The 263,472-nt window shown below is 39.6% G+C and overlaps 4 protein-coding genes and 2 long non-coding RNA genes across 15 annotated transcripts; 3 read left to right on the forward strand and 3 right to left on the reverse strand.

The window, feature by feature from the left end:
* Window positions 1-5,983: 5,983 nt before the first annotated feature.
* Window positions 5,984-50,708, reverse strand: LOC309439747. Its single transcript, XR_014184065.1, has 5 exons — window positions 50,582-50,708; window positions 43,911-44,072; window positions 24,182-24,281; window positions 19,143-19,359; window positions 5,984-6,076 (listed from the first exon to the last, which is right to left on the reverse strand). It is a non-coding gene; the product is annotated as an uncharacterized lncRNA (long non-coding RNA).
* A 20,334-nt stretch (window positions 50,709-71,042) lies between these two features.
* On the reverse strand, window positions 71,043-149,539 carry HS2ST1 (heparan sulfate 2-O-sulfotransferase 1). Its single transcript, XM_082052998.1, has 7 exons — window positions 149,228-149,539; window positions 90,368-90,606; window positions 85,764-85,849; window positions 81,642-81,780; window positions 78,027-78,124; window positions 76,696-76,853; window positions 71,043-75,660 (listed from the first exon to the last, which is right to left on the reverse strand). Exons 1-7 carry the CDS (start codon window positions 149,349-149,351, stop codon window positions 75,434-75,436), a joined length of 1,071 nt encoding a protein of 356 aa, XP_081909124.1. The 5' UTR covers window positions 149,352-149,539; the 3' UTR covers window positions 71,043-75,433.
* Window positions 149,540-150,240: 701 nt separating this feature from the next.
* SELENOF (selenoprotein F) lies at window positions 150,241-175,890 on the forward strand. Its single transcript, XM_082053287.1, has 5 exons — window positions 150,241-150,385; window positions 153,170-153,337; window positions 164,650-164,713; window positions 172,450-172,499; window positions 174,876-175,890. The coding sequence occupies exons 1-5, from the start codon at window positions 150,317-150,319 to the stop codon at window positions 175,005-175,007; spliced, it is 483 nt and encodes a 160-aa protein (XP_081909413.1). The 5' UTR covers window positions 150,241-150,316; the 3' UTR covers window positions 175,008-175,890.
* Window positions 175,891-183,289: 7,399 nt separating this feature from the next.
* LOC309440065 lies at window positions 183,290-187,524 on the forward strand. Its single transcript, XR_014184110.1, has 3 exons — window positions 183,290-184,555; window positions 185,321-185,430; window positions 186,924-187,524. It is a non-coding gene; the product is annotated as an uncharacterized lncRNA (long non-coding RNA).
* A 2,191-nt stretch (window positions 187,525-189,715) lies between these two features.
* SH3GLB1 (SH3 domain containing GRB2 like, endophilin B1) lies at window positions 189,716-216,051 on the reverse strand. Of its 3 annotated transcripts, none has more exons than XM_082053249.1 (10): window positions 215,834-216,051; window positions 210,169-210,310; window positions 207,774-207,902; window positions 205,952-206,085; window positions 205,468-205,560; window positions 201,856-201,879; window positions 197,346-197,435; window positions 196,719-196,819; window positions 191,154-191,385; window positions 189,716-190,190 (listed from the first exon to the last, which is right to left on the reverse strand). In XM_082053249.1, the coding sequence occupies exons 1-10, from the start codon at window positions 215,903-215,905 to the stop codon at window positions 190,083-190,085; spliced, it is 1,125 nt and encodes a 374-aa protein (XP_081909375.1). In that variant the 5' UTR covers window positions 215,906-216,051; the 3' UTR covers window positions 189,716-190,082. The 3 variants fall into 3 exon arrangements, with proteins under 3 accessions (XP_081909375.1, XP_081909377.1, XP_081909376.1); XM_082053251.1 differs by lacking the exon at window positions 215,834-216,051 and adding an exon at window positions 215,282-215,417; XM_082053250.1 differs by lacking the exon at window positions 201,856-201,879.
* Window positions 216,052-216,162: 111 nt separating this feature from the next.
* Window positions 216,163-243,156, forward strand: ODF2L (outer dense fiber of sperm tails 2 like). 8 transcript variants are annotated; one of them, XM_082053242.1, is made up of 15 exons: window positions 216,163-216,394; window positions 219,661-219,794; window positions 227,073-227,191; window positions 228,279-228,341; window positions 228,577-228,648; window positions 229,778-229,894; window positions 231,295-231,480; window positions 232,757-232,866; window positions 234,378-234,513; window positions 235,059-235,169; window positions 236,305-236,409; window positions 239,716-239,837; window positions 239,924-240,086; window positions 240,714-240,839; window positions 241,846-243,155. In XM_082053242.1, the coding sequence occupies exons 3-15, from the start codon at window positions 227,084-227,086 to the stop codon at window positions 241,981-241,983; spliced, it is 1,557 nt and encodes a 518-aa protein (XP_081909368.1). In that variant the 5' UTR covers window positions 216,163-216,394; window positions 219,661-219,794; window positions 227,073-227,083; the 3' UTR covers window positions 241,984-243,155. The 8 variants fall into 8 exon arrangements, with proteins under 8 accessions (XP_081909368.1, XP_081909370.1, XP_081909373.1 ...); XM_082053244.1 differs by having other exon boundaries at window positions 216,163-216,341; XM_082053247.1 differs by having other exon boundaries at window positions 227,097-227,191; window positions 241,846-243,154.
* The last annotated feature ends 20,316 nt before the right edge of the window (window positions 243,157-263,472 follow it).

Genomic DNA, 263,472 nt, shown 5'->3' on the forward strand with positions numbered 1-263,472 from the left:
CACTCTAAAATTGCCCTCTGGAATGGCAATGGAGCTGCCTTCCCATTGCAGAGACCCTCACTCCAGGGGCTTCTGAGCAAGTAAATGATGCCTCAGTTTGGCAAAGTCCACCCTCTCTCCATTGAATCAAGACACACTGCTTAAAATAATACGATGAGGTTGTCACAGAAGCCTAGCAGTTGTGACAGACTGCTGTAATTCAGAGCTTTTCGGCATCGTAGGCAAAAGGGAATATTGGTGCTCCAGTGGTTAGGGCTGGGGACAGGACAGGGAGGCTGCTCTGTGTGGAGGCCAGCGTGCCGGGAGAGGGCAGCTGAGATGGGAACCTGGAGCGGGGTTGACTCACTGGCTTTCTACAGCCACACAGGAGTGTGGACAAAGGCTGCTGCTAGGTGGGACTTTCCTCCGGCCTTCAGACAAACTCCTCTCTCTGAAGCAGCTACACAATGTCCACCTGCTTCTCCAGCACTCTGGAAACACATATCAAACAGGCAATGAGACCACAATCACTTTGCTGCCCTAAATAATGGTCTGCTTGGCCAGTGTGTAGAGTCAGCTCTGACGGACACGTAGCAGGAAGACCTGGGCACAGTGCTGTCCCACTAAGCAAAGATGAAACTTCTTCTTTTCTGCACGCAATACCACTGGGCACTCCTGGAGAAGCTAGCAATGTGGCGAATATCCTTACCAAAGAAAGCATGGCCAAACTACCCCAGCCTGTCCTCTGCAGCCCTTGGGCAGGCAGATTCTCTGCACAGACCCAGAGAAGAGAAAAAACAGAGAAAAAACAACTTGCATTTCTGCCATGCAAATTAGACTTGAACCAATGCTGGATGCATTAAGTTCACAAAGACATCTGGAGATCATAATGTAAAATCTGGTGATATCTCACGATCTGGACTATTATCTTTTTCACAAACCATACTGTTCTGTTTAATGGACTATGCAATTGTTCATGGTATTGAATTGTCTTCTAGGAAATCTGACCTGGAAATTGCTCTGTTATTGTGATTTGATATTAATAACTTTCTCAAGAATGTTATGGTCACTTAGATGAACCTGCAAATACAGCAGGTAATTAGGTAAAGTATGTAAGAATCAGTATTTAATAATCTGCTAAACATACATGCAAAAGCATTTAAATTACAAGAAGCTATACTGGCATCTGTAGGTATTTAATAGCACAGACAGCATTAAAAGTTTGACTGCCATCCCTTTTTTGAAATACAATTTGTGACTTTCTCACTAGCCTTTCAGAGCTGAAGGAAAAACTCAGTATATTTTTTCCATTTCTGGAAGAACCTGCCTTTCTCAAAATACCAGAGCACCTCATTAGTGGAAGCCTTGGTTAGCTTGTAGATAGCTGGCAGAGGTGTTTTGTTGTGCTTGTTTCCACTTAGTTTTTCCCCGCTATTATGGGTAAGTAGAAGTAAAAGCATAGTTTTCATTGCCTTTAATGGGAGCAGAATCTGCTTTTACTTTGTAGTTATTTTCCATTCTTCTGGCACTACACAAAAACGCATGTGAGATGAGATGTGGCAGTGAGGTGACTTGGCGGTGAGGGTTCCAAAAGCCAACACTAAATGCAGATAACATATTTTTGGCTAGTTATGCACATTTACAGGCCCTGACAGAAATTTAAGAGAATCACTATATGGAGAAGTCATTAACTGAGATGTAAATTTGGGAAATACAGAAAATACAGGAAAACCTAAAATTTAAGGCCCATCTCTCTTCTTCAAGCAAATCAGCACACAGGCAAGACTGTGAAGTTCATTTAGACTAGAAGAAATGAACATGAGACTTAACTGATTCCTGTACCTTCTCCTTGAATGTACCGATTTTGTTAGAAGAAAACTGTGCTGCTTTTGCTATCTTTCAGAAACAACAGAGCCAGTTCAGGTTCTCCCCAGCTTCTGGATAAATCACGTTCCAACCTCTACAACTGAACAGATACACAGAAGGTTATTCATGGATTTCACACCACCAGATATAACTCCAGGCATAATTAGAAATGTGGGTCGTAACTAGTTTGTCCTGAATAGTTATAAGAAGTAACGGTACATGGGAAGGAAAACATCCAATGAAGAGAGCGTAATTTTTAGGGTCAGATTTAGAAAGCTGTATGTTTTTATCTGTACATTCAACACAGAAGCAAGAGTGGAGCTTGGCATTTGAAAGGTCAGATTTTATATTGAAGTCATTGTTCAAACTTCTTGCTTTGCCATGAGAAGCAGAAACAGCCTAGGCCAAGACAATCTCAGCCTGACTCCCAGCTCCCTATCTGGCTCCCCTGTGCAATTCAAGAGCAGTTTCAAGGCTGGTCTACCTGTGCCTGCCTCTGGTAGGTGTTTGTTTCTCCTCCCCAGGCATTAGCATGCCCAGGGGATGAAGCCTGTTCAGGAGGAGTTCCCGAGCGTAGCTGCTGGGCATTGCTGAGCACCTCTGCAGTCCCCAGCCAGGACATCATGCACTGCTTTGGACTTGGGCTCCTGGAGCACCAGCCAGCTACGCAGATGGAGAAGGAGAGCAGTGACACCAGCTCATTAGCAGGCCCAAGGGTTGTCAAGACCTTGCAGGCATGAAGGCAAAGGAGAGCGAAAAGGTGGCTGAGAGATGATACAAGTGCTTTGCAGAGTAGAGCCACAACTGTAATCACAGAGAAAACAGAGTGTCTGTCTGAAACGCTATTTCTGCTTTATTATGTAAATACAAGAACTATGACTTCATGTCTCACACTTCATGAGATGTACTCTTGGGCTTGTTTTCTTCCATATCAGAGCTCTAAGAAACCTAAAATGTGTCTCACTATTTCAGTTCTGGCTCGAGGTTAATCTCCAGAAACAAGTAATGTAACATTTCCATCTATCTTTTCTACTCTTTTGGCGGTTTTAATTATACTAATATGCTATGACAATTTAAACAAGACGCATCTCAGCTTCTGGCCTGCTCTGTAATGGTTCAGCTGCTACATGTGCTCCAGCATATTTTGCTCAGACAAGCTGCTGCTGGAGGCAGGGGGGAGGCAGAATAGTGTCCTTCTGTCATGAGAGATTTCATTGCACTGATCATTCTATGTTTGACAGATTCTTTGTCAATGTCAAGTGTCTTTTGTGGTTAAGCCCAGTAAAGCTAAAACAAAAGGTCTCCTAGATATTAGATATATAGTGACATTACTGAATTCACTTGGAGGCAGTAATTTTTTGTCAGCCTATGAAAAGAAAAATGGAGCTAATGGGAAAACAAAAGGAAGATGCTGGCATGCCTTTTTAGCTATTTTTGTTTATGTCAGACATTGTGATTGACATCTGGCTCAGAACACCCCTTCAACCATTGAGGCTGGTGTCGTGAAACAGAACAAAGAGAAACTGCCAGCCAAGAAAATACCACTGGCTCAGAAAGCACTGCTTTTTGTTTATTTTCTTTTAAGTGTTTCATTTGCAGTAATCAGTATCATTACACAAAAGTAGTTCACTCACATACACACCCCACTTTTTAATTGGACTTTTAAGTTTCCTTCGTGTTTGCTTTCTTCCTGTCTGCTTGAATAGCACCAGAGTGCTGGTTTGGTTGGATGACAGTCTGTCATAACAGTGATGCTTGAGGTTAGTGAAAACTGATGTGAAAAATACAATGCACTGGCCTTTAACTGAAATAGCAGCTCTGGTTTTTGTGGAGGTGGCAGGCAGCATTTTTAAACCTCTTTCACGGTGAAGGCAGCTACAACATGTTTTTCTCTGTATCAAGCAATTCTATCATGAAGTACATTATCTACGTCGGTTGTCATATCAGGATATTGCCTTTGAACAGCACTTGGCTGTTTCTTGTGTGAGCGCTTCTCTTGTTAAGTGCCCTAAAAGGGTTAAGGGAGTTTTGTGGTCATTCTCTAGGGCCAGGCCAATTACAAAGCTTTAAAACTTGTTTAAGAGTGATTTTGGGGAAATATCAGTGACCAGAATAGGTCCTGCAGACACACAACACCACGAGTCTTTGTCACCAGTGTTCTGGAAGTGCTGTAGAATTTCAGACTTGGTCAAAATTTTATGTCAGCAGCAGGAAATTATTCCTTAAATTTCTAACTTAACTTCAAAGTATGATGCTGAACATAACAATAACAAAAGATGAGAGCAAGACTGTCTATCAGCCACTTCCTTCCATATAGTTATATATTAAAATCTTATCAGAACTCTTACCTTAGCAAAAAAGATCTTAATCAGTTAAAAAAATTCCAAGTTCGCCCTTGAATGCATCACATGTGCTGCAGCTAAACATACTTGCACCTTTTTTAATAGGTTACCTTTACTGAAAGGTTATATTCTCCTGTAGAAGCACTCACTTAACTCTCCTCAGCATTAACAGCAGATACGTTCAAACAGTGAGTGGAGAATTTCCCTCTGTCTCTCTGCACAGTGCTCTAAAAAGAACTTTGAAGAAATTGAGAAAAACAGAGAGAGCAGTATATTAATTTTAAGGAGATGAAAGCAGTACATGTCATTCCTAAATTTCATGGAAAATGCACCGTTGGTAACAAAGATGAGTAGAAAATTTCAAAATCATTTTGAGCAGCATTAAAATCAGTCTTCCCTGATTTTCTGTTTTCCCCTTCTTTTCAAAGCACATACATTAAACTCATTTTATGCTTATAATGTATATAATGATTCTAGACAACATAAGAAGGACACCGGGACTCTACCTATTTCAACATATAAAGTGGCAAGCCAATTTATGCAGCTTAAACCATTGCTAAAGAAGATGTATCAAAAATTGCCTGTGATCATTACAAATAACAGCCTGAAATGTTCACAGGAAGCTGTTTGCTTATCATATTTTCATTAAAACATCTTTTCACCTGCTTTGCTTTTCCCATGCCTGTAACCTGCATTGTAATCAGTCTTATTAACTGAGAACATAAATATGATTTATTATGGTCTGATAATGGAAGCTGCATGGACCAAGAGAAGGGATATATTGTCCTTTGATAAAATGGCTCTTTTCTCTCAAATAGAGCTCTATCATGAGAGCATGCAGAATGTAGTGAGTGATTATTTCCTGAGGGTGAATGATGGCAGAACCCTACAGAAAATCTTCTTGTTGGCCATGACAGCCTCCGAGTGTCCCCAAATCTCACCGAGTTTGACAACCTGCAGACACTTTTGATGAACTGTATTCTTCTGTCAGAGACAGCCTGTCTGGGAGGAGAAAAGGGAACCTTTATCATCTGATCTGCTATTATTGTCTTGATCTTTTATAAGCAATCTCTAATGCACATGAAAATTATATCTTTTCACACAAGTGCCAAACATAATAGAAACGTAGTTAAAGGACCCTTTTTCCCAGTTATGTAAATGTCCTAATACCATAATTAGAAAAGATGGTTTGTGAATGATAGCAGTAAGGAAAGGGTAATCAAAATGTTTTAACATTATCTTTCTGTTTTAAAGACCAAAATCTGTGATAAATAGCATTTATGGTAGATATGGGAAACCAGCTTGTGCTGAAGCTTTTACCTAAAAGAGGATAGTTTTGAGTGTAAAACTGGCGTTGCATTTTCATAAAACACATAAACGGCAGCTGGTCTTAAGCCAGGAATGATTACTGGCAGATATGACTTAAAGAAAATGAGTATTCCACTCAAAATCCCTCCATGGCTGTTACAGAAAGAACAAAGCGTTATTATTAAGTAGTGTATTTGGACAAAGGGGTGTTCAAGACCAACTAAAGTTCAACAACAAATCTCTCTTTTATCTATGTCCAGAGGAACAAGCATAATAAAATCTTTTTCAATTAACAGCTGTACACATTAGCAAAACACTCGTCTTTTTCAGCTCAAGCAGTCTGGCTTATTTATCACAAAAAAATGAAATGTTTGAGGGGAAGGTTTCCAAGTTGCCCAGTAAAAGCAAGAAACTTGCTTTTTCATTAACCTCTTGACATCTGGAGCTGGGATGTCCCAATATTAACTACTAATGGTCTTCTGCATTACCAGTTGGTGTTGAGAGAAGTCCCAATTGTCAGAGTCAAAAGGTTAATCAGCAATTTCACACCAGTGATGTGGTCAGAGTTTGCATGTTACTGCCTGAACAGGAGGAAGAAGAATACAAAATAATTATCAGAAAACTATTTATCAACATTACTAAATCCCTCTTGTATTTTTTTGTTGGAAAATATTTTATGATCTATTTACTAAATATTCTGATCTTTTAGGAGACTTTGCAAAACTTTGCTGAAAAGTCCGCGTCCAAATATGCAACCACATGATTTGATTCATTCTACTTTTTGTAAGAAAATAAATAAATATTTCACTCACCCACCAAGCGTTCAGCCCAGGCCAGTGTGAGGGAAAAGTCTTCTCAGACTTCTCACCCATAGAAATTAACCAACCAACCAACCAACCAACCAAACATCCAACTGGAGCTAAATCAACCTGACAGTTTTGTCCTGTCTCCTGGAGGTGAAGACACTTGAATGCACATTCATTCAGAGTGAATTTCGTAGTGCAGATGCCATATCAGGAATGAAGTACATCCAGTATCAAAAACTTGATGGTAGACTTTTCCCTCCTGCCCCCTTCTGTCTTGATTGTAGAAAATAAGTCAACACCAGCATCCCCTTAACAAATACAGACTACAATATTATTTTATGTGAAAGCACTCATATAAACAGCCATGCCAATACCTCAACTGGTATCATTTGACCAAAAATAGCCATAGCATACTTTGACTTGTGGCCCAAGAGCTCTCCTAACCATAGCAAATCCAGATTTATTTTCCAAAAGAAAAAAAATCTGAAAACATCACAGCTTGGCGTTTGCTACCAATAACAACACTCACACAAAATGACTTCTCATTTGCCCTGGCAATATCTGAAATTGTTGACCATTGTTTATCTTGTGTTTAGCCCTGATCAAAAACCTTCCGATGTCACCATATCTATCAGGCCAGTTCTACAGTTTTGAGACTTTCTATCATTTTCCTATGGCTGAGACAAATAAATAGTGAATGTTGCCCTAAACAACATCCTTTATCCTGGATATCTTCTGCATCACATAGTTCCTCTCGTCTCTTTCTCCAGTTAAAAAAAAAAAATCTACAACTAAAATCTTTCTTCTCTCGATTGCTTCAATTTTAATGGAAAGGATTTTACCCTGAAATGTTCTGAAAAAAATTATCAATCTTTCCAAGTGCCCTATTACTTAGTCCACCAATTAGCTGACTATGGAGCCTGAGTGTCCTTGTACATCTTCCCAGTCCCCATCTGTATAGTTGGCTGCATATGTTTATGCAATTAGAAATGGTGAAAATCTAATAAAATTAGGACAAACCTGAGTGAGCCATAATTCTGTTTAATCTCCCAAACCGGATTGTTGAAAGCTTGCTGAATTCCCCAAACCTCTCTCAGGTGCCAATGAATGAGTCAATATCATACCAAAGATCTCACAGCATAGCAGATGTAAATTGTACTTCCAGAATCTCATACACACCCTGAAATAATGAATCTAATGTCTGTAAGTAATGAAGAAAAAAGAAAAAAAAAAAAAAGGCAGTTTCCTCCAGTTACCAGCATCGTACTTGGTGGCCCAGAACAGAAAAATGGAGAAGAGATGGCAGATTTGCATGGGGAAGGAGTGGTCACTTCAGAGGCTTATGCCTCCCTACAGCAGTAATAGAGCAACCCAAGTCTTGTACTTTCAGGGGAGGGCCACGGACATTATCACACCGGGCTTTGCTACATCTCCTAGGAAGACCTAAAAAACTCAACAAGATGGGAGAATAACACTTTTTTTCATCTCAGTATGATGCCTCTCCAGACTTTTCTATTAAAAGCTATTTTACGTTTTGTTTTGTACTGCAGTGGTAATTGGTGGTTTGCACAGAAATAATCATCAGTCTGGAAGAATCCCAGACCACTCCATACCTGTGTCCTCTCATCACCCATCATTCAAGAGAAGCCAGGAAAGGAAGTGAAGAAAGATTTTGGCTGAAATTAGAGGTTATTTTCTTTGAAAGGGAGAACAGAATTATTTAGGGTTGAAGCACAGAAATTAATAACTCTGTTCTTGGAAGAAAGGCCCCAAGATCTTTTATCTCCAGTTGTGAGGGCTTTGGTTTTGTACTTAGGCCAAACTATGTATTTGTTGAAGAATGGTGCTCTTCAGTTTGAGAAGATGTCAGGGCTGTGGTCTTGGGTCCATAGCTTAGAAGAAAATGCTGTCTTCAGATCAACCAGTTCCTTTTCTTTTTTTCCATCCTGTATGTTTGTCTTCCTCATAGACTTATCTCCAAGTACGTACCTTGTTTGTTCTGTGAGATCTTAAAGAATTTCAGCCAGGAGGTGACCAGGCCAGAAACAGGTCTCCCATAATCACACGACTGAGGTACTGCTCCTACTTCTACACTTTGGGATGCTGAAGTTGTAGAAAATAGAGCTTGAAGGGATTGTAAAAAGTCCAATACCTGACAGTATTTCCCAGATTTTTGACTGCTCTTTCACTGAAATCATCCAGTGATGGAGACTTCATCACTACTCCAGTCAATTATCCCAACAGATAATTGCCCTTTCCTAAGTGACAAAAACAATCTAGCAGTGAAAGAGACTGATTGCTTAGCTAGACGTTATATGTTTTGCTCAAATACAACTAAATATATTTATGCCTTTCACTTTGTTTGTTCTCCATTTCTGTCTCTCTTACCTCTCCTTCACCATTTTTTAACTTTATCTTTCTCCTTACACACCCTTGTATTTCTTCTCTTTGTGTCTTTCAAAAAATATGAAAAACAGACTCTCATGTGCCAGTGGCCTCACTACAGAGACACATCTCTTGTCATCTCCCCAGAGGAGAGCCAAAATACCACATTTTCATTCATTGCATCAAACCCGCTTTTATTAAACAATGAGAAATTATATAGATGTACTCATATTCAGGTCTAAAGGTGATGTTCTTGAGCTGTGACTAAAGAGCATGGCTAGTTATAGGAAGCACACAATCTGCTCTAACCATGCACATGCAGGGGTATGTATTACGTAGCCTCTAAAAAAGGAAATCAAAACACCTGTCAGTCATGTTAACAGATGTCTGCTCTCTGCTGACTGTTAGGGTATTTCACGTACAAAATTAGTTACAGCACAGGTCTAGGCCTATGGGATCAAGAACACCAGATTAAGTGATTTTGTAATTTATGCCAGGGAAAGTACCGTCGAGTTAAAGTGGAACATCACCATAGGCAGAGAATTGTTTTACTCTCGCCCTCTCAAGTCAGGCCCATTGCATTATTTTAATGTATGTGTAATGCATAAGTATGATAGTGTCCCTGTGGCACTCCAGGCTGCTTGGCCTAACAGGTATTTGGGGATGTCTAGATAAACTCCAAAATTCAGTGCAGCTCAAACACCAGCATTTCTTAAAAACCAACTATTTCAACTTATTCTTTCAGTTTTCGACAGTAAATTATCAAAGAGGCAACTATCCCTGTCATGGCTGGAAGCAGTATGATAAATAAAGGAGAGGACTAAGAAAAGCTTCCTCCACACTTAAGAGTAGAAAACAGGTTTGTTTTCCAGCACATCTGTTTCACGGCGCGTTGTTGCTGCAATATAAATGTTTTGAACTGCGGTATTTTCCTATCTGCTTTGACCAGGGTCTGTGCTTGAAAGGGCCGAGCGCAGTGATCTGAAGCAAGACTATTGCAGGCATCTGATAACGCAGCTGTTTGCATTAGCACTGAGGACTCACAGCAACAAGACCTTAGGCTGTACCTTTCCATAGAAGGCCCAAACATAAAGCAGGCAAACTAAACTTGGTCTTGGGAGGCAGAGGGTCTTTGTCCCCTGCTTGATCTCAGACAACATATTCCCTCTCTCCAAGCCTCATTTTTTCCCTGCAATAGGGACTGACAGCTTCCTGTCTGCTCTCTCTGGACTCATGGCTTTTTTGGCTAGTGGCTGTTCTCGATTACGAGTAGGTCTGATGACCGTGAGTCTGACCTCCAGGAGGCCTCTGGACACTTCTATATTATATTTGATAATGAAGCCTCTTGTCTTATCCAATCAAGACCAAAAAAAGTAAATCAGACCAGAGGAAACTGGCTCAGCACAAAATGGCAGCCTTGGTGGAGTAAAGTCAGAGCCATTAGATATTGACTACTATAGGAATACTGAAACTGCATCAGGGATTTATTTTTTAATTGCTATTTAGGGATTTAAATGAGATTTTTGAAAAAGAAAGAAAGACAGAATGTTTAGTCTACAATCACTCTTTGCTGCCAATACTGGCTATCATATAAATTACTTAGACACTTTTAAAAATACATTATTTACTCAATAACCCCTAATGGGTCCAGAGCTCCTTTTACACGCTATTATAGAAGTACATAATTGCTGAATTTTCAAATGGATATTCTTCTAGGCAATAGTCTGTAATGGCTCCTTCAAAGCTCTTATGCTTTTATCATATGAAGGCCTAAGTAGAAAATGTTTAGTTCACTGATCATTGACCTAGTAGAGAGCAACAGCTTCCCTGGAACAACTATTGTCTGCTAGGGCAGATGATGTATGAATGACATTTTAAAAAATTCTTGGAAGTATGTGCTAGGGAAAAATTACTGTTCATGTACAAAGCAAATACTGCTGATGAGACCGTCAGAGTTCTTTTGTTTGGTTCTGCTTGGTTTAGATTTTTAGTTTCTGTGAGAGCCCAAGAATAAAAGAAAACAGTGAGGTTTGTGTATGAAACAAGAACTCAATGTAGGATCCACTTGGATCAATGAGAGACATTTCCATGTTCTCAGAGGTTATTTAGCTCAATTAAAAATTGTTTCAAGAGAAAATGCAGGTATTTGGTACACATTACAATGTGAGAAGTTGAATTATGAAATCAGGGAAGTAAGGAATGCTGCAAGGGGCAAATCACATTTCTTAAAATCACACTGAACAAGAAAAACTCACAGGTCTATCCTGAGTGTGATCCAGAAAGGAAAAAGGCATCTTAATGTGTTTTCAGCACTATTGCTATGAATCTCACAACTGTTGAGTTGCTGTTCTCCACTTACATTTAGCTTTGAAGTTCGCTGTTTCCATTTCAGACACAAAGAAAGGTTCAGGTTCCTAAAAGCTTGGTGTAAGAAAACACAGTTTCTCTCCCTGCAAACTTTGGGCACTAAAACCCACAGAGGCACTACTGCTGAATGAGTGTCAACTGGGTCTAAGTGCAGGACCGGAGAGGATGGATGTGAACTGGTGGCAGAGTCAGGCAGAGACCCTCAGAGAGGTCCCTGACAGACACCTCAGCTCTGATGGGCCAGGGGACAGGTCTTTGCTGGGTGGCACAGTCCCCTCACAGGCTTGGGGCTGGTGGCAATGGGAAGTGCAGCTCACCAAAGGAGGCTACTGAACAGCCAGCTCAGGAGCTGGATGTGATCTTAACAGCTTGTGCCGTCAAACCAGACCAGCTACCCCTACACAGCACTGGATTGTATGTGACCTGACGTGACAAGCTCTCCAATGCCTTTTATCAGTGGATTTCTCCAGCCTAGTGAGGCTGCCTGGGAATCCTAGTGTTGTAGCATGATTAACAGAAAAAAATACAGTTGCTGGCAATTCTAATAGTTCTTTCTGTTTGATGCATCTGATGGAAGAGAAACTGAAATCACAGACCAATATGCAACCAGGCTGCACCAGTTAGCCTCATCATGCAAATGAGGCACACTTGCAGGCGAACTTATTAGAGATCAAATAGTTTTAGGCAGTGCAGATAATGAAGGCAGAGCGCTAGTGTTGCAACAGTCAGAGCTGGAATTTAATCATGTTGTTGATATCTACTGCAGCAGCGAACAAATACAGAAACAGCCACAAAAATCAAACCGTTAGAATGAAAGGAAGGTATAAACCAGACAAAAGATAATAATTTTTTTAAAAGACTCAAACCAAGAAACTTAGTAGTTTCAAGAAGGAATAATCTTGCAAGCTAAATCTGGAAAGACTTTGAGCCCTGCTTCTTTCGGCTGAGCACCTGGAAAAGTGGGGGTTGCGAGAAGAAGCTGATGAGTTGTCACTGTCTATTCCAAGAGACAAATTGCTCCTACATACCTGTGGAGATGGCCCTGCAAAGGGAGAGGGGAACACCCCGCAGCACAATGCTTGGAAATCAACCAGGAGGTGAAACAGCCCATCCTGCACAGCAGCATCTCTTAGGAAAGAATTAATAAAGAAAAAGAGAAACAGCCTCCTGAAGCAGAATTTATAAGAGAAGTGACACAACTGACAGGCTGGATTAGTAATCTGGTAGACATAAAGAATAAACAAATTCTGCAGAAGCATTAGCCCCTTCTGTCTCAATAAACGTCTCGCATGCTCCCACCATCCTTTATGCAAACACCCGGGGACACCCCAAACAGACCCACAAAGGTTTGCTTGTTTTAAGGAGCAAGGATGAGATCCAGCAGGTGACAGCTGCAAAATGGAAACATTTGGATTCCTTTTGGCAGACAGAAATGGCTAAAAATACCGTCTGGCATTTCTTCTAATACCAGTTGGTAGTAGAAGAGCTCCAAAGATGTCAACAGGAAGCCCTAGAGGTTAGAAGGAATGATGTAACCGTATGTGACATAATGCTTGGTGTAGAGATTTCCTGGAATTGATTAGTGCCATTCATGGTAACAGCAGCCAGCAAGAGTGTGAGGACTGGGTGAAGGCCCAGGCAGCATGCAGGAGTTGGATATTTTTCTTTCCCTTTTAACACGATGTCTCATCTCATTGTTTCAGACGCATAACACAATCACTGCATGGTATTCCCATGCAGCTTTGTCTGGGAAGGCTCTGAAGCAGCACAGGCACCCGCAACGCACAGCTCCTCCCACGCAAGAGGTCGCAGAGACAACTGCCGAGGTGGAAGGACAATGAAGACTCCCGGATCCTCCTTTCTCCAGAATATCCTCTCCGTTCCTGTCTTATTCCTTGAAGTATAAGATGCAGTCAGGTCATCCTCATCAGTATATTGCTTTATGCCTAGTCTGTATACAAAAGCTATGAAGTGCCATCTATATTTAACGGGAGGCCTCTGATCTATGTGAGTGGGTAGAAACTGATGGGGAGTGACATGGATGCTGACAATGGTACACAAACTCTGCGGCACTCTTAAAACTTTTAATTGCATTTTAAAGTAATGTAACAAGGCAATGTTTAATGAGTACTTTGTTTAAGAAATTCTGACTTCATAAGCTAATTAAAGAGAAGCAAGGGTTACTGCACTAGGGCAACAAATCCAGGCTGCTGAATGTCTATGCTACAGCAACGTGTAGTTCAGATTCAATTGGCAGCCTTGCAAATCTCCAGCCAGCCAGCATAAATGATTATATTTTTTGACTGGCAAATAAATTATTATTATCGTCCTGATTATGTTAATAGAAAAAAGTAAAGGATAGGCAAGTCGTTTTTTGCCAGGGCTGGTAAATTTTCATGACACTTTTTGCAAAGCTGTCATACGACTGGGTTAGATGAAACTGGAAGGCTTTATGTGCGTAACATTTAACTTTAAACATTCTTCATGGAAACTTACACGGCACATAATTTACATATTCAATACCAGTGACAATTTACTTCTCCCATCTGAGCAGGGCTTTCAACTATGCCACTTGAACTAAATTAATAAACAGTAATTAGAGAATGTTGTGCGAGCGAGCTGTTGATGTTGAGAAGATTCTAATCAACACCTTCTTTTAAGGGCCAATTAAAGCTGAGTGTACGCAATATAAACATCTTCTTGTATTTAGACATGAACTGGCGAACAAGGTAAAAAATAAAAATCAGAACAATTACAGCAGGTTAGAGATGATCTAATGAAAGCAGCAGTAATTTCTAAAAACCACTGGCCACCTTCCATGGTGAAGTACAAACAACTTGTGCAAGTTAATTCTGAGCAGGATAAACCTTCATGCTTTCATTGACAGGCTTTTCTCTGAAAGCAGCTCTGCATCTGCCTCCAATTTCCACTGCAGTATTCACCTGTCTGTAAGACAACCCTGCATCTAAAGTGAGTCCAGAGCTGCAGTAGGGGAAGGCTTCCCTGGGGGGAGGCAGTAAAGGTGAACGTACCCATCCCATTAACGCTGCCTCGTGGCAGAGCGAGAGGCTCCCCGGCAGGTGATCCGGGGGAGGATTTGCACAGCGCAGCTCCCAACAGCACTGCTGATGGGAATACAAACATAAGGATGGGCTGAAGCAAGAGGTAAAGCTGCCCCAAATTGTCTCACATCTATTCTATTACTGGGGAAGAGCAGCACAGGGCAGTTACACCAGGGCAGCTAATGAGCTTGTACCTGTTGCCCATGTGTACTCCTTCACCCCACTGGAAACATAAGGTGGTTTATTCCTGAAAGGTGAATTTAAGACAGCCCTTGTTTCCAAAATTCCTGAAGGACAGAGGAAAGGCCATCTTTGATTTAAACAGAGATGATCCTTAGTGTTCCAAAGGGAGCCTGCAGTAGCAACACAGACTTGTGTATCACCATTATGGACTGTCAGTAAGTTAAAAATAAGCATAACTTCATCCAAACCACAGCTCACTGCTTCCTAAAGCACATCTTAAAAAAAAAAAAAATCATCTAAGCTGGTGCAATGAAGCACATGCAAAATTTGTCCTCCAAGTTAGAAGTTACAACAGGCTAATAAAGGTAAAGGAAACATCTGTTCCAAGACTGCACCAGTATCATTTGGAGAAAACGACTGCATCACATACGGCCGTTTGGTATCCAGAAATACTGCCACAGTAATAGGACGTTGTCACCTCAGGCTCTACTGAAATCTACAGGAATTTTACTTGTTTAAGAATTATAGGATTAGGCACATGATCAGTGTTTCTTCCCTTTGAAAATAAATATTTCCACTTACCATTTCTATAGCTGTGCAAGATCATTATCTTGTGACAGTATTTGGTTCCACTGGCATTATCTCCTAATTAGCTATTTAAAAATATATGTAAGAGGGTGGAGGTGGCAAATGGACTTGTAAACTTGACAGGTCTGATATGTTCTTACAAGCTCTGCTAATCCCAACCATTGAAAATATATTAGCAAGGCCAAGCTAGCACTTTAAAGAATAACACAGCAAAAGCCTCACGTCTTGAACGCTGGGAGCTCAGCAAGCAGCAGAAGGGCTCTCTCACCCCGAGCGAAGCCCTTGGATGCAGGAGGAGGGAGGAGTGGGAAGCAGCATGTCAAAGGGGAAACCTGTGCTGGGCAGAGGGGCATTGTTGAAAGGCTGACAACCTCTGCAGTGCAGTCAGACCTACAGTACAGTTGTATCATCACCTAGGGTGTTTGCTGTAGGACTTTGGGGGTCTTCTGAAAAGCCAAGCACAGAGAAGCTTGCCAGAGATGAGCAGATGCAAGTAATACAATGGGAAAAGTTCTAACAGACTCTGTTCTATATCCTCTGCACTAGTTTCTACATCTTGAGAGATTATTGCGTTTATAGGCACAAAATCATAAAATCTTTCTCCAAGATGCTTCATAATATATGAGCAGGTCTGGGATTTCAGTCTGTGGCATGGTAAAATTTAGGAAGATGGGTATTCTGGTATGCTGGACTCATTTTTTTCTCCCAAGAGTTAGGTTTAATCCCTACTAAACTCTCCTTGTAAAAAAGAAACTAGGACACACGTATACATGACAGGTCATTTTGGAGGTACTCAGACACACGCAGGAAGCACCTCTTCAGCAACAGTATTCTTCTAACCTTCAACAGAGCTAAGAACTGTGATTTGTTTCTGTTTCTGAGTTGCTTTTAAACCTCAATTCAGAAAATGTGTTGGTGATTTTCAATGTATTCTCAACAGTGGAAGGCAGGAAAGTAAATGTCTGAAGAATACTGATAGTATGAGACAGGCTCTAAACTGCCATTTACTCCCATAACTGTGGTTTGATTCAATGTGCAGCATGCAATATGATTTTTATTCTGATCAGATAGAATTTCTAGGCCTGAATCTGTTTGCAATAACCATGGTCCATCAGTAACTTCACAGCAAACAGGGAGGTGCAGAGGAAAACACTGATGTAAGCAAGAAGGAAATGAATCTACATTAATGTCCTCTATAGATTTCTGTTTTCCATTGAAAGTTTTCTCTTGCCTAAAGTCACTTCTGTCCTTTTTTCACAACTCTTCAAGTCCACTTGGTGAACAAATTAAATGAAATTCCTCACTTGCCCTTAATACTTCTCAAATGCAAGCCATGCCCCTTGGCTTTTCATACCTGGACATCTACTTTTTTAAAAAATGCTATTGGATAATTTCTCTCTCTTTCATAGGCTGGTGCTTTGGCCCGAATGCACCCCGTGTGCTCCCTAAGGCTCATGCATATCTGCAATGGACGATTAGTCCAATTAAGTCCCCAGCAATTTCAATGGCTTATGCAAGAGTAGATGGGGCACAATATGTAATTTCAGCTTTTTTTGTGAAGGTTTTCAATCCTTCCATGAACTAAATCATTTTATCAGTTTCTCTCTCTTTCTTTTTTTTTTTTTTTTTAAATTTGTCCCATTAAACTACAGAACTGGAACATACTCATGAATAGTTTCTTTCTGCTTTAACTCAAGGAGTTCCTGACATAACAAAAACTGGTAATTAACTGGCTCAAAGACTTTTACAATAGCCTTTTTAAATAAGTCCTAGTATGCAGCACTTGCAGCACTGACTCCACATTGCTGATACCACTGCAATGCACCCTCTGTTAAACAAGGTTTCCAACTCCACCTCACCATCATTCTTGGCTGTTTTCTCCAGTGTTCTCCTACTAGGAAACACCTAAGTCCTGCCACATTTCTTTGTGTGGCAAAGGCTAACCAGCTCCTCCACGATGTGTCCCTGCTCTCAGTCCACTTGGCTTCCTGCCACTTCCTCGGGCACTCCGGAATCAGAGGGACACTTGCCACCAGCGTGAGGACAGAGTGGTGGGTCTCCATTAGCTGGGCACGGCTCAGCCTCTCCTCGCTGGTATCCCAGCCTGCTCTGTGCATTGGGTGCTGATGCATTTTGGCACACTTTGGCAGTTCCCGCTACCTGCCCCCTGCTCCACACTTGTTCAGAGCAGGGAGGGTCTCTTCCTGGTAGAAGAATCAGGCTTCCATTTTTCAGATTTCACTCAGCAGTGTGTGATTTGTAGCTGCTGCTGCATGTTGGCTCTAAGCACAGTCGGTTTTGCCTACTCATGCTTATCTCCCCTGGTTACAATACATTCTGTTTCTGATGAAAATATTACTCTGGTGAGTGTTTCTCAGGCTCCACCATACTTTTATGCTTCCTGCTAACTAGTGCAAACTTTATTGTTGCAGTTCCTAATAATTTGTAGATCTAGCAATTTACTTTGTAAATAGCATGAAAGAAAGTATTACTGTATATCCTCCCTCAGTGCTCTAGACAGATTGGTTCACTGTGAAACTATTACATACATATGTGCTAGCCCATATTTTTTGTAAAATCTAAATCATGTAAGGATGCCTCAGCCAGAACAAGCCATAAAGCTAGACAAGGCATGGAAAAAAACATCCCCAAATATGTATTGCTTAAATTATAAAACTATAAAAAAAATAAAGCAAAATTGAAAAAGGCAAAGGAGACAAAATGTAAACACAAGCTTTTATATTCTCTGTGTAATATAGAGTGAATGTCATTTTGACATGCTGATATCATGAGCTGCCAATGTAGTTCAGAAGAGAAAGGGATATCTCCAGAATTATGGCAATGCTGCTTTCTCACATCAAAGCCAGTTACAAGGTCTATATCTGTGGTTGCCAGGTCTAGCTGCCTAATTGGAAACTAAACCAGGAGAAATGATTTCTTAAGTAATTGTATTTAAAGTGTACAGAATGATCATGAATCTTCAGAAACCCCTTGGGAAGCCCAGCCATTTCGGTGGGGGCTCACAACCACCCCCTCAGCGCAATGAGTGCCTCACTGCAGCTGAGAGCCCCCCAAAACCCACTGCACTCAGGCCTTCTGTGGAACGTCAATAAAGCAATTGTAACACACTGCTAAGTTGATTTCGCACCTTTGAAAAATCTCCTCCTTAACTCAAATACTCCATCACTGTCAGCTGAACACATTTAACTTTTGAATTAATGTTATTTTCAAGAGGTCAGACATGTGACAGTAACAACAGTCTTTTGCCAAGCCATGTATTTCAGGTCTCCATCTGAATTTCCCCAGAGCACAGTATTGTTTAAATACGAGTAACTAACTCTGGCTCATTGCTAATGCAAAACTTCTGTTCTCTGGACTCCTTCAGGGCTCTGCTTGTGGCTTCCTTCTCCATGCAGGCATGGCGAGGCAGATCCACTCGGTGCCTTCTCCTGTAGTAGGCACTGCTTAGCAGCTCAGAGGAATCTAACAGCCAGCAGCAAAGAATAACGGCAGTAATTTTTCCTCTCGTTTCATCCCCATCCCAAAGAGTGCCAGATGCTTCCGAACAGGTTTAGATGATAGCCACGTGGTTTGTGAAAACTCGGGCCTCCACTGAGGGACACAGCTGCCAGGCTGCCCTGGTCACTGGGACAGGGCACCTCCAGTGCCGTTGCTGGTCTGCCTGGTGCTCGTGGTGTGGTGGGGAGGAGTGACGGCCTCTGGGAAGAGGGACAGTGGCTGCCTGCACTCATGTCTGGGCTCTCACGGAGGAAGCCAGTCTCCACTCTAAGGATGGTCCATTTTGTATTGCATTGCAATTATATGAAATACCAAATCGGTACTCTGGCGGTTAGAGGTATCTAGGATGCTCAGAAGTATTTCAGGAAGTGCTGTTATATTTGTGGAGGTACACGCAGTTGGAAGGTGCCTGGGCTTTGGTGGATAGAAGTAACATGTCTGTCCCTCGGCACCAGTCCCTGTGACTCCAGCAGCCGCCAATGAGTTGCAGCAGGCCTTTGGGACAGGCCTGGGGTGTGTGTGGTGCCATAGGCCCTCATGATAAGTGCAGTCACGGATTTCTGCAGTACAGTCTCACAGTGAACCTGCTCTCACCAAATTAATTATTAGCAATACCAAGCAATATTGCATAAACATTGTCATTAGTTTTCCCTGTGCAGTAATCCTATAAATCCTACTCTGCTTCTGTGAGCTGCCAAGAGGATTTTGGGGACCATGGCCCCCCTTGTTGGACCTACCTCCAGGGAGCTGTACATGGCCAGTTCCCAGGGCTCCTTTTCTCTGTGTCTCTCAGCACAGGTGGGATCCAGATCCTCTGTCAGCTGAATTTTATTTTCCAGCCGGCGTTGTAATTCAGACAGTGTTTTGGTTCACTTGGCTGGCACAGAGTATTTTCACCACACCCTTGTCTCTTCAGACAAACAACCTCTTTTCTAACCCCTGGCAGAGCTAAACCTAGTGAATAAGAAGAAACAGTAGTTAAGGCATAATAAATAAAGCTACCCTGAAGAAAGCAAGATGAATGGGCATCATCTAACTGGACAGTGTTGCTGCTAAACATGGGAGGAATAAATCAGACATGCCAGGTGCACTAGGACACCTGACAAACAGGGAATGACATTTCTCGAAACCATAGTTATATCTCTGCTTGTTTGGATCAAACACTTGTAATAGTCGTGGATTAATTTCCTTCCTATAGTCAAAACAATAAAAGCAAGCCACCATTTTATTAATTTCCAAACCAGTGTCAGATAAGCAGAATTGCATTTAAAAAAGTAAACACCCTGCCATAGAATTGGAGGATATGTAAGCGTTTGGGGCTTTTTCCTGTGTCTATAAAAGGGAAGTTTTTTAGCGTTATGAATAGATTTCATTTTGTAAGTTGTGCTACAAAGCACTGATAAGGTAACGGGAAGGCAGCAGAGATTGAGAGAGAGCAGGAAGAAATACCACCCATATTAGGAGACAGCCACTTACTTAGTCGCTCCCATTTGAATAAAGATGCCATTGTTCAGTCAGAAGAATGCACATATTCACAGGCCCGGCACAGAATAGCTCAGTGTATCTAGAACTCCAGAAGTGTCCAAATTACAGCCCCGGGGCCAAAACTGCCCTTGAGTCTTTCTGAAGAATGACCCTCTGCTTAATTAATCAGCGCTTTAACTGTGAGTGATCCCAGGACACACTTTTCTCAGGCCTTTTTCTTAGCCCTGCTTGTTCAGAACAAACCTTTAAATGTTCTCTGGCTGATTTTTGACCATTTTTTCCCCCTTTCAAGATTATTATTTCCTGTTTTACTGTGAAAGCTCATTAGAAACGAAGACCAGCATCTAGATGATCTCAGTTCAGTTTACTTGGATAGGGAATGACTGACTCGGGATGGAGAGACACTGGCTCCCTTTCAAGGCCTACCAAAAAAGATTAAGTCTAAAGATTCCCAGAATATTGCTACTGCAATTATATATCCATATACTGTGGAAGAATTATAGCAGGGCTGATGAGTTTGTACATGCCATTCTGTTAGTCATATTTGATCCTGCAACCACAACTCCAGCTGTTGTGCATGGGATCCTTACCAAGATCTCTTTCCCGTTTATTCTGCACAAGACAGGTCTGAACTGACAGCCCTGAGAAATCCTGGTTGTCACAGTCCAAGTTATCTGGATTCTCATAAAGCTTTTTTCTGTCTGGAACAGAACTGAGATTTGATGGCAACTAGAAATGCATGAAGGCAATGAAAAACATTGTGCAAAATTTCTCTCCAAATGGGGCTCCACCTTGTCTACCTAGCTTTATGATAAAATTAATCCTATTCTAATTGAAGTTAGAATCATAGATTCTATGATTCTGTGAAGTCAGTGTCTAATGGGGAAAGTCAAAGGTTTTGCTTAAAATGAAAATGGCAGCCTTTCTGCCTTTCTTCCTTTTATAACAGTGAACTTTTCCATGAAAACCAAATGAATTTTGACCATCTTTACAAACTTGTAACAAAATATACAAACTAAAAAATATCAAGGTTTTTAAAAAGTCAGCATGAATATTTTGAAAAGCTATAATGATAATATAATCTGCAGCTAGGGAAGCTGGAGCCATACTGTTTGATAGGCCCTATCTTATGATATCCAATATTAAGCTAAGTAAAATGATATGACCGGATGGCCTAACTAAATTTAGTAGTCTGGTGAATTGCCACTCTACTAAATTTAGTCAGCCCATAATGGGCATTAGATATCTACAGTCCAAATGATAAAATCTGTCTTGCTTTTTTAGGCTCCCAGTGAGTGCACAATATACTATGTTTCACTATTGAGAAATAAGCAAATCTTAAAGGGAAACCAGGGGAAGAGGGGAATCAGGACCCTAAGGAACGCTGAAGGAATTGGGATGTGCAAATCACATCCTCACACTCAGCGCTGCCCCGTCAGCGGGCGAAGAAGGTGCATGGCTGCTCCCCAGATATGTGGCCCAAAGGCGGGAGAGGAGTAGGAGGGCTCTGTAGGTGCATTAATCCTCCTCACCATAAAGCTGCCGCTCCAAATGTAACTTTATGCTGGAGCCATGGGAAGAGGAGTGGTTACAGGTGGGACCTGAGCTCTTGCTGCTCTTAGAAAACATACACTGGCTGCGTTTTCGTACCATTCCTTCTACGTTTTCCATTCTGGGCTTTGTAATCCTGATGATAAACAGTGCAGTACATTTCTACATAGATTTCCATGCTTCTGTAAGCCAGCTCTACGGCTATGAAAACTGCTAAGTCACTTTTCTCAAAACCACATTCAAGGTGTTTCTTACACAGTTCCTGCTGTTTAAGGGGATTTCTGCTTCTCAGTGTGCTGTCATCTCTCTACGGGTTTGAAACTATGTAAGACTATGTAAGAAGGTTAAATATCACAAACTATAAGTTTGCTTTGATCCCATTCCTACAAACAGGCAAATTTAACCTGTCTAAAGTTCCGTATGCATCATTCTCTGCAAGAAGCAATTTTTATTGATTATAGCTGGGTGTATGTGTTCAACAGTCAGAAGAATGGTTTAAAAAAATAATATCTCTCAAAATAATCAATCTAAAATCTCCCCATTTCCTTAATCCTTTACACTGAAAGGGAACAAGTAGCTCCTTGGAAATATACTTCATGTTTTTTGTAGGGGGAGCTTCTAAAATAGTAAAGAAGGAGGTATGAAAATAAGGTCATTACAGCTAATATCTGTAAGCAGTCCATCCATGTAGACACAGTGTTTTGGAAACAAGAAAAAGGAGAGGGACAGAGTCCCAGAATTCAGAGCATTTGGTTCATTTGTGACATTCCAATTTTCATTCAGAATTTACCCTTTCTCAAAATTTTTAAAACCGAGTTCCCAATAAATGGATGTGGGAAATGTGATCACCCTCTCCAAGTCCCTTCCTTGTGACTTTTGGAAAGGTTGGCCATTCCGATCCCGGTTGCATTTGGAGGTTGTGTAGGTCTCAAACACACAGGGCTGTCACGGGTGTGACATAGCTGACCTCAGCGGGGTAGAGCCGAGCTGCCCCCAACAAGTGCACCCCTACCAGTGCCCCTGGCACCCCCACACACGTTGGAGGGGCTGTCACACAGAAAACCTGTTAGACACCAGTGAATCCAACCAGAGCATCTAAAACACACTGGGAACCAGGGTGCCCTAGTTCTGCTGCTCACACAGTAACTTGTTTTTCTTTTTATAATTATGTCTTAATCATTCTTTATGCTGAAATAATCATAACATATTTACAACCAGACTCTATTTTAATTTTTGTCTTCAGATCACTTTCTATGTGGCCTCATACTGCCATTTCCAGCCCAAATTACACCCTTCCTATCAAAACCAATTTGGATTTCTTTTCTGAGACACAAGTTTGCAAGGTATTTTTGTCAAATGATTTACTCAAGTTCAGATGTTACAAATAGATCTGCTGGTGTAAAGATGCAGAGCAGCAGCTCTGGATCTGACCCAACATATACTGGGTTTCTTGTTGCTGTGTTTTGTAACTCTATGAAAAAAACTATTTTCTGTAGCATGGCTCCATAACCCAGCAGATGTGATGCTTCCCTGCTCACTCCAGTTATGCTTCTCAGTTTTAGTACAGATGAATACTTACAGGCCAGTAACCACTGGCATCATTTTTCCAAACATCATTAACTTTTTTGTGTCTGTTGTCTTCTCTTTTCTGATACGACTCTTCCTCTATGCCGTGGTTTTTCCAAAGTACTTGTAAATACTTGGAAAAAGGTATTAGTTTTGCATTGTTCTTAAGAAAAGTTTCATCTAGACCTGCTAATGTACATATATTCGTGGTTTAGGAGTTTTCTCCTCCTTGCTTTTTAATCAAACACTTGTTTTCACAAGGCCTGTGCTTCTTCCTAATTGTCAGTCCTTATTATTTTTGTTAAATACTGACTTTTTCTTTCTAAAAAAAAGCGGTTCTGTTGCTCACCCATTTAAAAATCATGATTAACTTTATCTCCTTCCTCATTTGCTAATGGGTCTATTTTCTATCCAGTATTCTGTTTTCCCCTGATACACTCATAAAGTCTCTGTTGTTTCTCTTATCTCCTTTGAATAACTTTAACTCATCCTGCCTTAAGCTGGAGAGAGGGACACCTTCACAACACAGCACTTAGAACTTCCACACCGTTTCATGCTTTCAAAGTCTTTTGCAGACATCAACTCATTAACTTCCGTAACATGCCAGTGAGGTAGAGAAGTATTATTAACAGCTTTATTTTGATGGGGAAACTGGAAGGGAGGTCCTGAATACTCGATGCTGATTGCTCAGACAAGTAGACAACTAAGCCTGCTAGTGGGCACAACACCATCATCATCAAAGTTAGAAAGCTGAGCTCAGGGAAAGGAATGCAAAATCTCTCTTTCAGCTGCCTTTATTTCACTTGATTTTTTAGGTGAAGGCTCCACAGAGGTTACCCACTAGGCTTCTGTTCAGTTTTGTTGGTCAGATGTTCCTACGTGATATTAATACATCTGGTTAAAAATGCTGTGGCAGAAAGCAGTGCAATTGCTTGCCCAGAGGATATTTTTAAAAACCTTTTGTCAGTTTATATAACTGCCTGACAATCATCTTTACTCTTTGATAGCCATACTCTTAGAAAACCAATTTCAAAACTCAACTAGCCCTGTTCAGACAGGGGTAAATCAATGATGTATACTGTCATGCAACTATACCAGCCTGGACTTCCTACAATTTTCTTTAGTTTCGTTATACCCACACAGCACTACACAGGATTCTCATAGTGTTTCTTACCTTGTGGACCACTGGTGGGCTACAACACATCAGGAAGTGGTGGATGAAACAACTGCATATTTTCCAGGAAGACTGAAAGCCCAAGTCATACAAGCATGTTCTAGTGAGCAAACAAAGACAAGGGGGTGAAATAAAATTAACAAATGAAGTATCAAAGCCTTTCTTAATTTTTAGTTGGTTTGCAAATGAAAAGTGTTGTGGTTAGATGCACAACACAGCCTGGGGATATTTTTTTCATGATTCTAAACAGTGGTTAAACACTGCTTTGAGTGTCTGGAAATCTAAAAAGTTAAATGATTTTCATGAGACTCTTTTCTTCTAAGCTTTTCTTCTAAACAGCTTCATCACCCTTGCTTGAACTGTGGTGCATCACAATACTGCTCCCTAGCATGGAAGGCCTAGAGCTTACTGTAGTCCTGCCCCTTACCCTGCCTGACCAAGGGGACACTGAGGAGTCCTCTCCCCTTCCCCTCCTGTCTGTGCCCCCCATGCCTCTCTCCTGCAGGCAGGATGTGCTCCCCTGCAGCCTGGGCCTTCCAGAGGCTGTGTGAAAGCTGGTGCCGTGCTGCGATTTACAGGGTTGGCTCCCAAACTGCTGGCCAAGTACCCAGTTCAGACGTTTATGGAGGTTTCTTTCTGAGGGCTGAAAGCTTGCATCTGTACTTCCAGTTCAAGCTCTCTCACAAATTTGAACAAAAAGCTTGTAAAGTTCAGCATCTTCCAAATTGCCCCATATAAGTCACTACTGAAACGGTATCCAAATGGTTCCCCCCCTGCTATACCTTCCACAGAAATGACCTAAACTTTGTCAGGTTCACATGTCCCTAGAGATGATCTCATTTCACTGCTTCAAAAGAGCTTTGGTCTGCACAGCCTGTAGCAGCAAATTTACACTTCAAAAAGCAGACAGCTTTTTCCACATCTTATTCACTTAATGGGTGAGAATGTAAAATTAGTTCCGTTGCTGATGAGGACCTTGAGCCAAATGAAAAGTGTTCATTTGTCAGCACAGACTTACAGCCTGAAACATGATTATATAGCTAATCCAATAATGGGGTTTGATGCTGAGCATTTATTTATATACAGTATGTCTTGTTATCTGTTGATAATCAGGCTCTACAATTTACTCGCTTTTGTGTCATTAGACATAGCAACATCTTCCAGACATATTACATTTGCGTGTCAACATACAAATACACACAAAACCTTTCTGAGCAAAATACTTTCTTTGTGTATTTGCCTTGAAACAGCATCAAAATTGGAGCTTTTTGTAGTTCAAAATATTAGTAGCAAATGAATCATTTTAGACTGAGAACCTCTCTGCATCTTAGAAGTCTTAACCAATTAATATTTGAAACATACATTTTGTTTCCTTATCTACAACATCATATGAACCGATCAATTCTTTTTTTGCGTGATGTGAACACCAGTATCTAATTATCTCAGGTATAAATTTGTATACATTAAATGGTCCTTGTCCTAAAGAATTCCATGTTCTAGGATCAGATAGTATCTTTGACTTTGCTAACTATGCAAACACCACTATTTGATGGTTGAACAGATTCATCTTTTATAGAACAGAAGGTAAGTATAAATTGTTAATGTTAACATCAGGCATAGTTCCTACATGAAGTACATTAAAATCAAACAGAGCACCAGAAAGTTGTGTGTTTGCTTTTTATTTTTCAACTTTTTGGCTAATTTCTTTTGCTACTTAATACTCCTGCAGTTGTGCGGATGACTGTAAATATCTACCACTGAATTACTGGGACAGTTTACTCCTCATTTAAATATGGGATACATAAAATTCAAATATATAAAATAGGCAGGCATTTTAATAGCTATGCTATAGTATGATACATGGTAACATTCACCAGATATTAAAATAAAAAAAAAAAGGTCTATGGGAAAGTAAAATCATTGCAGTATTAAACTGGGAGTTAATTACAAACGTGAGGCACACCTGCAAACTCTGTGAACAATCCTGCAACACTACAAAAGGCAATTTCTGTGCTGAAGGATCACTCTGCCTGCAGAAACATCCTGGAACACCTCCGAAGGTTGGGTGAAGTCTCCTCTAAATTGGGCAATCAGGAGCCTTCAGAAGTAAAGCTATTAAATAAAATTTACCTCAAAGGATACTGCAAATCAAGGGTGCAGGTGAGATTCAAATGATGCATGAGCCAAACTCGAGCTTTGCTGCTGCCTCGCCTATGAGCAGGATCAGGCCTCCCTGTGTGCTTTTGTTTAGCTGAAATTTACTCTACAATAAATACTTATATATTGCTGCAACATGATGTTTTATTGGGCTGCACCAGTTTACTAAAAACAGCAGGCTGGTAATAGCAGTGCTTGTGGTTTTGCCTGTAATTCATTTGTGCATGGTAATGCACAGGGAGAGATATGATACAAGATAATATGGCAAATTAAAAAAACGACTGAACTCAGTACTTGTAATATACAGTATATTAGGACCATGTTCAGACAGGCTGATTCTTTGGATATTTTTATTTTTTGTCTCACCTCAGCAAGGTAATTCATTAGGTATTCGCTTGGGTAAAGAATAAATTAATATAGCATACATTACATCCTCACTTTAGTTGCAGAAACAAATCTTTCCTGTACCCGCCAATGTAATCTTCAGAGTTTTCGTTATATAAAACACCTCAAGAAAAATGCACCTCGGTAAGATTTACACTTTATTACTCTAATGATTCTACAAACACTGCCACAATGTGATGAAAGGCAAAGCAGTCCTGATCTGATTGAGAGCTAATAAAAATCAGTACTGAAAACTGAAAATAGCACCCTTATCATCTTTCTTTCATTTAGACCTGATTACTAGGGGATTATAATGCAATCACAGCTATGTGTGAGAGGTAGCTATGGGAACCAGTTTTAACTGTTTATCTAGCCAAAGATCTTAATTTAAGTTTGAACACTCTGATTCATTTATATGTAAGACACCAAGGAGACAAAATGCAGAAGAAACAGATGCTCACTTGTTCTTTCCATTTAACTTCATAAGCTACCAGCCAATTTGTCTTTCAGGGACAAAATTAATTTCTGATGACAATGTGAGCAAGTAATAAACTAGGAGTTCCTGTCCTGGGAAACTTGTTAAGGCCATGTAATGTTCTGGAGTTATTTAGAAAAAAACAATTTGCTCATAGACTTGCAGGGACATCTGTAACAGAGTTTTCTTTGTCCCTGTGCTGTTACTCATTTCTGGGGGCTTTATGACACCTTTTCCAGAGGTTGATTGGAAAAAGTTCAAAAGGAAACATATTGCCCATTATTTCTTTCCTGTGGGGTACTTTTTTTTTTTTTAGACTGCTCTATTTTTCCCTTCATATTCACAAATCATGCAAACCTCAACCCACTTGCTTTGCTGCTTTCACACAGCCAGAGAAAGTAACCACCAGCCAGGAGGCCTAACAAAATTAATCGAAAATTATCTGAGGAAAACAGTTTTTTGAAATTTGAGGCAAGTACACACCTGAAAACATCTGACAGAGCATTGCGAAAAAGTCTGTTGTGCATTTAGTTGGAAAGAGCTTTGCCCATTAATGCTGTTAACTCCGTTAAGCTACCATCATTAGCAGGGGAAAAAATGCCAAAATGACAGAAGAGAGAGGAAAAGAGAGATCCACCCTAAGAGCTTGCATTTTCAGTACAGGCTGTGTGTACATGCTCCTGCATCAGTTACTTCTCTATCTTTCATTATCTTTACTGGTGCTATTTCCCCATTTTGGTATTTATTTCGTATGTACAGCTCTTTACTCTGGTAACATTTTTCTATCATTTGGCTCATTCATTGGGGTTTTATCCCTGCCTGGCAGTCCCTCCGCATCTGAGATTTTCTCTTAGGTAAATTCCTACAGTCTAATGTCTGTCCATTAGCACTTTTAAAATCACTCCATCTGCTGTGCTTAACATTCGTTTACACCTTATGTGCTTCCCATGAGTGTTCCTTTTCCAGCAGTTCTTTTGAAGAAAGTTTAAAGTAAGTTGCAAAATGTTTCTTTTTCATCTAAACACGGAAATGAATTTAAGAAAAGACGAGAAGAGCCTGAAGGTTTAGCTCTTTCAAATTTTAAACAGAATTCAAAACACTGTTGGAACACATCTGTCAGAGAAAGCACGAGAGCACCTGCATTTTAAGAGTGAATCTCTTCCTGAACTCCTTCCTTGATAATAGCTTGCACGAACAGCACCTTTAAACCACATCAATCCCAGACACTTTCCATCCATCCAGTTATTATTTCTCTTGGCACTGAAGCGCAACTACCTCTAGACTGAAGCTTCTCAGTGACATGCAACCCACTGTACAGCACCACAGCTCACAACAAGACATGATTAAAACTATTCAGCTGAAATTATAAAACAAGGGGAATTTTAAACAGGTAATTCAAACTGGAGCTCGGCCTGGATACTGCACAGAGCAATACTAGCTCCTGATGGTCAGATGGTTTCAAACATAAATTATAACAATGAAGTCTGGAGAGGAAAAAACTAAGAATTCAATGAAAATTATAAACTTCACCATCTTTCTGTTTGTATTTATGCAGCAGGACCTCACCAGCACAGTGCCCGAATGCACAGTGCATGGCCTGACTCTGTGGGTACACCACGGCTCAGCTGGTTCCCACTTCTCTCCTTTTCCTTCAGTTAGTTTTCAGTAATCAACTTAGTGCTTCAAGACATGTCCACCGAAGTGTGGTTGCTTGGTCATTAGCTGAGCACCAATAAGAGTTTCACCAGCAAGGACTGCTGCAAACTTTTTATCAGGGAGATTCACAGAAAATTTAAATCATTGCTTTAACGGAGACTTGTTTTCATACCATCCTTGCCACACAGCTTTGAAGGCTTGTGTGCAAAGCCAGGGAACATACCAAGGCCACACAGATGAAAACAGATCATTAATTCATGTTTCAGGAACACAGAGTAAGGAAAGTTCTCACATGTTAGAAAAAAACACAACATTTTGCAAATTAAATTGGTGCTCAGGAGAGATGAGATCAGCCACTGCTCTGACATTGTCTTGCATGGGCAAGAGGGAGCTGCAGCAGGGACATGAAGGCAGAGTTCTGTAAGGGGGAGGCTGATGACATTTCCCACCCAAGACACTCCACAGGTTTGGGACATATTGTTTACTGAGGCAAATTTAATAAAAAAGAAATGTAAGGATATAAAAGAAAGACTCTGTCAGGAAGGTTTAGGTGGGGGAGGTTTGACTGGTTATTTGTGGAGCTCTGCGACAAGTCTGAAAATGCGCATTGGCCTGCTGGGAAGCACAATGGTCAGTTTTCTGGGCTGCAGAAATAGAACAGAGGTAGCTGGGGTAGAGCTACAGTTTATATGATATTAATCCTCCACAAAGGAAAATGTTAATTAGCATGCAATTAAGGTGCAAAGTATCCTTAGTTAGATTACAAAAAAATCCTAAAACAATAATGTAGCTTAGTCATAAAGTACAAATATTGGGAAAATTGAGCATGTCAGTTCACTTCACGTCACGCAGAGCCCCTGGCAAACTGGCTCAATAAAAGCAGTTTAAGGTGGGGAAGTGCATAAAAGAAAGTGAGCGAAGAGATGGGATGGGGCAATTTGGGGAAACCTGTTCCACAAAATCCCAGCTGCCACTTCGTTTCCTGTGAAGGTCTGAGACCCAACTAAACACCACAGTGCAAAATTTCTCAGATATACCATTTTAAAATTTGCAACAGTGGAATGATTTACTTTTAAAAACTTGTAGATCAGGAAGACATTAGTAGAACAATAAAAAACTTGGCATCTAAATATCTCTATAATGTATTTCCAAAACCAAATGGATATTTTCCACTCTTCCACAAAACTCAATATAGTATAATATATTACACATTTCTATGCAGAAAGTCTTAAATAACCTGTCTCAATTTCAATGAAGCTGTACATTTGGAGGTTGGATACCCGAATTGCAATTTTGATTAAGTTAAGAAGTAAGAATACCATGGCTGGGCTGGAGTCAGGTGAGTCTGAGAAAAGACAAGGAGTCCACAGGCCCCTCTAAAAAGTCCTCAACACAAAAGGAACCGGTAATATTGCCTTTACAGTACTGAGCCCACAAGCCCAGAGGACGACAGACTTGTTTAAGGTAGATGATGTTGAAGCAAGATGCCTATGCCCTGGCCTAGTTTAGTGTTTTATAGATTGTAAACATCATATTCCTGCTACAACAGAAGAAACGAGCTCCCTCAGCAGCACATTAGGGTGCAAATAGACAACAAACATGAAATGTTTCTTTTAGCTCCAAAAATCAGTGCAAAAAGCATGTGAGCTATATGAGAGCTGTGTCACTAATACCTCAGGCTTCAGTGAGATAATCCCAGACTGGTTTACCTCTGGTCTTGGAGGGCATCACTCTTTGGAAGACCAATAAGTCAGCAGATGCTCATCCTTTCTGCAATGCTTCAGTAGAAAATAGATCTTTGTTTCATGGTCTATAAAGGCTGTGAAATCCATGAAGCTCAGACATCTCAAGGACTACAAAATAAATTCACTCCTGTGCAGTGCTAATACAGGAAATTCCAGTGTGAGGGAACGCAGCCTCTGTCCAACATACCAAAACCAGCAGAAGAATGTGGCTTCAGAGGAAAAAATTTCTAACTGGTTCCAAGTGGGCTCGTCAATAAGTTGACTTTGCATTACAGTAACGAACCTATTGATCTATGCAGTTGTGGATGTATTTCTGCTGGCCTTGCTGTGACAGCAGCAGAGCTGTGGTGGACAGCTTGCCTGGCATCCCATGTGGGCAGACCACCCTTTAAGGCAGATCAGACACATAAAACACAGAAATGGTGATTTTCTTTTCCTGATGAGCTCGTGGGGAGACAGGCAGTACTGTGAAAGTCTCTCCCTTTGAGAGAAATTAGTAAAAACTACCCTGAAGCTACTCACCTCTCCCCTTCCTCAGGAAGTCAGTGAAAACCATAAACACCAAACATATTAACTTAACTAAGCAGCAAATACAAGTTAAAGCTCAACATGTACCATGAAAAATGCTTTGCGGTGTCTCCTGCAGCTGACAAGACTACCAGTTAGCACACGCAATACTGTCTGTCTCTGCTTAATGGGAACCAAACTACTGAGACTCAAACCATGCAGACTATATGTGGCCTTCAGAGATAACTATTCTGGAAATTTGGGGAAAAAAAAGGGAAAATATGAGAATTAGACCCTGAACCTGGCATAGCTCAAATAGTGGCATCTTATAGCTCGCCACTCTTGTCTTCCCTCTGATAAACAGGTGGCAACAGAAAGCAAAAGATGCAAACCTTGGTTCTGAGAGCCCCTCTGAAGGGGTCCGAGCACAGTGGCATGGTGCCTGGGGGCATCGCAAGGGTGGTGGCAGAGCGTGCGGGGGGTGCAGGTCACAGCACCTGCCCCTTCCTTCCTTTCCAGCTCTACCTGCCACCGTGGCACAGGGCAGGGACAGCATCGACACACCTTGTACTTTGAATTTCTGACCCAGGACTATCCCTTACAGCAATGTGCCAACTCAGCTGGAGTAAATCTAGTATTTTAGGTTTAACCAAATCATAAATGTTTGCCAGTAATCACAAAAGCAAAATCTCCCCCCCCCGACAAGTCCTTTTCACAGAAAAACTCTCTCCATCACCCAGGTGAAAGCCAACAGCCTGAGAGAGACTGTTACTGACCCATGAAAGCTTGGTTGTTCCAGCTAGATGAAAGGCACCAAACCTGAGACAAATATTTTGTCAACCCTCATGGGGAATCTTGTAAAGCCATCTCCCACCCTGTAACCGTTCTGTGGTTAAACAGTAGCTTCAGTTCTCTGATGTTGCAATCTAGCACCTTTCACAGGCATTAAATTCCTTCTAAATCAATTCTAAGAAAAATAAATGCATTCTGCTCGGAGTTATTTCTATTGCTCAGTTATTTTATATGAATCTGATAACCGGTTTCCTGCTACAGAGATTACATCTTGAATACTTAATGCCAATTTGGAAATTTTTTAGACAAAACAAAAATAGATCTAAAATATAACACACACAGTTTAGCTAAGTGTACAACATTAATGCAAGGCATGATTGGAAAAACAGCAAGTAAATTGGAGGAGGAAAGCAGATTCAATGGATATCTCTCAGGGTTAGTACACGCTGTAACTGGTCATTCAGGCATTTCTGGTTCTGAAAGTACATTTTTCTCAGCATAAAAATCTCAAAGTTCAACAATTCAAAAACAAAGAATGAAGGGTAGAGTGCAGCCAAAGGATAGCCTTTAACAACCATTTCAAAATGAAATCTAAATATGCTTACATATTAGATAAATGTTGGCTTCCAGGGAAGCTTTACAACACTTTAATTCCAACCTGAACTGGGATATGTGGAAATGTTTTGAATTTCCATAAGTGTCCAGATCTCTCTGCTAAGCTAACAAGCTGATATTTCTATTCATACAACAGAAGCTTTTCTTTTTCCCTGAAGTAATTGACCAGGCTTTCTTTGGTGACATTTCTTTCTTTTTTTTTTCTTTTGAGCTTCAGAACAATTTCATTAATAGGACTATATAATAATTACTCTTCTCATATTCTCATCAGGTACTAATAACTCAACTGCCCTATTTTTTGCCACATGGAGTCCAGGATCTAATTTTTTTTTTTGAAAAAAATGACTGAGGTTTTTTTCCCCTCTCATTAGTCAACGCTCAGCAAAGCTGGTGGGTTACATATAGGTAGAACATCTTCTCACTGGTTGCTCTCACTCCTTCCCCCACCTCACCCGTAGCACACTTACATCCTGTATCAAAGAGATCAGCCCTAGCTGAGATTTGCAGACACCTGAAGAGAGAGTGGTACCCATTCCTGAGACACCCTAGACATCCCTCCATCTGCATTTTGTCCTTGTTCACATACAAGGAAAACAAGCAAAAAAAAATCCCGTAAGTGGCTAAATCAATGATTTTTAACAGGAAACAATATATAGAGAAATTCCTCTTAACACTGTACCTTCAGGCTGGTACAAGCAGCCCGTTTCTCACCACTTGCCGCACTGACACTGTGGCAGGCTCCAGCTCACCAGAGCCCAGCCGGCCACCGTGGCAGCTCTCACACAGCAGCTGGCAGTGCCCTGTCCTCCCGTGCTGTCCTAGAGCTCCTCAGAGACCTGCAAACACAGCAGCAGTGGTTCCTTCCCAGGCAGGACTGCTCAGCCACTGCTTCCATGGGTATAGCACCAGCAGCTCAACACACAAACGCCTCTCCAGGAAAGTACGGATGCAGAGTCCTTAGGCTCGTGGGTGCAGCCTGCAGTGACCACAGGCACTGGTGATGACAACCTATTTACCCACACAGACGTACAGTATTAATTTGCAAGCAATGGACAGAAGCAGGGCTGTCAGCCAACCAGTCATATTTTGTAGAGCTGATGCTGTATGTCATGTATTAAAGGTCTTACTTCAGCAAAATGCATGGTTTAAATCCAGGCCCAAAGGTGTCCCAGTGAAGTCAGTTGCACCTCTCGTGGTCTTCAAGACAGCTATCTGAAGAACTGCATAAATGGGGTTTTAGTTATTTTACTAGAACTTTTTGCTTATATTAGGCTTCTTTTTCAGTATTTGTATTTAAAGCTGAAGGAAATTACATGACAAAGCAGAAGATAATTGAAGTAGGATTCATAGCAAAGAAAGCAGGTACTTTGATTTTAACTGTACACAAAATTAGTGAGGAACCTGAAGGCCAAAGAAGATGGCCCCTGCTGCTAAAAAATTTTGTAACTTGTCATTGTGCACGATGCCTTTAATCAAGTCCATCACTGAAGGCTGTACTCTGTCACTGAACCTGAAATTCTATACAATGTTTTTGTCTGGTCTAGCTTCCCATGACTAGTGTTTCTCAAGACAGGAGGCAGATCTTATCAAAACAGGAGAGATTAGGAACAGCAAGCAAACCTGCTCAGCAAACAGATACGAATCTGGAGAGAACCCCTCTCCTGACATGAGCACAGCCTACAGATGTGGGTTAAAATGGGTGAGCTGACTATTTCAAAGAGATGAAAAACCATTTGGCTCCTGCAGACTGAAAGGTGATTCCACGCTGTAACTGCTCATTGGGCAAGGGCATGCACAAACCCTTTAATACGGCTGCCCAAGCAGTAGCCCGGGAAGAGCAGATTTCACAATTTGGCAGCTGGATGTGGAGATAATCATGTGGATATGGGCACTGACCTCTCTGCTAGAAAAGATAATAGAACAAAAAAAGAGGAAGATGCCAAGGAGATACTTGATTTCCTTGGGTAATTGTGACTTGCAGTTTGTTATCACACTCAAGTGGAACATCAATGGGGTTTGTTTTTTTCGTGAATTTTTAGGGAAAATTGATAACATCAGCAGTCAGGTATCTCCTATCATCACTGTCTTGCCTCCTAACACAACTATTTCAGACCTGATGGGCACCTTATGATTACTTTGGGGAAAGGTTTGGGGTAACAGAAAATGATTGCAAAAGAAGGCAACGGAGAGGAAGCTGGCCTAGGCCATGGCACTGACCTTTTGTACAACTGAAAACCCACTCTACAGACACGGTATTGCCCTTTGTATTCGCTCCGCTGCCAAGGACTGTGACTACCCTGGCCAGGCAGCCTGTTCTCTAGATGCAGGAACCTGCTCACATCAGCCCCATCAGCCCCTACTTTCTCTCCAGCATCAGGGAGAGGTTCCTCTGCCTTTGAAAGACTGAAGTGGATACCTCATTAGGCCTTGATTATCCTCAAGCAATTGCTTAGATTTCTGCCCTATTACCGATCTGCCTTTTTTAGCAGAGGTCGTGGAATGGGCAGTGGCTGTCTTGTCTTCGTTATAATGCACCATTTGAAACTTTTCAATTAAGCTTCAGATCAGGCCACAGTACTGAGACCACTTTAACGAGGGTAGGTAATGACCTTGTGCTGCACGTGATTTCTGGCACACCATCAGTTTTAATTCTTCTTGATCTTACTGTAACCCTTTGATACATTGGATCAAGGGTTCTCTTGAAATGCTTTAAGCACATCGTAGGACTTTCAGGGACTGTTCTGACATGGTTTCTATCCTACTTGTCTCAACATAGCCAGACTGTCACCTGTAAGTTTTCCATATAAATTCAAATTGCCAAAGATTAAAAGGGAGCTGAAAATCTGGCCTGTGTGCAGAACCAGGGAAATCTGGTATGAGTCCCCAGAGTAAGCGAACCTAAGGAAGATTCTGCTATGAGAGCAAGGTAACCCCTTTGATGTGCTATGCCCAAATACAGCAACGCTATGATTAGAACAGAAAGCTACATTATGCTGGAATAGTGAATTTAATCACAACTACTGAGAGAGAGACTTCCAGAAATTTAGACTTCCCAGTTAATACCCGTCTTCACATTACATATAGGTCAAACGAACTCTGTGGTTTAAAACACCGCATTGACCCTCATTCACTTAAGCCAGTGACAGAAATCACGGTGACATCAGCAGATAAAGGTCTCACCTTAAGGGTGAAATTAAGGGATATTTGGACCCAGATCCAAACCCAAGCCTTGTAGATGGAACCAGCTTTTAAACGGGCTGTATGTGGATGAAGCAGATCAATCAACATTGGTATTTTCAAGGTGCTTTCCCAGGTCTTGGAGTCTCATGAACCTGGATTTTGTTCTCTGGTAAGAAGGAACGGGATCTAACTAAAAAACTCATCTCAGTAAGAGTTTCCCAGAAGCTTCTTGACTTTTCCAAAGTTTGTGGGCTCCCAATGGCTGACACAAGACTTCCATTAGCATAAGGCAATGAAACAGATATAGATTCAGTCATAAAAACTCATATAATGCTTCCATAGCTTTTAGGTATGAATGTTTCACAATGTCTGGATGCACAAATCCTCAAAGCACAGAGCCCTTTCCAACAGGAGCAATCAGTTCCTATTAACAGCATGAGACCAAGCACCAGATGCACTGCGGGGCCAGACTCAGCATCAACAAGGGAGAGGAGCAGCTATAAGCCCCAAGCCATGGGCAGTACCGGCAACTTAGCTATGGAGGAGACAGGCAGTGAGAACAGGACTGCAGCCTGTGCCTTGGAGGCAGGTATGTAGGAGCCGTTGCCATTTGGCCCACAGCCCTGGTCTGTCCAGGTATCCAGGTATCCAGCTCAGGGACTACACTTGCTGAGCTTGCCAGAGGGGTGCGAATTTTTAGGTATCTGTTCTCATCTGAACAGGCATCCCAAAAGCTCCTTTCCTGGTTCACAGTGCATGTCCTGGGCTGTCACCTCTGAGCAGCCTGATTTACCTCAGGCTGCTGACAGTCTCAGAGACTGCCTACCAACAGAGCAAAGCAACAAGATGTTTAACAGTTCCCTTCCTGCTATAGTTTAGATATTGCCACATGAGCTACTTAAAAGTAATAACTCCCTGTACCTTTCTTTTATTATTCTTGAAGCTCTTCCTACATGCAGCATGAAGGGGGTTTATCTGCAAGGGGAGCAGAGAAATCCATGTGTTTTATTGCAGTTGGATGGCACTACCAGGGAACTGAAAAAGCTTTCAAACTTGCTATCAATCACTTGATATATGCAGGGGGTGATCTTTATTGATATGCCTCTAGTCATGAACTGAAATGATTTGTCTTTCATTATACCCTTTATAGGAGGCCTTTTTCACTGCACTTGCCTGGTGGCTTCTACAGACCTGGTAACAGTGAACAAAACTCATTTCCCAAACTAAGCATATTGCATAGAATATACTTTTTTTTTTTTTTTTTTTTTTTTTTTCTGGGACGTAGAAGGCAGAAAATACTATCATCTGACACTTTATTGACTGCAAAGAGAGCAGATCAGCAGTACCATCAGTGTCCTATGATAGCAGGCACAGAAAAGAGGTGAGGGAATTCAATGGATTTCACTCTAGACAAAATTTTCATCCCTACAACAGGATTGACTTCTTTGTTAACCCAACACTGTCACACCTATTAGCATGAAAAAAGGCAAGGGTCATTTAGCACAAGCCTATTTACTGTGCACTGGAAACACACCTTCCGGCTCCCGTGAGTCTTAACAAAGCTGCAAAGAGCAAATCACAGCAGTGTGCTGTATCCCCATCTCAGGTCCTCTAGGCAGCAATTATAAAAAATGGCTCTGTTATCGCCACATTTCAAAGTCAGAGCATGGCCACACTGATGTGTGGCTCTAAACCCAGCAGAGCTTGATCTATTAAACACATAAAGGGGTCTGTGTGTCAAAGAAGTCTGGCCTAATCATGTGACAGAAACCACAAACTCCCAAACTTGAAACCCAAGTTTCTTTGGCTATTTGACCAACACTTCAGAGTACATCCATACATTTTAAATTTCACACTCTAATAGGAATATATAGCAATGCTCCTTTCAGAGGTGTTGCATTGATTAATAAGCTTGTCATCAACGATGGAAATTGCTACATAAGTGTTAAGCGCTTTTAACTAACGAAAGACAATTCTATACATTCTGGAGTAATCCAGAGAACTTCAGCAACATTTATTAGTTTCATTTGCATATATACTCTGTCTGACAACAGTGATCAAGCTGGTGAAAGTTATTTCAAATGTTTGTTATGCTCCATGACTGCAGAATAAATGAGAGAGAAAATTCTGACTCACAAGGCAGAATTGTGCCTCCTGAAAAATCTTTAATTTCTGAAATATATAGAGAGCACAAACAGATATTTCTCTCGTTAAATTTGCACATGCCTCAGTGATATTTAGCTTAATAACTGTGCAGAGAAGGAACAGTATTGATGAAGTTAAAGTACAGAACAACATTCTGCAGGAAAACTGCTAATTGTTTCCGTTTCAGCCACATGTCCTCATTAAGGGCTCAGGCTTCTTGGCAAACTACAGAACATCTGTTTTAGGCACTTCTAGCTCAGTTTTTCTGTAATTCACCTTTGATGCCACATCACCAATGTGAAACAGTACCAGCCACCTGAAACTTTCCTGGCACAGGGCTACGGGCACTGAATTTGGATTCTCAGAGGTCAGACTCTAGTTTCCCTCAAATAATACATTTTGAGGAATCTCTGTATTTCTAACGTATACCACCCTTTCTGTGAAGACTTCTGTGAGAGTTTGGGATTAGAAACTAGGTCCTTAAACTCCCACTTCTATGCCTTTGCCATAAACCCATGGTTTCTCTTGATCAGCTTTGTAAACAACCAAACCAAACAAACAAAACCAACCAACCAAAAACTAAAAGGCGCAGTTGAACAAGAAGGGAGGCTTCTGCCTCCAGGACTTCCAGAGAAGATGCCTACCGAGTTCGCGAGCTAGCAGATGGGAGGTCGCAAGAGTCTCAAGAACTTAGGATACTTCTGACACTGGCCTACTCTGTGACTAAGCAAATAATTTTACCCTCAGATCTTTCTCTTTTTGTTTTTCTGAGCCAAGGCTGTCTCCTAATTTATGTTGGTGCTGCATCCCTCAGCAAATGGGGTTTGAATGGTTCCATGTGCTGCTGAAGTATGTATGGCTTTCTCTCGGTCTCTTTTGTTCTGACCAACTATTTGGAGATGGAGAGAGATTTATATCTCTTTCCATTACATTGCTATGGGAAAAAAAAAAAAAGCAAAAAATAAAAACCCAACAGACACAATTTCCTGATGTATTTGTACATGCCCATTTTGTCAAGGGATGTTCTGTGCATCTATTGTGAATTGCTCAGAATGGAAGGTAGCTGTGAAGCACTATGTTCTTGTGTTTACCAAGAACCACCAGCCCTTTGCCTTTAACAAAAGATCTGTAGCCTAAACAGGCAGCTTTAAGAGCTCTCCTGACTCAGTTGCAATCAAGATACCATCTACTTAAATAAGCATTTGTACTCCCAGTGATTTTAGGAGATGAATTACTGATCTTATTACCATAGTAAATACCCTTGAGGCAATGTACAGGCCAACAGAATATTGCTTTCTGCTGGTACAGTACCCATTTCCAGGAGAACTCTAGGAGTATTTCTAGCCATATGGTAATAATAAAAGATTTGCTTAGTCTATATTTGCCAGAAAGTCCCATTTGCAGAAGAGGCTTTTAAATCTTTGACACTGTTCATGGGAAACAGCTTGTCAGCTATGAAAATATTCCTACCAGCTCCTGTATATCAGCCTTACCAGTGGAGAAAAGAGATTTGCAGGTGGCATAGCTCAGAACCAACCACAGAAAGTTTTCAGCTGACATGATGACTGGCAGAGTAACATTACTTGGATAGGCAAAAGCGGTTCTTGCCTGCCAGCAGCGGTGCAGCCTGCAGTGCCCTTTGAGGATGGTTCCCTTTCCCTGCACAGCTCTGCGTCCAGGCAGGCAGCGGGAGCCAGAGAAAGGCAGGGAGTGTTGGCGTGTGGGAGGCCTCCAGCTCAAGCACACTCCATTTATTTATCACTGAACCATCATCTGGTCAACAGGAAAAGTTGATAAAACTGTTGCCTTCGGGGCTCCATTCTCCTTGGGAATAATGAAAAGGTGAAGCTGGTTAAGGTCAGTGCACAGGAGGCCCTATTGAAGGTGGGAGCAGGTTGGCCATGAATTACTGAGCATCATCTGGTATCACAGATAAGCAGAATGGGTAAGAGACTAGGCAGGCTTTACAATAAGGGATGGATTTAATTAACAATTGCACAGAGGGAGCAGACCGTAGCATTTTGGCACAAGGACATCCTACATCTGACAGTTACTTAAAGAGACAGGGAGCACCCTATTATAAAAAAATATATTACTCCTCAATGTATTTTAAAATTACATGAGAAACAATAACATATTGTATTACCCGTTCTCTCCAGAGCTGCCTGGTTACACCGGCACTGAGCAGCACAGGCTCTCTGCAGATATTCTGCACCGGGGCCTATTTAAAAACATTGGTCCAAATTTGGTTCCAAAAGTACAATTCTGCTGAAGTCAGGGGGTTGTGCAGATGTAACTAAAGACAGATGTTGATCCATATTAACTAAACTATTAAATACATCAATCTTACCCAACCATCTGACGCCTTGTCCCATTTCCCAATATTTTGTTTCCCAAAAGTTTGTTTAAATTCAGCCAGCTGACAATTTGCAAGCTTCTGGGTAACCCCTTTTTTGTAATTTCTTGATTTTTTTGGTTTTGCTTTGTTTTTTCTTCTCTCTCTCTTCTCAAGTTATAATTGTAATGTTAAGTGATCCTTTTAATTATTTTGAAAGTTAAAGATACAGAGTTAAAGAGCAGAGAAGTGACACTGATGATCCCAGCCTCAGTCCCAGCAGATGTTTAACCACATCCCACAGAGCAGTGCAGCTGCAACTGAGGGACTGTCCTCCCGGGGAGCCAAGCATGGGACACACCATTGCTAAAATGGGCAGATATGGAAAAAAGAAAAGTACATCCCTGAACATACCTGCCCAAGTAAATAACCTCTGTTCTTCATTCACCTGAATAAAGCACTGGCCAGCCATTGGAAACAATCAGTGAGGGAGAGAAATTATTTACCAATCCATCTATAGGAAAAAGGGTTCACAGAGTTCTCTACCTGTATGCATCTGATTTTCTGTTATCACACCAGCTTTGACACCATACAGTACGACTTACTCTGGGCCTTTTCACTGATGACAAGCAAGACCCACCACTGTATCTTTGTCCTTTTCTTAACACACCCATTTACTAGAGCCCATCCTGTAGAAGCAGATTAGTTTCTCTGAATCATATTTAAAAATCAGTGCTTTACATAGCACTCTTAAAAAAAAAAAAAAAAGCCATAGAAAAGGTGTGACCTGAATGCATAAGAATTTTTTGAATGAATAGAGCCCTTAATATTTAGTTTTGCCTAATGAAGTAAGGCATGAATGTAAAAGGATTACTATTCCCGCAATGTTCAATTCACACACACAAAGTTTAATTCATGGAACCTGGCTTTAATTTTTTTTCATATAAATAATTAATGCTGCATTTAAAGCATGTTAAAATGTTTTATTTCTTAATCAGCTAATTTGACTAAGAAACAAAGATGCCTTTATTTTCATTTTCCTTGACTAGGGTTACTGTAGTAAAAGGTTCCCTCTAGCTTTGGCCTTCACTCTCAAGTTTGCTGCTGCCAATTAGTTTTCTAAAGTCACTATTTTACAAAATGTTTCTCACTTTAAAAAAAATGTAATTGAATGTCTGTACATCACAGAGTTTCTTGTGTTCAGACACAGGGTGTTAAACATTCTTTGGGTTGACTTGGGTCAGCTTTAAAAAATCTCAGACACTGAAACTTGAGAAGCAGTCGTGTGCTATAGTGTTTTCTCCACATCCTGTTAAGTATTAAGTGGCTATTTAAAATAGAGTTGTTATACTCAGCAACCGACTTAAACTGCTTGATATACAAGACAATTAATTGAGAGCATTGCATGTGATGCACATGTATTTCCATAATCATTCACATTGGCCTATAGTTGCCCTTTAATTTTCATACTAATTAAAGTAACACATTGAACTGCAAATTGTAAATGGCTGCATTTCTCAGTAGATGTTAACACTGATGTAAGCTGAATGGTGAATAAAAAACCCCAAGAATTAAGCAGTGCTTTTTGACTCTGATCCATTCAAGTTTCCCTACTCATTCAATTACTGGACCATGTCCATATTTTAACAAGACTGCATTTTTTTCTGTGTTTTCTACCCCATATTTTTCTGAGGTACAATGTGCTTATTTTTTTTGTATTGTGGTGTTTGGTTAGTTGGTTTCCATCTGATACAATAGGGCAGTTATACAGGGTTGGTAGTTACAGATTAGGTTTTTTAAGTGGTGGTGGGACTGAGGTTTGTAATCTGATGGGCAGAAAGAAAGAAAACTGAAATGTGCAGCTATTTCACCAGTAGTTTTGCCTCTTAATTACATCTGACCATTATCCTCCTTGATTCTTGTTCAAATCTTGACACGGCTGACTTGGAACCTGAAATGCAAACCAGAGGGCTGTACTTTCAGGTCATATCAAGGAAAGGGAAGTTACTCCCTAGAACATTTACTGGGACTTGGAAAAGAGAAGAAGCAGATAAAAACAATTATCCTGTGGCTCATACAGCTGCTGGCATTTCATCTTGGCACATGCTGAGATGGGGACCACTGCATCCACCTCAAACAGTCTGTAGCATGTAATGGACATATGGTAATTGCTATTGAATGAGAAGTAACCTTGGACTATGGACATATGAAAGACACCTTTAAAAAAAATCTTCACAAAAAAACCCCTCTGTCAGGCCAACAGCTCAAAAATTAACAACTGATCACTCCTTTCAATGCGTTCTCCATCTAATTGCTTCCATGATGAGATGAGGTTTTTTTTCCTTTCAGAAATGAGCATTATAAAAGATTTCTTTTTAATTTTAAATGAAAAATTCCTCCACTCCCAGGTGACCTATCCAAGAGAAATAATAATAAGCACTCGATTGCTCAGAGAGCATCAGTGCTCACACATATTACAAGGCTGAGTGTTCATGCTCTTACACTCCCCCACCCTGTTCCCTTCCCGCAGCGTGTCCTATCTCCAGATCCGAGCTTGGCTCGGCCCAAGATGTTATTTGTTAAAATTAACTTTCAGATCAGGCTGGAGTCAGTGTACTTGGCAAGGAGGAGAGGAACCAAGATTGCAAGGGAGGGAACGGCTTCAGGAGGCAGAGAGGGAAGCTGTAGCTTGAGTGGGGGATTTTGGGGAGGGGAGTGGGCCACAGCAGCACTACAGCAGGACACAGCAGCAGAGCCAGGTTTGCTCCCAGGTTTGTCACAGCCACTGTACCATGAAGTTCCCAGGTCCTGTCTTGTGGGCCAGGCAAAGGCTTTCCTTAGATCTGCCCCCAGCCTCTAAGCTGCAGCCACACAGGGCTGAGTCCACTCCTCTGCCTTGGTGGGGCTGCCCAACGTGACCGTTCCCGTGACATGCATTATTCTAGCAAAAGTCTTCTGAAGTTCAGTCATGGCAATGCTGAATTGCCATGCATTGCAAAACTAATGGAGTCACGCTGAAGGAAGACTGATAGACTACGGTAATAGTGCAAGACCTTTTTTTCCCCTCATAAAGCAAATTTCCCATACATTTCTGGAAGATTAATTTAGATTTAGAGAGGTTTTGAGTGAGGTACCAGAAAAAAGACTCTAAATGCAAGGCTGGTTTCTACCTGACCTTACCTACTACATCAGCTATCACTGCTCCAGTACATTTGTATATGGAAATATACATGCACTTCAGATTAATTACCTAAGGACTCTACAAAAGAAAGCTTTAAAATGTTTTAATTGCAAATTTAGTCTTTCCAAGAGCTACACAACAGTGGTATCACCCATTGACTAATTAACTATGTATTTGAGCAAAAAAATAACTCGCAGCTACAAGGACACTGTCCTGCTTGCCTTAAGTAGATGATGCATATAAACATATGCACATACAGAATTAAGTAGTAATTTGTGTCTGTTGGATTTTGTTTTTCCTTTGAGACTGGTTGCTGTAATGATAGATTTATTTTCAAGTTTACTCTCAAACTGTATTGTAAGAAAGAAGAGGTTATAAAGAAAAAAAAAGCCAACAAAACAACCTAAAAGAAAAAGCTCTTGAAGCTTTCTGACATCCATGACAGAAAAGAACTTGGTTCCCACTATGTTTCCAAGTGGGAGGTCCAGCTGACTCTTATGCTTGGACACAAATCTCCTCTACCCCCTCTCGCTCCCCTAACTTTTCTTTGCACTTACCTACTACATATAGTGTGGACTTTCTCTTCCTCTGTTGTAGCCTGCAGTTTGCCTGGGATATGGCTGGTGAGGTGCAGACGAGCGATTTCAGTTGCTGGCAAGGCAGTTTGCTTTGCAGAGTGCTGGGCTGGCACTGCGGCACCAGTGGGACCATGGAGCAACCTGGAATAAAAGCAGGGCTGAGCAGGGCTGGTTCAGCTCAGCAGGGTGCTGTGGAACCAGAAAGGGCATTTACACAAAAGCCCAGGGCCTAAGAAGTCCTTCATCTTCCTAAAATCAAACCCTTTTTACATAGACTCATGACAGCTGGTTATGATGAGCAAATTAAAACTTATTTCAAAGTTACTCTTGGGCACAATTGTCAGGCTTTCATTCAGGAAACTCTCTAAACAAGCACTTAACTTTAAGCAGGTGCCTAAATCCCATTGAACACAGTAGGATTTATACACCTGCTTTAGTGCTTTCCTGGGCAGGGATGGCCCCCAGCAAGTGGTATGTCACATCCCAGGAGTCCCAAAGTCCAGGTGGCTTATTCTCATCCAGGTTTAATTGGCAGTGCCCAGCCAGCACTGGGATCACACCACCACTAACCAGATTTTTATTTTAGTGCACATCCTGCTGTACTGTAAACCTGCCGCAGCCCTGCAGGCAGCTCTCCTGCTAACGAGCTGCAGCACAGAAATCTGAGCATGAGAGCCATCTAAGAAAGTTCACAGTCACAAACTGCCACTGTGGATAGCAATGCTGTTCTTTCAAGCCACGAACAGCAGATTAAAGCCATTCCTTGAAGTTGCAGCTGGGGCTTTTTCCCCTTTTTTATTCTTCTGAAGACCATCATCATGGTCCTGGTGTAGCCAGGATAGTGCCGAGAGCCCCAGCGCCAGAAGTGCTCTCCTACTGCAGGAGCAGAATGTGGAGAGGGTGCATGTTTGTGGTAATCTCCCTTTTACAAGGTATAGATGAGTCTCCTCAGTGGCAAAATTAGCATGCTAAAAAAGGCTTTTCTCACCCTAGAGTAGCAAACTGCAGAGCTGGTGGGAGAAGAAGGGAAAGGAAAATGAGAGGCTGGCAATATGACAACTAGTGTGAAGTATTAATATTTTTTGAGCATTAAAACTGACCCAGACAAGACACAAAATTGAAAAGTAGCAAGCCTTATCAATGAGAAACCCTCCGTGTTTCATCAACTTCCATTCATTCTTATTACTTAATCGGAAACCAAAACCGGAGTTTTCATTTCTCCTTCTCTGCTGGCAAAAGGAGGATGGGAAAGGAAACAGAGAAAGAAAGGGTCACCACTAAGATTTCTAAGGTCTTTCCTTTTGATACAGTGACTTGCTTTAGTTATTTTTTCATTACTTATTTTCACTAAAGTAAAAGGTCTCCAGAAAAGCATTTGTTTTGGTTAAAACCAAAATTAAATCTGATCTACCATTGAGGGAAAAAAACAACTGGCTCTAAGGAAGAAAACCTCTCTATCAGAGTGCTTACATATTAGAGAGGGCATGTGCGAGTCAAAAATGCACTAACAGACCAGCATAGGTCAGATCCGTGAAAAAAATAAAAAAAGATTTTTAGCAATCTTTCAGCCCTCTCTTATTAGACCTTAATTAAATCAATGGGTCAAAGCAACAGAAGGAAAAGAATGGTTCAGCTAGGGGACACTAATCAACCCCTTTCAGCAGACTGAAAGATCTCTCTTAAGCAAAAACTAAGCTTTAAACCAACATCTGCCTCCTGTAACACATAAACAGACATAATTTCTTAAGAAAAAAATACTTGCAGGACTGCTTTTTCTAGAAAATAAAAACTATTTCTAAAAGAAAATACCGCTAATAATCACAAGATAAGTCAGTGAGCATGCTTGAATGAGGACGACCAGGCAAATCTTTTGGGTTTTGTTTGAACACCATCCTTACACATTGTGAGTTTTAGAGAACCCAGCGTTGAATTGAGCACCAGCTCTTGGGTCAGTTGGTGTTGTTGGATTCAGATGATGACAGAGCTGTGTTGACCATCAGACCTGTGAGTAGTAATTGAACCATTTCACTAGATTAATTGAAAGTCTGAATTTGCCTCTTTTTTGTACCCACAAACTTAAGTTAGAAAGCTGAACACTCCTCGAGCAGGAACAAATTCAGTTACATCAGTGCAACCTCAGCAGCATCAGGAAAGCTGAAAGACTTCATCCCTGTGACAGAGGGTAACACTTGAGCCACAGTGGGCAACATGACTGACAAAGTGAGTGCTGGCAATGTTCAGCAACAGTCTGGCCCCCAAATTAGCATGTAACCCTCCTGTAGGAGCTGTATTGTAAACACAGACAATGCAGAGAACATGTTGAAAGAACAAGGTTAAGATGAAATCCTGCCTTGAAGACACAAATGATTACTTGTGAGGGCATTCAAACACAAACCCACCATCCCTGTTCTTTACAGCACAGTCATGGCTGCCCTGCAGGAGTCAAGCCAAGCAGCGAGGCTGAGATGGCATACAGTGTGACCATGTCCCTCTGTCCCAGCATGACCCCAGGGGATGGAAATGTGACTCAAACCCAGAGTCTCTCCTGCTCACTCCTGGCTGCAGGGGAAGTCAGCTTGCCCCATGCCTGAGAATGCCCCCCTGGTTCTTGTCTCTCTGCTGGGTTTTGTGCAGATCACGGACATCTTGAATACATTTGTCTGATTCTTACCCTAAACACAGACCTGGGATTCAGAAAACTCCTGTTACGGCCCAACAGAAGAAAACAGATTTATTGCCTTCTTGATCTATGCCACATTAGGAGACAATTTACATCCTAAAGATGAAATCGTAGATTTTATCTAAAGTATAGCAGTCAGCAATGAACAAAGTCCGACTCCTAATATATAACTATTAAATACCACATAATACCTCAAAATTAGCTTACAATTGCAAACCTGCTGGCTCAGAAACTTGTTAGTTGTGACTGGTTCTGTAACACTGCTAAGGTAACTCCTCTCTTACCTGAAGAGCGTTTGGAGCTGTATTACATGCGCCATGTAGCCAAGGAGATGAGTGGTCTCTCCAAACCCCTGAACAGCTCTGGGCAGTTTTCATGACAGGATGCATCCAGGAAATATCACCAAGCTGCCATCCAATGTCTTGCCTTATTATAACAATAATTATTTGTCTCTACTGCTTAAACCACTGTTGCACGAGAAAGTTAACATTTCCAAGGCACTGGGTGGGATACCTTTCCTGGAAAACATGCTCTCAACAGGAAACCCAAACACAGTGCTCGAGAGTTATCTTAAGTAGATTTAAATAATTAAATCCAAAATTCTCAAACCACTTGCTGTTTCAAATTTATTTCTTTAATAACAAGCTTGTTTCAGCAACACACTGGATTAGGGTTTCATTTATTTGAAATCTAATGTCTGTCCCACTCTGAGTGTTATTTTAAGTATTTAGGGGAATTTTTGTGCTTGTGAAAACGAAGAGATTGTTGCATTATAAATTAATTTCCTCTGTTATTGCACAGGCCATGCACAGTGCAGCTGTGAAAGCGCCGTAAGAGCCCCACCAGTGTCCTCAACCTCAACCTAGACGGGTGAGCCTTTGTTTTCACACAAAGAGGAACTGGCCCTTTCTCACATCTTCAGCTACAAGTACTTCCTAAGCAGCGATGCCAACACCACTGGGTCCTGCCAAATGAAGAGGGGGTGTTTAATGATGGCAATGACTGTACACCGGAGAGGTGGCCCTGGCACAAACGGCTGTTTTGGTGCAGGACTTCTGAGAGGGGCCAAGCCCGGTGCCCGCAGTGCTGCACCAAGTGGCGTAAGCAGCCCATTCAGCAGGTGTTACCTCGTAAGGAAGGGCTCAGTGGCGCTTGCCATCCGCGCAAGCAATTTTACAAACAAGCGAGCTTCTTATCCGTTCTTCATCACCTCCAGGCATTCATATTCTTTTTAAGTACAGAAACATTAATTAGATTTTGACCACAGACCCCGGATTTGACTTACCCTGACAGAGTTTCCATTAGTGTAATCTGTAGGGGAATTCACTGTTTTAACATCTGTGCGCCTAAGGCCTATCTCACATTTACTGCCATAGTCTGAAAAGCCTCCCTTGTACGGCTGTGTGTTTCTTCATGCTCCCAATTTCACAGAAGTCATTTCAGCACCAAACGGTAATTAGCAAAGGGATGGGCCTCGGCTGACATGAATGCAATTTATTGTTTTCCACAAGGCCCTGAACCAAGCAAACAAAGAACGCAGTCTTGCTGTCTGGCATTTTATTAACTTGTATTGTGCGATGTACCTTACTGAAGGGAGATCTCCGAGTAAATGCAGGAGCTCGTACGCAGTAACAGGCGTGCTTTTGAAGAATATTAATTTCAGTTCAATTAGGCAAGTTTTGCGGGACCTCAGCCTCTAAAATAGGACAGCCACTTTTATAATTATCTTCTGTATTAACTTTATCACCACCCGACTTTTTACATAAATGCAACCTTTCATCTTTAAAATGCCAACACTTCTTCAATTTTGGCAACCGTACAGCATTGCTAATTATTTGCTCATTATGTGTGGTTAACTGATGAATCATTAATAAATGAATGAATGGCTAATATATTTTTATGGTAATTGGAGATATAACTGACTGCAGACTTCCTTTGCTTCTCAAAACTGCCCTGAATGAGCAGTAGCTGCTTAATTGTTTACAGATGATATTTACGCCACTGACGAGCTCTTCCCACCGCTGTGGTTTATCGGAGGTGAGCCCTCCCCATGCCAGCTCAGGGGCTATGCTCTCCCTGCCTCGCAGCAGACGGACACACGGACGCATTTCAGACGTGTTTCCCACCAGCTCCCCACGATGGCTGGGAGCAGGAGTACTGACACCATCGCATCTATTCTTGGCATTTCCAAGTCATGCCACACTGTGACATGGAAACGATACCTTTCTGCAAGTGTTCTCCCTCAGACTGGGTGTCTGCAGTGAGAGCCACAGATAGGGGAGAGAAACCGGGCTCTGGTGACATTTTAACTCCATACTGTGCATTACAGTAAATGGCTTATATAACCTCTCACTGCCAGTTGAGCAGTTAATGAATTCAAAGATAATTGCTGGGTTGATTTCTTTCTTCACCCCCCCTCCCTTTTTTTTAATAACCTCTCTTTCCATAAATCATTCTTAGAATATACAGTTCCAAAACACAGCATTTAAATCTGCTTGACAATTAAAATAAAAAGGAAAAGATAGTAAGGTGGCCAAACAAGGCTCCTTTAGCTATGCACACACGTCCTGAAGATCAAGTTAAAAATGCAAAGGAGATTACCAATTCTTAATTATAATTATTTAACTAGGTGGGTAGTTTCTCTAATGAACATTTCTATGAAAACAGAATAACTAATGATGGTCTTAAAGAAGTCTTTGTCTTCCCGTGTACTAATGATCACATTTATAAATATGCAGGAAGGCCCCCATGTACATTGCTAATGATAAGTAATTAAGCACCAGGCGTCAAAAGCTATAGAAAAGGGTCAGGGTAATGCAAGAGAAAATTAAAAATGCAATAAAATAAGTTGTGGAGCAAGATTAAATTCCTGGCTTCTGCAGGCCTGGCTATAAAGAAATCTTTTCCCCCTTCGGTGTAAACCAGGGCTGCTGTGGGGTATCAAAACAAAAACTTCTAAGCAGTTTCATTAGATTTTACTTGCCTCTGTGCTTGTACTCATATTAAAAACAAGTGAACCACCAGCCATTTAAAACAGACGCTATATTCAGTAAAGCTGCAGTTTCTCAGTGTTTATGAGAAGTCTCTGTAGCTGAGATTATGACTATCACCAGCCTCTTCAGAAGCATTTCAAAACTTCTCATGAAAGAAAACAGGAGTGTATTAAACTTGACACCTGATTTTGTTATTATTTTTTAATCTAGAGGTCCACACATGAAGGGCCTGTGTTTCGATCCCTGGTGGCTTCCCTGAGAAGTGCATAGGGCTGGCACGAGCCCGCACCGTCGGTTCAGCTGCTGAACCCACACCACGGCACATCAGAAAGCATTAAAGGCAGCTTCCAAATTAAAAATAAATGGGTTGTCTTTGGTGGAAAAGATGTGTTTGCCTCTAAATGTAAAGCCATTAAACTCGGATAATGCTGACATGCTTTCCTGGTAGCTTGGCACGGCGCTGTGGGCGAGCAGAGGCCCCTCCTGCGCCAAAACCCAGCCTGCTCTGCTGCTTTCAAGGTTCCACAGGTCTAAGGGAAATAATGTACTATTATTATTTCTCACTGAAAGCAGAGTTAAACTTGTTTTAAAAATTGTGGTGAGGAAACAGTAACGTGTAGAACGAGGGAGAGAGGGAGCGAGCGGGACACAAACAAGTGCCATCCCCTCGCTGTGCGCCTCACAAAATGGCGCTTCTGTGGCTGCTGCAGCCCTGCCCGTGGCCCCCTCGCCACACTCCCCCAACCCCGGCTGGCAACTTCACTTAACAGGATTTCTTGGCCTGATATCAAATTTAACCAACAGGTTAGATTAAAACACACAGAGGCCTCATATTTAGAGCTTGTGGACACCACGGCATTAACTGCAAATAATGCTGTGGCCTTTCTTTCAGGTGAAACCAGTGAGTGTTCCACATTTCTAGCCTTCCAGGACTTCTTTTTGAGAATAATATTTGAAAATAATCTTAATGAACTGACCTTTCACTGCCTCACACTGGGTTCTTCCAGCAGCCTTTAGCCCGGCCGTGGCTCAGGCTCCCACACGAAGCACCACGACCAGCAGAGCGCGCAGCAGCTCGCGCTGACAAGTCAGCTCGGTTTTCGCTTTTATGGGCTACGCAGGCCAGCCTGCCTGTTCGAGCTGTTTCATTTTGTCTGCAGCCGAAAATCAAATAACCTGAAATAAAGCCTTGACGGTGAGCCACCGTGGTACGAGCGAGCGTGCTTGGCCCCGGGAGCCGAGCACGTGCTGCTGAGGCGCGGCTCGCGGCCAAGCTCCGCCTGGGGCTGAGGCCCAAATCCGCCACCCGTGGTAACTGTCCCCTGCACAATGTCCAAAGGGACATTCTAAAGGAGAGAGCCCTGGGGAGCTCATGATCTCCCAGTGCTGCCACCTTATTCCCTGTGCTTGCTCTGCCCCACGGAGCCCCACACCTGAAGCCAGCCCCGCCACCATGCTGCTGCCTGCAGGGACACGGGCCGAGCGTCTGCGTCGCTGCTCTCCACTGCTAATATACAAGAGGGGTAGGGAAAGCAGGTATTGAATTCCAGTTATCTTCAATTAAAAAAATGTTTATCTTTGAAAATACATATCTGTTACTGACAAGCTCTGAAAACCACCGCTCCAAGCCTGTCAGTAAAACCAAATGTTAAATGGAAAATATTTGCCAGGATTTAAAATTAGACCTACACATTACTTACAGATGTTTCAATGAAAAACACTTGAAACTCAACCGCATAGAGTAATAAACCCCACAATGGTGTATTTTTTTATACTTCAAGTTAATTTTTATTATATAAGTAGCCATACGAAGAAGCCATTGCATACTGCTTAAATTAAATGTGGAGGAATGAAATCAGCAGTATCCCTTTACAGCATATGGTCCAGCAAATCAAATTACAAAGCTTTCCACATCTCATTAACTGCAATGAGTACAGTGAGATTTCTAATAAGTCACTTCTTTTTCAAGTGAGAGGTGAGCAGTGACTTATTGTAAGTATTCTCACAGGATGACCCTCGTGCTGAAATTAAGAACTAATCTAAAATGGGAAAGGTCATTTGGTCAAGTCTGATCATAACATTTCCTCGTTATTGTTTTAGTTGGCATTGAAGCACATGCTTTCCCGGTGCACCAGCTGAAAAATGCCTTTGATAATTTCACTGACAGAGAGTAACCCACACACTGCCATTTAATGAGTTTGGGCAGGATTAGCTGACAATAAAGAATACAATATAAATGTTTTTATAGAATGAATTTTTCAGCAGGAAAATTTCATACAGGCGTACTTAACTAATTTATTTGCATTTACCACTGAGACGTCAGTCCATGTATCGCTCTGGTGAAAACCCCTGGTCCCCGATCAGACAGCAGCCTCCCGAATCGCAGCCTCCCCTTGGAGGGAACCTGCTCCCTGCCCCCCACCCGTGGCCCACCTGTAGCCACGGCTTGGGTTGCAGCAGGCACGCCAAGGAGAGAACCACATTCAAACTCACTTCCTCCTCTGCACAGAAAATCAAATCATCATACAATTGCTCATCATGTGGCTTTGCTTTATGTGGATTCCTGATTTAGTGGCAGATTTGCTCCAGGAACTGAGGCATTCCTGGCTCCCTGTCCCAGGCTCGAATCTCTAGCCTGCATCCAATCTCCCTTCCGCCATCAGCCCCAAATTGTTTGCTATAGAATATGTTGACCGTAAAAACGCAGCACAGTGCACAATGAGAGAAACATCTCAAGACGGTGGAAAAGAGAAAGCTCAGCCAGGCCAGCTGAAACACTTGGGAGGAAAATCAACAGGCTGTTTTTAGCAATTACAAAGTTGTTGGCTGATCTGATGTAGCTGGGCAGGAAATTCCATAGTTTTTGGAAACCATTGACGAAAATACTCTGGCACTTGTATTCTCCATTTTGTACTTCAAGAAGAGTTAATGCACTGTGCCCAAGAAGTTTAGCATCCAAAGGAAAATGGGAAAAAGCTTTTCAAATAAGTATGGAGATGCATTGTCTTCCATGGTAGATGAAAAATACTGTGGTTTACTCGAAACCTCCTGGTGCACCACTGTAATGACTGGGCAGTAGCAGGAACGTGATCGTTCCCACCAGGATGTTTCACTTGGTTATTAATCTCATGGAAAATTCTGGAGGACTGTAAACTAATCCTCAAAGGATGGATTTCTTATTTGGTCTAAAAACACTGCCTTACTTTTGTGCAGCCACTACTGAGAAGTCTGAAACCAAGCTACTGTTTAGATTAATTTAATTCCCCCTTAATGTTAATTAAATACTAAATTGTTATTTTAGGGCACCTCAAGATGAGTTGCTAGAGCTCATTTTTGGAAAAAGCAGTGTTTGAATGCAGAAGCCAGTGTGCAGGGGATGTTCATGTCATTTCCTTTAAGCTATTTTAAGCATCTATATTGGCGTCAAACTTGTCTAGAAGCCCTGACATCCTCAGGCTCATGAGTAGGGACCAGTGGGCACCTGCGCCCACCCCAGGCCCCAGGAAGAGGCAGACAGGGGTTCAGAGCACCCTATGGCATGGCAAGCAGCCACGGGCTTGCCCTGTGCGGAGGCTGAGCCTGGGATCAGTAGCAGCGAGGAGAAGAACAGAAGGAGAGGGAGGATGGGCACCAGGAGGCTGGCTGGTCCCATCGCCCCACAGCCGCACCTGGGGGGCACCAGCTCCACTGTCAGCTTGTGCTTCCCACGGCCCTCCTGCAACAGCAAAGCCTGCTCTCCCCCTGCTTTCCAACACATTGAGTGGGTTGGGTTGGTGGGGTTTTTAAGTTGTATCTGAAAATTCAGGGGGTGGGGAAATCATAATAACACAAGTTGGAACAATAACACTCAGACTGTGGAATGCCTGAAATAACAATATTTTTTTGGCAAACATGGACAACTCTCACATCTCACTGGAATTAACTTTTGACCTCCAGACCTCAGAGAGTCAGAGTTTCAAAGAATGCAGCTTTACACGATGTGCACTGAATTACTACAGTCCTCATGTGCATACAATTGGGTGATTATGTATGCAAAAGCTTAAACTAATTAAGGCCAGAACAGACAACATATTTTAAAACAACCTGAGTTGTTTTGCTGCAGAGAGTTAAGCTGAATGCAACAAAGAGTTTACTAAATAAAAGCTCAGCCTCTTCCTTTTTGCAATGGTCACGTTCAGAGCAAAGTTCTTTGGCACCCCCAGTCATACACCACTGTCCCAGCATCTGCCAAAGATCCGCTGCAGGACAGCGAATGATGGCACAGTTGCACGGCCTGCACTGAAAAAGGATCTCATTTAAGAAGTCATTTACCCCTCTTCGCCGAATTCATCTGAAGCTCTTGATTACATCTAGATTCTACATTTATCTAACTACATATTGACATTCTGGGTATATGGAAAAAAATGGCAAAATCCAAAGTGATGATACACTTGAACACAGCACCCTGCGGCTGTTCTGGAGGGATTAGTTTTCAAAACATGGGGAGCCTTTAGTGAACTTTAAGCTCCTACTCCAAGAGCTTGGCCAGGCTGGTCTGCATGAAGGTTCAGGGCACACAATGTGGACGTGAGGTCACCCTCCCAGGCTCATCAGAGCCACGACTGAGCAAAGCTATTGCTTTCCAAGTACCAAATGTAGGCAATTGCTATTAGCATTTCCATGCATGTTTTACTTTAAATAGTTGCTGGTTGCTCATCCTTCCCGTAGCTGAAAATTACCTACATACCTAAACGCATACACTTGTTATGTGCCTGCATATATTTATTTTAAAATAGCTTATGCATATATAACACAGAGACACGAAAGTCCTCTGATGCTTGTTCCTGGAGGGGTAATAACACAGAAATATTTAAGATGATTCAACAGTGGACGGCTCGGCAGATGTCTCCAGTATGGTGCAGGACATTAACGTCTGCTGACTCATCATCGGAGTTAATTCCTGCCTGGCTCATGTTCCCGTCATCTCAGCAGCAATTTAGTACTTGGTAAATTTTCTCTCATCAGGAGTAAATGTTATCACAGACTTGTGATTATGTGCTATTTGAAACTGGCAGAGCTAAAGCCATGTGTGATAATAAAAGGTAATTGTTTACCTTTGAAGTTGATATCTATGGCCTTCGCTGTGCTCTGCAGGAAATTGGGCCAGTCCATGACCGCTCAGGTGGCCAGGCTGCATCTGACACCCCTCGCCAGGGTGTGAAAATGAGGTGGGTGCACATGCAGAAGTTGAAACAAGCTAGCAGCACTTTTGTAGGCTTGTTTTCCCCTACTGAGTGAGGCTGAACACAATAAAAAATTCAGTAAGGAAAAAGTTCCCCTTCTATTTAAAGTAATGACATTACTGGCTAGTGTGGAGTAATCGAATTTTCTGCCAGTGGAAGGATGAGCGATGCAATACCATCTATGTATCCACACGTGTATCCATAAGTACAGCTGAGCACAAACGGCAGGTGTCACAGTCACGATGGAGGGCGCGGGAGTGCATCAGCCTGGGGCTGCCCGGTGGCTTGAGCCCAGCCCTAAGCCAGCAGCACCGGTGTCTTCACGGGGTCCTGCCACATGCTGGGTGCCAGCAGTGCCCGGACGCCTGAGGCCACAGTTTCCTGGGACATCACCACCTCCATGTCTGGGGCAGGTCACCCCAGCACCCTGTCAGCTGATGCACACCAGCTGATGGACACCCTGCAGAAGACAGCATTTTGAGTGCTCCAAGAGCAATTTCTCCCTCAGCAGGCAGAAGCTGGGATGCAGTTTCACACTGACCTCAGGAAGAGGAGCCATCAGTGCCCAAACACACTGACCTCAGGAGAAGAGCCATCAGTGCCCAAACCGGGCCCTCCAGCGACCGAGCCGCAAGCTCCAGCTACCACAAATTCCCTGATCTAAGAAATAGGGAAAGGCGTAAATCAGAAATACCAGTTGAAGGGATTTAGTGTTTGTAACATATGCTATTAACATGCTGTTAGCTTTCACAACTCATTTTCAGGGGATTATAACTATTCCTAACAGAAGTGGCCAGGGAGATGAGAGGTCTCAACATTTTTGCCTGCTTTTCCTTATTCTGTCTTATCCTCCCAAACAATCCACACTGGAATTCATAAATAAAGACATATGCACATTTGGAGTGTGTTCAGATCAATTATCCCACATCATTTTTTTGGAGCTGGGAAGAAGGTATATTGCCTAAACACTAATGCCTATGGATCTTTAATATTAATGTGATGCTCAAGAGATAATTACTTCTCATGAACCGGAATGAGTCTGGCCAAAAAGGCTGAACCCATCCAAAATTCAGCTGATTTCAGTGCAGCTAATTCTGGCTGAGGTTTTTTTCTCCCCCGCTGGACACGCTGCCAGATGTAATAGAAGTAAGCCCCACTGAAACTGGCTGAGGATACGTATCATTTTCTGATTGGTAACAGATTTGCAGATTATTGGAGGGGGGAGAAGAAATTACTGAAAACCAAAAGTCAGTGAAAATATCATTATGGTTCAGGCATGAACCCCCATGAAATAAGAGTCTTTTCCAAGGAGGATCCTCAGACAGAAATACACCTCCTGCCTGGACACAGGATCCCAGAGGGAAGCAAGAGGAAACCTTTTACTGTAACCCTGCCCATGGCTGAATGCAAGAAAAGTCCAGTGCAAATGGGACTTCTGGAAAAGGAAGAAAAGATCAGGTTTGGATTGAACTAAACTCTAGGAACAGCCAACCTGTGACAGTATGCGTGTGGGTAACCTATAGGGAACAGCAAGTTCCAAAGCCGGAGTGAATAAAAGCTGCCTCTGTCACTTTACAGAGGGAGAAGCATCTTGGCCTCTTGTACCAAGGCACAGGAAGGCTTTGCCCTGCAAAGTGACACTGAGCCCAGCTGCCTTGAGCACAACGACTTAATTCCTACAGCCTGGCAAACAGCTCCTCACCGCGGGACTGCCCTCCAGCAGGCTGCCCAGAACAGGGCTGGGGAGCGGGGAAAGGAGCTCCTCGGCGGCCCAGCTCTGCCCTGGCTCTTCCGTCCTGCTGTGGATGAGTCATGTATGGAGCCGGAAAGGAAAAAAATGCAAACACATGGCAGTCGAAATGGCTTTCACAGAAAAGAAAACATTGGGCTAGAGCCGCTGTAGGTGTGCGGCACGGAGTCAGTCCCGTGTGTGACGGGCAGCGCTCAGTGCGCCTGGCTGCCATGGCACGGGGACTTACGAACACTTCCTGACTTGCTAAAGCTGCTTGCCAAGGCTGGGCCAAATACCTCATTTCTTCATAGCTGGGTTTTAAGTGTTTAATTTACATGTTCCTGTTTGACATGAAAAAGGCTGGAAGAGGGAAAAGGAGGCAAAGGGAAAAGACAGCAACCCTGGATACAACAGGAGTGGAGGGACGTGAGAGGAAAAATCCAGCTGGAAAGAGTACATCCGCCTACTTAAACATGTAGGTTAAAAATTGAGATCTGGAAATGTACACATCCTGTGCTACTTTTATTTCACTTCTTCATATGAAGATTATTGAATAGTTTTTAATTGCCTTATCATATTCTCACCTTTCTGTAGCACTGCCCTGCAAAGGAAGGTAGTAACTAAGAGATTAACCACGGTGTAGCAGATCCCTGCTACAGGACCTCCACCTCCTTTGCTTTTGCAGAAGGCTTTCAGCCAAGCCTGCTCTTGTTTCTCAAGAAATACCCCTGCAGCTGCTTTTGCTGAGCTTTCTGCTGTGATAGGAGTGTAAAACCACCCATAGAGCAGTCCCACAATTGTTATTTTGGTTGTCTAATAGCATCTTCCCAACAAGTTAAAGGGAAAAGATGACTATGTTTTCAACAGAATCGCACAAAATTTGAAGAAACAATGGACAGAAAGAATTTACTTTCCTGGCATACTTTCTCTACTCCCCCCTCAGAATTACGTGACCATGTTGATACTGCAGCTTCCTTAAAAGTCTTAATGGTTTTTCTCTAAGCACAGTCAACATAATTAATTTTACCAGATTTTTCTACCGACACAGTCTGGACCTTGCTATATGTTCTTGGGCCTTGTTCCTTTTACCACCTAGGAAAACCTTTCCATTAACAAACACGATGTCCTGTTTCTGTAACACCACGTGTCTGCAAGGTTAACGAAAATACTCATGATTAAAGATACTCACAGAGCAGGGCCGTGACTTTTTAAATTCCCGAGTGATAAAATATTTAAACCCATTACTATCATCACTTCAAAATTTAGAGTAATTCAGTAGTTATTCCCACAATTACTTTTCATATGCATAGCATATTCTTGGATCTCAGGTTCTTATTTTATGACAAATGTACATATACATTTCAGGTGTAAAAGTGTGAGAGAACAGTCGGCCACAGTGTGTTTTGCTAGCATGAGGCAAGATGCTCTGCTCAGCTTCTGCATAACGATTCAGCCATGATTTTGAATATTCAATTCTACTTGTATGACTCCTTAAAATTCCCTGCAATATAATTATACTGATGGGAACGCAGAAAGATAATTGCTTTTAGAGAAAAGTTTCTCTTTTGTTTTACATTCATCTGGCTTCCATAAATAGAACAAGAGACCTTGAACAGCAGCAATATGCATCCATGTGTCTCTAGCTATTTATTTACAAAGCTAGACCTTGACAAATGTAATTTGTTCAATAAAATTAAAAAGGATGCACGATAATTCATTGAGACAAAAAGGCTTGAACAGGAACGTCACCAGGAACATGCCTCATCACTGGAAGTGATCAGCTGATTCCTGAAGAACTGGCAGGTGCTCTCCTTTCAGAAAGCAGCAGTGAGGTAGTGCTTGGGAGAGGAAAAAAGTGAGCTAGGAATCAGAGCAATTCTTTATTCAGGCAATAATTATACAAATTAGATCCATGAAAGCCAGAGAATGACTGTGCCTTGAACCCTGTCTGTGTGCATAGAACAATGGAGAAATTAATAATTAAATCTATTACATATGCTCATAACTCAGCACAAAAGATACTTCACTAGCTCAAACAATTCTGCATTTTCATTTGAATAAAGCTTTCACACATTTCTTCTCATTATATATGTATTATATTTTAAATTTAACAGCTTATTTTGTTGCCTTTATGTCTTGAATTAATAAGGCCACACTTTAATGCACTAACATTGAATAGCATTAGCATGCTTTACAGTCATTACTTGGGAGGAAAAAAAAATCCCTAGTTTCCCAGTGGTGAAATCAATTTGCCCATAACTTCCTGTCTCTCATAACCTCTGCCAGCATAACTCGAAACTTTGTGCTGCTTTTCTTACCAAAAGACTTGTTTATATGTTCTGGCTGCGGATGGGGCAGGATCTGAAGGTAACACTATTCTGTTAAGTTTGCACAAACAGCTCAAGAACAGGCTGAAACCTTTTCAGCCAGTTAAAGCAATTAGCAGACCAGATACACCAACCTAATGCTATTTCCCTTGCAAGAAATACTTCAGCCTCAGAAACACAGATGGCTCAGGGAGTTCTGACCCAGAATGATTTTCCCTTGGCCGGGAGAGGGGACGCAGACACCTATGGAGCTGGAGGGCGAGGAGGGGCTGCAGGACCAGCTGACTTCACCCCTTCCCAGCTGGGGAAGGACCAGCTGCAGCATCCAAACACCAAGCATGGAGAGGACATGGGAGAGGAAAAACACTGAGAGACTTCAGATGTAAAAATGACCGAGAGTTCCTCCCAAGCCCTGCTTCCTAGACGGAGGCTGACTCCAGGCCTCACAGCCTGCAGCCCACGCAGGCCCTGCAAAGGCTGCCAAGTCAAATAACGCTAATTGCATTACAGATTGCGAGCAGAATTCGTTGTTCTTTTCAACTAAACCGAAGACTTTCCATTTTATTTGGGGAATTTAAGCAGTATGCTTATTCCTACCGCTGGCTGGGATGTGGGGTTAGGAAAGGGGTGGCAATCGCTCACTCAGAGACCAAAAGCAGATCTGTAAACTTGAGAAACCAGAGAGGGTAACTGAAGTAACACACTAGAGACTGAGAGCTGTGGAAATAGCTGCCTTGGCAGCAGCACACTGCCCCTTGCATGTGTTGCGCAGTGCAGCCTGATGGGGGTGGCTGGACCCCAGCCCCACGTAGGGGAGTGGGGACGCTGCTGTGGCTTAGCCAAGGCAGGTGCCTGCAGACCTACTGCTCCCCAACATGGGGCACCCAGCTCGCCAGCCCCCGTGCCCCATGGGAGGCACTGGTGGGGTCAGCCTGTGGAGGGCACTGAGCCGCAGCACAGCTCTCACCCCCCAAACTGGAACCCGGGGCAAGCAGTGCTGAGGCTGCTCCCCGGGCGCCAGCAGGGAAACAGCCCATCTCCAGGGGCACAAACGCGGCTGCTGGGGCTTCCTGCAGCCGCACACACCGGAGTGATTTTCAGCTGCCAGCATCAGGACACAAAATTCCCTCAATTCCTCAATACATTTTTGGGAAACTTTAAAAAGGTTTAAAGCTTTGGTAGGAAAACCAGATGCCCATATTTAACTTAAAAACTTTACATCATCCTATTACTTACTCAGAAATCTGTAATACAGAAATGCATGCGTGTGTCCTGTCTCTTTTTGCTTAGTTGCACATTTCACATTCAAAATCCCAAACACTATCTAGTTTTGGAAATATTAGAGTTTTCAATTATTAGGACGGTTCCTGTCATCTGAAAGCTTCAAGGAAAAATGAACTCCAATTTTTGGAGTGAACAGAAATTCTGACAAACCCTCCTATCATTCACTTAATATGGGAAGGCTCTAGTCCTCTTGAAAACCTCTTCAGGATTGCTAACCTCACTCCATCAGCTGCAATGTAATATACATTTCGCACTGCAGCATCTCTTTCGTTGGTGTTTCAGCTCAACAGAGATGTTATGCTGTCATGCTTATTTAAGCAGAAGGGTTATCACTGTTCCTTCACACAATACTATATAGCTCAAAGGTGCAATAAGAAGCCAAGAAATATGCCAAAAAGGCTTGGGAAAATAAACAACGTCGATTTGCTCCTTTAAGTATCATCATGACAAATTTACCGGGCGGCTGGCGAGATAAAATGCAGCACTTTAAATACCTAAACTAATCAATAGAAAGAACCGAGTGTGCAATCCATTTTCTCAGAAGGGCAACCTTTTAAGGTTAATTCTTCACTCGTATAAATACAATGCAAGGGTCATTATTTAATTCAAAGCGGTCTTTCATTGTATTATAATAATTAGGTTCAATTTAGCACTAAAATTAGCCACCAAAAAAGCCACCTGACTCAAAACAAGGGCTATACCTGGAAAGAACAACCAGCGCCCGTATTTATCCCGGAGGCCGTTCCCTCCCAGCCGCCGCTGCGGAGGCGAAGCTCCTCGGCCGCTGCGGGAGCTGCGCGGTGGCGGCGGCTGGAGGGGGCGGCTCCTGCCCCCCGCGGGCCCGGCGGAGCCCGAGGGCGGGGCGGCCCGCCGAGCCGCTCCTTGGGCACCATCTAGTGACGGCTCCGCGGCTTCGCATCCAGCTGCTGCCCCCGGCCCCGCAGCTACCGACACCGGGGGGTTATTCCAACGCCCCGCCGAGGGAACGTGCGGTTTTTGCTGTACAGAAGCCTCTAAGGGGAACGAAACGATTAAGACGCCTGGGTTGTTGGTTTCCGTAACGCTTCAGCCCGCGCTCAGGAGGCAACAGGCAGGGGGGTGAGGGCAAAAGAGTTTGTCCCTGCTGAGCCCTCCCGGTGTCAGGGCTTGTCGCTCCGGAGCTGCCTCCCTCCAGTCGTTCAGAGCCTGATAAAGACTGCACTTAACTAATGGTTTATCTGCCCCGGGTTCAGCTCTGAGCCCCATCAGATTAAAGAGCAAGCCCTTTGGCAATACAGTGATAAAAAGCACAAATGATCTTTCTGATTACCAGTCATGTCACTGTAGCAGTGCAATTGCCACCTCCTAAAATTGGGAGGGGGAGTAGGCGGGCAGCTCCCACGCAGGGGTCCTGCACACAAACCCGGGCACGGCCCCCGGGTGCCCGCAGCCCCCTCGCCCTCCCCACAGCCCAGCAAGGTCCCGCAGCAGCTTGGCACAGAGGCCCCACTGCCGCCCTGGACTTGGGCAGCTGCACGTCGGGCCCTGTTTGCAGAGCAGGGTCTTGGCGAAGAATGGGTGAGGACGGGGCCCTGTCCTGCTCAGCCACCACGCTCCCAGGACTCTCCGGCAGCACAGGACTTCAGTTATTTGTTGGCCAGATCACTGCGTATGTTAGTACCAACAAGAACAAAAAATTCCTGTATGTCTTTGGGGAAGCCACTGGATTTTGCCATGCCTCAATCCTCCCCTTTATAAAAGAGAGCAAAGTACTTTTTAAACTGTATAATAGCACCATAAAAATCCAGTGCTGTTTCCACTATCCTAATCTCTGAATATCTCCCTCTTTCTAACACATTATCTGATTTCTGTCCCCTGATGGGCTCAACTGCTACTCCACCACTCTTCAAATATTGTTTAGAGAAAAAAGCCACAAATGTCTGTCATCAAACGAACAAACAAACAAGCTTTTTGCAAAACTTTCCCTGGAACATTCTCCATTGTGTCCTAAGTGACACCAGGGAGCTCTGGCATCACTGTCTGCTATGATACAGCACCCGACTTGGGACAAACACAAAGCACCCGCGCAGTCCTGGGCAGACAGAGCTCTCGCAGCCGGTGGCCCACCACACCATCAGTATTCATGCACATTGAACTTCGCAAGAAGCAAAAAGATTAGCAGCACTTCTGGACAAAGCAAAGGAGATAACACAAGTTTAAAACGGCGTTCCCGTGGCCGCGCAGGAAGTCTGCAGTGAGACAGAGGGTGTGATTGGAGACTTGTGACCATGGCTCATGGCGGGAGCGGCGAGGGGCACACGCTTCCAAGATGAAAACACAGAACTTAATGCCTTTTCTTGGCTTAATGAATATAACCTATCAGCAGTGCAGTTGCAATTGGCCTAAAAGGTGAAGTATAAGTGAACTCGGGCTCAGCATTTGCATTGGATTTATGTGCTTCCTACTTTGGTTCTCATAAGCAGAGCATTATTTAAATTTAGTGAATTGAACTTTAAAAAGAAAAAAAAATCGTTAAGTCTATTTAAAAGAAACCCATAAAACGGGTCTTTTGCCACGCACGTGAGTCCCTTGCGACTCGCAGCCATGGAAGGTCTGTCAAGTGGTGGCGGTGGCCAGCAACCGCTCCAGCCAGGAACTGATTGCACCAGTTTTCTGGATGTGTGTGAGCACAGATCCTGCCTGAGCACGCTGAGCAGTCAGAGCAAACGCAGGAGACACGCAACATCTCCAAGGAGGCGGCGGAGCGGCGGGACGCTGCTGAGCTGGCGGGCGGGATTGGTTTGAAGAGGGGCAACAGCAGCGTGCTCCTGGTGAACGCCACAGAGGTCGTGTGCTCCGGACAGAAAGATCCCTGTGCCTCCATAAAACCAGAAAAGCTTCTTTTGAAGGGGGAGGCAAAGAGATGTACAAACACCCAGGTTCAAACAAAGTTTTATGAGGAGGGTTGGAGTGTGCTCAGCCTGTAAAAGAGCCTAACAGTAGTGGCAGGCTCTGACGTGCTGCCTAAGCAAGTGGATCTGCTGGTGGCAGATAATCAGGATATGCTGCAAGTTTTATGAGAGGGATACCACTGTCAACAGGTGATTGAATAGCTTTTCACATAGGGAGCAAATAAACGACCTTGCCAGGGATAAGCAAGGGAAAAGACAGAGACGGCCATTTACATTGACATGTTTCTTCCACACAAGCCAAACTAATTGCACAAGCCAAAAGGAAAAGGCAACACATGGCTTTCGTCCACTCCCGATAACAATCAGATAGGGCTCTTCCTGTCTTCCTCAGCAGCCCTTCCTCCAGCATAGCATGCAGAGGAGGAAGAAAATACAGCTTTGAAGGTCAGGTAATGGCCTAATTAAAGCAGAATTCCAACTCCAACGCTGCGGCCCTGCCCTTTTAAAGCACAGTGCTGGGTCAGGTTGTCAGTTGTGGTTTAGTGCACTCACACTGTTAGCACACCCCTAGTAATATGCTCTGGCTTAACGTGGGTCATTTGACATGCAGGTTTCTAAATAATTGCAGCGAGTGCAAAGAGACGTGTGCCAATTTTAAAGCTGTTACCGCTCTGCAAAGGGCATCTACCCCCAGCCCCTCTGGAGATGGGGACAGCTTTTAGAGGCCATGAGAGCAAGTCTCCCCTTCAAAAACCCAAGCACAGAGTGGATGATCAGGGACGGGAGGACAGTACAACAGCCTTTGCAGCAAGTGGTTGGGCAGAGTTTAAATCTCTTGCCCAGAGCTCTAAAAGGACTGCAGCAATCCTGTGGGCGGGGAAAGCCCTGGGGCACTGCTCTCTAAAGCAGATGTGATGCTGCAGTGCTCAGCTTGCGCAGGTATGTATTTATGGCACAACAGTGTTTCTCTAGAGGGCAGGGGAAGGTAATATTCCTTTTGACAGTGGTACTGCACAGCAAAGGGCACAGGTGGTCTTGGGCATGCTTTTAGTTAAACATAGGCCTGAACATATAGCAAAAAATCAAAGGGCTTTTTTTTTGGCACGATCTCAGTCCAATATCCTCGTGCTTTCATTTTGTATGACGTGTCCATGCTTGGTTTCTGTTTCAAAATGAAGCAAAAATAACTTTTCTTTACCCTGTTAAACTTTAATAGAGTTTGGCCAAGAGGGATGTTGGGCTGGGAACACAAGTGGACACGCTCTACATAAGATGTTTTCTACTCTTCCCCAGTTCTTCCCACCAGCTTTACCACAAGGCTATCTGGAGCATTCCCTAGATAGAACTCTGAAAAAACATTGTTCTCAATGGTTACAGATACCTAAAAGTGTTTCTCTGTTTTTTTTTCTGCTTGGTTTTTAAAGTACTTAATGTAGTGGTCAAATGAAGAATGTAATCACGGCATTTCTTTCCAATCTCACAAAACCTCAGAAGCAAGAAACAGACCTACGGGGAGAAAAGCAGACACAACTGCTGCACTGTAATCCCTTAAAGCTGCCAGCGCAGGCAGCTGTTCCTGTTCTGAGCCTCTTCCAAATGAGTCAAAGGAGTTAGATCCAACTTTCAGAAAGTTGTTGTTTGTTGCTTTATTTCCCACTTCAGGGGCTAGGATTTGGTTTGGAGACTCAAAGAACAACATCTTGTACCCTGATATGGCTTCAGCCAACAACTGCAAGTTTGAGGGATTTGTAACTTGTGACCAAATGGAGGGCTGCAAATCCAGAGCTTCTCAGACATCTACATCTGTTCTTTGACCCTTCCTAGTGCCTGAAACACGACAGGCAAGTTCAAAAATTAAATTCTGTATTAAGACATAAATTATTATTATATTAAATGCTAGAGGTTAGTATACCTTAATTGGGAGCACTAGTCATGCCAAGGTGGAAATATGGGAGGAAGATTAGCAAAGAGACACAGGAGGATCCCTTGCAGAGCTCAGGAGGTCTCAGCGGAATTCCTGGCTCCTCCACAAAGTTCCTGCATAGCTGTAGGCAGTTTACCTACACCAACATCCCTGCTATATTTGCAGGCACCACACTCCTAGCTTAGGAGTGCAACCAAAAGCCCAGTCTTGCTGTTATTTCCCACTAGGTCACAGCCCTGTTCCTCAAAACCTAACGGCCCAGCAGCCAATTTTGCCCATCACCTTCATATTCTTCACAGGAATTTGAGACATGAACAACTATTCCTAATAAATCTCATTATTTGATGCAGCTGCTCAGGACAGATCCCACCCATGTTTCAGCGCCTCTGACACACAATAACAGTACCAGATTTTCTAACAAAAACATTGCAAAGGGTAAGCGGACTCTATTCAATACTATCTGGTAATAATCAGATATTATGGCAACCACACGCCAGCACTGCTTACCAACACAGGCTTCCTTTTGATCTGCAGTACTATTGGTTTAAGTGCCAATAAAAATATTTATGTGCAATAATATTAACAGAGCTCTTACACCAAGTTATGTACAAAGAATAAGTGTCTGCTCCCAAGTAGGAAAAGCAAGCTCTTACCTGATGGAGAGACTTTGCTGGAGAGATGATGACGACAGATGCCCAGAGATGAGTAGAAAGACGAGAAGTGCAAGAGGCAGGGATTCACCTCCTCCACCTACGTTAGTCAACTTCTTCACACGTGCAGGGTGAAACATCGGCCTCTGAAGAGTAACTGGAGGAAATTACTTAAACTTCTCAGTTATGCTCCATGTCCTTTGACACACTGGAAAATCATCATTCCTAAAGCTGGACACCAATATTCCACAACTAACCTTCCTTCTGCCTTTCAATAGGCAAGTTTTTGCCCAGCAGCCAATTTTGCCCATCACCTTCATATTCTTCACAGAAATTTGAGACATGAACAACTATTCCTAATAAATCTCGTTATTTGATGCATTTCTAGAAAGCTGATGTATCAGCTGTTAAAGCCTAGAAACCCATCTGCAGAACCTTAGGAAAGGCTCCTAATCTGACGGGAAGTTCTGAGAGTGGAATCCTATTGGTTTTGAAGTGATGGGGGTGGGTTTTTGCCCCAGCATTGGGCAGCGGGAGAATTTGGCTTTTTAAAATTTGATTGTTTTTTACATTTATGTTGCTTAAACATTGTTTATCAAAAGTCTTTCAAGACGTTGTTCCTGTCCTGTTTTTTATGACTGTGACATCAAATGAAAAATGGCTATTTATTATTTGAGTGTTCTCCTCCCTGTCCCCCCCATCTGATTTCAGCAGAAGAGCAGTATGGTGGGGTCTTTTCATTTGTATGGAAAGAGGAAACCACACTGGGCACAAAGTCTGCAGTCAGCAGAAGCAGCACTTTGTCTTCAAAGACTTAGGCACAAGACTCACAAATGATTAATGTTCTTAACTCACATTTTTCTTGCAGATGTGATTATAGAACAGAATATAAAGAGGAAATGATTTTTTAAAAAATTATTAGAAATGTATTTTCATAACAAGGAGCCACAGAAAATGATTTTCTGGGTGGTTTTAAAAGAATAAAGTCAACAATTACAAACTCAGATGTCAAACCACTGACTGATGGTAATACTTTGGCACCAAAACCAGATATTCTTCTTTCCTAGAAAGTTACTGATACTTGCTCAACCTGGAAAAGAACAGCCCATGAACAATTTATTAGATAACTACATATGACATACATACCTAAACACAGGCTCCATAATTGAAAACCTGACCAATAATGTTTTCACAACACTCGTTTTGCATTGCTTTTAGCCATGGAATATCACAGACTCCAAGAAATCTTAGAATAAACTGTATGGCTGTGATAGCCAGGTCCCCATTTCCTAGTCTTCTGCAGTATCCTTGGACTTTAGATACTAAGATTTCTGGTTATCAATCATTATTTGAATTTGGATAAACAAAATGAGATTGGCATGGAGGAGAGTCTTCCAACATGGCATACAGAGAAAAGCACATTCTTTTAGATATTGAACAAACTGTTTTCCATGCATATGAGAAAACACAAGAAAAAAAAGAATGAGTTTAAATCAACGTGCATAAGCAGAACATAAAATACATTTGAATAGCCATCTCAATGTCTATGATAAACCATGACATGAACGTCTCTCCCTCCTCCCTCAGTCACAAGGTACATGATTGTCTTGGAAAACATTGCTGTTAAAGGAGCTGTAAGTTTTAATATCAGGATCTTTCATTGCAGAAAGCTCTTAAATTTGTTTCCTGAGTACCAGAGCTGAGTAAAACCCAAACCGGGCTGCTCAACAGGTGCTGAGAGGCCATTTCAGGTACACAGAGAGGTTTTCAAAGTGCATTTGAGTGCCTGCCTGGGCGTGCTTTGCTCCCTTTGACTACCAACAAGCTTTTCAAACTTGGCTTCCAAAGCTGTCTGTGAATCTGTTTGGCTTTGTAATTCACTCTCCATTTACCTCAGTATGATCAAGTGACGAGAACTATGACTGTGGTGCGTAGACACACATATATATGTAAGAGGACATTCCTGGACAGGTGAGTAGAGGAGGAGGGTCTATGGAACCAAAGTTACACATGAGCTGGCTGCAAAGCTTTTGTTAATAAAACCTGCTGATTGTAGCCTGATTCTCATCTTGTCATGCACTTCTCCGGCACAAAGATTTAAAAAAAACCCAAAAAACAAAACCACAACACCACCACCCCTTACAAGTTAAATATCCTTGCTGGATTAAGTGACTGTAAAATAATCCAGTACGTGTATCCAAACTGTCATATCCGCAGTCACTGGTGTGCACAAGCTAATTCAGCCCGATACGTCAGCACTACCTCCAACAAACAGGACAGGCACCTCTATTGCCAGCAGACTCTCAAAGGTGATCCTGAGTAAACACCACGTTTGATAAACTCCGTACTGCAGCGTGATCTCATGTCCTACAACAACACCTGCAAGATAAGACGTGTGCTGTGCAGGGCTTGTGCAGGAGTGAAGCCTATTCTGCTATCTCACAGAGCCAGCTGAGAGCAGGGAGAGGCTGAACACACATGTCATGCACTCTCACAGTTTTCCATCCACTTGGGAAAGAAAAAACAAGGGCACTGACAAAGAATGTTTGCTGGGGTGGGGGCAGACCGATATTTTCCTGGTTTGCTTTATTTTTAAGGGAAAAAAAACCACCAAACATTTATCTTAAGAAAAAAACCCCAAAATCTTCGTTGAAAAGATTTGTGGAAAAAACAATGTTTATGGCAATTTTTGCTAAAAGTAAACCTCAGGTTTCCAACCATCCCTCAGTGACCTTTAGTACTAACAGATGTCTGGTTGGAATCTGCCTGAGCCAGTGAACTCATTCTGAATGAACACCAAAAGAAGTGCACAATTTTAGCTCCGTGTAATCTGAACATAAGATGCTTTTTCCCCAGCTTCATGGATTTGACTTCTATCATGCAGTTACTGACTATTTTAACTTCTTCTTTTAACTTGCTGCTTCAAAGATCTCAAATGCAGAGCAGACAAGCCTCCCAGTCAATGCAATCTGCTTTTCCAGATCTATAGCTTAGCTATAAGTAGTGCTGGAGCCATGTGCTGGAAGGAGGTATTCGGTTGGGGGTTATAAATAGGAGAGATTTCATTTGTCGGTGTACAGGCCTTGCTCATAATAGCAACAGCCTTGATGGCTGCAACGTTGAATTCATTAATCCAGCCAAGGAAAGGCGCTGAAGATCCAAAGCAGATAATTAGGCCAAAGATGGCCATCGTAGCTGTTAATTTAAGGAATTACTGCAATCTTATATAGCAGTTTATATTTCTGCCTGCTCTGTCCTATGTGTTCTTTACATACCGTCTTCACAGATGCAGATATGCCCTTTATTACCACATCAAATGCTTTACGCAAGGGTTGCCCTGGTATTCCCTCAGGGTCACACGCTGCACCGCGGCAGCCCCCGCACAGCCAGCCCGGGACCGCGCAGACCCCTGGCACTCAAGGATTCCTTTTCCCCTGGCCAATTCTCCAAGTCATGCAACATTTTAGAAGTTATTAAATTCTAAATAAAGGAGATTAAGGATGCCAAATTCTATTCTGCACTAAAAATGGCAATCAATATTTGTCAAGACAATAATGTCCTTAGAGCCAGAATACCATTATTCTCTAGACTAATTTTTTTCTTTTTTTGGTAAAGAGACAGTTCATAGTATTTTCCAGTAACTGCTGCATCAAACCCAGAGTTGTGGTTGAGTTAAATCATTTAAATTAGAATACCAAATTAGTATGTTTCTCTCTCAAAACAGAACAGTGTTTTTCCTTATTAATACTGAATTTATGTTTGAAACACAATGCTTTTTTTAGTTGAAAACCACAGATGAGTTCATATCAATAGCAGGTGAAACAACGCACGCACGTATGGTAGTGAACCATTTCTTAAAGCATCAGAGGAACGCAAAGCTGTACACTTGAACTATAACCACAATTTCCATGAACACAGTTTTAATCTATTTTTTTCCAAGGTGTGTATACATATATAATATTTTTTCAGTAAGAAGATGGGTAGTTGTTCTTTGTGCCATTATTTTTACAGTCATGTTTATTATGAGAAGTTAATGTCTGTGTGCCTGAGAGCGGATTCAGGACCAGCCTTGTAAACATGCAGAAAATGGGCAGAGAACGTTTATCACAGTATTTTCCATTTTTATGGGGATGCAGTTGGTTATTATGACAAGGTGAAAGGTCTCAAAGCCTTCATTTTTAGGCCACAGGTGTTCTTTGCAGAGTTTTTTTTTTTAATAAAGAGCATTATTAGTCCTTTAAATTAGCTCTTATTGAAAGTTACCACATCTGCGTTATGCGGTAATGAAGCCAGGGGGAGGTCATAGCAGGAGACTTGTGCTTGAAGAAAACATCTGGATATTGCTTTGACATTCACTAGCAACTACTTGTATTTTGTTAAGAAGCAAGGAAATTATATTGAAATCAAATGCAAGATTCAAACAATAAATAAAATGAAAATACAGGACCTGAAAAAAAAAATCCAGCTTTGAACAAAAAAACCCTTTCCCTTCTTTCACTCCCCTCCCATGAATCCCAACTGATGAGATTAATTACCTGTGCAAATGGCAGCATCAGTTAAAAAAATAAGAGTTCAACCAGTATCTAACACCTTACAGTCATTCTGTCTTTCACAGGAGAAGCCTCTGTCATCTGAAATAAAGCATTTTTTTTCAATTGTAACATTTTTGGCTGTCATTTTGTTTACTACATTATTTCAGAAAGAGGAGCAGTGACATTAGGAATTCCTGTACCTCTATACAGTTTTTTCCTCCACTTCCCCCTGGTTGATATAAGCAGACAGACTTTGTTTCCTGAGCACAATTACACGTATCACTTCCACAGATGGAATTAAGGACAAGTCTACTTGCAACAAAAGGGGAATTTAAAAGCTAAAATCCCCTGGAAGTTGCTGAGTAACTGCATGGTGTTTGTTAATCACCCAGGCTGACAGCTGAACATGCAGGAGCTGCCGCATTAGGAACCTGTGCTGGGCAAATGATGTTTCTACTCTGCTCCAGTTCTTTGACCATACTCATCACTGCCACGTCTGTCTTCCGGTACCACAGTCATCAGTCCAGTCATTCATTCCCTCAGGCAGGGAGGCACGTATGTATCGATGTGTTGTTTTAATGCCGGTTTTCTATTCTTACAAATCTCAGGTTTAAAAATAAGAACTTTTCATTGACACTTCCAGCACAGTGTATACCCTCTGCAAATTTCTGGCCAGAAAGCCCAATGCAAGGCCTATAAATATATTTGGTTATAGCTATATGGAATTATTACAGCCAAGCTACGCTCCAGCTCGCCTTTCCCCTCTAAAATCACAATAGCTATAAAATAAGTTTGCAATACTGCATAACAACATCTTCAAGAAAAAAGGCATTTAGTGTGAACGTGACATGCAAATATTAAGACAGGACACCAGACTTCTTTTCTTTCCCCTTCCCACTGGGTATTTTATTTTATAGCATTTGCATTAGGTAATCAACTGAAACACTTCAACAACAGAAAGCTGGCAGCAACGTAAGGAAAAATGGAGATTATTTCTCAAACAGCTGTGACAAGATGGTTTCAAGTCGGAATAGTATTGCACAAACGAATCAATTTGCAGAGGGTGAGTGGGAGCGAGCATCTTCAACATGGACTGTGAGGAAAAAAGGCACTATTCAGCTGTGTGTGTGAGTGTGTGTGTGTGTGTGTGTGTGTGTGTGTGTGTGTTCAGAAAGAAAAACGTCATGAAGCACAATCCATGTTTTTCAAAATTACATTCAGTACTGCTTTAGAATTGTTCACAAACCTGTCTCTTTTTACAGAAGCTACAGAAAGCTGCTGATGTAAATATCAGACAGTACAAGTAAACGAACATTTATAATTATGCTCCAGAAAAGTCTCCGGAAGAGGACTCTTTCCATAAATACTGCTGTAAAGTTTACATAGTTGCATAGGTTTATGCTAAAGGAAGCATCCATGCAACTAAGCCTTACAGTTTCCTTAAGTTTAATCTTTAGTAGTCGTAAAGCATATTCCAATTTTGAAGAGCTAAATGGGCAGTGCACTTGAATCAGGCTTTTCCACTGACTGCTTAAGCAGCACAGTTCAGCCAGCATCATCCATATACCTTTTTGTTTAGCAACAGCAGGTAAACCCAATGGAAAATTTTAACAAAATTATCACAGGAAATAACTTAATTTTCCCTGATATAGAATAGAACTGTTCTGAGACCATAAATAAGCAAACATTTATTCCTGGAAAGTAAAACCAGCTAAGCATCCAGAAAAACTAAGAACCCATAAAAGGCATTGCAAACGGCCAGGATGGGCTGCTGCTATTCCTCCCACTATACATTTTCAGGCCTCTGTGAAAATGAAGCCACGATCAGCGTACCATTAACAGCAAAACTGCCTGAAAACCAACCCAGAGCAAGCGGGAATGCGCACTCAGGACATCCTGCACCTGGCCTCGTGTCTGCTTATAGATGCACTAACAAAATAAGAGTGAAATTCTTGTTGCATGGCTGCAGAATGATGACGGGAAGGAGCTAAACCCACCATTGCTCTCCTGTCCACACTGCCCAGTGTACCTGTTGCAAGTGCTCCGCATGCTATGCTTACGGCTGTGCAGCTGCCAGTGCAGCTGGACCTACAGCCATTAAGCTGACATCAAGAGTTTCAACAGGGCACAAAATCTGGGTATTAATTTCATACAAAAAAATACAGAACAATGTAACAAAACCTACTCTCAGCTACACATATATGAACATTCAGCACCTTTCAAATGAACTTAGCCCTGCAAAAAGCCAATCTCACTCCTGTGCAGAGACTACAGTGACTTCAGTTCAAAGATCCTCGTTTAGGAAGCTGCATAGGAAGTTTACTGATTATACAACCTGCAACAACAAAAATCCGTGTCCTGCTGCTTTTCACTTTAAGCCATTAAGGGAAAATACACAAGATACACTCTGTTTGTATACAGTATTTTTAATACCAACTATTTGAATTGTTTCAATTTTTGAATAGAAGATGAAAAGAGCAGGTTATTAAAAATCTCTAAAGCTCCTCTTCCTTTCTTTTAGGAAATCCAAGTTTGGTAGTTCTGAATTTAAAGGATTCTAAAAAGTTCAGAGTTGACTCAATGGTTGCAATAGATACAAAAGTACGTGGTCTTGATTCCCTCTGTGTTCTACAGACAACGACATTTTCAATTGGAGCTAGAATTTTTAAAAAATATTCCTAAAATTCTTGCTTGTCTCAGTCCTGTCAGTTCACAGGAAAGAACAGGACGTGACATCTGATTAAATAAAATATGTTTTCTTATATGAACTATGAAAACTATATTGCTCTTATAAAAGTAAAAAAAATTGCATTGTTCTATTATTTTTGTTACTGAAGACTCATAGTTAAGAAATTCTAAATCCTGGAAGGAAAAAAAAAAACAAAAAGAAACACAACTTTTAAAATTACTCACAGAATAGAAGAGGTTTCTGTAGACTACTGAATCAGTAGAAGTTTTGCCTATCTTTTCCTTGTCAATACAGAAGCATTTGTCTACATACCTATGTCATTACTTAGATGAATACTGTATGTTTTCACTTGGTAAACTCTTCTGCTCTCTCAGGTGCTCTTCTGGAAATTCTGAAGGAGACTCAAGAAGGAAACTGACCCAAAATACTCTGAAGGAAAACAACGTACTCAAAATAATATCTTACGTAAAACTATCACTGAGTGCATAATCTTTCCCGGGATTATAAATATTAATTTTATTTCAAAAAAGTTACTGCTTTGTTATGGACATTTTTAGATTTCCATTAGCTACTTCTTGTGTATAACTCCTCAGTTCACTTCTTTAGCCAGGAAACACGTCTTCATGTGTGACCTAACACATCCTATTCTCAAACACGCTGGCATTATTCATGATATCAATAGACAAGAACTAGAATAGGAAATCTTATGCATGGTTCACGCTATATAAATGGTAAGCTATCAGAAGGAACTTCCCTGATTATTAGGGAAGAACAGTGAGAAATCTATTTTTAAAATCCAAAGGGAAAAACGCAAGGAAACAAAGAAAATGCAAGATGTACTTGATAGCCTCTTGTTATACTCTTTGTAATTGGGCTGTTGCTTTTGGCTGCAGACATCCAGTTCACAGACCATTTCCCATTTCCTTTGTTTTCATTACAAGAACAAGCTGGTTAAAGAAACTCCGCTTGGTAATTTTAAACTGAGCCTTCAGCATCATCCCTTAGGAATTTTAAGCTTTACCACCATTCCCCACTTTGTCTCCTCTGTGCCTTCCCCCATCAAACCCTGCGAAAAGTACTGTAAGGAAAGGCAGGTGTAAGATGTGTAAATACTCAGATCTTTAAGAAAATTCAAGAGGAAACAAGTTCTTGTAGTTCTCCACTGCCATTCGCTATAAATGCAGTGGCCCCAAACATCTGTTCTCAAATTTCAATTTACTTCATCTACCAGGTGTTTCACATTGTTAATAACGGCAACTCACAACTTTACAACACTCACAAAAGGCAGTTACATAAATACAATTATGTCAATCAATTTCACTGCATCTTTCTCAACCAGGCTACACATGACATTTTTCTTCTTTTCCTCTTACCGTAATAAAAGGATGAAGACTACATTTCTGTAAAGAGAATCCCTGGACAACATTCTGGTATTGGAGTCAGAGAGGTCACTGAAGTGCATTTCAGCAATGTCCAACAGTTAACTCAACCTGGAAGCCAATGTGATATTTTTCACTTCACACATAACAGAACTGGTGCAAAACCCCCACTTTAAACTAGTTACTTTAAACCTTTTGGTCCAAATACATAAAATAAGCAGTATTTACAGCATTTTACTTCGTTTGTAAATGCAATGCTTTAAAACACATTATAAAGCACCTTAGTAAAAATATTCTACAGGTAAAAGTATTGAAGTAGTAGGAAAACCCTAACCATACCACAGCTCACTAATGGAGTCATAATATGGATTCACCACTATCTCAGTTTACAATTATTACAAAGAATCCATGGAGAAACTGAATACTGAATTTACGGTTTTTATACTGCTGTGTAAGGATCAACTAGAACTGCAGACAATACCAACTTTCTTCGTAGCTTTTCCAGCCTCAGTCAGTGGAGGTGGGGATAAAAAACAAAACAAAAACCCCACTGCTCTGATTCTTTAACTTTTTACAATATTAGCAAGGAAATGATGTTCTAACACTAATGATTAGTTGTTATTTTTTAATAAAACCACATATATAAATATGGGCAATTCCAGCAGTAGCAGCATTTCTCAGCAGAACATGATTAACCATCCCAATTAATATCATGTGACATGATTCACAAAAACAAAGCACAGATGTCAACCAGTTATTAACACTACTCATATTGTATACAACCAATAGTTCCATGTTGAAAGCTGGGAAAAATGATTTCCTCTTCACAGAAGTATAAAGGAAAAGAAACTGTTCTGAAAATTAAAAAGAGCATCAACAGAAGCATTTTTTGTTGTTTATATTTTCAACTAGAACTGCTGTATATTAATTGCTCCGAATTAAAGTGTAGATTCCTTCAGGTAAAGGATATTAACTCCCACTGAACGTATTAGTTAGATAAAAGAAATGAAGCCTTTGCTTCTGGATTACCAACATAGTTAGCCAGTATCCAACGCCCCAGAGGTGATCCACAGCCCGCTTTTCTCAGATCTATAAAGAAAAGTCTTGGAGGTCTACAAGTAATCTAGTTGCCATGGCTGAGGAATAAGATGACAATGTGACCAAAGATTTAGATCCATAAATCTAACAGCACAGTGTCCTTAGTTTGACTTGGGGTAAATCTTTTCATAGAAAAAGTTTTGAGCCAGAATATACAATTCTCCATCTTTTTCCCGAACTGCGTGTGCTCTGACAAACTGAAATTGCTCCAGTGCAAATTCATAGAACTCATTCTCCATTTTCCAGATTTCAGACTGTTGTAGCTTGGCAATAGTTTCTTTTGTGGGAAGTTTTTTCTCAGTTGTTTTCCTAAGATGAGACTTCTTTCCTAAATGCAAAATGAAAGTAATAGCTTCACTTTAAAGTTCATGTGATTAAAAAATGCTCACAGTCCTTTATTTACAGAGTTTTAGACTCTCAGCATGTTGATAAACTGCACAAGAAGTGACAAAATTTAATCCAGAATTTATTAATGTAACACGCGGGTTGGAAAATTGCAGTCTCTCTCACTAAATGTTAATGAATTTTGCATCAGTTCTTTCAATTCTTCCTCGTTACTCTAACAAACCCAGGGAATGAACAATTCATTTAAGGAACAAGATTACTCCACATAATGTACTTGGAGCAAGATTAGTCTTTCAAAATTAATTATTTAGATGTTAATCTGGCATCAAATGTTAAGAACTTTAAAAACTGCAGAGCAAGAGACTTCTTTCGTGAGAAAAAGATAACCAAAATGATGACAGCATTTTCCCTAAGAACTGCTATCTGTTGCTTTGTAAGAAACCTGTTAATACTACACATCGGACCCTTTTCTCCCTTGATTTGCACATAGAAGCCCTGCTAGATGGACTTTTTCTTCATCATAAGTTGCACAGTCAGCTCCTAGAAACTGAGGTACTGGCTACATAACAAACAGGTCGTTAGGACTCCAGGAAGATAAACACTTATTTGGGCCTTTGTATCCCTTGGGCTTTTTTGCGCAGCCACCCAAGCTGCATCAAGCACATTTCACTTGAGCAGCAGGGCTTCTGAGGAAACTGAAATCTGCCCCTGCAAGACCTTTCCAACATGTTCTGATAAACACCTGCCACAATTTTTTAAGTGTGGCGTACCTACACAACTGCCTTTACCCCAACCCTAATATTTACAGTTTGTGTAAGGCAGGAAGACACTTGGGCTGCCCTCAAAAATTTGTACTGGGAGTCTTTTAAAGAGTTTTCTGTACAAACATTGGGCAATTTAGAGGCAAACCTGGCAGAGACTCAGAACTATTCATTTAGGTCTAAAGAATTCACATTTTAAAAAAGCGATAAGAGGGTGAAAAATCCATGGAATCCATGGAAATCAGCCATTTAGATACCTGTACGGTACAGTTCTGTGGCACCCCTGAAGAACCGGGGCAAAGCTGCCTCCAATAACATGATGAAGTCTTCAAGCTCTTCAGTAACTCCCACTAGGAAGTATTCATTAATCAGATTGTATTTGGCTTGTTCCAAAGCCCATCTGCTTCCCACATTCCTAAAATGACAGAGAGCAATTACAGCAAGTTCTGATGTCAGCCAACCATCCTTGGTCCCTAGTCAGAGATTACTTCAAAACAGCACATTGGTATAGGAAGGGCAAGTCTAATCTCAAGTTATAACTATTCGCAACTTCATTTCCCTTTCCACTTTGTCTCATCTTCATTCTTATCTAAAAATTTGATACCTTTAGTTTGAATAATAACTCATCCACCAAAAAAAAAAAAAAAAAAGAAAAAAAAAGAAAAAAAAAAAGTGTGTGTATGTGGTTACTGTCTCTGTTAATGCATTTTTTGGAGGGTTTACATTTTCTCCATGTCAATTCAGTCTCTACTTTCACATAGATACCAGAAATGGTTCTGGTAAGAACACACATTTGCTTTTGCAAACTACTAGAACTAGAAAGTCATTATGGTTAATGTGAGGACTTCCCTACTGAATGACAGATAGAAAGTCAACTGACATTTTTTTCTTCCTCCTCCTAGCTCCAGACAGGGTGAAGAGGTAGATTCAGAGTTCTTTCTTTCTCTGCTTCTCCACCTGGCTCAGGTGTAGATAGGTCTGACCAACAGGCGCTGAAAGAGGAGCTACCAAGTAGCCATTTATTTTGCTTATGTTTGGATGAACAGTACCTTTTACAAATAATTGCCCTTGATTTTTTAGTTTGCTAAATAGTTTTTTAAAGTCCATGCCCTTGACAGATGGACACTATTTGCTTTTGTTTCAGTTTCTACTAAGTAGCATTGATTACTAGATGTCTGGTAAAGGTTTAAGAAGATACATTTATCCTGATCTCAAATATTTTACTTTTCACAGCAGCTCTAGGAGCTTGAAACAAAATACCTCCAATCAGAAAGATGGATATTGTAGCCTGACAAAACAGAAAAATGTCAAGACTAAATCTCCAAAAATAATTTCTGAAATTGAAAGCATTTGTTTTCCCTCATAGCACAGCTGATACAGTATCCTAACATATTGCTTGTTTAAAGAACTGCCAGCCTGCTTCAGTAGAATGCATCTTCAAAAGAAAATAATCACTAAAGTACCTGCTGCTTCACTCTCTCCAGTCCCTCACACTTTCCCCAACTGTGCTACATGTACAAATTTGTTAAGTTTAGATTTCAGTGCTGATACACTTGACTAACAATGTAAGCTACATTTACATTCCTACCAGCATTCAGAGCTGTGGCCACAGAAGAATGGAATTTGAAGCCAAAGTTTCTCTGGAGCACAGTCTGAACCTCCAGCTGCCACACATTCATCAAAGGTCTGGAACAAAGACAAAATTGAGCTAAGCTTTAAAATCAAGTATATGTATCAAACATTTCAGCCTGGCTAGTTGCTAAATGCAGTGGGCACAGTACAACACAAGATATGATGTGTATGAAGAAAAAAAACCTAATTTTTACAAGCCTTGCATTCACAGTGTTATTAGGAGGACCTATTTTTGTCTTGATTAAAATAGTATTTGGACAATACTTATTATTAGAATGAACAAAAAATTTGATTGTACCTGATATATTTGATATACCTTTGCTATAACATTGATAAAGACCCTCTGTCACAACAAGCAAAACCAGTCAATAAGTGTTGGTATCGTCATTTTTCCCTTAAAAAGTAAGTCCCTAAAGATACAGTCCCAAATGCCATCAGGATTTGTGTGATACTGAAACAGCTGTATCTTTATACCAAAGAACACTGCACATTTTGTGCCATAGATTAAACAATATTCTATTACGTTTTAAATATTATGACAAATAACCACCATTTCAGACACTAATTTGGTTTTGGCAATCAGAAGAAGTGAAAGCAAGTTGTTCACTGCACAACAGAATATCCCATACAACATCACTCTACCTGGGTAGACAGCTGGAGCAACACACTTTCAACTGCAGTAACACAGTTACAGTAAGAATTTCATTAGCACTGGAAAGAATTTGTAAATATTTTACCCAATCACCATAAAGAAATGTATTTATGATATTTGTAATCAAGATATAAGCCATCTATCTAGAACAGATTTTAAAAAAAAATACTTAATAACAAATAAGTGACCACATATACAACTTCTATAATGTTTCTTCATATAATTACAAGTTTCTGTTCAAAACAAAAATAAATGTATTTGTTTAATTGTTCAGTGTTAGAACAAGGACAACATCCTTTGCTTCTATTTTGAGATCAAGTTCTTGAAATAATCTGAAAAATTTAGTGATATTAGGCCAAAGCAGGGATTACCCTGTGGTGTCTTGTTCCACATTGCACTTTGAGTTTGGAATAGCTTATACTTGTCACATATCACAGATAAAAAATGCAGCTTAACTAGGAAATCAAGACATTGGTGTGTTTTCTCTAGCATGGTTCTCTGGAGAAGTTCTGCACTGATCTATCGTTAGTACTTCACAACATCCACATTACCTAAGAATTAAATTATTTAAATGCAGCTGCTAACTTATGAATGTAATTACTAAATATAAACCGGCATCTGTCAAAAGCAGGATTTCTTTGATTATACCTGCAAGTTATTTTATAGTTAATATGCAAAAGCAAGCAAGTAATTTCCTAAGTAAGATGCAATAGGACAGACCTCCTTCTCCACTTTCTCTTACATACTTACCTTGACTACTCCGTCCAGAGATTTTATGATAAGAAACACTTTACAGACTCTGTTCTTGGAGCCAAGCTATCTACAACTTTGGACATAGAAAGGAAACAAATGAAGAACTCCATAGAAATGCCATCGTACGGACTGGGAGAGGTTGTAAAGTACACTGAGATTCCTTTCACTTAATAAAGGCGCAATTGCCGTTCATTAGAAAGATTGCATTTTTGACCTCCCCTGCATTTCATTTGAAGAGGTCTCAGTGAACCTACTATAACACAGCTTAGAATAGATATCAGCATTATAGACATTGAAATTGGGTTAATCCATTGTTGAGCTTATTAAACTTTATATGAAATGTGTATAAAACTGACACCATCTATATATGTATAGTTTTCTTGGAAACACCATGGAAAAATTGTATTACCTGATTCAAATGAAATAAACCCTAAAACTTTGCATATCAAATCAATTTCACTCCAAATGAACTAGAGATGGTTACAGGACAAATTAAATCTGTATGGTAACAACTAAGTCTCAGATCTAAATGAAGTGGTATGTTAGTGGCAACATTTAAAAAGCATCATAAATAGAGAAATATAAAATTATTAATGCAATGCATTACAAATACTATGAATAGGAATGCATTTCAACTTCTTCCAGCAAATCAGAACTTAAAGTGCAGTGTACCAAGCAGTTGCATTTGGGATTTTGGCTTTACATTTCCCAGTGACTTACCTAACCAGTCTGTTTGGATTATCATTCAAAAATAAACCACAACTTTTAAATTTAATTATTTTTAATAAATGTTAAGTCCTATAAACAGCTTAGAGCATGTAGCATGCTGAGCTTCCTGCCTCATCCCTCCCTGCCAGGAGGGAGTTCCACTGGCTCAAACGTGCTCCTCATGAACAGGAACAGAGACGGTCACAAAAGATGAGATCCTGTCTCCCTTTAAAACTGCCTTTACGACACCATAACACCAAATCACCTCTGTAGCCAGTCGATGAAGATACATTTCTTAAGGTTAATTTCAATTTGTTTTGCCTGCAGCTTTCCTCTCTCCCTGTGCTGTGGGATGTCTGGATAAACTGAAATGCAGCAGCAGGAGATGGCGCCAAAGCCTCAGTAACAGGGGAGCCGGGAGTGAGCGGCTGGAAAGCCAACAGGAACTGTCTCAGTATTTAAACAACGCTATTTGGGTGGAGTGGTAGGGGGCACACGAAATTATAGGTCATGTTTATTAGTTGTTTTGGTGTCTATGAACTAAGTTGTATTCAATGTGATTTTTGCTTAGTTATTTTTTTCGATGTCTCTCAGTATTTTCACGGTGCTACACTGAACTGACTGCAGCAGAGAAAAATTTCATGAGTTTAAGAAAACATTGCAACTGGAATTTTAAAAAGTGTTTGGCTATGTAAAATACAAACCTCCTTGTGTTTTGCAAAGGCTTCTACACTGCTTTAACTATAGTTTTATAAACTATATTTAGATAGTTAATACCCTACTTTTGTTCCTGATTTAAGGAAAGTCCAAAGTAGCATCCTCCAATGAATGTCTTACTGCAAACCACTATAGTGGATATATAAATTATTTCTGGAATAAATATATTATGGAGTCTAAATTATGATGTTGTTCTGAAACTGCATTAGTAGTCAAAGGTTGAATATGCTAACCCGAACTACTCCTATAGGCTCCTAGAACAGATGGAAGAAATAGAGATGTATGATTGATACTCCATAGTTTTCAAGAAGACTCTCCATGCAATACCTTTGCAATATTTGTATTAAAAAAATAAATTGAGTTGCTAATTAGAAACAAAATGAATGTCAAAGCCAAAGCAACAGCAGTTCTACAGCTTTTGGTGAAAAATGTATCTCGGTCTTTAACAGAAAAGGTGCTGATTTCTTACATACTTACAGCTCTGGATACCTGAAAACTTTATTTTTAATTTCATTTTTTTAACAAAACACAACATAAAGTGAATTTATAAGGCTACAAAGAATATGCTTAATGTTACACTCTGATCCAGTATGGACATGAAGGGGAAAATATAACTTAACAGAGCCACCACCATCAACCAAGGCTGATACAAGAACTATTCAGCTTTTATCAGGACTTTTAAAAAGATAGTTTCCACATTAGCTTTGGTAAGAACAATATCTATAATGAAGTGTACTTTACCTTTTTATCCCCCTGTTTTCGCCTTCGTAGCCCTGGTCTGTAATCATCTCCAAAGCGCAGAAAGTAATAATAAGAAACTAGTCGTTCTATAGGATCTCTTATGACATTTATGTAAATTGGTTTCTTTTTAACACCAAATCTGAAGTAAAAGAGGAAAAAAATATCTTTTAAAGGCCAAATCAAAACCTTGCATCTAATACTTTAAAGTCTGTTTCTGTTGATACAACTGTAATTTATATACAGAGAAGATGCTGGTGAGAGGAACTTTAATGATCACTTTCTCCCATCCCCACATCCAGTGTGCTAAGTGGATAGAATCATAGAATCATTTTGCTTGGAAAAGACCTTTAAGATCATCAATTCCAACCGTTAACACTGTCAAGTCCACCTCTAAACCATGTCTCTAAGATGTGAAATTCAGTCCAATTTCAGTTTTCCCAGGGGTGTGATTTTGTTTGTTTTAATTAGAGAAACAAACAAAACTGAAATATTCTCACACAGAATCACAGAATGCCAAGGATTGGAGGGGACCTCAAAAGCTCATCCAGTCCAATCCCCCTGCTGGAGCAGGAACACCCAGGTGAGGTTACACAGGAAGGTGTCCAGGCGGGTTTTGAATGTCTGCAGAGGAGACTCCACAGCCCCCCTGGGCAGCCTGTTCCAGTGTCTGTCACCCCCACTGAGAAGAAGTTTCTTCTCAAATTTAAGTGGAACCTTTTGTGTTCCAGTTTGTACCCATTACCCCTTGTCCTATCATTGGTTGTCAATAGATATTAAAAGTGCTTATACAACTATCTTGACTCTATAAATGCCTTAATTAGTCTAGCAGCCACTATGTCTAACAATCAGTCCAAGGAGGTTCCTGCCCTCCCACACTGTGCCATGAAATGCTGTAGGTGGCTCTCCAGCTGTCAGAGACATCAACTCTGACAGAGGAAGACAGAGCTCAGGGAACATTCATTACCTGGGTTGAGTCCATATGGCTATGCTTAATTAAATATAAGCCTAAGATAGTATGTGTAACCATATAAACTTGTCTATCTAAATATATGAATTTTTTCCTTAGACATTTGCCCTAAGGAAATTTTGATTTACTGTGTTACAAACAGGAAGCCTGGTGAAATGAGGTGGTAACCTCATGGGACACATGAGAGAGATTTAAAAGCACCAAAACTGTTTTGTGCAAACGCTACCTTTCAATTATCCTCGTTCAGGACAGCCTTTATGATACATTTCTCAGTTTGATTTTCTTTCCAATTTGAAATATTACTGTGGCAAATAAATATGGTATCCAAACATTAAAGAGGTTATATTACAATGGAAATTGCAAGCATGTCAAATGCCCGTTCTGTTCCCATGCAAACTGGGCAAGTGTTCTGCATTGAGGGCCAGTCGAGCCTCCTAGATTGGCTAAAACAGAGAGCACTCGTAGTTTTAAGATGCAGTACCATTATTGTTAGGTAGTACTCTGCAAACTATAATACCATATACTGCTCATACAAAAAAATCTGAAGTTGAAAAGCTGAAGAACAGAAACAGAGTAAGCAGAAGAGGAAGACAGAAAAAAAATAAAAAGCAACAGAAACCAAAACAAACAAACCACAATTAAAAGCCATTACTTTGGCAAAAGTCTGGCATTACAGACACAGAAAGTGTTAAAGGCAACAGAAAGCAATTGATTGTTCAGATGTTGCCAGCAGAGTGCCAATGAAGCAGCGTGTGGCAGCTGCAGGCAGCTGATGTGTCCGCACGCCAGCTCTGACCCCTGAGCCTGCAATATTGAGTGTGAATGTTTGAACTGTGCTGATGCAAAGCCCGACTTCGAAATGCAGCCTCTTTCGGGTCTGCTGAAGTGCCTCGGACAGGCATCTGTGTCCTGTGTCCTGCTACAGACTCTACTGGAAATGCTGTAGAAGGCTGTAACAAACCATTTTGATATAGTAGCAGCCTCAATTAATAATACATACCTGTGAGTTAAAAGAAGGTATCAAAGCCCTTGGAAATGTTTGTGTTGGATTGTACATTCATATGGATTTGCACATGACCTTGCTAAACTAGCTTCAGTTATGATAATATTGCTTACTTACTATTGTAACTTCATTAATAATGATAATGATTTGGTGATTGCATTGTCAAATAACTTTTTTTCCAACCATTTACCAGACAAAATAGGGAATAAGGGTGGATCAGAAAGTAAAAGCAACAACAAAAAAATCACTACTGTAATTTCTACATGGATGGGTTATGATAAACTGTCCTCAATGTTGTAAGTCACCAATTGAATCCGGTACTTTAAGCTTCGGTGTAATTTAAGAGGTACTTCTGATATTGGACAGTGGACCTAAGTCTGATGGCTGTGTATAAGGAGGCACAGACCTTTCTCAGCTACAGGAGTGTTCACTGTAAAAACACACCTCAGCCTTAAAAGTGTGGGCCTCGCCAAACACAACCAGAGTATTCAACATGTTATGTTAATAATTAAAACCAAAAGTACGAGACAGTAAGCTGTGGTGGGAAAAAATAAGTTATTTAGGTGAAAGGATGACAACTAATGCGAGGATAGCACAGTCCTGGAGGGAAGATGCAGATGAATGAAATCTGTGAAACTGCTTAGATGTTTTCTAGATGTAAAATAATTATTTTTTTTAAAAAATTCCAGTATCTGAAAATGTTTTCAGCTTTAAGAATTTAGTAATGTATAAAATAGCATTAAATTTTGCTGTTCCAAAAAGCTGTTATTCAGTTCAAGTGCTTATTAATGTTGGCTCATTTTAAAAAGGCAGAAAGGAAGTTAATGAAATTTGTTACACTTTATTTTACTGATTGATTAGCAATTAGGAATTCTTGCCTGTTAGTTTTTGTAAACTTCCAGCTTTAACTTGGTGTCATTGGTAATTTCCAGTACTGCTGTAGCTTTTAGCATTTCCTAGTTTATAGTTTATAATATACTGTACAGGGAATCTATGAAGCTCTCACTTCCCCTTCTCATTCTTTGTAATAAAAAGCTAGAACTAAAAATCAGTGCACATAACAGAATGAATAATTAAAAACAATGACTAAACAAAATAAATTATTCCATACAAAAGCTCATTTCATTAAATAAATATTTTAATACATAGAAACATAGAATTACTGAGGGCTGACCATCAGCAAGAGGTAAAAGTAGTGGTTACTACTGCTTGTGCAGTTGAATACGCTGAGATCTGAAAATTCCACTTGTAATTTTAAACCTCTTTCCACATGCTGCAAGCACAACATGAAGCTCTGCCTAGTAAGCATCTTAAGCAAAACTGACTTGCCAGTTCAAGGGAGGTTTCACAAGACTGAGCTACCAAGGATCACTGCTTTACATCCAGAAGCAAAAACAAGACAAGAAAATAAACACAAGGAAGCAGGAATTCAGATATGATCCTGAACCTTTGAAGTCACCCATTTTCTTTAAAATTAATTTTCAAAGTACCAGGATTTAACTCTACAAGAATTACTTCAATGCTTTTTATAGCAAGTCAAATGTCTCTAGAGACATTCAAAACCTACCTGGACATGTTCCTGTGTGACCTCACCTGGGCGTTCCTGCTCCAGCAGGGGGATTGGACTAGATGATCTTTTGAGGTCCCTTCCAATCCCAAACATACTGTGATACTGTGATACTATAGGCCAGAAAACTGCTTTAAAATACAACTTTTAATATTTTTATAAAGTGTAAAGGGATACTCTGATAGAGAAGAACTACATAACTTAAGAGGCATATAGTATTACTTGTTATGGCAAATACATTTTAGCATCTCAGAACTGCAAACTGACCCTAAGGCAGAACTGCTGATGTTCCAGAGCAAGCCAGGCTTTCCAGTAACACAAGCTTGCCAAATTCAGACAAGGAACACTAAGCCTAGCACATCAGCAGTTCTGAAATGAGGCTCGGCTACATTTTATCATGCAAAAAGACAAGAGAAAACGGTGACAAACAAACCCAGACATTGCTCATCATAGGAATTTCAGTGTGTGAATTTTTCAAAACGGCAGCTATCAGACTGTCATCACAAGAGGGCAGTAATACCCCAGTTGGAGCCAAGCAACTTTAACGACTACGCTACTCAACAGATAAATCCAAGGGTAACATACTTTGCAAAGTCCAAATAAGATATATGTCCGTGGTAAAATCCTGGTTTCATTTCCTTCCAGGAAGTCACATTCTTCACAAATCGGACCTGTAAAAGTGACAGCAGAAAGGGTTTCTGTACAGCTGGAACACATTAAGTTTCCCCATACACGGTATTTTCTGGTTTGTAAATAAAATCTTACAATGCATTAGGAAAAAAAAGTCTATTTTGAATATCACCAAAGAATTTGTGTCAACTAAAATAGACTTTTGTGCAAGCATAAAGATGCCTCTTTTTAGATCATTAGAACCTGATGATCAGAAACTAAACAAAAGCAGAATACAACAATCAGAAGGGCAATTCAAGGAAAGCTATCACAAAAACATTAGCAAGACAACCATTTACGTTTTTGTGAGCCCATTGCATTTGTCCTTTGAAAGGAATGTGGAATCCCTCAGCAACAGACAGAAATGCAAGTACATGGAATCATCTGATCTGTATTTAGTCCCTCAAATAAAAGCATACTAGATTTGCAAACATGCTCTTAGACCTGTTTTACTGGAACATAAGAAACAAATCTGATGGTTGATTTGCTTCCCCATCTCAAAATGCAATGCATGAGTAACCCGCAAATTTTATGTATGTATACAGGGTAAATTAGATCTATAGTTTACCATTTTGAATAGTTCTCTTAGCCTAATAATTCAGTGAAACTTCCATGTTAAAGCATGAAGTAGCCCTTAAACAAGAGCTGATAAAGCAGTTATCAGCAAATTTCACAAAAACAGGAATAGCTTTACATTTCAAAGAACAAAATATGATACATGCCCTAAACCAGAAAGTATGATCAAATTAAGTAGGACATGCAAATCCTGATATAGCTTGGCTTTATTAGATGAACAGAATATTTTAACATCAAAGCAATTAACTCTGAAAGTTATTTCAAAACTAGTGAATTGGATAATAAAGAGAAGATGATAAATTTGTACTGCCTGAGCTGTCTGTCAATGATATGCCATTTCGGAAGCTGAGAATTAGAAGATAGCATTCCTTGCACATCTACAATATCTTTTCTGTTATACAGTGACATATAGATAACCAAGAAGATACTGAGGTGAGACAAGAGAGTCAAAAAACGGAAAGTTTGAGAGCTCAAGACAACACATTAACGTTCTGTACAGTCTAACAGATTGAGAGTGCCCTGAAAAATGATATTTATTATTTCTTATAACTAACAGAGGAATTTAAGAGACAAGACTGGCCTGCTGCTCTTCCTTCAAATGTGCCCAACTTGCATTCTGGGATTTAAGAGGTTGATAACTTTTACTTATTTCTTCAAACACTTGCTCTTGGACTCTCAGGTAAAAGAAATGCATATTACTTCTTCACAAGAGGCAGCATTCATTTTTTCAGTGTACAAGTTTTACAGTCTGTGGCATTTCATGATTTCAACCATATATTGCACGTGAAAATTGTGGCAAATCTAAATAAAAAGCACTGCACAATGCTATACAATGTTTCAAGCTTACTTGGCTTTCTGTCTGCTTTTGTCCACAGCACAAACTGATAATACATCTATGAGCCTTTGAATCCCATTGAACTACCTTTAGTGCTACTGAAACAAACCACACTTGGATTGACTGCACTTTTCAAAGATTAATGACAGGACATTTTCAGTGGAAAACCTCAGCAATGAATATTTCTTTATCTGGGAAAGAAGTTTCCTAAATGCAAAGCATATATTATCCTCCCTTCCCTCACACTCAAGCCCCAAAATGTCACAGACAGTTGATATAACTCCGCAGGTAAACCAGTTATGCTGCCCATCGTGTGTAGTCCAGCATGTGTACTAAAGCTCACATTTCAGTTATGTTTCCATGACCAAGCCAACAGACTAAGACTAGACACAGGGGAATGTTAAGTGCCAAATCCCAAGGGTCAGTTCTGACTTAGATCCCCATGCCACCACATGGCATCAAATCCTAAATGTTCCAGTAATAGTCAAAAAAATCCTTTATTGTCTTTGTTTTACAATGCCATTGTCTGCTACAGAAATATTTTTTATGAACACAGGGTGGATGTTCTAGCCTCTTATTAACTTTAACACCAGGGCAGCTAGGAAGGGTTAAAAAGACAGCTGTGACATTGACATCTGCCTTAAGATAGAACACCAACACACAGTGCCTCTGAGAACTTAAGTTTTTAACACCTATAACTAGCCTTTAGAAAAGAGATTATTTCTACCTCCCGCAGTTCGCAGCATTCAAAAAATCAGAACTGTTCCAGGTCACAGCCTAATGAGTCTGGATTCACACATTTGAGGGCAGAGATGAATATTGCTTGCTGCTTCATACTGTTAAATATGATCAATTTTACCTTTCTTTCCAGGGCTTAGCAGATACTGGAGCTTTCAAGAGACTGAGCAAGCTTCTCCATCTGAACCCAACTGAATAAAATCTGAGGTTACTTTAAAAGTTCAGATAGACATATATGGAATCCCTGTGAAGTTGTTTCATGGTGCTTTTATATCATAAGGTACAAAGTTGCTTCACAGCCTTTAGTAAGTGAGAAATCAGCAGAGCTTCACTGAATTAAAAAGCCAGATCAAATATACTCTGGGGGCGTAAGATGTCCTGAAAGGTAAGTTAAATACATTCAGTTTCTAGGACGATAAGAATTTAAAACAAGTGCCAGTGAGCCTAAAGAAAAAAAAAACAACAAAACCAAACCAAAAAAACAACCAAACCAGCATACTTGGTCTGAGCAAAAAGCCCTGGGAAATCTGTGCATGCAAACCAAAGTGATGCTGTAAGCTGTCATCTCTGTCCATTAACGGCTTCCAACAGTCCCTCTTCTCTGCAGCCTGAACACACACCCCCAAGAGATGGTATGGTGGTCATTACCCTGGGGCCTGGCATCACATGGACTTTTGGATATCAAAAAAAGCCCCAGATTTTCACATCATTACATTCCAGTTTTGTTTGTCAATTCTTGAATAGCTGACTTAAAACTAAAAATAACTGGGGGGATAACTATCATAAGCCCAGCTTGGTGAGTACACATGAGGATTTTCCGTTTGAACTATAAAAAAAGGGCTGTCAAGTAGGACTGAAGACCAGCATAGTGTCCCTACTAAAGGAAATCTCAGATTCAGATTTAAAGGCCAAGCATGATGGGATGACTGAATCAGAATCCCTCTGCAGGAAGGCACTGGCAGCTCAGCTATCCACATGTCATACAAGCTAATAACTTACTGTTAGCTCTGAATCTGAGCGTCAGAACACTGGACACAGGCTAGCAGCACACCTTCAGCTGTATGCCATGAGAAACCACAAGGAAGCTCAAGGCAAGGGCAGCAATTTTGTGAGATGGTGAAAAGACAGAGTTCACCAGCTCGGCCACAGTAGAGCCAGGATACCCGCCTCGCAACAACATGTCTTTCTCAGAAGGAAAAATACCATTGGCACATGTACAGCAGTGGACCCTAGTTCTCTTTAGGCCATTTAAATCCAAGAGAAAAATTCTTAAATATTCAGAAGCACACAGCAGTACTTCTACTTCTAACAGAGTCGCTGTGACCTTTTCCTTGTTCCACTTCTGACAACCACTGAAACCCTCACCAGAGGAAGTAAGTACTACAGTCAGTATGAGGGTGCTATCCTCTGAGAAGCCACTGGTTTAGAATACATTTGGAAGCAAGATTATGTATTTTCAGGCTGCTCTTTTGAGAAAAATGGAGAGGGAAACTGCAGGAGAAAAAAGAACAAGGAACAGAAAACAGCAAGCTGAGGGCTTGAAACACTGGGTAATTGTACCATGGCTTTTCTATGTTCACAACAACAGTACAGAGAACATGTTCTCATACCCCCTTTTCCAATAATATATCAAGAATACACACTGCAAGACAGAACAGTAGCTTTGTTTTAAATGTTTTAGATGACAATTTCACCATTTAAAAAAAAGCTGAAGTGTGTGGGGCTGGTATGCCACCCAACTAATCATAACATGGGCATACTTACACAGACAAAAAGTATGAGTACTGAAAAACACAAGCAACAAATAAAATCCAACCAAACAACCACTCTGATTTAATGAAAGCAAGTGGTTTTCTTACAGACCACACAGGTCAGAAATACAACATGGGCAACATGGCATGGTTTATCACCTGTGAGACTTGACCAGACCTGGTCCCAAAGAGAGAACAGCCCTGAGAGCACGGCACAGCCCGCACTGCTCCAGGAAATCACCTACGACTGTGTTTACTGCTAATGGAGATGACAGGCAAATACTGTTACACAGCCAAAAGGCAGACAACGGCAATACAATAAACTTTTACAGTGACAACAACAAAGGTAATTTCTGCCCCAGCTGTGTCCCTTTTTAGCTTTGTTTTTGTTTGAGAAACAGATAATTACCACCCTCAGTAGCCCAGCAAAAACCTAAACCTATTATTTACTAAATAATATTAATTCTCTACAAAGAAAATACAAACACATTAGAATTCATTTATACTGAAAAAGTGACATAAAAGCCAAGTCCATCAGACCATATTAAGTCTGCAATAGCAAAAAAGCTTTCTATACTTTCCCCTTGTTTAATAAAGACACCCCAAATGCAGCAGCCTACCTGATCTTGCAGAGACATAACAGGATTATTTTTGGTTGTATTGATATGTAGAACATGGTATTTGTTCTTTGCACAAAGATCATAGGCAATATTTGTGAAGGATGTGCTGGCAGTCTTAGGTACTCTGTTGTAAATAATCACCACATCATCATCTTCGTCCAGTGTCACATCTTGTCGGGGGCCATCCACTGTATGACGTTGTTCTATCTCTCTGACTTCATGTCTTGCAATAGCCCTTTCTGTTAAGGATGACAAATGCAAAATTTCCATGTAAATATCACCAATTTTGAAGTTCAAACTGTAGAATGCAAATAACGTGGTGAAAAGCAATAATTCTTCAGCAATAAAGGAAACACTTGCTGTCGTATATATTTCTGACACACCTGAAGCAAAACTTGATCTATAAAATGTACGAATGATGAAAGGTGAGTTAGTCTGACACAGAACAGGAGGAATAGAAAACAATATGTTTAGGGAACACATACTGTATTCTATGACTCACACTAATATTACTGAAAGCCATCGTCTCTAGAGAAAAGAGTCTATAATGCACTATGAAATTGGTGACATCCACAAAATACCCCAAATAATTTCTATAAAATGCCTGTTTAAAAATTATAATAGAAGTAATAACTCAGGCAATTTGGAGAATATGAATTTTCTGAAAACAGTAGAAATAGTAACACTAGAGATTCAGTCAATTAACTGTGTAGAGGCACTGGAATTGAGCTGAAACCACTGTTTTATTATTTCAACTGATACAAACCCCAAATGTAAAGCATTACAATAAACAAGTTTGCAAAAATTCAATCAGATTTATCAAGTTTGAGAATAGAAGAGGTGCTTATGAAACAGTTAACATTAAGCTGAAGAGTGATCTCTCCGCATTGAAATACATCAAACACATCAAAAGAAAGAAACATGGAAAAGCAAGCAACGAACAGGACATTTTGGCACATTGCAAATAAACCAGTTTCCCCTCTGTACAAAGGGCAATAATCTGAGTAATTGAACTCTGCTTCAAGTGCTAAAAGACTATCTGGAAAATAAAAAAACCACAGCATTAGAGCATTTTATTTTTGCCACTGATGAATATCAAGTACTTTGTGCTGATTCAGACACAGCTTTGTTCTGTTCTAGATAAGTATATACTTTAATATGATTTGTAATACAGATGTCAAAGCACCTTTTCTGATTCATTTATTGTGATATTGCCTTTAATAATGTATTCAAAGAAATCTGCGTTGGCCAACAGTTTAAGCTGAAGTTGGTACCACCAGAGCAACCTGTAATTCTCTGTATTGTGTTCTTACACAAGGTGCAGCTCTTTCTGGATGACACACCTTTAACAGCAGCAGCTCTCGGCATTTCATTCCCTTGCTGCCTGTAACCCACCTCCTTCTATCTCTTTTACCACATCTCTTTAATTATAATATAAAATCACTTTTAAATCAGAATCATTAAGCTGTGAACACCACTAGCCTGTAATTCCACATAAATTGTCTTCAGCCACAAACTTCCATCTGTCTGAAATGCTTCAAAGCTTAAACTCACTCACTCTCTCATATGCTCATATCTCACACCCCATAACTAAGTTACATCAGCATGAAAATGTTTGTAAAAAATGCTTATTGAGTATATCTCAATTTTCCACATGACATCTGTTGCTCCTCACTACATCAGTCACAGTTTTTGCTCCTTCCTTTCTCATTTGCTACCTCTCCCATCACTGCTGGCAAACGTCCTATTTTGGAAAGAGACGAGGCGACAGACTCGGATTTCATCCGTCTGAAGATGGCTACAACACAAAGGCACTGGCAGCTCTGCCCATCCTGCCAGCAACAGATTAGAGGAAGCATTTGGTAGGGGACATTGTTAACCACACGGCTGCCCAAAGCTGCATGGAGACTCAATACCACCTAGAGGGGCTGAAATGAAACAAATGTCATTTGTATTTTCTACACCAGAGCAGTAGATCTCAGCTAGATTGGAATCTGAACTGCCCAGAGCTCCAGGGCTGATGAGGCTGGCTGGGCAGAGGGGACCTTCCCCTTTTACCCATAAGAACTAAACATTTGTGAGACACAGACACGATTTGCAAGAGGAGTGATTAGAAGTGCTCCTCTAATGAGGTATTTGAGGCCATGATGATTCAAGATTTAGCATGATAAGTGCACTTTAAAGGCTGTGCATAGGATATAAAAGATGTATGATTGGATGCAATTAGCAGAAGGGCTATTGCATACAATCACCTTCAGCGCTGTGTGGTGAGAGGGGAAAGCAAGAACCCATGCACAAGTGTGAAGCACACAGACAGTTCTATTATCAAAGAATAAGGAGGCTTTAAATTTCAAATTAAAACTAAAACTAACCTTTATGATGAAGAACTAAAATCACCTTTTTGAAATAACTGCAATAGTTAAAAACCAAAAGCTGAGATGAAGTGCAGGATGGAAAGTGCTGAAGTGCAAGGGAAGCTAAAGCTGGTGAGAAGCAGCTGAAGCAGCGGAAGGAGTCTCACCTGGTCAGCCTGCTCCACTGCAGTCTATTAATAACACAACAAGGCAAATTGCAAGTTTTGTAAAAGTCCAAGTTTTTTTCCCAGTTTTTCCTATGAAGTCAGGAAGCTTTTTTGGTACTTTCTGAAAAGTCAGTTTAATTCTTACAGTGGCACATTATTTGATCCATATGAATTCTATTTATTTATTTGGGGAGGGGGAGAAGGTCCAGTAATGGTAACATGCAACTGTTGTCTTTGGGACAACAAGTTAATCAAGACTTAGAGAATCTGAGGAGCTGATAGGCATTTGATTCACTACTTCATTTATTCTTCTATAAAATGTAAAGAATCTTGGAAGCATAAGTCCTGTAATGGTTGAAAAATGAACACTGCTTATATGTTTCTAGAGTATGGTAGAAAATACAATATATGCTTTAATGACTTTTCACATGTTGAAGATAGGGAGGAAGAAGATACTAGGTATTTATTAAGTCTATATTTTTTAATGATGACAGCCCTGGAAATTTAACTTGATTATGAGAACTTGTCTATGTAAGGCTGGATTTTTTCACTGAAATAAATTAAAAAAAAAAAAAAAAATCAGGTTATGTAATTTCTTTCCCATTAGAGATCCTGTGGACAAAATCATATCTACAGTCTCACTGCTTTCATTACATTCTATGTAAACTTGATTTTTTAAGAAAAACATCTAGACAAAATTACTAAGAGCCAAATGTCTCAACTGGCTTAAGATTGTCCACACTAAGTTTGACACTAATTAACAACATCAATTTAAAAAGATAAGCAGCATTTAAGCAAGTTGTACTTTGAGTACAAGATAGATTTTCGTAATAATATAATACAATACAGTATAATTTTAAGGTAAAAAATATTCTGCCTCACTTTTTTATTACTGCCTGTTTAGGTTCATTGTAATAAATAATTTCTATGCAGTCAAGTGCTCTTCTGTCGTCTGCATTTGTCCTGCGTGCAAACTTTCACCAATCACACAGACGGTTTGCACACAGGCAGTACCACACAGCATCAGCGTAATAAAGGTTGCTACACTGATTGTTTATCAAAACTATACATCTTCAAGATCATTGCCATTTCAAGTCAAATCAGTTTGTCAACAAGTTTAAAAGCTATTAACAGGAAAAGCAGCACTTGGAGAGAACTGGAAAGACAAGATTGATTGCTTAGCTGTATTTTGTTAGGATCTCAACTAATAAAATCATCTGTGAAAATGCACCAGATCCATAGACACCCGTAAAAATATTTGAAAACCCAGCTGAACAATATTTACCTAACTACAGAAACAAATCACCCAACTATATTTAATTATAGAAACAAATCACTTCGATCATAAGCAGTTATTTGTCTACATTCCTTGCACATTCAGACAAATTAATGTCTTAGGTAAAACAAGTTTATTAGTGTTTACTTCAAATCCAAGTGTTAACTGCATACAAAACATTACCTTCCCAAACAAAATAGAGTGGCATGGATTTTAACAGCTTAAAGGTTAACAAAACCATACATTTCAAATTCCTCACATTTATCACAAAAGCACAGGAACCTCCTGGGATTTCTTAACAAGAAACTATGAAAACCAGAATTTTTTCTTTCCCCTGTAGCCTAGTACTTACCACTATTGATGAGGGATACATTTGGAGCCTTGCTTGCTGTCAAAGTCAGGTTAACTAAGTATCTGAGAGAAAAATTCAGAGCATACTATTCTACTTCCCCAAACTATGCTCTTTGTCCTCTATGCCTATTTTCCCTCTGTATGTATGTACCGATATTACTCAGGTTCTCTGTTCCACGTGTCCTATGTGTCTGCCATGTTTCCTTGTGAAACCTCCCACTCAGATGAGGAAAGGCTCAGTCTTCAAATACATTTTAGCTCAGTAGCGTTCAAGTGTTGCCCAACAGAAGAAAAATATGTGGATTCAAACTTCACTCACACTGACTTGACGCGAAGGCACTGGACAGCTAGCATTGATAGCACCAGCCCTGAGGAAACAGTTGCTGTATATCTATTTTACAATACTGGATGCCACTTCAAACCAATAAGCAGGTATCTTCCAGTTGGGAACAAAACTGAGACCAGCTGACTCGGTGTGTCAGCTTTCTTGCCACTGTGCTCCCAGGCCAATCAGGCAAGCAGCTGGTAGCCTGAGGCACTGAGCAGCATCCAAGCTGTTTCCCTGCCCAAAAGCTGCATTAAACACATGATTGGCCTAAATCCTGAAGTGGAGCAGGACCAAAAACCTACTCCCTATTGACTCTATTCACCCCTAATAAAGAATGAAACTGAACTGCAGCTTAAAAATGAACCATAATTATGTTGCAAAGTTAATATCCTGATTCATTTTCAAGTTACACACACCCACCATATACACGTAGCTGCCATCCTTCACTGAAATGCAGCCTCCCTGGGGAGCTGTTTAGCAGCATACTACTTACAAGCCAGAGCAGTGCTGCTCTACGTGGACTTCAATACTTCAGGGATGGAGAGAACGAGAGGAAGAATCAGTGGTGCTATGACAATTTATGGCCATGGAGGATTTCTGTCACTATACCCAATTAAAACCGCAAGAAAATATGGACCGAATTAATAACAAACGCCTAAAGTTGAATTTGTTCAAGGTATCAGTATTAACATACCAACTCTTTCAAAGACCTTAAAGCAGAATAGAGTTGGTCTTAAGTCTTATTAATAGCAGAACCACTACATTGGTTCTTTAGCAACTTCATTAATTAAATACCAACATGTATGTTGGGTAAGCCTTTGGTTTCTCCTACTGTCTTTTCCTCTGTAAAAGTATCCCATGAAGCCTGGTGTCCCTATTTTCATGATTAATGAATGTTTCCTACTCTCAAAGGCCATTTTGGGTGAGCCATTGGGGGGTGTCAGTAAGGCACAGCAAACCCCACCTTCCTGTGTCAGTACCTACAGTGCTCTTAAAACCAGTCCAGGGGACTTCAGATCCCCCCACGAGTGACTCCTTACACTATCTCCAAGTGACCATCCTGAAAACTCGTAATGAACTATTCCTTTTCCCCAATAGCATACATAGACATATATATTACAATCCACATTAAGAAACAAGGAAAGCAAAATGCTGACTATTTCACAGAAGTACAAACCACTAGTATTACTTTCTTCTCTTCTTAGATATTTATCTGTGCAGCTCATAAAAACGTACCTAATTAAAAACGTTTTAACCCTTAGGATATCTTAGCTATTTTCATTTTAGACAAAAGAGACTGTTGGTCTCATTTTTAAATCTAGCTATCTTTAGTCAGCCTACGAAATATCTACTAAAACCTTCCATTTAATGTTCGTCTTTAAAAAGTCCTCAAATTTCAAGACAGCCTCAGCACACGCGTGCTCCAAGTCCAGTTCTGACCCACAGCAAGTGACGATCACGTGAAATGCACGTACAGGGACGGAAACAGAGCACAAAACTTAAAACAATACCAGAAATGTTATTTTAAGTTTTTTCAGTCAGGTAAAAAAACCTCATATTTTCTTTCCACTTCTAAAAATTCCATTGTCTTAGTGTCAAGAGATTACTTTTAGAAATTTCATTCCATTCCAGCTTTTTTTTTTCCCCTCAGTAAGGCATGAAAAGCAACAGGTATAAAAGATCTTCTGTAATAAAAACCAGTAGCGTAGCGAACAATTAAAAAGTCACTAGCTCTGCTAAAACATTTTCTTTAATAGTGGTCAATGCACTTTCAGAAGAGAAGGAAAAAGAACAGTCCAGACAGAACAGAATTGTTTTCAAACGGCGAACTTTAAACTCCAACAAACGCACACTGGAAGTAGTTAAAAGCAAAACTAACCCCCCCAAAACTCCCAGCCCAGGCCAGCAAGGAGACACCTCCAGCCTGGCACTGAGATCATTAACTAAATCTAATGCAGCAGCTGTCTGGAAATTAGAAGTAGTGATGCTGAAAAACCTGCTACAGCTCCATTAGCATTTGATACTCGGCATTTAATTTCAATATAGCATTTTTACTAGGGCTTTATTCTGAACACATACGTAGAAGCATATTGATTAGTGTGTGATATTGTTAAGGATTTGATATTAAACTAGGAAAAAAAAAAAAAAAGAAATAAAAATGCCTACCCAACAGTAAAATCACTATCCCACATAAACATCCAGGCTGGTTTTAACTTCAGAGCCTGAATTTCTCATTTTTCTGCAGAACTTTTTAGTTAACTGCATTTGGAAGGAATAGACTATTTAAAGATTGAGCTCTGACCAAGTATTTCCTCTTGTTTAAAAACCACCACCACCACACTACAATTGACATATCGCATTACACGTTTTTCTTCCTGCATTCTCTTGGGCAGAATATTTTACTGCAAGGCTGTGTTGTAGCCCTCTTTTGATACAAGACCAGACACACTATGCGTGTACAGAGAGCCAGCCTGTGTTTTAGTTACCTACTACATAGGACAGGTAAGGCTTGACATCTCCAGTTGCCCCAGGAAGGGCAAAGCCTAACAAAACTCCTTGAATAGTCACAGGTGAGATGAATTGCCAATACAGATCAAGCTTAGGTACTCCAACAAGCATGGTTACTCCCAGGAAAAATATGGCCTATAGCAGACATCTTGTGTAATAACATCCAATAAAACAGAAAAATACGAGGTTTCACTCCAAACATTACATTTTGAAAAACTTATAAATGCTTAAAAAGGTGCATACAGATGCTGAGCTGTAACTATAGCATCACTACCATGACCCCTGAGTAGTGCAAATCATACCAATGAGAAAGTTACATAAAAGTTTACAGAAACATTTTAGGCAACATGGTGTAGTAGTAAGATTAAAAAAATAAGCATATGTCAAACAGCTCTATAAACTCTCCAACTTCAAAATGAACTGTTTTGCTTGACAGAAGTGTTGAATTCAAGTTAATGAATTAGCATGAGAGCAAACATAATAGACACCACTAATCTTTTTTTCCTCCCAGTCGTTTGCAGTTTCAGGTTTCTTTAGAACAAGGAAACTTGAATAACAGATAGCTGTGAAGAGAAGGATGTAATCACACAGGGAAAACGTTTGTGGCTTTTCAGAACCCCCAAACTGTCAGTAAACTGTTATGAAGCACTGTGACTATGATAATGGCAATGAAAAACACTTGCAAATCAGAGATTTGTTCTCTAAATAATAAACCACAGCTGAATATGTAACAACAGGGCTTGCTCTTATTTATAGTGCCTTAATATTGTAATTCAGGTCTTCAGTGCTAGCAAGAAAAGCTAATGGAACTGTTTTATACACGGATACAGCTGTCACAAGTGGTTCGCTATACAAATGCGCATGTCACTCCTTCAAGCAAAATCCAATTCAAATAATGAAAGAAACCAAGATCAATATAGATCATCTGAGTCCATTTAGTAAGGCAGCCTGGAGACTGTTTTGTTATTTTATACAAGCTTTCTCCAGACATACAATCATTTACTTTTTCCTAAAAGGGTACTGGCTAACATAAAAGCAAAAAGGATCACTAAACTGTTAAAATCATGGAAAGACCTGTATGTATGGACAATGCTGCACGACAGCAAGTTACCACAACATTTAATAAAACTAAGTGGTAAAATATACTGTTATTTCCAACATATATCACCTATAGCCCAGCTTGTCTTCACACTTCTTGGCTAAACTGATCTAGAAAACAAACTATTGCCATAGTAGCCTAAAATAAAGAAAACAGCAGAGTGTTGCCTTCTGATCAGAATGGCAAGTGACATGGTGAAGGTAGAAGATCTACGTATTTTATCAGGAATCCTAGGAAGTCAGACTACCAAGAATAAGCTTGTAACAACTCCATGTTGGACCAACAGATACAGCGTGATATTTGCTTAATTAACATCAGCTGTGTACAGACGAAGCATTTACAGTGATAAACATGATTTCCAACCTTAATGTTGTTATAGGAGTTTCTGTAAAGTCCTTTGAAAAAACAGAAATGAGACTGCACGCTGAATGAACCCCACTGTTAAGTCATGACAGAATTAATTTTATTACATTCTTAAAATACTGACTAGATTAAGCTCTTGATTATATTTTTGTTTTCTTTGTGAAAACCATTTATCTTGCTCTTAGCTTCATTTTAAGAACTTCAATTTCATTGTATATGCTGGTTATTTTATATACAAAGCAAAAGTATGTCTTATTTTTAAAAAAAAATCCTGCAAATTGTTAACTGAGAGATTTCTTACCTCGTGTAGCTAAATATCAACATATATGAAAAAAATACTGCCTTATCTTTTATTCCAGTCTTAGGCCTGAAGCCTAAAGACCTCAGCCAAGATGGAGATGAAAAAGATGAGCATGAATAAAGATAAGCTCTAACAACACACAGACCACTCAAAAATTACATTTCAGGAACCTCAAAGACATTTTAATAAATGAAAATAAAAGAAAAACTCTTTTTTTTTTTTTTAATTAAATGTTAGAACTACAGTGAACACTAAATTAAATAGTTTTAAAACTACCTCTGGAAAACTCTTCTGCACTTCTTCCCAGCTGGGGGCCCAAGCCACACCCAGGCAGAACTAGGAAAAACAAATACATGCAGCATCGACCTGGTTCCTTTCTGAAGAAAAGTCACCTGCTTTAAAGGCAGCCCCTTTGCTCTGACTTTCAGAAGATGAAAAGGAGCAGTAGACTCAAGTAGTCAGCAGAGGGAATATTACAAAGGAAAGCTTGAAAGTCCTTGCAGCGTGTACCCTCCCTGGTCCTAACCCTGGAGCTCAGTTGGGCGTTTATGACAGAAGCCTCGATGAAACTCCTGGGATTAATTTGAAATTGTGCATTAGGGAGCACTTGTGGCACAGCCAGCCAGCTAATGCAGACCTTCCACATTCATTCTCACCATGCTAAGAAACACTGGCAGTCACGCTCATTTCCAACACGCTCGCATACCAACAGCACTACTATAACAGGTCTTTGCAGCAGACATTGAGCAGCCCAACCCAAACTGCACAAACAAGCGCTTCATCCAGTGTCATGTCAGTGAGCTGCAGAGCTCCCTGGCCTCGGTAAAACAGAGACAGTGCAGGACTGGCAAGGTGTGCTGGACAGTGCTTCCGTACAAAAAACTTCCCACCGATAGCAGAGCCAGCTGCTCGCTGAAAGCCTCTGCGTTTTAATCCTGATTTTGACTGGATTAAGCTTTTTAATGAAAAAGAAATATTTTCATACATGCATGAGAAATATTTTGTTCTTGCCCCAAATCAGATCTTTTTTGATCAATGAGGACTATTTGATGAAAATTTGGCCAGAACAAAAGAGCAAGCAATTCCCTCATTGCATCTTAGGTAGGGGTTGCAAAAAGCTAAAAACAACTCCAGCCCCTTGCTCAGACCTTTGGTCCCACAGCAGTAAGGGATACAACAGATTTGTATTCATCAATGTCTGTCAACCCTTCCTGACTAAAATACACCATAATTATTCATTATCAGAAGGTACATCATCACTGAACATATTAAAGTCAGAACTGCAGAAAGCTATGCTAGATAATGGAATGCCACTAAAATAAAGTAAAAAAGAATTCCTACGGGTATCCCCCAGTAAGACCATAGAGAAAAACAGTCCAGATTCTCTTTTTAGTACTTCAAATTCATTTAAATATTCATTTTCTGAAGGCCCCTGGAACAATGAGAAAGTTAATTTAGCTTTACATATCATTGTGTTGGCAGCTGATGTCAAACTGCACAGTATGTAAAGAGCTGACTTGTCTTGAACAAAAAAACCCACCAACCAATCAACCCCCCCCAAAAACCCCAACCCAATCAACCAAACCCAAACAAAACCAAAAAACCCAACCAAACAATAACCAAAAGCAGACCAACCACCAGGAACTCCCACATATTTGGTCAGATTATCTTTTGCAGACATTAAGTCTTTAAATTTTCAGGTTTTATTTTATACAAGCAAAGTAATCTGCTTCTAACAATAGTCAATAGCCTAAAATCTAGCATTAACCCATTTCTAATATGGCTGAAACCTGTAGATCTCTGTAAGGAATAATCCTTTTGTTGTCATTCACAGTGAAAGCAGAGCCACTTACGATGTTTTAACTTGATTTTAAAGCATATATTCCGTGCTCAGCACAGATAAGAGCAGCAACACTAAAACTATGTTTTGAAGCTAAAATTTGCTGAAACTTCATGGTCTATGTTCCCAAAGAAAGAAGGTGTGTGACACTGAGAACTATGCGCTCTGGCCAGAGATGCAGGGATTGCTCTCAGCTTTCCCCAGAGGAGCTGTACAGCTCTAACGCTCCCTTTCGATCCAATATTAAAGCTACTGCAGTCATCTAAAACAAGCTTTTACTCTCTGTTCTCCACATCCCCCAATTCACGACCCAATTAATCCCCCTTCACAACCCCCAAATTTCCTGAGCTGCTTTCGGTTTCAGTCTCCAGTGACCACAGATGGTTTCCATACATGTAATTTAAATTTGCCGTGCTGTTGCATTAAGTCACCATCTTTAATTTCCATTAATCTCAATTACTATTTTTGTGTATATGAACAATAAGGTTGAAAAGTTCATTTTTTTGGTTAACAAGCTATAACCATGTAAAGATATATATGTGTGTATATATATATATATAAAAATATATCTGTTGGTAATTCAAATAAAGTATGTATGGAAAAACACACAAGTCTTCCTTTTTGCTACATGAAGTGGAAGTTACTTCTTTGGAGTATTAAGTCAGAAAGACATTTTAATCCAAGCCATTACTCTGGGGAGGATGGAACTATTATACATTTCTGTGGGAGGATACACCAATTGATACAGTTTTTTGTAAGAAATAGCTTATTTATCTGGGATACTTCAAAGCAAAAAGTACCACCAGTGAATTCTGTTTCCAGGGAGATGACATTACCTTCCAGAAACATGTCACACACTCAAGTTATTCTTCAGACTGAGCAAGCATAGGAAAACACGAAAAGGACTTCTTTACCCGGACACAGACTCTCTGGTAACATGATTACATAAGGAAAAGAATAACATAACACAGTGTAACATAACCATAACATTAGACAGAACTTTGACTCATGATTCCCAGCAAATTCAGCTGCAGTGATTTAGAGATGGAACTACCCAGGTACCAACAGCGCTGAAGACATCCTATCGTGGTAGGAACAATCCAGACACAAGTTTGGCCGGAAAAGAGGGGGAAAAGCCAAGTCCTTTCTAGTACCATGTGGTTCAAGGTGAGCTCCAGGGCAAGTAAATAATAGTGAGAATGTGCATACTCCCACCTGTCATCTCCACAGGCACCGCTCTAGATCCACCCCATCAACAATTCAGGTCAAGTTTTAAGGTTATCCTCATCTCTCCATGCTCTTTTCCCTAGACTTTTCTTAAAGGAATCAACGTCGTTCCTTCTAAAAAGGAATTACAAAGGAACCAAGCAGCTGTGTGGGGGAAAAAGAATGAAAGCTCCCACACAAGGAGTTCTATAAACTGGTACTTAGAAATAAATAACAGACAAACTTATACTGTTTGGTAACAAATAATTTAGCAGTACAGTACACCCATTACAGCATAGCATCCGCAAACCAGTCTCCTTCAATTGCGTTATCTCATGTTTTCTTAAATCTTTCTGGTTTTTGCCACGTCTTTTTCCTGGGAACCTTTGAGATATCTGCAGCATCTCCTCATCCACTCCTGGCACCCTGCTAATAATCACACGCCTCTGCTCACGATTCACCATGAATCATTTAGGCTTATCATGACCTGTTAGCATACAGGAAGGGTCACATTTCTACCGCCTCCTTGGAAGGCTGGTGTTAATGCACTTCTCCTAAATCCTGACATCTACAAACACTTTTTAAAGACACACACAAAAGTCACATTGCTACTGCACATTTTTAAGTGCAAAGTCACTTGGCCTTTTGATTTAAGCACTTTTTTTTTTCCCAATACATTTATCTTTCAAAAGGAAGAAAGGCTTTGGCTTCATGTAAGTCATAAACACAAACCTCCCTTGCTCATACTAAAATAACTTCTGAAGTCTTATTACTTTTATGCTCCCAGAAAAAAGTAACTTCTCTTAGTTTCAGAACGACCTCCTCAAATATTTTCACATCTGACACCCAGTTCATACAGTGCTGTCTTCTCAGGAAGAAGAGGATATCATGGGCTGACATCAATTTGCAGGATTAAAATTGACTTGGGGTAAAAATTCTCACTATGTTTCAAACATCACCATGTCAATGAGAAAATGGGTCACTTTTGATGAAAAGAAAATTCTGTATCGAAATTGTTATAGATCAGGACTTCACATCTCTGTACGCTACTCGCCTATGGCCAACTGAGAAGATAAGAGAACTCTCAAGCAAGATATAGAGCTGTATTTCAGTACATATGTATATGTACTTTTTTCAGCAAAATTATCTTAAATTTAAAAGAAGTTATTCTGTTAAAGTGGCCTCCCTCTATGTTGCCACTGATAATTTGGTTAAACCAGTAGCTATTTCTTCCAGAGAATATAGAAAAGGCCTTCACTCTGTAGCAAGCCTGCAAATTCAACAGGTAGCAGAAATTTCACTCAACTTTATATGTGCCACTCAAAAAATATCTGGAACTTCAGTAATTTTTGTATGCCCCATAAGCTGTTTTTAACCTGTTCTTCAGCTGAGGTAGAATTTCTGCAATATATTAAATTCTAAACACTACATTTACAAATGTACATAGTAAGATTTATTTCAAAATACAACCTGTTTCCAAATGGCAGATTCCTGTTGAACAAAAAACGCCAAACTGCTACAGCTCTGTTCTGCTTTTGTGTCTTCCAGCTGCTCAGAGTGGGAAAAAAGTTGTTTTAAGTGTTGTGGGGTTTTGTTTTTAAGTCACTGCTCTCAACATCTTTGAAGCAAAGGAGCTTCATGCTGCTTCTCTCTGAAGAGGAAAACATGACTCTGCATCAGAACACAACAGACGCCTCTCCTGACATCAGAGGAAAGATGTCACAAGCCGCTGTGATGTGACTGGCAATGGGGTAATTGACAGCAGCTGAATGGCGCTGTCTGGCCCAACAGAGCCGGGGGAGTCAGAGTAGCTGTCTGCACATCTGTTGTGGATACAAGCACTGAGAACAATCCCTGCTTTCAGCACAGATACTAACTCATTCAGTAGAATCATCAAAAAAAATACCAGTTGAATCCAACGGCTTTCATTTTAGAAAATGATAGATGCATACTCCCTCATGACTACATACATGAATAGTTCTGAGTTCTGAACTTGAGATGGATTACTGCCTCCTCTGCAAAGGGTCGCCCTGTGCAAGGCGCACAGCCACAGGAAACAAACCACAGGCAATTAGCTTCTCTGCAGAGAACAGTTTTGAACTGACAACAACTGAGCTGCAAACTCCACAAAAATCCACGGTCATGCCATTAAAATGTCTGCAACAAACTGCCTTGGTGAAAGGAAATCCAACACGGATACAAAACACACTTCTTTTCAGGAAGTAAGAGCCTTTATAATCATTACTGAGGCTGTTGAAAAGCTGAGCCCCGGTAGTGGGAGCACAGCTCTCCTGCCCAGAGGCACTGCCAGCCCCGGGTGGGGGTCCCAGCCCCAGGTAGGGGTCCCAGCCAGCATCCAGCTCCTCTAACACACAATACCACTGCTCCTAAGCTAGCCCGAAACTGAGAAAACAATTTTCACGTTAATTTTATAATTTAGATTATCATTAAGTGTGCAAGATGGAAACTCCCAGGCAGTAAGGATATTTAAAGGCAACTTGATTGCAAAGCTTAGAAAGGAAAGCAATGATTTACCATTTATCATAGAATCATGGAATAGTTTGGGCTGGAAGGGGCCTTTAAAGGTCATCGAGTCCAACCCCCCTGCAATGATTTACAGTCAGTTGTACAAAAATCAAGAATGACATGTGATGAAGAGCATGAATAACACAGGTAAGGGTTTTTTATTTGCTTTCTTGTGTCCCCACCCTACAGATGCACCTGGTTCCCATTACCGAGCCTTTCCTCCCAGCTGTGAAGGATGGAAACGTTGATTTTGAAACATATGCTAACATACATCTTTCAAGAGCTAGTGTTTTAACAGTTTTATCAATTACTCTAAATGCTTGAGGAATTCACCTGAGTTGTCAAAATTAAAATGGTACCTGTTATCATAAATGCTCTTTAATCTAGTCCTCACTAGCTGTGAAACACACCGCAGAGATCATAAAGCTGAGCTACTACGCAACATTTCAGGAACAGTTTTCTGTTTCTGCTGCCTACTTTTTCTTTGAATCTGAGGGTGCATTTTATTTTCTCATTTTACCGTGGTAGTACAACTATTCAAACCTTTATTTTAAAATAATACTGGCACTAGGAAAATGAGGCACTGAGGTAATTAGAAGAAATTTTTGCATCAAGGAAACTGTCTTTAAAATGAGTTACTTTTCTTCAAAATTAAATGAAGCACTCATTAAAAAAATTAGTATGTACAACAATCACTTGAAAGCCCATCTCCTGCTATAGAACATTTCTATTGGGCAGCAATCTGGACTGCATTATAAAACACCATTATACATGAACAGATGGAAATCATAAAATGATATTTAGCTACAGATTTCCTGTCAGAAACTTATATAAAAAGAAGGGGGGGAGATATGCTCAACATTTTCCATTAGCCAACATCAAATCACTGGGGGGAAAATAAAATAAAAAAATCAGAGGAATCCATATAAATCCTATGACACAGCAACCTATTTTTAATCCATAGTTTTTCAAGTCCCTTGCATATAAGCATAAATAAGACCATGTTTTCACCTTTAAGCACACAATATAGGATCAAAGCAAATTAACTACCCAAAGAACACACAATAAAATGCATTTCAGTTACAGTCAAAAATTAAGACTTCTCAGGTTTGAATTCTTACTTTTGGCTGAACATCAGTGGAAGTCAGTGAAGCTCTACAGAGCTTCACAGATTTGTCAGAAGAGCTGATTACAGGATCACGGCCCAGAAACGTATTAAATTTTCCCATGATAAGCTGTAATGAACTGTCTAAAACTGGCTAAAATAGCAAACAGATTGTTTATTTTAGTCAGATATGAAAGTTACTTGAGCTGCAAAGATCAAGGTGCATAACATCAACTTTGTATGAACATAAACTGCTCCCTTAGTTTAAGAGCAAAGTATTATCAGCTGTTGCAATCAATGCAACTATTTTGAAATACAGTCTTGTCTTGGATTACACTTAATCAAAACCTTTTGCTTCATTGCCAGGACAGTAAAAAAACCCACCAAACAACAAAAAGTAAATACTAAGGCTATTAAAGAACAACACAGAGACCACTACAGAAAGGTTATAGTAAAAATCCAATGTCAGAATAATAATTGCTGAACATACCATCCAGGAGGAATGCGGGGGTAAGGGAGGTAAGATACAGAAGTGAAGGGTGAGCCATTCCTTGAAATACTTTGCATACCTTATTAAATAGATTGAGTTTAGTTTATTGTTCAGTATAAATCAGAGCTGTATTTCACAACTAATAAATTGATACATAAAGCTAACTGAAAACTAGCAAATCTCCAAAATATTATTTCATCAGGACTTCAGAACACATCAACTATCACACAAATGTTTCCTTTTGCATGTAAGTCGAAAGCAGCATAAATTTTTAGTCTGCACATGGACTGAATTTGCTATTTTCTTCCTAGACTCACCAATGAAAGCTTTTAATGTTTTTTTTCAATACATTCAGCTTCATTCATTTTACTTCTCTTTCTACACAAATGCAATACAAGCAAAGGAACACACAGACTTCCTTCTGTTTCAATGGTCTTAAAGACAAACCAACCTTTGAGATCACTGATGACCTCCAAAAAGATTTAAATAACAGAGGGCTTTGCTATTAATTACTCCAAGGTAACAATAGTTAGGGCTTCAAGCACATCCAAGACAACATTTTTAATTCCCCAATCAATAAATTCAGGAGGTCAAAATCATTAAATGTGGGCAAGAAGGAAAGAAATTGGAATGAAAAAATAAAGCACAAGTTTGGTATCAGTTAGAATATGCTGTATTATTCCACACTCCACTAAATACCACACTTTGTATCCAGAATTTCTTATTTGTACCTAAAGACACATACAGTTGCATAAAAGTTCAAAAGTCTGAGTTGTTTTGGTGAGAGCTGGGAAAATAGTGTGTACAGAAAGTAAACCTGGCAGCTCACAGCCATCTCAAGCACACCCTTGGGAAGGGCATCAGAATTCTGCAATATATGTCTGGACACAGTTAATAACGCTAGTCATTTATAATTAACAATGTTCTCTTTTTATTTTACATTTTGCAGCTGAATAACAACTCTCCTGCTAACCCAAACTGGAGAGAAGGAGTCTTAGGCTTTATTGAAAACCACCATTAAATCACAACTGTAGTTCTAGCCAAGTGAAGTTAAAGAATAAAACAGCCAGAAAACCACTAAAAAAGGTGGGAAATCATCTCAGAGAGCAAAAAAAAAAAAAAAAAAAAAATACACCCCTGTATAGTACAACAAAAGAGCACCAGACACCCTTGAGGTCTAACCAGGTGCACTAGAGGGAAATAAATAGTGCTAGTTCCATACAAAAAACCCCAGCAGTTCCAGAAGCTTTTAAAGTTTTTTAGGTAGCTTTTAATAGACTTGAATGCCAACAGTCTGAGGTCAGGAAGCAGTGAGAGGCCTGAGGATCCCATCTTCCAGCCATCAGGCTTATGCAATCAACTGCCTCAGCCTTTTTTCTGTGGTTGCTTTATCAAGGAATGAACACAAATGGCTGTTTACAAAGCCTCGGGAATTTGAGGGGGAATGGACATTTGGCTTTCTCTATACAGAAGAATGATAGTCTTCATCTTTTTATATGTAAGGCAGTTGAGATAACATTAGGCCTTGTCTTAATGGATTTTGCTTTAGTATCTTCCAACTCAGAGGTAATATAACATGACATCCAAAAGGCTCGTGAACCAGGCTGAAAACACTGGAGACATCACTTTAGCTTCCCTTAAACTCCCTCCAAGCACAAACTTCTGCGCTACACTATGTACCTATTTCTATAAAAATAATCAAGACATTTCTTTGCCCATTTATTAGAGACTGAAAAAAGAACCAAGTATAGATAGCCACTGATCTCTTCAGAGAAAGTATACTAGTCTTCAGCACTATATCAAAGTGAGGACCCGGAGGATCTTTCAATACACTTGGTTTTTCTGCTGGCAAACCAAAGTAAACAAGTTTTTTGATTGCAGACCCATAAACTGAAGGGGAGAAATATATCACCCAACTCCTTTCTTCTCAAAGCTCTGCCAGTGGGAAGACAGAGGACTTACACTCAACTACAGTACCTCCCAAAAAACCCACCCAAAATAATTCCCTGCCACCAACACGAAGAACTGCTTACCAGTACACAATTATGCCAAGTACTTTAAAGCCCACAATTGTGAGTTTTCAGCTACCATGGCCCTATTTGTATTAGTGTCTCTTCAAACCCAGCTTGCCACCCTTCACTGCCCTCTTAAACACCAAGCCTACAGCTCTTCACCTTCCGGTGTCAAATCTCTGCAGTGTTCTCTAAACTCTCCTGTGTCTTATCGAGCACTCTGAAGCTCCTACTCCTCTGTCTTAAATACTCCCAAATTTTAAGAAACCTGCATTCAAGTTGCCATTGCATAGTTTCCATTTACAATTAAAAACAAAGCAATAGGAATGAAGAAGCTAAACACTTATGGATAGAAACATTATACTTATCTCAGAAAATCTACAATTTATTGATGCAGAACCAGTTCCGAGATTAAGATAATGGCAGTTCCAAGATAGCTCTCCCAGGACAAACACATCTACAGGAAATAAGCAAAAATTATACTTCTATTGCAGTTAAGAGTTTTGTTATACTTCATATTTCATGAATTCTGTCCCATAGCCAACGTTTGCTACCTCAACTTTAATATTTAAATGTTTCATTACATATTTATCTTTGGTAATATAATAGAATCATAGAATCCTTGAATGGTTGGAGTTGGAAAGGACCTTTAAAGGTCATGTATTCCAACCCCCCTGCAAGGAGCAGGGGATACTTGGATGCTTCCTGGAAAGATTTCATCTTCCCTCTGAAGAAGCTCTGAACACCAGACAACCAAAAATCACTTGAAAGTGTTTCTTCTTAAGCTCTCTCATATATGTCAAGATGTGGATAATCACTACAGTGTGACGAATGGAACTATTTTTTTCTGTTGTTTTTGTTTCCTGCTCCATGCTATATTTTTAGAGATTTATGTCCCAATCCATGTTAGCAGTATGCATTTTTATGCCTAGATTTTGCTAAAAAAAAAAGAGAATCCAAAATTCTTACACAGAATAAAACATTAATATAGGAAGCATGCTGATGACTGATATACAAAATAGGTGCTTGAAACTGGTATTTCAATCATGGTTTCCCCTGTTCAACTACTCTGTAAAATGAAACCAACCTCTGACTGACAAAAAATACAAAAATGTCAAATTAAAAGAATTTTTCAAGTTCCAGACATGTAATATTCTGCTGCTCATACTGGTGGCCTATAATTATGCAGCCCAGATATAGCATACTTACACAAATGAAACTTATGCTAAGGGATCAATTTCTCTATCCTTGAAGTGCAGAGACCCAGTGGAATATCTAATGACACCAGAATCAGAACTTCCTTTGAGGGGAAAAAATTTTGCCAGTTAAAAAAATTAAATAGTGCTCATTTAATATGTGAAAGAATGAGTTAAATACACTAGATTTCTGATTTCCAAGTGAAATACTCAATCACACTTCCGTCTCTCACAAGGAGAGTCCATTGTCAGTATCTATTTTGGAAACAGCTATTGCACATCAGCTTGCAATGCTCTTCCCTGCACTGAATGAATTTAGAGATTACTCAGACCCTTCAGAGGTTCACAACAGGGAATTGCTAATTCATTTCCTTTCCAAAGGAACCTGGACTATCAAAACATTGCAGTTCCTCCTTGAAACAAAACCCTCACGTTATACACCATCGCATTCTCATTATACAAATTCAGCTGCTATGTACATTTCAGAAACCAGTCAAACTCTCTGTAAAATCAAAACCTGTCATTGCCTTTACAAGGCTGGTCATTAAACTTGTGCTTTACTACCAGAGCGTCTGCTTCTATCAAAGTATTCCTAGCAAAGACGATGACTGACATCACGTGTTTTTGTTTGGTTTTCCTAAAATTCCAGCTGTCAGTGCAACATTTTTCAGCTCCTTTGAACTCCAGATTATGGGACAGAAGAGCTCAGGCAGACCCAGCAGAGGCTGGAAATATCATTCCATACCAGCGGTGAGGAACCAGCCACGTGTCTACTCCTCCCCATCGCTGGCTTAAGCCAGTATGGCAAACCAGAATCAAATGGCATAACTTTCAATGAAGATGCAGCAGAGAGATGAAGGAAACTGGGGACAGATGCACTTTTTCAACAGCTGCACAGAAATACAGCAAAATTCATCTACCATTCCCTTTAGGCTTAGAGACAAAAATCTTTAAAGAGGTTTTTAAGCACTTGTTGTTCTTTGGTTCCAAAGATGAAGTGGTAACAAACTAGCAGAAAAGAATTATCACTCCATGAATAGCTAAAAGTGGAAAGTGATCATCTAAATTAAAAAGGTTGAGAAAGATTAGGGAAAGTTCAGATAAGATTTATGTCAAGAGAGCAAGCAATAGGAATGAATTATAAAATAACAATCTATAAAACATCTTGAAAGAACATTTAATATAGAGCTCGTAGAAGAGAGAGTTAATACCAGTTTTCACTGTGACAGCAACTTATAGTTTAAACTACTTGTTAAATTTGTGTTAGAGAAATGCACACACTAAAAATTAAATATAAGTCCTGCCCTTTTCCAAATGCTAAGAACAAGTGCTTGATTAACATTATGTAAATGTATTCCTATTTTGATCATGACCAAGCAGAAAATGTTCATTAAGATGCAAACACAATATGCTGAGAAAGTGTCAGTCCACTTCTTTTGCAAATTATTCATTAGGAGACAGGCACTACATTAACACAATTAAATTTCTACGACAATAAATACACACAGATCTGAAGTTTAATGCAGGATGAAATGATGGGAATACTCGCATTTTTGAGACCAACTTTAATATACTGCTACATAAAGTTTCATGACTGCTGATGGTCTGATTTACATTTTGTGAAACAGCATATTAGATAGAATTTTTTTACTCTTCTCCAGGAGTGCTATTAGTCAAAAGTTTGTAGAGCATATTTTGATAAAAACTGCTGCATATTTACAATTTTCATACAAAACCCAATAAAACTACTACTGCTACAGTTAGACAAGAGCTTTAGTCTGATGTTTACACTGCACTGAAAAACAGAAATAAAAATTAGTGAATGAGCTTATAAACAGACAATGTGCTTTTTCCTAGCTTCAAATGAACAGTAAAAGAAGAGAATAGACGCCAGTCATGGAACAGGTATTTCAAAGTAAGAGAAAAATTAACCCAGTTTCTGAAGTTTTTCGTGTAAAAATCATCAGAGCTGTGACCAGAGAAGCCATTTACCATGTCAAAGGAATCTACACACATGCTTTTAAAAGCAGCTCCACAAGGACGGCTTGAAGTTTTCACGTGTGGCCGAGCTTTGCGCTGACTCAACGTACAGAACTGATCTCCCCGTTCTGCCCTCCCGCATCCCACAACGGGACCAGCAGTCTGAGGGAACGTACCTGGCAAGAACTGCACCCCTTGGAAAACGAATGCCCATCGGAGTTCGTGACAGCTCACAGGGCTCGATCGCCCAACTGTCTTCCTAAAAATATCTCTCAAAATCTACAGTGATTTTTTTTTCCCATCTTTGGAGCACCACAAATGGCTGGAATGTTGCAATGGAGCTGCTCTTTCCTCACTGGAATCTGCTCTAGTTTCTTCTCTCACACTTTTGGTGAGAGGGAAACAACACACCACAGTGTAATTACCAAATCTAGAAATGAGTACAAGTATTTAGTAAATGAATATTGGCCTCAAAGCTTAAATTCCTAGCAAGGAGAGTGTTTTTAATGTTGAACAGGGGCTTTTTCATAGAAGGAGTGAGAAATAATAACACAGCTAATGCCAAGAAAACTTCATTGCTTTTATCCATAGCTATTTGATTCCAAACTGATATACTCCTAAAATGAAGGAGCTTCTGTATAAAAGATTTTTTAAAATAGGGGAAAAAATGAAATATTTCTAAAAAGAACTCAACTAGTATACAGTGGCCCTTAACTTGATCATCGTGTCTAGATTTGTTCAGTGCAGGGTGGTGCTTTCCTGTATCTGAGGAGTTTCTGGAAGGGCCACAATGGCCACATCTCCATGAAATCTGCATGACTCCAGAATTTATGGATTTAATCTCTCAGAACTCATTTGAGATTGGAAGATGGATCTTTCCCTTCTATAAACAAGGAAGCATAGCACAAAGAAGCCATTTGCACAGATGCACACACCCACACCAGAATTTAAAGCTAGAATGCATAAATCCTGGACTCAGACCTTAATTGTAGTATCAATTTGAACCGTCTTAGTTCTCTATAGCCCTGACTGATCCAAAAGAGCAGCTGATATTTCGAGAAAGGCGTCTTGATATCTTATTCAAGTTTGTTTCTCAGAAGAAAAAAAACTTCAATTGTACACCAGAATGAACATTTTATTTTCTACCTCTTTACCAGAATGTTTTGTCAAATAGCTAGATAGGATTTCTTTTACTACAGTATCACTTTATGCCCTGTTTTGCTATTAATGCCTTTCTCAAATATGCACAAAATTACCTGTTTGGGCACCTGACACCAAAATAGCTGGATTAAAAGGACATACTGTGCTAGGTTTGAATCTTACATACTGCAGAAGGTTGAGATAGCAATGAAGCTGACACTCAGTGCAGACAATTCAATTACATTATTGCAGGAGGTGCAATATCTTATCAAAATCAGTTAGGTCACTGGGGTTCTTTGAGGGTGACAATACACATCACAAAACTACCAGAAAAAAAAAATTCTGTCATCAAAAGTTTACCTTTCCCTCCTCATTTCTTTAGTGCACTTCAAAGTACACGAAATTATATACTTATGGAAAAAAAAAAACAAAACACAAACCAAAAACCAAACCAAACAGATGGGCAAGTGTTCAGTCCCTGAAGTGTCAGGTCTGACAAGAAATGACACTTTCCAAACTAATTACAGTTTTAGAGAATTGTACTTAGTCAAACTTAGCTATACCAATAGGGCCCCTTGAGAGAAAGAGGATAGCTGGCTTTCAAAGAGTTTGTTAGCATGGGACCAAGTTGCCTGTACCTGTACAAAGAGACAAAGATTGCTGCACACCTGGTGGCGAAGGGTTAGCAGAGGGGGAAAAAAGCAATAAAAATCAGCATCTCTATCAAGTACAAGGTTTATTTGAAGAAATTTTAAATTTGAGTTATCAGACCTATCTTACCTAGACATCTTGTAGTTTTCCCTGAGAATATGGCCCAAGTGCTAAGTTACTACATTGCAATTAGGTGTTTACCAATAAATTGAGACTTTGTCCTCATATTTTAGTTCTACCAACATGGTTTCCGCTTGGAGAGAGTATCAGACTAAATAAAATACACGGTTGTGAGTGTACACATGCAAAATTTAAGTATTGTGATGTATTTTTCTGAGTGTCCTTTGAGACATGCAAGCTTTACAGTTATTGGTCTGGTACCATGCGCTGTTCCTTGCTCTCTATCAGTAATGATTTAATAGGGTGGTCCAGCTGTTTGAAAGCTACATGAAAGAAGTTCTGCCAGATTCATTCAAGACGTGTTCCCCCTCCTCCCAATACAAGTAGTAATTGTGTAACAATTTTTTGAAGAGATTTTTAATTAGGGACTATGTAACTATTAGAGATTAATATCTGGGAAAAGGGCATATTTCTCTTTGATAGCAAATTTGTACACAATATTTATTTAGCTTGCTAAAAAAGGGAGCTTTATTCCCCTAAAAGAAGTCCTTGTTAAGTGAAAGTCATGCCAAAATTTCAAAGCAGAATGTCAGCAGCGTTAGCCTCAAAACCAGGTGCAGTGCTACATAAAGCTGCTATATTCCCCAGCTCACTCTAGATGGCCGCTGGTTTTGCAGAGGTAGGTTTGCCAGCCTTCGTAAGCATCCCACTTGTTACACTGGGCAAATTACTGCTTTGTTTTTCTCCTTTGATATTTGATGTTAAAATTAAGTCTTAAAAATACTTCAATCACTTCTTTGTGCTTCTGGAGAGGAAAACCGTTATTTGCATCTTGCGGTTTCCACGACTGATATTATTACCTGTCCTTTCTACTACAAACACATTGTGACTTTGGTTTTTTGTTTTTTGTTGTTGTTGTTGTTTTTTTGAGATATTGCATAAGCTCATATTCTAAGCATTAAGCATTAGGTTCATTAAAAAGCCAACCAACCAACTAAAAAAACAAACACCCCCCCACCAAAACAACTTACGTACCATTGTATGCTCACCCTTCACAGAATTAATAACTGAATTAAGACCTTTAATTCAAATTTTAAAACATATCTAATACCGACCACAGCTTATAACCAATTGGTAGGTTTAACTTGCTGGCTGGCATAAGAAGCCAGCATTTCATAATCTAATTTATCCAATGAATTATACAATATTAACTAACCACCATTTTAGAAAATGAAATCATAGAACTTTAAGGTTCTGAAAATATATACTATCTCTCAAACAGTATTTTATCATTCAAGATACTCCAAAGCCAAGTGGCAGATCTCAGGAACATACCCTGCTCCACCAGCTCCCAGCTTCCACGTTCACTTCACTGCCTGAAGAGCGATGTACAGCTCCCTAGAAAAATTTCTGCTTTAAGAACTTGATAATCTACATTACTATTTTGAAACTACATGCCCCAAAAATGAGTCTTTCTCCTAATATCCCAGTATTTAGAGGAATGTGGAAGTTTATGACAGGCTTCCTTATTATGATCCTGATAAGAAACACGTACAAATAGGAAACAACAGTCCCACAGCAGATCCAATCAATGGGATCAAGAACTATAATTTATCTACCTGCAAATTACGTTCTATACCTGTCAGTCTACACATAATTACTCATTTGTTGTTTTAAACAAATACGGCCTTATTGTAATGGATGTCATCAATCAGCACACAACCTCTGTCTATGCAAATCAGACCCAGTTGACTTCCACATATTATAGACACATTATTTATATTATTTTTTATTAAAGATTTAACGGTATTTATTATTTATAATACCAACAAGCCAGCACAACTAGTATAGTTACAAACATTGCTGTAAACTATACTGATTTTTTCTGGCAGCGAAAAGAAGCCGAGCTGGTAATGTCGATGTAACAACCAGGCCTCAATTCACCACTATTCTCATGAGAAAATATTGTTATGACTAGTTTGCTGTACATTCTAAAGTAATAGAAGATACCTGAAGGAAAACAGCGAGTATTTTAGTGCAGCCCTGTTGATGCACTGAAGATCCTGTCAATGTATTCTGGAATTTCATTAAAATTTATAGTAAGACAAAAGGTCTCATCTCATTTTGTGCAAGAAAGATAGCCAACTAATTTAACTTCATAATCCAAAGCTCTATTAAGAATTTAAGTATTACTACATACCAAATATGATTTCAGTGTTCTTTTCAGTGCTCTTTTCCCCCTCATGTGAATAGAAACCAGGGTAAATATTTCCATGTATATTCTATAATACATTTTTAAAAGAACTTCAATATTTTGCACTGTTCCTTAGCAAATCCATCGTGAATGTGCCAGCAGGAAAATCTGACATTCTACCTCTTAAATTGAAAGCAAATCCAGATTTTATATGTCACAGAAAAAAATGAAAGTTGCAACAGGAGTCAGGGGTAATAGCTACACATCTGTTTACAGCAAATATCCAGAGTATCTGTTTCACAAATATGTTCAAACCCAAGCACTTACTGACCAAGCAGTTCCCTACCAGGGATTTCCTGTTCACCATTGCAATAAAACAGTGTTTATAGCCATAAATTGGAGTTGTTTCTCTTATTTTCCATTATGTTTCTGTTGTTGTTGTTTTCCCAGAGAGAACTTCAAAGATTTCTTCCAAGAGTTGTTTCCCTTGTGTCATATTGTTTTTTACCAATAGATGCATCTGAGATGTTCCTATGTTACAAGATGGGATTGGGGACTTTTCTCAAAATACATTCCCTGGAGACTGAGGGAATCAGTTCATATGATCTTAAAAACAATAGTCAGTAATGTGATATCTAAAGGGAATGCAGAGAAGTAATTAAAATTAAATAGCAAGCTTCTTCCAAGGGAGGTGAAGTGTCTCAAGGTCAGGGATATTATCATTACTAATATATTAAAGGTGAAAATGAAAACAAAAGGGTTGTCCTACAAATGCAGACACTATTTACATCAGGCTGTTCCAGAATGTTTTTATCTTTATTCCTGTAACCAAACCTTGAGGGTCATTCTTTGCTATTGCTGCACTAAATCAGATGAAAACAGAGCAACATTTGATTGCAAGTACAGAGGAAAACCTGAGTTAAGCAAAGTACACATTAGACCATCTTCAGGATTGCTAGCACCAGTAATGAATAACAAAATACATTTACTATCCAGATGAGCATACAGCACTCAGCAGCATACTTTTACAGGTCAATGGGTTTTCTATAGAGCTAGAGCTGAGAAATATTCTAAAGTACCTTCTCAAATACGCTTGTCTAAGTCTATATGTCCAGCTGCACAAGTAAGCTGTCAGGCATAAATAAAGCAGACTATTTGGCTATTTATTTATTTCTTCAGACACTGTTTACACTGTTGCATTTCCTTTTAAAGTGGTCTATTCATAACGGTATTTCAAGTTATGTATGTAAGGAAGTACTATTTGAAGTATCAACATTTAAATTAGATGTTTTCTTCTTTTAATGGCAGTCACAGTATCTGTAGATCTGATGAAGTTTTAAAGCCTGAAACAAGATTGATCCTTGCTTTGAGGGTCTTGGGGACGGAGGGGTGACACATCAAGTTTGCATAAAGAATCCATGAAGACCATTTTCAGCAGCTGCAAATTTCAGATACAATCCCTATACTCTTCTATTTTTACTTCTGTCATCACTAAAGCCTTATTTATTAATAAGTGCAGAACTTCAAATATTTTCAGAGGCTTAAAAATAGTACAATTCTAACCATAAGTAACTGCAAGAGACACTACCAGTTCCATGACGCAAAAAACAAGCACTACGGAAAATCTGTTCAAGCTAGAAATAAGATGGGAGGAATCTCGGTGAGCAAGGAGGCTAAAAATTTACTAATCCACATAGGCAGCTCAGATCAATGCATCAAGGCTTGGAAATGGTAAGATTCAGGCTCTCATGAAAACCAGAATGGTCTTAATTAAGCAGGCTGCTAGTGTGTCCAGATATATATCAATATATGCCCCATGGAGTCAGTTTTTGGGTATATGAAATGTCAGATAATCAAATACTAAGCAATTCCAAGAGTAAGCTTGTAAATAATGCAAAATACAGAGCATGTCAGACTAACAAGCCCAATTACAAGCAGTTTCACTTGGAAATGCTGATTAGAACAAAATGTCAGGCATAAAGTACGTAAAGAAAATGTGTGCTATAGTAATCAAGTCTAAAGATGACAAAGATAGATACCTGCAGTTTTGTTCAAATCCTCAAAGAAAAGCTGCAATCACTTGGCCAGCTGGAGACAAATATATTTTCCCGGCTGCCCAGGCTTCCAAAGAACAAGCAGTAAATCTCTCACAACTCAGACTGCAGTTCACCTTCACAACTGAAGGCCTTATGCCTTCAAATCAAACTGCATTTACCAATCCAGCTAATTTCTAAAAGCGCTGCACTTTCTGTCTCAAACCACCATTGTCTTTAGCAAAACTAAAGCACATGTCAGCTAGCTTTCTGGCTCCCTGTATTTTTTAGATACTGGGAAGACAAGAGCATACAACAAAGAGATGTAGAGGAAAGTATTAGTAGAGCATCTCTACTGACTTGCCAAGGAACAGTTACCATGGAAGATTTACATGAAACAGGGACAACATCAAATACTGAAGTGAAAACGTAGCAGAATGATTACTCTGCCCTGAGTCCTGAACCGCAATCTTCCATCTTTTATGAAGTCTTGATTCCTATTGCTTCTAACACACCAACTTAAGACAAAGGAAAACTAGAAATAAACATCAATCCTTATTAGCTTTCTGTCCCCTTTACCTACCATTCTTTACTCTTCATCAGAGTTCCTATACAATGGGATCAAACACACCATCAACCATGCTTTCGTTAATAGTTTAACTTTGCACAGTGGTGAGGGGGAACCTAATCTTATGGAGCACATACACTCAAACAAAGTTATTTTCAGGGTATATTTTTTCATCTTCTTCCTGCTACTCCTGCTGTGAGATCAACTTCGTAATTTCTTGTTCTGATGTCCAGCAGCAATACCTCAGAAGCTGGCTCCTCTCTATGTCAAAGTATCTGTTTTCAGAGAAATAAAGGAGAGAAACAGAAAATATCCCCACCAATACAGAGATATTTAAGCAATATCCACATTCTCCACTGCTCTTTCTGTCTTTATGCCTCCCGGTACCACTTCTGCTACATGGTAAACCAAGTCTCTGATTCAATTTACCTCTGCATCCCACAAAGATTATACAGAATTTGGAACAAGCAGCAGGGGAAGGAGTGGGGTATGTCTAAGTCAGCATTGCTGCCAGAAATAATGCATGTCAAAGTAAATCCCTAAGACATCTAGAACACTGAGGAATGAATAAATAATATGCCTGGATTCTAGACTGCCTTTCAGAAAAGCAACATTCTTCTCAAAGCCTCTTTGCCCTTAGTGTAATATTAAATATAACTTATGGGATACCTAAACCCAGAATATAACAACAGTTTAGATGTCTTAAAAAAGCTAATTAAAACCAAACCAAAACACATACACACAACCCAAACAAACAAACAAAAAAACCCCAACACAAACAATAAAACCAAACCCACACAATTTTCCAACATGATCCTCTACATTTCAGTGTAATATGAGTTGCCTTTCAGAAAAAAGCCTTACCAAAAACTAACAACTATTTCATGGCATAAGTGACAGACTTTTTAATGGAAAAGTAAGAAAACTTAAGTTGTGTATTTCAAGATGTTTGTACTATTACTTCCTAAAATTAGAAACGCTAAACCAGTAACATATAACTAAGGCAATTTTGCAAGCTACACTTAACTTATCCTAATTGAAAAAAGCTCTACTCAGTGTTCCAGAAAGGGAGGAGAGCCCAGTTATACAGCACATTCACCACCAATATGGCCCAGGAGTTTAATTCTTGCACCTCTGCATGTGAGATAAACATCTACTCCTGTACTCATTGGAGATACTCCTAATAGCTCACTCTCCAGTTCAACAAGATAATTAAGCACGTGAGTATTTCCACTCACTTGTACAGGACTAGTCACATTTAAAATGATTTCTTACCAGAAAATTTAGGTTTCTGGTGCTCTTTTTCATTTCTTTAGGAGGCCTTTTTTAAAAAAAATAAATTGTATGATGCAGATATTCACATATACTGTGCAAAGAAGTTCATAATAACACCAAAAATGTTTTAAGACTTCTCTATGAATACACTGTATAACAGTTACACACTTTGCTTGTAAAATCAGTATCATTTTGTCCATCACTACCAAAGCAGAAACTGATGTTTGATGTGTTTGTTTAAAATGAACAAGCCCACCAATTTGGTGTCATAAATATTGCTTACATAAAGAACAAGGTTAAAATTCACAAACATAAACCCCAGAAGTGCTGTGCCTTTGTCTATTAAATGTGTAGGCCAGCACCTACTGACTTACTGAAGTTAAAACCATTCTAGACTTGAGAAATCATATAATCTAACTCCTTTCTAATTAAGGAAATCAAGTTATATCTGCACAATCCTAGTATGGAAGCACTTCTTTCTACAGAAATTTCTTAGGGTTGTTTTCCTCGGGTCACAGACTGACGGTGACCTAAAACCCCCTGTACCCTACAGTTCTTGACTGCTGACCTCTATCAGCCATTACTCACTTTCTTTCTTCTGGAAAAATCATGTTTAAGGATTACATGAGCTCTCCTACAACCACCTCAGGCAAGGTCAGGTGAGTTACCTCCTATCAGCCTTTATCATCTGTTTGAACCACCAGCCTAGAGCAGTGGGGAGGCATGTACATAATCCTTTCTTCTTAGGGAAACAGCAAGGGCAGCAACCTCCAGCTGGACAGCGGCAACATCTGTAAGCATAGCTAGATCCAAAAGGGCCTCTGCCCCAGGCCTTTGGCATCTTCTCCACCAGCTACATAAGCACCCAAGACTGTTGAGTTTTTCACTGCAAAAAGTCCTGGCTGGGAGTCTCAGTACTGGTAAAAAAGTCTGAAAGATTGTCGAAGTGCATGAAGGGAAGCAATGTGTATCCTTGCTAAAAGCAGAGGGCATCTTTTCAGCACTCATCCATTCCTTCTGAGCATTGCTATTCATCATATGTATTTAGCTCAGGGCAGTGTTTACATTCCCTTTTTTTCTAAATCAGAGCTATAAAGCTATGACTGCCATGTGATTTACTCCATATGTGGTCTACCTTGACTTCAGTAAAGCCTTTGACACAGTCTCCCACAGCATCCTCACAGCTAAATTGAGGAGGTGTGGTCTAGACAATAGAGTAGTGAGGTGGGTTGCAAACTGGCTTAAGGAGAGAAGCCAGAGAGTGGTAGTCAATGGTGTGGAGTCTAGTTGGAGGCCAGTATCTAGTGGAGTGCCTCAGGGGTCAGTACTGGGGCCAATATTATTCAATATATTCATTAACAATTTGGACGAGGGAATAGAGTGTACTATCAGCAAGTTTGCTGATGACACTAAGCTGGGAGGAGTGGCTGACACACCAGAAGGCTGTGCTGCCATCCAGAGACATGGACAGGCTGGAGAGTTGGGCAGGGAAAAATTTAATGAAATATAACAAGAGAAAGTGTAGAGTCCTGCATCTGGGCAGGAACAACCCCAGGTTCCAGTATAGGTTGGGAAATTACATATTAGAGAGCAGTGTAGGGGAAAGGGACCTGGGGGTCCTGGTGGACAACAGGATGACCATGAGCCAGCACTGTGCCCTTGTGGCCAGGAAGGCCAATGGCATCCTGGGGTGTATTACAAGGGGGGTGGTGAGTAGATCGAGAGAGGTCCTCCTTCCCCTCTACTCCACCCTGGTGAGACCCCATCTGAAATATTGTATCCAGTTCTGGGCCCCTCAGTTCAAGAAGGACAGGGAACTGCTGCAGAGGGTCCAGCGTAGGGCAACGAAGATGATGAAGGGAGTGGAGCATCTCCCTTATGAAGAAAGGCTGAGGGAGCTGGGTCTCTTTAGTTTGGAGAAGAGGAGACTGAGGGGTGACCTCATTAATGCTTATAAATATATAAAGGGTGAGTGCCATGGGGATGGAGCCAGGCTCTTCTCGGTGGCAAACAATGATAGGACAAGGGGTAATGGGATCAAGCTGGAACACAAGAGGTTCCACTTAAATTTGAGAAAAAACTTCTTCTCAGTGAGGGTGACAGACACTGGAACAGGCTGCCCAGGGGGGCTGTGGAGTCTCCTTCTCTGGAGACATTCAAACCCACCTGGACATGTTCCTGTGCGACCTCACCTGGGCGTTCCTGCTCCAGCAGGGGGATTGGACTGGATGATCTTTTGAGGTCCCTTCCAATCGCAAACATACTGTGATACTGTGATATTCCAGCAGACCTGGTATTGTACTTTTAATGGTAGAGCTGCTCAGTGACACCTACTGACATACACAAAGCCCTGGACTCTTTCCCTATGTGAAAACACTGGAAATTTGAAATAGCAATGCAGTTTAAAGCATTTGTGAGGACCACATGCCTATATACCTCCTATTGCTTCCTCTACTTCACCTACACATCATTAAATCTCATTGAAATAGGAAAGCCACTTTTATGACAGGGTTCTAGCTCTTTTGACTAGTTGCCCACGTAAGGACATCTATCCATGTTTCAGTAACTGCATGTAGACTATATGCTCTATCCTATACAAACACACCACAATGTGTATGAATCAACATCAGAGTCAGTGATACTCCACATTGCTTGCCATTGAGTCACGTCATGCACAATTAGATTACACTAAGCTTTAAACTACTTTTACAAAATCTACCTGACAAGTGTCTGTATGTTATACTAAGAAACAGATCTAACCTCCGTGAAAACACCTGCACAATCTGAAAAGGTCATTAGGAAAACACATTCCAAACTGAATTAAGTTAAAAATATATTTCTCATTGCTTTTAAAGTAAAAAACCCACCCAAAACTAATGGAACAAATCACAGTAAGCAAGAAACTGTTTCATATTCACCTGAACTCCTGTTTACTAAATTGCATCGAGGGAGAAAATATAATCACAGTGAATTGATTATGCAATTATGATATGATTATGTGGCGTTTTCCCTCTTGGTACAATTTGGTAAATGTCTGTTTATGCAAATGTTAAGCAATATTCCACAGGTAATGCAAGTTATATTTTTTTTATATCTTTAGTGAAAGTATCACCAAAGAAACAGGAGTCATGAGTGCACATTTAATACCTTACTATAACAGATTATTTCAAATATACATGACTGTGAGAAGGGATAAACTCTCTAGATCACTACTATTACATTTTAGTAAATGGGTGCTCGTTTTAATTCATGTGTATGGTACACCAAAAGCTGAAATTCCCAAGTATGCTGTAAACTTCATAGTCAGAAATGTAACAACAAAAGAAGACTATGTAAGTGAAGGTGAGAGGATGACTTGGTTTTGAGTTTGTTTGTTTTTTACTAGCACAAAACATTCACGTTTGTTTTTGTTAATAAGTCTGTCTGGCCTGCAGGCAGACTTAAAAGTTTATTTTCTTATTTTCCTCGTGTCTTTGCTTCTAAAAGCACAGATTTGTAAAGTCCTAAGACAGAAATAAAAGAGATACCTAACACAAAGACACATAGAATAGTATGAAATGTAGTATTTTCAAAGATCTGAAAAGCACACCTCTTATTTTCAATTTCTGCTCTTAAAAGAAAGGGGAAAATAACCTGTCAGAGAGTTTTCAGGATAACTATTTAGCAGTATCCTCCTTTCCAAATACCATTAATAAATATTTGTTCTTTGCTTACAAGTTATTCTTTCCTGTACCAAAGTACCAAAGCTATGAAGCATTATGTTTTTTATGAAGGAGATCCTAAGTCACAGTACAATGTGTTCTTACCTGATCCTAACATAACACATAGAGCAAGCAGTTACAATGGCTTAGCTAGGAGTTGGAGTCTTTGCCCTGAAAGTAGGAAGCTTCTTCATGCAACGTCCTCCCCAGGGTATGAGCTCAGGGTAAGGGTACCGTCAAGTTAGTCCATTATTTAGATGGTGATCACCATTAAAAAAGAACTCACAAAGCACAAATTTCATCTTGATCAACCCAGACCATTATTAGAAACCTCACAACTTGTCACTGCATTAAATATTTCATTATTCAACCTCAGCTAGAGGAAACCCCAGGTTAATCTTGCCAAGATCAAATTGCTATTTAAAACCAGCATTAGATCATGTAAGTATTCCAAGGTATTTCAAAGTATCTGTCCCATGCAGACTTCCAAATTCTAAAATACAACTGGCAAGCTTATATCGTTTATCAGACAATAATAAAACAGCTAACTTACGTCTGTACAAAGAATTTTATTTAGCAAATGGACAAAGATTACATCCATTTATTTTTTTCCACCAACTTGCACCAACATGTAGCATTCACTGTCTAAGTAATGCATTTTTCAATGATTCATCTAATCTTGACTTGCTTTAAAAGTAATGAATCAAATTATCACCAGATCTCTGCTCAGGACTGAAGCCTGATGGACTTTATTGGAAGTACTCTTGAAAACATACAAAAAAAATATCTTTCTAGTACCGAACACACCACAATCCCACTGTACAATGTGCTGGTCAGCAGAACTACATCACTGCCAGCAACTTGCTGTGTAAATATCAGTTCTAATTAAAATCTTAAATTGCAACTATTAAGCCAACCAACAAATATGTTTGTATTGCAATTTAAAGCTACGGAAGAGAAAGACTTCGTGTTCTACTTATCTTTCAGTATATAATGTAGAAGACGTGTGGAATTCAGACATCATGCACTTTTAAACCTCTAACAAACCAAAACATAGCTTGATTTTAAATATTTTGGCCAGACTTCACTAATTAGAAAGATATGGATTCTGAATTGTAAAATTATTCCTCACATGTTTAGTAACACCCCAAATGAGGATGTGCAAGGTTTAAGAGCCATTCTCATTTGCATTCTTCCCCATGCAAAAAGCACTCTTTAGGAAATGCCTGAAAGCAACTGTAATTGAACACTGGAGTTGTTAAACAGTTGTATTTCCACAATTAAAAAATGAAACAAAAATAATAGGAGTATTTGGAAACCTTAAAGGTACAAAGTGGCACAGGACACATAAAGAAAAATTTTCTCAGGGAGAAAATGTGAAATGCCAGTGTAGTGGTTTGTTAAGAAAGACCTCAGAAAAGGTGAAATGCTTTGGGGATAGGTTCAACCCAGTGCAGTAACTCAAGCCCATCTATGCTTCCAGTACTCAAATATAATGCTAACAGTCTTGTTAGTAGCAATTACTTCTCTCTCATCGACCCTCCTCGTCTGTGAATTAGGCTAAGATAGGATTTGTCTCTTGCTAATCAATGTTTAACCATTATAACAGAGACACTCTGATTCTGTATTTAAAGATTACTTTCAAAGGAAGTTTATCAATTATATATACTTCGCTGAAGCAAAAGATGATAAGCTACTCTCAGAATAATTCTGATCAACAAAATGGAGCCTGGGAAACCAGTCATGAAAAGTAAATTTTGAAATCTGGCAAAATGTAATGATTTTTTTGCCATGAAATGAAAAAAAAAGAGAAAAATTGATGTTCTTCTAGGTAAGTATCTGCAGAATTACGACAGATGACAGTGCTTGCACTATTTAAAACCCTGCACCTTTGCTGTGATGTGGCCCCATGTAGTTTATAGAAATTGAGGAATATCACCTGCACTTGGAGGTAAAGAACAACTGAAGTGAAAGGCCATATTTTCCAGTGTACTGGTTCTGAAAATACTGCTTAAGAATTTTGGTTCAGTGACATCCCTATTCAGTCTGTGATACATCTGTAGCACTTCAAGAACCAGAAGAAAAAATGTTCATTTAGGTGGCACTTTTTCCAAGAACGCCATCTATAAATTTCATTTCAAAACCTGATGCATGAGTTAAGACTTCAATGACAGAAGTTAAAGCATATTCAGCTACTTTCAAGTAATAACAAAAAAATTAACTGTAAAACCAGTTGCCAGGAAATACAGCTTCATTTCTAAATATGTCTCCAAAAATCAATGTCACTTAAAAAGCCAACTTAAAGCTCCTATTGCAATCTTCATCTATAACATTGAACCATGAGGGTACCCTCATTGGTAACACAAAACACTGACTTCAGGAGAATGGGGTAAGTGGCATTGTCCATAAACCTTTTCCAAATTGTGCGAAGCACGAGGTAATCTGTTACTAGGCATTTGCTAATCTTTTTAATGCATTTCCTGTTATTTATTGACAGAGCTTTATTCATGAATTCCTATTGTATTTGGAAATTTCTGACACTAATCAGACACTTCACATGCCCATACCCTGACTGTAATGCCTTTCTCTACCCTCACCCCCAATGCCCTCCAATAAGTAGTTAGTGATGAAATAACCTGAATGTATCTGAGCACCCATCCCTCAGCCCAATGCACAGGTGCTATATGCTGTTCCTTCAGCCAGGAGACTCTGCTTCTGGTCTAGCCTGACGTTTATGTTCAACCTTGAGGGCCATCGGTCCATGAGCCCCTTCTATGGTCTCTGCCCAGGAGCTCTACCTTGGGCAGATGGGAAGGTCAGACCCATAGGAAGAGACTCACTTAAACCAAGATAGCAAAATCCATCTGGGAATATGAATCAGAGTTCTTTGATGAATGAGGGGCACCGGATTTCTAAACACTCAGCTTCAATCTACTGTGCTAACACTGACTGCCAACCACCACCAGCTCAGCTCTCACGTGGATTTATAAGAGCACATTTGGAAAGGCTAACTCACATCACCAGGGGATTACATTTTCTTGAATTAATATTCCAGAAATAAGATGATCCAACTCAGTTACTGCCCTCAAGATACATTAATATAGAATAGCCAGAGAAGAAAAAAGAATTCTATTGTTTTACAGGCTATGCCAGTAGAAAAGGTTTGAACCTTTCAAATCAAAGCAATGTCAACTAGTTACAGTAATGGGGTTATTGAAAGTTCAGTTACATTTTTAAGAGCTGCCATGAATTAAGTGTTACTTCTTATTTGGGAAAAAAATACACTTGCTGTTATTATTACTGCCTCCCTTTTTAAGTAATAGGGCTTTTGTTCACCAAAATGAAAATGTCTAGATTACCCATTTTATAATTGTAAACTAAAGATGTCCAGCTGTAATTGGAGACTAGCCAAAAAAAAATGACTTGAAATATTTGCTTCAGTTGAGTAAAGCAAATCCTTCTCTGCTGGGTAGCCTGGATGAAGGAAAATGACTTGCAGACAGATTTGGTTAATCCACCCTTGCTTTATCTCTATGTCTGGATACTCAAAAAAGGGTAAATAGTAACTAATCTCATAAAATTTCTGTCCCAGTATCAATATAAAACTCAAATTAAACTGGAGTTAAGCGTGATAAACAGAACAATGCAACCCTATGATTACAAAGGACTGACAGTACTTAGGGCACTGGTTCATTCACTTCACTGTCTTTACTAACAGTGGCCAAGACTCATTTTTCCTATTTTGTGAAGACATGAACAATTAGCATTGGAGGGAAGAAAAATAAAATTTCCACCTGACATGACTGAAATACAGTGGCACTACAGCAGAAAAGTTGAATAGCCTCATTTTTCCTGTAATAAAGATCAGAGCAACTTTGCACAGAAAGAATCTGGTTATGAGTATTCATATAAACAATTCAGATTAGCAGAAACTGCAGATCAAAGCCCTTGTCAGCTCCCATCCCCAATATTAAAGATAGAAATGCTCCTATTTTCCATTTAAGATGCCCCTTTGCCAAGGTGGTATTCTTAGTTTGCTATTCCCATCAGCAACATGTCAGACATATCCATTAGATATCATAACAACACTCTACTCCCATCAGTGTGTTTTGTAGGCAGTAGCTGGGAACAAGTGACACTCCAAGTTACAAGTGGATGCAAACATAAATAGCACCTCCCTGGAGATCTATATGCGGACCCTAAAGCATCCCAGCAATCAGGTTTCCAGACTCTGAACTTTAGCTGTGCACGGCTGCTGTCTTTGTGAAAAGAACTCTTTGGCTCAGCTATGGTTGTCATGGAAACAGCAACTTTGATTTTTAGATCTTTGGTATACGTGATATTTCGGCCATATGTTGCGTGCATTTAAGTTCTCTACACACTCCTCCTCTTTAAAACCAAGGGAAGCAAGAGAAACAGAATGATTGCAAAGTTCAAGTAAATGTACGCAATGTACGCCTCAACGTGAAGAAACACGTTTGCAATCCAGAATAATCATAAATTTAGGCTACTACAACCATACTTGATCTGTGTTTTTCCCTCTGTCACAAACAGTTCAATTTGTGACAAGAGTGCACTTGAAAAATTAAGTCTCTGTTTTTCTGATAAAACTATGAGATGGGCTTCGGCTTGCTGCTTAACACGGCAAACTGCTCGCTGCGTATTACTCCTGCATTAGCACCAGCTGAGAGAGGTTCCAATACCGATCACACACGGGTACTGCTGGGAGAAAATAAACTCTCCGATATTCCCATTGTTTGTCTGTCTCTCTCCAGACTGGGACCAGTGTGGTGCTCTACAGCACAGTAAATACAGCCTTGGCCTGACGGTGCGCTGATGCTATAGTGAGCATCACATCCACACGCTCTTCTAAAAAATACCCACACTATCCAGTGACATACAACACTGAGCTATGGTCTTCTTTTCAGAAAAACAAAAAGCAAAGATAGCAAAATACTGTTTAGCTTTAAAAAAAGACTAAGTACATGAAGCAGTGCAATTGCTCACATGCTCGGCATTACAGCCACAATTGCCCGTGTTTCCTTACTTTCAGCTTTAAACAAATGAACAGGACTATTACAGCTGTTCTACTCCATCATCCAAAAAACTTGGATAGGCAACCCCGAGAGACCAAGTGTGCCCACTCCTCTGTCGCTCAGGGTGCTCAATACAGAGTCCCAAACTCACCCAATTAAAGAGCACGCTAACAATATTTCTTCATGAAACACAGATCACTTTATAACTAGTTGACAACTATTTTCTCAGCTACATTCAAACTCTTCACTTCAGCAGCCAGGAACCAATGATTCTAAAAGCTTACATCTAAAGAAACAATAATTAATTTAGGAAAACTGAGAAACAGATTAATACTAGAGGTTAGTATGGGTAAAATCCTTTGCAACAGTTGAACACTGTACTGCAGGTAACTCTCAGCTTCCTAGATTAAACACAAATCCATTCTTGCAATGTATATCTTTGAACTTTAAAGAGATGTCCTTGTTTTATTTTGCACATTTTCATTAATGAAGCTCAGTTCTAATTAAAACTATATAAATAAACCAGACCCAAGGGACTCTGGTCTTTTGAAGTCAAATGCTATAAGGAAGCATTCAGCATCCTCCTAAATTAAGGCTTTTTCTCTCTAGATTTCTTCTTCCCCACTCCTGAGGATAAGTAATCAAATGGATCAATCAATAGTGAAGAAAAAGACAAGACAGCAAGTTACTTTGCCATGGGAACGACTCTTAAAATTCAAAATAGATCACTTTCTCCTATTTAAATATAAATGCAGTGTAAAGCAGCTGCTACTATGAATGATAGGTTCTCAATGCAGAGTTACTACCACAAGGGTTTCCAACCTCAAATGTGTGACCATATCAGATACAGAACAGCAATACAAGCTACAAACCACTTTATCTCCAGCTTGACCACATCACAAACAGAAATCAGACACTGAGGCAGGAAAGTAACTGCTGCTCTCCAGAGGAGAAGAAATTAAATTTCAAGTATTTAAGTAGTCAAACAGCTGAAGTACAACTTGTCAATTATGACATTCAAAAAGCCTAACTACTTTCTCAAGGAAAAACCGGAGAAACAGTTTTCCTTAAGGAAATACAAACAAACCAAGAAATACCTGAGACATAAAATTGTGAACTGCTTTCTCATTCACTGTACTATTACAAGTAATAAAGAAACACGTTGCTTCAAATCTGTTATTTATTCCACCAACGCATTCAGGATGTAATCCATCACACATCCTTAGAACATTTTCTATCATGTTTCATACTTTTATAACACTGAAAATCTATGCAGTGTTTCAAATACTGAATTTGCACATAGTTAAACACTCTCCAAATGCTACTTAGACATTCAAAATTAAGATCTGTGTTTTCTTTCCTGATTTGCTTTCTATACAGAAATCCGATTGAATCCCTGAGTATTACGTGGACAAAACTGAAACCAGCTCAAAAATAAAAGCAGCACAGTTGCAGAAATATGGCCCATGCAAGCTCAACTGTAGTGGGTTTGGACTGGAACTAGAAACCCCATGACATATATTCACAGTATTTGATAGATCGTAGATGATTACTACTTGTATCAGTAAAACAAATCAGTAAATACTGCAAGTTTCAATTCTTCCAAACAGTCTTTGGAAGCTTTAGCTATACTTTCATCTCCATACTATAAAAGCTCTGTATTTTGATTTACAAACTAAGTTGCTCATATATAACAAATTGAAACTGAATATGTGTTGGCATTTTTAGTTCGGACGTAAGAAGATAAATTCTCTGCTTTCAATTTCATATAATGCTGCTGTTATCAGGGTTCTGTCTACTGTTTGATTTCAGTAAAAATTGAGAAATGTCAGAGCACAGCACCTGGTTAACACAACCAGCCACTTCAGCCCTATCTGCAGCTGAGTAATGATGCCAATCACACCCCACAGACAGCATCCCCAGACGGGTCAGGAGGGCAGGACAGAGGGAAAACAACAGCGGGCAGGGCAGGGAGGAGGCTGCTGTGCAAACACTGCACGGTAGTTTTGTCCACGTTTTAAAGTGGCTGGTGGAAAACTGGAGGGTGCAGATGTGCCATAAAAATGATTCAAGGATCAGAAAGCCACCTTACAATGGGAGGCTTAGGGAATTCAATGTGTTCAGTTTTTCAGAGAGATTGAGAAGTGAGATGATTACAGGATATAAGTACTTTCACAGGGAAAAATAGCACAGGGTGGAGGGGAGGGGAGTACAGAGAACGGAATAACAAGATCCAGTAGCTATAACGCAAGACCACCCATGTCTGGATTTAAAGAAATTGAGGCCCTGTTTTGAAATAATGAAATGCTCCCAAGGTCATTCATTAATGAGCAAAGGAAATGCTTCATTTCTTCATGGTATTTTCCAGCAAGATTGGGTCCCCTCCTAGAAGAAACGGAGCAAAACTCTTGCTAGTTACCACTTGAAATTTAAGTGACTAATGGCCAAAAAAAACGGTCAGTCTAAGTCTTTAACTGCTTTCTGAGGAGGCAAAAGCTATGAATCTACACAATGCTGAAGAACTGTCAGGCAAGTCCTTGCATGAAAAGGATGAATAGGGATGCACTAAGGGACACATGGTATTGAAGGGAAGTGGCCCGGTGCATGCATTACCTAATAGGCTTTACTGGTTCAGACTAAAGCTCTAATGTCCTGTTTCTGACAAGTGTAAGATATGTCTGGAGAAGACATAAAAGCAGGTCAAGCACACAGTCATATCTTCCTGATATGTTTACCATTGTCCACCTGCTTGCAACTTAGTAGATTAATGCATTTGTAGGTCAATGATTTTTCCACGCCTAGTTTGTCTAAGCATTTCAATAATCATTGCATGTGTGGCATCGTCTATTTTTTATTGTTTACTACACTTGTATAATAAAGATTCCTTGCTCACTTTTTCCAAACTACTCATGATTTACAGGCTCCTGCCTTTCATTCGCTAACATGTTTTCCCAAGTCTGACGAGTCTACTTAATCATTCCCTATATGGGAGATGCTTTGTTCCTCTGCTTATCCTCACCAGTCATATATCTTTTCCAACTCTGCTATAGCCTATTCTGAGATGAAAGGCAAGAAAGGATAACACAGCAGAATTGCTGTATCCAATGGAAAAAAAAAAAAAAATCATTTCTGACTGTTGAGAACTGATCTGATCTTCTCACAGAGCTAACTTCTGTAACTCCAAGATCTCCTTCCTCAGCGAGGACAGCCAATTCAGAATCTAACATATGTAAACTTGGGATTGTTTTTCTCCAAATACATTTAGATATGACAAAATTGAGTTTTGCCAGCCATTACCCAGTCACCCGGTATTGATTCTTCCCCTGAATAGCTTGTTATCATCAAAGTGCCATCCCAGAATGCATGATGATCTCCAAAACAAACAGTTCAAGCCATTAATTAATGCTCAGTAAAAAATATAAGTAACAGTTCTAATCACAAAGCTCAAAAGACTCAGATTTTTTTTCAGCTAATTAACTGGATAGAAATGTTTAAAACAAAAACAAATAAACAAAAAAACAAACACACACACCCTCCAACACAAAAAAACAAAACAAAACAAAAAACCACCACCACAAACGACACACAAAAACCCAACAACATTTCAAATGTCATTCAGCTACCATGCAGACCCCTCTCTAAAGCATTAGAAGGAGCAGGAATCGGATGTAAAGGAGGAGATACCTGTAGCACTCACACCACATAGTTATTTTTTAAAAGCCCACATGGACCTCAACGTTCAATGACTTTAACTCCACTATTCCAAAATACGTTAAAGCAGTTCCCAAGCAATAGAGGTTTTGTTTGGTTGGTTTTAAACAAACTTCTTCAGAATTTAATGTTAAAGATGCATATACATACACACTTAAGTAAAACGTGAAAGCATTCCCTGGGTACTACTGTATCCAGTGTGAATATGTTAGAAACTTAAGAAATCTAATTGCAGAAGGACAATCCAGATTAATCAATTTTATTATTAACAACTGTCCACTCCTCACAAGACACCAAAACTCCCAGACTGAAACCCACCCTACCAGGTTACTTTATTAAAGACAGGCAGGGCAATTGTTTTATTTCACTGTTGAAACTTCAGCTTCAAAAACTTTTACTATTTAATATGCAAAGCCATGTTACAATGTTGAGACCATCCAGTTTCAGTTAGTGTCGAGGCAACACCGTCCTCCCAAAGCGAAAGCGCTGCGGAGCCACACAATAACAATTCCTCACGTCATGAACACGAGAACAGCACATTGGCAATAGCGAAGGGCAGCAATATCAAATTTGCTGTCTAACTATTATCTTATTTCATTAAATCTGTGCCTAACATGCCTCTATAATTTCTGCGCAACAACGCGTCTGCTTAGCGTTTTATGTTCTCTTGGTAACACCATTTTCTGCAAGAGTTTATATTACACCAGAGTGCATCATCCTGAATTCATTTTGTTCCCAACCATTTGTGACATTATTAACCAACTGGTTTTTCAGTACATTGGATAAGAACAAACATTTTGGACATTTAAAGTTTTCAAAACTTCAAACTGTTTGTTTTATAATGGGGTGTTTTGTTTGTTTGTTTCATCTGAGGCCCATTTTCCTGGCAAAAATTTCACTGCTGTGGGATTTAATAACATGGTTCATGCAGAAACATCTACAGTTCAATTATTTGTTGATTTAATGTTAAATTTGTATTGTGTGATTTCCAAAATGGAAAAATCTGTTCAGAGACTGTAAATTTAACAGGCTCGGTTCAAGTTACTTAGACCTACTGGGTTCCTGCTCTTCCCTAAAGCACAAACTCTTGACATCCTTCACTTGTCTATCCTCACCCTGCAGATCGTCATGTACAAAAATACAGTAGTTTTATTATTGGATATACAGTGCTGTAAGTTTGAATGGCCAGGCTAACTTAGCTTAAGATGATATTTGTTACTCTCAGACTTAATGTAACTCACGTTTAGTTCCACTGAGAGATTGCAAACACATTGCCCTGTTCTGAAGCAACACGCTTATGACAGTGGAGGTAAAATATCGTAAGGCTGGAAAGCACCAAAAATTCTACACTATTATGCTGACCTTCTGTACCTCCTTTGTTTCCAGAACCAGACTTCAAAAAAAATCACCACAAGCCTTAGCCTATGTTTTCCTTACGATTTTTTTCCCCTTGGGAATGGTAAGTCCTATACTTTTTTTAACTTAATACATATTTAGAGTAACAGCAAGACCTTGCAACAACAGCTAACCTATCATGGGGAATATTTATCACGGGGAATAATTAACACACAGCAGCTTTTAAATTTATCATAAGGCAAAGGAGGTAGGAGAAATTCTCTTCTCTCGTGTTCTGAGGGAGATGCAAAGTTTCCTTGTATTTATCACTAATTGAGAAACCTAAGGTTGCACTAATAAGAATTGTGTTGATTAGTTGTCCTGTGGTAAGTGGAGCACCAGGCCAAAAAGAAAACACAAAAATCTGTGTTCATACAGCGATTACTCAACATCTCTTCCCTCCCATTACTTTATTCTGGAGCAAACTGGTGGTATGCTTCCATAAAGCATGACTAAGGAGTTACATCTGCAGAGGTCTGCTATCCATTCACACTGATGCCAGTGAAGTTTTCCATTTGCAGGATCTCATGAAGGATTTTTAGAAAAGTCCCTCACTGACTGATCCACAAATTCCAGTAACAGAGATACTGCAGCAAGTTTTCCACTTAGACGGTAGGGCCATATATTGTCATTAGAGAAGGAACACTCTTAAAATATGACCAATTTCAGCTCTGTGGTTTCAGATCAATATAGCAAATCTTCAAGGAAGGAATAAGACTCCCCGAAAGACTACATTTCATCTTTGCAGACGGGGGAGATTAAAAAAAAAAAAAAAAGAGGGAAAAAAAAAAAAGAAATCAATACATGAGAGGTTGTTTTCCAGAATGTTACGAAATGTTATCATCTTACAAGCAATTTTACATGTCTTTTCTGTTACCAGCATCATTTACAGTACACTGTTCTCCTTAGTTGATTTTATTTAACTTACTGCTGAGTAAGTGGTATTCAAGCTGCTCACAGGAAGAAACCACAAAGTGTCAAAGCAGGTTAAATTCTTGAAATAGCCAGTGAGCTCCCAAGGCTGACAGACTATCCCTTATTCAGGGAATAGAATAACCAGCATAACGCATTTGTCCATATACACAATAACATAGGAAAGTCTTTAATAGCATGATTTTCTTATGAGGTACTGTGCAGAAATTACATACTGTCCCTGAAACAGTCCTTAGTCTTGTAAACATATGCTCTCTCCTCTGAAACATTAGTTTAATAAGCTTAATTTCAATTAATCTAAAAAGTAACTAACTCTATAAAGCTTTTATTTCAATGCCCACTGAACACAGTTATTTAAATAATTAATTATGGACATGGACTAATAACTAAAAATATTTCAGGAAATTCTTTAACCCCAACCATAAAGAGTCTCTCAGCACCAAGATGGGTGCAGAACTCCAAGGAAAGAAATTATTCTATATTCTGTGTGATGTGCAACTGAACAAATGGCATAAAACCCCATATACCTCTATTTTGTAGTAACTTTAAGGCAACGGACATCATGAAGAGACTGGTGCTTAAATCTACGTCATAAGGGCAGTACCGAAGAAACATGCTGTGGAACAAATACCCGGGCAGAAACATGCTCAAGAGAAGCTCCAGTAACCTCAGTAAATGTACTGGCTCGTTCAAACCCAACTCATGGAGCTTTAAGCAGGGTAAGGGAGACTAAGCAGTTCTCTGTCAGGCAACACAAAGACACCAATAAGATTTTCTAGCCACAGTAATATTTCTCAAATTCGTATGAAGAAATACCAAGTTTAAACTCAAGCGTAAATCCAAACAGTGGCTTTTTATACATATACAAGTTTGTAATGTCACATACCTGCAATATATCTGTGAAGGACATGGGTCAAACAGATAAACTATATCATTTCTGTATTAGGGTGGTCCCTATGGATATTTTTTAAATTACTTTCCATATGAAGACTTTACATGTTTTTTTCCCCTCCTCATATAAGCCAATCAGCCATATCCTTGGAACTCCAGGGCCGGGGGAGCAGGGGCAGAAGTGTCACTGAGCATTTCCATGCCCAATGGCCGTGAGTGGCGCACACCTTTCGTACCAGCCTCCCCCCATCCCATCACCTCTGGTATTGCCGTGAATCATCACACGACCCCACAGCCCCGACCTTCCCTGTGCTTCAAGCACGGACTCTTCAAAAGCCGTGGGAAAATTACTTTCCCCAATATTCTGCTTTATTTGATTGTTACTCTGTGTTACAAGGCTGCGCTTTATAGTCTGTAAAAGTTGTTCTGTTCAGTCAGTGGTTCTCAAATTAACCTGTAAAATGGCAAGAAGCTCAATAAAAAAAATGTTCTTCATTCTGCCATAGTAGCCAAGGCTCACAGAGCATAAAAGGGAGAATTCCCACAAAGTACACAAACAAGGAAAGCCACATGCACTTTGTCAATCCAGTGGTTCCTAGACTACTCAAGGCAAGAGACCTTAAATTTTCATAAGAAAATGCCACTCCAGCAGTTGGCGTTAGCAAATATTCTTATTCGATGTTCACTTAAAACAAACAAACACCCCCCCAAAATAAAATAAAATAAAAACTACGCCATGCCAAACCCTATAATCACTTCTACACCAAAACAAAGTTTAGCTCTTCAGCAACAAATCATGAAAGCTGGGGTCACTGCTTAGTTTTATTCCAACTATAATAAAACAAAAAATATTAGTCACTGACACCAGATTTGTTGTGAATCTACCACATAAAATTCTCAAGTACAAGTTACACTGAAATTTTCTGGTCAAAGTAATCCCTTTATTAAAAATAAACAAACAAACAAACTACCATCACATCCAAAGGAACCTCTAAATCCACCTGAAATTTAAAAACAAAAACAAAAAACAAATTTAGAATGCTAAGCATCTAGTTAATGCTTTAACTAATATGCTGCACAAAATTGTGCTTGGTTCTAGTTTGATAATACAACTACTCCATTAAGCAAGAATTCTGTGATGCCTACTGCAGGTTACAGTCACAGAATGACTAACAAGTACTAAGGTGCAATTTAGGAAGTTTGCTTTAGACTATCTTTTATTAAAAAAAAAAAAAAGAATCAAAGCATCACTAATTTTTACAGTTATAAAACCAGTATACTGGCAAAGCAGCGGAGTACAATAAAACAATAGCACTAGCATGTGTAATTATTGCAGTAAGCTCAGTCAGATTTTGAAAGAGTGCCAACTGTTACTTGTTTTCTAAAGAAATTGTCAGAGAAAAACCGGCAGCATTATCCAAGAATACTTTTGGCAACTAATTCATATGCTCTTTGACATATGCTAACAGCTCTTGAACGATACACTTCCTGAATTATTACTAAATGCAAAGTTTTTATGTGCCATACTTTTCAAGAAATATGGGGATATTTTTATCTAATTTTAGGACCTTGCATTTAGGTCAAACAGGAAGCAGCGATAAACTCAAGAAAATAATTGTTCCTCAAATAATTAAGATCATTCTGCCAACAAACTGTCTAAAACAAGGGGTCTCTGCTCTGAAACCAAACCAAACACTCAAACCCTGTATGTCTACCTGGGACAAGACAAGGACTCACACACAACCATCAGCATACACTACCTTTCCGTATTCTATCTTGTACAGCATGCAGTTGCTTCAAATCTTGTCACCACAAAATGTCACATATTAAATACCACAGGATAAATCATGAAAGGTGCTACTGAAATTACACAAGACAACAAGTTTAATCAGGTTTGAAATAAATGCCTTTCCAGTCGTTAAATATCACGGCTTTTTAGCTCCTCACATTCCTTGTAGCAAAGGTTTTGAACAACCGCAAAAGAACAATCCCTTTTTACACTTCTATGCCTGTCCTTGGTTAACCCTTATTGGTTGGTAAAGCTTTATACTACCTGGTAGCTCTGCCTGATACGTATTTGTGAGGTCTAGACATTTTTCTATAGAGATGTCAAATATTCTCACTAATTCAAGTCATTTAATTGTGAAACCTGACGCAGCAAAGGTTAAAGGATTAACAGAATTTGTGGAGAGTTTGTAGATACGCAATTCCATCAAAGGCAGAAAACACATCTAAATCAATTCCTGGGTATCTGAGAGGATTTTCATATGTGTTTCTCTTGCATACTAGTTGTCTCTAGAGTGCCATCTCATGTTTACATTTACATGCATACCCTTTATGTATATTAAGTAAAGTAAAAGAGATGTAGGAACAATCACAGTATTTCATATTCCTGCTGCTATATGAATACTTCATAGATTTTGTTGCTTAAGTGTCACGTTGTCAGACATTTAGTAGTTTTCTCATGCTATTTCTATTTCCATATTGTTTTAAGATGGCATAACAACAAGAGGAAGCAAGTCTAAAAGTTTACCTTTTCCTAACATTCATTCTTGAAAACTAGTATTTTAATCTCAGTTACCATTTAAAACGTTTTATCATCACCTCCAGTAAAACAAATATTTTTTATGTAAATTTTGTAGCAGCAGTTCAAGAAATTTATTACATCCCACTACTTATCACAAAACAATAAGTGCTTTTAACTGCAACCTTAATACAAGCTTCCACCAGTCAAAGAGTACATATATTTAAAAATTACACATAATCACCACTAATGCTCCTGGAAAACATTAAAAAAAAAAAAGGTCATTCAGTTTCCAATGGCTTTTTTCTATGGGAGGAAGGGAGGAAGGGAGGAAGGGAGGAAGGGAGGAAGGGAGGAAGGGAGGAAGGGAGGAAGGGAGGAAGGGAGGAAGGGAGGAAGGGAGGAAGGGAGGAAGGGAGGAAGGGAAAACCCTCTTTCAATATCCTCATTCTTCACATGTGGGTTTTTTCTTTAAACTCGATATGTGAACAATTTATCATCTATTTCTCTTCCCTAATTCTCATATTAAAACTGCCTTGCCATCTGCACTAGGCAATCACACATAACATCACTAGAAACAATGCTTTGGGTTGCTCCGGTGACCACAAATGGTTAGAAAAATGCTCCCACAAACATGTTAACAAGACCATGTTTTTCAGAGTAAGGTTTGGAAAGCACAGACAGGAAAACCAGAAGATGATAAATATAAATGTTTTGCTATTTGATTTATTACTTCTTTCTGCTAAACCACCACCTCAGTTTTATGATGGTTTTTCACACCAGAAAGGAGAGAATGGTTTAATACTATGGTAGAGGGTAAATGACAAAGCAGTAGGAATCAGAAGCAAGTACGTTTTCAGACTGTTAAGCCAGAACGAAGCCAGCCTTGAAAATAAGCATATTCTCCAATACTCTCTGCCTTTTTGTTGGGATCAGACAGACTGTGCATAGCTCACAGATGCAGAAGTTGCACTGATCCTCACGTACACATCCTTTCTACGCATTTACCCTCTTCAAAAGTTCATCTTTAATGTTCTCCTCTAAGCTGGACCACACACTTCCAAGATAAATTTCCTTTTAGGCCAAATGCATTTAACATCCCTCATGAATGACTAAGAAGCCTGACAAATAGCCTCTACCAGTTTTTTCCAGTCTGGATGAAGGGGTGGCTGGCTGTCCTTTGCTGTCCAGAAGCAAACATATGCCATCTCTGCAGCTCAAAGCCCGAAGCATTAAACTAAACTGAAATCAAGAGTGCTTTAACTTCCCGCTCCTGCTCTGATCTCAGCTGAAGGCGAAGCTGAGCACTGGCACTGGGTCACACTGTCCCACAGGAGCGCTGGGCACGCTGTTGGCTCAGCCTGTGCCAGCTCAGGTGTCAGGGCACGCCACTGCTCAAGCCCTCTTCTGCACCTCTATGACTGACAGCAGTTTTACTCCATTAGCCACTCCAAATCCTCTCATCAAAATTCAAAGCTTTGGAATAGAAGTTGCTCCAACTGAATTCCACGGAAATGTTTTTACATAACCCTAACTGCTTCGGCCATTGAATATTTTAAAGAAAAAATTCAAGTTTGTACCAGACATGACAGGTTATGAACACTGCTATGTTTAAATGTAAGCTCAGACAGGTATTTCTGGTCATTCAGCCTTTGCTTTCAGCTCAGAAAGCAGCTCGTAAGGCAGTTCAAGGACCAGAATAAATACTACTAGCCTACTAGAAAGTTAGGTGTTCTGGTAACTCCATAGCAGAAAACACCTAGACTACTGCATACACTTTAAACACAGACTATAAACTCTAATCTAAACACACATACAAGTGTGCCAGAAAACTTCTAGCCTTTTTTCTTTTTTTTTCAGCTTGACCAAACAAAACCGTGAAGTACTCCTGTTGAAGATAACTTTAAATCTTAAGCAGGTCCTGATAATATAGCGGAGCTACTGCAAGTTTTGTCTTCACTCAAACCAACAGCAGCTGCACAAGTAGCACATCAGGATTAATAATTTAGAGAGCAAAGGGAGGGAAGCCCAAAAGTATTTAAAAAATAAAATTTGTTTTAACAAAAGTATGAAGACAGTAAAAATATAAAACATTCAAATTGCTACTAAATGACTGCATGCCTAAAGGTCGTTTTGTAGACAAGAACATTATCCAAAAAGCAAATATAGACCTACTATTGAAATGCTCTCTTTGGAAGTGAAATGGAGTTCAAAAACATACTCCATCCAATCCCACTTTACACACTTTGAAGTCATTAAAATGGACAGCAAGATCTAATAGTTTCATCGTAAGACAGGTACTTAGGTACTTAGCTTCAAAAGCTTGCCTTGGCAGCATCACCAAAGTTAATACGAAGCAGTTAATTTGCCTAAAAACCTATTAAAACAGACTAAATTGTTTTCAAATAAGAATAAGGGCTTTGTAAGCTTCCTTTGTTTGGCTTAAATTAAAAAAAAATATATATATGTAAAAATAAGAGGAGCAAACTGTAAGACATTCAATATTCCCAAAAGCATTAACTTGACTAAGAGAAAGCATTTTAGTGCTATGGTCATACCAGCACAGTTCATAGGACAATGTATAAAGAACAGATACGATTGCAAATATTTTGCCAGGAGAATATTTTTTCTCACTTTGAATAACAGACACTGCTGAAGGTTCGCAGACAAGTGAGATGCTTAAAAATCTTAAAAAGTTGCCAGTGTGAGTGCAGCTGAAATAGGATTCTACCTATGAAACACTTTGTTCAGCACAAAGATACAAAAAATATGACATTATGACTTTGTTTCCAAAACCATGGATCCTCGTACAAGATATTTTGTGCAGCAGGTACAAAACCACATCTTCAGCAAGTGATGCAAGTGTGTTTGTGAACACGCTGTGCTCAGGAGTGGTTGGGCCCAAGGGGCAGTGTCTGTGTTCTTATCCTTCAGCAGGGGAACAGAAGCCTGTGAGACAGCCCCGGTACCACAGACCATGGGAGGATACGGCTGGACTCAGCTTTTGTACAAATTAATCCCCATTTTTTGAAGGAATAAAAAGTTTGAAATAAGATCTTGCAAAAATTTACTTTTCTCCTCCTCAGTTCACACCTGTCATTCAAATGCTAAAGAAGTCAAAATCTTAACGTGCTTTGTTTTGTTCTGGAGACACTTCTTGGTCTATTTAATGTGCCAGAATAAGATTATACCATTTTCATATCCTATTTTTTGACTTCATTCCCTTTTATTCTAAATTTGTAAATCCTTCTCAGAATGACAGAAATCCTTTGCTCAGAATGAATGATCAAAATCAACTCCAATATAATACAATCAATTGCTGATTCAGGTTTTGTATATTAAAACCCACTGCATATGCCACATATTGCAAAAATAGACTTCTGTTACTTCAAAACCTCTTTCAAAGTCCACTCCCCCACCAGAATCAGTGGAAATACAAATATTTCAAAGAAAACACAGATATGCTATTTATACAATCTTTCTGAACATGTTCAACAACAATGTATCCAGAAAAGAAGAAAACAGAAATACTGAAAATAGAAAGATACACAGGTAAAAGACTTGGGAGAAAAAAATGATTAAAATTAAATTAGCTGGATTTACTGCTTCACTTTGCAGAAAGTGAGAGGAACAAGCATAATCTCTGTTCAACTGCTGTTGTATCTCCAAGTACTTTCATATTCTTAACAGCCTTTTTGCACCTTTTTTCAAAGTGAAATGAAATGCTACTGATCCAAGAGGGATCAGCCCTATACTACAACATTGAAAAATATATACAATAGGGGTGAGGAATAAATATGTTTGCATAATATATATATTTATTATAATTATATACATTATAAGTTAATATATTCCTTACTCTCCCTTGTGTATGTAGTTTTTAATATAGATTTAAAAATATAAGAATAAAATAAGAGCTTCAAGGAGAAAAACCACTACAGAAGTAAATGGGGAAGATATGCATTTTAATTTAAGGAACCTAAGATCCCTTCCCCACACTCTTTACAGTTTTACAGCAATTATGCACGAGGTTTGCATAAACACTTCAAAATCATCAAAAGCTGTTTTATCAAAACAGCACTTAAGTTTTACATATGTTTCAACACAAATTAGTATTCAGAATTAAACAGCAAGTGGATAAAAAGAAGGGTGTCAGCTGTCATTTTAAACTCCATCCAGATATAGGGAGAGAATGGACATAAAGGAAGGCAGTCAAACATTGGGCCAAAGCAATAAACAGCTTCTTTCCAAATACTTCTTGTAATTTAATTATCTTATTAATTCTCTGACTGCTTGAGACTCATAGCTACTCATGATGAATTTTATCACTACTAGGAAGCTTGAATAATCATTATTATAGCAGTAGTGTTATCAGAACCATGATGACACAAAGATATTACAAAGTAAGGACAACAATAATATGCCAAGACAATAAAAAGCCATGCAGATGTAGCTGCGCTTCCTGCAGACACATCTGTGAACAATACCTCTATGGTAAAAGTATGTTTTTAATTTATAGCCATAAAAAGCTAAACTACAGCATTGAATTAACTACTTGGGAACATACAGATACTCAATATGAAGCCAGACCCTGACACTCAAGGGCACATCCCACGAAAACACTGATGTCCTGACAGCATATTCCTGACACAAAACTAGATGTGTGCCACAGGAATGCTTCTACAAGTCTGGAGGATTTATACATTTAGTGAAGGGCCTGTGCACACCAGCTATGACCAGCACTAGCAGTATTTTTAATACAGGCAGTTACTGATAGCAACACCACATGGAGGTACCTCAGTCTCCAAAACTCAGAAGGTCAAGTGGCAAGGAGCTGGGGGTGAATAAAGAACCTACTGACCCAGTTCCAGGAAGGAAAGAGGTTGGCTTTCCTCTCCTAAGCCACTGAAGACCTCTCTGAATGCTGCCCTTCTGAAGACATTGGGCTTTGAACACAACTTCTTCATGGGGACACAAGTTTTTAGGGGAGTCGGTATATCCAATAGAATTGATGGGTTTGAGCCTGACGCGAAGGTAAGGGTTTGAATAAGATATTGTCTGCCCCTCATCTAGATGGCGAGTAGGATAGATTGCAGTTAAGAGTCTGTACCCATCTATGAAAAGTTGCAGCTAGCTGGCCAAATTTCACATACCTCTCTCAACACCGGACTCCTTTCACTCAGTCTTTTCTCTTTCATTTCTGCTTGAGAAAATAATGCAAACACGCGTTACAGTTCAGCTATTTCTTTACAGCATGGCACTTTAATTATGCTTGCTAGGCTAGTATTCAGGTATATAAACAGATAAATAGTACCACATTTTAAGCAAAGCACTTACCACTATTTTAATACTGCTTTGACAAGATTTAAATACACTTCAAATAAGTGACAAAAACTACAGATTGCACAGAATTACACAAAAAGGCTATTTTTTTACCCAATTAAGTGATAATACGTGGAGGATTCCATATGCAAAAGCCATCTACTTCCTAAAGAGATGCAAGAGTTTGAGGGAAGGCATTTGTTATTAGAGGACAAGGCTGGCCAGAATATGTCTAATAGTAAGTGACTCATGGTTGCCAGTCAGTAGATATGGAAATGACTTGCTCATGAACTGTTCAAATGTCCCTAACTTCAACAGCTAAGGGCAATAAAGCTGTGAAAAAAAGGAACCGTGCTGCAAATATGACAGTTTTCTGAAATAAGGAAGAAAAAAAATTCCTAAGGTTTATTTCACTTCAGATGTACATGATAAACTGGAAAGCAATGGTTTAACCTGTTATACTAACTCCAAAGTTTAAGTAGCAACAGCTGTTTGGGGCTTTTTAAAAAATATATATACATTTTACATGGGTTTATAAACACACATATGCAGATAGACATATATAAAATGCATGACCAGTCAATTTTAATTTAGTGGAGTATTTGGGGGCTTTTTTTAAGGTTTTGCTGTGTTTTAAACCAGTTCCTTTTTCATTATCTCCAGTCAGGAAAGAAAAAAAAAAAAAGCCAAGCATTCAATTTCAAAAGCACATTACAGAGTTTAAAATTTTATTTACTTTCTTTACTTTTCTACTTCTCTCAGAAGTTGAAAACAGACAGGAAAGGCAAAGGGAGCACTGGCATGGCATTATGCCATAATGTAATTGGTTCAGTTGCTTTATCAGAGAGTAAATAAAGGCATTCTAAGTAGCTTTTTCTGATTTCCAGTACTGCTACCACGTTTGCTTTTACAAGCACATTACTGACACCTGCTAGGCATTTCATTACTGAAATAACATAATCTCCCTTCCTTGTAGAAAAACAATGATATGGAAGAACAGGACCTAGAACTCTTTTGAAGACTTTGCCTTGAGTTTCTCAGCCTTGAACTAATTCCCTGCCTCACAGCTACCATTACCAAAACTACAATATTGCATTAATTCACGAAGATGATGATCAAGGCACCTGCATTTGTTTGGCTATCTAACAAGCCATTTCTATCCTAAACAGATGGCTGTAATCGTGGGTCTCTTCCAGGACTTCCCTGCAGGATGTCAAAACTATTTTGCAAAAATCATGAGACCTGCAAACTAGGTACCACAATATCAAAGCTTCTCATGCGCAGCCTTCCAGAAGAGGAAAGAAATTTTAAAATGTTGTGCCTCCTATTTCCACTTTGGAAAGGGATCTTGGGGTGCCAGCAAGAAGTGGTGAGCCCAAGCCTCAGAGCCCATAAATAAGTCTGAACCGTCTTCATATGTGCTTGGGAACGTGCACAGTTCTGTATTAGTCAAAATTCAGACATTACCAATTTCATAAAAACAGAACAGCAGCAGCCGCAACACTTATTCTCAAGAAAGTTGTAAATATAGAATCACAAACAGTAACATAAATACGTAAAATCCATATAATTGCTCTGTATCGCACTTTTCAATGGGAAGTACAAGCATAGTATGGGAGTAGCTTGAAATTTATTCTCAAAGTGTCTGGAATGACCCAGGGCATGGTGAAGGGGAATGGTAAGTGGGAACTAAATGAAAAAGTAAGATAGGACCGGCAAAGCAAAGTGGAAGAATATTTCACAGGCTGGAGGTACACCGAGGAAGCAGCATTAAAACACTTATTTCAGGAAACCTGGCACACAAGAAAACATCTTCTGAAAGAATGCCTCAGGCTACTCAGCAGAAAATAATAACTACTGGGCAACAGAGATATATTTAAAAGAAACACTAGTAAATTATTTGCATAGCTGCGTGCAGCCAGAACTGCCAACAATCACAAACTGCTCTTTATAAATGAAGCTCAAGTATAAATAACATACAAAGTAAGCGTGCATGCTTTATTATAAGGGACAATTTAAGAAGTTTTCTGAGGGATTTTCCAAACACATGCAGCTGGCAGGCCTAGTGACAGGAGATTGTGTTTTTTCTTTTTTTTTTTCCAAATGAACAAAATACAAGATGCCTATTATTTCAACATCCCAGAGAAGTAGAAACTCATATTTCTGGAAAGCATAAGATTTAATTACTGGGAAGTTAAATAATTTAATTTCAAAGTACCAGTGGTTTGTTAGGTACTTGCACAGTACTTAGAAGGATACTACACTAGCAAGGGCCACAGGTGCTAAGAAACTACCTTAAAAAAAAAAAAAAAAGTAAAAATCTGGCAATCAACTAAGCAATTAAATTTTCCTTCCTGGGCTTTGAAAAAGAGCCTTAGCCTTTCATACCATGTTTGTTTTCAAACAAAACAAACAGTAAAATATTAATTTCTTTGAAATGAGAGACTTCTATATGCTGAATTCAAGGCGCTAAATTAACAGAGATGAGCCAGAAGTTTATCACTTAGCAGCAGGAATACCCCCACAGATCAGCTAACCAGTGTTTCAACATTATCTGCAGCAATAATCTGAAACAGTAATAGTTGTTCAATCCTTGCTCTCCCTGTTACAGTAGATTATGTTACTCAGACATCGACTGTTTTCAAAATCTGATGTGTAAGTATCACTAAACAGCTATAAAGTAGCAGTATTACTCTACTTCCACCCACCAAAGAGTCCTTCCTCATCTACCATCCTCTCTGATCAGCCCTACAGACTCCTCCTTGAACAAGACACTGTCTTCCCCCAGCCCTCTGCCCAACCTTGATGTGATTCTACTACTTGCCATCATAGAATAAAATTAACAGAAGAACTAGAACACATGCAAACATTCCTCTTCTCTTCCTTCTCCCTGCCAATGCTTTACAAAATTTTGGGGAAGGAGGAGAAGAGATGGCTGGATTACTTCCAGCTGGATCAGGTTTTTTACCCAACTTGCCACCAACACTAAAGACAATGCGTGGAACATGTTTAATGCTAGGTCAGTTCAAACCAGAGGCAGAGCTGAGCCCACCAGGCTTCCAAAAACCAAAGGGGATGATCAGACATCATTTCCATTCCAGGAGTGATAGTGCAAACCTCAACATCTGCCTTAGACATGCAATATTCTCTATTAGCGCTCTGCATTCCTAGAGCTAATGGGCAAGTATCTACACCACTAAAGTTCTCACTGGCAACTAGGGACAGCTCCATCTGGACAGAATGCCAATTTAGCTGCCCTTGCATGTAAACTTGACAGTAATACGAAAGATTAATAGCTGTATGTACAAATCTCACCAAAAAAGTACTTGAAACTGGGTTCTGACTGGGCTGTGCTTGTGATCTCACCACTACAAACTCTGTGTAAAGAGCTTAAGTTGTTCACCAGCTGCAGAGAAGTTACAATGAATATTTTTATATTCTTTATTTTTTTTTAATTAGTGAGTTAGCCTTCATATGATGAAGAAACCAACAGATTTACAAACACCATTTAAAATTGTATTAGTAAAATTGTATTAGGATCATAATAATCTCATCAGACAGAAAAAAAGCAACACCAGCATCTGTCATGGTCATTTACTTCTTTCTCATGTGTTACTCAACTTAAAAAATAAAAGTTTGCCAGGGTGACTGAGTATTACCTACATAAAGGTTTACCTGAAGCAAGAGGTTCCCATTCTTTTTTTTTTTTTTCCCTCAGAAACATGCTCCAATTTCATGCTATAGGCAAGATATTTTAAGATGTTGAAATTAAATCACCCCCCGCATTGTTCAGTAAAGAATCAGTTGTTCATATGTGAAGAAATTACATAAAACCCTTTGTATCAGAAAGTATGACTGAGTATTATTAGAACTGTTGATAAAATTGCAGAATTACTTGTTTTGCTAGAAAATCTGAAGTCATTCGGTTTTCCTAGTCAGTGCCTAATTCTTACAAGTACTTTCCAAGACGACAGTTCATCATTTGACATAATAAGACAAACCACAGCATAGTTCAAAACCCCAACAACATGCAATGTGACTTTAAAACAAAGTGCCTGCTGAAACACGTGAAAGACCGAATAAACTACTTCGTTGTTACCATCAAATCATAGTATCACTGCCCCTTCGCACACACATATTCCCCTCCTCACTCTGCCTTCTTTTGGGGGATAGGGAGAAAGATTGGAATTGAAGTGCGTCAGGCCAAATAATTAGTTTGGAGAAAACCATTCTCCATATTACAGCTCAGTAGAAATATCATCCAACCGTGACAGTAAAAAAACTTCTGTAATGAAACTTTAACATTCCCTAGTCATAAAATCCATACAAAACATGTAAAAAGAGAGACATTCAGACAGCTAAAAGCTTTTTTAACAAAGCGTACTCTCATGTTAAAAAAACAGGACCCAAGTTCAAAGCTATTGCAGAAAGCCCTTTTCTCACCTCCTTACACAGGTTTTAGAGAATCACTGGTAAGTTGTTCAGAAAGCAAATCTTTCCATCATAGTTTTAATAATCTTTACAATACTTTTCCTTTCTCTTTAAGAAATAAAATCAGTAAACATAGTAATTAGACTCTTGTCCTAAAGCAGTATGAGCTGTATATTTTAATCCTCTACATATGCAACTTAATCATGCCCACTGCATATATATCAAGAAGGAAGAGGAAGTTTTACCAGCAAAATTCTTTATTCTCACATGTATTATGTTAATCTTTTCCTACCAGGAGGTAGATTTTCCTAAAATAACATACACTGTCAGCAACAGAGGCACTGAGGCCACGGGTACAAACCAGTTTAAAACAGACAGATATAAAGTTCCACTGAACCTTGAGCACCGTGTTAACACCAGCTTGAATTATGTTCCAGTTTCATTCATTTTCTTCTTCAAATTTTTGCTCAGTTATTGAGACCCTGCAAAAGTTATGCCTTGATGATAACTGGTATGAACTTTCAGTTGAAAAATATGCAGACTAAGAGCATCCTGTAACTCAAGCAGTCAACCACTGCCATTTCCAGGGTCCTGATCTCTAAGATCCAGTTCAGAGAGCGCAAGGTGGAAAAGAAATACTAAGAAGTAAAATCCCAATGGCACTCATGCAGCTCAACATGAAGTTATGCTGACTCTGGCTCTGTCAGAATCTCACTGTTAAACTTCCCATATCAAAGTCTGCTTCTAGTTTTAACACCAGTAGGAAAATGAAATGTGCACTTTTCTTTCTACAAACTTGAAGTGGTCTTAGTCTAAATATCTTAGTACAGGCAAATAACATAAGAAACCAAATCAGCATTTGTAAACCAGCCCCTGCAGTTGTATACACCAGAAGTCTCAGTGTTCTGTTTTCACAACTCCTGCACATCACAAACTATGTTCAGAATGGTATTTTTTTTCACATCCCCGAAACCTGCAATTAAGTAATGTAAAATCTATACAAGTTTTGCAGCCTTACATACAACAGACAAAGTAGTAAGCTGTTACCTACCAGACAGATATTACTGTAAAAAGGTCTTTTTAAGGCAGAAAAAGTAAAAGAAATCTTACACCAGGGTTTTCCAGCTCATCATAATTCTGTTTAACTAGAGCTCAGTGACAGTCTAAGGGATCACTCACTACACTCAGAAAACTGCAGAAAATAAGATCTTACATTCAACGCGAGTAAAACAGATCACCCATTTGTCATTAGGAACAATGCCTTTGGTTTGGGGTTTGTTTTCACATTGTGCTTTCCTTTACAATGCCAAGCCTCAGTAAAGCGTTTGCACTAGAAATTGAATGTGAAGAAGACGATAATTGGTGGCAGCAGCTGGCAGCAGAACCAGACTCACTCTCGGCACCGCTCCTGCTCCCTCTCCCTGCCCAGCGCCTGTCAGTAGGCACAGCCCTGCCAGCCCCTGCTCCTCATGGCTTTCAACACCGCTGCTCTTTTAAGAAAAACCATTTAGACACACTACAGAAATATTTATCTTTGCGATCTCTCCTCGGTCTCATGATCCCGCAAAACACACACACCAACGAGCTCAAAGGCCAAGGCTGCAGCCGCTGCCGCCGGCAGCCCCTTCCGCAGAGCCCCGGGCCGGGTCGATCGGCTCCTGCACCGTTTCGGGCATGTAAACACAAGGAGCCCCACGGGAAAAGTCCCAGCGGTGCGTGTCCCCCGGCCCGGCCGGCGGCACACGGCGGCGGGCTGAGCCGCCCGCCAGCCCCCGGCTGCCGCCCGCCCTGCCCGGCCCGGCCCAGCCCCCGGCCGCGCCCGCCGCTGCTCACCCAGCTTGCCGCGGGACTCCTCCAGCTTCTGGATCTGGTTCTCCAGGAAGAGCACGGCCACCCCGAAGACCAGCACCGCCAGCAGCTGCAACTTGGGCGGCAGCATAATCCTGAGCAGCCCCATGAGCAGCAGCAGCAGCGCCGCCCGCCCGGGATCACGACATAACGCGGGGCCCGGCCGCGCAGGCCGGCGGGAGCCGCCGCCGCCGCCGCCGCAGGGACGGCGCGAGCGAGGGGAGCTGAGGGGAGCACGGCCGGGGGCGCGCGACAGGGCCCGCCGCCGCCGCTCTCACATCGCCCCGCGCAGCGCCCGCCGCCCGGCCCCGCCGCCCCGCGCAGCGCAGCGCCCGCCGCCAACCGCCGCGCGGCGGCCACCAGCGCGCCCCTCCCCCGCCTGCGTGCGCTGCTCGGCAACCGAACGCCCGACCGCGCGCCCGACCGCCGCTGCCGCCGCCACCGATTCCCGGCGGCGGGACACGCCCCCGCGCCCTCCGCCATTGGGCGGTGCTGCCGCCATCCCGCCTCTCCCGCAACTGGATTGGCCCCGCTCAGGCGACGCCCCGCCCACATAGCGTTGACTCCTCCTCCTCCCCCTCAGCGCTGTGCTACCGGACCGAAGCGATGTCCCGCCTACATGCGACCCTTCGTGATTGGGACGCCCTTCTTGAAGTCCCGCCCACCTAGCACTCTCATTGGGCATAAGCACCGAGGCTCTTGGGAAAGACAAAATAATATTGCTCAGATCTGCTGTCAATCGTTGGGGTTGGGGGCCTGCATGACGGTTTGCCGGTTGGCAACAACTCTCCGGAACGAGAAAGGACCTTACATAGGGTTATTTCCGTAATGCCTGACTAAGACTGGGGAACGGCATCTCCTGTAGCCTCGCTGTGAAGCGCTACGCTGAACAGACTAAATAGCGTTGCTGTAAACTTTCCGCAGTGGTTCTGAGTTAGCTGTTTCTGCTCGTGGTGCCGGGGGCTGGGAGCCAGTCTACCCTCTCCCCCATCAGGCAGTGTGCCGGGCATCCGCCAAAGGTGAGGTCCTTCAGCGGCTTCCCGGCGACGCTGGCAGGAGTGTTCTGGCACCAAGATGGCTGCGGCAGCCGAGCTAACGGCGCTGGGGCGGTGCTGGTTCTGGCTGCTGCTGGGGCTGCAGGCGGTGAGCGGCCGCTCCGGGGAATTCGCGCTCGGGGCTGAGCGCGGCTGCGGGTCCCCGAGAGAGACAGAGAGGGGGTGGGGGGGTGGGGCGGGAGTGAGACGTGGCCCGCAGCGGGAGGCGGGGGCAGCGGGCCCTGCCCTGGGGCGCCGGCGGGTGCCTCGTCCCGCTCCTGCCTTCCCGGCCGCCTCTTCGCTCTCTGTTGGAGGGTGTTCTACGCTTCTGCCCTTGTCGCTGCCTCTGCTCCTCCAGACTGCGGGAGCAGCGGTTTGGAGCCGGAGCAGCTTCCGCCGCGGCCCCGCTTCGCCTGGTCAGCTCCGAGAGCGGCTGTTGCTGTGACTCCTTAAACAAACGTATAGGCTTTCTCGAGCATTTTTAATGGGACTTGCCTGTTGTTACCATCTTCATGACCCCGGTTATCCATAGTAACAAAACTAAGAATGGGTTTGGAAAGTGAAGCTGGGTGGCTTTTGGTTTCTTCATCGTGAAGGGCTGTCCCGCCAGCTCAGCTTTCTCTGGCTTGGGGCACCTCATGCCCTTAAAGTTCTGACCCACCCGAGCTCCAGAGACATGAGGCCGTACAAAAAACCTCTTCAAATGTTTCACTACTAAGTGCTTCCTAAAGTGATTTGTATCGATGCTGTATTTGCTTTAATATATTAAATTAATGTGAAAGCAAAGCAGTCACGTAATGTGTACTTGTAGTCAAAGCTTTAAAGGAGGGCATGCTGCTGAAATGAGGCACATTGCTGGCTAAGTAGGTGGAACTATGTCGTCATTTATTATAATTAGTACACTTACTATTTCAGGATAGTACAATAATTACAGTACTAAAAATTGCAGAAAAATACGAGGGAGTGCTAGTTTCCTTTTTTTTTTTTATTATTATTATTTTTTTTTTAACTATTCCGTCTCCCTGTGGTTTTGTAACCAGAACTTCTTCACTGATTTTGGAGACTTTATGTGCTTTCATGCACTGTGTTTTGGTTAGTCCCTCCCAAAACGAGGAGAGTATTTGCCTTACATATGTAGATGTAGAGGTCCACTGGGAAAAGGTGTGAGGAGTGTCGCTGGTGGAAGCAAAATGACAGTGTCATTAATACCATTTTTGCTTCCAGGTGAACAGATTCTGAAGTGAGGAAAAGGTGACAGTAAAGCATAAAAGGAGGAGGGGCGGATGGCAAGCAGCTAGGTGCAAGAAAACTGTTTTGGCTACTGTCATCATCATTAATTTAATAAGTGAACAATAACTGAAATATAACTTTGGCAGTGTTTGGTATCCTCTTTAGATTTTCTCTATTACTGTGATGGTGTTATATTTCTTTTTGCCAGTATCCTTCATAAAGGATTAATAATAGATTATTCCAGTAGAATAGGGTCCTATTTTTGCTTGCCTGCTGTTATATATAGAAATTACTTTAGCAGTGTCCTTTAGGAAGATGAAAAATAGCTTTCTGCCTTACGGAATAGTAATTTCAGAATAATTTTCTGTACATTATACTTTTCTGTTCGTGCTTTACCTTTTTTTTTTTTTTTTTTAGCAGCTACAGAGAAATGGAATAATGAGGCACCTAATATATTTTCTACCAATTCTTGATCTATAACATTTCCTTTTTCTCACATTAGTGACATCTTTGGCTATAAGTTGGCCACTATAGGAGAAGAAATGGGTTTTGTCTCTACCTGACTTGGCTATGCTGTGTATATTAAATGATGGGTGGATGTGACAAGAAGTCTGATTTATTGAGGGACAAACTTAGGGTTTCTTCTCTATTTTTCTGTTTGGCCCAGCACAATTCTTCTAACTCTTGATCTGTTATCTTCCAGTCCAGTTTGCTGGTATCATCTCAGTCTCTGGACACAGAGATGCTTGATGATTGTTTTGTTGGTGTTTTAGATGATATCGGTTTTCCCCAAACTCTTTCACCCAGACTGAGAAGCATCTGGGAATAGTCTGCTCACTCTCTTAATTTCCTCTCGCACTTTCCGCTCCCCGCCCCCTCTTCCCCTGCATACAGCTGGAAGGAAAGGTGTTAAACTAGGGTGTGAGAAATCCCTGTGTAAGCAAAGTGGGAATGTGAAAACAAACCCCAAATATCATTTAAGTGCTAGGATAGTTGGCAAAATTGTTTTTGCTGCTCATTAAAAAAAGAACTGGTGTTTTACATAGAAGCTGTGTAATTGAGTTGCGGATTTTAATGTATTACTACTAGATCAGAATTGCAGGTTTTCATCTACGCTTCCACGTTTAGTATGCGATTTTCCTGTAACATTAATGCACGCATGAAATTAAAATCTTACTTGTATGCCTTGTTGAGCAGTTTGGTCTGTTTCATCACTCCCTGGTTGTGCTTTTCCCAAGCTTAGCTCTTATACTTATTTCCCAAGTGTGTTTTTGTTGATATGAAATTTACTTAAATTGTTTTGAAAGAGCAGGCTTTAGAGAGCTGTAGCCATATGCATTTCAGCTGATTCATTATGTTTGGTTTTTTTCTTAATTTGGAACTAGCAATAGGAAAACAATAGAGTTGTCAGAAGTATATATAAATTATTTTTGGCAGGTCTGATACCTTGAAATGTACGTATTATGAGTGCCTAGAATTCACTATTAGTTTGAGACTCTTCTTCAAAATAAGGTGGTATTTTGCACTTTTGGGCAGACCATTAGGCATTACTGTAAAACTGTCACAGAGACTAAGTTGTTCTTCCTAATCATTAAAGCATTTAAATCTTCCTTTCTTAAACAACTAATTTAATACTAAATTATAACGTTGTATTGATTTTCAGATAAGTGTATACGGAGCACAGTTGTCATCAGAAGCTTGCAGAGAGCTGGGCTTCTCCAGTAACTTGCTATGCAGTTCTTGCAACCTTCTCGGACAGTTCAATCTGAATCAGTTGGATCCATTCTGCAGGCAGTGCTGCCAAGAAGAAGCTCAATTGGAAACGAGAAAGGTGGGTTTTGGACCAAATCCTTTGTGGAATAATTTAACACATTGTTACTTTTATGAAACTTCATTTTAAAAATACATGAGAGCCTGGATTATAATCTCAAGAGGAAAATTCTTTGATAGTCCAATGTACACAGGGTGCAGATCTGCAGACTTGCCATGCTGCTCTAAAATAATATCCCTGTACGAGCAGGGGAACCTTTGGTTCTGTGACGGCCCTTCTCCAACATGAAGTGACTAATGGGAGCTACATCCAGCTGCTTTCAGTGGAACGATGTATGGGATTTGGAAAGGGCAAAAAAAGAGAGTAAAGAGACTGGTGTTCTTGATCGCAGCTATTGCTTGGCCATTGGCCCACAGTGTAATGTCCAGGGTAGTTCAGCTCAGTCCCTGGGAACAAACAGCTGGTGCAGCCGTCAGGTAAACTGCTGAGCAGCGGGAACCTAACAGGAACAGGGCTGCTCAACTCTGTACTGCACCAGTGAGAACAGCTAGGTTCTAACAGCTAGAAATATCAGGAATTATCTTGCTCAGAACCCATGCTGTGCTTTAGTCAGTTACACTAAGGCAAAACCTTTCCTTTGTAGTAAGTAAATAAATATCTCACTTAAGGTATGTCAGCAAGGAAGAATTTTTACAGAGCTGTTGAAAAGAATACATGCTTTCAAATGCATTGTAATTTAAGAGAATTCCAGAGTACATTGAAGACCAATCGGTTATCAGGAAAGTAGAGACTTCAAGGAGAAGAGGAGGTGTTGAAATTATTTTTAAGGGCTAGGAGATAGCTAAATAACCGACAACATGAAATTAATGAGGCAATCTAGCAAGTTTCTCCTATCAAATTAAATTCAGCGTAATATTAAAAAAAACCCTTAGCCTATAATTCTGAAAAAGAAAATCACTGATTACAGTGTTAGGTGCAATATATTAAATATAAAGAAGCAAGTTTTTGATATTTGCAGGGAATTAATAATTAGTAGTTCATTAATACTGAGAGACTATTAAGGTAAGAGGTAAGACTCTAAATTGTGCTGCGTCCTATATTGACAAAAGCATGGTTGCAGTAATATTTCAGTACAATCCTTATGGGACTTGCTATCTAAGACTTTTTCATTGCCAAGTTTATAAATCTTAAAAGGAAAGTTTGTCTCTGGACAGTGTTCCAGTTCTTATGTATGTATGTATACATATACATACACAAGCTGAAAAGTTTCAGAGTAAATCTGATTAAATGTACTAAGAGAGAATGGAAGAATAGGAAAGGCTCTCCAGCTGTGCTGTGGTTGTGCACCACAACCGGTAGCAGTTGTGGCAGCAGCCAGGAAGCCTCACGTAAGAGGTGGGTGCTTTTATTTATTCAGGTAATATTCCTACAGTTTTGCCTCAGTGTGTATAATACAGCATAAGAACTTGTGGAGCAGGATAATTTCTGTTGTCATTTTTGGGGGAAAATAAACAGGAAGAGTTATGTTGCGTTTCTGTCAGTGTGACTTCTGAGGGGAAAAAAAAAAATCTGTCTTTATCAATTTATCAGTTATTTACTCAAGGGTATAACTTAGTTTGTATTGTAAATATTGCATTAATAAAAGTTGGATCAAACAGCAGAATTTAAATCACTAGATGTTTTTCTGCGCACCCTGAATCAGACCTGTATTTTACCATGTGGATAATGGTGAAATGGGTGGGGTTTCAAGGTTGTTCAACAAATCCCCTCACAGTGAACCAGAACTTGTATATTCGTAGGAACTGAGAGATTGTATATTACAAGTTGGGTTTTTTTTAATGTATTTGTGTTGGTTTACCTAGTTTCATTTTCTGCTTGTGCTTTGTAGTAAATGTGAACAATTTGCTGCTATAGTAACGTTCATTATACGTCTTATTATTTTATCTTTTCTTACTTCTGTGACATTTTTGAAGAAAGTTAATTCTGATGATACTTGAGATTTGGATCTAGCATGTTAAGTGTCGGCTTGAATTACAGGAGCGATTATGATACTTTCCACAAATAATCTATGAAACATGCCCAGTCCTGAAAATACTTTGTGCTGCATAGCATCAGTGCAACCTCAAATGAGATGTTTATAGATCTCCACTGTTTCTTATCCTTGAAAGATGTTTATTAATGCTGGTTGTTATTGGTCCAGCATTCTGTGAACTAACATAGCAGAAGACAGCTGTGAGGTGCTCTTGTTACCCAGTGTTTGTCTTGCTCTTAACTTCTGCTGACACCTATCCAGTGAAATATTTTAGTTACTTCATAATTGTACTGTGGGCAAAATGAAAAAAAAACATATTTTGGTTATTTCCTCCTCTTCTAGAGATTCTTTATTCACTTTCAGACTAACTCAGGAGCTAGCTTCAACAGTGTTGCTCTAGACAGCTGCAAGTTTTAAGCCTCAGTCTGTCAGATGCAGAGTACTGCTGGTGTATAAAACCTAGAAGGATGAAATGGAGGTGAAGCTAACTGTGCGTGAAATTGTAGTAGCAGGAGAGATTGTCCATATTTTGCAGTAGCTGAAAATAGCTGCACTCCATCTGCAGCTTCACTTACGCTGTATGATCATTTCAGACATAGCTATAAGCATACTCCATTAATTGTGTATTATAATCTTAGATTTATCTCAACAATATATGTGTGTCAAAATCCGAATTGATTTTAAGACTCAACTCTGTATTGAAATTTGCATTATATTTCACAGTTGCACTGTGCAGGATTGCTACAACCCTTAAAAGTCATCAATATTTCTACAAAGAGCTTTGAGATATATTTTGCTGACTAAGATATGTTGAACTTCAGCATTTTAAATGTCTGTTGTCATGTATTTGTCATGTTGTAATGTTAAGGTGTTTGGTGAATGGGATAACGTGACATCAAGTGTAAGCAAAAGTTGGCCTGAAATTTGAGGCATGAAGATGGATGGTTTAGATGACAGGTTGTCATGGGTAACATCACATGTGTATATCGTACACTATTTCTGAATGTAAAGCAAGGCAAACATAACGATACAGGAGTCTATATTCATAGTTAAAATTCCATAGAGATGGGTATTAACTAATCTACTATGCAAATTTAAGCAAAAACATCTAAAATCCTGAGATTTTTAGTAACTTCCCTGTGCACAGATATTCAGGGTTGTCAAAATATTATAAGCTGTCAAAGCATGGCTTAATAATTTATTGGAATATCTGGCCCCTGCTTTACTAGGAAAACGAGAGAATTAGGATTATTTTTCACCAAACTTGTTCTAAGTGTAACAATACAAATAACTAAAATATTTCAGAAACTTGAAATGGATTATTGTACTGCAAGAGGGAAGGTTTTCACCTTGATGCTCTTCCTGCACCAGTAAATACAAAAGTTTCCTTACATTTTGACATGAAAATATTATGAAATATTAACCTGAAATAAATGTGGGCAGCTTAAACTTTGGCTATTACTTTTTCAAAAAAAATCTTAAAGCCCGTCTTAAGGTTGCTTTACATTCAGATCACCATTCTACATCCTACCTGAACCTACAATGATTTTCAGTATTTATGACTGCTCTTTGAAATTTAATACAAGTCTATGGACATAATGCCATTAGCTCGAGACAAACAGAATGGATGAGATTTAGAAAACAGTGGTATTCAGTGACCTTTAGTAAGTATTGTGTTTTCTCAACATTTTGAAAAATGCTGAAAACGGAGAAACAATTGGGCAGAAAGTCCTAAGGATGCATACTAAAATACTCTGGGAAATGGGGAGAAAAGTCAAAGCACAGCAGAGGAAACGTTCCTAGAGTTTTATTAACACATTTCCACTGGCCAGTCGGGTGAGCGTGTCTTTATTGCAGTGAGGCTGATAAAAGGTGTGGCAGCTGGACGTGTTGCAGACCTATTCCCTGGCTGTTACCTTGTAATGGGTAACATTTCACATATCTGCAGGGAGATCATACCATGTTTTCAGGGCATCAAGCTGAGATTTGCTTCCTTGCAATTGTGGGAAGTCATTTTAAGATGTGAATTATTTGGCCGGTTTCAACACTGCAAAACCATAGAACTTCTAGTCTGTTGATAGTGAAACCTGGGCTCTGACCCCTTCTTCCACATTGGCCACCTGTTTCTGCAAAGTAACACACTATTTCTGATAGGTTTTTGTGGATCAAAAATATAGAGGTGAGGGACTATATACAGAAGAAGAGTGTATTATGCTTATTTAGCCCCTGTAATAAGTAGCTGTGAATGTTCAGCTTGGTCTGTTCTGCAGAGAAGATGACTTTTAATTTCACTGAAAGGTGAAAAATATGCCTACACAGATTTGGTTTTCTGTAGTCTACCTTATCTGTCACTCACAACAAAATTGTTACTAAGACCTTTAAACATTCTGCATGTATGCAGAAACTGTTCCTAAGAAAGGGTTGTTTTAATCCTAAGAGATAATACTTATACTCTCCTTATGATGTAGTTTGACCATAACTTAAAACCAATTCTTTCGGTGGTGTTGGTGTGGGACCCCTCCTGGAAATAAAATAAATAGTGTAATATTAGTAATAAACTGTCCACTGTAATTATGACTGCATGCTACTTTTAATAAAAAAAAAATAAATTGAAAGCTCTTTTAAAATTCCACCTTTTTACATGTGCTGTTATGAATTACAAGGAGGAATAAGGTAACATTCTTGTTCAGGCATACTTTTTAAAACTCCAAATAGTTTACAAAACTCACAATAATTACTGAAACTAGAATAACTTGAAATGCTTTTAATGCTTTAGGCTACTTTTGTGTGACCCAATTTAGTTTCATTTTTCAGGGTTTTTTTTCTTTTCATTTCACTAATTAAAGTGCTGCACTCAAAAATTACTGTTGGCTGCTGGCTGGTTCCGCCAGAGGCTCTTAATATGAACAGTTCCAATGAAACAGTCTCATGTCGTGTGTTTCAACCCGATGGGTAAAAATAGAGAACGACTTAGAATTCGTTGACATCTCAGTGGTGTAATGTAACTGTAAACCATATCGATACTTGTATAAATGAATTAGAATTTTAGATTACTTGTTGCTGTTTCTCATAAACCCCAGATTTTTCTGTCTTTTGATGTGTTCTCTAAAATCCTTTGTCTGCTTCATAATAATCAAATTGTGCTTTTACATAGCTGTACTGATTTCTAACATGCTACTGAAAGATGGTTCATGTTCACTGTTTTTACCAAGTGTGACTTTTAAAAATAGCACGATTCAATGAGAGCATATTTAATTTAACACTAAAGTAAATAATCAGAACTCTGTAATTAGGGCTAACATGTCAAATGACCTCCCTTGAAAGTTTGCTTTTCACTAAAAAGTGTCCCATACAGCTCACAGAAGAATAACTTTATGGGGAATAGCGATAGGGAAGTTGGGGAATTGAGATGATTACAGCTCCTCTAATTGAGAAGGTCTCTTGTCAGAGCACTGTTGCTTCAGAATATTATGCACAGCTATTCCTTGTACTAAAAATGTCCTTCTCACAAACTTTACTATAGACACTCTTTCCCTTCTTAGTGTGCATGATGTTATCAGCAATGAAAATGAATGTTGACAAGCAGTGGCCCTGGATAAGGAAGGTGCAGATAGCTACTCAATGCCTAAGACAGAAATTGACCGTCTTTTGTTTGGATCAGATTCACCAAAGGTTCATCTCTGTCAGATAAACTAAGATAAAAATACATTATCTGTGTGTAGCAGGCAAGCCTTACCTATGGAAGACATCTTTCTAGTCTTATCAGTGAAAAATAAAAGATTAGGGAAATTATAACTGTGAAATTACTAAATATGAGTTAAAATTGTTGATGTGCACCTGTGCTGGTGCATGGAATAGGTTTATCTCATTAAGTCTGACTTCCTTCGTCCGGATACACATCTGGATAAAATACTGGGACTTTGACTCTACATTTGTTGAAACAAATTCAAAAAGTATGAAGTCTCCAAATTACTTAAATGAAATAAATAGTTGATGAGTTTTGTTCTCGGTGTTTTCTTTGCAACTTTTCTAAGATGCTTTCTTTTTAAATAAAGCACATTCTGGAGAATAAAGAGATGTTCAGAGATTCTACTTCTAGAGTTAAAGTAGATGGTTAGATGGCAAACTTAATCCAACAGTATATTCCAAAATTGGAATTTAAACTGTTAACTTTCTGTCTCTGCTGTTTTGCTTACATAATTCTATCCACTAGATCCATGTACATAGGAGCCCTTTTTTCTGCCACCCTTCTCTATTCCACTCACCCCCACCCCACTCCCCTAAACTGGCCATTCACACCCCCTGCTCCACGCTGCAGCTCCAGAGCTCTAAAGCTGGTGGTTGCTCCGCTTCTGCATTTTTGTCTCTTAGCCTTGTGCCAGATCCAACCTTACACCAAACCATTTCAGAGAGCAAAGGTAACAAAAAATAGTCTGCCAAGAGGGGAAGTTGTTTTGGAGCTTTTTAGTGGTGGTTGTAGGTAAAGAGCAAAAAAGTTTACATAATACTGCTTGGAGGAGATTGTTTCACACCAAAAATTAAACACTTAGATGACACATTTTCTGCATGCTGAAGATTGCAATAGTAACACACAACTATGTAATGTACTTACAGAATAAAAAAGTTGAGTCGTCTACTCAAAGCAGAACTCAAAAGTTTTGAAGATTTCCACAGATACAGATTCTATTACCTTTCTTAGTAAATTGTTTCAGTGCTTAAACACCTTCATTGTGACTCTTTTTTTCACCCTTATATTAATTTGGAATTTCCTTCCCTGCAAATGGGTGACAGCTTAGATTCTGAGCTTTGTTCAGAGGAATTTGCCTGTAATACATTGCACTAATCACAGGAATAGCGCTATGGCACAAATTCTAAATTAGAGTTGGGCATCTCCCTTCACAGGACAATGACTTGTGAATGGGAGCAGTTTCTATGTTACTAAATTTACTGATGACATCAGTTTGGAATGATGTGTGTGTATAGCAATGACTTTATTGGCTTTCTGCATTACAGACCAGTAATTCATAATGTGCCTGGCAGGGAGGCCTCCTGCCTGCCCCCTGCTAACCCACACATTCTTGCTCATTTTCTGTCGCCAGAGAAGGGGAAGACTAGAGAGGTTTTGAATACTTCTGTCCATACAAATACACTGCATTCTCTCCCCCATAGAAGAGAAAATATTTTATAGTTTGTATCTCAGTGTATATTCCTCTATTTTAACTAATCTAGTTTTCTAGGAAAAGTAACTAATTGGTAGCTGTAAGCGTTTAGGAAATTGCAGAAGAAACTTGCACCCGAATCTCTTTACTTTATGTGACTTCATTTATCAGAAGAACAAATATCAATTTTTAATATGTTTTTTTTTGCTTCCTGGGTGGGTGGAACACACAAAAAAATAATTTGCATGCCTTTCACCCTATTATAAAAAAACACCAATTTGCACACACCGAGCAACTTTGACCCATAAGAATAATTTCTGTATTTTAGCAACTTTTCTTTGAAGTAAAACACTAGTATGAGTTGATAGGGGATGAGGTTTCTTTGGCAGATCTGCTTATATAGTAATATGGAATCGACAATACAGTGAATTTCAGAAAAACAAGAATTATTTGTATTGGAAAGAGATTAGTTGTTGGTAAATATTTAGTGGAAGATTGTCTTGTACCTGAGGCAAGTGAAAATTACGGAGTTTTAGCAGTAGTCGTAAGTTGTTTTACTCCTTGTTCTCAGAGCTTTCCCTTATTTTTTAAACTGTTTGATATTAGGAGAGGAAAATATACAGATACTGGAGAGAATCCAGATTCTGTAAGATAGCTGTTTACCATGGTGTGGCTTTATCTTAACAACCTGGTTCGTTGCATGTTTTCAGATATGATTATGCTAGAATGTTTTTCAGCTGGTTGCGAACAGCTGTAAAGAGAAACTAGTGTGCAAAGTATAGGTGCCATGGAAGTAAAATTAGGGATAATTTGTTGTATTTCGCAAAACTTTTTTTTGTCAGCTTTGATCTAAGACCATTTTACTATGATCAAGGAGCCATCTCTGTTAAGTGCCATTTTTTCCATTTGGTTTGATCTGAATTCCTGTTTGATTGTAAACACTAACAGTTATATAGCGGCTTCATAGCAGGAATGTAATTTTTCTTCTGCAGTTTTCACCATGAGTAATTGTGGTAAGAATACTGTATTTATTTCTAAATGAAGCATCGCTGGAATTTTGCAGACATTACTTCAGTTCCCTTCCTAATAACAGATGAAATGCTTTCTTTCACCTAAGTTAAGGTTCCTTTTTTTAATTGCTGGAATAATTATTTTTACAATACATATTTTCTAACACTATTCTTATATGAATGGTTGTTTATTCTGTTATAATTACCACTTTCCTTCATCATTAAAGCAGACATGATGGATAGTGTGGTTTTCCCCCGGTCAGTTGTGAAGAGCCGTCTTCATTACATCGGTGAAAACTATTACAAGACATTGGGGTGCTTACAAAAAGCTTTTGAATAAAATTTAACTCAAGTTGACGCTTCGTAGAAGGTCAGGGGGAAGTTCAGATTTCATCACATTAGCCTTAGAGAGCATACTATTAGAATGCTTTTGAAAAAGCTGAGTTATTTTTATAGACGCAGACATGAATCAGCCTGGAAATCCTAACAGCACTAGCTTTGGATGGTAAAATGGACACTAGTAGTAGTTTAAAGAGTCTTTATTTCATTGCTTGTAGTACTAAACTCATTTTGATGGGCGCTAAAACAAGTGAAGCATTATTTTAAAATGAACTAACGTATGAGTTAAGCATTGTGTAAGGAACTGAGTGGTCATGTTGGTGTGCCCGCACACCGAGCGCTCCCAGTCATTCCCAGTGATGCGTGGACACAGTGGGCGCCTTCACGGGCGCTCTGGGGAAATCTGCTGTGGCCGCGATGGGCTGGTGGCAGCAGTAGATAGTAACAAGTCTGCTTTTGTTGTGGGCTCAGCGATGCAAATAAACCTGTGTTTCTTGCAAAAGACACCTTTGTTTAGAGTTATAAATGAAGCCGATTGATTTTTCATTTTTTCTAGTCTGGCCATCTAGAGAGCAGCTGTTTGTCCCAGCAGGAATCTGAACTTTTTTGTACCAGCACAGCTGGGCTTCAATTATGGCAGAGTTATAAGCTCAAAATATAGACATCAACAACTAGCTGTTTCCTTTGTTAAACTTTACTTCCATCAGATATTTCCTAGCAGTGGTTTGTAATTACAAGAGATCTTACGTATTTTTGATTCCTGCAGTGATCTTGTTCCATAGAAAAAAATAAACTGTAAGAATTATTTACAGGAATGAGAATTGAAAAATGTTGGGTTTACTGTTGTCCTAAATTTGGATGTGCTTAGTTCTTTACACACATATATAAAGTAACTGGTTAACTAGATGGAAAAAGGTGATTTACTCTTTTGTCTGCTGCTTTATACTGTCTTCTTGAAAGAAAAATGAAGATAAGTGTCCATATCAGCCAACCAGTCTAAATGTTCAGTGTATGAGTGAGTGTGCACACTGATATCTAAATCTAGGATTGCTGATAGAATTGTCATTGAATGTTTTTAATCTAGAGTAATGAATAGAAAAAAAAGTGAAGTTTATAATCTCACTATTCCACGTTTCCTCCATCTTTGTAATTATTTCATGTTTTAAGTCCAGAGGAACTTTAATTATGTAAGTGAGTATCTGAGCTGTTTATCAGTGTCTTTTTTTAATTAAAATCTTCTTTTGGTGGTGAAAAAGAGCTTTAAAAAAGTCTGGTGTTTTTGATCTCTTGAGTATTGTTTCATAGCAGTTCTGGGTTTTAACAATCAAATCTTAGTCTTTATCTTAAATGTCTAGTTGAAAATGTAAGTGTAGTTAAGCAAATTTCTGAGATGTTGTTCTGAACAGATAATGTAATGTGACATTTTTAGTTCTGTTTCCTGCGGAAGTCATGATTACTGATTAGTTCGTGTCAGGAAAGAAATCGTAATTTTCCAGCAAATTATTAGAGCATTTCCTGTGTTCCAGTTCATAGTGTTTAGGAAACTATTAGTTGGACCTGAATTCAGAAGGTTCATATTCTGAAGTGAAGATGTATTCCTGGCTCTCTATAATGACTACAGAGGTGTCAAAGTGTTACTCACACTGTCTTTGAGATTTCTGTTGTATCAGGTGTGCTTTGCTTTGATGACTTGTCACTCCTTTTTCAGAGTGGTTAGCACTCATGACATTTCATAGGAAAAGCTTATTTTTCATTACATGTATCCACAGTTCATATTTTAAGTGAAATGTGAATTTACTTCATTTCAGTAAGGTTCTATTTTTCCATGTCCTGACTTGCGCATGGAAACACTGTCTAAAAGAAAATGAAGCAGAGGTCTTAATTGTTCATAGAAATAATTAATTGAATTAAAAATTTTTAAGTGAAGCTTATTCTGTCAGCATCTCTATAAACAGTGGGGTTTCAGGATTAGAAGGACATGATTTGGTGTACAGTATTGACAATTATGTGTAAACTTTACAGTGTGAAGTTCTATCTTAGTAACCAGAAAAATCTGTTGTTAATTTATATTTAAAATTTAGCAAACTATAGAATCAATTGCATGTTGCCAAAAAAACCCCAACATTTTAAAAACATGTGACAGTATACATGATCAGTAGGTTTTTTTATTTAGATACTGCATCAAATTGAAATGAACTTATACTTTGCTTTAAGAACATTGAGTAGCTGGCATAGCTGATGGAAGTGATTGACGTCAAAGTTGGCCCAGCCTCTGTACATCACTTCAGCTAAGGCCTGTTAACGTTATCTGTCCTCTTTCTGCAATCACAATGAACTACAATAAACCACTAATAGTTAGCCCAAATGAGCAGTCTAAGCTCACTGCCTTATCTTTATTATAAACAGTATTTCACTGTCCAAGTTAGGTTTAAAATCAAAACTAAAATTTCACATAAAGAGACTTCCTTAGTATCTTTGGGGAGGAAGAAATAAAGCTTTCCTATTATGAGTCCATAATTCCCATTATAACATGTCTGATTGCATTTTTTTAATGAAGCTTTGCTTCTAACAGTATATCTCAGGTGATCTTCTTTTTCCCCTTTTTACATTTTTAATATAATGAATGGAAATTATCATGTATCTTGAGTGAAAGTTGGTTGTTGCATAAATCTGAGACAGGTCTGGAATTGCAATTCTATTTAGGATCTCATTTGTCTGTAGTTACCATTGACTCAATAGCATATTGTCTCCTCAAAGAAAAATAGTTCAGCCATAAGTAAACTAGTAATTTAGATTTTTGGTATCATTACCAACTTCTGTTTATTATTACAGCTTTATGCAGGAGCTGTCCTAGAGGTATGTGGATGAAAATTGGGAAGGTTCCCTCAAGTCCAGGGTAAGTAAAGCCGCCACTATTCTTTCAAATATGAAATTCTGTCACAGACGAATGACAAAATGTGCTTTTTAAGTACTGCTACAAGTAGTCATAAATTTTGTATATTATATCAGGAAAGTTGCATTGACATGAGACTCATAGAACTGGTCTCCGGTAATTGATAAAGAAATTACATTGTGCACTTATGGAACTGCTTTCTTTTCATAGATCCTGCAGTATAATTGTTTTGTCAGTGAATAATGACAGTCAACTAAAGCAAACGGAATACAGTGGTGTAAAAGGAAGATCCGTTCCATCAGCGTGTGGTGGGAGGAAGCTTCGGGAAAAACATCTCTGGGAGATTTCGTACTGGAATTTTACAAATGGGGGAAGATCTTAGGTGATAGCAATACTTGGTGTTTGTTTCTCTGTAATGAAGAGCCTAATACTGTACTTGGGACATAGGTGGACATAGAGAAGAAAGGTTAACGCAGCTTTAGACATAAAATTGCTTAAACAGCACCTCTCTATCTACCATGGTCAGTGTTAATACCTCCCTGTTTGAAGGCTGATTGACAAAAAGGTAAAAAAATACAATTTTTTTTAACAGGTTATGCTGCTTTACACCCCCTCCTGCCACCTCTACCTGCACACAGTTCAGTCAATTGACTGCAATACCAGACCGAAGCTATTTTCTCTTTCCCACTGTGTAAAATGCCAAACCAAGAACTGTTTAAATGACTCGTCTTGTTTCAGGGGCGTGAGGAGATTAACTTTGGTAGCACAGGAGTCCATATTATCTCCGTGACCATTCAAATTTAGCAAATGTAAACACATTCCCAACCGTTGTTGCACATTCACTCAGCTTCTTTATGGTTGTGAATTTGTACGTTAAGTGCTCTTTGACCTGTAGGTTTGAAGGAAAAGGTCAACCTGTCAGCCTGACTCCAGCCTGCATTATGGCCTCAGTTTCTGCTGTGTGCACACCCTTCAACACATTCCATAGTACAAAAGGGGAAAACTGAAAATTCATTTTTTTCCTTGCAATTCTTAGTTATCTAAACCTGCTCAAATATTTGCATTCTATTAGTCATATGGCTTGTTTCTTAAAATGACTGAATAAATTACAGTCGTCTTCAGTAAGTTCTCAGTTTTGACTACCAGTTCTTCTTTGGTACAGTAACAAGAAAAAAAGGACTGACTAGTGCACTGAGAGATCTCTTTTGCATTTTCATCACCAGTTTCTGCTGTTACCCGATCTAAATTTATCTTGACCGAATTTACTGTGAGGGTTTTAGAACAGGTTAGAAGATGGGATACATTTTAAGAGCATGTTTAGAATTTTTAAAAAGCAATAGAGCAGATTCTTCCAGCTGGTGTTTGTCCTCATGTTAGTATTAATCTCCGAATACTTTTACTTAGATTTTTCCCTTGATTTTAAACTTCTACCAGGAACAGTATGTAATGTCTCCATCTGAAGACATTAACATTCAAGAAGTGTTTTTCTTTCAGCTTTTCACTTGGATGTTTGCTGGGGAAGTTCGGTTGCCTGAAGGTCATGCTGTCGCTTTTGAAGCATTGTCTTTGTAGGCTTCACTGAACTGTGCAGCCCGTCATTGACAATGTCCCATTGCAAATAACTCAGATCCCTTTCCCATAGCTTCTGCTGGGATTTCGTTGGGTTGGGTTTGGTTTTGTTTGTTTGTTTGTTTCAGAATATACACAAAGTGGCACCACTAATTGGAGGACTCTCTGTGTATCAGAATTACTTGGATCAGTACATGTTAACTTCTCTATCTGACTGTGAAGTCTTTAAGTACCCGTGTAAACTGGTTTGTCACTTGTCTTACTCCCACAGACCTGATTTGTCGTGGACTTCTTCTGGATTATATCTTATTTGACCAAGTGGGGTTTTTTATAATGAGATTCACATCTTAAAATATATATATATATACTAGGATAAATATATAAATATATTTAAAATATATATATAAGGATTAAAATCTGTTGAATTAATAAAGGTTTGTAAAAGATACACAGTAAGGAAGTTACACAGTTGAAAAAAACTGTTTCTCACGGCTACTAAGTGCGGCCTTCTATGGTCCTTCTGTATCAAAATTCCTATCGAAATTACTGGTTATATAATTTTTAGCTACAAATAGTTGCTGAATACACCTGTGTGCCTGAAATGTGAGAAGCATTACATATGGACTATATTTATAGATACTGGGAAAGCAAAGAAGTGACAAGTGATGAAAAAATCTAGTCCTTAGCAACAGGATGAACAAAATCTAGTCCTGAGCAGGATTATCTGAATCTTAAACTGAATGTTACTCTGTAATATCATAACAAACTACTAAATGCTTTTGTGAATATGGCCAAGGGTATCTGTTATGTTTCTCAAATACAGCTTCTTGTGCTGTCAGGTAACAGACCACATTTCTTTAAGTCTCTTTAATACGTTCAGTACTGAAATATTTTTCCTGCTCCATTATAAATGCTGTACTGTAAAATTAATGCCTATATTACATATATTTTGAAATTATTCTGTATAAAAGTCTTTTTAGATACTTATCATTTAAAAGCACTCCATCAAAGTAGAACATGGAAAACATAAGTGACAAGATTCACAGATGAAGCAATATCTTATTATACCAGGTAACACAGAAGATGTGGCATCCATAAAACGAAGGCTCTGGAATAGGATAAATTAGCTGGGCCAGTGATTAATCTAGCCCATTTGTTTCAAGTTGACTTTTCAGTGGCAGCTGTGTTCTGTTCGTGATGAGATAGGAAATCATGATGTCTAGACTCCTGCATTCTTTCCCATTTGGTTAACAAAAACTGAATTAGGCTGTGTTTTTTCATTGAACATTTCTTTCATATTTCTCTGAGTTCTTTTTGTTCATTAATAGAATAGCTCTCACCTCTCCATGTGTGACTCTCCTAGTTCAGAAACAGACATGCTCCCAGCAAATCTGTCACAGAAACAAGGTCCTTAATCCTTGAACTCGTCCAGTCTGCAACTACTTAGATCCTCTGACTCCGGAGTCAGTAAACACTCGTATTGCCCAAGTTCTGCAAGCGTGAGGGGGACTCTTTTAGCTACTAAAATGTAATTTGTTATGGGATTGTATTTTTAGGTAAGATCTCTTATTTCATGGTTGTTTTCATTTGTTATTCTTAAATACTGGTGAAAGGAAGTTAGAAAGGAAACCTTAAATTTTACATTAATAGAAACATTAGTAAAACTCTTGGTAAGAAATTCAGGACAAAGTAGTGGGAGCTACGCATGGTTTTACCATAATCTTTTGTAAACAGATGATATACAAACTAAAAGAATACTTCATATCTAGCTGAGGAGATAGGCACCTTAAAAAAAGTGTGCTGCTGCTTTTCAGGGCACAATCAGCATTTTGGATGTGATGTGTCTCATCATGAAGCTGTGTATCAGTGCACAGCATCAAGAGTTCAGAAGAAGCTAAAGGTTTCTGCTGACTAGAAGAAATAACACAGAGAAGGATATGTCCAGTTCAAAAAGCTGGATGAGTCCCCATGGGCATACGTAGTCTTCACAAGTTTTAGAACAGTAAGCGAAGGAATAAATATAAAGTAAAAGAACAGCTTTTTAAATAACAAAAGGATTAGAAGTTTGAACAAGTGGACTTTTCTATTGCTGACAGATACCTAATCGCATTAGATTCTTACTGGCAGACATGCTGTAGCTTACCAGGAGGAAAAATTGTGCAGTAAAAATGTATTGCTGACCTTGTGCCGAAGATTTGACTAGTTCTGACTTGTGCTTTCCTGCCATTAGAATCTGCAACTGATATAACAGAGACAGTAAGGTTTTTTAATCACCTCCAGGTCTTTCTCATTTGAGGCCATTATAATCCTTCTGCTGCTTGTAGAAACAAGGTTAAAAATATTTGTCTGTGTGTATAGTTGTTTGAAAACTGTGTGAGATTTTACTGCCGTTGTATATTGGCTCTCATTCAAGTATTGAGAGATAGCTTTAATTTTTTCTCAACAGCATTTTGCATTTTTTCAGTTACAGATCAAGCAGGAGACCTGTGCTCCTAAAGCAGGAATCTAAATAATGTGAATACTCCTGAATGTAGATATCCTTGGTAGTCAGGATCATGTCCTTGATATATAACAGTAGTTAGTCAGCTCTGTTTAGAAAAAAGTTATACTGAGCATATAGATCTGCAGCTCTGCCTGGAGAGGTCTGGTGTCATGTCCATTTTGGGTGAGGATGTTTTCTTATGGTACGTCCTAGTGTACCGCAGAGAGAATAGCGCCGGTGTGCGGGCATATACATAGACTTGCCGCTTGGGTTCTTAGATTCCTCAGTAATCTCCACGTAGGCCTCTAGGCTTTCATTCCAACAGACTAGTTTCCACAGGCTTTCTCCAAACAAAGAGGTGTTGCGTATCAAAACAAAGTGACTCCATTCTGCTGTGTTCATAGGCAGAGGCTGCTCTTAGGTCTTCAGAATCACTGTTCAGTATTACCTTTCTTTGCAAAACCGTTGGGGCTGTCACCCATACAGACCTGACCTGTTAGCTGAGGCCGATGGTGCGGCAATGAGGGCTGCTGTGCAGGCTCACCTCAGGCTCGCCTTCAACAGACGGCATATGCTTTGCTATGGCACATGTTTTACAAGAGCATAAGGTGAAGCAATTGCCTTAACATTATGTGAAAGGACAGTTGCAGACCTGGCAGGAGAACAGCTCTGACTTCTAGTCTGATGGTTAATTCAGCGGAACGTAGTGTCACGGCACCAAGCTCAGGGTTCATCTTGTGGAAGTCAAAGTGGAAAATGCTCACCCGTGGCTGGATTATATAAGTGCACGTTTCTCTGCAGTGTGTAATCTCCAAAATGGGGAGATAGCTAGGATTTTAGAATTCAACATCAAACTACTAAATAGTGGCATAAAGATGTGCAAGTAGCCTTCAGACACAGGATGACAGGAAGCAGCAATGTTGATGTGAGGGTACAGAGGGAAGGTGTTGGGCAGTGGTGGAGGTGGAGTGTGTGCACCACAGTGCATGAGAAGCGGCAGCCACATGTCCCAAAATGTGCGCTGTAGCTGCATCTGACTCCCAACCCCATCAACTCCATTCAAAGGCTGGTTATTCAATTTAGGGCATGATTATGTAGGGGAAAACAAAAAAGTGTTTGATGGGATAACCTGTATTTTTAATGCATGCCAGTATAATAGTTTCTCATTTTAGCTTCCAAAATTGAGAATATACAAATTAAGTTACCTGTACAGTAAGTGTTTTTCATTGTTGCATTGTGAATTCAAGTGACTAATGCAGAAAGTCACTATGATCACCATTAGAAACAAGTATGCCATTAGCAGAAACCCATTTTGTTCCACCTGTCTAAAATTTCAGGAAAAATGCTCTGTAGTGCTTCAGCTTTCAGGAGATTTAGACATTTGATATTGATACAAGTGTGTAATAGCTGCTTTTAAAGTGGCAATATGTAATACTGCCTGTAGAATACTTTCTTCTCCCATCTAATTCTTTTCCCATTTTATGCAAGCTTGTTCCGTCCAGCACTGGAGCCAGAGAACAGCCACTCATGTCCAAATGGGCTTTCATCTGTCACTGGAGTAACAAATCCTCACACCTGTCAGAAGCCTAAAGAGCTGTAACCTGAGTTCACCCCCAAAGGCTGTTCTTTGTTACAGTGGAGTTCCACAGTTCAGATTTACTTCTGAAACTTGATCCATTTTACTATGCTCTTACAGTTTGTCTTAAGTTTTGCAATTAAAGTTACCCACTGTACTGACTGCTTCTCATAACCTCCTTTCCATATAAAGCTCTAGAGACTGATTACAGTTTTACATTTCAATTGAAAAAAAATGTTGAAAATTTCCCCATGAAATAGTTTGACGTGCTTTGGACTCAACAAATAATAAGCAATGTCTTTGCTACTTTTTTGCCTGTTACTGTTGATGAGGCCAAGACAATTAACAGGTCACAAGGACACTGAAGTTGAAAATTATGTCTTTGTGAGTTTAAATCAGAATTGAACTGCAGTGTGTGAGTAATTACTGGTTATTGAGTGCTATTTGAAGTTGTTATACAAGAACAGGTTAAAATATGACATTAGTGTATAGTTGTACAGAAAGAACGAAAACAAGCCTTATTTTCTTCTTCAAGGATCTAGTACAGGGGTGTCAAACTCCTTTTCACCGGGGACCACATCAGCCTTGCGGCTGTAGAAGTAGTTACATTCATACAGTCCTAAAATTACATTCAGCCCTTTGAAGGCAACTGCGGGGCTGATATGGTCCCTGGTGAAAATGAGTTTGACACCCCTGATCTATTTTATCTGGCAGCTCGTTGGGACATTGGTATTTTTCCAACTTGTTTATCCTGTGGAGTGGCTGGCACGGCAGGCAGAGTGTATTATTTTGGTGTGTATTGGGAGCACAGTGGAAGAAGGAAGAAAATAAATGCCACTCTGTATATACATACTGAGAAAAAGTGTTAAGGTAACTGTCTCCAGTAATATAAAGATAGGTATAAAGATGCCAGGGGACATCTTTACAATTACTGAGGAAAGCGCTACGCTTTGTGAGGCAGTATGAAACATGAGTCCTGAGGTTACACTCATCTCCATGCACCAGCTGGATGGACTGCAATTTGTGAGAGATTCATTGTTGCCTAACCTTGAAAAAGCAGCTTTAACATGCAGCTGGTACCTTTGTCAGAGTCAATCCTTACTGACGGGGTTCATCCCTGGGGAGCCTGCTGACATGCTACAGGAGCGTCCTGAATCCACTTAATGGCAGTACAGATACTAAATTCAGCCTTTAGCATTACCTGAATGTGAGGAGGAGGAATGTAGACTGTGCTGTTTTCTAAATAAATTTTAGATACTTCTCGAAATCGGACATTCATTAGGCAGAAGTGTTTGGAAGCAGGGGATTATGCTCACGCTTTGTCCTGAAGTAGTTCATATCATCATTGCTTTTTAAAGTTAACACTGACACAAGGTCTGGGTTGTGCTGTGGGGATACAGGACTGTGCTGCTGTTCATGTTTGTGCTTCAAGTGAAGAACTGTTCAGCAGCAGCTCACCTCAGACCTCAACTTCTCTCATGTAGCTACATGATGTGGAGTCCACCTCAAAGCCGATTGCCTTTAGGAGTGTCAAGAGAAGACGGGATAGCAGCTTCTTGTTTTCTGTTCTTGTTTCCTTGCTGGTTTTCAACATGTAACCTCAGATATCTCTGCAACACAAGATCACCCATCTTGTTTGCACAAATAACACCTCTTCCCGCAGTTTCCCCTCTGCCCTTTCCCCCACGCCACCGCAGCCTGTGTGGATTGTGCTGCATTCAGCCTCCCTCACAAACCTTCTCTTCAGCCAGATTTTGATCGTGCTAACACTTTTGCTCACATTCGTGTATCGCAGCAGCATATGGGCCAGTCTGCTGGAGACTGGCACTTGTACGTGCAGATAAACTGACTTAGACAGTTGAATTCGTGTTTGAGAAAAAAACAGGCAGATATGAAGCTTGTTTGGGATCCTGGCAAAAAGAGGGTGTTCCTTAGGCACAGTAGGCTTAGTAGTATGAATTTTGTGAGGGTATTAAGAATTTTAACTTTAATATACCTTCTAAAGCATCGTTCCAAAAGAAATAATTCAGGTAATACTAGCTTGAATGCAAATCTACTTTATGCAAGTGAAGAAGAGTTTGATTATCTTTCTTTCTTTTCTCCAAACCGCAGCTTTTGTCAGGAGTGATAAGCCAAAACTCTTCAGGGGACTGCAAATCAAGGTGAGTAGTAACTTAAATTTTAATTTGAGATGTTAGGAAGAATTAAGCTTGGTGGAGACAATCTTCTGTGGCTTGTTCCTTATCTGCTGATCAAGTAATCCTGTAGCAGAGGACATATATTTGCATTGCCAGTATAAGTCTTTACAAGTTACTGCTGCTAGTGTTAATTGGGTTATTGCTCAGTAACTGTTTGGTACAAATTCTTTGTTGTTGTTTGGGTTTGGGGTTGGTTTTTTGTTGTTATTTTTTTAATCCAAGAAAAAATATACTGGAACCCATACGTAATAGCAGATGACAAAGGAATGTGAGGTCTTTACTCTGTGGATATCTTGCATTTACTCAAGCTTACTCTGCCATAGTTTCCTTTCCTTCTTTCCTGTTCTCCCCTAATTTTCTGATGGAGCTGCCATTTCCAGTCATTCAGTGATTGTTAGATTTTTCTCCTCCCTTTCAGAATTTCCTTGCTATGTTCTATGATTCTGTTTTTCTTCATAGTCTTCAGACATCCAGCTTTATAGAAATGCATATACTGAATGGTGTTTCTTATGACTTACATATATGCAAAGCTGCATAAACTGCACTGCCTTAAACAATTCTTTGGTTTCAAGATCTAGTGTAAGACTTCACCTTGCTCTTAAAATCCTGTGTGAACTTCCAGCATACTTCATAGATATACATCTTGATTCTCACGTCTTGTGCTCTCATCCCTGTTCACCAAATGGTACCATCTGGAATCACTTCATAGCTATGCATGGTTGCAATAAGTGATTTGTCGTCTCAGCAGCAGATTCCATCTAAAACAGATTTCCCCTGCCTGTCTCATGCATTCATATCTGTGTGTCCTCCCATTTCTTTCAAAAGCTTCCTCTCCTTCTGCATGTCTGGCTGTTTCATTTTTATTTTAAACTTTGTAGCTGTATTGAACACCAAAGCAGTCGAGACTACAACTGGTACAGAGCACTACCAGAAGAAAATGTAGTGCAAATGGTATTTATTTTCCCAGACTTTTGGCAAATGGATTAGAGATGCCACTGGCTTCATTAAGTAAAATCAACTAGCTTAGCTCAGTAGGGTAAAGTAAAATACTCCTGGGGAAATGTTTCCATAAACTTAAATGGCTAGAGCCTTCTAATACTGCTAAAGCTTTTATTTGCATTACATATTTTGTGACTTAGTGAGTGTTCAGAAGCATTAAAGCATTATGTTACCAGCAAAGGCTAGTAGGCATAGATACAACACAGCAGGAAGGAATGTGATCACATTAGAAACTGATAGGAGAACTTTGAGCTGTTAAAGTGACTGGAAACTTCTAAAATGGGGGGGAAAAATCATTCAGCTGCTTAATTCAAAAATCCAACTTCAGTAACTTAGAACAGCTGAAGTAGAATACCATTGTTCAAAGCTGGGTTTATGGCACTGCTGCCCTGCATATGCATTAGCTTGTGTAGTAGGCCAAGGAGAACAAGTGATGTTTTGCACACAGACACAAAATCTCATTTGGCTTGTTCCTCCACTTTCCTCTCTTTGACATTAAATTCAAGTCAGGAGTCTGAACTGAAGCTGTTTCCTACCTGTTTTACTTAAGGCAAGTAACTCTGTTCTGGATCTCAAGATAAACATTTGCTGCTCTTGATGTGTTTTAATTTCCTGTGAAACGAGGGGTCTTTGTCCCTTATCCCTTCTTTTCTCCCACCCTCATTCCTCAGGACTAGGCAAGAAAGCAGCTGCTCCAGAGCTGCAAACGCTGGCCAACTGCTGCTGGTGGAGCCTGCACCCTGCAGCACCTCTGTCTTTAAAGCTTCTGCACAGTGTCTCCCCTCCTACCGGCCCTGCCTTTGTATATGCACATGCACACAGGCTCTAGCTTTGAACATCTGCTGCTTTGGATCTGGACAGGAGGTGAAAAAATATTGGAGGAGAGGAGGTAGCAGCATAGAACAAGCTGAAAAACTGGTCTCATAAGCTTAATTGTTTTTTTAATAGATCTGTATTCTTCAAGAAAAGTAGAATATGTTGTTATTAAACACTCCAGTAATGAAATTCTTAAAATCAGAACAAAATACATCGTGCTGAAATATTTATAGCATTAAGCATTGTCAGGAACAACCAGCCTTGTCTGTCTGGGGGTTTTTTAAGAGTTCTAAACTTTGGATTTTTAAAGCTTAGAGCACAGCACAAATTGTATTGCCAAGATTTGTCCAGAATACTCTGATTTTTAGCACTCTGTTCTTAAATATTCATACTGCATAGCATCACTCTTTTTACTTTTCTTGCTTTAACATATTTTTAACTGATGTAAATCAGCTGGGAAGAGAAGTCTTAATATGGACAATGCATTTTTCACCCAAGGTAACTGATTTATTTTGTTTCCTGCAGTATGTGCGTGGTTCTGACCCTGTACTAAAGCTGCTGGATGACAATGGGAACATTGCAGAAGAACTGAGCATCCTCAAGTGGAATACAGATAGTGTGGAAGAATTTTTAAGTGAAAAGTTAGAACGTCTATAAACCATTGCTTTCAGTCCTTTTTCCTTTTCATGTTTTGTCATGGTAATCTCCTCACATGTAGTGTGCCACAATTTAAAAAAAATCATTCCAGCTTCTATATTAATTTTAAAATATCTGTTGTGCTGTACTGAACATCTTGTAATTAGGGGAGGAAGCTTCAGCATGCATATCTGACAAGTTGACAAACAGAATGGCTCATCTTAATATATTTCAGCTCTTAATGCATTTATCACTAACAAAATGCTTTATTTCAAAGTTAATTATGTAAATATCAGTTTGTTATAATTGGACCTGTTTTTACAAATGCTCTTAAAACTGAAGAGCTTCAAATAATAAGTGAAATGATGACCGTGCTTTTGTCTGCTGCTGTTTATAAGAAAGTCAGAAGCAAAAGCAATGTACTCTCTCCCAAAGAAACTTGACCGCTAATGCCCTCTTCTCTTTTGTATTTGAACTGTCCTTTTTGTAGAAGCATTGTTTACAGTGAGTATCTAGTTCACAGGGTTTGAAGCTGAAGGAGAAACTCTCATGCTCTGGTACAGTGAAACATTTACTAAGTACACTTTAGTGAAGACTACATAGAAAACCACCGAGGTGTATGGAAGTCAGATGTCAAGTGTGCTTTACATTAAGTGTTTTGCTTCAGAAAACATGAGATACAAGTCTTGAAAAACCTTTCCTTCTGACTTTCACAAGTTTATTGGAACTCTGTTTATCAAATCAATTTATAAACTGTTCTTTTAAAGCGTATATTTTTCTTTGTCGGCTGAGATGTATGTGAACAGAGAATGTAGATGATATGTATGGTAATGAGTCAAAACCATTATGACTTGTCAGGTTTTTTTCCACTTAGAGTGAATAAATATGGTAAAAGCAAGAATAATGTGTTGTTTTGTTTTGTTTTGTTTTCTGAAGTCTAATTAGCAAATGAGGGTTCCATTTAACTACTTAATGCACAACAGATTTTGGTTGGATGAGTGTTATGCTATGGCCTGAATGGGTACTCAGTTTTTCTCTTCATATATAGCTTTAAATCTCAAGAAAATTCTCTACAACTCACAGATTTTATTCCCAGCTTTTGAGAGAAAAAAAAAAAAAAATCATCAGCTTCAAAGCAGAACAATAAACTTGGGACTCCTACTACACTAAATTATCAGAAGTAATATACTAAGGTGATTCTTTAGGCATAGGCTCCTGAGTTTTTATTCCTGAAATATCCTTATAAACTCTGAGAAGGTGCATACAGCTTGGTCTCATGACATGGTCCCCATTGATGTCTCTCTCGCTCTTATTCTCTGCTTTTCACTGCTGTCCCTGTCAAACATGCTGGTCTCCCACGTGACGGGATGTGGGACATCTGCAATAGTGGCCACCACTGGCTTAGAGAAACATGAACTCTACACAAGAAGCACAAGTCATTGCAGCCTGTGCCAACTTATCGGAGTCAAACATGGATTTGTTCTTGCGACATGTGATGTGACAACCCAGTATTTCAGTAGTAAAAATGTGCTGCCATCCACTGGTCTTTTAATATACTGACTATATCCCATACTTCTCATTCCCATGTTTGCCAACAAGCGATTTCAGTTTCTGTGGTGATGATTTATCTGTTCTAACAGAACGTTTTAACCTTTTCCTTCTCCCCAGCCTTAGGTCCTCTTTACCACTCAAGGGAGAGATTGTCTGCTCCATTTGTTATTTACGGAATGTTTCTCTCTGCTTCTCTCTCAGTATTTCCTTCATCCTCCTCCTTGACATGATGGACAGTGGGTTTCTGACCTTCAGCCTCCCTTTTCTGTCATGTCTCCCAACTGCCAGCCCACTACTTCACTGCACAAACTTCCTCTTCAAGGCCAGGTCCTTCATTCCCAATCTTGTCTTTCACTGAAGCAAGAAACTCCCTCTTGCACCAGGAGATAAGCATCCCGTAGCAGAGGAGGATGACAGGCCAAAGAATTTCTCCTCCAGCAAGGCTGGGTTTAACGACTGCAGTCCCGGTGTTCTTCATGCAGCCTCTGATCTTTCCCAGTACTGGTTCTCACTTTCATCAAGGAGACTGGAAATTACATTTTCTCTCACTTTTCCTCTTAGGTTCCCTATATGCCAATTCCTATTCCGCATACTAATCTTGTCTTTTAATACAGATATTTATTCTGTTGGCTTAAAAGCATGCATGAGGTACATCCCTGTGTTTCCCTATATAGAGGAACATGTTGAGAGTCTTCCATGATTCTGTTGCTGAGCCCTGAACCTGCTCAATGAGCCTCCAGCAAAAGCTTCATTACTTATACTTCTTGACCTGTTTTCCATGCTGTTCTTTAAGTACCAAATTCATACTGTCCCTGCTTTATTCTTTCTCATCCTCTCCTTTAGATACTTGGGTTCTTGGTCCTACAAACACATGATAGGAACATTTACCATTCTGGCAAAAATGAGCTGGGCTTTGTGCTAAAAGAGGCAGTTGGAGTGGGGAATAATTTCTTTTGGAAATTCTTGAGTTTCTATTTATCAGTGTGGGGCTTTTTTCCCCTCCAGTCTGCAGCTGTGAAAATTCAAAGAGCTCAAAAGGTTATTTTGGCTTGTGGCAATTAACTACACGAAATACAAGGTTTAAAGCTTCCCTTTAAAAAGGAAGTGATTCATTTTTACTTATAGCCATGATGAGCACTCAGTACTTCATGAAAGGCATTCACTCAGATTTATGTAAGAATTATTTAGTCTTATATAATGCTCTTGTTGTGCCAAATCTTGAGAGACTTAATGAAAGGAAGAATAAAAGCAGCCAGCATGCATGGCTGAGTTGAAACATGGAGCGTCCATCTACTCCTCAACTCAGCTTGCAGGAGAGAATACAAGTGCTTTAAAAAAATAATAATAGAGGGAAAAAAGCATTGTCCATTCCATTTCTTACAGATGGTACGTAGATGAATTTGAAATATAGTGTACAAGCTACTTGGAAGGATTTCCTGGGTATCTGCTTAGTCATTGAATCCTGCAATCTAAACCAGAACATAATGATTGTAACAGGCAAAAATCTGTTTGAGAGCTGAAGGAAACCTTCCAGCAGACACATGGAAAGTGAGTATTCAACTCAGTCTTTGTTTTATCATTTCATCACATAGATAGAACAAGAACAGATTGCCAACTTCAAGGGTACACACAAAGTATGTGTGTGCAGAAACCAGGGCTCCTGTTGAGGTTGTAACTTTTTTGAACCTGAGCTTCCCAAACAAATGTTCTGATGTTCCTCTCCAGCCAGGGAGATTAGACCCTCATTCGCCCCCAAAACAAACACACACCACCTTTATTATCATTCTACTTTGTTAGCACGTAAGCTGGATTTTTAGAGCTGCATTCTACCCGTAAAGGCAAACAGGCTCAAATCTAAGTTGAGATAGTTTCAAGGGTGCATTGCAAGGAACAAATACTTTGCTGGTTCTTGCAGTGTGTAAGGAAGGCTAGACAAAGCACACAATTTTCTTTGCTAGGGATGCTTTGACCACTTAAAATAAATGGAATTTGAAATTTGCCAAGTGTGCCTGAGAAAGGTCCATCAAATGCTAGAACACAGAATATTTATATCAAAAGCAGCTAAACAAAATACCTTCTTCTGAAGCTGTGTGGTTTTGCCTGAGCTCACTTTTAAGGCCTAACCCAATTACTTCGAAACAAATTTGCTGACACATTTGAGAAGAGGAACCCAAGGGACGAGACTTCACCGGAGACGAAGAACAGCCAGCCCGCTGATACGTTACGTTATTGAACACCAGCTCCCTTCCCAAGTTCAGTCTCAAAGAAAGTCTAAGCAGAGGGTAGCTGGAAAACTATTTTCAGTAGTTTTTTCTTCCTTATCACTTGTCATAAAGGATGGACAAAAGGAAACACATTATGAAGTTACTCACCTATTGAGCTGAGACAGGAGACAAACTACAGAAGCAGTCAGAGTATTCTTGCATTTATTGATTTAAATATGAGCCACGGCACCAGATGAACACAGACTGTCTCGAAGAGTACTTGATTATCTCTTCTATTTGAACGGATTCCTGATGCTGAAGAAGCCCTGCCAGCTTTGTTGCTGTCGGAGAAGCGAAAGCTCCAACTACGTGTTCCAGTTGCACTTTTGCACGCAGAAAGCCTCACGTACAGCAGCATTGTGTCCACTGACAGACAAGTTAAAGCTTCTCAACACTGTGAAACAGAAAACATCTCTCAACACACTTCCCGCTAGTAAAGCAACCTAGATCAGAAGAGTTGACCATGATTTACCCTTGCATCGAGTCACCACTTATTTTGAATCACAGCCCATTTTGTCTGCTCTCAGGCTGTGTTGTCAAGCAGATTTGTTTCAAAGCACTTGCAGCAATGCAGTGGTCCCAGGTGACCTACACAGCCTAATGCATAAGCTTCAAGTAGACAGATGTGGCATACATGCCCTCAGGTGGGTATTCCTACCTATAAATGTTTTCCTTGAAAATACACACCACACGTGTATTCCACAGGGGCCCAGTACAAAGCATCTTCTGGAAGTTTCTAGCAATGCTAGTATTTTATCTGGATGGCCTTCAGAGGCCATATATGATGCCTAATATAGTTTAAACATTTTGTAGAAAGGGAATTGATCCTAGTGCATAGGAGGTCAGTTAGGGTTGCAGATACCTGCCAGGTTGAGCACTTTGGTGGTTAAGTTTGGGTAAGGCCTGTAGCACAAAGATGGGTAAGAGCACATAATCTGCCTTGCAAAGTTACAGGCTGACTAGCTTCAGAAAAATAGGACACACTGGTGTGAGTATCATTACAAGCTATAAATACTGTGAGGAGATCTTAGAGGATATACCAGAGTTGCCAAGCACACACAATGCAAGCTGAACCCACACGTCTTTGCTACAGCACGCTGTGGTTGTGCCTTTGGTGCTGATGATTTGTGTCCATGAGGGTTACCTGTTCTCTCAGACTGAGACTAAGATCAGGTTGCTTGACTAGACAAAGTTATGTCCTTTTCCATTTCTGGAACACAAATGGACTCTGAACATTGCCCAAAAGTAACAGCAAATAAAAAAACATACGGAAATGGAGTGGAGGGGAAAACTATTCAGTTTTTTTCATAGGAACACTTAGCTGTTTCACATTTATCAGGAACAAGGGCATGAACTGAAGGCAATGGGACAGTAACAACTGAGCTGTAATTTGACTAAGAATTAACTATAGTAAAAATCAATGGATAGTACAAAGCTATGAAACAACATAATATTTTCTCATAAACACTTCAGGGTTTCTATCTCTAATAAAACAGCAAAGATTTGTACACAAAATAGAGCGCCTTAATTTCTTGGTTTAAAAGCCATGCTTAATTTATTCGTATATTAATTACATAGGCTTTCAACAAATTATTCTTGTGAAGAAAAGTAGTTGTATGTTCATGTGCCATACAAAATAGATCACAAAAAATAGTTAAGAATCAAACTAGCAGAATTTAATTACAGAGACTGGGATAGTTCTGCTTTTCTTAGTTTTAAGTGCCTGATTTACTCATCGGCAGCAGGAAAGCAATCACTCAGTGAGTCAACATCTTACCAGCACAGTATGAGAGCTTTTTAGTTCTCAGAATTCTTCCCAAAAATATAGTGGGATTTCACCACAGTAGAAGTCATGCTGGATGGAATGGGAAGGAGTAAATCAGTCTTACTGTAAAGCCACAGATTAATCTAAGAATATGTTTCCTAGTTTCTGCGCAATGGAAATCCTCAGGGGTGGCTGTGTCGGTATTTGATATACAGCAATAACCGGATAAAGGATTTACAGTGTAGGAGTCCTAACATATCCAAAGTCATTCACTAGATCGGTTCCTTACCTTGACTTTCTCAGCCAGCATCCGGCACTGCAGTACAGCACAGGCCCTGGAGCTGGGAGCATCATTACAGCAAGCACAAAAGAAACCATTTCTGAAGTCACCAGCAGAGGCCGTGGTCACGGGTGAGAACAGTGGAAAGAGACATTCACAGCTCTTTTCTGCCTACCAGGTAGATGGGCCCAAGCAGGTGCCTGGTTAGGAAGGGCACACAAGAATACTTCATAATTTCTTTTAGAAAGCCATATGTGGGTAGGTAATATACATGTATGTCTCGCTAACTGTAGGAAAAGGGTTCCATAGGACAGGTGACAGCAGCAGAACTTGCATGTCAGGATGCATCCGCTATTCAGGAATCCCAGCGAACAAGAAGGAAGCAGGAGGACATTGGGACTGCACAGCTTTGTGGCTTAGAGCAACTTAACAGTCTCTCCTAGGTAAACTTAATCAGTCCCCAAGATACACAAAATCAGGATTACAGATGGGTAAAACCTTATCAGAACAGAATCTCAGGGGTAGAGAAAAGTGGAAGACCTGTAAGGGGACCTCTGGCTTTTACACAATAGTTAACATAAATTGTTATCCCGCCTTTTCTCCTGGCAGTCAATGACTTGGTTTCTTCAGTGTTACCCCAAGTTTTAACCTACCTGAACCTGTTTCTGGAAAGCACTGATCATCGATAAGGAGAGGATTTGAGAACAGACAGACACGTCTTTAAGTCTGAGTTTTAGGTGGCTCACGGTGTAACACCTCAGAGCCTCCAACCTGCAGTTTCCAGTCAGACTGCATGACTCTCAAAGCTGCCAGCTGCTGCTTTCCTCTCCTGGGCCTGACAGAGCAAAGCTGTAATAAGGTGACAAACCACAGGTTCCCTCCACTCCCAGCAGTGAGGAAACACCCACATTCACACTCCAGCGTTAGTCAGTCACGCATGCTCCAAACTAAGCAGCCGTGTCTCCAGAGGAGAATCTCGCTAACGCTTTTATTAGATTATCTGCATCAGTCACAGGGGCTCTAGTTCTATGACTTTTCACTTCTGAACTCTGCCACTACACACATCCCCGGGATCTCAGCCGGGGTCTCCTCACATGGGGTGCTCAGTCTCCTGGCAGAGGGCACCACAAGCTGTGAGCCCCCAGGGAAATGGCCAAGTGCCACCTTCACCTTGCCTAAAGGTTGCTGAAGGGACTGTGACAAAGAAGATCCATAATCCGATTTTCCCCGTTGTGTGGAATAGGCAGAGGTGTGACACCAGCTGTGGGACAGCCCCCCGTTCCTGCCGCACCGTAGGGCGCGGCCCATCTGCACAGCAAACCCGGAGAAACTAAATGAAACTATTCTGTTTATCATAATTTATCATTGTAACAGCTAGGGATTGCCATAAATTATTTATGTGGAAATGAAACTCGCTCCTCAGCCTAACACAAGTATTGCTGCTGTTCACCATTTGTGCATGTAGAAGCAATGGAAAGCCAAAAAATTTAGTAATACTAGGAGCATTTGTTCCCCCATTTCTCACCTTTCCTGGGACTGGGCCCCAGCTGGGTCCTGCCTGGGATGGGGACATGGCAACAAGCTCTCAGCAAAACACAGGCTACACCTGCTGCTACCTGCACAGGTTTCAGGAGCCTGAGTTTCTTTGGTCTGAAAGTTTAGATACAATCATATCCCTCTTCCTTTTTAGCAGATAACTATTCCTTTAAAATGCACTCACAAGAACACTGCTTTACATGCTGCAAATCTGTATTCAGTGAGAAATTTTACCCCAGTTTAATTTTGTATCTTTGGTTACAAAATCAGAGGGACAGCATCACTTCATCATCTGTTCACCTCAAGTTGAGAGCGTCAACTGTGTCAACTGGGACTGAGAAAAGGGCCATTTGGACCATGAAGATCACACGTGCACAACATGTGTGTCTGCACTGGAGCTGCACAATTAGAGACATCTTTCACAGATTACTTGTAATGATAGTGTATAAAATCTGTATTGAAATAGGCTACTGAAACAGCCACTGAAAAACTCTGGATTAATTTCTGTGGCAGAGTCAATGGTTTTCATGTGATTTAAAGTTCACCACCAAGGTAAGAATTGCTGTCATTAGCAGACAAATTCTGTGCTTAGAAAGGCACAGAGGTGAATGGCCCTGAGATTACGTGTCTGAGTGACAAGCTGCCCATCACCAGCTTCCTCTTGTTCAGGCACTGAGCAACACCTGTGAGCCTCACTCCTAGGGAGGAAGAGCCTTCCAAGGGGGAGAGCCTGTCTGCATACCTCGAACGGGCCTTCTGCTGACACAGCAGCACAGCATGAAGATGCCAGTATTTTAAGTGTTTAAGTGTTTTTTAACCAGTTTCAGCCATTCCGTAACAAATTTAGCTGAACGCTATTTATCCTTAAGAAAGTCTTAAATTTAAATTTTTAAAAAGGTGTGTGATCTACAGACTTTTTCACAGGATTTACATAATTATCAAAAAGCTTTATGGGCCTGGCTTGTTACCACAGATTTCTCCAAGCCTCTTAGCATATTAGCAAACACTTGTTATCTAATGACCCTGACCAGAATTGCAACTGGAACCACAGGGTTTCCACTAGACACTGACAACTGGGGTTTGGATTTTGGTTTTCTAATCATTCATTTCTCACCATCTGCAGTCCTACAACTTCTTACCTTCTCGCTCGCCAACAACGGCAGGGGGTGAGCCTGTCTGAGAAGCTGAAGGGAAGCCGCACTTCCACGAAGCCGTCTCCTGCGGTACACATGGTGCAGAGAAACTTCAGAATCTGGTGGTCCAGCAGCAGAGCAGGTCTGGTGGAAGAACCCAGCCCGTCCTTTGGTCCCTGTTGCTCACAGCCACAAACTCAAGTGCTACCAGCTGTGTGAGCTCAGGCAAGTGTGACTTGGAAAAGCCTTAGGGTAGCCATAGTAACTTGTAGATCTTCACCTCGGGCACTGGAGTCACTGTGTGCTGCTTTTGGGAGAAATACTCTTGTCTCTAGAAGTATCTTAATATTAAAATCTACAGATATAAATAATGCCAGGGTCTCCTTTCAGGACAAGTGAGAAGGAATTCTGCCGCGATTGAGAGACGGGACGCAGTTTGATGCAAACAAAATGTCCGCTTTCTTAGTGTACCTCACATACATTTATACTTTTCCTCAGCAATGTGCTTCGAGCTGATTGGTGTTTCTGCTACCGTGTTACAGACTGATTGGTCCACACTGTACACTAAACATTCACCGACTGGCTGGTGCTAAGACATTTTCTTAAACAGTTACTACCCCAACCCAAGCAATCTTCCCTGTGCAAAAACAAGAGTCTCCTTTTTACAGGACAACCTTATTAACTTGTGAACCTTGTCTAAACATAGAATCAGTACTCTCCACTCCTTCCAATTAAGGTTCTCGCCTCTATCCTTCCCATGGCCTGTGACCAACAAGTTCTAGCACATCTCCTTTTACCAACTGATGAGTGCTGGGAGTTTTGCTGAGGCCAGCCAAATCTTGTCCCACAGAATTCAATCTGCAGTATTTTTCCCTCTTGCTGTTAACACAAAATGTGAGTTGAGAGGTGATCTCGAAGCCAGCCTTTACAGGAGGATATGACTAAGGCACAAGCTACCAGGAAACCGGAGGCTCAATCAGCACATCGCTAAGACAACATGGATGAATCATCCCCCATTCCTGCGCTGCAGTTTCTCCCAGGTAAACAGAGACAATGACACTCACCTTTGTAAAGGAAGTTTATGCTCAGCAATATGGAGGCATTACACTGAAAATAATGAAGTTTCTCTGCAGGGGAAACAGGATTAGAAACATGGAAACTCTCCTAGGTGCTTCATATTCTCAGTGGAGATACGCCAATGCTACTTCCACTGGATGGCATGTAAAGGTTGATGTGGGAAATATGAAATTAAGCCCCAGTGACACTGACCTTTCCCTTTTGCAGAGATGCATAAAACATAAGGAGATTTCAACATTTCAAAAATTTCTAACATACAAAACCACCCCTATTTGTGAGACTCCTGATGTATATCAACATCACTGTTGAGTATCTAGAATTAAAAGCAATTTAACTCAGAGAAGTAAAATTGGAAGATTATTTCTGGTTTCAAATGTTTCTCATTTCGAAGAAGCAATTTCCTAGCTCATTATTCTAATTCCAATACTACTGCCTATAACTGTGTAAAGACATTTTAAAGCTCTAATTCATTTTGCAATTCTAAATAGCTTCCCTTAATTGCTCACGTCAAACACCTATTTCACATTTTTAAAAAATTTATAAAACAATTCTGGGCTGTCAGGAGGAAAAAGTTTCTTAGCATTCAGATTATTAACTGCATGCAAGCTCCCCATGCTAATGTGTTTCCTATTGTTCACTTCTGGCAGGAAACTATTTATAAAAGGCACAACTTTCATACAGTAATTTAGCGTTTGCATTCACGGTACATTTTATTGCCATTCCCTCAGCTAAGGTATGGAACTCACCACACTACTCGATTTGTTTGGAGGGGTTTCTCACTGCCAGCTGCCACGCTGAATGCTCCACGTCACTGAACGCTCCATGTCACTGAACAATGGTAAGGGCAGTAGCACAGAAGACAGAGGTTGTATCTGTCAGCTTGACTGATGTCTTTGCATTTTCACCAGACACAAATTCACATGGTTAAGTGAAAGGAACACACTTGCAATGTACTGCCTTCTACTTCCATTAATAACTGTGTGATTAATTGCTTACAGCTCATTACGTTAGAACATACCTGGTTAGGAATTCTACTTAAAGAAAAAGGAAATGGATCAGGATTGAACTGCAGGCCAAGTTTAACGTGGATTTTCAGCAAGTCAAAAATTCATAAGGTGAATGAAATGGAGCAAAAAACCTAAAATGGTTTCAAGTAGGTCTGAGATATGGGGATTCAACTCAAGTCTCACAGGACTCAATAGACCTCGACCCTGAATAAATACATGTGGCAGCCCATGGAAAATAAGCCAGTGTAATTCTGCAGTCCTTGTTTAGACAGCACTTGTAACTATAGTGCCAGAAAGGCAATGACTAATTTTCCACCACCTCATATACGGTCAAACATCATCTCACAGGAGTTTTTGTTAAACAAGATTCTGGGACTTAGTGTATTTATGGCTAGCAGGGCTTTGATAAATACTTTTGGGAAAGTGAATAGGGTTATTTCAGACCCTCTCAAAGACTAGCTTTGAATTGATTAGACATTTAAACATCAAATTCTTTTGCTCTAAGATTAATATGGAGTTACAAGGCTAGGCGGAGACATTCGGCAAATACTGGAAGCTGGATTAAAAGGTACCAGGTTGCACAGCATCATTTCACTGGGCTTCACTACCTTCCACTGACAATTTCAGTCTCCATTTTGGGGCAACAGACTCTGTTTCCTTTTACGCTCAAGTATTTTGTGCTGAATACTAATGCAAGTATTTTTGCCTCTTCCTTCCAGGTGGAAGCATAAAATTTAAAATAAATAAAATAAAAAATAGTACTATATACTGCAAAGAAGAAATTTATCATTCACATATCTTGCCTATAGGTGCATGTGCCTCCTGTCCTTCCCTGCTCTGTAAAAAATCCACAGACTGTACTCAGGCTTTTTTCCAATAGTGCAGTCTTTAGGAATTAGCAATTCCTGCCTTCTTGAGCTGCTTATTTACTTCTAAATATTTGAGTTTGTTTGGGAGGATGAGCTTTCTGAAACCCTTGATGGCCAGTTTCATAGCAGGAGTCAGACATGGGAGTAAGCTAAGAAAGGAAAATAAAGCCAAGTATAAATTCAAGGCATCTCTATATTCAGTACCACCCGATACACAGAAAAACAGGAGAACTACTCTAAGATAGATGCGAAAGTGTAGCCAGACAGATTCCTAGAAACTCAGATGTTGGGCACCACTAATCTAAAAATACACCACTATTTTGGCTCTGTTCAATATATTAAGTCTTAAAAGTATCTTCCAGTAACTACTGCTATTATGCTACAAAAGTTCTGTACAGCAGTCTTCTTGTCATACTGAACCTTAAATTTTAACATGGGCATCTTAATATTTACAGGTATAATGACTTCTGAAGAAAGAGCAGAACCATTATGAAGCAACCCGTATCCCCAGTGAATTCTCCAGGGAGCCCTGTGTAGTGCCTGCTATTTAACAGTACTGTGCAATTACTGGTACTTGTTGGAGTCAGCATGTATTCTCAAATGTCTGTGCTTGAAAGGGAACATCACTATAATGTCTGTGTTGTTGCCAAGTTTAACAGCCAGATGGACAGACTGCTGACAGCAGAAACTCATTGCTGGGACCACACAATCACGACTAAACTCCTGGCAAAAGTAGCTACATACGTTGTGCCTCTGATGGACAGAAAACATTCATCAAACTCACAGAATGAACTTCAATCAAGCTGCTTGGTAGAAAGCATTCTTGTAACAGGAGACTGGAAAAGCCAGCTCTGTAATAATATATGAAAATAAACATTTTACACATATGCATTGAAATTGCATATAAACCATCAAGTTTTTTGTATTGCCAATTATCTTGAAGCACTATAGTAGCAAATTAAGTAATTTTCCATATATTATGGCATCTAGGCTGCTAGAACACACCTCAGGCCACTCTTGCATAATCTTCCAAAAAGAACCGAGTTGAGATCTAGAAGGCCATTACTCAGTTCCAATAATCAAACATTCAGGGAATAATTGAATTCTATTTAATCTCATTTAACCTACTGATGTCTTGTAATTAATTCCCTCTAAATGCATTATCGATAGCAGAACCAAAACGGTTTTAATGCTACCTCCTCCCTAGGTCTGATTTCAAAGTGGAACTGTCACATCTGTCACTTTCTACTGAGAACAATACAGAAAACTGCAATTATGAAGCTGTATCCTGTGGCCAAACTGAGGGTCCAATTGTACAGTTACCTACATGCAAAAAATTCAAGCTACAGCTACCACATACTAGTATTTAATCTGAATCACTCTTATAATGTATTCCGCCAATGTTTTGTCCAGAATACACCTGTACTTTTTCAGTGGTTATTTAGTGTAAGCCATATGCTAAGCATTTATGTAAACTCCAACTACTTGCATGGTTTGTCAAATATCTTTAGGTTTCACATGGGGCATTTCCCACTTTGCTTCTCTTCCCCCAGTACATCACAACCACCTTTTGGAAGCTGCTGTTGGATATGGAACTGATGGCCATTGCCTAAATAGCTTGTAAGTAATCCTCTCAAGTTTTGTTTTAGTAGAGCAACGACATATTTTTCAAATCTTCGTATTATTTCTTTAGTCTACTGCTACAGTATCTGTATTGTAACTAGAAAGACAGTCTCCTTAGAACATTCCTTAAAGGTATGGGATATCCTGACAACTAGAATATAGGGACTTAGCTATATCCTTTCTTGCAACTTCCATAATGTTCAATAAATTGCCTATTATAGAGGTACCTGAGCTAGTGACACTGTAAGAATTAATATGGCACCATACTAATTCACACACTGTCTGTGAGATCCAGTGATGCCACCTCCACTCCCATGGGCAGTAGAGCTGTAATAGAGTGTTGTTTGTGGGCTAATTACGCTTACATTTCAGAAGACTGATTACTTTGGGCTAAGTTCAGTATCTCTGCACAGTGATGTACTTGATGGACATACGGCTTTCCTTCCTCCACCTTCCCATACACATTTGCCTGAATTCGGACACTACATACTGATGGTTTTACCTGTAGCCAAAATTTCCATACGGCAGAGAATTCTACTGCAAGATACAACACTACTCTAGAAAGAAACAGAAGCAACATAAGAATTGTAGAAATGTCATGGTTTGCAAAAAAGTAATTAATATCATGGAAAGTTTCATCACTACATGTTTGCAATGACAACGTTAAAAATTATTTGAAGAACTGTCATTGCAAGTAAGGTGGCTGATCAGAAGCAGTTAGTTGAACACCTGGTACCAGCATTCCACAAGAGCTAAACTGGACTTCTGCCAATGTTGCATCTTCTGCAAGGAGAATAATTTCCTTCTGATTGGAGAGAATGTCCTTCAACCAGTCCAACCCAATTAACTAACTATACTGGAACTTAAAAAAAAAAAAAAACCCTCAATCTAGCCTTTTAATCTTTTTACAGCCTTAAAAAAATCTGCTATTTGAGAAACATTAAAGGGCGCGATGTTTAGGAAAGAGCTGTGTTATTTGAAAATAATATCACTTTTGTTAAAGCCATGTTCGGGTTCAAAACTTTTTTTTTCCTTCCCACATATTTAAAGGAGGTTGTCTTGCAAAACAAAGTAGTGTAATGCTAATTTAATCCAATTAGAACATGACAATAACCTGTTGCATAAGAACTGTGAATGCGGATTTTAATTAAAACCTATAATCTGAACAAATGTAAGCTTATCTATAGAACCACTTAAATGTAGAGAGTGCATATTTGGTTAGGAAAATGCAGTGCTTAATTTAACATAAAGGCTGATTTGCAGTTGAAAGGATCTTAATTATTAATCAAACTGAATTAGCTTCTTTTCTGGAAAGCAATTAAAGGGGAAAAAATACCAGGCGAGATTAAAAACAAGTCAGAACATGTCACTAGCTTGTGTCAGTCCACCTAGGTGCAGTTTAAAATCTCAACATACCAGCAATTTGCCTTCTATTTTCAGAGAGAAAACAACGGTTTTCATTCTTCAAAAGGCAATTAAATGTACAAGTCACTCACTAGATAGTCGTATGTGCCTCAGCATGTTTGAAGTCCAGAAATGCTGGGGATAGAACCATATGGACTTCTTTAAGGTTTATGTTTCACATTTGGTGTTGGTTATTCAAATAACATGCATTACACCTGCATCAGTTCACAATAAGTTTATTTTATGTGAAGAAAAGCTTTGCCATTAATGAAAAATTTCAGTAGAAAACAGTACCTCCTGCTTTCAATCTAGATTACTCAAAAGTAGAAGCTTGTATTAGTGAAAACTTCAGTAGAAACAGATCTGTAGGAAACTTGTTCTTGGCACATGAAGTAAAAGCTTTAAACACATTAAGTTTGAATATAGTATTTACCATGCAACCATGCTGGCAGAAAAGCCAGTTTGTAATGGCTGGTATTTGTCCCTCAAGACAATAACATGGAAGACACTTAAACCTGCTTACATAACGTTAATTGTATATAAATACGGCATTGCCATAATTGACAGTCTTTATTCAGGCCAACCATTTAGTTTAGCAATTCTAAATAAGTAATAGGCACTTTGCCTTTCTGATTTCCCCTTTCACCCATCAGCCAGTCTGAATCCATGCCGGGGATACTGTACACTGTTATCACCTAAAAAACAGAAACACATTATTATAACCTTTCCTTGCTTAGAAAAAAAATTATAGTCTATCTTCATATGATCTCCAAGGTCTTAGTTCTAAGTTAGACAGAGCACTTAATATGAGCATCCATGGAACATAATCTAGTGCTCATAAAAGTTATTTCATTGGTCCACAGAAAAGAAGTAGATATAGTAGCATATTTTAAAGCGCCTTTTTTCGGATGAAATTATATTCATTACTTTTTCTATTCTTTTTATCTACGAGTCTTGTATATTACCACCAACTTTAACAGGCAATCTGAAAGAAAGTTCATCAGATCTTCATGTGCGTGACAGAAAGACAGATGGTGTTGATGTGCCACATCTTAACAGAAAATGTTAGGCCACAGCTTATAAGTCACTGTCTAAGTAAAAAACAAAGTCAGGTAGAAATATTTAAGTAAAGTGAATTTAGAAAAAAAAAAAAAAATCTGAAAACTTTTTGTGTGGATGCTCTTTTTCAGGGTTAAGCTACAGCCACATTACTAGGTGGAAATATGTTCCAGAACCCTGATCCATTGTATATCTCCACCTGCTTTGTATGGATTCTCTGACTTAAGTTTGCAATTGAATTGGAACAGGAATAAACACCGCACAACTAACACAAGTGGTTGTGTTTTCATATCCTTCCCAAATTGCAATATTTAATGTTTGAAAGACTAAGTGTATTGATAACAGTGCTAAAGGTGTGGTAAAAAGAAGACGGTAAAATTGCATCTTGATTGTCTAGAAAATATTCTTGCACGCTAAGATGGTGTAACAAATGTTGACTCACCATGCAATGTTAGGGTATATAGGTACAGAACAATGCTCCAAGAATACTCTTGAAGTTTAATAAAAATTATCAACTACACAGATTTCTTGATGTAGCACATCTTACCTGGCTAGTCACAAGCATTCCAGTCTTACACAGGTACACAGAAAACTCTTACCTCATCTGCAAGTAATGATAATTCACTGCTGTTTGCAGCATCGTAATCATAGAGAACTCTCGCTTTCCTGCTGCCGCTTGATGACTTCAGTTCACTGATGCCTGAAGTAACTATGGAATTGGTTACTGAAGGCAATGAAGCAGAAGCTGAGGCCAAGACTGAGGGAGGAGAAACACTCTGCACAGGAGTTGAGGAAGACTGATTATTGTTAGAGAGGAAAGTAGATGGAAAGCTGTGGGAGAAAAAAAATGAAAAGACTTCTGAGTGAATCAGTTCTACGTACCTAAATTAGCATTCTTGCTTTTATCAACTACAGAATAAACACCAGTAGACAGCAGTAACAGAATAGCACTGATATTTGTATAAACCTAAGTAAAGATACTTGTTCCTGACCTGTAGTATAAATCAAACCATTATACTTTAAAAGAAATACTACCAACTTCAGAAAACTTTGTAATTGCCTCTTAGGAGGAAAAAAAAAAAAAAAGGCAAAACCAGGAAAGCACTGTAGGTCAGACTTAATCCAGACTGTATTTTAATAAACATTTCTTTTGACAGCTCTGCCAGTAAAAGCAGCCTCCACCTCCTCCTGCTCATTCCTCAGTTATGTGGCTACACAAAAGATTGTGCTGCTGAACCAGATTAGGGAAATATAATGCAAGTTTAAAACACACCCTCTGAAAGAAGAAAAAAAACCACACAATGATTTTTCTAATTTAAATCAGTTCATTGATTCAGCTAACTGCCTGTTGTAAAACAAAAATATTTATTACACTAAAGACAAACTTATATCAACTTAAGCCCCTCCTTTCTAGGCTGCTCCTTGTTCTGTGCCAGCTGTAGTGCTTGCCAGACCCTTTCATGAAGTCAATTCAACTCATTAACCTGCATGAAAAAAAAGGTAAAAAAAAAAAAAAAGTGTAAAATCTTCTACTAAGTTAATGAGCTGAATCACAAAAAACCTGTGATGAGAACCAGAGCTGATCCAAGGGAAAGGACGGAATGACATCATGGCTGAAGTAGAAGACGCAGAGAGGGGGCCAAGCAGCAAGAGATTTCAGGGCAGTGGGGCAGGGGAAATGCGACAGCATAGGGGGCAAAGACAAGCTGTGAGATTGTTTTATGTCACTCTGCCCTACATCCTGGGATGCAGTTCCATGGCAGACTGAACTTACTCATTTAGCCATTGATGTAGTCATTCTTTGTCCCCCTGCTGCCTTCTTTTGTTCCAACACTCATCTGATTCTACCTTAAAAGCAGGTCAATGAAAGTTTTGAAAAATGGCAAAGCTGATGCAATGAAAAAGGGTCAGCAAACAGGAGTCCAACTGAGTCAGGATGACATGGAACTGTAGCTGCCGTTCCTTCCACTCTTTTCACCAGTCTGTACATCAACTAGTCAGACAATTCCCACACATAACTTTCCTCGTCAGTCCTTCTACATAGATGCTTTTTCACTAGCATCAACCTGTCAGAAAACACACCTTCATCCCTTCCCACCTATGCTCCCCAGTTAAGTTCTTGAAGACACAGTTCAGTGGCAACCTGAACCACATAAATCACACCACATATATTCCCACACCCATGTTTGCAGCATTATAGGTGCTCATGTGATCATAAGAGCAGCTCATTTAGGGAAGCTGATGCAGGTGAAAACTAGATCTATCAATACAGTGGATAATTTTTGTATTGTGTGGCCATGAACATAGGTGGAATTAAGGCAGCTCAAACCCGTATCAGCTACAGTAGTACTGCACCCAAGTTTATAGTTTCACACTATGCTTAATCTGGCAAATTTACACTGCCACCAAACAGGGTGGCCCCACTCCTCTACCCCTTTACTGTGCAAACATTCATTCTCTGTCATTTGAGGCAGATCTAGCAATCTGTTTTGGAGTTGATTCAACAATCTGATCTTACAAAAATCATCAAGATGATTCCTTAACTTTCTATCAGAACTCTTTGTTAAACATGTTCATCTTGTGGTCATGCAATGGTTATTTCTGACTGAGGGCAAACAGTGAGAATATGGTGTGAAGGACAAAACTAGTCCCTTTACAGTTAGACTGAATTGCATATAAAAAATTGGATAGTCTTTCAGGACACTGTTGTGAGTTTAGTTAGCAGTTTACTGCCATCAAAAGGAGGAATTTCCACTCCCCGCTCTGGCTTACCTTGACCTCATTTGATCATAAAGAGCTGGTTACCAAGAAGAGACCACAACTCCACCAAAAAAAAGTTTGTTTTCATTTTCCAGATTTTCAAACCAGTTCATCTTATTCCCTGAGCAAATCAAATTAGAAGAACAAAGGGAGAAGAAGCTTGACTCCACATTTTTGTAGGGATAACTCAGATGTGCCTCATGATGCGTTTATTTACTTGATTAGTTGACATTCAGACAGATGGACTTAATTTTAAATGACAATCAGCTGTTTCTCAGTATTGCTAAATTACTGTTTAATATACTGCTAAACCTGTTCTCTGTTAACACAGTAATTACTTGTAAATGATTCTGTTCAGTTCAAAGGGTCACTGGTTTGTACAGCTAGTGGAAAAGAAAGGCAAAGCCTTATAACTACTCTGTCAATCAGTAAAGCATTAAGTCTCACTCTTTTTGAAAAGCCATATGTATGCATGGTACTGAAAAACTTTGGCCATACAAAGGTTGTCTGGGATTTTTTTTGAACACTTGAGTAGCAAGAGTTTCACAGCTTGTAGAGTAGGGGACTAGGAATGGGTAATTTGAAAAAAAATAATGATGCCAAAGCTCAGGCTTGGCTGTCAGGGAAGCTGAGAAAATTCAGAGCAAAACCAGTTATCAGCAAGAAAAAAAAAAAAAACAACACAGAGTACCAGGATATTTGAAACAGATTCGTATAGTTCCTTCTGGGGAACTGAAAAAAAGAAGAGATTGCTTTTAACCTGGGAGACTTGATTCTTTAAGCAGCCCCACAGGAGGGGGAGGCAGTAGAGGGATAAGCAGCTGATGCTGCCTTGAAGAGAAACATCCATAAACCCATGTCTATTTATATAAATAGAACTGAGAACAAGTTTTTCCCCCATGTTCCCCCAAGTCTTCTGAGGAGCAGTTGAGGGAACTGGGGCTATTTAGCCTGGAGGAGGCTGAGGGGAGACCTGCTCACTCTCTGTACAACTATCTGAAAGGAGGTTGTAGCACAGAGGGGGTTGGTCTCTTCTTCAAAGTAGCAAGTGATAGGAAAAGAGGAAATGGCCTCAAATTGTACCGGGGAGGTTCAGATTGGATATTATGAAAAAATTGTTCATGGAAAGGGTTGTGAAGCACCAGAACAGGCTGCCCAGAGAAGTGGTGGAGTCACCATCCCTGGAGGTGTTTAAAAGGCATTTAGATGAGGTTCTTAGAGACATGGTTTAGTGCCAGAGTTAGGTTACAGTTGGACTCTATGATACTGAGGGTCTCTTCCAACCAAAATAATTCTAAGATTCCCTACAGCTGACTCTGAAAAGCACATCAAGAAAATCAGTGCTCAGCTTTGGAACTTGAATAGTGTCAACGTGAACCAGGTCAGGGCTTATGCCCCAGATTCTGATTCAGGTAACATATAACATGCATAACTCTAAGAACCAGGTTTCTGTTTAAAGCAAACTATTCCACTTAGAGGTTGAACACTTTTGGTTCACCAATCTCAAAACAAAAATAAGTCCCTCACAGCTCCTGGCTTTCATAAGAATATGGCACAATGTAATTCCTAGATAGGTGAAAAGAACAGGTGTAACTCAGCGCCCTATATCTCTTGTTAACCAACAGAGAGCTGGCAAACACAACCAAAACCTAGCTGAGCTGCTCAAGCTGTTTATTTGGTACTGTATCTGCCTATGCGTAACACAGGAAACATTACACATACTGTGCTCATCTGGTTGTTTATTGCAATGCTATGCACTATGCGCCTACAAACTGAGGAACTCTTCCAAAGCAAGAAGCGCAACTTGAGACTGTCCCAGTGCTCTCCTGGGGACTTCCTTGTACAAGGAAGGAAAGACACACCCAAGATTTAATACCATTACTGTTTTAATCCACATAGGCAGGGAAACTTCATTTGGCTATCTGAGGCATTTAGGATTTTGCAAAGCTTCCACACTTTGGGTCTTTTAGCAGTCATAGTAGTTCTATCAAAAATACAGTCAGATGATAGCCACATAAAGATACATCCTTCTGTTTTCCTAAAGACGGTACTTTCTTTAAATTTCCTTTTTTCTACCTGGTAGCAGTTTACATACATTTTAAAGATAACTGTCCTGGGACACGCTATACATCCTAAAGCAAGAGATTTTAAAGAGGAATATGTTTTTCCTTCAGGGTATTATGCTTAAAGCTTTCTGGTAAATATACTAGGAGTACAGAAATTAAAAACATCTTCTCAAAATAATTGTGTAAATATATTTCTAATTTAAAATCCACTTGTCCATAATCCAATAAACAATTATTTTCAAGCTTTCAATTCTACAGTTTGCATTTATGCACTACCAATGTTTAGAGTTGAATACTCCTTTCAATGGAATGTAACTTTAAAGATGTAGCTTTTCTTTTAAAATCACATGTTTAAAGACTTTATAGAAGTCTTTAGACTACCCATTCAAACAAACTGAAGAAAGGAAATGAAATGCCACAGGAAGTTGCAAGTCAGGAAGATAACAAGACTCAAGAATACTTTTGTTTTTACTTCCTTGTCACAAAAAACATAAACAGAGATACTTTATAGAGGCAGTTATTTGGAACAGACACTACAGTAAATTTCTAAGCAAAGATCATCCTTCAATGCATATGCTCAACTAAATAACACGGTTTGGTATAACCTTAAGAAAGGCTGATTTGTAAAGAATTAGAATAGGGAAACTTAATGAAAAGTATGCATGTAGATCTCTTCACCTCACCAGCAATCACAAAAATAAAGGATTATGAGAATGAACTACTGTCAGATGGTTTCTTCTCATCCTTAAAAAATGCTAAATTCACAAAACAGTAAAACTAGACAAACTTGCTCATTCCACTGTGAGTGCTTTGGATTACTGATTACAAACATTACAAAGTACATCTCTCCCTAGATACAATATCTGTGCTTCCAACTCACTTAACAGTGTAAAATGCAGTTTCATTTAAAATCAGGTAGTAGCCTGTAGCAAACTAAGAGGTAACAGGAATTTATGGGCAGTACAAAAACTTTTCTGACATTGCATACCAATTTTGTAGCATGAAGCATAAGACAAGTGAATGGTTATAAGTAAATCTCTAGAAATTCTTTTTTGCAACACTGAAGGAGGTTACCATGGGCTCACCTTCCTCTATTACAAAAATACAAAAAATATCAGTAAATAAATTCTCAAAATGCATTAGTGCTGTGTGTAGGCTTAGGGAAGTAGTTACACTGGGGTAATTACATATTAATCACCTGAGAACATATATATTCCTTTCAATCCTGCACGCCTGTGTGTTCACCACTGTTACATTATGTAAGTTTTCCTACTATCCATAAGCACTCAGAACAAAATGTTTAATTTTGTTTTTCTGAAGTTATTACAGTGTTACTACCTTCCAAGTTGTTTCTGGAGATCCAACATATATTGGTAACATTGTGCATAATAGGTCATCTGAGCTTCAACAAAATCATTCAGACAGCGAAGATGATGTGCCTATAATACAGCAAAGAATTCAAGTTTTTAGTCTGCAAGAAGTACTACACTGCATTAGAAAGACTGGTCTCCTAATCAGGTGCTAATGCAAATATTGGCACATATGGACTTATGTCACATAGGCATAGCATCTAGATTTACCAGATAAATGAGATATCACAAAAATTAATGTAGCTGAGGACAAAAAAAAAATAGGTGCTGTACAAGCATCATGCCATTTACCTATATTGTTTTCACAATAGAATTAATATTTTAGCACATTTTTGTGGTTTCAACATTCAGTTGATCTGACGAATGGGAAGCCAAGTTTAAAAGATAAAAATGAAAGCCCCTGCATTCTCAAGGTTAACGAGAGATTAAGGTTAAATTCATTGGATAATAAACTAGAATTCAAAAAATAAGAAAACCACAGTTTGATGCTTTAATGTGAAAAGTCTTAGCCTAAAGTTGACAAGTAGCTTTCCGTAGTTATTTTTAGAAAGCGCCCCAATTTTGACTTTCCCCTTCTGCCCCTTTGGGTACTCACATGCGTGCTGCTGATTCCCTCCAGCAGAAGTCTGGTAATCTCTGCCTGACAGTCAAATTCACTCTGGGTAATCCGTACTTCCTGTTCAGACTAAAGAGAAGGATGCACATTAGGTATTTGTATGATGCACTCTCTTACACCTTCCAACTGCAACAGTTCTGTTTTATTCTGAGCTGCTCATCTAAATGCATTAATCACAGGCTTAGGTGTTTAAAACAGGCTTTTCTTTGCAGATCTTTACTAGGCAAAAAGAAAAACTGCATTTTGAGTTGAGAAATGCTGAGGCCCTGCATACACAACAAACAGCTATATAATCAGATACATACTCCATATAGTCAATACCTGCAAAAGGAAGCCATTTTTCTGCCAGCAATATTACCCCACCTCTCCCAGTAACAAGCCAAACACTCACTGGCATAACAGTGTCTGCACCAGGGGTTCTGCCAGCATAGCAGTGGCAGCCAAGGACAGTGTAATTTTTTTGGTATACTTAAAGTTAACAGGGCTCTGATCAAATAATCTAGGGGTAAACCTCACATTATTTCTGTCATATAACTGCATGGCAATCAGCCATACATAAATCTTTGATGGTAAGTTTTAACAGGATATTTCATAAATCAATGTATCCTACTGGCCACCAAGCTACTACAAGTAATTCTGGAGCGTAATTGAGCAATCTTTAAAAATAAATAAATCCAAACTATAGCAAATGTTTTAACAACAATTAGAGTAAAATTCCTATTAAAATTATTTAAGTTTCATATTTAAATAATCCAAATTATATTTATTCCTGGCTACATATCCTTATCAGCAAATTTTAAATAAGTTCATGTTATAGCGGTTTTAAAGGACTTCCATTTGGCACAAGCCAAAATCACTTTAGAGTAGTTCTTTTTGAGAAAAAAGGACACTACTCAAAACACACAAATAGATATTACAACACATTTCTATGTAAGATTTAATGTTCCGAGACAGAATGTCCTCGGTCTGGAATCTGGATTACCTTGCCTCAATGCTTATATGCATTTAGCACCTTGTTTCTAAAAACAAACACAGAGGCAAAAATCTGCTTTAAGACAAAGATGCATAAGTTACTACTCTCAACAAAACAGAGAGAAAATATATTCTCAGGAAACTTAATGGGGTGATACTGATAATAATTGGCTTCTAAAGGATTTTATGTATTTGGAAATACTCTGCTCTTGCATTCCACTAATGTTAATCAATATGAAAAGTCACATGGAAGGATCTTAATCTCACAAATGAGCACAGAAGAATGATGCAGTTACCCTATAAATGTTTTTCATCTGAAGTCACTGCACTTGGGAAGGCTTACAGGTTAATTAAACAGTGAGGAAGCAGCTACAAAGTATCCTGTGTTTCTAACTAAAACTGAGATAACAGTGTATGCATCAAGTTACAAACTAATTAGGTTTTCAAAGTTTGTCAAGGCAAGAATCTTTGCTTGGAATTTTCCTATTAAATCTGCATTAATATCAGTGAAATCCATTTGGCAGTCCTTGAGAGAAATGGAACAACAAACTGGGGGAAAAAAGACAAATCTGATAGCCAGAGGGAAAGAAAGGCACTCCCTTCACTATTAGCAACATGTTCATTTCCTTTAAAAAAAAAAAACAAAACAAAAACAAAAACAAAAACCAAACAGTAAAATCATATTTATCTGGAGATAAATAGTCTAGTCTCTAGCAACTGCTAATTTCAGAGAGGCAAATGTGTTTCTTTCTTCCTGCTAGGTAAGTAAATACATGAGAATAGGAACACAAAAGGGGAAATATCCATCAGAATAATTCTATTTGTTTCAGCAATATTTTAGCAAATCAACTACTTTCTATAAGAAAAGGCAAAGCAAATAATGTGGTAACACATATTAACCTAGCCAGTACAGAATGACTTTAAATGCATTGCTTTACAAAAGGCCGATGTACTGGTTTTGTAGATTTACATAAAGTGAATCATGTGATGATGTGTTTAATCTGTTTTGCCCATCCCTATTTCCAGTACTGCTAGGTGAACAGTAGCAGGAGAGCATTTCTATGCTACACCTTGTGGTAAAGGTGAAAAACAGCTGACTTTCAGTCTGGGAAGCTTATGGCCTGATCACCCTTGCTTCTGAACAGAATGAAGAGCTCAAAATACAAGCCTAAACTTTCCAGTGACCCCCAACTGCAGTCATATTTTATTTTTAAGGCAATTAGAAGGCCTCAGGAGATATCTCTCATGAAGATCCCTCAAAATGGTACTTGCTCCCCGAGTTCAACATACGAACCCAGTTTCTAAATACGAATATTCAGAAGTTCATAATATCACCAAATTTTGCATAAGAACATAGGATATCTCAGAAATACTGTGCAATCCTGTAGCTAAGGGATAACACACAACCATAAGAGCATAGGAAATCAAATCACCTTCCTAATGTTGTTTCGTTAGACATGCTATTAGTAAACCAGTGATAATTGATACATTCATGCTACCCAATAGAGCTGGGCCTCCTTGTCTCGTTTGTAGTCAAAGACAGGAGCTCCTCTTGATATTCAAAACCAGTCTAACCTCAACGTGCTGAACAGATACTAAAGCCTCTGCTCTTTCCCTTGACTACCAAACACCTCAGATGAATCCTAACAAAATCCTTTTTTATAAAATGTGTAATATCAGTACCTACCCCATGTAGTTTCTAGTACAGCATTTAATATCCTTTAATTCCATATTTCAGAAGGGAAGTTAAACTGTTATTGACACCAATCAGATCTTTTGTTCTGACTCATAAAAACAAATACAACCCTGTGATTGATCAAGAAATTACTGGACAGTCTGAAATCCTTGTTGGGAAGCTTCTTAAATCTGAGTTGAAAACATCTACAAATCTCTTCCTCCAACTTTCAAATGCAGAAGGACAGACTGACTTTAGAGAACTCGATGGATTACTGTTGCTTTGGCAGAATGTGGGTGTGTGTTGTAGTTTCTTCTCAATTGTCTCTGCTTTTTACATGCTTACTAAAAAAGGGAACTTTGAATTACATAATTTATTACAAGATTTAAAGCTTTTCTTCTTTTTTTATGCTATGGCTAAGCACTTTGTATTATTTATTTCTCTCTCCAAGACACAATCAGTTAGATTTCACTATCCCTAAAGTTGCTTTTCACTGCCTCTGACAAGCCAATAGTTTTATTCATAAACATATCTTCAAAATCAGTTTTTATTCCCAGCACTACTGCCCCCCTCCCATCTTTTTTCCCAAATAGTACCAAGTAGTCCAGCAGACAGGTTGCTATTTTCAAATGTTTCTTTACTTAACTAGTAAAATAACATTCAAATTTTGAGATCAAATTTGACCTAACCCTCCTTTTACAGTTCAATCTCTAAACTCTTCCTTCTGCCTAAGCTCTCACTGTACATTCTACACATAGATCTCCCTGTTTGCACCATAACACACAAAGTTGGAATACAAAAAGCCTTCATTTATTTTCTCTCACAGCCTTCAAAATTTCACCCAAAGCTCGTATCGCAGCTTCTAATAGTAACACTCTCCACCTCCCACAGAGGCCTATCTAGTCCTCTTTTAAAAACCACACCTGAAAGTCCCTGTTCTCCAGCTACCCTTACTTTTTATTGCTACCCTTCATTTTTATTTCCTCTCCTCCACAGAAATCCCCTAAGAAATTTCCTTCTAACTGTTAGCACAACTTCTCACAGCCTGTTTCCCAATACCACTTTGTCAGAGCTGGTGAGGCTGAGAACAGCCCTTCTTGTGGCCCCAGAGCAGCTATCACCCACATTTCCTTGGCTGCACTGAGTTTCTCCCTGGGCAAGGGATGGCATGACAGGAGATGGCTGCAGCCCCCACCCCAAGGCCAAAGCTCTAGTTATGAACCAGCCCTCTGCCCTGGTGCAGTTTTCAAATGTGCCTACTTCCTAATTTCAGTTGCTTAAGATAAGCAGAGCATTCTCTAGTGACACTGTGGAAAAAGGCAGGGAGAAGAAGAAAAAAACCAAAACCCACAAGCACAAACCAAAACCCTCTCCAAAGCAGAGTTTTCTGAGTTTCCTGCATGCACTCCAGCATTTCAGTTACTGTTCAATATTCTGAGCAGAAGTTGAAGATCGGCATTTTTCAGGACAGTTTAGATTACTGGACCCCAACCTTTCAGGAAATTTTCAAATAAGCTCATTCTTAAAAGGTCATTTTTAACAGAACACCATACCAGTAAATTTTGAGAGACAAGTGTTGTAGTTCTTTTTCTGTTGTATCCTGTCACACGAGAATCATGTGGTACTAAGTGACAGCCAGAAGCAGCTTACAATAGAATGGGCCCCAAGCATTGTCTTCCCTCTGGAGTTTGAAAGGCCCCAGAGGGAACCAGTGTGCTCCGATGTAATGCATCAGGCTGCCAGCGTCAGACCAAAAATCAAGAACACGCAATATCCTCAATTACATTAGACCAGTACAAGTTATGGTTTCAGAACTCTGCAGTTTCTAAACTGTTTACTTACTTTTGTCACTTCCTCAGCCCATATCTATGCAGCATTAAGAGCAGGGGGAAAAAAAATAAAGATATACAAACTGAGACATTGGTAGTACTGCAATACAGAATGCAACCATACTTTGGCTTTTAACTACTTCCCTGTCCTCAGAACTTCACAGGGATTTAATAAGTGCTCTAAGTCAGCTGCCCAAAGCCCTTCATATGCAATGAAACTACGAGTGTGAATAGCACTACATTTGTGAAACAAATTAGATACTGAACAGTATATGACTTGCAGAACTTATATGTTACAAGAATCTATTTAAAACAAGCTATTACAACATGAGACATAACTACTTAGAAAATGACATGAATCAGACAAACTGCATTATCTTATGGAGGAATTTAAGTTGTGTTAAAATACTGGAAAACTATGGAAAGCTATTCTCATTTTAACAGCTGGTTAAGTAAAGACTGAAACAGATTAATGATTTCTCTTGCTAATTCCATTACTGGTTTCCTATTTCACAAGAATTTTTACTGAAACCTAAATTTAAATAAAGATGCTACAGAGGTATCTCAAACTGTATCTCAAACTGGTATCTCTAATTAAAGATGCTACAGAGGTATACTTTAAGTAGTAGCAAGCAGCACAGCGAAATCACAGAATTGCAAGGAATTTACTCTAGACCTTAATTACTTCAGCTTGCTGTTACAACTCCCTCTTGCAATGCTGTTCTCTTTTAACCTTCATTTTCTGCAGTTGTAAGAAGATGACACAATCAGGACTTTGGTTGGAAGAACGTGCATAAAGGTTGCAGAAGCAAGTTGTAACAAACAAGTTTATTTGCTCATATCTGATCATGACTGAGAAATCTGGAACACTAACTGAGATCCACTATGCCATGCAGATCCAAGACCCAAACCAGGACAGGCTGAACAGCACAGTTTATGTTGTACATAATTAATTAATCCCTTCCTTTTCCACTTTTACAATTATGATGCTAAAAACAGCTGCATTGATGAGCTCTTGCAACAAGTTTAGGATATATTATACTCTAAGTTAAGCCATTCATTTATGTGACATTATTCAGTTTCAGTTATTTGTAAAACATTGCTTGAAGGGAATAATTTCTACATAATAATTTATCCTGGACATTTAACATAATTCACTCCCACTCATATTAAAAAAAATAGGAGAATGAAGTAATTATTTTCCCTCCAATGGGTGAAATTAATTTCAGAATCAATTAAAAAAATATAGCTCCTTTGCATCCTAAGTTTGCAATCATAAACTCACAGAAATCAGAATACTGTATACTTTAGATTATCAGAAATATTCTGATAAAAACATCATCTAATGCTGTACTGACATAAGTGTATTTAGAACACTAAACCAATCCAGTTTGGTATGGAAAAACATCCAAAACAAGACCAAATGAGCTAGATAGCAAGAGAAAACATTTGATAGGAAAATGAATGAACACAGAGGAGGCCAACAAACCTTTAGCCATTTTACATGCAGCAAGTTGAGCACGTAAGAGACATTTACCATAATGTTATTCTCTTCAGGCTGAGAGGTGTTTAGTTGCTTAAGTGCACAGATAAAAGACAAAAGCAAGTTACAACACTGTGAATACAGCAGGTGAACAGATCAGTGTCACAAAGTACTACAAGTTTAAGCTACGGAAGACTGAATATAGATATAACTGAATATATATAAATAAAAATGTTTAGTTAGATTTCTATTTTAAATACTGAGCTAAGCTACTTCACTTGTACAGTAAGCACGGGAGAATGTAATTTCATCAAAGATTAAATATTGTTATAACAGGGAAAAAAATCAAATATAGATGCAATTTATCACTTTATCCTGTCAAAGAAAGTAGTGGAACATAAAAATTTGCATCATAAGTCAATACACTTTGGTAATCCATCAGTTCAGCACTTCGTTAGATATCTTCCTTTACAAACAAGTGAGCCAGCAGAAGGTGGATCATTTGTATAACACCTATATCCAGGTTAGTCCTCATTTCTGTATTGCAGAGAATTTCACAATCCAATAGTTCTTAAACATGCACACTGATGTTAAAATGTAATTAAAATTGAAGGCAAGGTAGTAAAGTAAGAGGTCTGGCATTTCATGCTTTACCAGCACTAAATTTGTTAATAAAACTGAATTACTTGCTATATGAATATTTAAGACTGACCAAGTAGTAGCAGCAGCAACCGGCAATAATTTTGTCCAAGCACCAAGCTCTGGGCGCTTACATGGTAACGGAACTAAAACTCAAGTATAGAGCCTTTCCTTTAAAACTGAGTTTGAGGGGAATAATTTCCTTATGATCTTCCTGTTGCTTTAGAAAGTAAGGTATATACTTGCTACCATGCCACAGAAAAGTTAATAACCAATAAAGGAATAGCTTACTGTCCATTGCTTCTCTATTCACTGCTTCTAAATTCCACTACTATCTGATGAAAATCCTGCTCTGCTCTCCAATGTTAGTCTTACAAACTAAGAAAGCTTGACAAGTAGAGAAGTAACTTTTTGCACAAAATTTACATCATATAAGGGGAAATGCATGCATGGACTTAAGAAATACAGCTAATTTAAATACACATGGACAGTACACACAACACAGAGGATTGAGACAGAAGCAGAACTGTCAGGTAGGGACGATGTTGTTTTTTTAGAAAGACCACCATGCCAAAGACGTGAGCTGCTTCAGCTACGAAGCTCAGTCTCAGAGATTATGCTGCTGACATGTTTCAGGACAGCGATCCATTTGGAAAAGACAGCAAAATCCAACAGTCCCACTTCCGCTTCTTTATCACGTACAATGACTCTGCATATTTAGATTGTCTGTATTCCTTCAGCATCTGTTTGCATGACCCCTACTGAGTTACCTCTTACAGGAAAAAAAAAAATCACTATTATTAACTTCTGCACTTTAGGAATGCAGTCAAAATAGCTATGAAAATACTACAAGCATTCCCTACTGAAATGGCATACATGCAATTACCTATTCCTCCACTTAGAGGTATTTTAAGAGTTTAAAAACCAAAACCTTTTTAGTTTATAGTAATTTTCATCTCCTTGAACAAGCATTTCTTGAGGGAATAAGGAAGGTTAAGAAATGTGAGACTAAGAGTCTCACCCTGTTTGGTGGTATGAAGTAGTACAACAATTTAGAAAGAGTAAACTAGAAATATTTTTGATTTAGAGAAGTCCAGATAGGTTCACCAGTTGGAAGTAATTATACAAATGCTTCAACACTTGTAGAGATTCAAATGCCAAAGCTTGACCTCTGAATGATATGTTTTTCACAACCATCTTACAGATTGTGGAAACTCAGTTCTGGCAGTACAGGCTCATCTCATATAGAACAAGGGGAGAATATTTACTTGGGTCAAGTAAGTTCAACTTGATGGAATATCTAAAAATAGAAGACTAACACCTTCATCAGCAATTCGCTTTCATTTCCTTGTGTTCCACTGAGGCACTTCTTAAAAAGTATCTAGAAAGACAGTGAGGGTAAGAAGCGAAGACTGGAAACATAACCAAGCAGTCAAGTTTATAAATATATATCAATAAATTTGAAAGTTATAAACAAATTAAAAAAAAAAAAAATCTACTTACTGCAGCTCGAGCTTCTGCAACTTTTGCCTTCTTCAATCTGGTTTTTGCTGCATCCAAATCTAGTCTTTTATTCTGTAACAGCTTACGTTCTTTCTGAAAGTGAGTTAGGTTAGTTCATGAGAACAGGTAAACATACTCAAAAGCAAAAGCCTGTCTACTTGGAAATTTTTGACATTAAGTATAATGTACAAAAAGGTTCTTCAGTTGAACAGAGGGGCAGAATTAGATCCTAATTATTCTCACACATTTTATACTCAGGATACATACTTTTAATAGAAAAAGTGTTACAAAACCCCCAAGTTTTCAGAACTATTTTTATTTTATCTGGTCAAAAGAAAGGAAAATACACAAAAGGCACAAATCCAACCTGACTTTTTAACATTAGTTTGAGGAAAGCAATAATGCACAATTATCTACTACTTCATTTTGAAGATTTACATTTACAATTGCTGTAAAATGCTGAAGAATGCACAATTCAACTTACAGTAATAGTTTTGTAGTCTCCTTCAATAAAGTTTCTTAGGGGAGTGAGAAAGTTTATAGCAGAAGTTTGAATCAGTTCTCTGTCTGCTGTCCCAATTCGCTTTTGTGTTTCTCCACATTTAATGAGTGCATTTCCTGCAAAGGAAAAAAAAAGTTTCATAGTGATTCAGGCAAGTGGTTAACAAAAGAAGTTTCTAATGGCAGGAAAGTTTAGGGAAGTGGTTTCAAATACAATCCAATGCCATCACAAGAGATTTCAAAAGAAATCCGAATCAGCTAAAAATCAAACAAACAAAAAACACAACCATCCAAAACAAGGCAAACTACACACCAAGCCAAACCATTTTTATTAATAACAATCATCGGTCAAGGCAAGATTTCAATGAGAAAAGATAAAGCATTGTAGAAGTTTCACTAGCTATGACAACTCCATTGTGAATACCTGTTTTAGAACTGGTTATCGCACCTACGTAATTTAACCCAACAGCCTCCTCCCCTTATAACACATTTTTGTTTAAGTCACAAGTAGTGGGTAGCAAGGGAAAAGCTCACTTAACTACAGGAAAATAATGTGCTTTTCCCCATCCCCATTAACTCCAGCTTCTAAATATGCATTTGTAGATTAACTGAACAATACTTTGAAATTTGGTTTCAAGTTAGGTATTGAAACTGAAGTTGGTGTAGCAAGAATACAGCAATTATGTTTCAACAGTCTGACACAGCTGAGTTAGAAAACACCAAGTTTTCAGAGGACTAAAATATTTTGTGACACCACATAAACGCCAACAGTGTATCTATATTTATGCTAATAGTTTAAGTTACTTGCCTGAATTCTAAAAATTCTGCAAGTTAAGGTACAGTCTGCCTGTAAGTACAACTCCATTAAATGTTAAAAAGCAAGACTTGAGGCTGATGATCAGAAGGAAGGCCACAGATAAAAGCATAAAACCACGTGGAAGCAAGAGAAACAAAGCCTGCCATTATTGATTTCATATCCATAAGTCTTCTATAAAACATTTACTTCTTTTTTTTAAAGTGCACTTTCCTTCTTTTGAAAAGGAACCCCATTATTTCCAGATATAAAGAACTCATTCTTCCCAGAACAAAACTTTTCCCTCACACTGCAGTTTTGAAGAAAGCAACTAAAGTGAGCTAGCTACCAGGCTTTGATTGCAGCGTGTATTTCATATACAGACACCTATGCATTTCAATTGGTCAAGTTAAATTAACAGCTAAATCTATTATCAGCAACTTTAAAAGTTGTAGAGAACACTAGTATTAGACTATATAATTAATGCTAGCATAAAACATTAGATATAACACCCTCAACCCTCCTGCCATCAGTATATAAATTTGATGGAGAAAGAAGAAAATTTAGATTATGTTCTATACTCTCGTCTTTAGCAAAACATATATTAACAGAAGGAATACAGTAGAGAGGCTTCTTAGTATAGAACTTAATTTCAGGGACAGTTTCACTCCACACCACAAATAAAACGCATAAGTGTCATCAGATGTGCAAATGTGTTCCTTTAACAAGGAAATTAAACTCCAGAATTATTTGTTCAGGTAAGAAAATCCACAAAGACTCTGACCATTCCAACATCAGGTTCTAGCTCTAGATTTGGATAGTAACCTGATCATTGATCTCCTAATGCTCAAAGTTATACAGCAAGTCACCTCAAACTGATATCAAAGTCATTGAAGTGTTTTATCTAGAGGAAGACAAGAAATACCATTTTGCATTGTTAAGAAAAACTAGATCTGTGCATTTTTCCCCCTTCATTTCTGCAATGTAAGATGTATTTTTTGCTTCTACTTACCATAGGCTGTTCCAGGGCCAAATTCATTCCCAGCATCAATCATATACTGGCCTAGTAACTCTGGATTATTCATGCGACTTGGTGCTTTGCGGTCCAGTTTCTCATAGACAAATTCTTCTATTCTGGCATCTAAAACAAATGTTTATTTAAAATAATTACTGGCATTCAAAACACACATTAGAAATAGAAACAAAAAAAAAAAAAAACCAACCCTGTACATTAAACTCAACATTAAGTGAAATTTAAGATACTGTTCGTGGAAACTGACTGTATTCCATGTTTGTCACACTATGTTCAAGTGTTTCTTAGAGCCATCTATGAAAGTGAAAAATTATACTTTTCTACTCCCTTCTAACAGTATATTTATACAGTTTTTCACTATTTTGTCCAGAAGCCTTCCCTGTACAAACATAACAGAACACTTCTCTTTAACAAAAACAGTCTTTTTTCCCCTCTCCAGGAAAAAAACGTGAAAATTGTTCACTAGAATTGTTTTGACTTCATCATTAGCTCACACTATTTCTGCAACCAGTATGAACTAATTTCAGTCTGCAATAGTACAGACACAAGGAAACTCTCTAACGAACAAACCTGCCACTTCAATGCAACAAAAATTAATACTGTGAATTAGGCAGCTTTCATCAGCACTGGATTAAATGACTACTCCCTCATGAAGGCCACAAAAATTAACCTGACACAGACAAACATGGATACTAGTGCATTCCCTGGCACCAAGGGTGAACCAAAAATGACCCAAATTCATTGGGTTTTTCTTTATCAATAATTTTTCATTCTAACTAAATGACACTAGAACTGAAAACTAATCTAAAATTATTGGATTATTACATGTGTCTGACCTAAAGGTACAATTAAAAAAGAGATTTAATGTCATTTTTTTCTCTCCCAGACAGGGTTGCTCCATTAACCACCACCAAAAGCAGCTCTACAGCCTGTGATAGTCCTCCCAAGTAGGCTGCCAAACAGCTGAAGTTCCCTTCACAGATGAAGACCACTGCTTAACACTGAGTATTTTTAGCCATCAGAAAATTGACTGGTCAGCATAACTGAGATACTACCATATATTATCCTTCCCCTGAATCTTCCTCACACAGTTCTACCAGCCTAGAGTTAGTGATTCAATATTCTACAATTACAAGTTTCTGAAGAAGTCAATACATATTACAAATACTGAATTAAATGAACAAGACAACTATTTCCTCTGGCCTATTCTGTAACTTCTATTGCATCTTTCCCACAGCACTGGTTGTTCTGGTTTTCACATTTGTTTTTTAAACACTGCTTTTTTTTTTTTTTTTTTTGCAACTAAGGCATTCAACAGACTTCCAAAACAATAGCTCAAAGACTGGCATTATAAAGAATTTATCTGTTTGGCACTAGCGAAATACTATCAGTGTATGATTTACCTGGACTAATAAATACTAACTCAGTATGTCACTACAAGGAGAATATTAATGTTTTTAGTGCAGAGGTATTAGCAGTATTATATTTTTATCATTTGAGCAAACATAAAGGAGGTTTAAATGTGGGGGTTTTTTTGTAATAGTAGTTTGCTCAGTGGCTAGTGATCAGGTCTTGACTTGAAATCTAGATCTATACACTAAGCAAATTCCTACTGTTGCCAACTCCAGAACAACTGCCACAAATGGCACAGATATGTAGGATAGGAGTCCAAAACTAACAGCCTCAACATTACTACTCACAGTAATTTAATAAATAAATAAAATTAACATATCAGAAAACTACATTTCTTCTACCTATTTTTTTCTGTTATTGTTAGAGATTCATCAGTCATGAAAGCATATTTGAAACTTTATTGTACTGCCTAAGTATGGTGTATAAAATGATGGCAAATTATCAAGATTCAGCATCTGGAGAAAATAATTCTTTAGTAAAGAAATTGTTAGAGATCAACATTTCAGTTTATCTTGCCTGCTTCAAGCTGAACTGTACTGTGGAGACAGTTTGAAGTAATAAAATAGTAATGAAATTTCTTGAGCCACTGCATATACTTCATGAAGAACTTCAGAGTTCTTATAGGTATCAAAGATTTTTGGAATTAGAGTGGGAAATTCAATTAAACTGGAAACAATTCAAAACCCAGTAAATCGGGGACTGACCAGAGTATAGAACCAATGCTATAGTTTAAAGAGCTCTAAATATTTTCATATTCGAAGGGTTAAGGAAGTACCAGTAATTGGTACAGTGTCTCTGATTCTGAGTAGCGCTTCATAATGTCCTTTCCCTAATACCAGCCTTCAAATTTTAAGACTGCTGTATTTAGTCATAACTTATGCAATAACTCTTGCAGTAAATATTTACACTGGCAAATTTAGTAATTCAAAAGTTGCAAACAAAAACTTGAAGGGCTCCTTACTTGGATTTGGCTGCAATAATACTTCTGTTTGTTTCATTATTTTTTCTGTCCACAATTTAGTGCATTCTGCTTTGCTGAGAAGGTTCTCCAGGTGAGCATCCAGTTCAGTCTTCTCTGCTTGACCAAGCTTTTCTTCTGTGAACTACGAGTTAGTCAGACAGGTTGAAAGTACTCAGTTAGTTCATAGAAATAATTTCTCAGGACAAGTTTAAGACAGTAACTATTCACTCATATTAGTTGCAGATCATGTTTTCAAAGATCTAACCATTATCCAGTCATCAATAAAAATCTAAAGATAAATTAGAAAGTTAAGTACAATGCACCCTGACTAGCATGGAAAAAAAGGTTGGGAGGGTGTTAACCAGACCAAGACTAGGAAGCTAATTTACAACTTTATGAAGAAATCCTCTGCTCTACTTGTTACTAGGAGTTCTCACTTGAAGTATTTTGTCCAATTTTGCATAGTGCTCCTTGAAACAGCAGCCAAATGGAAAGAGTCCAGAGGTAACAAAGGCAATTAAAAGATTACTTCAATCTTGTATATTTTATAATTAATTTGGTTCCTTCTCCCACAGTAAAACCTGAAGACACAACAGATTCTCATGGCAGCTGCCTTTAATGTGTTTTTAAAAATGTTGTCCATCTACAACTAACAGGACAAAAAGCAGTGAGTTTAAACTTCAGTATGAAGATTTAAATTAGAATTAGACATTAGAGAAAGCTTTTAAAGACAAGGATTAAAAGCTAAACCAGACTTCCCTGGCAAGCTGTGGAATAAATATCTTTGGGGGTGGGAGGGGTTTTGCTTCTTAGAATAGGACAAATCAATGTTTGATTAACTGTTTAGATATAACCGATCTGGCTATGCCTTAGAGAAACAGTGAGATGGCCTCCGCTGTTCTCTTCCAAGCTGTTTTCAGTGACAGTGAAATACAATATAACTCCATTTAGCTAAATAAATCCACCTTCTATTCACTTAATATTATTAATCCACAATCAGTCTGCACTTCAACCCCAGTTCTCCAGGAGAGGGGAAAGCCACGTGTTTCACAGCAGGGAACCAAGCAAAACCGGAAATGAGGGTTTTGCCTGTCCCTCTTCAGGGCAGTAGTTCCTCACGATGATGATCTCATCACTTGACTGCCTGTACAAAGTCAGGCATTTTCAGAAGAACCTGGCTTATGATTAAAACCCCAACAAGCTTACCAATTAACAACATAATAGGACTGGAAGCATTTTGACAGTCAAACTCCATTCTTAATAAGTTATTCCATGAGATATTTAAACTTACAGTAAGAAATAAGAATACGAGACAAGTAAATTGCATTGCCCAATTTTGTTTTAATTTCAATCACATGTAGAATAAAACCAATTTTCATTTCATTCACATCGAAAGTCTAGATAAGTGCTACAGCATTTGCAGTTCTACAAAACAGCAAGGTGCCTTCACAAGAAAGTTCAGTTGCAGTATAGGGAAGAACGAAATTTATTTATGGATTTTTTTACTGCTACTGTTTAAAAGGCTCTTTAAAAAGATGACAGGTACTGTAAGCTGTTCTCAGAAACATTTTACAGGTTCATTAGAATACAATATAAATAGTTTTGAATTATTTTTTTTTTTTTTTTTTTACTATTTACAGAGAAGAGCATTTGTCTATGAAAAGGGCTTTCCTATTAATCTTTCCATAAATCATAGAAAGGTTTGGGCTGCAAGGGACCTTACAGATCACCTAGTTCCAACCCCCTGCCATGGGCAGGGACAACTTCCACTAGACCAGGTTGCTCACAGCCCCTTCCAGCCTGGCCTTGGACACTGCCAGGGATGGGGCATCCACAGCTTCTCTGGGCAGCCTGTTGCAGGACTTCACCACCCTCATGGGGAAGAATTTATTCCCTTATATCTAATCTAAATCTACCCTCTTTCAGTTTAAAGCCATTTTCTTCCCTTGTTCTATCACTATATGCCCTTGTAAAAACTCCTTCTCCAGCTCTTTCTTGTAGGTCCCCTTCAGCTACTGGAAGGCTGCTATAAGGTCTCCCCAGAGCCTTCTCTTCTCTGGGCTGAACAACAACTCTCTCAGCCTGCCTCTGTAGGACAGGTGCTCAAGTACGCTGATCATCTTTGTGGCCCTTCTCTGGACTCGCTCCAACAGGTCCACATCCTTCATATACTGGTGACCCCAGAGCTGAATGCAGGACTCCAGGTGGGGTCTCATGAAGCAGAATAGAGGGGCAGAATCACCTCCCTCGACCTGCTGGCCATGCTTCTTTTGATGCAGCTCAGGATAGGGTCAGCTTTCTGGGCTGCGAAAGCACACTGCAGGGTCATGTTGAGCTTCTCATCAGCCAACACCCTCAAGTCCTTCCCTGCAGGTCTGTTCTCAATCCATTCTCCACCCAGCCCATACTTGCACTTGGGATTGCCCCAATCCAGGTGCAGAACCTTGCACTTGGCCTTGTTGAACTTCATGAGGTTTGCACAGGCCCACCCGTCAAGCCTGTCAAGGTCCCGCTGGATGTCATCCCTTCCATCCAGCACATCAACCACGCCTCACAGCCTGGTGTCATTGGCACCATCTACTCAGCAGTGTGAAGATTGCTTAGCCAATGTTAGATTTCACATATTCACTTAAAAGAAAAACTAGCAATACTGACTAACGTGGTAAATAATAGTTTGACAGAAGTATGGTTTCCAGCATCAATGTAATGCAACAATGCTGCCACTCTGATTTCCCTTCTCAGTTACCCTGAAACCTAAATTTGAACTTGTCTCTCTGTTTTATGCCCTTTTCCAGGTAATATTCCATGCCTCCTTAATGATAAGAACAAAATAAGGAAAGTGGTGCTATGGATCAAGAATTTTTACTCTACTTAGAAAACTGTTCCAACATAGGCAGATACTAATGATTTCCTACTTTGATAAGAGCTCTAAAAAAAAAAAAAGCTTTATTTTGCTTTTCCTTAAAGCTTACAACATGCCATACAGACACACTTAATGTAAGCACTGCTGGAACAAACCATATCAGTAAATCATCTAATGCATCTATTTTTATTAAATTAAAAATATATACACAAGTTGCCTGAATGTCACCAGCTCCCACAGAAGGAAATTGTACTGTTTTGCATACAACTGGGTTATCACAACCCAATCAACATTTCAAGTTGAAAAATTACTAGAAGGAGAAATTGCTTTAAGATAAGGCTCTAACTTCAGGGAGAAGCAATGAACAATAAAAGTGTTTCTGCTACCAAAGAGTAAAAGCCCAGCTTATTCCCCACCACTACGCAGGCAGCTTGTGGATTACAGAGCCTGGCAAGAGGAAGGACTCTCATTACTACATACTATGGCATTTATTTCACCTCAAATACCACTAACTATAATCATTTGCTACTTTGTTCCAGAAATTGCAACTACTGCAAGACTGACTGAGAACAACCCCTTCAAAGTATTTTCTGCCTGCCAGAAGGAAGGGTAAGCTGTGCATTAGGCTTTATTCTTCTGTAGATTACTAACTAGAATATGGCAGTCTGAACACATTATAATCTCATCCACAGAAGGAACAGGTTTCCTGGAACATGACTATCAGGTGGTTTGCTGTAAAACAGCCCCAATTCCCTCGTAACAGAAAAGTGTGAGAAGCCTGTGAAACACTAACAAGATGTTCACCATCTTGTAAAACAGCTTAAGTAGAGTTGGAATTGACATTTTATGTGGGTCTCCTACATACCATTTTATGCTGCTGAATGGTTTCACAGGGTTTGGTGGGGTTTTTTGTTTCTAATATTCCAAAGCAACTAGTGTCAGGTCATACCATGTTATCCAGCAATGCCTGCACATAAAAGCTTAACTCAATATACAGAACTGTAATTTTCACTGGAGGACACACAATCTACACCCAGATGATATTTAGAAAAATCCACAGAATTATTACCCCTTAATATTATCTGTAGGCATTACATAGTAACTTAAAAAACCCAACACACACACACAAAACCAAAACAAAAAACCAAAACAAACAAACCCATGCAAAAAACCACCACTACACCAGGGGAAGCAACAATAGCACACAGAACATTAGTAACTCAGATTATAAGAACATGTTAAGGATTTGCTTCTCCCCCTCAGTGCCTTCATTAAGTTTCTTGTTTTAGGGGAAAGTGGCAGCTGGTAGAACAAAATTATTACTTCCACATTTCCACTGAGTTTTAGTTTAGATTAAGCAGATAGCTAATATAGCTATCTATAGTAAACCAATAATGCAGATAGAACATACTGGAATAAACCTCAGTTTACACCACCTTTAAACCATGACAGACTGCAAAAACCTCATTAGATTTAATGCAATAGCTGATTTAGATGTAAAAAGTCAAGATAAAAAAGACAAAAATCACAAGATCCCAACCCCAGAATCTTACAATGAAGGGTGAACTGCATCTCCCTTTTTTCCTTGTCGAGTAATAAAAGGGAAAGGGGTGGAGGCTGGAAAGGAAAAGATGATATAGGAAATATGTAGATCCGAAAGAAGCCAGGGCGGGGGGAGGAAGCATGGAAGGACCTCTATCACAAAGAGAAGCACAACGACTGCTTTAAGTTCATTTAAATTTGAACAACAATGTTTTCTGATGAGTCTGCATTTTCAGAGCTCTGCTGTGCTGCTGATCGTCGGTTCTGCTTGAATATTGAGATTTAGGGCAATAGATCAGACCAATCAGATCAGATAACAACTTTAATCACGTTCCAAAACTGACTGTGACCCAGCGAGAATTCATGAGAAACCAAAGTGGATTACACTACATACACTGCTCGGATGTCCACCTCCCGACAGGAAATCTGTTCAGGTTTGATTATATAAAGAAAGGGGATTACGGCTCAAGACAACAGCTAAGGAACAAAAGCCAATTATAGTGCCCTTAGCGTGAAGGAAGGGGAATACCGATTCAGAAACAATGGGCTATCAAACCAGCTTAAAAACGGTGCTAAAGCTCAAACGAAATCGAAAAGCCTAAGCAGACACTTTACGTGTCACATCAGAGCTCGAATTTCACCGATCAGGCAGCAGGACACATTTTTAGCAGCCAGTAAAAACACCAGCTTATTTCAGGAGAGACACACCTTTGTCCTTTCGGTACATCAAGTCCGACCGTACCTCCTCGCAGCGGATACCTGCTCAGACTCGCCGTCCTCAGCCCAGGCGCCTTCTCCCCGCTTTGCCTGTCCTGACCTTGGGCTGTCTCAGCGCCCCCCGCCCGCCCGTCCCCCAGCCTCAGCTGCTTTGCAACCAGCCTGGGCGAGATCCCCAGGTCCTGCCATGCCCAGAGCCAGCAGGGCACCCGCGGGGAGGGAGCTGCCTTGACAGCAGGCAGCTCACAGCAGCACGTCGCTGACCGGCCAGGCCAGCGGGCTGGGCTCAGCCCTCGCCAGCGCAGCCGGGCCTGGCGCTCCGTCAGAGCGGGAAGCCCGAGCCGGGCCCAGCCGCCGGCCCGGCCCCTCCCGGCCGCCGCTCCCCGGCCCGGGGAGGAGCCGAGCTCCCCGGCCAACGCCCCGCACCGGGCCCGGCGGCGGCCCCGCGGAGCCAGCCCGCGGCCTCGCCCACCTTCCCCAGCTAGAGCCGCGGCGGCGAAGCTCGATCCTGGCGAGGCCTCCGCAGGGGCGGGCGGGGCGTACCTGCACGGCGCGGCTCAAGAAGGTGCCCGCGTCGGCCGCCAGCTTCTTCACATTGAAGTCCATGATGTTCATCTTCGGCGGGGGAGGGGGCGCTGACTCAGCCCGCACACCCGCGGCAGCGGCGGCCGCTCCGGCCCGTCCCTGTGGACAGCCGCCGGGGGCGGTGCCAGGCCCGGCCCGGCCCGGCGCCGCAGCGGATTGGCCGCGGCCGCGGCGTCAGCCGCAGAGCCCGGATCGGCCGGTGGAGCGGCGGCCCCGCCCGCCCCGGCCCCGCCTCGCGCCGCCGTGAGGGAGCGATGGGCGGGGCTGGGCACGCGACCCCGCCTCAGGGCGCCGCGGCCGCTACCGCGCGCTGCGGGGCGGGAGCGCCCCGGCGGGGGGGGAAGGGCGGTGCCCGGCCCGGCCGCGGCCTCCGACGTGGAGCCCAGCGCGCGTGTCCGCGACACTGCTCGTGCTCGCCACGGGCAGCGCGGCCCGGCCCGCCCCTGTGTCTTGAGTTCAGAAGTTTGTAAGTCGGATCTTGTCTTCATGAAAAACAGTTTCCAGATAGACCGTGAAAATGTAAGCTAGGAAAAAAAAATTAAGAAGTTGTTCAGAAAAAGGCTGTTTATTAAAAGAGCTTGTTTAGATCAATTTATATTTAGACTCGACTATAGAATAGCATCAAAGCATCACAAAGGGAGCATTTGAAAATACCTCGCGTACAGTAGCATGACTTAATGCCAGCAATCAAGCAAATTAGAAGAAAATAGCCTCTAATTTTAGTAATTTTCATTATTTTAAGTTTCTCATCAGGATTTTCGAATGCTCAAGGGGAAAAGAAAGGGCCTTTGGCATAGATGAGCAATTGGGGAACGGATTTACAATGTAGCATCATTGGCAACAAACTAATACTCCCAGATACAAAATGATGGTGGTCATTCAGTCAAGTAATTTACCTCATAATCCAAATACTAAGTAAAGTTTGGGTAAATTTGATAAAGTCAGAGGAAATCCTAGGGCATTATGACAAGAAGTGAATTCCAGAGGAAGGAAATAACTGTAACAATTAACGCAATCTTGCTTACATGCTGGTCAGATTCCAGGAATTAAAAGCAAAACAGAGCCTGGGCTGCGTGGAGTTCCCATTGTACCTTTAGTACTGATAAGGAGAGGGCCTGAAAGTGATTGTGTTTATGTGTTTGCTTTGCTTAATATGGTTTACCTTTTTCAGCTTTCATTGTCTCACTTACACACAGCTGTAAAGAGTTTATATGTAAAAACTATATGGCAAGTTTGTTTCAATCAGTTTAAAATGAGTTTCTAATGCTTGGCACTACACCATCATGTAAAGAGCTAATCACGATTTCTTGTGATATCAGTGTAGGATGTGTCAAAAGACAGCAACATCAAATATTTTCGATTTGGACACACAGATGTAATTATTTCACTTCATAGCTCTCTTTGGCACCGAGCATCAGCAGTTCCAATGGATAGAGTTCCACGAAAACACAGAGGTGCCAACAACTGAGAGCAGAGGTGCCTGACCTTGAGGCAGAGGCACCACCTCAGGTGAGATGTACCCCAATAACGCCTTGGGCAAGCAATATGTTCAGGCTGGAACTGACAACAACCAACATAGTCTAGCTCTTCCCAAAACAAAATCCTGCTAGGTCTTCCCTGAAGCTTGCACCGTGCCCATGACATGTGAGCCTCACTTGCCAGAGAGGAAAGTGCTACTTTCTGTGGTATATTGACTGACAGCCTTGATGCACTGCTTTTTCCTTCAAAAAATGGTTAGATACCTCTCCTTTCTGGCATAACATGGGTGGAAGAGTAAGAAGACTCCCATCCTTTAAGTGCCGGTGGGTTAGAGTGTTCTTGTAGGATTTGGAATACCTATTTTTAATTGCTGCTTTCCTAAGGAGCCCTAAACAAAACAGTACTACTTCTTAGGAAAATGCCTTAAGGAAATGGTAATTCCACCTTTAGTAGGCAGGCTTTTTGGTATATATGGAGCATTGGATGTGTTTTTTCGGTTCTCACTTTTCACGTCCTTCCTCTTTTCATTATATTTTTAAGTAGTCAGAATGTGAGTGAGAGAAAACTCTTCAGGCTAATGGTTACTATACTTACCTAAGAGGAAGACCTGTTCCAGTGTATGCTTATATATTTCATATAAAGCCCTAGTCTGGACAATTGTTTTCCCTGTTTTATCCTACAGTGTAAAAATAAATTCTGTCATTGGATGACAACCTGGACCCCCATGCTTCCTGTGTTCCACAGTATTCTCTTAAAACACTACTGATTTACTGCTTTTCTTTAAATTCTCATTCTCCACACCATGTAGGCATATAATGTAGTGTTTGGGACAAACTCTGGAATTTTTTTTTTTGCATCCTAGAAAGAATAGACATTCAGGTGTTAACAGCTGAATCTTGGAGATTCCTGTTTTAAGAGATTATTACCACGTGCAGGCTGTCTGCCCTGCTTTGTTGGAAGCTTCAATTCCTGGTTCTAGTAGGAAATGTGGCCCCTCTCTACAGCTGCTATTCAGAGCCAAAAATATTGTGAGGGGTTTGGGATAACTGGATACATCTGTCTCAGGTAAGGAGAGCCATACCCAGCTTGTGGGCTTATCTACAAACTAGATACTGACCTAGAGAGGCACATTTGAATAACCTCTTACAACATTGTGCTGTTGCATAGAAACAGACTCTGGAACATCCCTGCCTATGATCAGAAATAGAATTTATACATAGAACTTCAACACTGTAACTTGGTAATAATTTAAGTGATGGCTTGGAGGGTTTCTGATTAAAATTTCCTGAAGTGGGAGACAAATAAACCCAGTGGTTAGAATTGATGTAGTTCTAGCCCTTTATATCTCTCTAGATCATAACATTTGTCTGCCTAAGTCTCGATCATGTAGCTGTGAAGTTTTGTAGTGAATTATTACATTTGAATACACTGTAAAATAGGATAAGAAGCTTGAGATCTGTAGGATGAATAACTAGATACTACAGCACAGTTGCTGTTGCTAACTCTGTACTAACTTTATTTCTGTGTCAGTCTTAACTGTGAATACATTAGTCTTAAGGTTTTATTTCTCGCCATTAGACTTTTCTTGAAAAACCTGATGAAAATCAAAAGCATTGAGAGTGTGTGGAATCTTGAGCATTTTTAAGGTCACTTTGCAGAAGTGTTGTAGGTTTGGCACAGTTTAGTGTGGTTCAGAACAACTTGGTAGATAATGCCAATTTTTATTTTGTATGTTATGATTATGCTAAAACACATGAATTTTAAAGCAATCTTTTGAATACCACTTACCAATATTTAGGGTATCCATTGTGAGTGTTGCCAGTGTTCTTTCCTTGATGCTAGTAGGTCTTGGACCGTATCCTTAAAGACTTACACTTACTGAAAAATCCCAAACCAACCAAGTAACCAACCAAAATTATATTAAGGTTCATAGTATAATTAAGAAAATAAAATATTTTTATGTAAAGAATAATAGCTTATAACTGAAATGCTTCTAAGCTGACTCCTAATACTGCTTTCTGACTTCATAAGAAGGTAGTGTTTAAACCAAAGGCTTTGGAGTCAAAGATTTAACAAAGACAATCAACAAACACATTTTGGTAGCATGTGTAATCAAATAACGTAGTACTCATGTTGGAATTCATGCATATTTAGTTCTACAATACATGAAGTTATATGGGTCACATCTTGTGTCACCATGTGTGTGTACACTATTCCCCTTCCCACTCATGATTATGTAACTGCAGCATATATTTGCATAAAACAACAGTTTTATGAATATTTATGTATGTCATCTTTTAATGCAGTTAAACAGTGAGAAATGAAGAGTTCTGGCAATGCATTACCGGCCACAACACTGCAGAACTCCAACTAATACTTCGAAGAATAGCAGCAATCCTGGAACCAGATTTTCAAAATAGATGTGTGTGAAAATCTGAAGGTAAGTTTGATTTAACATTTATTAATGTAGTGAAAAGACATAAAAATAAAAGGAGCAGAATGAGACAATTTAAATAAACATTATTAAATTTTATCTCCACTTAATAGTCAAAGCTTGTTTTACTAAAGTAGGTAAGGGTGTTTGTGTGTGAGTCTATAGCTTCTGTGCCAACATTAACAACTGTGAGCTTAGCTTGATAATAACCAGGCAAAGATTATAAAATCAGTAGTGCCAGCTGCCTGGCCTGTGTACAATCAGGCTTTCATGAAAAATCTGGGGACTGGATTTGACAGAACCAGAAAGCAGCTGTTCTCAACAGCACGCTTCCGCTCAGAATCTACAGCTATCTGAGTGGCAATTAATGCTCCTTTTCACATTAGTGCACACTTCCACTAGTCCTTACAGCAGCTGTTGCTGTGGTTCCCCTAACACTTACACTGGAGTTGTACTAGGACTGTGTGCAGCAATTGGCAAAACATTCAGCAGGCAAAAGGCCTGAAGTTTCAGGGAACTGGACTAGGTAAATCATGTGTTGGTTTTGTGATCTTTGTCCTTTCAATATCATGCTTCCTGGAGCCATAGTGGGTTAGTTTGATATCCAAGCATGATAATGATTTTGTCCCACACCCCAGCTGTCTATCTTTGAAGAAGTTGTCTATCTTACACTTGTAGGAAGATTGTATGGAAAATTCTATAGGCCATAAGTGGCCGCTATGAGAATAAGTGAAGTTTTGGGGTTTCTTCCTTTTACTGTGCAATGATAGTTTGATGGCAGGAGGTGTATTTGCAGCTCTACCACTTCCCTGCTGATGACTGTGAGAAAGTAATTTTATTACTTGGTGCTACAGTTTTTCCACATGTGGCACAGGAATAATTAAACCTGTCTTCTCCATGGAACACCATGAGGTCTGTGTAGGAAGCTGGAAGCTGAAATCTTTTTTAAGACAATTGGGAAGACCATATTGAGGAACAAAGCATATATGGTTTTGACTTGAACACTCACATCTTTTCTAGCTGGTCTGAACTGGCTTGTGGGAGTCGTGTCAGTGACTAGGACCACAGCCCACATAGCTTTTGAGCATACCTGATGTAGCACAAACATAACCATTGCAATCGGCCAGTCTTATCCTGTCATTTTGCACTTGTCAGGAAGCATGAGAGAGAAATTTTGTCTGTCTTTTGCAGAGATATTTGGAGGAGTGCTGAATTCTGCATTGAACTGAGTTCCTCAGAGCTTTTACTATAGACAGAGCTCAGTAAACTGATGCTCCAAATTCAAATGAATCTTGTTCATGCTCCTATAGTAAGAGCCAGTCTTAAGTACTAGATTCAACCTTCTACTGTTCATATTTGATTGTGCGTTTAATTACGCATTTAAATTAGGGTCAGGGCATGCCAGAGGGAGACGCTTTGATTGAAACCGATTTTTGGAACATTTGGGAAAACTGGAGGCATTGTTTGAGCCCACTAGATGTCAGTGTCACCGCACAATAGAGTACTGCAGCTCTGCTCACTGGGCAGGTAGGGTTGCGTGTCTGCGGGGTAATGCATGACTTGTCTTCTTGTCTTGGATCATGGACATTGGCCATGTAAGGTCTGTTGTATTTTTACGTAACTCTGGAAATAGTTGCAGGAACAGTGCTGCAACCCCTTTATTCTGATTGTATGATATAGTTCCTACAAAACAACTTATATGCAGCAGAAATAGTCTAGGGAAAAATAAGATACTTCAGAAGCAAACAAAAGGAAATATTTCTAAATAAATGGACATTCAGTGACCTAAAAACTATTAGAGGGAACAGATATCAGCAAATAATGCTGTGATTTCTGACTCTCTTCTCCGAAGAGTCTCTCTCCTCTAAATGTGACAGCTATTCTGGCCTTGATATGAACTGAAATTATGTCATTTATTATTACTTGGGGAAATGGAATTTGAAATCTGAAAACACATCCACTAGTAAAGTTCATTAAGAGATGGTATTATGTGGAAGTACAGAAACCCACAAAAAAAAAGGGAAACCTAGATAAAGAAAAAGCAGAACTTGTGGAAAGTATAGAAATAGGAAAGGTAGAAAATTTCCTTTAAAATATTAAAAAGTTGGTGCTGTTTGTATGTAAAAGGTAAGGTAGAACAAGTGGCAAAATTTGATGTTGCAGATCTAAAGACAAAGAAGAAAACTTCAGATGATTATTCAGCATTTGCCTAGATTTGGTGGTGTGTGCAGGCTGTGCCCAGGCTGGAAGGGACCTTGAAAGATCATCTGGTCCAGCCTTTCATGGAAAAGAGAGCCTAGATGAGATTACCTAGCACTCTGTGCAGTTCCATCTTGAAAACCTCCAGCAATGGGGACTCTACCATGTCCCTGGGGAGGTTGTTCCAGTGACTCATTGTTCTCACTGTAGAAAATTTCTTTCTTGTATCAAGATGAAACCTTCCCTAGTGCAACTCGTACCCATTGCCCCTTGTCTTCTCCATGTGGCTTCTTGTGAAGAGAGAGCCCTCCTTGTGAAGGAAGTGCCTCTGTCCTCTTTGTAACCACCTTTTAATTATTGGCATGCTGTGGTGAGGTCCCCCTGAACACTCTCTTTTCCAAGGAGAAGAGACCTAACACCTTCAGTCCATCCTTGGCCAAGTGCTGCCAAAACCCTGAGGGCCAGAGCCCACCTGTGCCCCATGTGGCACTGGCTTCTGCAAAGGCACAGCCAGGCTGTGCTAACCCCGGGCAAGTGAGGTCAGCCCTCCTGCCACGCATAAACTGAAGTTTTTAGCCATAGGGGATTGCTACTCCCACAGAGAGTGTCCAGCACTGGGGAACCCACAGGCTACTGGGGCTTGAGAAGAGGTCTGGTAAAACCTAAAAGCATCTTCCCTGCAGAGTACCGTGAATTGGGGGTGGGATTCCTCCTGTTACACAGGGAGAATGGCTTGACATTTGTTATGGTGTGTTACATCCACCCAGGCTTCCATGCATAGTTCCAGCTGGGCACATGAAGCACTTCCAAAGAACTTTCCATTTTTCTGTAGGTATTGTTTGCTTCCCACTAAGGTCAGCCTGGCTGTCCGTTCCACCATGAAAAGACTCTCTGCCTCTGCTCACTGAAAGGCAGAATTTCCAGTGCCACTTGTTAATGGGCTGTCACTGGCAAGAGAGATAATTTAACCAGATAAAGAATCGGGCCTTCCAAAATTCTGTCAAAAATTGAAGTTACATGTTTGTCTTGGAAAGGAACATCTATATACAAATTAAGCTATCTTAATCTTGTAAATACAGTGCTCTCTCTGTTTCTACCCTTTTGCTTGGAACTCCACTCTGCAATGTGTCCTCTTGCTCTGTCTTCCACTCTTAAGGTCTCTATCCCATTTCCTAAGTCTTGAACAGAGGCCTGTGGTACCTGCCCTAGTTCTGGGACTTCACCCTGCTCTTTGGCCATTTTGCAGTGTAAGGAAGGGGCTGTAGCAATTTAGGAACTGGACCAAGCACTTTCCCAGGAGATGCACATCTTAGGAAAGGGGAACAAACAGGGCTTATACTCACCCGTGGGGCTGAGGAAGGAATGCAACTGCATTTAATGACTTCTTAGTAGAAGAGAAAGAAATGAAAGCTATTTTTGCCTCATTTGGAGAGCTAAAAAGTTTTCTGCAAACAGCTGAGATGTCTGACTGAGCTGGAAGTAACTCATATGGAAATGAGTAGTGGCACCAGTACAGCTGGATTTATGGTGAACACTGGGAACTCTGATCTAGATAGGTCAATACACATGATAAGGAAGGTCTGCATCGCTGTAGCTCCTATAACCTGCATGTGGGGTAAGATGTTCTCAAACATCCTTGGCCATAACCTAAGAAGACCAAGATTGAATCTGCAGTCTCCAAATCAAGGGCACCCAGACCTGCTGCCAAGTAAAATGCTGTTTGGGAGAAATCTCCCACTGCTACTTCCCTGTACCTTGGAGTTACCTTATATTTCTTCCATCCCTTAAGTGGGTGCAGAAACACCCACTGCTGTTCTTTGAGCAGCAAATATGATCTACTACTCCTCCTAAGTTGTCTGTGTAAAGAAATAAGACTTCTTGAGTGGGTGACTGGCTGTGGGGAAGTCAATAGCACTACAACATCATAACTACAGCTCGCCCTGGTGCCTGCTGCCACTGTGCCCTGTAGAGTGAAGGACTTTCCTGTCTACTTGAGAAACTGGCACACTGCAACACGGAGTGGGAGCTGCTGAGAAACAGGCCAGAGAAACAGCAAAACCCGCACACCTATTTTACAAGAGTGTGTGGGAAGAAATATTGTCATCTGTCCGCTGGATATATAATTCTGCACAAGGAAGTGAGTGTCTAAGGATTGCTGGGACAAATAAATTCTGGTCAGTATTATGCCACATGGTATGAAAAAGGATGAGGAAGGAACAGTGTATAAACAGGGTGACATCAAATCTGCTGCTTTTGTGAGACTTTTGTGATAGCAGGCTATTGCCAAGATCAAACAATGAATGAAGGAAAATCTTGGAATCTTGAATTTCTGACTGTCATGGTGTAACCCCAGCCGGTAACTAAGCCCTATGCAGCCACTCACTCGGCCCTGCCCCCCAGTGGGATGGGGGAGAGAATCAGAAGAGTAAAAGTGAGAAAACTTATGGTTTGAGATAAAGGCAGTAAAGCAAAAGCCGTGCACACAAGCAAAGCAAAACAAGGGATTCATTCACCACTTCCCATTGGCAGGCAGGCATTCAGCCATCTCCAGGAACTCTGGGCTCCATCACGTGTAACAGTTACTTGGGAAGACAAACACCATAACTTTGAATGCCCTCCCACTTCCTTCTTCCCCAAAAATATATACTGAGCATGACTTCATATGGTATGGAATATCGCTTTGGCCAGCTGAACCGGCTGCATCTCCTCCCAGCCTTTTGTGCGCTCCCTGCCTTCCTGTTGCAGGGTGGTGTGAGGAGCAGAAAAGGCCTTGAGGCTGTGTAAGCACTGCTCAGCAGGAACTCAAACAGCCCTGTGTCATCAACACTGTTTCCAGAAGAAATCCAAAACACAGCCTCATACTGGCTACTGTGAAGAAAATTTAACTCTACACCAGCGCACTGACACAGAAGTGAAAGGTTCAGTTATACCTTTAGAGCAGATAAAGTAATGAGCTGTGACCCTCAGCAGAGTTGCCGTGATATCTCAAGAAGCCTCTCTCCAGCACGCCTCTTTTATTAATGTTTGTAGTTATGCCATTGTGGAACTGTGTGTCCTATTTCCTCTAACTATTTTCCACTTTGTGGATTGTACCACAGTCATTAAAACGCAGTTTTGAGGCCTGAAACTTGTAATTCGTTCTTTGTTTACGAGGTACAGAGTGCAGTGCTAATTATCATGCTAATTAGCCCTCACCAATGGATAGTGATTGCTTTATTATATAAGCAATCACCACATTTTTAGATAATTGTAACAATTTTTTTTCTTTCTTTTAAAAATAATCATATAGCAAATTCTGGGAAGCTAAAATTATAAGTTCTGCTTGAGGTGACAAGGAGACAGCAAAGCCACAGCTCATAAAGACCAAAGCAAAGGTCTGACAAGGACGATTAATTCACCATTCAAGGCTATGAGTCCTACAGAGAGCAAAATATTAGGCCTTTTGCACATGCAAAGACAAAATCTCCTGTGTAATCCAGGTACAAACAGGCACTCGCATCAGAACAGATTGTGGGGTGATTTCATCTGTACTAGTATTAAATAGGTTGAAATATAACCTTTATTTTTTAATTTTTATTACGGTACATACATGGTTCTCTATTGATTTTGATTCTTTCTCCCAGAGCCAAGATTTTTAAAAAAATATAAGTTACTAACACTGATATTTACTTACCATCCTAAAAAGTAACATTTCTATCAGTATGCATCTTTCTAAACAAAATTAATGTGATTATCATGATGTGTCATCTTATGTATTTATACATATGACCTATATGTATCTATACGTATTATCATATCCATATCACATGATCATTCTGTTTTGCACACTTCTTTATCTGAAAGTGATCTTTCCATACGTCCATTGCGATGTCATGGATGCTATGAAGTGCCACCTCATGTGTCCTGAGTGTTCTCTCATGTAATGTGATGCAAGAGTAATTGGTTTATTTTTCATCAGAACATGTTTATGTTTAAAAATGTGGCTTTTCTACCATGTTTGACAATGTGTGGGCAAAAAAAAGCTTCATGTGCAGTCAGACCACATGAATACTTATTGTTGAACCTCAGAAAAAATACATTAATGGAAACACCCAAAAAGAAAACAAATAGAGGATCCGAAGCTCTCCGCGTTTTTTGTGCATTTTGCTCTACAAATAACCCCCTGAGTGCGCATCAGCGCGTCCCCGTCTGCACGTTACAGGCTGGCAGCGGACACAGCCCGTTCTTGAAGCGCCCTTGACCCCTAAGCCGCACGAACCCCTCCCTCTCTTTCGGGGAAGGGGGCGATGCTGCTCCCACAGCCCCGCGGGGGCCACCGGCCCGCGCTGCCCTGCAGAGGCCGGAGATGCCGCACAGCCACCTCCGCCCCCCGGGCCTCGGCGGACCGCACCGGGGTCCTCCCGGGGAGCGCCCGCAGCCCCAAGGGTGGCTGTGGGGGGTGTCGCCGCCTCCGCCCGCCGCCAGAGGAGCGGCCCGCGGCAACGGCCGGTTGCTCCGGCAACGGCTCCCGGCGGCAGCGGCGGTGAGGGAGCGGCGGGCGCAGGCGGGGACGCCGGGGGTCGGTGCCCCGCGGGAAGGGGTGCTGAGGGGGGGCTGCCCTGCGGGAGGCGGTGCGGAGTTTGGGGCTGCTCCGCCGGACCCCCGAGGGGCAGGAGCCGCGGGCAGCCGGGGGCTCTGGGCGAGGGGAGAGGGGCCGGGGCCCAGACAGAGCCCGGGGCGAGGGCGCTGCTGGGTGACCCGCGGCCCCGCTCCGCACCCGCGGCGCCAGGGAGCGCAGCAGTGGGAAACGGCAGCTGCGAGCTGTGCTCCCTCCTTCGTGTGCATTCAGTTTTCTGGCCTTGAGGGGTTTGATTTCAGTGCACCAAACGTGTGAATTTGTGTGCAAAGTCGGTGCTGCTTAAGCTGCTGCAAGTTATGAAGATGTGTGCAAGATTTCAGTTGCATTAACTGTGTTACATCTCTGATGAGACTGGGGTTTCCTTGATCTGGTACACTAAATTAGTGGGAAGAAGCTGGGGTGCCAATAACGTTTCAGTTACTGATTCACAGAACACCAATATATGTTAACATTTAGTGTCTCGCTAGACAGCATTAAAATGTCATCATCAGGGCGCTCATCCTCATCTCTACCTGTATGTAACTGGACTGCTCCTTTATTGGACTTGGATCTTCAGGAAGAGTTTCTTCTACCTCTTGCTACCGAGGCAAGTTCATTTTGTTGCTTGACTTTTTTCATTTTATTTACTTTGTTGACAAATTCAAACCAGATATTTCAAAACATACTTCCTAGCTACAGATGGGAAGCAGGTGATATTTCAAAAAATGGGTGAGAGTACTGGACATAAAAATGGTATCCTGAAACTATGGAAAAATTCTTATTTGTTCTTTTCTGCTTACGTAGTTGTGCTGGTATAAATGATATATTATGTTTAGTCTTCCAAAATAGTATTTTCACTGGAAGTAATTAAATTCAAGAACTTAGTTTGGTTTTGTAACCAAGAATAAGCTGCATCGACCTGCATTGTGTTACACAAATTGAAGTCTGACAGGAAATGTAAACCTGTAATAAGACACGTATATAAAAATATATAAAATAAAAAAAAATAGATATTTTGAGTATAGTTATTTGCCTTATAGCAACCCTTGGAAGCAGAGCAGTCTACGTTCTGATCCTGTGAGGAAGTGATTTTTTTTTTTTTTTTTTACTTGGTAACTTCCCAAATTCTGTTACGCATTTTCCCCATTCTGTTCAGGAGATATGGATATAAGAGTATATATACCTGGCACAGGCTGAAAGCAGGAGAAATGGGTCCTGGTGGGTAGAGATGTTAAGACAATCCACTTCTGAAAAATAATGAGTAGTCAGTGGAGCACTGAGCAGAGTAAACAAGTAATTTTGTGCTTGGTGAGGGCATCAATCACCCTGGAGTGATTTAAAAATATTATTTAAAATGTTATGAGTTATAAAAACATTGACTACATATTTAAACAACACTGAAGTATTTGTGGTATTTAAAGTCCTTTTAGCTAAAATAAATAAAGAAATTGCTGTATGGTACGACCTTGGTTTGTTTTCTTCAGCTATGAAGTCATATGCACAAAATAAATTGAATCTTTAGGGTTTAAACCACCAACTCTACATAGCTTGTGAATATATAAGCTTTTGCATTCGTATGTAGTGAATCTGAAAATGTAGGAAATTGTTTGTACCAAATTAAAAAACATTGGAAAAAACCTAAATCAATTATAATTGGAAGTAATTTTTTAATGTTTCCTGCTTCTGTCTTGCAGTTAAACAGTAAAAACATTGACACTTTGATGCAGAAGTTAAGTGAAAATGAAACCCAAAATACTGTAAGTAAATTAAGGTTTCTGTCTCTTTTGGTTCCGTGCTGTACGTCTGAAATGGCTGCGTCATGGGATCATACAATGTCAAGTGACAGTGGCAAAGTGGGAGTATTTGTGGTTTATCTTCTCAAAATGGAATCTTCGTTTTACAGCTGAACTGTTTGTCAGTGTGCATTACCATTGCATTGTTGTGTACAGAAATTGAAATAATGTTTTTGTTGTTTTTTGTTTCTTCATGAAGAATCTCAGGAGAAAAATACTTGAAAAGGAGAAACATGTTGAAGAACTTTCATCCAGACTTCAGCTTGAAAAAGTGAGTGACCACTACTGTTGGAATGAGTGTTTTCTTCCAATATACTAGATCCTTATTTACGAATTTTAAATGTTGAGAAAGGCAATTATCTATGAAAAAAAGGAAAATCCTGCAAGATGTTTCCTACAGAAATATCTTAAAATGATGCAGACTGTATCCAAACCTATTAAGGATACAGGTTATCCTTAACACTGGTGTCCCATGTTTCAGGGAGGGGCATTACATCTAGACCAGGAGTGTCAAACTCATTTTCACCAGAGGCCACTACTCCTACATTTACACAGTCTTAAAATTACATTCGGCCCTTTGAAGGCAATTGCGAGGATGAGGTGTCCTGTTGTGAAAGTGAGTTTGACACCCCTGATCTAGACTAATGGCTGATCAGGTTCACAATAGTTCTGGAAAAAGTACTTATAATGTGTTGGAGAATGGCCAAGAGAGAAAGGGCATGAGACCCTCTCTACGAAGAGGATCTCTTCTAGTTAGCATGAGTAGGCCTCAGTTAGCATGAGCTGAGCAAGGGTAAGTGAGAAGGTACCGCCTGAGAGAGGCCTGGATAAACAAGTCTCAGGGGGCAGCTCCGAGATAACGAGGGAACTCACATACCAGAGAAACCACAGAAGGGCATGGACTCGTTATGTATGCTAGGATGGGCTCATTACGTATGCTATCAAATCGGTGTCTGACGAGTAGGCATAATTAATAGAACTGCTATAAAAGTCTGTGCTCTGTGACTGCTATGGTGCCCGCGCTTCAAGGCAATAAAGGAAGTATGTTTATCATTTACACGGGATGGCTGCATTTCTTCCTCCATCGCCGCAGGCCAGAACCCATGCCGGGGTCTCGACCCCCGACAATAATGAAGTAATACAGAGTAAAAGAGTCAGATTAAATATGAGGCATTAATTATACATACATTCTTTCAAGTTCATGATTTCTGTTTAACATTAATAACAATAGTAACAAGTTACCACTTGTAAATATACTTGTAGAACATGTTTTATCTTTTCCAGCTTTTGAGGACATTCAAATCTCAGTTAGAAACTGCGGCAAACTAGAAAGAATATAGATTGAATCATACAGCATATCTGCATTGACCAATAGATTTATGTTTATTTCTCTTTCTTAGGCCAATGTACAGAAAGAAGACAACCTGTCAAGATCGGTAAAGGCAGTACAAGCTCACCTGCAATGTCAGATTCAGAGAAAAGAAGTGGAAAACAATGAATTAAAAATTAAAATACAGGTCAGCATATTTTTACTTGTATTTCAGTTTATTTGAAAAAATTAGCAAAGCCTGAGTGGTGGTGAGATTTTACCTCTGATTTGAGAGTTAAATCTTAAAGTATTGTTTGAGGTCAAACTCTTAGCAAAAGAAAAATCCCAGACAGTAAAAGTCATTAGTATTTATATTTTGAACAGTTTGCTTGACTACACTAATTAACTGCAAGGGTTTTTGTTTTGTTTTTCAACTTATGCTTACTAACAGTTCTGCTGGAGAGAAGTTGAGCACACATAGGAGCATTTGCACTTGCCTGACTGTGCTATCTAGAAGACAGATATCAATGCTGAGGCAGTCTCCATATAGTCAATAGAAAGAAACAGGCAGGTCCGCAGGATGGGTTTCTGTTGTAAGATAAGGGTGATGAATCACCACCTGTTTCTTTTTATTGACTATGAAGGAATCAATAATCCTCTTAATGCTGACTGAAAGAGAAATTCTTAAGACTAATGCCTAACCTCACTTTCTTTAAGGTAGGTGAAATTATTTCCGTTTTCTGTCCTATAAAGCAAGAGGTAAATTTGGACATTTGCATCAGTTACTGGCTTTAGAATGGGCCATGGAAGAGATCACGTGATAGAGGCTGTATGTGGCCTCAGATTTCAGTATTTGAAACTTGTCAAGAATATAGGCATGAATAAGAAAACACTGGCTAAAAAAGAATGTATTTCTAATTTCCAAACTTTTTTAGTAGCATACATCCCCTATTAAATGTATCACTTGAAGTTGTTAAGGAAGCTATAGCAAGCCAGTTTCAAAAAAGTCACGTATGTCTATGTCTGTCTAAATACCTGAAGTTTTCTTCTGAATAAAAATTGCTTTATTGTTCTACCTAGTACAATCATAGAATTTCCACAATTTCATTAGATAAAGTATCTTGATATGGAACTGTATTTTCATTCAAACTTTTAAATAAAGTTTTGTTTGTTTACTCTTCAAAAAGTGCCAAAGTCAGTTGCTAGCTTAAATCCTGCTGATGATTTTGTTCATATCTGGGCAGAAGCTTGCAAAAGCTTAGCATTACCTTTATGAAAGTAATTCCCAATTTACATTTGCCTCAGCCACCCAAAGCACTTACTCTTAGTGTGATTGTGACCTCCTGCGGCTATTACAGGGGATAACAGTTTTCTACTTGTACCAACAGTTAAAGAAGTGCATACATAGCCTCAGTTTTTCTTTTTGCTCTAGTTATTTAAGGTGTTCTCCCACCACCCCCAAGTCACACCTTTGTTTATTAAGTGCCCTATAAGCATCTTAACGTGAAAACTGTTTCCTGCGTATCTGGGGGGTTTTATAGTGTTATGTCACAAAATGGTCTGTAAGGCATAGAATTTGAAAAGAGTTGATGTTTAATTATGTTTCAGACTCTAGAAAAGAAAATAGCAGAGTGGAAACTTAAAGCTGGTGAATACAAGCACCAGATGTTAGCCTTAAAGGCAAAAAGTGAGCAAAAGAAGACTGCTCTGAAAAAAACAATCAGGTTCCAGAAAGAAAGAGCTCAACACTTTGAAGCACTTGTGGAAAGTTTAACCTCCAGAATAAGAGAACATGTGAGTGACTATGCTGTGAGCAAAGTTGTGCTGTATTGTTTTAAATTGCACAACTGGGAAACTTTAGCCTGTGGGAAATAGGAAAAGATGGCTGGTTGTAGTGTCTTTGTATGTCTTTTATTTTTTTGCTCCTTGATTAAGAAAAAGGTTGCTCTAAGTGAAATGTGAGCTGTTACTACATTCACTGCCTTTGTTTTGTTAAAATTCAGTGAATGTTTTAAGCCATGAGGTTTTACACTTCAGCCTGCAGTGAGAGAAGTCTAAGCTGCTTTCAGTTACACCTCTCCTCATCTTCTTGTTGGACCTTTATGCACAAAGACTGACTCATGTCAGAAGTACAGAAAATCCATGAGTGGGGTCTGAAGTCTTTGTTTTCCTTATTTATCAGTGTAGGACAACGCATGTAGATACTTAGTTCTCTAAGTTGCTTGCTCTGAACCTTCCTTAATCCAAATTGTTCCTTAGATTCTTGCCCTGCATATCCCTACAGTGTGTAGTTGTTCAAAAAGGCCAGGTGGATCAGAACTGTGCTGAGATCTTTACTGCCTTATTTAGATTTCCTAAGCAGAGTATGCTTTCACACTCCTAAATGTGTTATCATCACATATTTTTCCAGGTAGTATACCTGGAGATGGTTAATAAGGTGGAGTTTTGTTGTTGTTTTCTTTGATCTTTGTGAGAAGATGGTAGCAGATCTTTAAGTACGAATAGCAGTGTAGAGAGATGACAAATAACTCCTGAACTTTTGATGTTTTGTAGTCACACTGTTGTTTTCTTTGCCCACTGAAGACCTGGTATACTTTCAAGATAGTAGATGTTGGTTAATTATCCATACTACTTTGAAGGACTTTACCCAACTCTGCATTTCTTACCTAGCTGTTATTTCTTACTCTTAAAATGTTTTGACGGAATTTAATTTTTGTATTAATTTATGTAATTTAGATTTAGTAGAGATGTATTGGAGACAAATATTTTTTTGGTAAGAAAATATTTTGATCTCGAATTTTGACATGTTGTGTTCTACAGTTGATATACAGTTTAATGATGTCTCTGCATTGAAAGCAAGTCTTTACTTAGACTTTATTTTTTTTTTTTTTAAATTTGGGTAGTTTGGTTAATTTTTTTGAGACAAGACAAAATTTAGATTGCTTGGTACTAATGAGGTCCAATAATCTTATATTAAGTAGCTCTTCAGTTTAGAAAAATTTGTACAACTAGGTGGTGTTCTTCAGCGGCATTCTTTTGTTACATAGTTTGTAATTCCTGTATCCTCTAGGAAGTCAAACTAACTGAGATATTGTCAGCTTCCAACCTCTGGAAAAATCAGCATGATAGAATGGTTGAAGGAAAGGCAATGTTAGAAATTCAAATAGAACATCTTAAGAAGTAAGTTAAACTGTTGATCTATTTTTTAATTCCTGTAGTCACACAGTATTGGTATTTAGTAGTGTAGTACTCAGTATTGACAATGTAAACAAGTTTATGTATGCATATTTGAAAATTCTGAGCAGATTTTAGAAACTGGAAACTGGAAGGAATTAAATATTTTCAGCCTTCTCTCTGCTGCATTTCGTAACTCTTTAGAAACTACATTCCCTCGTACAAGTAAGGAACATATTCTTTTCCCTGCATACTTCAATTAGCCTGAACTTGCTGGTAGGCACTCTGCTGCTTCCTCAGAACCACTTATTTAATAACTGATTCAACATCTTGAGTGTTAATCCTTGGGTCTACTGCAGTATCAAAGAATGTTCATAGGCTTCTAGTTTCTACTTCAGACTAATGATGGCAAAACTATTTCTGTTCCACTAATGTCTCATCCCACTAGAGGACAGAGAAGGGTTCCCCTCCGATACACGTGTGAACAGCTTATTCCTGTAAGGAAGAACAACACAAACTTGTCTAACCTTGTTCAAACTATGTGGTCAAATCTTAATGTACATGAAAGATATGCCATTTTCTTTGGCAGACAGTGACAAATATCCTTTTACCATTTTACCTTTAGGTACCATTATGCTAGGTCTGAGGTAGAATGTTTATTTTACAATGGAACTCGATTCATGCTCAAATATGTAACAGCTCAAATTAAATTGGCTTGGCTCTTTTGTTTATGTTTCAGAAAATCTGATGTTTCTGAAAATATTTTCAGCGTATTAAAAAATGTAACTGGAGTGTATGTACAAGATATCTATCCAGAAATCTGTCTAGCCCACTATGGATCCGGTGTATATAAGGAGGCATTTAGGAAAGAATTAAAAAAGGGAAACATCTATGATACTTTCCTGAAGTACTTTTTCTGCTTCCAGCCGTTTTTTCCTGGTTTTATTCTAGCTGGAAATACAAGTCTGCCAAAAATGTACCATTCTAACAAGACTTTTTCTATTTGGCTTTCTATACGACTTACTAAACAGCAAAAATTTCATTGTTTAACTTCATTAACATTAAAAGCAAACAGTGAGGCATGTAGAACAATTTGTTGCTTTTAATAATGAAAAGTACCATTCCTAAATTAGCTATGGAATGTTCTCAGTAGGAACAGTATCTGATAGACCCTATAAATTCAATATAATTCCATTTTGTACAGTATGTGTGTGCATAGTCTTGGAAATATGCTTGGGTGTTACAGGTAAAGAATTTATTTATAATAGAGCCAGGACTACTTCCTTGGTGGAACACTCTTTTGTATAGTTTCTTATTTCAATAGGTACTGCTTTCTTGGGATACTTAAATGCATTCTCCACCCCCCCTCTACCCTCCCCCCCCCCCCTTTTTTTTTCTTTTTTGTTAAATGAAATAAGAACAATGAAGGCATATGTGTTAAGGTACAAGTTAATTTGCATAGTGAGAGTTTTGGAAAGCATTATATATGATATAAATGTTCTTGCCTATCTAACAAGGCAGATCACAAGCCTTTTGGAAGACCAGAAAAGAAAGGAGGAATGGAAAAGAAACTCAGATGAGGAAATTCTTAAAAAGCTAGGTTCTGTTAACTCCGAAAATGAAAAGATTAATCTCGAAAATGAAAAATTAAAGGTGAGATCATTATAGATCATTGTTGAATGGCTCTACATTTCTGAAACATTAATGAAGTTACCACATTAATTCCCTTTTGGCTTTCTGTCTAGAGATCCCAAACCTGTAGAATAAATTTTGCCATGTATTTTTTACACAAAGTGAAAAAGAGACATTGACAATTTATCTGTAGAAATCTGTGGTAAAGCTAAGAACAGAGTTGTCTGACCATCTATATGCTTAACCAGGATGCCCTTTAGTTTACTGTCACTTGCTACATAATTGCTTAACTAGAAATCATCTTTTTGTGTTTGTAAAACTTTCTTTTAAATTAAAGAACTGGGTTTAGCTCAATCATTCATTTCAATTTTTAAAGGGTTTTCAGGTTTTCTATTGTATTTATCCTCCAAAGTAAATATTCTCATGAGCCGAGAAATGAACCATGGGCTCTCATTTCTGTTTGGCAGGGTAAATAATTGTGTCACTCTTGCTAGTAATATGTATTGTAGATTGTGTTATTTTAATAATGTTCTTCTAGGTCTTATATTTTTGATGTTTTAATCAAGGCTTCCCTTGCTACATTGGAAAGCAGTACTGTTTCTGTTGAAAATGAACTGCTGAATCTCCAAGAACAGGCAAAGCTGCAGGGAGACCCTGTTGAACAGTATAAAAATCAGGTGAGTAGTGTGTTTGAAATGTTTGAGTATGGTTTTTAAATTTGTAAGGAGTTTTGAGGAAATGATAAAGGTTTTGTTTGTAATAAACCAGATTTGTTGTCATGGTGATTATGATGCCGCTGTAACATTGAGGATGATAGAAGAGCATGCCATTACAAACTGTATCCAAGAGTAGTCTCCACACTATTCCTAGTACACATAATCCTTGTTGAAGCCTTCATTGAAGCCAACAGAGCTAATTGCATACTTGCTTAGAAAAGATTTGCTTCTTAAGATGCAAGTTAACAATCCAGTAAACTATATTTTATGAGTAAAATTTGAGTCTAATGCCTTTAGTGGACACATCCAATGATATTTTACCTCTCCTTGGTCATATCTTTATTTCCACTTTCCTAAGAACAGTAAACCACCATTCAAGGACTGTTGCAAGAGTCTTTTTATTTACACAGGTAGCTCCACATTGAAAATACCAGCAAAACACATGAAACAAGCTTAAAATGGGCTTTTTATCAACTCCTTTTTTGTATTTGCCTTTAATCACAGAGAAGAAATTTTAGAACATATTGATTCAAAGTTGTATGTATTTCTGCTATAGTATAGACACCCTCTCACTGACAGTCTCACTTATCTCCTTTTAAAATCATTGTCAAGAGAAAAGGCATGATACCAAATGTAAGTAAAACCAGAGCACTTGTCTGTGGAATGCATCACCACAATTAAAGTGGTGCCAGCTTTAAGATGAGAGATGTAGTTCCAGGGAACAGCCAGCCCGAAGCAGTGAGTGGGATGAAATTCCCTGGCTCATTGCTCTGGTGACTCCAGATGGGAACTGTCTGGTGATGCTCGTTATCTGGGCAGAGAAGGGTGAGTCATGCTGGCTGCTCTTGTAGCACAACTGTAGCTCATTCTCCATGGTGAAAAAGGAAATGTTGATATGAGTGCTCTTTACCTGGTTACCCTTTTATATTTGCTGTGGTGAGTAGGATAATGAAAATAAATAACTTCATATAATGACAAATATTGAGATTCTGTTTAAATATCAAAGGTTTTCCTTTATGCTTCATACCAATGATTTTATCTTTTCTGTATTTGAAAGAAACACCTTATAAATCTATGTGGAAAATGTATGTTCTAGGTACAAAAATTACAAATAGCAGTGGAAGAACTGAAATCCAGATATGAAAGAGTCTTAAATGAAAACAAAAGAATAACAGAAAACAACTGCTTAGAAGTAGATGAGGTAAGTTTTGCAGTAATAAAGCATGTTCCCAAACAATTCTGTAGGACATAGATCTTTCCTACATTATTGTGACCCACTTATTAGAAGTCACAGGTATTGGCTCTTTTTTCTTTTTCTCTATAGTTTAAAATTCACTTAATGCTTTCCTAACTCTTACTTATGAGCTTGTGTTTTTTTTGGATACTACACCATTGGAAACAGGTGAGAAATGGCTCCTAGAGTAATGACTAAGGAATTTTAGAATTCCAGAATTCTTATATCACTTTTAAAAATGTGATTTTGCTGCTGATGATTTTAAAACTAGATCTCTTGACAGAACATCTATGAAAGCTGCATAGGGAAGCAAACCTACTGTAAGACTGCTTTGTTTGTTTTAACTAGCAGTTAAATTGGAGAATCCATACAGAGATTAGTTTTAAGTTTTTCAGCAGATGGAGCTGAATACTGGAACACAGCGCATTCTTAAGTATCAGCAAACAATACAAAACTGGTAGGAAGATCACTTTCCTCAGTTTCATGGCTCATCAAAATACATATTATTTTAAGTGATAAGGCTGAGGCAGGGACTGGATATGCATTGCCTGCAATGATCTGTTTTAGAGAACAGAATTAGTCATCACAGGGAAACACCTTTAGATATTAATTTTATTTCATACTAACTTTATTTTTCCATGGCTGAATCGTAGAATGGAGAAAAATATTTCCTGATCCCATGTATAATATTTGCACAGCATTGTATTTGGCTTCAGGTGGCATTAGGTGCTGCTGTCTTTGCAAATACTGCACTAGTTGTGTAGTCAGAATTTTTCCTTTAAGCTGCTTAGTGTGCCTCTATGGCATCTCCCAAAACATATTGCAATAAAAATAAAGTCAAAATTTGGGTATTGCCTGATGAACTGCTAACAGATGCATAATTTTGTAAATGTTCATTGTCAGTGTTACTGAGTCTTTAATGAAATGTAGTCAGAGATGGAAATTTCTCTAATGGTGAACTTGTAAGTTTTTAGGTATTTTATAAAATAGGTGACATTATGCAACTTGTGTGGAATTTCAGATTTATTACTTACATGGAAAGCCATTAAGTATTACAACAATTAATTTATGGTTTTACATTTTTCTCCTGTGATGCCACTCTGCAGGTGAGGGACAAAACAGGGGCTGAGTTAAAGGGGTTAGAACGCATTTGTGACTTGCTGGAAGCAGCTGAGGAATAGCAGCAAGGATATCAGGAAACGCTTGTGTCCTGGCAAAGGATCCATGCACAGAAATGCAAACCCCTTAGGGAGCTGCAGGTTCAGGTGCTTAGAACATGCTGATTTTTAAAGATAAATGAGAAAATTATGTGGAAGAAAGTTTTTGGAACATTTTTTTCCTATTAGTGTGTGTGACAGTTGTGTGGTTTCCTTTGTTATTTGCTTCATAAATCAAAAGCTCCGTCTGTAGAAATAGCATTATGCCAATAAAACTATTGCCAACTATATTAACATGAATTCAGTATGTGAAGAGACTAGTTACTTTTAGATTCTGTATCTTTTAAGTGAGTATATTCTTGATCCTTTTGAATACTTATGTCCTGAGATGTGTTGCAGAATTCTTCCCTGAAAATAATTGTGCAAGTCTAGTTATTGTTTGTATCTAGTGGAATATATTTGTTCCTTATTAATTTTGTTTTTAAAGACTAATTTATAAAACAGACAGTGTTTTCTCAGTCAAATTATATTGTTGATGATGTATAACTTTAACATGTTAATCATTACATTATATTGGTTCATAACATGTTTTAAGAATATACATTAATAGCATCGTTTCTATTTTCAGCAATATTTTAGCACTCCTGCTTGTATTTTCTCTTAAGCCTGAATATGAATATTCCTCAGTTGTTTTTTTTTTTATGTGACATCAGTTTCAATGGCAGGGTTATGTTTGGGTTTTTTGTTGTTCTTTTTAATGTGCTTTTGAATTAGAAGAGAATACTCTGCCAGCACAAATGACAAAGGTGTTTGTTTGAATCAGTAGGGTAGGAAAGCTTTAATCTTCTTGTGTCTATGGGAAAACCTGAGCTGAAATAGAGTGACTCTCTGTGTCCCTATAGACTTTATATGCTTATTAAAAAATAGATCTTCATTTTATTTAAGATTTCTTGTCAAGATGATCTTTACAGCATGAAATTCTGTTCGTGTTTGTATCATTTTAAATACTCCTTCCAGGAATGCTCACGAGGACATAAATCCAACTTTGCTTGGCAAAGTACTTAAGCAACAACTAATGTTGAGCTGCATTTATAAAATTCTATGTATAATTTTAATCTAACTTCTTGAATAAATTCAAAAAAACCTCCTAAGTATAATGAAGTAATTTGGAATATAATCACTAGTCTGGTGGGATGGCAGTTAGCTTTCAGCATTAAGTCTTAGTGACATCCTTTGGAGATTCTATGATCAGAATTTCAGAAAAATTCTTTTTCAAGGAACTGGACCATGTGCAGAAACCCTCTTCTGGGTTCAGCTGGACCAGGACATTGGTTTTTTGTCCCTCTGCTGGAGGTTTCTGCTACTACCAGTCTGCTACCTGAACAGCCTGTAATTCCTATGAGCAAAACCAGCCAGATTAGCTCAAATCATGGGCAGGAACTGCTCATGATGGTCCTGTGAATGATGGAGGTTACTCCTTAAATAATAGTGCCAGCAGGCTGGTGATGTGGCTGTTTATTGCTAATCTGCTGTTCATGGATGGCAGCAAGAGCAATAATCACATCACCAGTGTTATGAGATTTAAAAGAAAACATGTAAGAGTTTGTCAGTCTGCATGCTGGGCAGGAGAGGACAGTTTGGCTTCTTGCTTTCTTCAGTTTCTGCTACTGATATAGCTCTTTAAATGAACTTGATTTCTTTTTTGATATTAACTACTTTCTGAAGTTCTTTACCAGTGCTACACTGTTCTTCTGTGATAACTCTCTATATATGAGGTATTATTTTGATGCTTCTTGTGACTGGAGTGTGAAGGAACTTATTTTTGCTGGAATTTAAAGTTTAAAAGTTCACATAGAGGTAGACCTGCCCATCTACTAATGCACAAGGCTGCATGGGCAGCATATGGGTTTTGTCAGGACTTCACTTTGAACATAGCAGGTTTTCAGTCTTAAAGCATTCATACAAAGTTTAGTCTGCTACTTTGGCTCTATTTTATTTGTTTTAAATACAAGATGATGTTTACTTGAATGTAATATAATATTTACTTGAAATTACGGTTAAATTGTTTGGATTTTGCTAGACAAGCTTACTTTACTCTGTAATATCCTGTAATTAGGTCTCTTCAACTAGAAACAAACAGTCATTTTCACAGGAGGAATACAGTATAACTTCCTTGGGCAGTCACTCCTTAGAAAAAGAAAACCATAACATTCAGAAGAAATATGAAGACCTTAAAAGGTAACTTTTAAAAAATCTGACTGCAATCAATTCCTACACTTTTCTTCTATAGTGAATGACAATACATTGATCTGTTTTGTGTAAAGGCAACTAGAAAAGATGGAACTTCAAAATGAAGAACTTGCTTGCCAGCTCAAAAAAGAAGATGATACTCTTCAGTGCAGTAAGTTGCAGCTTGAAGAGAAAATAGCAGAATATAATGGATTAGCCAGACAACTGGAATCTGCTTTGGAAGAAGGGAAAAAAATGGTATCAATGATTTAATGCATCTTTTAACATTGTTTGCTGTTTTCTATTTTTAAATAGCATTAAACTCAAATTTACTTGAGAAGAAAAGATGGGACAAGGTTATTTTGCACATAGGGAGAAATACTAAAAAGTTACTGGAAATTCTGTGTGTTTAAATACGAATTGCACAATTCAACTTCTTGTCGAATTCAGATCCTGTTGAAATTAATGATGAAGTTCAGTCGACCAGCATTTCACTATCATTTTTTTTTGAGACATATCAAAATGCTTTAACCACCTAATTTTAAATCCCACACATCGGGCAAAAGTTTCTGAACAAAAGCTTAATCTTGCCTTTTCCTTAATTTCTTTGGAATAGGTGTCAAAACCGTTCTTATTTTAGATGAAAGCTGCACACTTTCAATATTAAGGAAAGATTTCTTATTTGTAGAAGGGATGCAAATTGAAATGTCTTTCAAATTTAGCCAGAATATTTCCCAGGTTTGTTTAATTTCTGTGCATGGGAAATAGCTCTATTTCCCGTTCTGTCATCCTGTCAGTTACCAGTGCTAAAGTATAAGAAAATCATTTGGTTTGGGCTTTAAGTGAAAGTAAATATACATCAGTTCTCTCTCATTGCTATTGCAGGTAGCTGAAGAACTGGAAAAAATTTCATACAAAGAACAAGCCCTTCAGGCAAAAATGTTTGTTCTCGAAACTGAAGTGAGAGAGAGGCAAGAAGAGAAAAACCAGCTCCTCTGCACATTTCACCATGTGAGCAGAAAATACTGTCTCTGTATTAAGAAATGACTTACCTCTTCAACGTTTACAGTAAAAGTTACTGAAAAACACACTATTAATACAGTTGATGCTCGCTTTCGGGAACAGCAAATTAATTCAACTTAACAATATACTTTGTGTATTGACCTTTCTAATAGACTAAACAGGGGCCCGGTCTAAATAATTCACTGGAATAATATTGAGTTTACATCTCTTATTCAACTCAGTTTTCCCAGCAAGGCAAAAATAAAAAAATGTATGACGTTATAATTTCCCTCTGAGATTAATGGTGTTCAGTAAGTGTACCTAGATTTGAATAGGTGCGTAACAGTTGCATAATGACTTAGTAGTTATTTTTTTGTTTGTTTGTTTTTTTGTTCCCTGAGTTGGTTACAAGAATTTGATCTTACTGGAATTTGTGAAAAGCTTTCAGCTTATATACTGATGTTGCACATAAACATAGTTAGTAACAAAAGAGATATAGTGATTTTTCAAAGTGTCAAGCCTTTCAATGCCCAGGTTTTGATCTGTTGATACTTCCTTATTCAGCATCAGGTGTGGAACTAATGAACAGGTAATAGTGCTGTCAATCATCTTTTTTATATAAGGAACTATGGGCATCAATAATTATGTTGCAGCAGAGATCAGTAACAGCTGTTTCCTTGAATAATCAACATGAGAGAGTGCCAAGTCCATAACAGATTTAAGATGCTAGGAATCTTTCTTGATAAAAATTCAGAAGGGTAGTTTTTATGTTCCCAGGCATTTTTTTTGATCACAAGCCTATTCACCTATTCAAACATGTTCAGTTTGGTCATGACTGAACATAAAGCTTCAATATTTTGAGGCCTTTTTGGGACTTTCACTTTTACAGAGCATCTGAAAACTTTTACAGGTGGGTAAGGCTGATAAAAATTTAGGTATTAGTTGTCTTGCATTATTATTTTGATTGATTTGTATTTGATTTCTAAGTTGCACTGGATTTCTCTTTTGTCTTTAGAATGAAAAGCACCATGAAGTGCATTTGAAAGAGCTGGAGAACAGCCTACAGAAGTCAGAGAACAAGAACCAGAGCATCCAGAATTATGTGCAGTTTTTGAAAGCTTCCTACATAACAATGTTTGGCTCAATTCTTTAATTTATTTAATAATGAAGAAACTTCAGGATTTGGCTCTAATTCTTGTTAGAGGTAAGGCTATTGAGGCCTTACAGTGTTTTGCAGGATTGAGTCCTGTAATGTTAGTTCTTCCCTAGGAAAACTTCTGTTGTGGACAGGGAAAAGCAGGTCAGTCATTACTGTATATCCTACTGGCTGGTCACTTATGCAAAAATCTTGTGTACGTCCTTTTATTCCATGGTAAAGGCAGATGATCACAAATTACCTTTCCATTCCCATGGGAGAAGAGAACACCTATGGACTGATTGTGCAGTAATTTGCGTATTTTAATTGTTAATTATATATTTATCAGTCATTATACTTCTGTTACTGTATATATCTAGTTGCCCAAGATAATCTATCCTGTGAAGACAGGCAGAAATTCAGAGAGCGTTCAGTTCCCTTCCTGTCCTTTCTCTGCAGCTCAGCACTGGTACAGCACACACAACTGCATGGCACAGCTGGTGCCACACGGCTGCTCCATCCAGCCTTGGTTCCCTCCGTCCCGTTATGGTAGGAGTATACCATAGTAATATTTTACAAACATAAGTAGGGAAGTATTTTAGATATACCTGTATTTTCAGCTCTGAATGTGGTGATATACCCTTTCACGGTGACACAGCTCTGGGTAAGGTATTTATTTACCTGTGCTTGAGTACAAGAGCTGCTGTTCACTGAACTGCGTAAACTGACTTAGGCCTCATGTCAAACACATGTAAATATTCAGCTGATGCAGAGCTAATACAAAACTCAATTCTGATTAAGAAAATAATTGTTTTATAGATATATGCTTACAGAACTGTGATATGTTTTTTTGAAAAGTAGTACATTCAGATAAGTTATAGGTAATTTAGAATGTGTATTTAAATAATATATATTTTTTTAACTGAAAATATAAGTTAGTTCATACATAGACAATACATGTTTGTTATATGTAGTATTTCATTATTATTTATAGTGTGTAGAATGTTGTTATTCTTTTATGTCCAAATGCTTATCTATCCTAAGAAATACTGATATGTCATAATGATCTGCTTGTGTGCACATAAAAAAAATAAAATTATTATTTATTATATATATCTTATACTAGTAGCAAATATTTCTGTTATATTTTGGGGGTTTTTGTGGTACACACACAATCATATTTTTATTAATATCGTTCTGCCTGTGCTACTTATAAAATACCAAAACCTTTTGAAAGTCATCATCTATGAAGGAAAGATTTCAGAAATAAAGTGTTGAACCCCGTCCATGACTGGTTTTTAAAAGGTCATCATGGAAAATTGTACACTTTTCATTGATAAATGATACAAAGATATACAGTAACTTGATTTCAGCCTGTCTTTTGCTATCCAGGTTGCTAGCACAAGATTTCTTTTGACTGGGCCTTTGATCTATTTAACGGTGAATGCAATCAACACTTGATTTCTGTGAAAAGTTTAAGGAGGAACCATTATCATGCAGCTCAAAATGTCCTCTGCTAGAATTGTGCCCAGCACCCCGTCTCAGAAAAGAGCCGGATCAGAGACTTCTTGTGCCACAATCACTTTGTTGGTGATTTTCCTACAGGAACAGTGACCTGGCTTTCTCTGCGGACAGGCTGGCCAGCACAAACAGGGGTCAAAGCACATGCCAATAGGAACGGGCTGTGCAGGGTATGGAGGAGACGCAATGATTTCATACAGATTTCTTTCTGCTTTTAAGTGAAAGCTTCCTGTGGATCATTTTTAGGCTGACATCACTCAAGCATGTTCCTTAAGGCCAGGGAAGTGAGAGCACTATGGTGATGTCCACTGATGGGGAATTCAAGCAATCAAAACCATGAATTTATTGCAGTTACAGGTCACGCTGGTGTGCACTTGGGTTTGGTGTATTTTCTTGTGTACTTCTGGCCGAACAGTAATCATAGAGCACCCGTCACTCAGTAGCCAAGCTTCCAAATGTTTGAAGGTGGAACATGTTTTATAATCCTATCCACATCTGTCTGTACCTTTCATTTAGGATTCTTGATGTAATGCTTGCAACTTTTGGAAAAGGCTTTTACAGCTACCTACAGTCCAAAGGAATATCATCCTACTGGTAAGTAAATCATTCCCACCCAGAGAAATCCAGTTTCTTTAAAATGCTGATAATATTGAGAACAGTAATATTGTCTCCAGGAAGTGACTGACTTATAAACGGCCTTTTTTGTTTGAGTGTTTGACAGATGGGATCGAATACCAGATTAACATATCATATCACTTTTATGGCAGATTAATCTACTTTGTTTAAAATGATAGGGAAAAGGACAGTTTCATGTGTAGAGACTGCTGCAATCTTCCTTCCCTCTTACGGCAAAATAAACAGCTTTTTGTTGGCTGTAAAACCGTACCTTCCAATTTATCAACAACCTAAGTATTTCATATGCCACTTTTCCCTTCAGTGGTACTACAAAACATTGAAACTAAGTCTTACTGGTTAAGTTTTGCATGCTTTTCATCCAATTCAATCTTTCAAAAAATCTTCGATAACATCTAATTTCTCAAGCAGCTGTTACACATCCAACAACCGTCTCCAGATCTCCCATCAACGAGCCCCTGTTCATTATCACGGTGACCACATTCCTATTCTTAGCAAAGATTCTCCTTTGCAGAGCAGCAGCCGGCTCTGCTGTGGCAGCAGTCCACTTACTAATTTACAACTCCACCCACTAAATGCCACTGTGAATTATAAACTACCAAAGTAAACCATGTATTTTTAACGGCCTCAATTTTACCATCATGCCTGTTTATAAAAGTCAAAGACGTTTTTGAAGTGCAAAAATGCTAAGCTGGCATTTCAGGTTATTCTCAGGACATTGACTGTTCCTCTTCCATAAGTTTTCCTCCTGCTCGCTCTCTCTGCTTGAGAAAATCAGTACATTAATATGCTGCAAAGTGTACCAAGGTTTCATTCTTTTTTGATGGGAAAAAAAAGACACCTGCAGGAAGAGCCCGATATAGGAGTTTTCAAGTCTTCGTGCAAATCCTTTGCCAGAGTGCAGGCAAACTTTCTTCTTTCTGTCCTAGGCTTTATTTCCAATTTGTCTCTGATTTTTTTACCATACAGTAGAATATTAGGCCCTGTGTCTTATGAACCGCATAAACCATAGTAATGACATCAATGTTTACATGCCACTGTTTAGGTTTGGTTTTTGTTTTTGTTTTAATTTGGTTCTGTTGTAACAGACGACATTAGAACTTAAAGTGGAATTTGCTGTAGCAAATTGTAGAATTGTTACAGGCAGACAAAGTGGTTTAGGATTAATAAATTTTCTTCAGTAACTTCTGTTCTGCATCATTTTATGAAACCCTGGAGCTCGAGTATGTTTTTGGAAAGCAAGGATGGTGGTTCTGGAACAGGTTCAGCAGGATCAGAAGATCCTGGAATTAGCAGAAGAGAGCATCTCTGTAGGTGGCAGCCTGCTGTTGATAGGAACAATCGAGAGGAAATTACCATTATTAGGTGTTTGCTCTTCTCTGGAGTTAAGTGGAAGCTGAATGATCCAACTTATCTTGTAAGAATTTTATCTCTAAACATGTTCTAAACATCCAGTTTATTTCCATTTCAAATAATTATCCTACTTTTGTAAAGTATTGTTTTACTGAGATGACTGTTTAGGAGAAATATCAGATGGGTATTTCTGAAGACATATAATCCTATAGTGTGTCTATAGAGAAAAATGAAGTTCAAGTTCTGTAAATGGAGAGTTCAAATATTGTTCTGACATTTACTGATGACATTCCATCCCTTAGTGACATTCCAACCCTTAGTAGTTCAATGCAGTTATACTGAAGCACTGACATATTTTATCAGGTGTGTGTGATGCAGAAATAGACATCTAAATACTTATTTGCATATTTGTATTTCCTGAGAGATTTCCCCAGACAGAAGCACTCAGAGGTGGTAGTCTGGTTGCTTTTTCTTTCAGTATGCACATATAATGTAGGGGAAATGTGGTTGTCTTCGACCGGCATGTTTCTAGTAGACTCATCATTCCAAGATCTGAAACAAAACAAGCTCCCCCAGAATGAAATAAATGCCAGTAACAGAAACAAAAACTCCATGCTGTTGTTTTGTGGAAGACTTCCCTTGAATCCTGGTAGGTACTGCTTATTGATACCATTCTGGGCATGGTTCCACTCCCAAGCTTAGTGTGCTTAAGCAATACTCACATCTGCTGGGAACAGTGGCATCAACTGCAGTTCATGTTTTTTATAAAATACCACTTGTTAGGATTTAGGTCTTCTGGCTTTGGTTACCAAGCTAATGTCTGGAAACAGGATGACTTTATGGTTTTTATACACAGTCTTGTTTCTTTCTAGCAGTCTAATCAGTTCTCGGCATCATATCTGGCTTTGAATGATGAACATCAAGTATTTCCTTTCTCCTCTGTCTTCTCACTATATTTAATGAACTAAAACTCTTTGCTAAACTAGGAACTTTGCTCCATCCATTTCTGCCCCCTTTGGAGCACTTCTCAGTATCACATAATGGAAAAATAGTGGCTTTTGCTGTGAAGGTGTCTTTTGTGAGGGTACTTCGAACGATCAGACAAAGCACAAAAACTCCAAGTACCCAAGTACCCAGATTTCCACAAGCCCTCTAAACATCCTTTCTCATTGTGTCTCTTGGTAAACTCACGTTACTTGATCTAACCACTCTCTGGAGTTTCTGAAGGATGCCTTGGTGATTTGGTTGTCCTTTCCTTGAACAATATTAAAACTCGTCGTGAGTTCCTTCCTTCAACTTTCTTCCAGGCAGGAACAAACACATTTTAAAATTAATTTACTAAAACCTGTTTTGGAAGTTGAATCAGACTTACATTAGAAATACCTTTGCACACATTAGTCTAAGGCCAGTTTTCTCTTCACTGCAGCTGCAGCAGTCCAAGTGAAGATGTAATTTAGCCACAAGACTTGTTGCTTATGTCCATTTTGTCTTTGCTTTACATCTTGCTATTTACATTAGCTGTGCAAGTTTCACAAATTCTTGATGATGTACTTCCCAAGGATTATCTAACTCTACAGTGAACACTTCATTTTGAATAGGCACTTCATTTTTTCACAAATGGCACATTTCACTGACGGCTGTAATGTGGCCAATCGTGTACTGCCAAAAATACCTCAGTGTGAACTCAGTAATTATCCTCTGATGCTACTTTTTTGCTGTTTGCCTCCAGCACAAGTAGCCCAAATCTTAAAGGAAAACTATAACAGCAACTGCCTGCCCCAATAGAGTCTCTACAAATCTCCTTACTTATTCAGGACCATCCTAAATTTTCTGGTTTTAGCTTTCTGGATGCAACTTACATTTTAAAATCTTATAGTTATTAGGCTCGTGGTATCATTTGCTTAAACAGGGGAAAAGTGTAGTTTACCGTTAACTGTTAACTTCCTGGACAAATATTGGTTTATAGTAGTGAACCTCATACTTCATTTTCCATGTCAGACTTTACTCCCCAAACTATGAAGAGATGTATCTAAGAACTATATACATGGATGAAGTATTTACAGGTATGTCCAAGGTTGCTAGATTTGAGTCCAGAATTTAGTGATTTAGCGTCTGCTTTGGTATGGGATTATATAAACAGAGTACCTCCAACAGGAGATAATAATAATGAAGGTTCATATACACTTGCAAAGTTGTGTGAAAGAGCACGTAAATTACAGAAATCCTTCCAAGGTGAATGCCCAAGCAGTTTGTTCTGGGTGAATGGCTTGATGTGGGATGCATAGTTTTAGTTACAATGTCTGACTATGCTGTCAAGTTGCTTCGAGAATGAGATTATTTCTTTTATGATAGATGAGGCCTCTGCTGGGGCATGTGAGATGTGATCAGACTTCCTGAATTATCTTGCCATTGTATCTATTTGATTAGCCATTCAGAAGCTTGAATCTAAAAATCTGGCATTAATTATCCTTGCTTAACGTCTATTGCACTGGAACGGATTAATCATCCTTTGAACTAGATTGTTTCCATACCAATAGGTTACTCAAGAGTAACTTAGACTCATCAAAATTTTATTAACTGAAAATCCATAGGCTATTAATAAACAATTTCTGGGTCAATACCAGACCCAGACGTTTCCTTCAAAGCAGTGAACTGTTCTCAGTGAACTGCTCTGTTTATTCTGCTCCTGCAGTGATTTTTGGTGATGTTCTGTTGGCTCATGGAAGGTGCTCTGAGCTCTGCCAGCAGCGAGTGTGTTCCCAGTGCTCAGACATGAAGGCACACGTGGTGGCGATTCACAGTCCCACACTTGCATGAGAAATGTGTGGACATGTAACATGTTTCAGGCGTGCACACAAACATTAAAAAAAAATGTGAGCAAAGTGAGACCACGAATGTTTGTGGCTTCAGCCTTTTGTCTGGCATGCCACTATTCCGAGCTAAAATGGTATAACACTCTCATACAGAAATATCTCAGAACACTTGGTTTCATTCTTCTACTTCCCCTCCCTTCCTTCTTTAAAAATAATGTCTGCGTATAGCTCTCTGGGAAAAGAAACTCACTAATTTGTGAATTTCAGTATGGAGGTTGTATGCAACTTTTCCCACACATTCTCAGACATGCTGTTATTCTTAGTTGAGAAGAAACAAAGACAAAAAGTTTTAATTCACACAATGTGTTATATCAAATGAAGCAACTGCTGCTTCTATTCTCAGTCCCTACTTAATTAATGTTTTTATATTCTAATAGTACTCGTTGGAGTGAATGGCCCAGGTTTTATTAAAACTCTGAAGAAGTTCTGCCAGTGACATCAACATGACCAGGACATTGCCATATACTTTTCTGCTTGCTGTATGTGAAGTAAAAATCTATAGGTGGTTTCTGAGACTGGGCTTTTGTTTTATTTAGACCTGCAGAGAATCATGGACCAATTCAACCTGTCCATAAACACATGCAGTACCTTTTTAGTTAGTGATCGTATTCCAGATCCCTAGCTTGCCTACTTGAAATATCTGTATTAAGTGCTCACAGAACCCACGGGACAAAAATAACTTCTGTGCGTTAGACCACTTAAATCTGTAAAACATGAGAAATAATTCAACATGTGAATTCGTCAATTTTGGTGACATATTGCACCGCAAATCATATGTCTTAAATATGTCCCTAGTGATGTAAAATTCATGGGATAAGACACCTGGTGACCATCTGAAGTGTCAAGGCATTCAACATTAATTTTAGAGCTCTTATTGTTCCACTACGTAAAACTTAGTATTACCATCTTCATATTTAATGCTGTCAAATACAAAATTTATATCTGGACTGCACACCTGTCTGTGGGTGACTATCAACCATGACCACATTTTTGAAATTAGAAACAACAGTGTTCATATGAACGCCTCTCAGAAGAACATATTGCTGACAGCTGTTTTATTCACTAGGTACTAAAACATTAAAAAGAAGCTATATTTAGATTCCTCTAAATAAATAATCAGGGGGTTTGCAGTTCCTCACATAACCTTGAAGTTTGTGAAACCAAATGATAAATTTGGCTTGGCTCTCTGGAGCATCTGCTCAGGAAAAATGATTTTGAACAGCCTTTCAATTATATTGACCTCATTAGCTGAAACCCTTCTTCTTAATGAGTATATTGATCTTAGATAGGAGATAATGATTGAAATTGGCAAAATAAGGTTAAAATTCTACTTACACATCAAACAGTAAAACTTTATGTAAGGCACCCAGGAAATCCCAGACTCACGGCCAATAACCTGGAAGAAATTCTGGTTTTGTTATTCTACTCCGTTCTTCCTGACTAGTCATTGTATGTCGGACTTTGCTCATTTGCCTCAGTTTCCTTTGAGAAGACCTCTGCTTCATATGTTCGACAAGAGGCTTTTGTAAAGCTGTGCTTGCAAGTGAACAGGCCCTAATTTTAGCAAAATTGCATCTCATGCATCTTTCAGTGTTATCAGCTCAGGCACCTGCCATCACCTGTGTCTTTCCTAGGAAGGCATCACAGTAGACTACAATAACTGGGATAAAATGGGACTGCAGTATTGCAAAAAGAAGAAAAGAAAATCCTGCAGAGGCCCGAATGCCCACTTGTCAGACTCCTGAAGTAGGTCCAGTAAGAGTGGCGGTGAGAGGCATGAAAATTAATTTCCTCAGTGAACACTCACCCCTGAGAAACTGCCCTGTCCCACCAAAGACATCCTCTGAACCGCAGGCACAGTCAGCCACAGGAGCACTCCTGCACCGCCTGGCAAATAAAGCCAATTCTTTTCCTTCTGTCTTGTGGATCAAGAGCTAGAACCACCTCAGCAACCCTTTGCTCTTCCTTGGCACAGGATATTTTGTCCCCAGCATCATCGGCAGTGACTGGGAAGAAGTTTTCCCCATGGAAGGCCACTTTGCTTGAATCTGATTTGGAGAATCAGCTCATCTCTGCAGGCAACTTTTGCAAAGGTGTTTGACTGGAAATACAGTCAAGAACGGGCTTTTGCTGCTGCACCCAAGCAATGTAGCAGTACATCCTTGGAATCAGCTGGGAATAGCTGCATTTTAGATGAAACTTGCATGTTTTCAGATGTTGCCAAAGTCTTGCTTCTTATTTTGTTTCTAGCCATCCAGAGTAAAATGCTGATTTTTATTCCCACAGGTAGTAACGATTCTTCTAGGTGAGCCTAAACATTTTTGTGACTATATATGATCACCTTACTTGCTGTTTTTATTCATGGATGCACTCTTGCAGGAATTATCATAACCAATAACCATATCTGATTGAATCATAAATAAGTAATCCAGTGATGACAACCAATTTCTGTCTAGTGTTAGCCTTAAACTTCTGTAAGTCTATAAAACATAATGAAGCACTTGTGATTTCATTCTGGCGGGGAAAAACTCCAGATCAAAAGAAGCTTTTTATGTTGCCTTCATTTTCGTATTCATAGTTTTAATTCTATAGGCTGTGGCCCACCGGATGAAGATACTTTAGTTAACAGTTTGTGAGCTATCTTGGCTTTAGTGAAATAGAGAACATACTTCAAAGGTGCCAGACGGATTATGTTTACACCTAAATTAGCACTCTTGATCTATTTTTAAGTGAGGATCCTTAAAAAAATATATGTACATTTTCAAGAGGGAGTTAAGAATAGGCTGTGATAAAATGAAAAGGAATGGCAGTAAAGCATACTGCTGCGCTGTGCTTTACGCCAAGCATCGCTGACTCCATCTCACTGAAGGTGCTCTCTCCTGCCCACCAATGTTCAGTCATTCTTGAAACAGAAGTATTACATTAATATTATCGTATTACACTGATCTGTACAATACAAATTGTTCGGTCAATAAATGCATATTTATCTGGCAGGGTGCAGATGCCACTGGCACAGCCCGGGCTCCTGGCTGTGGTGGCAGCAGAGACCCAGCGGATCCTTGGCACGGGATTTTTCACAGCCCTCCAGCCAATGGTGGTGCCAGTGCTGCTTGACGCTGGCCAAGACGATGCCCAATGGTGACGCCGATGAGGGTGAGGAGCAGCCGCCGTGGAGCTGGGACGTGTCCTGGGAGCCAGCACAGGGACAGGGACAGGGATGACAGAGACCCAGGGGGAGGTGACGCACCACGGGCACTGAGGAGAAACCAGTGCTCCCCGTGCGCCCAGCACTGGGGTGAGGACAGACCTGCACTGTTCCAGTATAACCACAGTTACACTCAGGTGCGACCTTTCCTTTTTTTCCAGTCCACAGTTATCTTTTTAGCTAAGCTAAAATGTGAGAGAAATAGTAAACTTCACACTCAGAGGTAGTTTCCACTATATATATTATTTTGTCACAGGACAAAGGGACCACGCAAAGGACTTTTGAAAAAGTTTTTTTGTTGTTGTTGACCTAAACCCACCAATACATTTTGCATTTTTTATTTACTCAAAAGCATTGCCCTCAAGAACACCAGGAGGAAAAAGAAATAATAATTATTTTACAACAAAGCAAAGCTCTGCACCACCTGGAAAAGTGAAAGCTCTGCACAATCTCAATCCAAACAGTCTCCCATTTCTTTCTGACTGAGAACAGTACAGAGGAAGCTCTGCACAAAGACATGATGTATAAACAGCAATGGTAAGTCCAGCAGAAGTGTAGGCAGAAAAAACAAACTGAACGCTGTAAGTCTGGCCATTACAAGTGCCACTTTTTTTGCTCGCTGGGTGAAAGACCATCATCAGGTACTGCAGGAAGACCATAGAAACACTTGCCAATGAGCTTTGGATCAACACACTGTGGAGGTAGCCTGAAGAACCACTTTAGAAAAATACCAGAAAATTTCCATGTTTATTTGTTCTGAATTGTGTGCCTAGTTTACTCACTGTTGGCTTTTCAAAGCTAATTGCTGGCGCTGTTATTCCCTCAAGTGAAACAAAAGCTCAGCTTCCCTCTTATTCACTTAAAAAGTCCTACTGGATTATTATTAAAAATTCAACTGTTGTAGCAGTGAGGAGTCATTCAGTTCCCACAGTTGTTTACGCTGCATAGACACTGCTTGATAACACATTAAGTCATAGAAAGGGCCAGTAGAAATACACCTCTGCCAGTAAAGGAAAAACTGTCTCTGCTGTCTCTGGCATAAGCTGATGGCTTCAGCAAATGCTATTTTACTAAGAGAACTTACTTTGCTTAGAAGTTTTATGTAAGAAAAGTGAGTGGGTTGCTGTGGGAGGATTCTCAGCAGTGGCACTACCGGCGTGTCCCCATGTGCAGGAGGAACGACCAGCCCGGGCTCTGTCCCGAAAGGCTTTGGGCGAAGGAGTGGTTGTGTGTCAGCAGAAGATGGCTCAGCTCCAGCTCTGCTGGAAATGGTCAGCAGCAGCTTGTCTTCAAGATGGAGCTGCATCTCTAAGTCAAAGATGACTTTGTATGGATGTGGATTGTGTCCTTCTGTGCAGAGGAACCTTTCTCAAACAGTTTAAGCTGCTGCCAGTTAACTGCAAATCTTATTCCTGAAATATGTTCCCAGCTGGACTCAGTCAAATAAAGGCACTCTGATAGTGTTTCTGGAGTACTTTTGATTAACTAAGTGTATCCTCTGGTAATCAGGTCCACTACCTACACTGTGTCTTATATCTAAATACAGTTGATTTTCAGCAAAATCATAATGAAAATTTACGAAGCTCAGGGTACATTTTTCTGTGGAGCTTTGCAGATCAGTTGGTATTAGTAACATCTCTCTGATAAACATCACAAATCAGCTTCTATTTATGCTCTTACTGACTTCAATGATTTAATCTTACGTTTAGAGCACTTTTTTCTTCATTAGCTATTATTTTTTGAGAATAAAAATCTCATGCATGGCACAATATCTCAATATAAGTTTCTGAAAGGAAGAGACACATGTTCCCTTGACACAAAACTTTGCAGCAGAAGGAATCCCTTAAGAGTTTTGTAGCCTGTGAAGATAAACAGAGAAAAATGTTTTATTTCTGAGGTGGAAAAAAACAGTTTTCAGAAAAAGTGTTAAAAAAGCCAAGCTACAATCTCCAGATACTTAAAAACATGGTCCTCCAAGCAGACATTAATAACTATCAATGTGTTGAGTCCTCTGATATGAAGTACAAAGTTAATTTCAGTAGACAGATTGTAACTAACTGAAAAGAAATGTAAGACTGTGAGAAAACAACCAAAAAATTCACATACTTTATACTGTTCAGTAATAATTAACGACAGCAGAATGATGTATGAAATTACCATTAGCATCTTGCCAAGGCAAGACTGTGATTTCTTCTCTTGAGTTGAAATGTTCCTGTTGCTTCTGTCTTCTGTATTTGACTTTTAAATTTACTTGTGCCTTAGTTCCAGGAGACTGAGTCCCAAAGGGCACAGCTTGCAGTGACATACACCTTTGAGGTACCACACTTAGGAGGGATGCTCCCAAGTTAAGGAAATGTTAAGGCAGAATCTGACACAGTTTTTCTCAGTCTGACAGGAGTTCATCCCGTCTCACACACATCTGGTGTGTATTTATGCGCTCTAGAATGTGAAATGTGAAAGCTGAACGTTTGGACTTAAGCCATTGCACCTGAAGAGGTGAAAAGTGGGTGTTTAGTTATTATCAGGTCTGTAGCTGGCAGTCACATACACGTTGTAAATCTCCCTGCACCAGAGGCAGCTGGTGTAGAAAAGCATCCTCAGAGCAGCACAGAGCCAGCTGATGCCTGTGCCTGCTCAGTAGTCAGATCACAAACTCTATTCAGCAAACTGATAAGAAACACTAATGAGCTTTTACAACTTTTGACAGAAAACTCAAAGGGTCATGTCTAAGTTTTAGACCAGAAATTTCTCTGAGAACAGCTGGTGAGAGCATGGCGTGTTGCAGAGTATTCCCATCTTGTCTCACGCCATGTCCACTGTGGAGGGACAGACAGACTGACACCATGGCCTTGGGAGGCACATCTTTTGCCTTCTTTCATACTGTTGTAACAGGATAGGCAGCATTTAATGGCAGGGTATTTGGACTTGCCCTGCTGAATCTGTAGCAAATGAGTCGAACCACAGGCATGTAGGTGCATTAAGAGAATTGTGGGACTGCTCATTAAATAGTGTTAACTTTCATCTCTGCTCACTGCTGGCAGTATTTTCATTCACTGAGCTGGTAATAAAAATATAGCTCATGGTCTTGAACAGGATGGGGAAAGAGTCAATGAAGAATGGCAGAATGACTGATCTGCTGACTCTGGAGTCGTGACATTACTCTGTTTTTTCCCCACTACAGAGAATAAAACAAGGCTGAATTTACCTCATCCTCCTTTAAATTCATCACTCAGTAAGAAACTGCATTATAGGAAAGCATTCCCACTGTTTTGTCATGGCTGCTGTGTTACTTGCTTGTTCTGGGAGTATCATTTTGGTAACATAAGAAAGGAGGCGTGTGATCTTTGGAGAAAGAGGAACTCTAAGGGAATTGGAACAATCTTGAATGTTGTGTTTTGGTGAAAAGAGGCTTTGTCCTGAATGACAACTTGCATTGTAAAAAGTTTACTTAAAGATGGCCTTTCTAGGTAAGTAATGCGTGCCTTCGATTAGCTTCCCGACAAGGTGTCCAAGCACGCTATTTAATTCTCCCCTGCTGTGTGGGGAATCAAATAGGACTGACCCAGCATTACCTGTCCTGGACATAGGAGGAAATGAGCTAAATGGTGGGTTTCTGCCCTGTTCTGTGCCACCTGCCATGTCTGGCACTAGAGGCTTGAGGGTGAGGGTGCAGGTGCAGCTATGAATGGTGGAGACTTGGGTGGGCGCAGGGAGAGGTGCAGAGTCGTGGGCTGGTGCAGGGGCAGCCCCAGGAGCGGGGAGATCACGGATGGCAGGAGGTGTCCCCTGCTGCTGCCCTGGCCGTGCCGGCAGGCAGGAACCTCTCTGGGCTCATCATTCCCTGTCAGCCTTCAGGCAGGGGAGAAACCCAGCTTTTATTTGCTTTTGATTTAAGCAGAACTGCCCTCAAGTTAGAGTGTTTTGAAAAAGCAAGGCCTTCAGGAAGAGGCAAAGTGTGCATGGAAGAGAGCAAATTGTTTTATTCAGTGTGCAATCCAACAATGTGCCTCCATCCCTGTTTACCCCAGGATAGTGCCTGCTCTTTCCCATCTAACCAGTTTAAAAATGCTTTGGGAACAAATACCCCAATGTTGCCTGTGCCACCAGTGGGAGCAGACTTGCCCTTCCAGAAGGTCCAGTGTACTGAAACCAGTATCCCATGGCTGCCTGATGCGTCTCTTAGTGTTCATTTTAAGTGTCTGATTTACTCCTGGAACAGGAGCAAAACCAGGATCCACAGCAAACAGTTAACTTGCACAGAGCTCCTCTTTCATCCTAACCGATTTCCTTCAAATGTTGCAGACTTTGGGACAGCTGCATAATAGAGGTTTTTATGTAAAAGAAATAGCTGAAAGCTCTCTCAGCTTTGATGTTTTCCACTGGCCCTGTCAGCTTCCATTGACACCCGTGTAAAGGAGGGAAACGGCAAACATCTACAATTTCTGCTTTCTCACTGAGTGAGACTTGCCAGCTCTGTAAGTGTCAGGGGGGCTGCCCACATGGTTTCTTTGTAGCTGTAAATAGTGACTACTATGCGATGGAATTTCACTTAAAAGGGGTGACATACTGGATGTATTTGGAGCCTGGTAGACGTGTGAGTGCTGAGTGGGACCACACCGCAGGTCACAGCCCCACGACTGCGCACCGAGGAGCTGGTGACTCCTCATCACAAACCTGGGGGAACCGCCACACTGCAAACTCCTGTCCTGCAATGAAACACAAGGTCATTTAAAACAGTTTGTACTGCAGTGAAAATGTATATGCCCTTTTCCCCCCCAAACTACTGTATGAACTCAGTAAGTCTTGCACTTGAGCCTAAGCCCTGTCTGTGATCTCCCTGTTGTCTGTAAGACTCTGGGAAGCTGTGGATATGACATTTCAGCAATACATGAGCCCCTGATCATACTGTTCTAATGCAAAAGCTTTTTCTTCATGCCCTCCAAGCCTTGCCAAGGGCACCTGGGTGAAGGCAGGTTCTGGGCAAAGACTCTGGGGATGCTGCGAGGGGGAGAATGTGTCGCTTCTGTAATGGGGCCCACTGCAGGCGCAAGGCCACTGCTTGATCGGTGGGCAGACATGCCATGCCCCCTCCCTCCCTCCCTCCCTCCTTCCTTCCTTTCTTCCTTCCTTCTTTCTATAAATGTTTTTCTCCTTGATTATTGGCCTGTCTTGCCACTTCTGTTTCAATGGCCTAACTTAGAGCATGGCTACATTTGCATCCCTACAACCAGCTCAGTATCCTTAATTATATGTGTCTTTATACGTCTAAGGAAAATTTCAGGTTTGAAAATGGATGGAGAGAGGAAAGGTTTCTATATTTGTAGGGTTATGCATTTTTCCCATGTAGTATTTCCTGTAAACACATCTGGGGCTGGTTCTCATTTATGGTAAGGCTGCTTTACATGAATACAAAGGGGAGTTAGAAGCATGCATAATGGTGTTTTCTGCTAAAGCAATACTGGGGTACCCATCAAAGTCCTGATGTCCAAGTGCAATGGTGCTGGCCTGAGATATGGTCACTGGAACCAACTTCGCTCTCCCTCTTATGGACACGCGGATGTGGAAGTTGTGTTTGTAATAATGAAAGAAACCTATCACTTAATCTTGTTTTGAGAGCTAGATAAAAGAGGGGAAACACATATACATGTACACACATTGTCCCCCAAACACAAACCAGTAGAAATTTTTTGCTGCAAAGTGTTTATTCATTGCTCATTACAAGCCTCCTATTGCACCTGGCCTTTTGAGCAGTGTTTAATCATGCAAAATATACACTAAGATGTGGCTTAGTCCTGTCTATTGTCAGTTGAACATTTTCTCTTCATGTTCTTCCCAAATATGTCTTGTTTCCTGGGCTTATTCATTCCACATGCACAGATACTTTTTTCCTTTTACTTTTTTTTTTTTTTCATAAATAATCAGTGCAAAGGTCACCAGCCAAAAACTGTTGCTGTTCTCAGAATATCTGTAATATTTGTCCATTCCAATAAGCTTCCGACAAGAAAGTCAGAGTTCAACCTTACCTAGAATGAAGAGGAAACATGATAAAGCTTACACAGCTTTCTCCTTGCTTTTAATGCATGAACCACAGTCTTTTCCATTTCCTGTTCTGAAACAAGGCTGGAAAACTCATCAAGAAGATGCATTCATTCATTTAAAAAAGTTGTTGAATCAGGAAATGAAATGGAAAAGTAATTTAAGCTAGATACTTTCTGGTGTTTTTTACTATTTAACATTCTTTGAGATGGTTCCTTTGCTTTGTCACCAGTTCACTTCTGTCCAAGTCCCAAGCCAGACATCAATATTTAACATGCTTTATAGATGTCAGCTGTTTTTGTTGGATCATTTTTTTTGCACATCTATTATGGACATGATATCTTAGCAAAAAATGAAAAGTACCTGCTTGATAAACTAAAATGCCAGATGCAAAGAATTTTCATTCATTTACAAATGTACTGTAAAGAATGACAATACTTCCTTCTATTTTTCTCATTGAGGTCACTTGTTGGTTGAAGTATTCTTCAACGGGCTTTACTTGCAGGCTGGCATTGAGAACAACCGACCCCATCTGTTTCACCCGAAGCAGTCCAAGATACGAAGCAAGGTATGTGAGGATGATACTCAAGTTTTCCCATTTCTACTTCTATGTCGGCCTGATACAGTTCTGAATCTTTAAGGATTGAGGCATTTTGGTTACTAGCGGGGTTTTCTCCATGCTGTTTCCCATATGCAACTTTCGTCTCCAGCAAAGGAAAGGTCCTGGTTCAGAACGAGGAATAGGTGAGGTTCTTCTGTGGTGCAAACAGAGCTCAGCCCAGCGGCTGCTGAGGGTGCAGTCCCTCTGTCTCCAGATGCTCACATGTGGAAGCTGTGAAGCAGCCCTGGCTGCAGAGTCCTGGAAGTAACTGCCCATGCATTGTTCTCCCTGAGAAAGCGAACAGTGTCAGGTTCAGGGTGAGAAACTCTCTTTCTTCATAAGGAGGTTTCTGTCCTCCTAATTACATGTGACACTGCTAACTTGCAAGTGAAGCATGTATCTTTCAGATTTTGAAGTTTGTATAAAGCTATGGAGTTTATTAACTAACCTTTCAAAGGTTAGAAACCTTTCAAAACTTACCCTTACAATTTTTATTCAATTGCATGACAAGTCTGCAAAAAGGCCTGAAACGTTATTCCAGTACAGAGTAACACCTAATAGTGGAATTAACCATTCTTGAAAGCAGTCACATTTAACTATAACATATCTATCAAAACTTGTCTTAGTACACAAGAAATCAAAGGTGGCAGAGTATATTTTCAATAAATATTCATACTTAGATGACCTCTGAGATCTTCCAAAAGAAGCTGTTTCAACAGCTGGCATTGTCATGCTAGTTTTTTTCCTCCCACAGTTTCTTAGGATTTTTTTCCTATTCCTGTCACAGGCACACAAATATCTCACCAAAATTGCCTGTGAATCTTCTTGCCCTGAAATGCCCTCGGTTTTAGATGGTGGTATGTGGTTGCTGATAATGTATTGGCAGATACTACTTCAGTCATGATGGCGCAAAGAAATTAAGAAGTAGTTATGTTTCCTTGGTTTTATTCAGCTTAAATCCAAAGCATAACCAGGAAATGCTGACCTCATACTCCCCTCATGGGCAGTTGCTGTTTATTGTAAACATTTGTACACGGAACTGCAAAAGAGCTGAGACATGCCTCTGTGAGATGCCTCTGCAGAAAACAAGTCAAACCTGTCTGTTTGAAAAGAACATTGTAGGCTGCAACTTCTTCCTAAACATTTGTATATGTGAAAGCAGTAGGCAGCTTTTTGCAGGTACAAATACTGGAGAAAAGAGGATGTGTTCGCCTACCTTGACTAAACTTCAAGTAAGCAGGCTAATGTGTTTCAGGGTAGCTGCTTACAAGGAGCAGGAGCTGCTAAAAAATCTGCAGCATGAAGTATTTTACTCTCAGCTTAGAATGCTGGAATAGTGTACACCGTCCCTCAATCTGCATCCCCAGGCTGGGCTGCTGCAGAGGTTTGTCTGAGGTGCCACCAGAGTCAGGGCAGGCGGTGAATGTGAGGAGGGAGGACACCTGTCCTGGTTCCTCACCTGGGGAGGCAGCTGCGTACCCCACAGTGGCCTGTGATGGGGATGGCAAGGCAGGGGCAGCACGTGGTACCTCCGGCTCCACACGACATCCAAGCTCCTCTCTGAGGCATCAAAACACACAACTTTTATTCTCCCATTGGCTCTCCTAATTTATTTTTTGGTAGGCTTTCTCGGGGAAAAGTCTAAAGTGAGCCAAGTCAAATCTGATCTTTCATCATTGAAACAAGGGAGCCATGAATATATCGTGTTTAGGCAAAAATTAAGGATTCCTAACCACTCTGGTTGAAAAGAAGACTTGCAAGGAATGGGCTATATTTCTGAGTATCATTCCAGAGCATGGCTTGACTTGTTCTGCTTTGCTCTACTGAGAGACTAAAACTGATCCCCTAAAACTTATTTAATTGTAAATACTTGTTTTACCCCTTTATATTTGAAACATCATCCAAACAAGAACTTGAAGTGCCACCATCCATGAAGATTCTGCATTTACAGCACTTGGAACTACACAGCAATAACAGACTGGAAAGGAAGCAACCTTATGTTAAGAAACTCCATGCTATAGCACTACGGTAGAGAGAGAATACAGACGCAAGTTTGCAAGGGACCAAACTCCTCTATAGTACATTTATGTGATATTATCACTATTGGGAGCAGTTCCTGGGGGAGATGAAGCCACTGAATGAGATGAAACCAGATCACAGGTCTTGCATCCCATGGAGAACTACAGTGTCACTGATAGCACCTAATGGAAGTCAGCAATTCAGAGGAGAGACCGACAGTACAGCCAGCACCTGTCTCCAGCTGCCACATTTACCTCAAGCTCTGAATATGCCTCTGCAAAAAGTGCATTTCTGAGAGCAAGAATGGATCTTAATGGCCCAAAAAAGCATTGAGTTTCAGAGATGACTGCCGCATATTGTTGCAACTATCAGTATTTGTTATGGGCTTTTTTTTTACATGCGTTTGATACTCTGCTTAGAAAAAATGAGTGGCTGGAGGGTAACGCACCCCCTGCAATGCGTGCACTGCCCCCTGCAGCCAGAAAGCACTGCAGGCTCCTGTTGGTATCATGCAGTTAGACCCTTAGAAAAACAAAATGGTTTGAATGATATAATTACGAGGAGGTTTTGTTCTGTATTACTATGCTGGGAAATACAAGGTGGAAGGAATAGTTGATATTTCAAGCTACAGGAGGTAAATCAACTGAGTGGTGCATATGGAGTGTGTGAGTTCAGAGTTGCTGCTGTTCAATGGACTGTAGTTGCCTATCACAGCATGTGTATGCATAATTGTCTCCCAAACTGAAGACTGAATCCTTAAATATTCCCTTGCTACATTATTTCTCTAAACTAGAGACAGAAATATAATACAGTATTACTGAAGGAGATGATTCATTCCGATATGCTGCTTAAAACACGCCAAGGACATTAGCTACAGCTCAGCCAAAAGCTCCCTGTCTGAAATAAACATTGATCTCTTGGTGTCCTGCATTAATTTTTAAAACATAACAGCAGGGGTCAAGAAGGGTCAGGGTTTTTCACTGGGAACTTGCTGTTTATAGAATAGGAAGGAGGTATATTTTCAATGCTTACTGTTCTTTTTCTAAATAATTGTCCCCAGAAGCTGTACTTGCAGTAGGGAGGTTCTGAAGATTTCTAAGGTTTTTAAGGCTCTTCTTTCAGAATAATTCAGTTTTCAGTAAATAGTCTAGAAAAACACATCCTGCCTTGCACATCATTGTGTATAAGATTGCAGAAATGCATTTTTAGGTTCATGAGCTAAATTAGCATCTGGCACAATTGATATTTCAGCTGTATTACATGAATTTGGTCTGAATGTAGCCCATGGTTTACTTTTTGCCCTCAAATTATGCAGTAGCATTTGTCCTATATGCATGTAGCATGCAACCTATCCCTAACATCTGTATAAATCTTGGGTTTTCAGTTATCTGGCATACTTTTAAGTTCTCCACATCTTCTATTACTTTGCTTACAACTAATTAGTCTGGATACAGCACAGTCTATTTATATGCTTTGTAAACACTGTCGCTTCCAGATGCTTTCTGGTATCATTTTCTCCAGTGTCTTTATGAAGTTTGTCAAATGAGGGAAACAGCTGAACTGGAGAGGCACAGGAAAGAACAGAAAAGAAATCCCCTAACAACAATAAGGAAGTGATTGTCAGCATTATGAAACATTTCTCTGATAACTATTCTGTTAAACTATTTACAAATTTGGAGTAATATGTTACCTGCTGCTATGCAAAATGAAGATTTGCCTTTTTTCCTGCCAGACTGCCAAGTGAAGTTATTTCAGTGCATAAAATCCCATAGTGCAGAACAAGCATCTTTGGTGCCACTGGGATTCTTCCCACTACTTGATGGTGGTTTGACAGCAGTGATCAGTATCTCAGTGCTCCTGCAGACACCACCATTTCCTCAAAAGTATCACTAGATAATGAAAAGATCTTTTTCTTAAAGTAGTAGTTCTTGTTGACATATCTAATCAATTTTAAATAACCGAAGAACAGGATCTAAATTTCATCTCTAAATATAAGGTGATGAAAATAGCCTGTTAAAACTATGATGCTATATTAGTGGTACAGCTGTAAGGGATTTACAAAAATTAATTATATTACTATTGTAAAAATATCAGCATTGAAGTTAGTGCCAATGTATTTTGGTCTTGGATTACGCATATTCGTCTGTCTGGTATTTTCAGAAAAACTAATCTACTTTAAGTGTCTTTTTCTGTAGAAGACTTTTCTGCCATTATACACGCCTAGTCTAAAATTCTTAATTTGGAAATTAAATGTTCATCATACAAAAATACCATGTTGTACTTGACAATACTTTTGGCTCTCTTCTTAAACCCAGAGATCCCAAGAAAACAAACAATAATAAGCCCCATATTTTTCCTTCATTGTAAGCTAAAAAGTTCTGAAGAAGTCCAATAATGACTTATTCAAATGAAAAATAAAAGTGGGAAATTGTGCTATTTCTATTTTCATTGATATTGTTAATACCTACTGAGTCTGGAAACTCCTGTTTTGATGAATGTCATCAACAATGTCAGATTTAAATTACTCCACTGTTCTGCCTGATTTAGGTATGCCATATGTTAACAGACTCAGCATATTTAAAAACCACTAGTGAGAATTGGTGGGAAGTTGGAGGAAACCTTCTGACATATCAAAGCAATCATTTCTTGATAATGCTTGAGATAACTATGTTAAGTTGGTCAAATGGTTTATGTTTTTGGAATTAAATTTCTCTCTTCCCAAAGATGGAGTTCATAAGTATTCATAGTATTATGACATTATTTCACTCTCTTTCAAAGTCTGGACAGGGAGTTCTTGTGGCAAGATCATAAACTAGAGTCTTATGGAATTTTCTGCTTCTATAACTGGGGAGAAAATTCTGACAAGATTTTAGATGTAAGAGTAAGGCCTCTCATTCCAAGGCAGAGATTCAACATGGTGTTAAGCACCGAGCTTCAGTAGCTCATCTCTCAACTGGTGAGAAAATGGAGGACTAAGGCTTCTGCGACCTCCCCTTGCTGTTGCCAGAAGTGAATTTTGTAGAAGCAAATCCAATCTGGTTTTTGGTTACTGCAGAAGGAGTATCTGGGAACACATTTTTTTGGCTGCAGGGCACCATAGTGAAAACCTGCTCAGCCTCAGGGCTGGAAGCAGAGATGGTCAAGAAAGGCTTTTCTAGGACTAAAGAATTGTGGAATTAAGCATCTCCCACAGTTGCTAAGAAAAGAAAGGGAATGTCTTTAAATACGACGAGCCTAATGCAGAGCTCTCTGTGGCTTGGGAATGA

The sequence above is a fragment of the Streptopelia decaocto genome (assembly GCF_964273445.1).
Source record: "Streptopelia decaocto genome assembly, chromosome: 5".
NCBI lineage: Eukaryota > Metazoa > Chordata > Aves > Columbiformes > Columbidae > Streptopelia > Streptopelia decaocto.

What these genes read in the sequence shown, in the direction of transcription:
- HS2ST1 (XM_082052998.1), bottom strand. Translation starts at nt 149,351, where the DNA reads ATGGGGCTGCTCAGGATTATGCTGCCGCCCAAGTTGCAGCTGCTGGCG. An exon ending in GGAGTCCCGCGGCAAGCTGG is followed by an intron (nt 90,607 to 149,227) that starts GTGAGCAGCGGC and finishes CATCCTTAACAG; the next exon opens with AAAGGGCTATTGCAAGACAT. An exon ending in GGCCACAGCTCTGAATGCTG is followed by an intron (nt 76,854 to 78,026) that starts GTAGGAATGTAA and finishes CTGTCATTTTAG; the next exon opens with GAATGTGGGAAGCAGATGGG.
- SH3GLB1 (XM_082053249.1), bottom strand. Translation starts at nt 215,905, where the DNA reads ATGAACATCATGGACTTCAATGTGAAGAAGCTGGCGGCCGACGCGGGC. An exon ending in GAGACTACAAAACTATTACT is followed by an intron (nt 205,561 to 205,951) that starts GTAAGTTGAATT and finishes ACTCACTTTCAG; the next exon opens with AAAGAACGTAAGCTGTTACA. An exon ending in AGGGAATCAGCAGCACGCAT is followed by an intron (nt 196,820 to 197,345) that starts GTGAGTACCCAA and finishes GCTGTATTATAG; the next exon opens with GCACATCATCTTCGCTGTCT.
- ODF2L (XM_082053241.1), top strand. Translation starts at nt 227,048, where the DNA reads ATGTTAACATTTAGTGTCTCGCTAGACAGCATTAAAATGTCATCATCA. An exon ending in AAAATGAAACCCAAAATACT is followed by an intron (nt 228,342 to 228,576) that starts GTAAGTAAATTA and finishes TTCTTCATGAAG; the next exon opens with AATCTCAGGAGAAAAATACT. An exon ending in TGGAAGAAGGGAAAAAAATG is followed by an intron (nt 240,087 to 240,713) that starts GTATCAATGATT and finishes TTGCTATTGCAG; the next exon opens with GTAGCTGAAGAACTGGAAAA.